This window comes from Ctenopharyngodon idella, chromosome 7, assembly GCF_019924925.1.
Source record: "Ctenopharyngodon idella isolate HZGC_01 chromosome 7, HZGC01, whole genome shotgun sequence".
NCBI lineage: Eukaryota > Metazoa > Chordata > Actinopteri > Cypriniformes > Xenocyprididae > Ctenopharyngodon > Ctenopharyngodon idella.
The window spans coordinates 32,645,720-32,900,168 of NC_067226.1; the positions used below are offsets into that span (position 1 = coordinate 32,645,720).

The 254,449-nt window shown below is 37.0% G+C and overlaps 7 protein-coding genes and 1 long non-coding RNA gene across 13 annotated transcripts in view; 3 read left to right on the forward strand and 5 right to left on the reverse strand.

Moving 5' to 3' along the window:
- Positions 1-10,664: 10,664 nt before the first annotated feature.
- Positions 10,665-13,503, forward strand: polr2l (RNA polymerase II, I and III subunit L). The gene is made up of 3 exons (XM_051900124.1): positions 10,665-10,830; positions 13,007-13,118; positions 13,193-13,503. The coding sequence occupies exons 2-3, from the start codon at positions 13,024-13,026 to the stop codon at positions 13,299-13,301; spliced, it is 204 nt and encodes a 67-aa protein (XP_051756084.1). The 5' UTR covers positions 10,665-10,830; positions 13,007-13,023; the 3' UTR covers positions 13,302-13,503.
- Positions 13,504-14,616: 1,113 nt separating this feature from the next.
- sdhaf2 (succinate dehydrogenase complex assembly factor 2) lies at positions 14,617-18,916 on the forward strand. The gene is made up of 4 exons (XM_051900120.1): positions 14,617-14,919; positions 15,942-16,153; positions 18,225-18,334; positions 18,531-18,916. Exons 1-4 carry the CDS (start codon positions 14,893-14,895, stop codon positions 18,656-18,658), a joined length of 477 nt encoding a protein of 158 aa, XP_051756080.1. The 5' UTR covers positions 14,617-14,892; the 3' UTR covers positions 18,659-18,916.
- A 23,102-nt stretch (positions 18,917-42,018) lies between these two features.
- On the reverse strand, positions 42,019-188,512 carry syt7b (synaptotagmin VIIb). Of its 4 annotated transcripts, none has more exons than XR_007930890.1 (14): positions 187,440-188,512; positions 130,571-130,674; positions 120,070-120,161; positions 114,051-114,185; positions 107,497-107,643; positions 99,166-99,516; positions 90,423-90,542; positions 54,046-54,163; positions 50,732-50,999; positions 47,497-47,666; positions 45,783-45,897; positions 45,226-45,425; positions 42,607-42,778; positions 42,019-42,476 (listed from the first exon to the last, which is right to left on the reverse strand). XR_007930890.1 is itself a non-coding variant. In XM_051900110.1 (14 exons), the coding sequence occupies exons 1-13, from the start codon at positions 187,471-187,473 to the stop codon at positions 42,674-42,676; spliced, it is 1,959 nt and encodes a 652-aa protein (XP_051756070.1). In that variant the 5' UTR covers positions 187,474-188,511; the 3' UTR covers positions 42,019-42,532; positions 42,656-42,673. The 4 variants fall into 4 exon arrangements, 3 of the variants coding, with proteins under 3 accessions (XP_051756070.1, XP_051756069.1, XP_051756071.1); XM_051900110.1 differs by having other exon boundaries at positions 42,019-42,532; positions 42,656-42,778; positions 187,440-188,511; XM_051900109.1 differs by having other exon boundaries at positions 42,019-42,778.
- Positions 188,513-199,977: 11,465 nt separating this feature from the next.
- On the reverse strand, positions 199,978-221,730 carry slc25a22b (solute carrier family 25 member 22b). 2 transcript variants are annotated; one of them, XM_051900117.1, is made up of 11 exons: positions 221,600-221,730; positions 217,534-217,793; positions 214,714-214,839; positions 214,568-214,623; positions 214,344-214,434; positions 211,409-211,466; positions 208,976-209,036; positions 206,499-206,658; positions 206,238-206,392; positions 200,773-200,848; positions 199,978-200,688 (listed from the first exon to the last, which is right to left on the reverse strand). In XM_051900117.1, the coding sequence occupies exons 2-11, from the start codon at positions 217,551-217,553 to the stop codon at positions 200,535-200,537; spliced, it is 957 nt and encodes a 318-aa protein (XP_051756077.1). In that variant the 5' UTR covers positions 217,554-217,793; positions 221,600-221,730; the 3' UTR covers positions 199,978-200,534. The 2 variants fall into 2 exon arrangements, with proteins under 2 accessions (XP_051756077.1, XP_051756076.1); XM_051900116.1 differs by lacking the exon at positions 221,600-221,730 and adding an exon at positions 221,427-221,575.
- A 4,796-nt stretch (positions 221,731-226,526) lies between these two features.
- Positions 226,527-231,840, forward strand: rplp2l (ribosomal protein, large P2, like). The gene is made up of 5 exons (XM_051900123.1): positions 226,527-226,678; positions 227,221-227,344; positions 227,461-227,509; positions 228,456-228,551; positions 231,723-231,840. Exons 2-5 carry the CDS (start codon positions 227,222-227,224, stop codon positions 231,797-231,799), a joined length of 345 nt encoding a protein of 114 aa, XP_051756083.1. The 5' UTR covers positions 226,527-226,678; position 227,221; the 3' UTR covers positions 231,800-231,840.
- A 3,120-nt stretch (positions 231,841-234,960) lies between these two features.
- On the reverse strand, positions 234,961-236,077 carry saa (serum amyloid A). 2 transcript variants are annotated; one of them, XM_051900121.1, is made up of 4 exons: positions 235,923-236,077; positions 235,698-235,795; positions 235,476-235,614; positions 234,961-235,355 (listed from the first exon to the last, which is right to left on the reverse strand). In XM_051900121.1, exons 2-4 carry the CDS (start codon positions 235,783-235,785, stop codon positions 235,199-235,201), a joined length of 384 nt encoding a protein of 127 aa, XP_051756081.1. In that variant the 5' UTR covers positions 235,786-235,795; positions 235,923-236,077; the 3' UTR covers positions 234,961-235,198. The 2 variants fall into 2 exon arrangements, with proteins under 2 accessions (XP_051756081.1, XP_051756082.1); XM_051900122.1 differs by having other exon boundaries at positions 234,961-235,337; positions 235,923-236,075.
- Positions 236,078-239,163: 3,086 nt separating this feature from the next.
- Positions 239,164-254,449, reverse strand: part of LOC127515943 (uncharacterized) — a 75,357-nt gene continuing 60,071 nt past the window's right edge. Inside the window, exon 2 of the long non-coding RNA XR_007930891.1 lies at positions 239,164-240,510. This is a non-coding gene — a long non-coding RNA (uncharacterized LOC127515943). The remainder of the gene's footprint in view (positions 240,511-254,449) is intronic.
- fth1a (ferritin, heavy polypeptide 1a) lies at positions 243,602-248,883 on the reverse strand. The gene is made up of 5 exons (XM_051900119.1): positions 248,610-248,883; positions 246,815-246,920; positions 246,492-246,638; positions 244,130-244,255; positions 243,602-244,040 (listed from the first exon to the last, which is right to left on the reverse strand). Exons 2-5 carry the CDS (start codon positions 246,914-246,916, stop codon positions 243,882-243,884), a joined length of 534 nt encoding a protein of 177 aa, XP_051756079.1. The 5' UTR covers positions 246,917-246,920; positions 248,610-248,883; the 3' UTR covers positions 243,602-243,881.

The window sequence follows — 254,449 nt, forward strand, 5'->3', positions numbered from 1 at the left end:
ATATACACTATATTATGTTAGATATATGTATGTAAAATATATACTGTTAAGCGTAGATATATACAATATATAATGTTTATATATACTGTCATAGATAGATCTATAGGCTATATACACTATATTATGTTAGATATATGTATGTAAAATATATACTGTTAAGCGTAGATATATACAATATATAATGTTTATATATACTGTCATACATAGGTAGATAGATAGATAGATAGATAGATAGATAGATCTATAGGCTATATACACTATATTATGTTAGATATATGTATGTGAAATATATACTGTTAAGTGTAGATATATACAATATATAATGTTTATATATACTGTCATAGATAGATAGATAGATAGATAGATAGAATATGTATATAGGCCTACTTTAAAGATAGATAGATAGATAATCTATACACAATGTAATGTTAGATATTATAGGCTATACACAATATATACTTTATATATAGGCTACTGTTAAGGATAGATATATACAATCTATACTGTTTGTATATACTGTGATGATGATGATGATAGATATATGTACAATATATACTATTAAGCATAGATATATACAATATATAATGTTTATATATACTGTCATAGATAGATAGATCTATAGGCTATATACACTATATTATGTTAGATATATGTATGTAAAATATATACTGTTAAGCGTAGATATATACAATATATAATGTTTATATATACTGTCATAGATAGATCTATAGGCTATATACACTATATTATGTTAGATATATGTATGTAAAATATATACTGTTAAGCGTAGATATATACAATATATAATGTTTATATATACTGTCATACATAGGTAGATAGATAGATAGATAGATAGATAGATAGATCTATAGGCTATATACACTATATTATGTTAGATATATGTATGTGAAATATATACTGTTAAGTGTAGATATATACAATATATAATGTTTATATATACTGTCATAGATAGATAGATAGATAGATAGATAGAATATGTATATAGGCCTACTTTAAAGATAGATAGATAGATAATCTATACACAATGTAATGTTAGATATTATAGGCTATACACAATATATACTTTATATATAGGCTACTGTTAAGGATAGATATATACAATCTATACTGTTTGTATATACTGTGATGATGATGATGATGATGATAGATATATGTACAATATATACTATTAAGCAGAGATATATACAATATATAATGTTTATATATACTGTCATAGATAGATAGATCTATAGGCTATATACACTATATTATGTTAGATATATGTATGTGAAATATATACTGTTAAGCGTAGATATATACAATATATAATGTTTATATATACTGTCATAGATAGATAGATAGAGAGATCTATAGTCTATATACACTATATAATGTTAGATATTATATATATGTACAATTTATACTGTTAAGCATAGATAAATACTATATACAGTATCTCACAGAAGTGAGTACACCCCTCACATTTTTGTAAATATTTTATTATATCTTTTCATGTGACAACACTGAAGAAATTACACTTTGCTACAATGTAAAGTAGTGAGTGTACAGCTTGTATAACAGTGTAAATGTGCTGTCCCCTCAAAATAACTCAACACACAGCCATTAATGTCTAAACCGCTGGCCACAAAAGTGAGTACACCCCTAAGTGAAAATGTCCAAATTGGGCCCAATTAGCCATTTTCTCTCCCCGGTGTCATGTGACTCATTAGTGTTACAATTTCTCAGGTGTGAATGGGGAGCAGGTGTGTTAAATTTGGTGTTATCGCTCTCACTCTCTCATACTGGTCACTGGAAGTTCAACATGGCACCTCACGGCAAAGAACTCTCTGAGGATCTGAAAAAAAGAATTGTTGCTCTACATAAAGATGGCGCAGACTATAAGAAGATTGCCAAGACCCTGAAACTGAGCTGCAGCACGGTGGCCAAGACCATACAGCGGTTTAACAGGACAGGTTCCACTCAGAACAGGCCTCACCATGGTCGACCAAAGAAGTTGAGTGCACGTGCTCAGCGTCATATCCAGAGGTTGTGTTTGGGAAATAGACGTATGAGTGCTGCCAGCGTTGCTGCAGAGGTTGAAGGGTTGGGGGGTCAGCCTGTCAGTGCTCAGACCATACGCCGCACACTGCATCAAATTGGTCTGCATGGCTGTCGTTCCAGAAGGAAGCCTCTTCTAAAGATGATGCACAACAAAAAAGCCCGCAAACAGTTTGCTGAAGACAAGCAGACTAAGGACATGGATTACTGGAACCATGTCCTGTGGTCTGATGAGACCAAGATAAACTTATTTGGTTCAGATGGTGTCAAGCGTGTGTGGCGGCAACCAGGTGAGGAGTACAAAGACAAGTGTGTCTTGCCTACAGTCAAGCATGGTGGTGGGAGTGTCATGGTCTGGGGCTGCATGAGTGCTGCCGGCACTGGGGAGCTACAGTTCATTGAGAGAGCATTGCCGCAGGGCAGTATTCCAACATGATGACAACCCCAAACACACCTCCAAGAAGGTGCTAAAGAAGCTGAGGGTAAAGGTGATGGACTGGCCAAGCATGTCTCCAGACCTAAACCCTATTTAAACCCTAAACCCTCAAACGGAAGGTGGAGTGCTGGAAAATAATGGTGGCCACACAAAATATTGACACATTTTCACTTAGGGGTGTACTCACTTTTGTGGCCAGCGGTTTAGACATTAATGGCTGTGTGTTGAGTTATTTTGAGGGGACAGCACATTTACACTGTTATACAAGCACTTTACATTGTAGCAAAGTGTCATTTCTTCAGTGTTGTCACATGAAAAGATATAATAAAATATTTACAAAAATGTGAGGAGTTTACTCACTTCTGTGAGATACTGTGTATATATATATATATATATATATATATACACATACTGTCATAGATAGATAGATAGGCTATGTACACTACTGCTAAGCATAGATATAACCAATATACAATGTTTATATATATACAGTCATAGATAGACAGATAGACACCAACCAGTTTTTGAGGTGTGTGGAAATCTGACGTAATGCATCTTGATTGACACTGCAATGCAAGTGAGCTTGTAAAACATTTCTGATCAGGTTAAACCTGCTCTAGCACTCCCCAAAAAATCTCTATTGATAAAGAATGATTGCTTCAGGATAATAACAGTGTTTGCTTCAGACTGTAGCACCTATATGACGTTAGTAAACTTCAATGCAAGATCCATTATACCAGCTGAAGCCGAGCGAAAGGCGCACACACACCCCAGCTGCACTGCGCCCCCCTGTTTTCACAGATGGAGTGGTACGTCCCAGTGCCTCTCCTCCTCCTTCTGCTGCTGTGTCCTCCATCACTCCATTTCCTTTGATTCTATTTCTCCTTGAGGACGGATTCAGGCCTTCCTGCAGAGCGTATCTCTTGGTTTCTCATCCTCTGTCTCTCCACCCTTCTCCTTTGAAAAGAGGTAAAGGTGAGCAAGGATTACGAGGCAACATAAAGCAGGTACGTTCCATCCATCATGATCTTTCTGAGTAGATGTATATCCATCAAAACTGGGAGAGAATGTGATGCGCTGCTGTGGCCTGTGCAGCCGTCATAACTGCATCACTACATAAATTACATGCATCACATGCTCAATAAACCCATTTTTCAGTCCATCTTTCAAGGTTATACATTCTCTGCATGGCTTAGTCAGTTTCAGACCTCTTTCATTTATTTTTAATGTGCATTGCTCCCCTCCCTTGTATGACTCATGCAGATTCACAGGGATATTTCTGCATGCTGCAGATTAACCACATCTCATTCTGATGTTTAATGCCTCGGAAACATTGTTCATTATGTCTGGTGGGTGCAATGATAACGCTTGACTGATGTTAAGAGTTACTTGTCACTTTTGCCTCACATGCTCTATATAAAAGAGCTTTTACACACAAAAGACAAACATGCTTTTTAAGGAAGCAACGACTAATGGATGCTGCCCTTTGGCTGTCTAATACAAGCAAATATGGCATGTGACAGACTCAGTCAGTAGGCCACGGCATATAATGTCATTGCATATCAAGGTCAGAGATTCAAATGTTGCATGTGATGTAATTCTGTTTGGGCGACAAAAATAAAACTAATAGTCAATCCAAATAAAATGACAATTCTGTCTCTATTATTTCATATTATTTACATTCCAAACCCATATGAGGTCAAAAAATGAGAATTTTTAAAGACACTTCAGCAGTTTTTTTCATATAATGACAGTTCAGTCCAATAAATAAATACATAAATAAAATAAAAATGCAAACTAATTATAAAAGCAGTCCATACGACTATATTTATCACAGTTATTTTTTTTTCTCACCACCAAAGCTCTTAAATTTCATTTACAAATGCTGCATAAGCATATGAAACGTTTGAACTAAATGTCAAATTACTGTTGGTTCTCGCATGTATCATAACGTAACTAAACATGACAGGCCAGTCTAAATATAATACACAAGACCTTTATGGTATTTTTATGGTGCTTTTTGGAGCTTAAAAGTTATAGTCACCATATACTATTGTGAAATTAATCTTTAGAATGTGTGTTTTTTTTTTTTTTTTTTGCTTTTCTTTTAACTTCTCTGCATATTATGTTTTACATACACTAGGGGTCAGTAATATTATTTTTTAAAGAAATTAATACTTTTATTCAGGAAGGATGCATAGATAAGATGCAAAGACTGTTATAGTGTTACAAAAGATTACCATTTGAAATAAATGCTGTTTTTTTTAACTTTCTATTCTCAAAGAATCCTGAAAAAAGAAGGATCATGTGACACTGAAGACTGGAGTAATAATGCTGAAAATTCTGCTTTGATCACAGGAATAAATTACATTTTAAAATATATTCAAATAGAAAACAGCAGTGCTGGGAAGTAACTGATTATATGTAATCTGAATTACCTGATCAGAATCCAAAAATGAAATACTTGTAATTAGATTATATTATGTTTTAAAATACTCCTAATCAGACTACAGTCACATTTTATTGATTACATTGTTACTTAAAGCTAACTTTTGGCGCTCTAGCGGTTAATAAACAGAACTGCACGCGTCTTGCGGAAGAACATTGTAGCCGGAACTACTTCTCTCCGTTTATGTCTATGACGAGTCACGCAGGTACTGCGCTACTCCGCAGCGGTGCCGACACGACCCAGTCTAAAATAGTCCAAAAATAAACACTTATTGTAGGTGTACCATAGTGATTCAGGAGAAGACAAAAACACGGTTTGGAAAATGGATTCATGATGGAAATACTCATTATATGATTTTTGTAAATTCTGAACCAAAAAAGTTATGGACAGCAGCTTTAAAGGTGCAATGTGTACATTTTAGGAGGACCTATTGACAGAAATGCAATATTAATATACATAACTATGTTTTCAGTGGTGTATAAAGACCTTACATAATGAACCGTTATGTTTTTATTACCTTAGAATAAGCCATTTCTATCTACATACACCGCGGGTCCCCTTACATGTTAAGTCGCCATTTTGTGACGGAATGTTACTACAGTAGCCCTAAACGGACAAACTGCTCTACAGAGCGTGTTTGCTTGACTAGCTACTCTTTGCGGTCTCAGACGACGACATATTTGTCCTGTGTTGGCAACTTCTCTATATTGCAATTCGCAATCTCACCGCTAGATGCCGCTAAAATTTACACACTACACCTTTAATATTAAAAAAATGGCAGTCAATTATTTATAATTCATCGATTTTCACTAATTCTTCTTTATTATCTTTTAAAGTTTCCTTTCTAAAACAGCATATTGCTTATATATGTTCATAAAGTCTTCCAGTTTTGTGGAATTGCACAAATCATAGACCACACAACATTTTTGTTTTATTTTAATTGTTTTTTTATGTTAAATTTTTATGGTTTAATGAATTTTCATCACTTATGAACCCCCTACAGTTCCTTCACAAACCCCAGTTTGGAAAACCCTGATGTAATGTAAATGCTTAATGCATTTCATGTTGTTGATAACAATTTTTTTTCTCTTTGTATTTTTATATTATTATGGTATAAGATTCAAGATTCCTATTCAAATCAATGTAAAATAAATATAGAAGCCACGTGATAAAAAATAAACAAGTAATTGAGACTTTTTATCTCACAATTCTGTCTTTATTTCTCAAATTTCGAGTTTAGATATAATCTCAGAATTGTGAAATTAAAAGTCACATTACCTATTTTATTTTTTTATTCTGTGGCAGAAGCAAGTTCAATAGATAAATGAGTTAGGTCAAAAGTAATCTAAAGGTAATCAGATTACATTACCTAAAATGTGTAATGTGATAGATTACATCACTAAACTACAATTTTCATCATGTAATTTGTATACAGTAACAGACTACAATTTGACTACCCAGCACTGGAAAACAGTTCTTTTAAAGTGAAATAATATTTAACAATATGACTGTCTTTTTAATCAAATAAAAGCTTAATGAGCATAAGAGACTTCTCATTACAAAAAATCTTACCGACCCCAAACTTTTGAACGGTAATGTACATGAAGAAATTTCGAACCTAAATCTCTCCCTCTTCTTTAATTGTGTTCCTAAAAGAAAGCCCAAGAAAACCTGCCGGATTCCTTGACCCCCTTGATCCCACTCCCACATGGAAGCAAAAGCCAAAGGAGCACCGAAGTCTGCCTCCAAAGCAGAGAAGAAGGAGGCAGCCCCACCGCCAAAACCAGACCCCGTCTCCGCTGAACCCGCGGAACCCGAGAAGCCAGAGGAAGATGGAGCCACCAACCAACAGGGGGCGACGGAGTCCGGAGGAAGTAGCTGTGAAACCTTAGAAAGTTTGAAGCCTTTCCTGATTGGAGGAGCTGTCATCGCTCTTGGAGCTGTATTGGTGGGCGTAATCTTATTAGCCAAGAAAAACTGACCCGAGGCCTGTGATTGGTTGTTAATCGGCGGGGTTCATTAGTTCACAGACTATTAAAGTTTATATAATGGTGGGGAGTCACTAGGCGTCTTAATTTATGCTGTACTTTAATTTTAGTGCTTGTGGTGACATTAAAGCAAGCTAGAGATGCATTTAGGCCCAACACTTTTTCACATAACATTCAACACAGTTGTTGTAGAACATGCATATCCACTAGGGGTGTAACGGTACACAAACATGACGGTTCGGTGCGTACTGAAGTCACGGTGGGGAGAAAACTAAACATAAAATTGCTTCTTTTTTTTATTAAACATTGATTTATTGAACAAATTGTGTCTCTCTCTTTTAAATAAATTCAATTATAATTAACATTTTCTTAAGGATAAAAAAATCTATCTATATATAGGGAGCATTTCTTACACATTACTATAATATTAATAGGTTGCAATCAACAACAGAGCCCAAACTATTAAATTCAGCTGCTATTTCTTTTTAGATATAATAATCAACACTCAAATAATAATAAAAATAACGTAAATTGCACATAAGGCAGGTTTTGAATTAACTTCTAAATCTAACTACTTCGATTCATTTTTGAAATATGATCATTTACACAGTTACTGTCATAACTTGTTTTCATGACAAATTTATTTAAACATATATTAAATAATCAAGACATTACTAACAGGTAAAGTAAATATAATGAATATAATAGCTAATAGAGTGCACATATTTAGTGAAATGCTTCATTTCTCTAGTGAACTAACATGCTGTGGACACTAAATGACTTACCCGAGGTAAATGTAATGCTACGTGAGATATTATTCTCAAGCTGTTTAATTGATGTCTTTCTGCAGTTGAAACCAGGGTTGCCAGGTTTTCACAACAAAATCGCGTTCTGGAGGGTAAAATCCGCATTTTTGGCGGGGTTCCCCTGGTAAATTTCACTTTCCAGGGGCTAAATATCATGTTATTTGGGGTCGCTTCAACCCACGGACATGAAAAACAACCCGCGGCAACAGTGTTTAAGTAGCCAAATTACGCGGGAAATCCGCGGACTAGGCAACACTTGTTAAAACACTGGTTGAGAGATTACATGTAAACATATCTATTTATAGATCGTCTGTTCTTCTTCTTCTTCTGCTCTTTTTCCTGTTGTGGCGATTAGCAAACAGCGTTGCATTATCGCGTGCGCCCCCTTTTGGATTGGAGCGTGGATCGCCTGTGACGGACTGAATTCATCGTCTGACTGTATGCACCGAACCATGACGTCCGTACCATTCGGTTCGGGACGAGAAAACTGTACCGTTACACCCCTAAATCTAAGTCCATTTCAAAGAAAGTCTGTTCACTCGGCGGCCATATTTGCAACGCCTCCCATTTCGGGCATCCAAGTCCTATCTATTTGAATGGAGGAATCCTGAAATCTCAAAAACTGCTTGTCGAACTTACAATTAAATAACGTATTTCAAATCAGCAACAAAATCTGACATGAACTGTCCCATAAATGTTGTTTATTATGCTCAAATAGCGTTTAAAAAGCGTATTTTTCAGGCTAGACGAGCCAATGCGCATGTGCAGCCATAAACGCGAGTCTCAGGTTTTTATGGGAACCGGAGCTTCTAACGGCAGCTGCAATGATGTAATGACTTTATCAATCAGCGATTGGCTCGTTTACTTAGAAGGCGGGACTTATTCCGCCATATTGCGTGATGCCGCTTCTCCCATTCACAACTAATAGGAGTGAACCGTCTTAAATCTACCTTAACTTTCATCCTAGTCACTATGCCTGCTGGCCAATGCTCATATTATTACATCATCATCCATGCCATAATGTTGACGTGAATACAATTATCCAAACATTTTTCTTTTTCTTTTTTAAGTTTTTCCAAACGTCTTAAACCTATAACTGCCAATTGTAAGATAAGACAATATTAAAATGCATGATTCAGCAGTTTTAGTCATTTAAGGAAATTAAATGCTATTTATATTTCATAATGCAAACCCATATGTACAAGTACATGGCTCTGACATCTATTGCAGTTAGGCCTGTATTGTTGAGAGAAGGTGTAGAAATCTCAGTTGTAATATTATTATTTTAAAACGATCTGTGTTCGTTTGTATTTGTCATCACCTGTCATCATCCCCAAACCAGAAATAATTAGTCATTCAATAATTCAGTAACATTGCCTATGAACTGCATACTGTGCCATTTCATTTTTTTTTTTTTTTTTTTTGAACGATGTCGACGATTTTCTGAAGTGGGCCAATGGAAATAGATGTGTGATGCAATATAGATGCAACGTAGATTATGACCAACAGCTTCAATTTCACAGTTAGGCTACACTATGATGAGCGCTCGATACAACAGAAACAATCCCTAAATGCATGCAGACACGAACAATATACACTCACAAGTCACATGACATACTGTTACAGAAAATGACATTTTCTTTAAAGTGCGTATATAATGCAATAATTCAAATAGAACTCTGTATTTAAAAGAAGAAGACCATTTATTAGTTGTGATACTGATGATAGTGATGTTGACGATGATGAGGCAACATGGCGGTTGTCTTGGTGGTGAAGAGGAATGATTATGATTTTATTTGTTGGTTGAAGTTTACCTATCCCTCTAATGTGTCCCTTTCCTCTTGCCATATGTGTTTATTTTACACGCACCCTCGCCTGCTGCCTTTCTGCTGTTCCTCATGTGAAATAAAATAAGATGGCTCCCTTGTGACTTGATGACCTTATTAAAGGACAATGAACTATATTTTCCCAGGCTCAGTGTGTTTTTTTCCTCCCGTTAGTTATTTTTGTTCGTTTCTGAAGGCAGATTTCAATAGTTAAAGCCTATTTTTTCATTCTTGCGACTGATTTCTTTGCTATTTTTCCTTTCTTGTCTTTACTAAATGTAGCAGTGACTTTTAACAATAAATCTGGCGATTTAGACGTGTATCTATCACTGGAAAGAAGAAAACAAAACAACATCAAAAACATACAAAGGTCAGGGGTGATGCAAAAAAAACTTGTTTCGATTTTCAAATAAAGTTACTGAAAATTTTACATTATTACTGATTCATCTACTTTCTAAAGTTATGAAATTATTTGTGATTATTTTATTCTATTGACAGCCATAGTTTTTTAACAGTAAACTACATTATTACTACTTCTACTAAAACTAGTAACACGTTTTTTTTTAATCATATTGATCATATTTGAGGGTCTTATATTATATGTAAGAGAGTTTTGATTTGTTTTACATGAAAACTACATAATTCTCATATTTTCATTTGTGTTATTTCAGAGATTTGGTGACTTTAATTTACACTAATTGAGGTTGATTGAATTGTCTCATGTTGCTCACTGGACGCGTTTTAACGGTCATCAGCATCGTAAATCTTGCAAAGTTTTTCATATTTTCATTTTTTTTTTAAAAATGTATGTACATTTATAACACTATACTTAGTATTGTATTACCTCTTCATAAAATTAAAAAATAATAATAATTAAAACTAGTTAATACAGCGGCTATGGAAGTGACGGTAAAGTTGACATCTTTCTCTCTTCTGACTGCCGTTATCAATCTCTCTTTATTTTTTCCCCTCTTTTTGAAAGTTGTGAACACACTGTTGTTGAGTTTTTCTTTTGAAATTTGAGAAAATGGGGACACAAAAATATATTTAATGTATTCTTTCATTCACTGCCATAGAATTTTACTTATGACGACTTCCGCTTCGAGAAACCCGGACCTGTGAAAAGGGTCTCTTGTGCGGAACGCTTCTCAAAATCTATGTTTCCGCCCGTGCGTATTTGACAAACGCAACGCGGAAATTACGCAGTTGAAAAGCGTTTGTTTTAAGCGGCGCAAGAGGAACGTGTGTAGCGTGCGAGATTGTTTTGGTAATATTTCTTACATTTTCATCTAACATCTTGAATAATAATAACAGGAAATAATTGTAAAATTTCAGTTGTGGGTTTTAAGCTAAGGAAATTATCTCGAGCTGAACCTCGCTATTATATTTTTAATTATTAAATGCTATTAGCAGCAGTACATCACGTTTAGCCTATATCTCAGGATACAGTATCGTGATACATGCTGTTCATCTCGCCAATTTTGTATCGTTTACTGCTAATAGTAAAGTCGTTACAGTTGATACAGTAACAAATTAATTTCAAGCATTTATGCATTAGCGTCATTCAATCGAGAGAGTCTGTTTACACATAATTATGTATGTACAGTGGTCAGCTTAAATGAGTACACCCTCTTTAAAAAGTAACATTTTAAACAATATCTCAATGAACAAAAACAATTTCCAAAATGTTGACAAGACTAAGTTTGATATTACATCTTATAACATGAAACTTAGGTTAATAATATAACTTAGATTACACATTTTTCAGTTTTACTCAAATTAGGGGGATGCAAAAATGAGTACACCCCACAACAAAAACTACTACTATCTAGTACTTTGTATGACCTCCATGATTATTAATGACAGCACCAAGTCTTCTAGGCATTGAATGAACAAGTTGGCAACATCTATCTTTTTCCATTCTTCAAGAATGAGCTCTTTTAGAGGCTGGATGGAGAGTGATGCTCAACTTGTCTCTTCAGAATTCCCCATAGGTGTTCGATTGGGTTCAGATCAGGAGCCACTGGATCACTTTCACCCTGTTCTTCTTCAGAAATCCAAAAGCGTGTTTAGGATCATTGTCATGTTGGAAAAGTGCACGACGACCAAGGGCACGGAGTGATGGTAGCATCTTCTCTTTCAGTATAGAGCAGTACATCTGTGAATTCATGATGGCATTAGTGAAATACAGCTCCCGACACCAGCAGCACTCATGCAGCCCCACATAAGGACACTGACACCACCATGTTTCACTGTAGGCACCATGCTTTTTTCTTTGTATTCACCTTTGTGACGCCATACAGTTTTGAAGCCATCAGTTCCAAAAACATTTATCTTGGTCTCATCACTCCAGAGTATAGAGTCCCAGTAGTCTTCATCTTTGTCAGCATGGGCCCTGGCAAACTCAAGATGGGCTTTTTTGTGCCTGGGCTTTAGGAGAGGCTTCTTTCGTGGACGGCACCCATGCATGCCATTCCTCTGCAGTGTACGCCGTATTGTGTCACGGGAAATGGTCACCCCAGTTTGGCTTTCTACTTCTTTAGATAACTGCAGTGAACTTGAAGTCGATTTTCTTCAACCCTTCTCATCAGAAGACGCTCCTGTCGAGGTGTTAACTGACCTGGACGTCTCTGTGAGATGGTTGCAGTTCTATCTTTTCTAAATTTTTGTACCACTTTTGCTACAGTATTCTGACTGATAAGTAAAGCTTTGCTGATCTTCTTGTAGCCTTCACCTTTCTGGTGTAAAGAAATTATTTTTTTTCTCAGGTCTTGTGACATTTCTCTTCCATGTGGTGCCATTGCTGACAGCCTGAAATGGGAAGGGGTTTTAACACCCTTTTATAGTCATCTGTCTGCTGGACACCTGTGTAATGAATAATTAGACTCACCTGTTGTTGAATTCTTGTTAAATTAGACATTTGTAGTCTAAAATTTAGAGACTTTCAGTGGGGCATACTCATTTTTGCATCACCCTAATTTGAGTAAAACTGAAAATTTTGTTCTCTAAGTTATTATTAACCTGTTATAAGTTAAACAAATGTTATATAAAACTTAGTCTTGTCAACATTTTGGAAATTTTTTTGTTCATTGAGATATTGTTTAAAATGTTACTTTTCAAAGGGGGTGTACTCATTTACGCTGAGCACTGTATATAGTGCTCTATATATGTGGCTTTTTAAGTAAGGTTTCAATTTAGTATGTCAGAATTTCGACTTTTATGTATTATAGTTATGATTTGCCATAATTTTGACTTTTCGTCTCATGAATGTCATAATTTTGATTTGTGTCATTATGATTTTAAAAAGTCATTATTTTTTTCCCTTTTATGTAGCAGAAACAGGATTCCATATGACTGAAATGATCTAGTGAGAAAATCAAGATCTAAGAACAGTGGAAACTCTTGTGTGTGTTTTCTAATAAACACTTTCTTTGTCTTCTCAGGCCTCTCGTCCTTCACCATGATCATCCCTGTTCGCTGCTTCACTTGTGGGAAAATTGTTGGGAACAAATGGGAGGCGTATTTAGGTCTTCTTCAAGCAGAGTATACAGAGGGGTGAGTTCATGACATTTCTGTGCGTGTCTTACGGTGGCGTTGAACCGAATCTCACTCTTTGCTCATTTTCACAGTGATGCTCTCGATGCTCTGGGTTTGAAGAGATACTGCTGTCGCCGGATGCTTCTGGCCCACGTGGATCTTATCGAGAAGTTGTTGAATTACGCACCGCTGGAGAAATGAGGAGCTTTCTGTGCAACTGAAGATGAAAATCACGCTCGGCCTCTCATATTTTCAAAGACTTGATCCTAATGAAAGACATGCAGGTGTGGGCTTCAACACAAACACGGCTGTGTCTTTAGACCACATCTGAAGAAGCTTATGATGACGACTGTTTATTTGCATTTTGTTTATTTGCATTTTGTTAAATAAAGATTGAAATGTATCTGTTGTACAGTTCATTACATTTCAAACTGAACCTGTGTTCAACTAGTGTTATCGAAATATTGATGGAATCCAAAAAGGGATGATTTCCCACCGTAGAGCAGTGATGGGAGAAACGAAGCTTTTTAAAGCTTCAAATAAATTGATTCGCAAAATGATTCATTGTTTCGAAGTGTTCGAAACGCCGCGCGCTGGTGACCTCTGCTGGTCAAAACCGTGTAAATGCAACAAAAGCTGCATAAAAACACCTTTTACAAACCTATTGCAAATGTTTTATTGAAAGTAAAATCTATCAAATGCAATTAACTAATCATCTAATAAGATCAAATACAAAGTATCTGTAATATGTGTTCCTTTATAAATTTTCAGGTCTTGTTTTGGATGGCTCAGCTGAACAGGCCAATAAGAAACTATTAACTACTATTTTTCCTTTTAATTATACTAATGTCTCATTAAAACATCTAGAAATGTATAAAATTGATCAGAGATCAGGTAAATCTTGTTCAGTGGTTCGCCGCTGGGGGGCGAGCTCAGTTATGACACAACGAAATCACGTGACTTCGGCAATTTTATACACGCTCCGAACAACACTGATTCGAAACAAAAGATTCGTAAAGGTTTCGAAGCTTCTTGAAGCAGTTAATTAAAATAAAGCAAAAATAAAAATATATTATCAGATGAAAAACCTAAACTAAAAAGAAGAAATATTGTCTTTGGCAACTAACTGAAATAAGTTGAAAAACTAAAATTACTAACTGGAAATAAATAAAAACTGACAAGTACATAAAGAAATTACCAAGAATTAAAATGAAAACAATATAAAAAAATAAATATAACAAAGTATAAACACAAATGTTGCTGAAAAAAAAAATGGATAGAAAAATCCATGTTTACTTGAACTTAAGTATTAACAAGTAAAAGTTTTTAGATTCAGGGTTTGTGCTTATTTTGGGTTCAATGAAAGTAAAGTAAAGGGAACGGATATATAATTATGTTCATAATTAATAACACTGTCCCTTTAAAAAATTATGTAAAGCTGAAAACTTCCATCCGCTTTCACAAGTGTTCACTGAAATACAGTCCCTAGGAAACAAATACTAGCTTTCATTAGGTTGTATCTTTTAAACTTGTCTGCCCAGTGGTCAAGGACAAACTCAAGATTAAAATACACACTTGTCATGTGTACACGGCATAGAAAACAAAGAACTATTCAAAGCAACATTCAAATAATATTCAAATAAGAAAATTATATTGACCTTACCAACATGGCGCTCCGCTGCGTTTCCTGCTCTGGTTGTGAAACAGTTGCATAAACTCTACTTCAGAATAAAATATTGTTAGCCAGGCACCGGATCAGAGTCACACATCACTGAAGATACCTCTCAATAACATGTTATCAGCAGCTATTGCAAGAAAGGTAAGTTTATTTGCTTTGCATTCATATGTGGCGACAGGTTTTAAAGATGTCATTTGACCTCACGTGTCTGAAGTGATATAACAAGAACATGTTTCTGCAGTCCATCACAGACTAATATCCTACAGCTAATATATAACACTCAGAATTAAAGCAGGGGTTTGGAAATTGTTGGATATTTATCATGTCGTCTTGTTTTGAGTGTCTGAGCAAGGGCAGATGAGGATACTGACATCTTCATCGTTATCAAACTATCATGCGAATTCATACATAAGACAATGTATATATACTACATTTCTGTCTTTTATTATAATACATTTTTCTGAGCAACAGATTCGTCACTTCTTGAGATCCAGTACTTCATACTGGACGTTTTTCTTGTTGATTATACCAGGGTTATTAAAACCTTAAAAATATCTTCGCTACTTAACTAGAAATAAAATAAACGTTACTAAAATAAAATAAAATATATATAACAAATATTTTATTTAAGCTAGTTGCCATTGCAACATTTCTCATTTTTTTATTTAGTTTAACTTGATGTATTAAAAAAACTAAAACTGAAATAAAATAAATTAAAACCATGTAGACACACACACAAAAAATAAAATAATAAAAATTACAAAAACTTAAATGACTAAACCTTTTACTAAAAATAAATTGAAAATAAAACTACAAAATATAATGCTATAATCTTAATAATACTAAAGTAACACTGGATCTAACAAGCTACTATATAAAATCCTGTCATGCCAAATATAATGTCAAAATATTTTATTTTGGTACATTTATTTATTAATTAATTTTTTAACAAAAATAAATATTGGATATGAAGTAATGTGTCTTGTGACAAAATACTATAATGATGCCAAAACCTTTTTTTCAGGATGTTAATTATTTTGACGTTATTAATTGGCACTCATAATTGCGTATTTAATATGTCAGATAAATCAGCCATCTAAAAAAGTTTATGTTGCCAAGGCAGAAGAGATTTTCAACATTGTCTGATTTTGATCTGTTCCCAGGTTGTTGGTTCGGTTTGCCGAGCATCACTGCGTCCAGCTGTTGGCACGGTGATTTCTCGGGGTTACCGAGGTGATGCCCCGGAACCAACCATCATTGAGATCCCGCTGCCGCCGTGGCAGGAGAAGACAGGCGAGTCCCTGGAGATCAAGAGGAAGAGACTCCTGTATGAGAGCCGCAAGAGAGGCATGCTGGAGAACTGCATCCTTCTCAGGTCCGTATGCCAAATCACACACCCAACAGAGCAAAACTTATTCTAGCAGGCAAAGTCTTCAGGAAAAACAACATATAACATAGCTGCGAGCAGCAATTAAAGCCTTTAAGCGCGTGCATAAAAAGGTATTATGCTTCATTTAGCAAGCCTGTAACCATCTCAATCATAGATAAAAAAGACAATTTACAGCCAATACAGGCAGTTTACCATAGGAAATATATGGTTTTTAAAGCTTTTTAACAGGTATAGTGCCACCTATGGTCCGATCTCCATTAAAGTTGGTATGCTTCTTTAGAGTCATATGCTGCATGTGCTCACCTATTTTTGTGAAGTTTTGAGTTTTCATTTATGATTTATAGCCATTTGAGTATATTTTGCCACACCCATGTACTAAATGACCTTGTTATAGTTATCCAAAGGGTAAAGTTCAAAATTTTTTGATAATTATTGATCTAGAGTGTCCAAAGAATTGTACTGCATTTGACTGGTTCCGATTGGGTGAAAAACCTAGGACTAGTTCGCAAAAGTAGGTTTTTTACATAATCGTGAATATTTAATGAATGATTTGATTGACAGCAGTGGTTCTTGAGGCAAAGTTGTTCAGAATGAGGAGATCTATCAATTGATATGCACATTGTGTGTATGTGTGAAACAACATGATTACAGAGGTGTAAAACTCGTTAGCGCCACCTAGTGGCTAATTTCTTTCAAAATTCTAACAGACCTCTAGGATCATGAGTCGAACATGCCCACTGAGTTTCGTTCCGATCGGCCTCCGTTAACCTTGTCTAATAGGTGCTCAAACTTCATTGGCTGATGGCGGCCATGTTTTTCGCGATACGCCAATGTCCTCATAGACCATCATGGCTGCTTGGACCAATACACTGCATGCCAAATTTCAAGTCAATCAGACTAACGGTTGCGTAATTTCCATGTTTTTTTTTTTTCATGTTATAGGGCCACCAAGTGTCCTATGGTGTCTAACAGCGCATTCAAGTCCTCTTGGGAAGTTCGTATTTATGAGTTTATGAGTTGGGAAGTTGTGTTTACGACATCAGGTTCAAGTCACTTTTGTTGGAGCAAAACTACACAAACATACAGCAAGGGTTTTTTGATATCTAATTCTAGAAAATGCACATCAGGTGTGTTTTGCTTTTTTTTTATTAATTTAGGAATCCACTGTAAACTTTATCATTACGTATTATATTGTTATATATAGACATTTGGGTGTTTGCAAACAGCGATTGTGTTTTGTGGGCGGAGCCTACCTGGTGGGAATAATAAAGAGTAAAATACTAGTATTAAAAATTAATTTCGAGTGGTTGGGCCACTCAAGTTTTAAAAAAGATGCCAAAATTCAACATCTTCAATGGCGCAGCGGTAGAGAGTAAGTAACGCAAACAAATCGGATTCGAATCCGCCTTTTGCCGAGCTTGCGTTTATTTTCAATAAAAATGAAAATAATGTACTAAAAGTGGAAATAAACTGCGAATGAGTGTTTAATAATATTAAATGTGTTCATTGGGTAGGGTTAGGGGACGGTGTAGGGAGGGTTTTTATTCTCCTAATAAGGCAGCATCCATTTAATAATTTTAATAAATATAATCATTTACACTCATGATATTATTGCATCCTGTTAATGTACAAAAATACTGAGGTGCAAATAGTATCTGCCAATATAAAGCATAGATAGCATCTAATTACTATTATTTACTCTTATTGCAAAGAACTGATACTTTTATATGATGTAAATAGAATCTATCGCTGTTTTCACCTAGTGTAAATAACATATCGCTAAGAAAATGCTGCTATTGTCACTTAGTGTAAGTAGAATATATTGCTAACAAAATATGCTATTTTCACTTAAAATAGCAAATAGCCGCTGCCTTAAAGTAATCCATGTGACTCCAGTGGTTTAACCTGTTTTATGAAGCGAAGTGAGTGCTTTGTTTATGCAAAAATTTACCACTTTATTTACAAAATAATATTTTGTAAGCACAATACTTATTAAATAAAATCAAGTGACAGCTACTCTATCTGTACCTTTTATTTTTTGTTTGTTTGTTACCAGTCTTTTTGCAAAGCAGTACCTGAATACAATGAGTGAATCACAGCTCAAGCAGTACGACAGAATCATCAATGAACCCAGCAACGACTGGGACATCTACTACTGGGCAACAGGTATGAACAGACAAACAAAATAGATCTTCATTGGTGTAGAGCTCTGCTCAGGCATTAAATTGACTTGATGTTATCCATTAAAATTTTTTTTTTTTTCCTGTGGTGTATTGTGACCATGAACATGTATAAAGGAAGAAAATGGGTCCAAAAATGAGCCTGCACACAATTCTAAACACTGTCTTCCTCCTTTTGTCAGAGGCTCTGCCCACACCTGATGAGTACCAGGGCGAGGTGATGGACATGCTCAAAGAGTTCACCAAGAACAAGGACATGGAGCAGCGTCTAGATGCCCCCAATCTTGAATATCTGGACAAGAGCAGTTAAAACTCAGCCTTCTGCCAGAGACTGTCATAGCAAACCAGAACTGAGCTCATACAAGCACCTGAGACACAACAGCCATCATAGGCCAATATATATATATATATATATATATATATATTCAAATACATTAAATATATATGGTAAATTAACGCACCCATGCATATATAAATAAATTATATATATAAACCGCAATTTTGAATAAATGCTGTACAGTGACTGTGATGTGAAACTACCAGTTGTATTAAAGTTTGTTCTAATCGATGACTGTAGTGTTTGTTTCAACAGGTTTATAACAACCACAGAAAGAATATTTCTAAAGTTTATTTCCAATTAAATATATTATTTTTGAGATTGTCTTTCTGATGTTACATGGCATGGAACAAATTTGTGTTGTGAGTTCATGAGGTTTTACAGCTCTTTGCTATGGGCATTGAAAAACTCACAGAGTGAATAATGTTATTTTCTTAAGCTGCTTGGTTTACAACGAATTAGTTTGTACTGCAGTCTGTAACTTTTGTTGGTTAAAAATGATCCAAAATCAATTTTTGAGCATGTACCAGCCAGTGTTCAAAACTATCTCCTTACCTTAGCTCGATTCACAACGGTAAGCTTGTAATGTTTTATAATTCGGGTTGTACTGGTGGGTTGCCACGGGAAATTCGAGCATGCAGCCGTTCGTCTTTGCGTCATTACGTCACGTCTGTTTACATAAAGAAGAGTCCCAGCTAGTAGCTAAATCATGTGAGGATGCTGCAGGCGACGGATCATTTATAGCCTTTTCTCACAGCAGCTGGAATAATTAAACGTAACATTTTGATGGCGGATTGTACGGTATGACAAATCAACGTTAGAGATTAGACTGTACAGAAATTGAAATCTACAGGTAACGCTAATACACGCTAAATACACATAGTCACGCAATGCTGATGTTAACATTAACAATTTGAGAACAATGTAACAATAATAATAATTTGCACAGTTTGACGTGATATGAGCTAAGCGTTCGTTAGATTTAATCACCATTGGTAGAGTGCTTTATTGTTATGCTTTTTTTCTCAGAACAAAAGTGGCAGATTTGTTACTTACTTCAGATGACATTTTCCGGTGAAAACTCTTATTTTGGTCATTCTTCCAAGACTACAGTCTGATTCCGAATACAGTATCCACACCGGTGTGGCGACTGACAGCAAACATTCTCCTCAAAACATTAGATTCATCCGCACTGAGGAACCGTGCCCATGCACAACCTACATAAATATGATAATGCCGCAAATAACTGCAATTGCAGGTTTCGAACAGAGATGGCGACAAAGAGGCAAAAATTACGGACTGCAGCTTTAAAGGATTCGTCCACTTTCAAATAAAAATTTCCTGATAATTTACTCACACCCATGTCATCCAAGATGTCCATGTCCTTCTTTCTTCAGTTGAAAAGAAATTATGGTTTTTGATGAAAACATTCCAGGATTATTCTCCTTATAGTGGACTTCAATGGACTCCAAACGGTTGAAGGTCAAAATTACAGTTTCAGTGCAGCTTCAGAGGGATACCAGACGAGGAATAAGGGTCTTATCTAGAGAAACGATTGGTCATTTTCTAAAAAAAAATACAACTGTATATGCTTTATAAACACAAATGATCGCCTCGCAAGTGGTTCCGCCATTCCGCATTCTTCAAAAAGCTTACGCTGTATGTCCTACACCTTCCCTATTCAACTTACGGAACGAACGCGGTGCCAGTTCCGATTTTTCCGTGAGTAGAATAGGGAAGGCGTAGGACATATTTATCAATGAGGCCCTGAATCTTGAATTCAAGATTTCATACGTGCAAAAGAGATCTGAAAGGTGCAAAAGACACTTCCGGAAGGAATGGTGTTTAGCTCATTTAATCGGCTGGTCAGTAATTTTAACCCCAAGATGTATTTGGACATTTAATTTACTCACCCTCAATCCATCCTAGGTGTATATGACTATCTTCTTTAAGACGAACACAATTGGAGTTATATTAAAAAATATTCTGGCTCTTCCAAGGGTTTATAATGGTAGTGAATGGGGCTCGAGATTTTGAAGCCCAAAAAAGTGCATCCATCCATCCATCATAAAAGTAATCCATGCGACTCCAGGGGGTTAATAAAGGCCTTCTGAAGCGAATGATGGGTTTTTGTAAGAAAAATATCCATAATTGTAACTTTATAAACCATAAGCTTCCATTAACGACCATCCACGCATTCATGAGAGAGTTGAGTTCCGGCAGAGAAGTGACCTCTGACCCGATGTACGACGTAGGATGCAGGCGTAGCGTAAGCTTAGGTGAGAGTAGACGCCTCTCACAGTTCAAACAAATAGGGCTGGGCAACAAACTCAAGCTCCTCCGACATTTCTCTTTAAAAAATCTCATTTTAGACTTCTAATTCGTGACCGGTGTTTTGTTATGCTCTATCCTCTGTGCTTCCGTGTTCATTAATACGTCATGCGTCGGGTGAGAGGTCACTCTTCCGCCAGAATTCAACTTGTGTACGGCTGTTGCTGGAAGCCAGTTATTATAGTTTATAAAGTTTTAAATATGGATATTTTTCTTACAAAAACACATAGCTTCACTTTCAGAAGGTCTTTATTAACTGGAGTCGTATGGATTACTTTTATGATGGATGGATGTGCTTTTTTGGGCTTTAAAATCTCAAGCCCCATTCACTCCCATTATAAACCCTTGGAAGAGCCAGGATATATTTTAATGTAACTCCAGTTGTGTTAATCTAAAATAAGAAAGTCATATACACCCAGGATGGCTTGAGGGTGAGTAAATCATGGGATAGTTTTCATTTTTGGGTGAACCCTTTAAGTTACATTTAAAAGGGTATACACTAAATATCATTTCAATGCAATGCAATTCATATATTTTTATGTTTTTGGGACTAAAGCATAACATGCATTTTGAAAGCCAGAAGATGGCAGACTTTTCCTTGCTAATACGATGAATGTAAAGAGAGCGACTCATGCTGTTATCACCCTGTTGAAACGCATCCAAGTATTTTGACTAATCGAGTCCTTTAACATCATACTCAACTAGCGGTTGTTCGCCACAGGAGCGAGTGCACTTCGCACCAAAACAGATCCGACACTGCCCCGAATGCTGAGGTACACAGACGTCAAAGGGCATGTGATTTGATGGCAGTGAGCTTTTAGTCATGACAGTTTTCTCCTTTAAGCGAGCAATGTCCCAGATACGTGTCTGTACCTGTGTAGCCTGCATTTCTGAAAATGACTAAACACAGGCGCTCTCGCTGCTAAAGAGCACAGATGCCACTGGACCGCACTTTCATTCACACGCTGCAGGGATCCATTGTGACTACTGATATTGTCTGACTGCTGAACAAGAGAGCTGATTGACCTAAGTCAGGTTAGACGCCATGTTGAATTTAACGCAGATGAAAACAAGGCTGTGAGGGAAACTTATTTTTGGAGTTTTTGTCTACTGAAACTTTTTTCAGAAAGTGGTTTCATCAGCTGCTATCCATTGAACGCACTGGGCTTCTCTCCCTCAGAGCCTCTTTCATAAAGCCTATGGCAACCACTCTGAACACCTCAGCAACCGCATTGCAACGCCCTGGTAAACATCCACAATAACACTGAAAATATGAAAGCAAACAGGCAAAGTCACTTGTTTTCTGTTTTTACTAAGATAATGTATGCTGTACACATCATGGACAAGAACATGAAGGGAAGGTAAAATTGTCGTATTAGAAAGGAACTGATAGAACTGTTGCCAAGCCATTGAACCGAAAAGGAAGAGGAAATAAGCAGAATATAGGAAAAGGAAACAATATAAAGAAAAGAGTTTCTGAATTTCAAAGGCAGACATAAGCTACCTTTCAAACGTTATAGTTTTTTAATGTTTTTGAGATAAGTGTCTTATATGCTCACCAATTAAGACTGCATTTATTTGACCACACACACACACACACACACACACACACACACACACACACATTATATATATGTATACATCTTTTATGAAAAAAAATCACTTACTCAGGACAGTACTAAATAAAAAATAACATGCATTTTGTATTATCGCCCTTATTTTGTTAAAATTATTAACATTTTCACAGATTCTGCAAGTGGTTCACATACTTTTTCTTGCTGTACACACATTTGATATAATTCAAACTGTTTTCTATTTGAATATATTGTAAAATGTAATTTATTCCTGTGATCAAAGCTGAATTTTCAGCATCATTACTCCAGTCTTCAGTGTCACATGATCCTTCAGAAATCATAATAATATGCTGATTTGCTGCTCAAGAAACATTTATGATTACTATCAATGTTGAAAACAGTTGTGCTGCTTAATATTTTTTTGGAAACCATACATTTGGTTCACGATTGTTTGATGAATAGAAAGTAAAAAACAAACAAACAAACAGTATCTTCTGTAACATTTTAAATGTCACTTTTGGTCAAATGAATGCACTCTTTCAGAATTAAACTATTAATTTCCTTAACAAACAAAATGAAAAAATAATCTTGAATGGATATGTACTGTCCTATACCAGTGGTTTTTAGTTACTGGGCATCAAGTGGACACAGTACATTGTTTATCATATAAATGTGAACAAAAGAAGTCCTTAGATCACACATTTAAACTTATTAATATTACCATAATCTGCATAAGTCCAACAACATGCAACATTATTAAGATGACAAAGGCTGAATATGAAAACTGACCATTGTAAACACAGAAAGAACAGCAGAAGTGTGATTTACCAGCCAAACATAAACTTCGGTGAGATTCAGTGCATTATAATGGCATTATTAACTATTTAACTGATAAGTGACTGATAAATTGTTAGCAAAATACTGTAACATTTGATTGGACAATGCTATGCCCAACAAATGCTATAATAACCAACAAATCTTTGAGCCTTTGGTCCTGACGTGCCAGTTGAGCATCACTGCATGGTGTAATATCCTATTTGTCTAATATGTTTTCACTGTGAAGAACATGATCTGAGACTTCTTTGTCTTTTAAAGGACACACTCAGATTCGCTCTTGTGAGAGATTGATAGACCAGGTATGCTGTCACACACACACACACACACACACACACACACACACACACACACACACACACACACACCTCTCAGACAGAGAGTCTGTGCGATACCTGGCTCACAGGTGAGCTCTGCCTTTATATAGCATTGAAAGAGCCTGCTGCGTGATCTCACTGACCTCTGCCATCTGTCTCTATGGAGATGAGGAGAAATGGAGCCGGCCAGAGCTGCTACATAACACGTCCAACACTGCAAGCATTGCCATTATAACCACTGAAGATATATACACTGCTGCCTACCTAACTATACAAAAACTTTGAAAGAAAGAGAGAGAGAGGAAAAAAAGGGTTATCTAAAGGTTGGGTACTGTATAGATTTTTACAGAAATATTCACCATGTTCTGAGGGCACTGAGTATAATTACTCTTATAATTTTACGAACAAATTATATCATACTTTTTACATAGTAAATGCATCCAAATAATGTACATCATACTGGATTATTATGATTAACTATAACTAAAACCATAAAAAAAACATTTTTGTTACTTAAAATAAACAACTGAAACAAAATAAATGAAAAAACAAACTTATGATCTGCTAAGTGCTAAGGTAACATTTCTCATTTTCATTTAGTTTAACTTTAAGTACTGAAGTAACTAAACCTGAAATCAAAATAAAAAACAGATAAAAATGATGAACACAATTACTAAAAGTTTGAATAAAAGTGAAAACAGAAAACATAAAAATAAAATATTAACAAAAAAAACAAAAAAAAAACATAATAGCATATCCATGACAACACAGCCATTAACAACTTTATGGATCTTAATCACGAGTAGGTGGTAATAATGAATCGCATGACAAAGGAGAATACAGGCTTTAAAGGGGACCTTTAATGCCTCTTTCACAAGATGTAATATAAGTCTCTGGTGTCCCCAGAATGTGTGTGTGAAGTTTCAGCTCAAAATACCCCACAGATCATTTATTATAGCTTGTCAAATTTGCCCCTATTTGGGTGTGAGTAAAAACACGCCATTTTTGTGTGTGTCCCTTTAAATGTAAATAAGCTGCTGCTCCCCGCCCCCTTTCCAGAAGAGGGCGGAGCTTTAACAGCTCGCGCTTCGGATACTCAACAACAACAAAGCTGGAGAATCTCACGCAGCCAAAATGAGGATTGTCAGTAACGGTGTTCAGCCTTACATTGTTCAAACCGGAGTCGACACTGATGGAGAGACTCAGGAAGAAGTTACAACTTTTAGAATGAAACTGGACGTTTCTGAATGGTTAGTGGATAAATTTATGTAGTTGCTGTGGAGTTGATTCAACTCATCGACTAGCATGTGCCGTCATGTTAATCTTTTGTGCAAATCCAGCGTTGAATTGACCCTCGTTTGTGAAGCAGTCCGGCGTAAAATGACGGCATGGTAACAATACTCTACTACAACAACTCTTAAGTTTCAACTCTTCTCTAAAGCAGCCCAACATGGTCTCACCCCCTTTGTTGCGTGTTCTCGGGGGCGGGGTTTATGTAAATTTTAGGGTTAGTGATGTCACCAACCCGGGAAGAAGCTCGTTGTAGTCCCTACCAGCCATTTGTTGTAGTCCTTAAACGATTTCTGTAAAAGAAAATATCTCCCTTTGCATTGAACTGAGCATAAACAACGTCTGCAAAAACAGCAACATTACACACTAACAAAAGTTAAAAAAGTTAAATCATAATCAACTACCCCTTTAATGATAAATACTAGGAGAACACGGAGAAACAACCAAACTTATTCATAAACAAAGACGGACAGAGACTAAGGGAGAACTCAAGGTTTAAATGCACATATCAAATAAAGGGAACTAATGAAACAAACTAGAAACTGGGTCACATGACAAGACAGACAAACAAACAAAGCACATGTTACAGGCAGATGCCATATTTAATTTGACTTGAATAAAAATGAAAGAATATTAAGAAGGCATAATAAATAATGAAATCTTAGTGAAGTAAAAATGGAGCACCAGCATTATTGATCTCACTGACGGCACAATGGCGTTGAATGATTAGTTGCACGTAATAAAGAATGGGTTGATTTCACCCTACATCAAGATGACTTACTACATCAGAGTAAAACTAGAAGGATCTGTTTGAGCTCTCTTAGTTTGAACTGATGTGAATGTGCTTTCAATCATGATGTGTTCAGCTGCTTCATTACCTGTGAGACCCGCCGCTGAAGTGCCAGCCATCGCAAGACCTGACTGACGGTTTCTTCAAGCTTTGAGTGATGATTGTTCTTGTTAGTGAACCTCATCAGAAGTGTTTTGTGTGAAGTTGTACTTGTGATACTCTGTAATGTTCTTACTTTGGGTGATGGAGGCCTTGTATTGACAAACTAACTTTTCTATAAAAGTTGTAACAACTCACATAATGACAAGTGTGAGATTCAAATAGTATCCATCTTATTTTTCGGGTAAGAGCGCGGGCGGCCATTTGTAAATGTAATGTGTGTGGCTTCCTGTGTCATTCGCTTCCAGTTATTTTTATCTGTACAAAACAGCTCGTTATGCTGCTTGATATTGCAAACTGGTATTTCTTACCATATTATTTTAATGTATTGTCTTAATCATAAACACGCTGGTTTGTAGTGCAAACAGATTTACAGTTTACTGCACTTTGATATTCTTCTCGTTATTTCCCTATAGGAAGTCTCGCACATTCACAGAAAACAACTTACTTAAATGTGGAAAGGTGAGTAGTTTGTGGCATAGGACACTCTGCCAACATTTTGACCTACTTCAACTTAAAAACTTAAGTTTACATCTCTTAAGTTTACATTATAAAGTCAGAATTGCTAGATATATACTCGCAATTCTGACTTTATAACTCACAATTGAGACTGTGAGTTTATATCTCACAATTCTGAGAAAATTGTAAGATAAAATTTGCAATTACCTTTTTTATTTTTTATTCAGTGGCTGAAACAAGCTTCTGGAAGCCCATTTCGCCACATAAGAAAAAATAAAAAGTCAAATTTATGACTTTAAAAATCATAATTATGAGATAAAAGTTGAAATTATGACACACCAAGTTGAAATTTTGACATACTATGTCGAAATTGATATTAAAGAGTTGAAATTATGACTTTAAAAGTCAAAATTATGTGTTCACAAATCATTCTGTCATGTCGGGTCACGTCAGAGCAATGAACAGCAAGTCATAATTTCGATTTAGATATGTCATAATTTTGACTTTTAAAGTCATACTTTTGATTTTTTAATCTCTTAATTTCGATTTAGTATGTCATAATTTCGACTTTTAATTTCATAATTATGACTTTTAAAGTCATTTCGATTTAGTAAGTCATCATTTCGATGTTTTATGTCATAATTATGACTTGCGTATGTCATCATTTCGACTTTTTATGCTCAATTTTTTTTCTTATGTGGCGGAAATGGGCTTCCATAAGCTTCATACATAACTTAAAAATGAAATTTAAATAAATTGGCTAAATTATTTTGATAAGTCAAGTTAATGGAAAAAACATGTTGCCATGACTTATCATATATATATATACACACACACACATATATATATATGAATATACAATGTATATATATATATATATATATATATATATACAATGAATGCTATTTTCTACAGTCTACAGAGCATTTTATTAGGCAAAATTGTATACATAAAGCATTTTATTGTCATTTTATAGTCAAAGTAGTTTCATTGTCTGCAAACAAAAATGACAAAAGATAAAAAATAAATTCTAAATATAGATTTTATAAAATAAAATATATTAGATGAAAAGTTTCCTTTGCAACTAACTAAATTAAAATAAGATGAAGTACTAAAATGACTAAAACTGAAAAATAAATTAAAGCTATATAGAAAATTGTAAAAAATAAAAATGCCAAAAAGCACATAAAATGATTACAACTCAGAATTAAAATGTTTTTAAAATTAAAACCAATTCCAAATATTAATAAATAATATAATAGAATATAAATAATACAAAAATAACACTGATCAGATTACTTTGAAAAGCCAGACGACTGGAGGTACATAATCCTTAAAGGGATATTTCACCCAAAAATTCTGTCATCATTTACTCATCCTCATGTCGTTCCAAACCTGTAGGCTATGATTTTCTTTCTTTGCAAAAGAAAAAGATATTTTGAAAAACACTTTGCTTCAAACAACATTGGACCCCACTGACGTTCTTTTCTCAAGATATCTTTTAAGTTCTACTGAGAAAAGAAAGTCATAGGTTTGGAACAACATAAGGACGAGTAAATGATGACAGAATGTTTATTTTTGGGTGAACTATCCAGTTAGAGGCATTTTCACATCACTAAACCCACATATGAGCAATAATAACAGCGAGCACGGCTAACAACATCCGATCTGAACAGCGTCTCCAAGGTTTCAGGCAGCCGTCTTCATGGAGCTGTAGACATCAGCTGGTGGGCGTCAACTCAAGACAAGTTAAAAACAGCTTCTGCACTAACAAACTTAACACAATCTTGTGCGCAAACTCTTTACATAAATGTTCAGTATCCATGGAGAAAGCCAGCTTTTTTGGTGTGTGGATCTGCCGTTCGCCCACACATCTCTCTGACATGTTCCTGTCATCCTCCACCGCGGCGAGCATGTGCGTGGTCTGTGTTTGAGTCGTGACCGCCGCGTATTTCATGGCTTGCCCTCGTCTCTCCTAAAATCTATTCCTCTCTATCCACAAATATGCTTGTTTTACTGGTGTAAACTGTGTTAATGCTACCCTAGTGCTCACAGAACAGGCAAAAGTATCAGACTTGTTTGGTGACATGGACAAACGCAGGCTTTTGTCAGTTTCCTCTCTATGTGCAATTAGTTTCGTCCCTAATCAACATGGACAAAATGTTCTTGGGCTTAATTCATCAGTCCACGTTATTCCAAAGAAAGAAAAAAATGTCTTTGGAATAACATGCACTTGAACGGCTTTCCTTTTTCATTGACATCATAAATTGTTCTTTCTTTTTCAACTCTTTTCCTCCAACCATTTGCCTCCATTCTGTTTTGGACACCCAATTTTCATGATCCAATCAATTCTTGATGGATAAAATCAAGTTCATCCTACTTTTTTTTTTTTAGATAACACCAAATAATCAGTAATAATATCAATTTGACTACACTAACACTATGGGCCCTATCATACACCCGGCGCAATGTGACGCCGGGTGCGATGCAAATGTTTTTTGCTAGTTTCAGTCCGACACAGTTATCATTTTCACGTCCAGCGTCATGTTGTTTAAATAGCAAATGCTTTTGCACCCATTTGTGTGCCCATGGGCGTGCTGTTCTGAAAACGAGGTGTGTTCAGGTGCATTGTTGGCGTGTTGCTATTTTGAGGCAACTGAAAACGACTGCGCCATTGACCAACAAAAACCTGGTCTAAAGTCAATGGCGCGGTATTTTTTTGTTATTTATAGGGCGTGTTAGTAATATGCGCCTATAGGCGGTGCACAACACACATACACTCTGCTTATTACACACACAGGGACGCGCAGCAGCACACAAACATGCCAAATATTAAAACTAAAAGGATTCCTCTCTGGAGAAGCGTTCAGTCTTTCCACTTGCAAATTCCGCCACCTAAATAGCGAATCCGCCATGGTGCGAGCGCAACTGGCTTTTAAAGGGAATGGGAGATGAGACTCTGACTGGTTTGACACCCATGACTCATTAAGAGACTAGGTCGGGGGTGTCCAAACTTGGTCGCTGTCCTGCAGAGTTTAGCTCCAAAACATCTGCCTGGAAGTTTCTATATGCCTAGTTAGATCTTGATTAGCTGGTTCAGGTGTGTTTAATTGGGGTTGGAGCTGAACTCTGCAGGACGGCGGCCCTCCAGGAACAAGTCTGGACACCCCTGGACTAGATACAACTCTTTTTGGACCATGAGCCTGGCACGTCTACCATTTTTTCCATCATTAAACTAGCAAAAGTGGATTCGGACACCCTAAGTACACCTGTGCCATGTGCTTTTTTAGATCGTCTTGGAGACACGGCCACAGTTCTTCTGGATATTAGTCTGTCTCAGTTTCATCTGTTTCTTCATGTAATCACAGACAGATTTAATGATGGTAAGATCAGATCATACCGGCTGTTGTCAGACTCCTTGTGCATACAAAAATCTGACTGGATTATTACAATTAATGGCAAAATGTTTGGAAATGTAAACTGATATTTCCTATTGACACACTACAGCAAAAGATATAAATAACCAGCTTAAACCCATTTTTTGGGGGTGAAAATACTGATGTGCCTAAGACTTTTGCACAGTACTGTATATATTTAATTTTTTAACTTTAATGACCTTTAATAACGCTATACTTTGTGTTTTCTTACCTTGGTACCGCTGCTGTGTCTGTACCAATATGTAATCAATCTCTCAATATCCTTTTCCTCTTTTGGAAAGTCATACAAATGCTATAGTGGATTTGAAGCAAAAGGGAATGCAAAAATTGCATTTGTTGTAGTTTCCGTTTGCCACTACAGGAGTTTACCCAACTATGATGACTTCCGCTTCTGAGAACCCCAGAAATGTGAACAGGATCCATTGACACATAATTCCATTAATAAATAATAATTATTATTATTATTGGTGAACTGATTTGGATCTGATGCGTGTGATTTAATTTTGCAGTTTTGTACATTTGTAACAGATTGCCACACTTTTGATTTAATTTGTCTAATTATGTTGAGTTAATTGGTTGTATCATTTGGAGTTGATTATTTTGGGTTGATTTGTTTAATTCTTTTTGATTATTTTGTATTTTTTTATGTTCCCTTCCTGCATGAGGGTGGATATTTGAAACAGGGTTTTAAGAATATGTGTTATAGAATATTTATTAAGAGATTGAAGTACCTCATAGTGAAAGTTCACACCCGAACAACAGAATTTTGGCGACTATTTTAGGGGTCCTCTTTCTTTTTTGTTGTTGTTTTTTTTTTAGACAAATTGAATCAAAACCGTGGTGAAGACGGAGCCAATCTGTGGATAAAGGCTAAGGACTGTGTTTTATCAATGGCACAGAAGGGTCATAATGGAGGAGCTTCAGGATCAACTGGCAGCCCTAAAGAGGAGACTGGCACAAAAGAAAGAAGAGAAGGACAGACTGGCTATTGAAAATGAGAGACCGGGACTGTGTGGCAAGATCGAAACACAACAAAGGTAGAGGTGGTTTATGTACCAAAAGAGAAGAGATGTAAAGTGTATACAGGTCAATCTTCAAATGTACCTTTGAATGATTGGATTGAAGACCTGAAAAGCGTGTTTAGATCCTGTAATTTCACTCCACACCAGGCAGTTGATTACATGTGGGAACACTTAGAGAGTGAGGCCAAGCAAGAAATTAAGTATATACCAAAAGAAATACGTTTCAGTCCAGAGAGAATTTTTTGAAGCACTACTTGAAGTATTTGGAAATGCTCAATCCTTTATTGCATTGCAGAGAAAGTTTTTTTTAAAGGCAACAAGGGAAAGCTGAAATACTAATTGAGTTCTCACATGCATTATTGGCTTTGTTAGAAGAACTAAAATTCTGTAATCCAAGGGTGTGTCTGAAGAGGATGTAATGCTCAGGGATCAGCTGGCAGAGAATGTGAGAAGTAAGGAACTTTGTAGAGAAATGAAAAGAATGATCAGACAGAAACCAAGTTTAACATTCCTGGATGTCCGTAAAGAAGCTGTGGAGATGGGTTGAGTTTTCCTGAAACATCGTTTGGGTCTGGGATTTTGAGTACCATAGATAGTGAAGCAGTGACTGCAAAACAAAGTTCAGATCCAATGTTGGTAGAGCTTTAACAGGCAGCCATGGGGAGAGTCACGAAGATTGAATTCTTTTGATCCCTAGGACAGCCTATTTGTTTCAAGTGTCAGAAAGTGGGACATATTGGTCATTATTGTAATGAGATTAGGAACCCCAGCCAGGTACGGAGGCAGCAGTGACACTCTATGGAAAATGTAACCGATTCCCAAGTTCAAGAGTCTGGGTTGTTAAACTAATACCCCTTGCTGTCGAGAGCCACACAGTAAGCGAGGGACTACCTGGCTCTATTGTTAAAGGGACCAGTCCAGAAATTTTTAAACAATTAGTGGGTCAATGTACAGCAACTGTTGTGAAGATGGGGGGTGTTGAAATACATTTTGATTGACACAGGCTCTTGGTTTCCATGGTAGTGGAAGAGTTTTTTCAAACAGTATATTGGGGAAAAGAGTGTGGATGCATTGAAAGATTGTGGTTGCCGTCATTTTACGCCGGACTGCTTCACAAACGAGGGTCAATTCAACACACAAAAGATTAACATGACGGCACATGCTAGTCGATGAGTTGAATCAACTCCACAGCAACTACATAAATTTATCCACTAACCATTCAGAAACATCTAAAAGTTGTAACTTCTTCCTGAGTCTCTCCATCAGTGTCGACTCCGGTTTGAACAATGTAAGGCTGAACACCGTTACTGACAATCCTCATTTTGGCTGCGTGAGATTCTCCAGCTTTGTTGTTGTTGAGCAACCGAAGCGCGAGCTGTTAAAGCTCCGCCCCCTTCTGGAAAGGGGGCCGGGAGCAGCAGCTCATTTGCATTTAAAGGGACACACACAAAAACTGTGTTTTTGCTCACACCCAAATAATAAGAATTCTTGACCCAACTCTTCCAAAGCAGGGGGTGTTGGTTGTGAAAGACTCACCTGATGCAGAAACAAGGGAGAGAAATAAACTGGTTTCAGGTTTGAATGCAATTCAAAATTGTCATGACCACTTGAAGCAGCAATTTGGGTCTCAGTATTGGAAAAGCCCTATGATGCAGCAATGTGATGTTTCTTTGAAGCAGGCATTGGAAATGGAAATTGTATTTTGGCCCAAAGCCCAGTAAAGGTGGCAGCAGGTACTCTTCAATTGGTTTGGGCAATGAGTGGTTACACTAGGCTCATGCCAAATGGAATCTTTGGAGGTAGGTTCAGTAGTGTTGCCAGAAAAAGGACAATTGATTGTCCCAATAATGAATGTGGGAACTAGTGATGTTATTTTAGACCCACAGTAGTAGTTTGTGAAGGGGATCCCGATACTAAGGAGAACTAAATTGTACTTTTTTTAATGAACAAAGTAATGCTGCACAGTCAGGGGTAATGGTAGCCCAGTAAGTTATAACCCTTAAGTTTCCTCAGTTGAATGTGGTACAGGAAGGGAAGGTCAGGAATTTTTTGGACCAATATGCCTCTGTTTTTGTTGAAGGATGGGGATTTGGGGTATACTGATTTGATTGAACATCAGACCCCAATGATTTGACAAGTGGCGGGTGGATGTGGTATTGAGCTCTGGTTAAGCAGGATGGGGGGAGGAACTATGCGGATATTTAAGAGAGACATACATTTGCTACTCCTGATGTACATCAGCGAGGATAGGTGTAGTGCCCTGGATGACCATCATGAGATGAAAGCCATTCCTCACAAACTTGGAGAAGATGTGTGTTTTCCACCAATTTCCATTTATTAGTATCAATTTTATTCTCTTTCAACAAAAGACAGACAAAAAACCTCTGATTCATTTCGGATGCTGGTAGCACTGTTGAGGGGTTACAATTTGGGTCATTGTAAATTAATCAGAAGAACTCAAGAGTCAATTTACGGAAAAAGAGTGGTGCAACATCGCAACAATTGTCTTTGTTGAGTCAGAACACACACACACAGAAATTCTTAAACTGAACAATGTTTTTTTTGCTATAAAGAACATTAGATCTGTGCAAAGACTAAATCAAATCACACAATATAACAAAAACAAGTTAATTAAATAAAAAGCAAAAACAATTCTATCATAGAATTACTATCGTAACTGCCTTTTTAAGCAAAGTGAACTCATTCTCTCAACTTAGAAATCAAGAGACTCCAAGAAACGTGTCAGTTTCCTTCTTTTATATACAGGTTTACATCTATTTACACTGTACATTTATGCCAAAATAAATCATCAGTATGTCAAATCATATTGTGCACACCACAGAGATGCTGAGAAACATCAGGGGTCTTCGTCAAAACTCCCCAGGTAACATTAATTTTTACAAGCACACACACAAGTTCACACAAAGTCTTTAGATGGGTTGTCGTCACGCACATCAAAGTTCAGTTCTGACTCCTCGTTCTGATGTCCGTAACTGTCTCTGTGATGACAGACGTGACCATTCAAATGCTGGTTGTTTCAAACCTGGTTTGGCATTTTGTTTCGTAAGGTCAAAACATCTGCAATCCAACAGCTGATAAACTAATTCAAACAGAAATTTGTGGATACGACAGTATAACAGACAAGCTCACATTAGCCGCCTCGCCTGCGGCGAGTCACAGAACTGGACGAGACAAAACAAAGCATGCCGCTTCACCGGTGCATTAATTTCATTTTCACGTCAGGTGCTCGTCGCTTTCAACTCGCAAAGCAAAACTCTCTAAGACTTGGATCCTAAAAGCAGGACCGTCGAAACCTGGAAAGTTTCCAACGACATTTTGTTAAAAAAGAAAATGGGTTGCACTTTATTTTACAGTACGTGTAGTTACTCAAGAAGTAGGGTAATATAAGGTAACTACAGGGGTTAAGGTTAGGTTTAGTACCTAGTTATTACCCATAATAAGTACATAGTATGTACATGGGGAACAGGACTATAAAATAAAGCGCTACCAGAAAATGTTAAGCGATGAGAGACAATCACAGCCAATCAGAAAATATTTGATGGGTTCAGTTTAAGTTAAACTCAAAAATTGCAAAATGTGAATTGTTGTTATTTAGTCATCTTTACATTTTTATTATTATTATTATTATAAAGAACAGTAAATGAATAAATACATTAAATAATAATATTAATAATAAATCAAAAAATATTTGGTGTTTAAAGACATGTTATGAGTTCATATAAGTTAAGACTGTTAACATTTGGGATATAATGTGGCAAAATCATCTTTAAATTTTAATTGTTATTATAAAAATAATAAAATAAATGAATATTTTATTTTGTAATAATAACAACAGATACAGTAAGATACTTCAAAACAAATCAGTAATTTAAAGGGTTAATTCACCCAAAAATGAAATTTCTCTCATTTATTACTCACCCTCATGTCGTTCCACACCCGTAAGACCTTCGTTCATCTTCGGAAACACAAATTAAGATCTTTTTGATGAATTATTTTTTAATCCTCCATAGAAAGCAATGTAAATACCATCATTCAAGGTCCAGAAAGGTACTAAAGACATCATTAAAACAGTCGACGTGACTGCAGTGGTTCAACCTTAATGATATGACGTGGCGAGAATACTTTTTGTGCGCAAAAACAAAACAACTTTATTCAACAATTTCTTCTCTACCCTGTTAGTCTCCTACACAGTTGACGCAGTGCAGCGCTTTCATGTTTACGTCAGAACGGCGACTCATTATTAGCCGCCTCCCACCTCAGTATCACACGCATGCGTCGTGGTGCTCACATGAACAGCATCGGCCAATACTGAGCCAGCATTCGGACGTAAACATGGAAGCGCTGCACTTCGTTCACTGCGTCAACAGCGTAGGAGACTGACACGGAAGAGAAGAAATTGTTGAATAAAGTCGTTATTTTTGTTTTTGCAAACAAAAAGTATTCTCGTCACTTCATAAAATTAAGGTTGAACCACTGCAGTCACGTTGACTATTTTAACGATTTCTTTTGTACCTTTCTGGACCTTGAATGACGGTAATTACATTGCTTTCTATGGGGGATAAAAAAAAACCCTCTTGGATTTCATCAAAAAATATCTTAATTTGTGTTCTGAAGATGAACGAAGGTCGTAAGTGTTTGGGACGACATGAGGGTGAGTACTTAAAGGCACACTATGTAAATTTTCAACAAAAAAACAAAGTTAGCTTGTAGCTTGATGACGCCTTGATTTTACGGAAACATGGGAGGCGTTGTCTTCACGTCTACAGCTGCTGGAAAAGAATCGGGACGGAATTCGGGCAGAAATCATGTTCATGCATGAGATTAGGGCCAAGTGCTGTGCGAGCAGAAACGAGGCCGCTGAAGCGATTGCTAATTGGCGTCTCGAGAGCAGCGTAACTTTTATTATGCAGTTGCAGCTTCTGCTTCTTCCGATCAAGCGTATGTGGGGTAACACAGCTCTGTTTAGCATATTAAATACATTTGAGTGTGTTGAAAGTTGTTATAATGCTACTCTGTGCGTTCGCTCTACGGCTGCTATGAGACACTTGTTGCACACTGCGGTAAGCAAGATCGATGTTAGGCATGGTAAAACATGGTACTCGCGGTAAATCAAGAAAACGAGATTTAAACTATAAGACTGTGTTGAGCTATATAACAATGATTAGTTTTCTGTCGATGAATGTATCCAAACAGATGCTCACCTGTCTAATAAAACACATTATATTTTAAAGCGTCTTTGGTGTTTCCATGGTTTCTACAAAATAAAACTGGAAATCGAGGGTAACGCGGGTATGATGTCATTGATAGGTGACAGACACGGTCCGAGTTGTGGTTAAAATTGCTTATTTCTCTGGATTTAAACATTCTTGGAAACATTTGGGATAATGTAAGTACACAAGTCAGCAAAATATATAACACTGTTCTAGTGGTTTTTGGATATTTTAATCCAAATATCTTACATATTGTGCCTTTAATGACAGAAATGTCATTTTTGGGTGAACTAACCCTTTAGGGTGAAGAACTGTGCTTGTATTTTTGTTAAAAGCACTGGACTTTTTAATTACTCTTTTAAATACTCATTATTAAAATCTGCGAAGTTGTTTTTTTTGAGTGGGACTACTTTTCTAGGTCAGGCTATTAAAATAATGTATATTTTTACATCTATTGTCTAGCCCTTTATACTTCCATAGCAAGTGTAATTGTAACTGACATTATGCTGTCAATAGACATTAATTGTATTGTATTAATACTGTATCCAGAAATAAAAAGTTAAATGAAGCCAGATTGGGAGCAGTAATATTGCACTGTGGGCTGGACTTCACAGTATGATGAAACTGAAAACAAATGACAAAAATTCAGAATAACATGTAACAGCATTTGATGCTTTATCAGGTCAAATTCAAGCGACGGCCCTATTTACAAGTCCAAATAAATGAATCCACACTCATCCATTTAGTTATTTCTCTTTAAACCACCTTCAACGACTGAGAAACACAGTACACATTAAGTTTTGCTGAAGTGCTTGAATATTTTTTTTTTAGATCTTGCTTATACTTTGGTCTGTTTTTTGGCCTTTAATCTTTTCCCTCCCACTCTTTGTGTCTTTGAGGACTCGTCTGTCACAGCTTGTTAGTCGGGGGGGAGGACAGGCTGCGAGAATCGTCTGGCAGTGATATTCACGTCTAACGTCTGGTTTGACACTAAGAGCACAGGCATATGGAGGGGAGAAAGATGATGGATGTTTCACTTACCGAAGGACTGCGTGTGTGTTTGTATGTGTGCTTCAAGTCGAATGAATATGAACGGATGTCCTAACCCTGAAGTTAACCCTTACATTGACCTAGAAATGTTGTCACTGTTGTACATAAATATTGCTTAACTACAGCACATTGCCTTATTATTTCAAGTAAGGAGTTCGCTTCTTCAATGAAGTTTTGTAGTCTGTCATAATAAGTATAGATATTTCTCCTAATTTAACTGTTGACATGGTAACAATTTGAAACCTTCCCTTTCTATATTTGCCCTTTCTCTGTTACATACGTAACACATTAAGAGGCGACAGAAATCCCAAGCAAACGCAGCATACAAATTGTTATTCAAAAAACAAAATGTGATAGTATTGCTATTATATCCTGCGGACCTGCCATTTATAACTCACATTATAGCATCCTCGACGCCAGGCTAATGCTGCCTTCAAGTCGTGTTGGAATGATCGTGTTTACGAGATGAGACCGTATGAACAGCAACGCAATGTTGCAATTAGAGTAATTATTTTCATGGAGCACAGACTTGAGGGCATGTTGATTCAAGAACTATACCAGAAGCTAATTGCTATCATAATAAGCTGTAATTGTGAATGTTGATGGCACAATTCAGTTTGTACACATATTGTGTACTGTTCATGTGGAATAACCAAAAAGCTTGATAAAATACTACTTCTTTAACCGGTTTATGAGCTGATAAGCTTGTGGAAGTAAATTATACTGCTCATTTTTCTCTAAAGCAGAGATTCCCACACTTTTTTGTCAGCTGAATCCCTTATTTACCTAAAATAAGTACCCCCTGAGATTTTAAGTTAATATTTCAATAATTTTTCACATGACATATAACCAAATATATATATATATATATATATATATTTATTTAGTGTCTATTTTAATTATTAATTATGAATTTTGATTTATTTATTAGGTCTTCAACAACACACATACTCCCTGAAGTTACCCCAGTTTGAGAAATCCTGCTCTAAACAATCAGTTACACACATTTTACACACAAGTTTTAAGATAATTTATGGCAAAAAAGTGAACATTGTAAAAATAATTTTGAACAAACCAATGAAAAAAGGCACAAAAATAATAGAACTATGGCTGTTTTCTTAAAAGTAATAAATGAAATAAATAAAAAAAAAATACTAGATTAATTTTCTGATGCATATCTAAGAAATTATTTAGGAAATGTTAGTAAATAGTTTCATAATTTAATAATTCATAATTTAAGCATGTCTTCTTACTGAATAAAAGAGTATCCAATTTCCTGCTGTTTTTGTTCAAGAATTTAATGCAATATTCCAAATTTTGCATAGAAATATGTGGACGGAAACTTGGCAACATTATAAAAAAAAAGAAAAAGAAAAAGATATTTCGAAGTTAACAAAGATTATTGGAATACATTTTTGAAGGAAATATTATTTCAGTCTTTCTACTTCAAAATTGTGATTTAATTAGTCAAATTTACTAACAATTTCTGAGTGAAAATTGTGTTTTTTTCAGTGTATTTGCACTTTATGTTGTAGTTACGAAAAATTACTGTCTATTTTGTTCCAGCCTAAATCCTGCTGTAATTATGATTTCTCAAAACTTCACATTGAGACTTGAAGGCAGCATTATTACTGTAAGGAATCAATCGTATGACTGTTGTGATCCAACCGTCAACACGTACACAAATACAGACAGCGACAAACGCATACAAACACACACTAAGTCAAAGACGCACAAACAATCACGTGACTTACATTACATTTTCTGCTTCCGCTCTTTTTCTTTAGTTCTAAATTGCGCGTCTTATTTTAGAGGGACACTAAGAACTTCTTCAGCCCTTTTGGAAATGAAAAGAAATGAAGAGCGTTTTGGCAGCGTTGAACTCACATTGGCAGTGTCATTGCATACTGGTTGAGTAGCTGATGCAATCATCTGCAAGATGTGTACGTTACATGAGGAATGCTAGTTTAGATAAAAGGATTTCTGTGGTTCTGCTTCGTATATGCAGACACACATGCTTCAAACACTCACTCCTATCTTGTCTATCTTATTTTGCTTTGGAAGAAACTTAGCAACATACTCTAGTCTACGCAAGTACACAAATGCTTTGGCCAATGCACTGATGTACCTTATTAGGATGTGTTCACATTTGGCATGTTCGGTTCAATTAAAATGAACTCTGGGGCGATTGCTCCGTTAGTGCAGTTCATTTGAATAAGCGTGAACGCTGCCATCCGAACTCTGGTGTGCTCCAAACGAATTTTGGTGGAAATATGAATGCAACACAGACCAAAGACATCTAAACAAACCCAAAACAGGATGTGATGTAACAAGATGCGACTCTAAAAAGGACAGAGAGCTCAAAATTACTTGGTTCTTCTCGTCATAGAAGCTACGTTGCCCATTACAGTTCAGTACAGGCGTCAGAAATGCTGTCATCTTTGGAGCAGATGTTCGTTTGTGTGTGTAATGGAGGAATTCCTGCCACTGTTTTGACTCCTTTACACATTTTATGACCTATTCGCGAGTTCTCAGCTGCTAGAAATACCATAATATGTACGCATTTAGACCAGCACATGGCATTGTTTTGGATCTAACTTAAGTTTTGTTGTAAAATATTTGTCATAAAATTTTTGTATCTTTAGGTTCAGTGTGAACACACCCTTATACTTGGTTCTGTAGTGGCAACAAACTTCAAGGGGGCAATAAGAGTTCCCTTCATATGTCTGCGCCGATAAAACGCACATGAAAGAAAAATCTTACCATAGCATCTTGTGGTAACACTGAGAACTCAACACGTTGTGTCCCTATTTACACCTGGGGCCAGCTTTACTAAACAGGGAAAATTAGCGTGAGAGCACAATTCCAAAAAAAGCACAATTCTACTGACGACGCACACATTAAAGAACAGACGCAGCCGGATCATTTCCATAATGACCAATGCAATCTGGCAAGAGCAGCGCAAATTAGCATCTAGGTTAAGACATGCTTTTTTGGGGGCGGTAAATAATGCCGCAAATACCAGTAAATTGACTAGCGCAAACCTTAGTAAATCATCTTGCACGAATCATTTAAATACTCTTCTCCCATAAATTTTGCGTCTGAAAGGGAAACTCCTACAAATGGATATGCAATAAGGTCAGTCGCAAAAATAACCCTGCCCATGCGGTAAATCCTTACAGTAGTTTTTTAACGCCAAAAGAGGGTTTGCGCTGGTGCAAGCTGTTAGTAAATCAGGCCCCTGATGTTAAAGGGATAGCTCACCCAAAATGAAAATTATCCCTTGATTTATTCACCCTCAAGCCATCCTAGGTGTATATGACTTTCTTCTTTCAGACAAACACAATTGGAGTTATATTAAAAAATATTCTGGCTCTTCCAAGCTTTATAATGGGAGTGAATGGGGCTCAAGATTTTGAAGTCCAAAAAAGTGCATCCTTCCATCATAAAAGTAATCCATATGGCTCCAGGGGGTTAATAAAGGCCTTCTGAAGCGAAGCGATGTGTTTTTGTAAGAAAAATATCCATATTTAAAACTTTATAAACTATAATAACTAGTTTCTGACAGAAGGCCATACGCATCGATTTACAGCGAAAGAGTAATTTCTGACCCGACGCATGACTTATAGACGAATGCAGAAGCACAGAGGAGAGAGCAAAACAAAACACCGATCACGAATTAGAAGTCTAAAATAAATTTTTTTAAAGAGAAATGTCAGAGGATTTCGATATAAGAGAAGACAAACTTGAGTTTGTTGCCCAGCACTGTGTGTCAACCACCAGAGGCGTCTAAATGCTACTCCTACATCCTACGTCATACATCGGGTCAGAGGTCACTCATTTGGCGTAAATCGATGCATACGACTGTTTTATAGTTATTATAGTTTATAAAGTTTTAAATATGGATATTTTTCTTACAAAAACCCATCGCTTCGCTTCAGAAGTCCTTTATTAACTGGAGTCGTATGGATTACTTTTATGATGGATGAATGCACTTTTTGGGATTTTAAAATCTCACGCCCCATTCACTACTATTATAAAGCTTGGAAGAGCCAATATATAATTTAATATATCTCAGATTGTGTTTGTCTGAAAGAAGATAGTCATATACACCTAGGATGGCTTGTGGGTGAGTAAATCATGGGATAATTTTCATTTTTGGGTGAACTAACCCTTTAATATGCATTTTTGTCGCTCTGATCACAATTAGAAAACGCTAAATACAGGAGTAAACTGGGTCTAAAACGTTTTGAGCTTGTCCACTTTTGACCTGTTCAACCAGGTTGCTTTTGTAGTGTGTGGTCAAATATCCATGAAGTTATTTGACATATTTTGAAAAAGCCCACCAAAAAACTTCACTATGTAAGGATTACAATCAAAATCTACCATTCTCTTCCTTTCCAGCTCGCTCGCAAACAGCATAATGCCTTCATTTATTCAATCAATCGAATTTGTGCAATGTACACGGCGCTTCTGCGAAAGTGATGTAGAGTGTGACAAAATAAGATGGGGGATGTTTTTGACAAAATCCAAACACAAGTGGTCACAGGAGACACATTTTAAGACCAGGTGTAAATGGTAATATGCCTCGGCTGACCATTTGTGATCGGATCACTGAAAACGCATCTTAATTGAAATAGGGCATAAGTGTACTCTGACGCAACAGCGCATGAAATCAAGCTTACATGGCTAGAAAAAAACAAGCATTCAAGTACTTGCGTAGACCCACTAACAATTCTCATTTTTTGACCCTATTTTGTTTTATACACTTATTGGAATGTTCTAAAATTGTTTAAACATATTTCCCCTATGCATATGAATTGATCCAGTCAATTAAAGTGAGCTTAAATTTTTCATGTTTATCTGTTTTTTTAAACAAGACCTCTTTTTTCTGTCACATAACAGCACCCACAGTACATACAGACGACAAAGAGTTCCAGCGAATTTCTACACTGTTCCGAGAAAAACATCAAAAGGTGACGAAGTCCAACACACAACAAGTTCATCCCTCCTTCAGCTAGGTATTGCACTGTGGTTGCGATCCTTCCGGATCTTTCCGTACGCTCAGAGGGACGGCACGAGGGAGGTGAGACACAAACATGGCAATAGAAGGGTCTGTTCGGGAGATTGTTTTCAGCCGTTTCAAGTTCAGCGATTGAAGTTCGATGCTAGAAGTCACCCTGTTCCACGGTCCAGCTGTTCAGAGAACAGTCGAGTTGTCAAACTTTTTCTCAAGGAAGACGAGTCTGTTTACCTCTCTCAGTTTCTCTCCCAGTCTTCTTGGCAGTGCTTAGCCTCTTTTTGGTGGGAAAAAATAAAAGCAGTGAATAAAGGAAGGGTCTCCATTAACAAACTGCAGGAAAAAAATTGAGAAGGGAGAAAGATAGAGACAGAGAGAGAGAAAGATAGTTGGATGGCTTTTGGTACCCGTGTTTAAACTTGTGCATATCAACAGGGTTTTGAAGGTGTTGTTTACTTTTGGTGGGCGGGTCCTTCAAGCTTTGAGAGCATGCCATTGGGCAACAGCAGTGCGTGGATGACTCATCATGTCTTTCCAATGTTTTACCTCTGCTGGGCCACTCTTCCATGAGAGATAGATCTAGAAATATGGCATGAAAAGAAGAGAAGGAGAAGAAGGAGGAAGAAACAAGAATAGGAAAAAATAAGGATTGTGTTTTCCATTAAATATACCAATAAGGTTATAAAATTTACAATACTAAATTTTTATATATATATATTAGAGCTGTCAATTTAACACATTAATTTCATACAGTTGATGATGACGAACACGATGCAGGGCAACAAATCACTGCATGATGGAGCCTATAGAATACAGTTAGAATGACCCTAAAATTCAACATATTGGAGCAAAGAAGCCCCTGTATGACTTTTTGTCTCATATTTATATCATATGATATAGTTAAGCAATATCACACGAGTGCTGTTTTATTCCCGAATAGCACAAGTGCAAATGTGATACCGATTTTATACAACAGTTCAATAAATAAATACATTATTGTGTTATATACCGATCAGGCATAGCATTATGATGTTTTGCTGCCAAAACAGCCCTGACCCGTCGAGGCATGGACTCCACTAGACCCCTGAAGGTGTGCTGTGGTATCTGCACCAAGATGTTAGCAGCAGATCCTTTAAGTCCTGTAAGTTGTGAGGTGGAGCCTCCATGGATCGGACTTGTTTGTTCAGCACATCCCACAGATGCTCCATTGGATTGAGATTTGGGGAATTTGGAGGCCAAGTCAACACCTCAGACTCGTTGTTGTGCTCCTCAAACCATTCCTGAACCATTTTTGCTTTGTGGCAGGGCGCATTATCCTGCTGAAAGAGGCCACAGCCACCAGGGAATACACATGAAAGGGTGTACATGGTCTGCAACAATGCTTAGGTAGGTGGTACGTGTCAAAGTAACATCCACATGGATGGCAGGACCCAAGGTTTCCCAGCAGAACATTGCCCAAAGCATCACACTGCCTCCGCCGGCTTGCCTTCTTCCCATAGTGCATCCTGGTGCCATGTGTTCCCCAGGTAAGCGACGCTCACGTACCGGCCATCCAAGTGATGTAAAAGAAAACGTGATTCATCAGACCAGGCCACCTTCTTCCATTGCTCCGTGGTCCAGTTCTGATGCTCACGTGCCCACTGTTGCCGCTTTCGGCGGTGGACAGGGGTCAGCATGGGCACCCTGACTGGTCTGCGGCTATGTAGCTCCATACGCAACAAACTGTGATGCACTGTGTATTCTGACACCTTTCTATCAGAACCACCATTAACTTCTTGAGCAATATGAGCTACAGTAGCTCGTCTGTTGGATCGGACCACACGGGCCAGCCTTCGCTCCCCACGTGCATCAATGAGCCTTGGCCGCCCATGACCCTGTCACTGGTTCACCACTGTTCCTTCCTTGGACCACTTTTGATAGATACTGACCACTGCAGACCGGGAACACCCCACAAGAGCTGCAGTTTTGGAGATGCTCTGACTCAGTCGTCTAGCCATGACAATTTGGCCCTTGTCAAACTCGCTCAAATCCTTACGCTTGCCCATTTTTCCTGCTTCTAACACATCAACTTTGAGGACAAAATGTTCACTTGCTGCCTAATATATCGTACCCACTAACAGGTGCCGTGATGAAGAGAGAATCAGTGTTATTCACTTCACCTTTCAGTGGTCATAATGTTATGCCTGATCGGTGTATTTTAGACACAATATTGCCTGTTTTGTTACGGTCACCTATAAAGCCATGGCAGAATGATTGTGCATCTCAGAGAACACAGCTGTGTTTCTGAATAAATTTGTGTTTTGAGCGAATCAGGTGAATCAATGATTCAATGGCCCATTCTTAAAGAGAGTTCATTCCTGAATGAATCAGCTGTTTGAATGAATCAAATGAATGACTCACTCAATGACTTAAGGCCCGTTCACACAAAGAACGATAACTATAAAGATAACTATATTAGCGTCCACACCATCAGACGATATCGTTCTGTTTATTTTAAGCGCGTGCTTGTCTGTCACTTTAAATGCTTCAGCTCGTTACAGCAGGATGGATTCTGATTGGCTGTCAATGTCTTTATCATTAATCAGCTGGAAAAAATCATTCTGAAAGTGATTCCAAAGATATCGTTTCTCTGTGCCATTATCATTATAGATGTGTATTTTGAGAATATTGAGAACGGTTTTTAGAACTATATCTTTATCGCTCTCTTTATAGTTATTGTCTTTGGTGTGAATGGGTCTTTACTCATTTTAGACTTTTACCGCCACCTACTGGCAGTTTCAGTTTTTTATTTAGAGTATTATTTCATTAAATAAATTCTATATTGAATCAAATATATTTCTTTCTAAAGCTACTTCTTGTAATGTCTATTTGATGCTTTTCTCATTTAACACAATAATGACTTTAAATGATCTTTTAGGGGTAATTTCTCAGTCAAATTTGATTAATCTGTGATATATATGAGATATAGTTTTACCACCCAGCCCCAGTGTGTGTGTATGTGTGTGAATGTCCCCGTGACATCGCACCTTGCCTATGACATCGTTGCGGCTCAGTCTGTCCTTATCCATGACTGTGATGACGATGGTGGTCTCTCTGAGGACGTGAGCGGGGACATCGAAGGGGAAGGACTCATTAAACACGGGGTTCAAACACCTCTTCATCACCACCGTCTTCTTCTTCTCCACTCGCTTATCTTTGTTCATCAGCCACACTTTGACGTAGGGGTCTGAAACGCACACAAATATGCAACAGTCCACAGTGAGTTGCCTCCAGGGAATCAGAATTCCTCTAAATTACATTTGAGATGACTACTGCGCAGATGGCACATTGACAAGGACACTTCATTACCACAGAAATCCCATAAGCACAGAATATAACTGTATTACATTTGCATTTATTCATTTAGCAGATGCTTTGCAAAAAAACTTACAGTGCATTCAAGGTAAACACACATACAGTGTGTACAGTGGGAATTGAACCCATGATGGTGTGCTAGTGCCATATTCTACCAGCTGAGCTAAAGGAATATGACCATAACATATTTAAGATTCTTCTATGAGGTTTTATGGGTGTATGTTCATACCGGATGTTCCCCCGATGTCCATGGCTTTGAGATTGCGTGCCTTGATGATGCTCACAGTGATGATGTTGGCAGTGGGATTGTAACACAGAGACACAAGGAGGTCTCCTCGACTCCCCTGAAGAAATGAACACAGTAAGGTCAGAACCGGATCGGTTCATTTGCTCAAACTTCACTGTCACGCAAGCGTATGGTTCATATGAGGTCACAATTTTTCTTGTTAAATAACCAGGCAAACTCAAACCTCTTAAAGTACTTTTTCAATAGTGGTCAACTTGGATTTTCAATCTTGCTGAATCATATATTTCTATTTTATTCAATAATCTATTATATAATTTTAATGAAAAAATAATATTTTATTTAACTTTACATTGTTGTATATCTCACACTATATGGTATACCATATTAAATACCATATAAATATTTTTTAATTGTACATAATAATGTATATTTCATAGGATATTTAATTAATGTTCTGGTTGTTATTCCACAATATCTATTTCATATATCACATATCTAATTCACACAATGTATTGCGTGTTTCATAATTATATTTAATAACTCTGTTACCATCTCTTTTTGTGTCTACCTGTTAAAATATATATGTAATATAAAATATACAAATAATACATGAAAATTAACTCTAAAATACACTATTAAGCCAAGTGTCCTGCACATTAATCTAACTGTAAATGTAAAATATGTAATTTAAAACATTAATAAAAACTACCTAGCAAACAAGGAAGTTTGAAAAATAAAAAAGTTAAACCACTATTAAACCACTAAAAAGTTAAACCACTATTTTTTAAATTATGTTTGGTCCATCATCTATTCCATGTTTAATAATTGCATTATTAAAAAAAAAAAAAAAAATGATAAACTTGAGGTTTGAGTCACCTTTAAAAGGAAAAAAGGGCTTTGTGTTGTTTAGAAAAATACAACTTGCATGCATATATAGTGATTTTTTTTTTTATGACAAAAAATATAAATTTTTTTACACAAAAATTTAAAAACGAAAATGTGCACTGTGATATTTGGCCAAGCACTGACCGAAAAAACATAAAATTATTATATATCAGCTGATTAATCACATATTGTCTATTACTAAAAATTGTTTTAAATAAAATTCTTCTAACTTCTATACTGATCACACATGCAGTTCTATTCACCTCTTACTAATTGAGTGAAATACTTGTATTTTTAACAACTGATTTGTCACACGGCAGGACCATTTTAATGGACTTTGAAGTTTTAGTCCAAACCCTGCAGCTTCAAACACTAACTACAGCACAGGCGAAGGACTTTAATGCTGGAATCAATGAATCTGTGGGAGATTTTTTGGACGCCCCATGTCACAAAACCCTACCAGGAGATCTTCAAAGACTCGCTGTGCTAACGACACATTTGTGCACCTCTTGTTCTTGCGTAAAAGGGCTAAAACATTTGACAGCACCCAGCGTGCCATTACTTGAGGCATGACAAGCTCTGCACGTCATAATCAACCCACTGCACAATTAACGTTGTATTGTCCCTGTCCCTAGCCGACCCAATTCAGTCACTTCATCTCTGCTTTTCTTTGACTTTTATTGGCATCTGTTGTTTCTGCTTTGGTGTTTTTGGCCTCTTCCTTTTGCCCGTGCAGAACTCTGCAAAAGCTCTTCAGATTTCATAATGCTAGAAATGGTAACTAAGTACAGAAACACACTGATCTACTCACACTGCCATCGCTGCAGGGTTTCAGCTCTTTCCAGAAGGTCTGCATGTGGCCCAGATCGACCTTGTTCAGGGGGATGGACACCTCTCCTATAGGGTCATTCCTGCTAAAGCGGTCATAATCTAGCACTTGCAGGTACAATGTGCGTTGCACCACCTTCTCAAAGGGGAACCCTGTGAGAGAAACGAGAGGGGGATAATTTTAGCTCACCAAAATTATTTACAGCTCAATACAGGGTACAAAAATACTGTGGACCGGCCCCAGGGTGTTCATTGACCATCTGATGCATACTGCATACAACACTGGAAAGCCTTTTGTTTCCGCTGGGAAACAAAATTACATTTAAAATGTGCTGGGTTGACATGAGCGCTTGCGAGGAAGAACTAAATATATTCTATAATTTATTGAATTTGGTTTAACACATTTGTTTGAAGTAATAGTTGCAAACCTGATGAAGAAGTGAAAATATAATAATAACAAATGTTTCTTGAGCACCAAATCAGCATATTAGAATGATTTCTGAAGGATCACGTGACACTTAAGACTGGAGTGATGATTTATTTCTTCACAGAAATAAATTACATTTTAAAATATATTAAAATAGAAAACAGTTATTTTAAATTGTAATAATAATTTCAGAATATTACAGCATTTTTGATCAAATAAATGCTGTCTTGGTGAGCATGAGCCCGTTAACACCAAGAATAACTATAAAGACAACTATAAAGATAACTATAACGATAATCGATAACTATATATGCGTCTACACCAACGAACGAGAACGGTTTGTTTATTCTAAACTCAAGCGCTGCGGTTTCAAAGTCTGTACAACATGTCATTGCTGTTCTTGTTGCAATTACACGGCTTTAACCAGCAGATGTCCTCAGCATGCTATGTTTCGAGTATAGCTAGTGTGATCCAGAGCCGTTGAAAAAGTTGTAATCGAGCTAAATTTAGCTGACATAGTCAGTGGAATAAAAAAAAAAACACACCTGCAAATTCAAAAGAAGTAAGACAATGTTGTCGAAACTACAGCGCTGGATATCTGAGGTAATTTTATGTTACACTGTTTGCTAGCCTGGTATAATTATCTAATTTCCGTTAATACTTCTCACCATTTATTCCGAGGGTATGACCGATTTTTTTTTCCATATATCCATTTTCTTTAAAGTATCCTTGAAAATGGGAGTTGACTTATTGAGTCAACAGTGGTGGATTTTTCTGGACCTCAGCGATGAACTTCTCAGTAATGTCATCCGCCATTTTAAATGCGCGAGTCCTTAAATTAGAATGGATTCTGATTGGCTGTCAGTGGAAAAAATCGTTCTGAAAGTGATCCCAATGATATCGATTCTCTATATCGCTATAGTTGTGGTGTGGAATCAGCTATTCTTTTATATTTAGACCAATTTTTAGAACTATATCTTAATAACTTTATATAGTTATCATTCTTGGTGTGAACGGGCCTTAAGATACTTCTTTCAAAACAATACAAAAATCTTACTGACCCCAAACTTTAGAACGGTAGTGTATGTTGCCTGCAATACATTTTATTTTTAAAATATTTAAAATTTATATAATAAAAATATTTGCTAATTCTGAATGGCTGTCATGGTGTTATTGTTACAGCAGGGTCTAAAAGGCAATGCTTACCAGCCAATTGTATTAATATTTCACAATATTACTGTTGTTATTGTATTTTTGATTAAATAAAGACAGCCTTGGTGAGCAGAAGAGACTGTTCAAAAATGTTTCAAAAATTCTTTCAAACAATAGTGGGATTAATCTTAATTGAAATCTACAGATTTTTAGGCTGTTCACAATATACACTAAATTGCCAAAAGTTTTGGGACGCCTGCCTTTACGTGCACATGAACTTTAATGACATCCCATTCTTAATCCGTAGGGTTTAATATGGAGTTGGCCCACCCTTTGCAGCTATAACAGCCTCAACTCTTCTGGGAAGGCTTTCCACAAGGTTTAGGACTGTGTTTATGGGAATTTTTGACCATTCTTCTAGAAGCACATTTGTGAGGTCAGGCAGTGATGTTGGCGAGAAGGCCTGGCTCATAGTCTCCGCTCTAATTCATCCCAAAGGTGTTCTGTCGGGTTGAGGTCAGGACTCTGTGCAGGCCAGTCAAGTTCTTCCACATCAAACTCGCTCATCCATGTCTTTATGGACCTTGCTTTGTGCACTGGTGCGCAGTCATGTTGGAGCAGGAAGGGGCCATCCCCAAACTGTTCCCACAAAGTTGGGAGCATGAAATTGTCCAAAATGTTTTGGACTGTGAAGCATTAAGAGTTCCTTTTACTGGAACTAAGGGTCAAGCCCAACCCCTGAAAAACAACCCCACACCATAATCCCCCCTCCACCAAATTTTACACTTGGCACAATGCAGTCAGGCAAGTACCGTCCTCCTGGCAACCGCCAAACCCAGACTCGTCCATCGGATTGCCAGACAGAGAAGTGTGATTCGTCACTCCAGAGAACACGTCTCCACTGCTCTAGAGTCCAGTGGCGGCGTGCTTTACACCACTGCATCCGACGCTTTGCATTGCACTTGGTGATGTAAGGCTTGGATGCAGCTGCTCGACCATGGAAACCCATTCCATGAAGTTCTCTACGCACTGTTCTTGAGCTAATCTGAAGGCCACATGAAGTTTGGAGGTCTGTAGCTATTGACTCTGCAGGAAGTTGGCGACTTCTGTGCACTGTGAGCCTCAGCATGCTCTGACCTCGCTATGTGATTTTACGTGGCCTACCACTTCGTGGCTGAGTTGCTGTTTTCCCAATTGCTTCCACTTTGTTATGATACCACTAACAGTTGACTGTGGAATATTTAGTAGTGAGGAAATTTCACAAATGGACTTGTTGCACAGGTGGCAACCTATCACGGTACCACGCTTGAATTCACTGAACTCCTGAGAGCGACCCATTCTTTCACAAATGTTTGTAGAAGCAGTCTGTATGCCTAGGTGCTTGATTTTATACACCTGTGGCCATGGAAGTGATTGGAACACCTGAATTCAATGATTTGGAGGGGTGTCCCAATACTTTTGGCAATATAGATATATATTAACAGACTTGTACAAAATTTAGCTGCAGAGTTTATTTAAAATTTAGTTTTTATGCCGAGTCAAAAGTCTGGCTACACGAGGGAAACCACCTTCAAACTACATAAAGACTAGGAACTCAAAATACAATAAAAAATATGCTGAGATGTAAAAACATACTGACCTTCAAATAGGAAGGTCTCGTTCCAATGAGGGTTGAGGTTCTTTCTTTTGACCTTGGTCTCAAGTTTGTGCTTCTTGTCTGGCAGAAGGTAGAGTTTGACAAATGGATCTGAAGTTCCAGAAAAGTCTTTCGCAGGTAGATCCTGACCCTTCAGGATTTTCACCGTTAGTGTGGAGTCCTGAAAACTGTATCCCACACTGAACTGGATGCGTCCCAACTTCTCGCACACGGGTCCTTCGTGTTCCTCTTCCTCAGAGCCTGGGGACAACTTAGACACCAAAGTGGACAAGATTGTCATTAAAATCACGAAAACCACATTGCAGTGTGTCCTGCACCATAACTGAATCAAGCACAGCTACAGAAATTAAAATGAAAACAAAAATATAAAGCTAATTCAAAATATTAATAAATACTATAAATAAATAATACTAAAATAACAATTACACAACACCGTTTTCAACTTAAAACATAAGGGTCATTCTACAGAAGCGTCCACTTTCCTGTCCCTAGCCTTTACAGAAATATTACACTTCAAAAACACTTTAGGATTACAATTTTTTTATATTTTAAAATGAAACAATATGTTATTTGAACAATTAAACCTTCTTGAGCCATCAATGAGGCAATATTTGTTTTTTAATTAATTATAAAAATTCCAAGCGCCACAGAAGTGCTCGTCCCCACAGTCATGTACTTTATTCAAGTGCTTTATTTTGAGGTTAGAAACAGTTTTTTTCTAGCATTTAAAATACAATAATTTATACATAACTATCAAATATATGATGTAAATGACATAAAAAAAAAACAAATGCGGAATAAATATTATAAAATATATAATGAAAGTAGTGGTCCCGATATTGTCACTGGTGTTACCATTTAACAAAATCTTTTATTTTGAAATAAAAAAAAAAAAAAAAATCACACTGATTACAATCATTTGACTTCCTTCTTCCTATTTTCTGAAGATCAATGAAGAAAGGCCAATGGAAAGTCCACTATCTCTTTTCAGTTATCAGAAATTTTAATTAGAAAATCAAAATTTCATATGAAGCTTTTAGTTGAAGTCACTGGTATGACCTACTTTATTGTTAGGGAATTTTAAAAAACTAAAATACAAATGGATTAAACTATTCAATTTAGTGAGTATATACCATTATTGACAACATGTGGTTTGATACCTTGCAGCAGCCATTTTGTAAAATGCATTTTTCATGAAAATTGTCACTGGTGTTACGGTCACTGGTGTCTTCCATTTATAGATAAACTTTATTCAAAGCTATTCATTTAGTTCTTTTGCATAAAATAGCACTAAGATTACATGATTATAACTTTTCTTTCTCATTGTTAATCCTCCTTTGGGCAGGTATGGCTAAATTGAGTGCAGCTGAGAAGCAGCCACTTTACAGACAGCGTATTTTACAGACATTTTTAAAATGTTGTTTATGATCTTTTACTGACTGCTTTCACTAAGTGTCAATGATAAGTCTTTGATTGTATACCAAATGTAAAAATTTAGTCCCATCTACTTAATTATAGTTGAAGAATAAGGATCTTTGGTCTTATGTATACGTCACTGGTGATTCATTGTGTCACTGGTGTTACTGTTTTTTGTCTGTCACATTAAATAAAATGTGTCATATGTGACATGATAATTTTACATCCATTGAATTCTGCTACACTCAAGAATTAAGATTTAAAGGATTGCATCATTACTTGTTTATAACTGTTTTTTAAATATTTTCATTGTTATAGCAAATACATGGTTGTGCAAATGAAATAACATCATTAAATCACACTTTTAACTAACCTGATTAAAAAAAAAAAAAAAAACCACATAATCTCCTTATTTTTTGCATTATCATTATTTTTCTGTAACTCTGACTTTCATTTGTTGAAAAAATTGAGAAATAATATTTCATAAAAACGTTTAAAATTGCCAGAGAAGTAAGGTAACAACAGTGTCTTTAAATAAATGCACACACACACAAAAAATCATTAAGCTGTCATTTATGTGTATTCATAAAGTCAAAGGGGTAATCTAATAATGTGGTCAAAGTTTAAATGTTAGAAAAAGAAATACAAGACATCTTGCCATACCAAAAGTGGACGTTTCTGTAGAATGACCCATAAAGCTTTTTATGCATTTTGGCCGTTAATTTACACGACAGCAATGTTTTGGTGGCCTGAAAATGCAAACTTTTGAAAAATGGTTTCAACGTGCAAGTTTTTGAATATGATACAATTATCGTCTCTGTGTAAACTACAAAATTGCGCATTTGTGAAATGGCGACGTCATGTGCATGCGTATTATGTGTTCAGTCTATAGGCACGTAGTGTATGAATAATACAACGTTTTTGGATCCGTGTGAACGGGGATCATTTTGACAACGTTGTCGTTTGTACACGAAGAATGCAAAGGACAAACTTTTCCGCTTTTAGTACATCATTGTCGTACCCTGAATCTGATTCATTACACTTATGAACCAGTTCCTTTTAATGAATCATTCAAAAGAACTCACAAACTCACTAGTTATCAAGTTTAAATATAATTAGTATCATATAATTAGATTAACAGCATGCTAACATGCTCAAAATCAACTGTGAGTCGAGTTTCCTGTGTGCTTCACAATACTGATATTTTAGTAGCTATTGGTTTGAATCAGGTCAACTAATGTTACGGACTACTCACTGCTCTACCCTGCTACAATTGAGTCAAAAATGATGCCAGGATACTTTCTAATGAGTTGTGACATTCTAACATTAATATGTGGTGAAGGGCGAAAAGTTGGGGACCGGCCGGTGGTCTTTACAAACACCTTAGTAATCCATCACTTAAAGTGGTCTGACAAGCAGCGGCATATCGAATTAATGAACTCCCATCCGTGTCAGGACCTTGGCTGAAAGTTGGGCTTAATTTGACATGCCATGCCCCAATGCCTGGATCCCCCCTAGTGGGACTCAAAGCTGCGAGAGGTTGCTGCTACAAGAGCTTCTGACACCCTCTTAAAGAGGAAGTACCATCATTAGCCCTCATCACATCTCTTTAAAAACGCCTTACCACCCACGTAATGACACACAGACCCTTGTGAGGGCCGTTATCCGCGGTCCCTGCAACACATTGTACCAGTTCTAATTACCGGCCTTCTTAGAGGTAAGTTGCTTTTGACACATCTGTCTGTGTGACTGACTGCAGTAACGGAGAGCACCAATTACACACAATACATCCCTGTGTTTAAAGGATTCCCATGAAACTAGTGCTACTTTAGAGAGCCAAAACAAAAAGAAAACAGTGCAGAGCCACAGGTTCACATTACCATCAGCATATCACTCGTGACGGAGTTGGCCAGGTCTGAGACGGAAGAGTTAGCGTCTGTCCGGCGGTTGCTCTCGTCTTTGGTCTGACCATTGGGGCTGCTGCCGGGTTTGTTAGATCTGGGGAAGAACCACAAGAGAAAAGTGTCACTTTTATAGCATGTAGCATTAAAATACTTTCTACTTTATATGCACAGAGGCCTGTGCGCCGCCCATTGCTCAACTTGGATAAAGTGTATCTCTGTGGTGCTATTATTTGTATGAGACAGGGTTCGGCTGGTAAGCCTTGCCCTGTTAGACTGTGCTGCAACAACACCACCATGACAGCCATTTAAAATTAGCAAATATTTTTATTATTTAAATTAAGTAGAGTGAGATTTTCACTCTTAGGCCTTGTCCTTTCCTCATTGGGAAGCGCTCATACACATATAAACATCTATGTTTGAGCAGATACCTCTGTATCTCATTGGTTTCATACGAATTACTGGTTCATTTAAATTTCACATTTCAAGTTTTCTATAGACATATTTCTTATCGTGACTGAGGCAAGTATACACTAAGTTTCAGTTCATTTTTATGACGCGCTCCAGAGACCGAGACGGCAGAAAGCGCATCCTGTTTGTTTTCTTTATTTTTAGAAAAGCACAACATTTTGTTGTTTTTATGAGTGTACACAAATAAAAGAAGACCTTTTACAGTTTCGAATGATGCCTTACTCTTGATGTCTTATGACCAAAAATGACAGAGTAGCCTATTTAAGTTCTTTCCGCTGTCATAAGGAAAAAAAAAAGAAAAGAATCCAAGTGAACGCGCCTGCACATTTGTTGCACGCTAATGTAACATGCCAGAATAAAACCTGATTTTAGAATAATGCGTTTAATGGTGGATGAAATGACAGACATATTGAACATAATCAAATAAATACAAAAAGCATTTCTAAAAAAATTTTCAAATGAAAAAAAGAGACTTTTTTAATCTGATAATTTTTTTGCTTATTAGAGAATTGTGCCGTTAGCTTTGCAAAAAGCTAACAGCAATCTCTGCATATATAGCATCCCAAATCACTCACTGATGAGGTTTCATTTCAGTCAGGATGCTGCCTATGTAGGTAGTAGACAGCAAGGCAGCGCACTAGGTTTTGGAACAGAGACTTGTGATGTCACATTGAGGCACTGTCTGACATTTGTCCTCACTGGGAAGCTAAAAAATGTTTCCATACAAGAACATTACAGTTCTGTGGAGATTTGTAATAAATAATAAAGGAAAGACAAAGAACATAAAAGAGTGAATGAGGTAAGGACACAACAAAGTAGGAGCTGAGACAAGTACTGTAAAGCATTACATTCAGTATTTACTCGGTTTAGAACAGCGAGGAGATAAAAGGATGGAAAACCAGGATGCAGGATGGAGATAAAACAGCATTTTTACTAAGAATTTTCAGATCAAAAGAAAGCCAAAGCACAAACAAGATTATAATCATAGCAAAAGTGTCTAACATATGTATTTTGAAGAGAAAACAGCAATAGATGTATGGAGTCTGAAAAACAAAGATTTCAGAGGGTAAAATATACAACCCCAAATCAGAAAAAGTTGGGACAGTATGGAAAACACAAATAAAAAAAAAAAAAAGAAAGTAGTGATTTCTAAATTTACTTTGACTTGTATTTCATTGTAGACAATACAACAGCACATTTTTTAATGTGTTCCTCATGATTTTTATTGTTTTTTTTTTTTTTTTCAAAAAAACAAAATTCCTATTTTGGTTCTTGCAACACATTTCAAAAAAAGTTGGAACAGTAAAGCATTTACCACTTTGTAATGTTGCCATTCCTTTTCACAACACTTAAAAGACGTTTAGGGACTGAAGACACCAAGTGATGAAGTGTTTCAGGTGTAATTTTGTCCCATTCTTGCTGCAAACAAGTCTTAAGGTGGGCAACAGTACGGGGTCTTCGTTGTCGCATTTTGCGCTTCAAAATGTGCCACACATTCTCTATTGGAGACAGGTCGGGACTGCAGGCAGGCCAGTCAAGTACCTGTATCCTCTTCCTCCGCAGCCAGGACTTTGTAATATGTGCAGATTCAGAATGTGGTTTTGCATTATCTTGTTGAAATATGCATGGACGTCCCTGGAAAAGATGTCTTCTTGAAGGCAGCATTTTGTGCTCCAAAATCTCTATGTACTTTTCAGCATTAATGGTGCCATCACAGAAGTGCAAGTTACCTTTGCCAAGGGCACTGACACAACCCCATACCATGACAGACCCTGACTTTTGGACTCGTTGCTGGTAATAGTCTGGATGATCCTTTTCTTCTTTGGTCCGGAGCACACGGCGTCCATTTCTCCCCAAAAATACCTGAAATACTGATTCATCTGACCACAGTACACGTTTCCACTGTGTGATGGTCCATCCCAGATGCCTCCGAGCCCAGAGAAGCCGACGGCGCTTCTGGAGACTGTTAACATAGGGCTTCCTTTTGGCACAGTACAGTTTTAACTGGCATTTGTGGATGTAACTACGTATTGTGGTACTTGACAAAGGTTTGCCAAAGTAGTCCTGAGCCCATGTGGTGATATCGCTTATAGATGAATGACGATTCTTGATGCAGTGCCGCCTGAGGGATCGGAGATCACGGTTGTTCAGCTTAGGCTTGCGCCCCTGTCCTTTACGCACTGAAATTCCTCCACATTCCTTGAATCTTTTAATTATGTTATGCACTGTTGAAGGTGAAATAAGCAAATGTCTTCCTATCTTTCTTTGAGGAACATTGTTTTTAAACATTTCAATAATTTTCTCACGTATTTGTTGGCAAACTGGCGATCCTCGGCCCATCTTTGCTCCTAAAGGACTAGACCTTTCTTGGATGCTGCTTTTGTACCAAATCATAATTACAATCACCTGTTGACATCACCTGTTTCAAATCACATCATTATTTAACCAATTTACCCTAAATTGCTCCTGTCCCAACCTTTTTTGGAATGTGTTGCAGGTCTGAATGACAGGAAAGGATGTATATTTACAAATTAAATTAAGCTGACCAGACAAAACATGAAATATTTTGTGTTCACATTGTCTGCAATGAAATACAAGTCAAAGTAAATTTAGAAATCACTACTTTCTCTTTTTATTTGTGTTTTCCATACTGTCCCAACTTTTTCTGATTTGGGGTTGTAAACAGTAGATGAAAAACCTAAATGAAAATGAGAAACGTTGCCTTGTCAACTAGTTAAAATTACTAACTGAAGCACTTAAAATTATTTAAACTTAAACTAACAACAAAATTTAAAAATAAAAGCAAATTCAAAATATTAATAAATACTAAAATAGTACATATAAATAATGCTAAAATAACACTCACTTCTATTTATCTATCTGTCTGTCTATCTGTCTGTCTGTCTGTCTATCTATCTATCTATCTAACAACACCGAATGTCATGTAAAATCACTATTGAATAAGAATAAGTTTTCAGCAGCCAACAATGAATTAAAATGTAGCAATTATGTTTTCAATTTTGGTTTCTTAAGAATTCCAACAACAATTATTTTATTTTTATCTATTTATACAAATAAAACTATGTTCTGAATGTATAAATTTAACTAGATACTAGATAATGAACCAGTCAGAAATTACACGGAATTACAGTAAGTGTCATAAGCCTTAAATGGGTCCTTGATTATGAATTCACTTTTTTTTTTTAAACTTTAGTTAGTGTGTAATGTTGCTGTTTAAGCATAAACAACATCTGCAAAGTTACGACGCTCAAAGTTCAATGCAAAGGGAGATATTTTCTTTAATAGAAGTCACTTTATAAGTGGCTGGTAGGGACTACAACAAGCTTCTTCCCAGGTTGGTGACATCACAAACCCCAAAATTTACATAAACCCGCCCCCGAGAACACACAACAAATGGGGTGAGGCCATGTTGGGCTGCTTTAGAGAAGAGGAAGAGTTGTTGTACTAGAGTGTTGATACCATGTCGTCATTTTACGCCGGACTGCTTCACAAACGAGGGTCAATTCAACGCTGGATTTGCACAAAAGATTAACATGACGGCACATGCTAGTCAATGAGTTGAATCAACTCCACAGCAACTACATAAATGTATACACTAACCATTCAGAAACGTCCAGTTTCATTTTAAAAGTTGTAACTTCTTCCTGAGTCTCTCCATCAGTGTCGACTCCGGTTTGAACAATGTAAGGCTGAACACCGTTACTGACAATCCTCATTTTGGCTGCGTGAGATTCTCCAGCTTTGTTGTTGCTGAGCAACAGAAGCATGAGCTGTTAAAGCTCCGCCCTCTTCTGGAAAGCAGCAGCTCATTTGCATTTAAAGGGACACACACAAAAACAGCGTGTTTTTGCTCACACCCAAATAGGGGCCAATTTTAAAAGCTATAATAAATGATCTGTGGGGTATTTTGAGCTGAAACTTCACAGACACATTCTGGAGACACCAGAGACTTATATTACATATTGTGGAAAGGGGCATAATAGGTCCTCTTTAAGAAACACAATGGTTCTAGTTTCTAGCTGGATATGATCATAAAATAATGACCTTCAATTCAGTACAATCATGCTTCATTAATTATAAAAGATGAGACTCGAGCGAACAATTCATTTCCAAATGAATGCTAGAAACATTTTTTCATGTTCCTTTAAAGGGATAACTGCACACATTTATTAAGAACCAGTATTTTTAAAAAAGAAAAAGAAAAGAAAGAGCTGAAACCAGCTCTTAAAAAGAACCAGTTCTTGATTTTCAACCCTAAAACTGACACACTATATAGAAAAATTGGTGCACAAATGTGTGCAAACAGTAATGGCGGCCCTCCAGTTATTACAAGTCACAGTGGAACTAAAAGAGTCCAGCACTAATAGACCTATGATGAGTTTCTAGTAATATGGCTGCCAGAGGGGGGAGACGAATAGCCGCCTTTGACTTTTCGTCCCCGGGGAAAGAAAGCAAGAAGAAACAAGTGCTGTTGGCACGGCAACGGCTGCAGAGATGGCAAATGCACCTGGTGTGTGGAATGCTGGGAGATATGGCTCGTCGCTAGCTGGAGATTGACAGGCAGGCTCATGGAGGAGAAGACAGACATGCCGTCTGAAGAGTGATGATACACCCACCATAAACACATACACAGAAGTCAGCGACAGTCATCATTTCTTTAACACCCTGTCTGAATTTTTCTCCATCAGAAAAATCCTGCAAGAGTAATTTCCTCTTCCTGTAATGATGACTGGATTGACATGGTCAGTGTCCGACGGGTTATAGTGACCACAAAAGCTGCTTGTGAAACCATCTCCTTATGTTCAGAGTGACATGACAGAAAATCATTCAGAAGTCTCAGACCAATGAGTCCTACATGCAGTTAACTTGATCTAGATCCAATATTAAAGAGAGAGAGAGAGAGACAGAAAAAAAAAAAATATATATTTTTTGTCCAAACAATGAAAGTTAATGAAGTCTAATGTTGTTTTGGTCCCCACTGACGGAGAAAAACACTTTAAATGATGATTTAAATGCTGACAGACTTTTTATATTTGACTGAACTGTTCTGACTGAACTGAGTTTGTATCCTGAATGAATCAGGATAATCAAAAATATAACTGAATTAATCATCACAAATTAATTCAATTATGAAAAATTTTTTATTTTCAGAAAAGACCAGAAAGCAAGCTTGCTTTAGAATTTGGAGTACTACTTTCCTCCTAAAACATCACCAGCACTCATTTTCAAGGAGGCTTTTTTATGCCAAGGAGAACTAGATATGATGAACCCCTTTCAAAAATAAAAAGACAGTTATACATTTTATACAGGCCTATTTACACTGTGTATGAAAAACACTACGCATTAAAGGGGGGGTGCAATGCTATTTCATGCATTCTGACTTATTTACACTGTTGAAGAGTTGGATTCTCATGCTAAACATGGCCAAAGTTTCAAAACACGAGTTGGACGTATGATGAAGTATTTCTGTGCCAAACGACTACTTCTGGTTTCGGTACAGGTTTCGGAGAGTTTTTTTCTAGTATGGCCCTTTATCACGTAATAAAGGGCGGAATTCCTTGTATGGGCACCCAGAACAAGAGCAAGAGCACGCCCATCAACGCGTTTCGTTCAAGAGATTTTTCAACAGTGGCTGTGTCCTAATTCAGGGGCTGCACCCTTTGAAGGCTGCATACATCATCGAGGCAGTCTCATTTAAGAAAAATAACCATTAGATTGCAACCTAAGAAAGAAATTACAGCATTTTACACCTCTCAATGAATATCAGTCAATTTTATTAAGGTTACTTTTCTTAAATATGGCATCCTTGATGAAGTATTCAGCCTTCAAATGCAACCTCCGGAGGATGCAGCCTCGGAAATGAGACGCAGCTCCTGTAAACAAAGGAGTGTGTTTTTGGTTGTGAGGGAAAGATTACCTTTTTCAGCTTCCCAAAGAACCCAGAGTTAAGGGAACAGAGGATGAAGTTTTTCCGGGGGCAGCAACGGAGTTGTGCACGTATGTTTGTTTGTTCCCGGGATTTCGGTGATGAATACTTTGTAAACAAGTCCCAGTTCGGCACTGGATTTGCAGATCGTGGGTGGTGAGTAAAGCTGCATCAGATGTCTGTGTTTTGTTTGGCAATCGGCACGCAAGTGCATAAAATGTAAACAACACAAACGCTTTTGTTCCCTTTGTATTTATAATGATGTCGCAGCTAGCAGACATCTCTATGATTCAAAACAAATGATTCGTAAAGCTTTGAAGCTTCATGAGACAGTGTTTTGAAATCGCCCATCACTAGATACTGTGGAATAAAGTCGCTATTTTGTTATTTTTGCCGCACAAAAAGTATTCTCGTCGCTATATAATATTAAAGGATTAGTCCACTTTCAAATAAAAATGTCCTAATAATTTACTCACCCCCATGTCATCCAAGATGTCCATGTCCTTCTTTCTTCAGTCGAAAAGAAATTAAGGTTTTTGATGAACGAACGTGGCGCGATTTCTGTTTTTTCCGTAAGTTGAATAGGGAAGGCATAGGACATACAGCGTAAGCTTTTTGAAGAATACGGAAGGCGGAATGGCGAAGCACTTGCAAGGCGATCATTTGTGTCTATAAAGCATATACATTTGGATTTTTTTTTTAAGAAAATGGCCGATCGTTTTGCTAGATAAGACCCTTATTCCTCGTCTGGTATCGTTTAAAGCCCTCTGAAGCTGCACTAAAACTAATTTTGACCTTCAACCGTTTGGAGTCCATTGAAGTCCACTATAAGGAGAATAATCCTGGAATGTTTTCATCAAAAACCTTAATTTCTTTTTGACTGAAGAAAGAAGGACATGGACATCTTGGATGACATGGGGGTGAGTAAATTATCAGGAAATTTTTATTTGAAAGTGAACTAATCCTTTAAGGTTAAACCACTGTAGTCACATGAACTGTTCTAAATATGTTTTTAGTAGCTTTCTGGGCATTGAAAAAGGGAGTGTTATTGCTGGCGATGGAGCCATCTGATTTCATCAAAAATATCTTAATTTGTGTTCCCAAGATGAACGAAGGTCTTACAGGTGTGGAACGACATGAGGGTGAGTAATTAATGACAGAATTTTCATTTTTGGGTAAACTAACCCTTTAAAATGCATTCTAAAAATCTGAATAATTGGTAATAAATAATTATTCACTGTATTTTGAAGTGCCCACAATAACAATATTGTGCATGTTCATTATCGTGATATATCGTATTACCGCATACTGGCACATGTCTAGCCAAGAATGTGCATTAAATGGGCTAGAATTCAGAAACCCTTGTTAATAGCGACACCAATGGCCATTAAGTGAACTGCAGCCAGGAACTTATTGCTCGTGCTCGTACTCGTGCACACGTAATGTACAAGAGACTTAACGTGATTCAGTGCCCCTGATATACTCAGGCCGAAATTATTTTCCGTTCTTCACTTAGATATAAAAAAAATGTTGGAAATACCTTTGAAGCGAACATCCTGACGCCGTCCACGCTGCTGAGAGCATTTCATCATAGTGATGTGGATATTTGCACACTGTTGTCATAGTTTGATTATAAAGTATATATGAGAATATATAGACTATATAAATCTGGCTATGTGAAAATATAGTTTGAATTAATCCCTTGACACATTGACATTACAGCACAGAATGGCTCTTTCGGCATTATCCTGAACATTGTATAAGCATTCATTTCATGTGTCATTGAACGGAAGAAAGGTTCTCAGGAGCTCACGTAAATGTCACATCCATTGGATTTTCCTGCCGAAACCGGCCCGAGTCCTTCACACAAAAATCAGTCTACAGGCTTTCACAGGAAGTCGGGGAAGGTCTCGTTTTTTAAGTTTCATTACAAGCTGTTCACACATTGGCAATACAAAAAGTGATTAATACATGAAAATTCTTACATATAGCCCCTTTAAGTAAAATTAAGATCTCATACAACTTTTTTCTTACTAGACACCACTGCCAATATTCCTTTCAGACTTTCCAAGACAATGTACTTCGCTGCACATCAGTGTGCACGTCCCAAGCCCCTATATGTTTCCTCCCACCATATCAATTATGCAATATCCAAGGTTTCCTGTGGATTTTTACATAAGCATGAACGAGTATCTGTAGGGCAACTTGGAAGAGATGCGGCCTATGTTACTTAAGGATTTTACATCTAAACTCCTTCCATTGGTGGAAGATCAGGAGGTCATCACAGCCTTCACTGCATTAATGTCTCCCGCAGGGTTGGATGGAGATTGTGTAAGCATCAGATTTTATCCAGCGCACTCTGCTAAGGTTGTTATAACCTTTGAGAGTGTGTTTCAGAGGTTCTATTGTGATACCAAGGTCAACATTAGACTAAAAGCAAAACAAAATGATTGCATTTGCATTCATATTCATTTTCTTGGCAGGCGGTTTCTTACCAAAGTGACCTACAGGAAAGTGAATGTAAAGTACCATGACAATTACATCAGGTACCAAAATACAGTCTGGATCTAGATTGACGTATGCCTCTCTGGGTGACAGGATATGGCCAGCTGGGTTATTATTTATAACCTGTGCACAAATCAAGAGCAAAAACAAACACTCACAACAGCCTGGAATAATCTGACATTATTTAACACTGAAAGAATGATAGAGATCTTCAATGAATAGAACGCAAAATAGAGTTTCTTAATAATAGAAAACTTTCAAAATTAGAAATAGAAAAAATAAGTTATTTTTTTGGTCAGTGAAGGAGGCACTAAACCTTCAAGGCAATATTGATCATCAACCTCAGTTACTAAATTAACAAATGAAAATGAAAAAACTGTTTTCCACTTAAAAAAAAAATTATATAATACAGATTTGAAACAAAATAAAGCAGAGTAGATGGTTTTTCTGAACTAGCCCTTTAATCTAAATTCCAGGATTTAATTGAGGACCGAATCACAAAAATAAAACACATGCACACACCTAGGCTCATTGCCATCAAAATCTGAGCACTAAATCTCACTGCACAACAACAACAACAACATCAGCGCATGGCTGCTTTTAACTCGGTTTGAGCTTTTAGTGTCTGATAGATAAAGGAGCTTTGAGATAGCATTGATCTGATATTAGATCAAGCTCTTCTGAGCTTCTGTCAGCGTTTGCAAAAACTTCTCTTTAAGGCAGGTGTATATATATATATATATATATATATATATATATATATATATATACACACACACACACACACCGATCAGGCATGACATTATGACCACCTTCCTAATATTGTGTTGGTCCCCCTTTTGCTGCCAAAACAGTCCTGACCCGTCGAGGCATGGACTCCACTAGACCCCTGAAGGTGTGCTGTGGTATCTGGCACCAAGATGTTTGCAGCAGATCCTTTAAGTCCTGTAAGACTTGTTTGTTCAGCACATCCCACAGATGCTCGATTGGATTGAGATCCGGGGAATTTGGAGGCCAAGTCAACACCTCAAACTCGTTGTTGTGCTCTTCAAACCATTCCTGAACCATTTTTGCTTTGTAGCAGGACGCATTTTCCTGCTGAAAGAGGCCACAGCCACCAGGGAATACCGTTTCCATGAAAGGGTGTACATGGTCTGCAACAATGCTTAGGTAGGTGGTACGTGTCCAAAAAACATCCACATGGTTTCCCACCAGAACATTGCCCAAAGCATCACACTGCCTCCGCCGGCTTGCCTTCTTCCCATAGTGCATCCTGGTGCCATGTGTTCCCCAGGTAAGCGACGCACACGCACCCGGCCATCCACGTGATGTAAAAGAAAATGTGATTCATCAGACCAGGCCACCTTCTTCCATCGCTCCGTGGTCCAGTTCTGATGCTCATGTGCTGTTGGCACTTTCGGTGGTGGACAGGGGTCAGCATGGGCACCCTGACTGTTCTGCGGCTATGTTGCCGGTTCACCACTGTTCCTCCACTTTTGATAGATACTCACCACTGCAGACCGGGAACACCCCACAAGAGCTGCAGTTTTGGAAAATGCTCTGACCCAGTCGTCTAGCCATCACAATTTGGCCCTTGTCAAAGTCGCTCAAATCCTTACTATATTACGTCTTCACACGGCATGGATTATCCCTCAACAAAACAAACAATGGAAAAAAAAAGGAACAAAATCATGCCATTTTTGTGAAAGGTACAGTTTCACAGATCATCTCAAAATGACTTGCAGTGTTTGTCACAAATATACAACAGCAGAATCCCACTATATGTAAAAGATCTTTTAGCAAAAGAAAAAAGAAAAAGAAAAAAAAAGCTAATTTCTGCCATTTGCTGGTATGATTTCAGAGCCTGTAGGCACCTGTTGAGGACTGTTCCAAAAACATACCAACACCGGGCCATGAAAGTTGTCGTTCCATCCTAGGGACATTTGGCAACTGATCAAATGTTGTTTTCCTGACATTTACTTTGAAGTAATGCTTCCAAGCACCCACCAATCATTAATTCAAGGGAGTAAATCTCAGCCATTCTACATGAGTCTGCAATTATCATCATCATTACTGGCCATTCGGCCACACAGCAGAAAGGCGATATAATTTCTCCGAAACAAATGTCAGAGAGAGTGGGTGAGATAAACAGAGGAACAAACCCAGTAGAGCATCATTAGAGTAGCCAGCGCTCTTCAGAGCAGCAAATCGTGCTGATAATTGTGAGGATGGTGAAGAAGTGTCGAGGATGTGTGTGGGAGGAAGCGTGTTTTTTTTTTGTTTTTTTTTGGATATTTTAGCTTTTAAGCGCATGGGCGTTTGGAATAGTGGATTCACTGGAACCAGAATATCAAAGCGACATTTTTAGCAGCAGGCTAGAAACATCCCCATTGGCTTTTGTGGTTAAAAATCGCTGAGGTGTTTCATTGGACACTAGACTTTGTCTTTTTGGTCGCTCCCCAGAGAAACATTTTTATTGCTCAGACTTTGCTCTTTTGGCATGGCTTTCTTTACTAGAGATAAATCTAGAAGGATTCTGTTGTTTTTGCTTTATTCTATAATAACACTTCCTTCTCTCAGTTCACAGTGGGATCGCCTGGACACGCTCAGTGGCCCAGTGTGGCCCTGCTGTCTTATTGAATCCATGTAACAGGGTCTCTGTTCACCTTACCTAACTGTGAGGGTGAAAAGGTCTGCTGCCAACCTCCAGGACTACATCCAAAATCATAGTCCTGAAGGTTGGCAGCCCACCTTTTCATCAGCCTACGTCAGAACGCCGACTCATTATTGGCCGACGCTAATCACGTGAGCAGCATGACGCATGCGTGTGATGCTGATGCAGGAGCCGGCCAATAATGAGCCAGCGTTCTGACGTAGAACCGGGAAGCGCTGCACTGTGTTCACAACGTGATTTTTGTTTTGTTTTTGCGCACAAAAAATATTGTCGCTTCATAACATTAAGGTTGAATTACTGCAGTCACATGGACTATTTTAATGATGTCTTTACTACCTTTCTGGGCCTTGAAATGACGTTGCTGCCTATGTGTGGTTCAGAAACCTCTCAAATTTCATCAAAAATATCTTAATTTGTGTTCTGAAGATGAACGAAGGTCTTAAGGGGTTTTGAACAACATGAGGGTGAATACTTAATGAAAGAAATTTCATTTTTGGGTGAACTAACCCTTTAATGCATACTTGCTGAAAAACGTCTTTCTGATCCCCGACGCGGTTATCAGCCGATGTGATAATCTACTGTAAAACGGCCAGAATCTATTACTAAAGAATCTATCAGTCCCATGAATGTAGTTTATGATTAGTATTGCATATTCCACAGAGTATATAAACCTGTGGCCATGTGTTTTTGTGGACTTCAGGCTGGTTATTTGTAACTGTCATAGTAGCAGAACCACATAGACTAATGAGGTGTTTACTGTATCAGTGTACATATGTGTGTTTGTTTCCTCAGAGCTGTTTGAGTGTCCTGCTCTGAACTGAAGATATAGATGAAACGCTCCTCAGCTTGTGGGCCTGACACTCATGTGGCCTGACAGCTCACCGCCGCTGTGACATCAGCCGCCACTCAGTGTGCCAACAGCCACCTAGAAAGATCTCCACTTCAGTACAGCACAGGCAAAACCCTTATATCACGGTACACACCTAATTTTATATAAAACATTTCATGTCAACTCAACAAGAGGTCCCAGCTAAAATGTTTGATTTTGATTTTTTTTCAGGTAAAACAAATACATAAATGAAAAATAAAGCCAAAATATTAACTGTCATGGATGTATATTTAATGAGTAATCCACTTTTTTGTAGAGGGGGTCAAAATGACACAATTTTGGTTTGTTGAGAGTTATGTTGAGGTATATTTTGGTATATTGAAGTATATTTTGGTATGTTGAGATGTATGTTGAGGTATATTTTGGTATGTCAAGGTATGTTGATGTTTATTTTGGTATGTTGAGATATATTTTGGTGCTTTGAGGGGTATGTTGAGGTATATTTTGGTATGTTAAGGTATATTTTGGTATGTTGAGATGTATGTTGAGGTATATTTTGGTGCATTAAGAGGTATGTTGATGTATATTTAGGTATGCTGGGGTATATTTTAGTATGTTGAGGTATATTTTGGTGCGTTGAGAGGTATGGTGAGGTATATTTTGGTATGTTGGGGTATATTTTGGTATGTTGAGATGCATGTTGACGTATATTTTGGTATGTTGAGATGTATGTTGAATTATATTTTGGTATGTTGAGAGATATGTTGAATATTTGGGTATGTTGAGGCATATTTTGGTATGTTGAGGTATATTTTGGTACATTGAGGTATATTTTGGTACGTTGAGGTATATTTTGGTATGTTGAGAGATATGTTGAAGAATATCTGGGTATGTTGAGGTATATTTTGGTATGGTGATGTATATTTTGATATGTTGAGATGCATGTTGACGTATATTTTGATATGTTGAGATGTATGTTGAACATTTGGGTATGTTGAGGCATATTTTGGTATGTTGAGATGCATGTTGACGTATATTTTGGTATGTTGAGATGCATGTTGAAGAATATTTGGGTATGTTGAGGTATATTTTGGTATGTTGATGTATATTTTGGTATGTTGAGATGCATGTTGACGTATATTTTGGTATGTTGAGATGTATGTTGAAGAACATTTGGGTATGTTGAGGCATATTTTGGTATATTGAAGTATATTTTGGTACATTGAGGTATGTTGAGGTATATTTTGGTATGTTGATGTATATTTTGGTATGTTAAGATGCATGTTGACGTATATTTTGGTTGGTTGAGATGTATGTTGAAGAACATTTGGGTATGTTGAGGCATAAATTGGTATGTTGAGGTATATTTTGGTACATTGAGGTATATTTTGGTACATTGAGGTATGTTGAGGTATATTTTGGTATGTTGAGGCATATTTTGGTATGTTGAGAGATATGTTGAGGAATATTTGGGTATGTTGAGGCGTATTTTGTTATGTTGAGAGATATGTTGAGGAATATTTGGGTATGTTGAGGCATATTTTGGTATGTTGAGGTATATTTTGGTACATTGAGGTATGTTGAGGTATATTTTGGTATGTTGAGAGGTATGTCGAGGTATATTTTGGTATGTTGAGGTATATTTTGGTATGCTGAGAGGTATGTTGAGAGGTATGTCGAGGTATATTTTAGTATGTTGAGAGGTATGTCGAGGCATATTTTAGTATGTTGAGGTATATTTTGGCATGTTGAGGTATATTTTGGTATGTTGAGGCATATTTTGGTATGTTGAGAGATATGTTGAGGAATATTTGGGTATGTTGAGGCGTATTTTGTTATGTTGAGAGATATGTTGAGGAATATTTGGGTATGTTGAGGCATATTTTGGTATGTTGAGGTATATTTTGGTACATTGAGGTATGCTGAGGTATATTTTGGTATGTTGAGAGGTATGTTGAGAGGTATGTTGAGGTATATTTTGGTATGTTGAGAGGTATGTCGAGGTATATTTTGGTATGTTGAGGTATATTTTGGTATGCTGAGAGGTATGTTGAGAGGTATGTCGAGGTATATTTTGGTATGTTGAGAGGTATGTCAAGGCATATTTTAGTATGTTGAGGTATATTTTGGCATGTTGAGGCATATTTTGGTATGTTGAGAGATATGTTGAGGAATATTTGGGTATGTTGAGGCGTATTTTGTTATGTTGAGAGATATGTTGAGGAATATTTGGGTATGTTGAGGCATATTTTGGTATGTTGAGGTATATTTTGGTACATTGAGGTATGTTGAGGTATATTTTGGTATGTTGAGAGGTATGTCGAGGTATATTTTGGTATGTCGAGGTATATTTTGGTATGTTGAGAGGTATGTCGAGGCATATTTTGGTATGTTGAGGTATATTTTGGCATGTTGAGGCATATTTTGGTATGTTGAGAGGTATGCTGAGGTATATTTTGTTATGTTGAAAGGTATGTTGTATGCAATTATTTTGATAGAGGGAAACAAGATACATTCCTAGTTTCAATATTATTTATAATATAATAATATAATATATATATATATATATATATATATATTATAAAAATATTATTTGTTATTCAGACATTCTTCTTTAAACACAATAAGTATCAGCTGTTTGAAAAGTTACCCACATTTGGTTTTCGACCTTTGAAAATGGGTAACATTCAACAATTTGAACATGGAGCCACATGAGATACCTATATGTATGGGATTGAACCATATAGGGCCTTAAAAATAAAGATCACAAAAAAATAATTATTTAGAATGAGAATCTAGAAGGATATTAAGATATTAAGATACTTAATACTTCTTGAGTTACAGGCATGCAAACTTTGGGCAAAAAACAAAAGAAGTGCTTTTTTCCATTTTTGAACTGTCACCGTTGGCGTATAATGAAACAAAGATTGTGAAAGTCAACAGATTTTACTAATAGACCTACCAACCTCTGTGTAAAAATAAAATAATGATGCTGCCATCTTTCTAAAGTCATTTTTACCCACCTGTAATTTGGCTCCAAATCTCAGGTGAAAATTGTCATTTTGACCCCCCTCTACAAAATAGTGGATTACTCAGTCAGTATACATCTTAGACATTTAAAATTTGGCTTTCTTCTTCATTTATGTTTCTTCAGAAAAAAATATTAACAAAATCAAAAATTTGAGCCAGGGAAGTTTTTTGTTGATTTAACATGGAATGACCCAGATAACTTTCTGGTTGAAAATAGCTGATACACGCAACACACATCAACAGAACTCTATATTAATGTGCCAAGTAGCAGTGTGCTGTGAGATGGTAGAAAATGATATAAATTTAGAGGAAGAAAGAAGGATGGATGACTGAAGGGAAGGATGAAGCAGTGGGGTGGGAGGAAATGAAAGCAGTGAACATATGAGGCAGGGATGGAGCGAGAGATGAGCATGACAATGTGGAGGCGTGTTGATACACACGTGCATGATGCATGGAGCTAAACTGTCAACATGTGGACAGACTGGGGGAGAGACGCCAGAGACGGTCGCTGCATGATGGATGATGTTCCCATGAGAATCCAGCCGCCTGTGGAGAACAGAATTCTAGACATGTGAGTGAGCTGTTGGATCCACTTGTGCTTAAACCACATTACTGCTTGATGATGGGATGATATGTGGAGAGTTGGACTCACGTTTCTTTCAGCCTGGAGTCTTACGCAAAAAGTGTAACGCTCTCATCAAAAAAGAAACCATGTTCTGTATTTGGTGTAAACCAAGAATACTCGTTAAAATCTTGATGCACCGGACACAGTGTAAGGCTGTGTTCAGAATAGCATTCCACCACACTGCCTGCTCTATTTCTGCAGTATGCATACTAGGGCTGCAATTATTAATCTATAAAAGTGATCAAATATTTGTCAGTGTCAACAAATTTAAATTTTAATGAATCGTGCCTGTGTAAGCAACCACCCAGAACACCCTAGCAACCACATAGCAACCCCTCAGAAAACTCTAGCAATCACATAGCAACCACCTATAACACCCTAGCAACCACATAGCAACCCCTCAGAAAACTCTAGCAATCACATAGCAACCACCTATAACACCCTAGCAACTACCCAGAACACTCTAGCAACCACCTAGAACACCCTAGCATACACCCTAGCAACCACACCCTAGCAACCACCCAGAACACTCTAGCAACAACAGAGCAACTACCCAGAAAACTCTAACAACCACACAGAACACCTTAGCAGCCACATAGCAACCACACCCTAGAAACCACAAAGCAACCACCCAGAACACTCTAGCAAAAACATAGCAACGACCCAGAACACTCTAGCAACCACATAGCAACCACCTATAACACCCTAGCAACCACATAGCAACCACACCCTCGAAACTAGAAAGCAACCACTCAGAACACTCTAGCAAAAACATAGCAACGACCCAGAACACTCTAGTAACCACACCCTAGAAACCACATAGCAACCACCCATAACACTCTAGCAACCACATAGCAACCACCTATAACACCCTAGCAACCACATAGCAACCACACCCTAGAAACCAGAAAGCAACCACCCAGAACACTCTAGCAACCACATAGCAACCATCCAGAACACTCTAGCAACCACATAGCAACCATCCAGAACACTCTAGCAAAAACATAGCACCGACCCAGAACACTCTAGCAACCACACCCTAGAAACCACATAGCAACCACCCATAACACTCTAGCAACCACCTATAACACCCTAGCAACCACCTAGCAACCACACCCTAGAAACCACAAAGCAACCACCCAGAACACTCTAGCAACCACATAACAACCCCTCAGAAAACTTTAGAAATCACATAGCAACCACTTATAACACCTTAGCAACTACCCAGAACACTCTAGCAACCACGTAGCAACCACACCCTCGAAACCAGAAAGCAACCACTCAGAACACTCTAGCAAAAACATAGCAACGACCCAGAACACTCTAGCAACCACATAGCAACCACCTATAACACCCTAGCAACCACATAGCAACCACACCCTCGAAACCAGAAAGCAACCACTCAGAACACTCTAGCAAAAACATAGCAACGACCCAGAACACTCTAGCAACCACACCCTAGAAACCACATAGCAACCACCCAGAACACTCTAGCAACCACATAGCAACCACCTATAACACCCTAGCAACCACATAGCAACCACACCCTAGAAACCAGAAAGCAACCACCCAGAACACTCTAGCAACCACATAGCAACCATCCAGAACACTTTAGCAACCACATAGCAACCATCCAGAACACTCTAGCAAAAACATAGCACCGACCCAGAACACTCTAGCAACCACACCCTAGAAACCACATAGCAACCACCCATAACACTCTAGCAACCACCTATAACACCCTAGCAACCACCTAGCAACCACACCCTAGAAACCACAAAGCAACCACCCAGAACACTCTAGCAACCACATAACAACCCCTCAGAAAACTTTAGAAATCACATAGCAACCACTTATAACACCTTAGCAACTACCCAGAACACTCTAGGAACCACGTAGCAACCACACCCTCGAAACCAGAAAGCAACCACTCAGAACACTCTAGCAACCACATAGCAACCACCTATAACACCCTAGCAACCACATAGCAACCACACCCTAGAAACCAGAAAGCAACCACTCAGAACATTCTAGCAAAAACATAGCAACGACCCAGAACACTCTAGCAACCACACCCTAGAAACCACATAGCAACCACCCAGAACACTCTAGCAACCACATAACAACCCCTCAGAAAACTTTAGAAATCACATAGCAACCACTTATAACACCTTAGCAACTACCCAGAACACTCTAGCAACCACGTAGCAACCACACCCTCGAAACCAGAAAGCAACCACTCAGAACACTCTAGCAAAAACATAGCAACGACCCAGAACACTCTAGCAACCACATAGCAACCACCTATAACACCCTAGCAACCACATAGCAACCACACCCTAGAAACCAGAAAGCAACCACTCAGAACACTCTAGCAAAAACATAGCAACGACCCAGAACACTCTAGCAACCACATAGCAACCACACCCTAGAAACCAGAAAGCAACCACCCAGAACACTGTAGCAACCACATAGCAACCACACCCTAGAAACCAGAAAGCAGCCACATAGCAACCATCCAGAACACCCTAGCAACCACATAGCAATGCCCTAGCAACACTCTAGAAACTTGGTGGTGAGTTTTCCACATAATTCTGTGAATTTTCACACACAAATACATCAATTACATATCAGTAATTTACATGGCCTTTCACATATGCAGCTTCTATCATCGTTAAAAAATAAGAACAAGTTAGAAGCAGAGCCGATCAAAAGTGACACATCCATGTGCTGCTGTTGTTGTGCCGTCATATTTTTTGTATAATTTTGCGGCCACATTCTCATTTATTAAATGGTGTTTGAATGGACGTGTCCAGAGAGCAGGTGCAGGTGTAAGGCTGGTCAAGACACCGCTGACATCTCCCCGTCTGCTGGATTCATTTGATCACGCGTCACCGTTACTGTAGCTGGACAGCTGCTGCCGCACATCTCATTTTAAATTCAATTCGTCTATGTTCCTCCACAATTAACCGCCCTCTGACACACACACACACACACACACACACACACACACACACACACACACTCTCTGAGTGGATCCTTAAAATCAGGATTATGTAACTACTATTACATTTGGTTTTTCTTTTGGCATATAAGGTAAAAAAAAGGCTGACATAAATTTAGTATGATAAAAAATACTATTATATTGTTTACAGTATTCACCAACTCTTTGTGTAAATGAAAAAACACTGTTGCAGCGGATTGTATTTTGAGTCTGTGGGTTGAAGCGGAACACAATTTTTACACCCCAGAATGCGTTTTTTTTTTTTTTTTTTTTCAAGAGGTGAACATTTATTAATAAGCAATTTAATAAATTTTTAGTGTTAAATTATTATTCATTAAACTTATTAATGAATGTTCATTTATTAAACATACATTATCCCAACATAATTTGGGTTCATTTTACCAAATGAGAACCAAAGAGTTTCAATATTTTTCCTATTTAAAACTTGACTCTTCTGTAGTTACATTGTGTACTAAGACCGACGGAAAATGAAAAGTTGTGATTTTCTAGGCCGATATGACTAGGAACTATACTCTCATTCTGGCGTAATAATCAAGGAACTTTGCTGTCGTTTTAAATAGGAAAAATATCGAAACTCTTTGGTCATTTTTGAGCGAGATGCTAACGGTCTAATCAGATTCAATGAACTATGCTAAGCTATGCTAAAAGTGCTACCGCCAGACCCGGAGATCGGCTGAATGGATTCGAAAACGGTAAAACTCAACTGTTTAACTCTAGGGGAGTTGGAAAATGAGCCTATTTTCAAAAAAAGTGGAGTGTTCCTTTAACTTGCACCATTTAACAAAAATATTTTCCAAATTGTACAGTTATTTATTACAATTATTTTACTAACTGTACTATTTATTCTATTGAAAATTCTAAACTTCGACTGTAAAAATTAGTTTTGTGAAAATAAAAGCTTAATGCTTAATGTTATACATAATACGAGAGCAGTTTGCATTTGTGTTTCTGTTGTTTTCTCTTTTAGCTGCTCACTGGGGTTTTTACAGCAATATTCTCTGCTGAATTACTTTGGAACAATATTTATTGTGAGAAGTACTATACACATAAATTTGATTTAAGCTGAAAATGTTTTTCCATCAGGTTTATACTGCTAATATTACTCTAACATTAGGTACGAAAAAAATGCTGTCAATAATACAAAATACGTATCTTGCAGATAATTTTGTAATCATTTGTTTTGGCTTTAGTACGAGGACAGTTTAAAAATGATTTAATTTAGGAATTTGTAATATCACACTTGCAATTTTTCTCACATATACATAAAAAGGCATCAATAAGTTTGAAAACGCCTGTTGTAAAGCACTAAAGCTGTGAATGATGTAACAGAGCCAATTGTATATCCCAGACTGACACAGTCCAGTGCCCTAGACCATCATCTCTTATTAAAGCTGCCGATGGCCTGTCGGACACATATGCAGCACGCACCGGCGGAGCTCCGAACCATGTAGCCTAGCGCACATTTGCCCGTCTTCCTCCGTGAACCCTGATGCCAAACAGGCAGGAGAGTGTTACTGTTAAAGCTGTATTTATGTCCTGTGTGCGTGTGTCTGCGGGCACAAGCTCGCTAAGCCCAATGCTGTCACACTTGGCTGGTCTTTATTTCCATATCACTAGGAGGGTGATATTGAGCCGGCCCGGCCCTGCCTCTCTGGCTGAGTGCTTCCATCGCTATCTGTGCACGTGTGCGTATGTGTGAATGCGAGAAGGAAATAGTGAAACGTGTGTGTGTGTGTCTGACAGTGACTTAAGCTGTCCGTCTCAGCACGATGCTTCTGCTCTGAAATAACACACAGCAGTGAATCTGGCAACAATGAGGAGGACAGCGGTGAGGAAGATTCCTGGAGAGGGGCCGGCTGGATATGTGTGGGCAGTTTTCTCCAAATTCATGTCTGATCTCCTGTAAGCTAGATGTTTTACCTTCATTAACCTTTGGAACGACTGATCGGATTGCCGAAGCTGACAAAAGTGTTGACATTTAATATCACTTGAGGTAAAACTGTGAAGTTATCACAGTGTTAAAGGAATGAAAAAATTCTGTCATCTTCATTTACTCAACCTCATGTCATTCCAAACCTGTATGACTTTCTTTCTTCTGTGAAACACAAAAGGTAAACGCAAGGAATATTCCGGCCACTTGTATCACACGTACAATAAAAGTACAAAAGCCGAAAATGATCTCTTATAGTTGTTTATAGAATCTGTTATATCACTTAAAATACAACTAAGATATATAGTACAATCACATGAGCCAATGGCATTTATATGCATGCATGGGTTAGTTAGATTAACGAACTCATGGTGCATACACATATACAGTTGCAAGAAAAAGTATGTGAACCACTTGCAGAATCTGTGAAAATGTGCAAAATTTTAACAAAATAAGAGTGATCATACAAAATGCATGTTATTTTTTATTTAGTACTGTCCTGAGTAAGATATTTTACATAAAAGATGTTTACATATAATCCACAAGACAAAAAAATAGCTGAATTTATTAAAATGACCCCATTCAAAAGTTTGTGAATCATTGATTCTTCATAATGTGTGTGGTTACCTGGATGATCTACGACTGTTTTTTTGTTTTGTGATGGTTGTTCATGAGTCTCTTGTTTGTTCTGAGCAGTTAAACTGAGCTCTGTTCTTCAGAAAAAATCTCCATGTCCTGCAGATTCTTCAGTTTTCCAGCATTTTTTGCATATTTGAGCCCTTTACAGCAGTGACTGAATGATTTTGAGATCCATCTTTTCACACTGAGGACAACTGAGGGACTCAAACACAACTATTAAACAAGGTTCAAAAATTCACTGATGCTCCAGAAGGAAACACGACGCATTAAGAGTCGGGGGGGTGAAAACTTTTGAACAGGATGAAGAGGTCCAAATTTTTCTTATTTCGCTTGAATATCATTTTTTTTTTTCATTTAGTACTGCCTTTTGGAAGGCAACAGAAGATACTTGTATGTTTCCAGAAAGACAAATTAAATACAATTTACCTTGATCTTCAAATGTTTTCACCCCCCGTCTATTAATGCATCATGTTTTTTTTCTGGAGCATCAGTGAATGTTTGAACCTTTTTTAATAGTTGTGTTTGAATCCCTCAATTGTCCTCAGTGTGAAAAGATGGATCTCAAAATCATTCAGTCACTGCTGTAAAGGGCTCAAATATGCAAAAAATGCTGGAAAACTGAAGAATCTGCAGGACCTGGACTCATGAACAACCATCACAAAACAAACAAAGTCGTGGATCATCCGGGTAACCACACACAGTATTAGGAATCAATGGTTCACATACATATGAATGTAGTTATTTTAATAAATTCAGCTATTTTTTTTGTCTTGTGGATTTTATGTAAACATCTTTTATGTAAAATATCTTACTCAGGACAGTACTAAATAAAAAATAACATGCATTTTGACTGTGAAAAGATTGCAGTTAATTTACATTTTTAACTGTAGCACAAACAGTTTAATATAGGCAAGTTTTTTTTTTTTTTTTTACCCGTAGTAAAATACGTTTTTTGCTGCTTAGACGAGACAGATAATGATTTATGCAACAGATGCTCTTTACTCGTCTCACTTGAACTAAATAAATGCAGTAATTAATAGAAACGTACAAACACTGAAAATTATGCATTTAAATGACATTGGCTACTAAATTATACAGTTAGCAATAATAATGTTACCAAATAAAGGTACTTAAGCATACACTGAGTCCATATCATATTCCCATGTTTATTTATCTCTGATGAGGATTGACTTCAGTTGACAATAGCAAACATTAGATCTTCATGAAGGTCGAGTGTTGTTCCACGCAGAAAGAGAAGGCAGTTTTTGAGCCATTTAGTCCCCCAGCTGTCAGAGCAAAATCAGGAGATATATATTACACACTTGAGTGTTTTGTATGGATAAAGATATCCCTGTGGATCACCGCTGAGCCTGAACCGCATAATCAACAGGAGAAAGACTGAAAGTCAAAGATTGCGTATCTCGTTGAATTACCACACAGCGGTAATGTTACACAATAATATAACAAGGATGTTTTCTTTTGTCTCTGATAGACCACCATCTTCTCTTTAATTAAAAAAAATCGATTATATCTAGCCAAGTTTCATATTTAAGTTTCTTCTTGCACCAAATGCAAGCGTCACTAAGACCAGAAGGGCATGAGCGGAAGTAACCATGCGCACAGTCGCATCGCCGCAGCTCACTGACGCCATCTTGTGCACCTAGTCCATTCTGCATTCAAAGCAGTGTGCTATCGCCTTTCCTACGTAACATCCAAATCAGTCAAATGCTCAACACTAAAAAGGAGATAAAAGTGTATTGAGCTGCAAAAGCGGCTTTCTGTGTGTGTGATCCGAGATGGAGCGCCACCTACTGGTCCGGAGATACGAAAAATGGCTATTTTTGCGGTTTGTCCAAAAATCATAAAACTCATCTCGTTAGATTCAGAGCATCATGCTGAGTCAAATGATATCCAACTTTCCCATATTCGGCCATTTTGGGCATCGGCCATTTTGAATTTTGTCATTAAGTGCTGTATTTTATGAATGCATTAGCGTATCGTTACGAAACTCAGTATGTGTCTTCGGCACTATGCCCTGACAGTACTCAAAAGGTTTTGGGGCAGTGCCACCTTGTGGTCAAAAGTTATAATGAAATATACAAAAATGGTAATAACTTTTGACTATATTAACCTATTGTAATGAAATTCCTTGGGTCATGCCGGGAACATAGATACCAATTTCGCTATAGTCGGCCGAACTTCCTGTCCGCCATTTTGTTTTTCTTTAAAAACCTACTTTTCGAACTCCTCCTAGACCGTTGCTCTGATTTTCCCCAAAATCGAATCGTATCATCTTTAGACCATGCTGACAAAAAGTTATGGAATTCAAGTCAATTCGTCAAACTGTTTTCATATACCGCAGCAACGAATTTGAGGCATGATGCAAAAACGACTCTTGAAGCTGTATCTCTGCAATGCTTTGGCTTATTGACACCAAACTTTGCATGTGTCATTGTCACCTTACTTAGACCACATCACATCAATTTGGTCACAGCACCACCTATTGGTCGAAAGTGATAAACCTCTCAATCATATTTCTAATGACTGTTTTTATGCTTTTTCAGCCAATTTGCCTAAAACCATCTTAAAATGTCGTTACTTGCTCGTTGTTGCAGTTGGTCTGATGCTCCCAGCCATGTTGGCATGACTTATCATGCTCTTTGTGCTTGGCCCTGATAACTGCTGCTTGCAGCTATATTTTTCTATTGTATTTGTCCTATTGTTTGTAATTTGTTTTTTATTGTATTGCTGTTTCAGCTCACTGTTGTCCGTTGACAGTGAAACTACTCTGAAAGAACAGATTAAGGGGTTGGGGGTCATTTTGCGGTTTTTATGAACACATTGACAGGGGCCCCCTTAAAAGTTTTGTTTAGGGCCCCCAGTAGTCTAGGACCAGCACTGATAGTGCAAAAGTCACATGGACTACATTATGATGCTTTTATGGTGCTTTTGTGTGATATATCCCTTTAAATCGCTCAGACAGTATCAATGAAACCAGAATATAGTAAAAAGATGTGTGTTATCAACTCTTTGTTCTTATCCTCCTAAATCCCACCTGCAGTTTGCTCAACAATGGCAGGATATCTAGGGATCATCACTTGTACCCAGCCTCCCATGTACAAATCAGTGTGTCTCCGCTGCAATGACTTCAGCGCCACAGACAAACAAAAATACATGACAGGAACAGCAAACTGGGAAACGACACACACACCTTAAAACACTTCAAATCCATTATGTCTCGATGCAGTCAAGGGGTTCACTTCAGGGATATCTCGAAGAGGAAACGTCTCTTGTTTCTCTCTCACTCGTTCTCTCCACACACACAGACCGAGGCTAAACCGGGCAGCTCTTTTCTCACAAGCCACACTTCTGACTAATGGCATAAAATAGCTTTTTCTGTGAAAATTTTTGCTGCCCTTTATGATTGTTGCTGTACAAATGACTTTAAACGGCTGTCATGGACACTTTGCATGTGGTCCACGGGTGGTTGTCTGGGCCTGAGACTATAGTGCCGCCCAGGTTGCTGACTAAAATATCTGGTGCTCTAAGTTATAGAGTACCTCAGGGATGACGTGTTTTTGTAGGCAAAACCCGGAAGCGAGTTAGCATTTTAGGACTTCCGATTCCATCGCCGTGAAGTCAATGGGTTTTTTGAATGGGTTTTTGCTAAATCGCCTGAAATAAGGTCTGTGGTTAACAAAGCCTCTAATTATTTTTTTTCACGTTTTGATCTATGACATAAAACACACCAGTTATAACCCGCTTGTGATTTTTTTAACCTTTATTGTGTCTTAAAAACGGCGGTTGCTAACAAATTGCTAAAAGGGACTACTTCCTTTGGCGGGGACTTTAGACGTCATCATGACAAACAGGACATTTGGACAGCATTTCTCATGAAAAAGTGGATAAGTATTCATACACAGCGCAGATCATAATCAGCGAGCATGTTTTTAAATAAAGTGTGAGGAAGCTTGGTGATCGTGACGTTGATCCACGACCATGGTGTGCTGTAGTCCGTTTATAGCCTACTGTTAGCTTTTTATATCTGACGACTTTATTTAGGCTTCAAAATGTATACATGTTGTGTTAACTTGTAAAGATTATCTTGATAGACAAAACGTGTAAGTGTCATAGCCCTTTGTTAAACAATTTTCCAAAAGTCTATGGGAAAAATGCATAGGCGCCGCTAACTTCCGGGTTGGCCTACAAAAACACGTCATCCCTGAGGTACTCTATAGGCGATTCAGATAGCATATTATGTGTCACATGATTAGGACACATTGTAAGCAACCAGTGCTTACCATTACCCAACTGCCTGCATGAGTCCATCCCTGCAGCTCAAATCCTCACGAATCACATCACTGTATAAGCATACAGGAACCGCTCAATTGTGTGAACTGCACAATTATCTATTTCTCTAATAAACTCCAAATGCACGAACACTCAGCAGGGGCCACAGGCTGCACAGGCTACATCTGACGCCACACCGCTTGATTCACAAACACAAATGGCCTTTGCTACTCAACGCCGATCCATAAACGTAATATGGCTCTCCTCTCATGAGCACACATCATCCGAATGTGCTTTCTGCTATTATAATCATACTCATAAGTGGCTCACGCAGGACAATATAATGGAAATATATAATTGAGCTGTGGCAGGTGGATATTGATACAGATGCATTTCTCATATTGCGCGAGCGATACGACCACGGCGTTACGCTGATGAATAGCTTGTTTTTCAAACACATTGATTCGGCGGGGCTCCTGGGGAGTGGCGGCGGTCGATGGAGAGGCTTTGGGGCGCTGTTACACCGTGATTCATTTCAAACTGGGCCACGGGAGGGCGGAGGAAAGACAGCGGAGGATGAGAGCGTAAAGAAGCATGATTATTTTAACACCGAGAGTACAAGTGCTTTGATGAAGAGCTCGGGTGTCAAGGGAGCAGGTTAAGACACCGTCTGAGCGGATGTTACTCACTCTTCCTCTCTGGTTTTATCCTCAGAGGACTCGCACTTCTCTTTTTGTGTGACGTAGGCTTTTATGAGCTGTTTGTGTGAGAGAGAGCGAGACAGCAGGAAATACAGGGTTGGGGAGTAACTAACTAAATAAACTGAAAGATTCTGACCTGCATTGCATCCCAATACTTTCCCATCCTGCTTTGCTGTGTCGATTAACAAAGACACATAATAAAAAATAAAAAACCGTCATTTGTGGTTGATGTGTTATATGATCTCTCCTGTCCACTGGAGCTCATTGAAAGGCCAGGGGCTGGGTGGGTGTGACCCTGCTGTTGCCCATAGTGACAGTGCTCGGGCTACTGAGTGGAATGATTGAAGGCAGTTATTAGTAGAGCAAGGACACTCTCCATGGCGACCATTCCAGACGGGCCCCGGAGGGCCAGGGTGAGCTTTGATCACAGTCTAATGCTTTGACAGGCTCCCTACCCAAACAGAGCGTGAGACAGCGACAGAGACTATTTTATTGCATATCAGTGTTAGTGAATTGCAAATCTACATTGAAAATATTTAACAGAGCTTGCTTATTTATTTATTTATATTCATTTTATTTATTTATTTTTACTTTTTATATTTTCAAATAAAATCTTATAATTTATAATCAGTCTGATATACACTACAATCAGCGCCAACGCAGTCACTCCTACTAGCCACTTTGGTGGGTTGAATTTTATATATAATATATATATTTTTCAGTTGTAGTCTTTTGGAAAAGCATCTGAAATATTAAACAAAGTGCAATGTAGTGTTGTCAAAAATGTTGATTTTTCGATACACATCAATACTGAAAAAAATCTGAAATGCTTCCAAAACTCATTTTTTGCCACGAGTCGACACACAAACCCTCCTCCCCTCGCTCACTCGTTTCATTTGCTCCGGATGAATATTGTTGGTGTTACAGGGCTTGAATTTCAGTGTGGGACTGTGTGTATTGCGCATAGTTTTACTGCAGATTTTGTGCTCACGCACACATAAAGCCGCCTTTCAGTACTAAATAGAGTTCGTTTTCGCTGCTTATTGCACTTAAACAGTCAAATACACACAAAATAATGTCAAAATGCTGGTCTTGGTGAGTATTCACGTAAACACAGTCAGTTATGTTTTAAGTGAACATAAACAGTTGAGAAAGAAAATGCATGTTTAACAGTATAATGGATCCGTGCGTCAGGTCTTAAAGTGACAGCAGCCTAATATACCTGCTGCCAAATTATTAGATAATATTAAAAATATCTATATGGCAGTTTTTCCCCATGGTATCGATGTCAAAATTGTGGCCAATGAAAATGCTGAGTGGCTAGTAACTTTTGAAAACCACTAGACACAGTGGCTGTGAGCAAAAAAGTTCATGTCAAGCCCTGACTACAACTGAAAAGTTTGAGGCTGGTAAGATTTTTAATCTTTTTGAAGAAGTCTCTTAAAGGCTGCATTGATTTGATCAAAAATACAGTAAAAATGGTAATACTGTGAAATATTATTACAATTTAAAATATCTGTTTTCTTTTTGAATATATTATAAAATGTTATTTATTCCTGTGATCAAAGCTGAATTTTCAGCAGTCTTCAGTGTCACATGATCCTTCAGAAATCATTCTAATATGCTGATTTGCTGCTCAAGAGACATTTTTATTATTATCAATGTTGAAAACAGTTGTGCTGCTTAATATTTGCATTGAAACTGATACATTTTTTTCAGGATTCTTTGATGAATAGAAAGTTCAAAAGAACAGAATTTATTTGAAATGGAATTTTTTTTTTGTAACAAATGCCTTTACTGTCAAGTTTGATCAATTTAATGTGTGCTTGCTGAATAAACTTTGGAGCTTTTGTAGTGTATATAACATAAGTACTGATTGACCGTATAAGTGTGAACGTTGCTTCCCATGTAGGGGAGAGTGGGGTAAGATGAGCCAGTGGGTAAGTTGACCCACCCCCTGTATCTTGGCAACCATACACTTTTATTGTCATGTGACCATATATTTTGGAACCACCCGTCATTTCTGCCAGACTGTGAAAAGGAGAAGCACATGGAGGAAGTGGAAGGCACCAATTCTCTTTAAAAACTGTTTTTGGCTTGTCAAAGTAAAATTTTAACATAACAGTAATGGCTGTTACATCAAAGCAAATTTGTCCAGGTCTAAAAATATTTTTGATGCATATTGGTGATTTAGCAATGTATAAAACCATGCAAATCATTTAGCTAAATATAAGCTAGATAGTTTTTTCCAAAATGGCAGCTATGGGGCAAAGTGAGCCAAATGCTGTGGGGTAAATTGAGCCAGCGTTTTTTACTTACCCCACCATAAGGTTAAGTTAAATCTCTGAAGTATAAACTGGTATAATTTGTAATATTATGCAAGTGGTTTAGTTTGCCTTTTTTTCCTGAGTCTATTTGATAGGAACAGTGTACAACTACACCAAATCCTTCTCTGATACGAACCTAATGGCCTAACGTGGTCGACATTGCAGAAAAGCTACTGTGTCAGGAACCTTTTGACTAAAATGTTTATTAGTTTCAGTGATATTTATTCATTCATTCTAATTTAGTTTTTATTTAATTTTACTCAACAAACTCTCTGTTTTTGATAAGGTTACAACTTTGGTGTTCAACATATTGTTTCAGAAATGTGAAATAATACCCCACAGTTAATTTATTATAGCTTGTCAAATTTCCCCCTATTTGGGTGTGAGCAAAAACACGCCATTTTTGTGTGTGTCCCTTGAAATGCAAATGAGCTGCTGCTCCCGGCCCCCTTTCCAGAAGAGGGCGGAGCTTTAACAGCTCATGCTTCAGTTGCTCAACAACAACAAATCTGGAGAATCTCACGCAGCCAAAATGAGGATTGTCAGTAACGGTCAGTTTACACCCAGAAGGTGCAACTTACCCACTGACTCGGATCAACTTACCCCTAACCTGGGGTAAACTGAGCCACAGGAACACTTTTTTACAAGAAGCCATATTTTTAGAACCCTTTGTCATAGATGTATTCTAAACATTTAAAATGACAGGAAACATTCTGAAATGACTTTAGATACTTTCATTGTACTTCTCCCTCATTTTCCCTTATCTTGAGGACCTACTTACATGGCTCGTCTTACCCCACTCTCTGCTAGTGTCCCAAATCAGTCAGTTATTAGGTTCTATTTCAGTTAGAACGTAGACAGTGAGAAACAAGGCAGCTTCTGAACAGTTTTGTTTGTCTGAGTGCGGCTTTAGAATCTCAGAACAGACATTAGAATCTTTAGAATCTTAGAGCAGATGTCAGCGCACGCAGTCATTCTTCAGCGCGATTGGACACAGAAACTAAGAGTGGGCGTGTCCCAGTGATGCTCTCGTGGATCTCATCTGGCTCATCTCACTCTGTGTCGCCACAGGCCGCTGGGTGTTACAGTGGTGCTAGCATGTTTCCTTTCAGGAGTCTAATACGTCAACATAAGGCAGACAGACAGGCCATCGAGAGGCAAACCTCCTTCGAGGATAAATGACTGTGCTTGTTAATAGGTTCGTGGAAAACAATAGCTGAGGGCAGTAGGTTCCTAACACACACTCGGTCGTGACAAAGGACTGATGTAGGATGGAGCAAATCAAGACTTCCAAACACTCGCCGATTCTTGCGGGACCACAGTAGATTTGTTGCAGCGGGACTAAATTTATGTTTCATATGCGGGAGGTATTCCATTGTCGGCGAGAGAGAGCAATTGTTATTTAGTTTGTTTTTCAATAAAACATATGTGAAACACAGTTCTTAGTTCCCTGTAGTGTTGGGACACTCTGAATGAATTCTTTCAAACTGTGTGTTTCAGTTTCACCCAAAAATGAACATAACAACCTTCATGTCATTTCAAACCTGTAAGACTTTCTGTAAGAATGCAAAAAAGGATATTGTGAAAATGTCTCAGGCTTTTTTCCCCCCCTTACAAAAAGTAAATAGGGTCCAGTGTTATTTTAGACCCAATTAATGTCTAAAATATCTTACTTTCTATTGCATTCCACTGATAAAACAGGTTTGGAACAGCAAGAGGTGTGTTTATGGAGCAGAGACGGTCTGAAATCTTCAGTGAACATGGTGTTTACAGAGGGTTGTTTACATTATTTATTATTATTTTTTTTAAATAATTTAAATTGTTATGTTTACCTTTTGGAAAATATGATGTAAGCTCTGCTCCAAAACCTAGTGAGCTGCCTTAATGTGTCTACGTAGGGAGCATCCTGACTGAGATGGAACCTTAAAAGTGAGTGATTTGGAACACTCTACATATAAGCTGTAGCTCTACACATCACAGAAAGATAACTGCACACATACAGTGCACGACAATAACAGTTGATTTGAATATAGGCAAAGTGAGAGGAACAAAATATACATTGCCTCTAAAATTTCTGATACGCCCTATAGGCAAAATGGGGTTCTGGACAATATCAGCATAATGACAAATATTAAAACAAATTTTATTCAATAAAAAAATGAATCAATAGAAATTGGAAAATATTTTTATATTTATGCATTTATGCTGATTATGTCCAAAACTTCACTTTGCCTAGGGTGTTTTCAAATAAAACATTACATGACTTTTCAATCATTTTAAGATTTTATTATTCAATTATTTAAAATAAATAAATAAATAATAGTTTTGATTTTATTTAAAAAATCCTTATTTATAACCTTTCATGGAAATTACCAAATTAATAACTACACTCTAAAATATGCTGGGTTAAAAACAACCCAAGCTGGGTTGAAAATGGACAACCCCAGCGGTTGGGTTAAATGTTTGATCAACGTGCTGGGTAGTTTTATTTAACTCAACTATTGTTTAAAAATTACCATATGTCTGGCTTAAAATAAACCCAAAATAGGTTGGAAATTAAAAATCAGACACAAAATTACTAGAGGCAACAATAATAATCAAGAGGTGAACATTTATTAATAAGCAATTTAATAAATGTTTATTGTTCAATTATTATTCATTAAACTTATTAATGAATGTTCATTTATTAAACATACATTATCCCAACATAATTTGGGTTCATTTTAAGCAAGCAATACAGTATTTTTTAAACAATAGTTGAGTTAAAACTACCCAGCACGTTGATCAAACATTTAAAGGAACACTCCACTGAAAATAGGCTCATTTTCCAACTCCCCTAGAGTTAAACCATTTTCGAATCCATTCAGCCGATCTCCGGGTCTGGCGGTACCACTTTTAGCATAGCTTAGCATAGTTCATTGAATCTGATTAGACCGTTAGCATCTCGTTAAAAAATGACCAAAGAGTTTCAATATTTTTCCTATTTAAAACTTGACTCTTCTGTAGACTCTCATTCCGGCGTAATAATCAAGGAACTTTGCTGCCGTACCATGGCTGCAGCAGGTGCAGTGATATTACGCAGCATCTCTCACAAATGTCTCCATGGTTGCAAGGCACGCTCCCTGTGCAAGCAGGGGGTCACAGGCGCTGCGTAATATCATTGCGCCTGCTGCACCCATGGTACGGCAGCAAAGTTCCTTGATTATTACGCCAGAATGAGAGTATAGTTCCTAGCCATATCGGCCTAGAAAATCACAACTTTTCATTTTCCGTCTGTCTTAGTACACGATGTAACTACAGAAGAGTCAATATCGAAACTCTTTGGTCATTTTTGAGTGAGATGCTAATGGTCTAATCAGATTCCATGAACTATGCTAAGCTATGCTAAAAGTGGTACCGCCAGACCCAGAGATCGGCTGAATGGATTCGAAAACGGTTTAACACTAGGGGAGTTGGAAAATGAGCCTATTTTCAAAAAAAGTGGAGTGTTCCTTTAACCCAACCGCTGGGTTTGTCCATTTTCAACCCAACTTGGGTTGTTTTTAACCCAGTATTTTTTAGAGTGTACCTTATACTTCCAGGTTTTCTCTAATCAAGCAGCAGTAAAAAAAACAAAAACAAACATATTATTTACTTAATATTATAAACAATTATTTGCTTAATATTATAACTTATGAATATTTTTAAAAGTATTAAATTATTATTTAAGATTTTTCCAGGAAATTACCATTTAAAAACAGCCTCATATTTCCAGGTTTTTCCCTTATCACGGCAGATTGTAGGAATGGACCTCGTCTGAGCAGACGGGATGAAAATGATTATAAATTGGGAGCAGATGGACAAGAAATAAAATTCCCGGGTGGCTTCGGAATGAAACTTGCTGGAGTTGGATGGAAAAACGCGTCCTGTTGTAGACCTCTACACTCCAGTTTAACTAGTCTGAAGCCGAGAGACTGTGAACTCCTGAGTGTGTCTGATTATAAAGTGCTGTGTGTGTATTTGTGTGGGTTGATGTGTGTTTAAAGAGTCAAGACTTATTCTCCCGGCAGAAGCCAGTGTGTGTGTGCGTGTGCATGATACGTGTCTCAGCCAGACGGAGGAGGGTGTATTTTTAGTTGGGACTACACTCGCTTATAATGAGCACACCCCCACTGCGATCCCGACACCTCGCTGAAACACAGATCACAGTAAGAGAGAGAGAGAGAGAGAGGGCTACCAAAGGGAATACTTGATGATAGCGAAAAAGTTCAAAATGACAGACGAAGATACAAGAACAAACAAACCAAAAAAACTCAATAGGATTACTCACATGAATAATAAAAACCAGCATTAGCATTAACCCATATGAATATTTTTAGCACCTCTGTAATGTTAACCAACAAATTCCAGGAAAGCCACATTTGTTGCTTATTTCTGCATAAGGCAAGAGTCATTCTCAACGCTGCGAGCAGAGGGAGTAAACTCACTGGTACGACTCAATGACATCGTGATTGATAACCGGCTAAGTTACACAAGGGCGATCATTGATTTTGTGATGAGCTTGTGTGGGTTGAGCACTTGATTGACAAAGAACGGACCTCGTAATTCAGAACTCGCCAATGACTAACTGTTGATTTGGTCACCTTCACTTCCTGTGGATTGACGGAGCAGCACACAGACACCAATATAAGTCCATTTCACACTTTTAAAGGGGTCATGACACGAGAAATCTTTTGGCATATAAGAGATCTTTTTATCATTATTACATCATAATTTAATACGTCCTCGTCATTAATAAAAAAGCATTTATATAATCAAGCTGTAAAAAAGCTATGTTTGGAACAGAGGTGGCATGTGACGTCACTCATTTGCATACGACTGCCTGAAGGATCCCGATGTCAGAGAAAAACGAATTCAGTTTATTTTTAATGAACGTCCAAGTCACGTCAGCGCTGACTTGCGTGTTTGTACTGTACATTTGAGTACTGTACAGTGACTGTTTTGAGAACAAGTCGCAATATAATACTAGCTTTGCCCAAAACTATTGCTCAAAGATCAGGAATCAACTTTTCTGGATTGAGAAAACTATAAGTAATGTATTTCATTTTTAAACCGGTAATGACAGTTAAATTCATAATGAATAATCCTAGTATTTTTACTTCAAAGAACGCTCTCTTTATAACGGCTGAAGCTGTCTTATCTGGACACTTGCCAAAAACTCCCGTTACAGTGACGCTCTTACACTACACTATGAGTCTCTTACTGTATTTACATTGCGTTTGCATTGTTAGTTATGGTGAAAGCTTTTCGTGAGAGTGCAGAAATTGCATTGCAATGACGGGATCACTGCATTCACGCGATCAACAGACTGTCATCTTCTGGTGATGGAATAGATCTAAATATAATGCAATAATCAACACTTTTCATGATTTGTTAATCTTGACAGCTGTAACAGTAAAAATGTGGTAAAAGTATTCGAAAAGGATTCCACATGTAATACGTATTTTAATTGCAAAGATGTCAGCCAATCACAACAGTGGGCGTTTACACTGAAGTCTCACAGCAGACACGCCCCTTAAAACAGAGTGTTCAAATCTGAGGGCTAAAAGCAGGGTTGAAAAAGAGCCATTTATTTGATGTAAAAATCCTACTAACATTGTAAGTGCACCTCAGGAAACATTATAAAATAATAAAAAAATCTATTTCATGACCCCTTTAAAAGCCCTATAAAAAAAGCCTAGTCAACTGCAAAACATCTACTGTAATACAATGAAATATTTGGCATTGCAAAACAATTATTTCATCAGAATGCACCGATTTTAACTCTGTAAAGCCTGAAATATGAAACAATAGTCTGAAAAGTATTTTTTAATGCAACAGCACACTGAAACTATACACTGAAAAAAACAATAAGCAAAATTTACTTAAGTTTTCTTTTGCAAATTTTGCACACATATTTTTCATTCAAATATGGAATTAAGTAACTCTACTTAACTAAGTTAAGTAAAATTAACAAAGAAAAGAAGTAATTTTAACTTGGCCAGTAAATGGTTGAGTGATTTCTACTTAGTTGAAGTTTCTTTTGCAATACATTTTACTCAAACAATATAACACTAAATTAAACCACGCTTTTAAAGTGTATGCTTTACTTAGAAACATCTTTGTATCATATTGTGTAGATACCATATCTACATATTAGAAGTAACACGGCACCTGAACACAGAGACCTCAATACTTGGTAGACAACACACAATGACGGTAACATTCGATGGATCGTTTATGAGTGTGAATGTGCAATTCTGAGTAGAAAATGAACTCCAAATGTCACAAAATGGCAAGTTACTAAACATAACCACAAAAGCAATGATAAAACAGTGAAAAAACAGCTGGAAAACAATGAAAAATCGAACAAATTAATTATTCAAGGCCCAGTGTATGATGCGAACAACAGTATCAGAAAAGTTGAGTAGTTTTACTTAAAATTTTATAAAGCTTAAATTGAGTACTAATATAGAATTTACTTAGTTTTTTTAATTCTTGCCTGAACTAACTTTTTCATGTAAAAATTACATTTGTTTTTTCTGTAGTATTTACTTCACCATAAAATCATTTTTTACAGTGTAGACAAAATCTAAAAAAAAGTGCATATGTGTTTGTGTCTTTGTTGTGTAATCGATACATCAGGCTTTTATGGCTCATATACAGTAGTATGAAATGGAGAAGAGCTCATACTCAGGGAGAAAAAAATCATCAGAGGCCCAAACTGAGTAAAAACATGCAATTTACTGCAGTTGCTAATATTTATATGGGCAAAAAGTAAGATGATATTCTGATAGCTTGTGATGTAAATCAATAAGTTATTTAACAGTATAGCAGAAAACTTGCATAAAATACATTTAACTCTCTTGTCACTCTATATCTTCCACTATTATGTCTATGCAAATGATGTTTGGATAATCAAGTAAACCTTAGTTGCTTTTTAATAATAATATAAAATGTATTCTTAAGTTTACTTTATAAAAATCACAGCAAACATCACGTTTACTTGACACTTGTACCATGACTTGAAGGGGGGCGTTTTTACAATTATACTAAAACGCCTTTCACTCGATAAGAAAGAATAATCAATAAGATGACAAAAGGCATATAGTGAATTGTGTACAACAGGTTTTTTCAGCAATGTATTGATCATGTTGACAATTTAGAGGCCTTAGAAATGTGTGTTTCAAATTATTCATAGGGTTATGTGTCCAGCAATGGAGAAACATTTTTTCCTCAAATGGTGCAGTTACAGCATCTACCAGCAGGGGTGAACTGTCAAACACTAGCAAATCCCTTATTTTGACACCCATTTAGAAAGCAAATGTTTTAAACAAGCCATTACCTTTTGTCGGTGGGAGGTGTTTCCTTGTTCGCTGGCACCTCCTGTAGATCTGGAAGGTTGGCGAAGTCATCTTGCTCAGCCAATCCGATCGCGAGGGATAGCACAACCATCTTCCCCTCTCTGTCACAAAACAAAGAGGCCAAACCAAACAAGTGACGAGCAGAACCCATTATAAACTAAAGGAAAGCTGGTCAAAAAAACTTGAATTTTGACTTTAAGTCTTGTCTGAAAGGTAAAAAAAAAGCTCAATACATTAACACTGTTGTAGAAGTGTAAAGGTACACAAACATGATGGTTTGGTACAGCAGGGGGGAGGAAAATAAACATAAAATTGCTTCTTTTTTCTTTTTTATTAAACAGTGGTTTATTGAACAAATTGTGTCTATCTCATTAAATCAGTTCAATCATAATTAACATTTTCTTAAGGATATAAAAATAGCTAATGCTGTAAACCATATACAGGGAGCCTTTCTTTCACATTACTATACTATTAAAGGTTACAATTAACAACAGAGCCCAAAATATTAAATTCAGCTGCTATTTATTTTTAGATATAATAATCAACACTCAAAATCAAAAATTGCACATAAGTTAGGTTTTGCATTAACTTCTAAATCTAATATTAAATTTATTTTTAAATTATTTTTTAAATATGGTCATTTACACAGTTACTGTCATAACTTGTTTTCATGACAAATTTATGTAAACATATATTAAATAGTTAAGACATTACTAACAGGTAAATATAATGAATATATAAGCTAATATAGTGCATATATTTAGTGAAATGTTTCATTTCTCTAGTGAACTAACATGGTGTGGACACTAAATGACTTGCCTGAGGTAAATGTAATGCTACGTGAGATATTATTCTCAAGCTGTTTTATTGATGTCTTTCCGCAGTTGAAACACTGGTTGAGAGATTATACCTAAACATATCTATGCATAGATTGTCTGCGCTTTTCCTTGTTGTGACGGTTAGCAAATAGTATTGCATTACCGTGTGCGACCCCTTCTGGATTGGAGTGTGAATCGCCTGTGACTGACTGTATTCATCGTCTCATTGTATGCACCGAACCATGACGTCTGTACCGTATGTTTTGAGATGAATACATGTACCGTTACACCGCTACTATGTTGGCACAATCAATCAATCAATCAATCTATCTATCTATCTATCTATCTTGAGCATCAAATCATCATATTAGAATGATTTCTGAAGGATCATGTGACACTGAAGACTGGAGTAATGATGCTGAAAATTCAGCTTTGCATCATTTTTTGATTTCTTCTTCAAGACAGAAAGAGTCTGGAATCAAATCTCAGAGATTTTAACATGAACTTAAACTTTACAGTTATCTGAGATCCTCGGTCCACATTTACTTTAACACTCTATCGCTATAAAATGCAAGTAGCGTTTAACACCATTATGTCTCATATTATGCCAGAGCTATCTTGTAGGAAAGAAAAATCACAAATGAGTCTGCAATTAGATTAACTGGAGACTGGAGAGCAGATGGAGAACTTCAGTCGAGAGCTCTACAATGTCTCAAACTGTGCTCTGATTTGTCAAAGATGCAAATGCAAATGCAAAAAAAAGAGAGAGATCTATGTAAGATTCTGTGGAGAGACCTCTGAAACAAAGTTGACACCAATATGAAACATAACTGAGAACTCCATTAAATCTCCTGAACTATGAAAGAGCAGCCTCTGAGAAATTCATTATCCTGTAGGATTTCTCCATGTTTCTCTCTAACTACAAATTTCCCCCCTTCTCTCACACTCCATTAATCAACAGGTTTTATAACGATTTACGCTCATAAAGGAATCGGCAGACCGGCATGTAAAACGTGCTTTGCTGGGGGCTACGACAGAATCAGTGTTACGCAGGAGCGCATTAAGCCCACACACACTCGTTTATCGATTACGTGAGTCTAAAACATCAGCCTTACAAGGGCTGTAAATGGCCTTCACAAGAGGCTTCAGCTCAAATTCACAGCAGGGTCCTAAAGAGAGACTCGTGCCTCCTCTCTGACTTCATCTGCAGATCGGCAGGAGCGGTCAGGGTCGTGTGCATCATATCAAAGGATGGATTGAGCACTGCACACAGAATGCTCTTGGTAAACATAAATAAAAATGAAGATGCGTGTATTTTAATATACATTTTTATAAACTTTTCACATGTACGCAATTTCCCACGAAAACCATCCCAACGGGTCTAAAATATAAACACTTATAATAGGCTTACCATAGTGAATCAGGGTAAGACAAAAACACACTTTGCAAGAAGGATTGATGATGCATTGACTTATTATTTAAATTTCGGAAATTTTGAACAAAAAAAAAAAAGTTATATAGTGTACCGTAAAAATATGAATGGGAAGATTCCCCTTTGTCTCTATTCACAGAATCTGTTTACCATTCATTTGATATTGTGTTTGTTCAAATCAATAAAGCGCAGGACTGCTATAGTCCACTAGAGTAAAACTCATAAGCCCAGAGCTTCACGGTTCCAGCGCTACAGCACAAATCACACACGTCTCCGGAACAGGCAGGAGCTTAATTGCCTGTCAGACAATCATGGTATCAGGGAATTAGAGCTGGAGCCGGTTACAGTTACACAATCCTGTAAAGTGAAAGATTATTGCCGGTGTGCTAAAGGATATTAACTGTGCTGGAGATTAAAATTGAAACTTGTGGCACACAAATATTATATCAACACGCCTCACGCATTTACACTACCAGACAAGAGTTTGGACACACCCATCCATATTCATTTTACTACCATTTTCAACATTTTTAGGACAAGAGTCATCAAGTCATCAAAACTATTAGAATATACAAATGGAAGTTCAGAAAAGAGAGCAAAAAATGTTTTACAAATTAAAACTTTTATATTTGGGCTTCTTGTTTGTATTACAGCTCTGCTCCCAAATAAAATAATAAAATAAAATAGTGAATTCATGCACAATTTCTACTAAATAGGCAAAAAACCTTTACATCAAAATGCTTTTAAGAAACATAAATTTACTCAAGTGTGCCCAAACTTTCAACTTTGGTGATTAATATTGAAACTTGTGGCACACATATTTATTGAACGCAAAGTTAGATCTACATGCCTCACGCCTTTACCGGTCAAGAGTTTGGACACACCCATAACATTAATATTTATTACTATTTTCAATATTTTAGGATAATAATAAAGTCAAAACTATTAAAAGCACAATATGTAAGATTTTTGGATTAAAATATTCAAAAACCACTAGAACAGTGTTATATATTTTGTTGACTTGTGTACTTACATTATTCCAAATGTTTCCAAGAATGTTTAAATCCAAATAAGCAATTTTAACCAGGACACGGACCAAGTCTGTGTGTCGCCTATCAATGACATCATACCCGCGTTATCCTTGATTTCTGGTTTTATTTTGTAGAAACCATGGAAACACCAAAGACACTTTTATATATTATGTGTTTTATTAGACAGGTGAGCAACTGTTTGGACACATTGATTGACAGAAAACTAATCATTGTTATATAACTCAACACAGTAAGTCTTATTGTTTACATCTCGTTTTTTTTTATTTACCGCGAGTACCATGTTTTACCATGTCTAATATTGATCTAGCTTACTGCAGTGTGCAACAAGTGCCTCATAGTAGCCGCCAAGCAAACGCACAGAGTAGCATTATAACAACTTTCAACACACTCAAATGTATTTAATATGATAAACAGCGCTGCTTTACTCCACATACGCTTCAACGGAAGAAGCAGAAGCGGCGACTGCAGCATAATAAAAGTCCCTCTGCTCTCAAAACGTGTGTTGCACTCGTCTCTCATTAGCAATCGCTCCAGCGGCCTTGTTTCTGATTCTTTTCCACCGGCTGTAGACGTGAAGACAACACCTCCCATGATTCCGCGAAATCAAGGCATCATCAAGCTATGCCTTTTTTTGAATAAGCGACCTCTAGTGGTGAAAATGTACATAGTGTGCCTTTAAAGGGTTAGTTCACCCAAAAATGAAAATTCTGTCATTAACTACTCACCCTCGTGCCGTTTTACACCTGTAAGACCTTCGTTGATCTTCGGAACACAAATTAAGATATTTTTGTTTAAATCCGATGGCTCCGTGAGGCCTACATAGGGAGCAATGACATTTCCTCTCTCAAGATCCATAAAGGTACTAAAAACATATTTAAATCAGATCATGTGAGTACAGTGGTTCAATATTAATATTATAAAGTGACGAGAATATTTTTGGTGCGCCAAAAAAACCCGAAATAACGACTTATTTAGTGATGGCGCACCAAAAATATTCTCGTCGCTTTATAATATTAATATTGAACCACTGTACTCACATGAACTGATTTAAATATGTTTTTAGTACCTTTATGGATCTTGAGAGAGGAAATGTCATTGCTCCCTATGTAGGCCTCACGGAGCCATCGGATTTAAACAAAAATATCTCAATTTGCGTTCTGAAGATTAATGAAGGTCTTACGGGTGTGTAACGGCACGAGGGTGAGTAATAAATGACAGAATTTTCATTTTTGGGTGAACTAACCCTTTAAGACTATACAAACTCAAGTATAGGAATAATGAAGAGACCAAAACAAATTAAAACTCTCTTATATTTGGGCTTCTTCTTTGTCTAGATTACAGCTCTGCTCACAAAATAAAATAAAATAAAATAAAATAAAATAAAATAAAACATTTTCTATGACCAAATGGAAATCATACTTGCTTTTTTAGACTTGGTGTCAACCGTCTCTCTCTCTCTTCACTTCTCTATGACAGTTAATCATGGTAGTAATGATGGTGAGGACAGGCGATCAATGTTGTGTAGAGCTGATCTGCCAGCAGAGAACACATACTGACTTCTAAACCATTGACCACACACACACAGACACACACAAGCACCTATAGGGATTGTAAACTGCTAAATGACCTTGGTACAGATACAAACAGGCTTGTGTGTAAGATTGCACACACACACACACACACACACACACACACACACACACACACACACACACACACACACACACACACACACAGAGAGAGTTAATAGAAAAGCAGTTACTTCTTTCCCCCTGTCTTTCATTCATTCTCCTCTGTATTCACATCACTCAATGGGTTTTTATGAAAGATATTGGATATTTGATTTAGTCTTAGTTGTTCAGACGTCAATTTCTTGGCTTTGCATGGGTTCAGCCCTTCTAACAATACAGTGTTGACTGCACCACTATTCCACAGCAGCAAAGAAATTATAAGTTGATTTATTTATTTTTGACTTACACAGCCTGAATTGAATGTGATGAGACAGAAAGACTGGGCGCTTCAAAGTATTACAAAGAAACGATTTGTCTGTCTATTCTCTGGTCAAATTCTTGAACAAATCACTCTTATGAACCACTTCTTTTAATGAACCGCTCAAAAAGTCTCACAAGTTTCAATCAGTCTAACAAATTACTTGTCTGTTACTGAATAAACATCCAACTCATTGACTGAATGTTTATATGATAATAATAAGGCGAAGTGTGTAATGTCTGAATCAATAGCTGAAAATACGACTGGTCTGCCATTGGTCGGCCAAACCAGTGTTATTATTGCTAAATAAAACTATTAAAAATACATGTTTTAATTGAAATAAAGCTGAAATAAAATGTAAATATTAGATTAAAAACTAAAAAAGTAAAAAAAGAAAAATGTAACACTGAAAGTTGAAGTACTAAAATTACTAAAACTAAAATAAAAAAAATGAAAGCTAAAAAAGAACTCTTTAAAAAGCTAATAAGAATGACAAAAGCTCATAACAAAATTAATAAAACTTAAAATATAAAAATAAAAGCTCATTAAAAATATAAATAATTACTGTAATACTTTAAAAATAATACTAAAATAAAATATTAATACTGTAAATAAATACTGATTTAATTAGCATATCGTATATAATTAATTCAATAAACAATTAATTGATAGGCAACTTTTATATCTACAACATTATACACTTTTAAAGATACACTTTCACAACAGTGATTAAAAAAACATCCAAACGGCATTGTTATTTATAGATTAGGTTCCTGAATAACCACTTCATTAGATTCAGTCACTGTGTTTGAACAGCTAGTCAACTCACACGTGGATAAACACTCATCGATTATGTAAAGAGGTTCCCTTCTCTATGACGCAGTGTCCTCTTAAAGATAAAGATAGACACAGTTGAATAATCCACGTCCTCTGGCTCTTCTTCTACCCTGCGGTGTCCAGGTGACAGGTGTAGAGCCATGAAGAAGAAGCCTCAAACCAAACAGATGGGCAAACAGAGAGAGAGACAGAAGGGCGCAGAGAGAGACAGGACGCAATCAGGCATAAGTAAAGCGACAGAGCACGACGAGAAACAAAGTGCTGGGCAGGCATGAGCAAGCAATAGTGCGTAAGAGAAGTCATGAATCAAGCATGACCAAGTGACAGAGCGTGATCAGATGGGACACAGTCCTGCTCAAAAGACACACGTGTGGTGCGTTTTGGATGCTGGTGTCTCCATCCGGCTTCGTAACTAGCATAACCACCACAAGGGAGAATTTTAATCAGAAGTTTGGCTATTCTGGCACACCAGACAGAACTAAACCATCATCTAAATGTATGCTGGTTTAAACTGGATTTTCAGCAGATTAAACACGGCTGGATCTAGTGATATGAGGGTACCCTAGACATGAATATTACAAGGATTCGCTTGGGGGCAAAAACATCAATCATATTCAGCATTCATTAGAAATGGAGAAGTTACTATGGAAGCATTAATAAAGTGAGTGGCGTAGCAACCCACAGTTCATCAGACAGATGTGAAGAGTACAGAATAAAATGAGAGAGAAGATGGTGAATATTCACACAAACAGCACCACATGCATGGGCTCCAGAAACAAGACTATTTGGAGCCCCCTAAACCATTTGGATGTGAGTAAAGCATTTCTATCTAAAAAACATTAATATAATGAATACTAATACAACAAACACTGATAAAACAACCAACACAATACTATATTTTTATATTCTTGCTATATCTGTGACCATTTTGCACAATATCCAGAGCCTTATACAATTCAGAGAATCAAAAAATGCTTTTAAAAACAAAATATTGACACATAAGGTAATAAATAGCAAATAATAACCAGCATTAACTTCTTGAGCAATTTGAGCTACAGTAGCTCGTCTGTTGGATCGAACCACACGGGCCAGCCTTCACTCCCCACGTTCATCAATGAGCCTTGGCCGCCCATGACCCTGTCGCCGGTTCACCACTGTTCTTCACCCTTCTTTCTTTCATTCTTTTTTTGAATGCCCAACTTCAGATTTGATCACAGGGTTCTCTACAGTATATAATATAGTGGATTATTAAAATAACCCCGTCCACCCTTACCCTCTGTTTGACACCCCTGCATCCAGTAAAATACACTCTGGAATATCACATGCATGAAGTAAAATTCAGTAGCAACTAATCAACTTGGAGGACGAGCTGCTAAAACCGAAGACATCACAACAGTGGTAGGAAGCAGAAGAGCATCTTGGATAAGTCTACTTAGGAACTAAATGGTTGCATTACACATTAAACGTGAAGTGTGTAATTTATACTTTCTCCATTCCCAGTTTAGTGTGTAGCTCAGGGGCCATTTACACAACACCATTTTCAACTAAAATACTGAAAACTTGTTATGCTTTTTTCGGTTCATTTACACATCAAAGGCGTTTTAGGGGTCTGAAAACTTTTGAAAACAAGTTTCAAAAGTGCAAGTTTTTGAAAACAATACTGTTATTGTCTTCATGTAAACTACAAAAACGTGGATCTCTGAAAACAGTGAGGGCATGCACATGCGTATTATGTGTTCAGTCTCTAGGCATGCACGTTTGTCGCAAGTGCTCTGTAAAAGATTGCGTATGTGCGCAGGCACGTATTCTTTCTTTATAAAGTGACATTGCCAACTACTGGCCTGGCAGCATAATACAGCATTTTTCACGGTCGTTCAACATTTTCATCTGTACAAAGAAAAAACTTTCCCATTTTTAGTACACTGTTGTCATGTAAACATACCCTCAGTTTGTTTCAGACTCAGTTTGCTTGAAAGCTCTCATTATAACTGCGATTCCATTTGATGCCACTAGTGGCGCTACAAGTGGCTTCAACTTTAACCTGTTAACTGTCACCCCCCTTTTTGAGCATAGGTAGATCTGATCTAAAATGATTGTAGTTCATAAATGCTTTGGAATACAGACCTAGGGTTGGTTTCTCTTTAAAGAAGACACTCAACAGATTATTGCAAATGTGAAAGCTTCAAAAAATGAAAGTATAAAAAGGTTACGTTTACTGTAAAGCAAATGTACAGAACTAAACATTTTTTATTTTATAAGAAATGTATATTTTACAAAATAATTTGGACACCAAAATTGCTAGAAAATCAAAGCCACATGTCTAATCAAGTTGTGTTCCAAATTTGAAGTTGATATCACAAAAATTGGGCCCGCTAAAAGCTTTTAAAGTACTATTTGCATGGTAATGCAATGTCCAATTTCACAACGGTTTTCATAGGATGAATTTTGAGCAATTAAGTTTTCGAATGATTGCTAAAATATGTGATGCAGAAAAAAATGCAATAAATAAAGCGCTACCGAGACAATGACGGCTAACTTTAAGTTCAATCGGTAAGAAAAGAATTAAAAAATGATTAGATTGGTATTTGATACTCACAGGAATGACTTGACATCCATGCCTCTGGTCCGGATCTGTCCCATCACGTGGTCCCAGCTTCCAGGATTGGACCGCGATCGTGCCCCTCCACCCGACCTGTAGCGGGACGCCCCTGCCCCAGCCGGGCTGCCACGCACCCCCCGCGGGCCCCCCCGGTGGCCCCCACCCCCGGGCCCGGTGTGCAGTTGGCCCAGACTCTGGGAGGTGGCTGGGGGGTCGTTGGGGCCTGGCGGGGGCTGGTGGGTTAGGGGCTGCTGGAGGCTTTGCTGCCTGACCAGGGGCCTGGGGCGGGCTGCTGAGGACGGGATATGCTCCAAAGTGGAGGTGGTAGAAAGAGAGGGGTCCCCAAAACTGGCACCAAATAATAAGAAAGGGGCCAAGTTGTGGGGCGAGACGAAGACGAGAAACAGGGACAGAAAGGAAGTCACAAGATAAAGGGAAGAGAAGGTAGACACGATTAATGAAGACCAAAGAGACCGAAGAGGACAAGGGAGAGGTAGCCAGACATGAAAAGACGACAGAATGAGGAAGAGTGTTGGGACACAGAAGAAAAACAAACGAGACCATTGAGTTGAGGGAGGGAGGGAGGGAAGGGTAAGAGAACGTGAAGGAACAGACATTTTAAGACGTCCATTGGGGGGGACAAAGGCACAATGAGGGAATGAGGGAAGAAAAAGAAAGCAAAGTTAGGCAGCAACATTAGCAAAATGTGCAACATTCACTTACACACACATTCGCCCATTTTCCACCGACAGGATGACGGTGCTGGTACCGGAGCCTGTGGCCAATCAGGAACTATTTTTACCACAGAAAACTGTTCAATTTATTTGTTGCATAACTAAATTACATACTGTACTTCATACAGTATGTCATAAAGGCAGTGGGTCTCATTCACTAATAACTGCATACACTATTCGTATTTATATGCACGTTTGAATTTCCCACAAAAATTTTCCGCCTAATTCACAACACTTACACACGCACATGAATTTGTTCTTAACCTCCTTCTAATGTTGATGAATTCGGAGTATTCTAAATGAGCGACCGCGTGCCTGAAGTAGGTAATTTCCATAAAACACACCCACACCATGTCCATATAAGGGCATTCTGCACACCATGTCCATATAAGGGGATTCTGAACACCATGTCCATTTAAGGGCATTCCGCACACCATGTCCATATAAGGGCATTCTGCACACCATGTCCATATAAGGGCATTCCGAACACACGTTCTCGCCTGAGAGCAATCTGCTAGCAATGCCAAGAGTGCCATCCTCAAAACAAGTTCAAACGCAATAAACACCTTTTATACAGACATTACTGACCTCTGATTAGCCAGCTGTACATACGCATATCTGCATCTTTATGCAGAGCTAACTTGAAACTTCAGCTATAACGCTATATTACTTTTTTTTTTACTGATAGCCTATATTTAAGATCTATATCAGTTTAAAAATGCATGGTAACATGTTTATAAGGCCACCAAGAGTATGTGATTTTTGTGTACGAGGGGTTTCAGTTGTTCTTACATTTTTTTGTAAATTCAGAATAAATTTTAGAATGAAAGTTATTAACGAATCATGATTTGTTCGTGAAAACGTTCATACACAGATCATGCACAAATTTGTGCATACGCATGCTTAGTAAATGAGACCCATTGAATTTGGATTTAAAAATTTGTTCGTAAAACTTGCAAGACCTGTGAACAAAAACCACAATAAAGTCCAAGAGGGATAGGATCTTGTGCCACATCGGCTCTGTTGTGAAGATTCACAGTTCCTCCGGGACGAGCACCTGCACTATTTCAATGGAAAAGGGGTAACTGTTTCTCTTGTGGCATGACCTGACGAAGGAGTATGTCTTGTAGACCCAACTTCCTCCTGCTAAAGATCTCTCTACATCTACTTAGTTTCTATGTCTTCAATATTTCAATTCAATTATCATTTCTATCCATTCAACCCTTCCCAGCAGCTTCCTTTGCTCTGCATCATGTCTGATTAGTGTAAAGTCTCATCGAGCTGTTCTGTTGGATGTTAATGCTCTGCTGGAGGATTTACTGCACCAGGGTGAAGTGCCACACACCCCTATCAAGGTCCCAGTGCTGTAATTCTCACACGGTACTCAAGGGATGCGTCCCCACTGAGAGTATTTGTGAAGGGATTGAATGTCAGCAATAACTCAAACTCTGCCACTACGCTTTTTATACAAGTGTCAAGGTTGCAAAAGGAACAGCGGCACGTTAATGGACATGAATTCATGAGTTAAATGAAGGAGTTACTACCGTGATTGACTTTTGAATGTTACAATGGAAAGCTAGTATGATTATTAGAGTTGGTGAGTAGGCATTTCTGACTATAGGGCATGACATGATTTTGCCAAGTAGGACGTATTCCTGGATCAACATCCTTTGTCATTCTCTGTCAAACTATAAAAATAGTTTTCATACAATCTGCTTATACCCCAGTGATGATTATATGTAGGGGTGGGGTTAGCTTCATGCTTACTTTTTTCTGAAAATCATATGATTTCATGCGAAATTCATACAAACTTGCCACCTGGTGGTAGACATGTTTTCCTGTGAGATCGGTTTGAACCATAACCATAACCCTAAGTAAAGGCCCCAAGCCAGGCCCTTTCACATGACTCATGTCAAACTTCCCCAATGCATTATGGACCAAAGCCACATTGTGTGGAAGTGACAATCAAATTTCAAACTATTTCTGCAATGACTTTTGAAGTGCAGCCAATGATTACCAGGCAGTTTGCATGATAAGTCATTGGCGGTGCCAATACAAATATTAAAAAAACAGAAACGTTGAGTTGCACAACACAACAGAGGACTCAAAAATAAGGATTATTTATGCTGTAGTTATGATTTTTACTTTCCCTGCCATAAAACAATAGTCAATATTGATTTTTAGCAATGCATTTTTATATTAACTATAAAATGTTGGATTTCCATTACATTTTTTTCTTTGACATAGAGAAACAAACTGGAAAATATAGCTGTAAGCAGCAATTAATGGGGTTCAAGTGCTTTAAGTCCTTTAAGCATGTGTAAAAAGGTAATGTTTTATTTAGCAAGCCTGTAACCACCTAGATCATAGATGGAAAAGACCATTTACAGCCAAAACAAGCAATTTACTAAGAAAATATATATTTTAAAGCTTTTTAACAGTTATCGAGGTTGAACCAAAAACCTAGGACTAGTTCGTGAAAGTAGGTTTTTGAAATAATCTCTAATGTTTAATGAACAAATCGATGTACAGCGGCGGTCCTAGAGGCAAAGTTCTACTATATGGTATGTAGGTCGTGGGCATGTGCGAAAAAAAATTGCGTGATATACAATCCTTTACACATGCAAAGACGCCCCCCGGTGGCCAATTTTTTTCGAATTTCGCACAGGCCTCTAGGACCGTGAGTCAAACAGGCCCAGCGAGTTTCGTTCCAATCGGCCTCCGTTAACCTTGGCTGACAGCTGCTCGAAATTCGACAGTGTCCGTGTTTTTCAAGATACGCAAATGTCCTCATAGACAATCGCGGCACCTTGGACAAAGACACCGCATGCCAGTTTTCAAGTCAATCGGACTGACTGTTGCGTAGCTATAGCCATTTTCGTGTTTTGTTTTATTTTATAGTGCCACCAAGTGCCCCTTTTCACACAACCACAGATTGAGCTCTTACATAGTTGTACCAAGTTTGGTAAAATTATCTCATTCCGTTCAAGAGGGATAGCCGTTTTAGTAAAAGTGGCCATGCCCACTTTGAACGTTCTGGCGTCCCATCATTGACTTGGATCGAAATTTCAACTTTTTCCGATAATTATTGACAATCAGACTCCAGAGAATCTTTCGGCACTGGTTCGGTTCTGATCGGGTGAAAAAACTAAGTTTGCAAAAGTAGTTTTTTCAAAAAATCCAAAATACCCAAAAATTCGACGATTTGACGATCAAATCTGAGACATGCATTTTGTTTGTCTTGAGCCAAGGATTCCAACGTTATAAGACATTTGAGCCTGTGACAAATGGCCTAGGATTTATGAGCCATTACGTACTTTTGATCACTGTAGCGCCACCATCAGGCCAATTGGGATGAGCCTTGGAGATGTTTTAGATGGGGTGGGTACTAGCATCCCTCAAAGTTTCAAGTCTCTATGACTTACGGTTTGATCTGCCTGATCACTTTTCCTGATCCTTGGAAATTCTAACAATTACAATATGGTTTCAGGGCTACGCGCTTGAACCCCTAATTACAGTTCCGTAAATTCATAAACTCGCCTTTGCTGGAAAACAAGGGCATAAAATGCAAAACATTACTGGCTGATTTGTAGTGTTCAGCACCTTCATACCAATGCTTCCAAGACCAAATTTTATCTATGTAGCCAACAAGATACAATTATCTTATTGACAACAATTATATGATATATTCAGAGACTGACAGTAAAATAGCACAATACCTGGACGTCACGACGCTCGTTTACAGAGTTGAACTGAAGCCCTGAATTGAGTCATGTGAAAGTGTCTTTAGATTAACCCTCACACTAAAATCTGATTGATTAAAAGAAATTTTGCTCAAGCTCTGACAAGGAAGTTGGTCCATGAACAGGTCCTATTTTAAATCACATTATAATGCCACAAGCGTGTTGCGACGGCACTCGTTTCACACATGATTTTTAGATATACGTACATATATACACAGTATACTGTATATGCATGTATGTAATGCAGTATATCACCCTGCACTTACACCCATTATGCAGCTTGAGCTGTCATTAAGGAACTTACATTCCCCATCTACTCGTTTTCTCATCTCTGCTTCAGTTCTGTGTGTTATAAATAGGTTTAGAAAGCAAGGAAGAAAAAAGTGTGTGGGGGTTGCGGACTCAGTCGAAACAATGATCAAAGCGAGAAAACACAGAAGCAAAAGAAAGCGTCAAAGAATGAAAAAATACAGCTCCCAAAAAGAAAGTATTGCTGTTTTAGAGGGGGAAAAAAGAAAGGTTTTTCTTGTTGGATTCATCTAGCCTCTAGTCCTTGCCAGACATGAATACTGTGTGAAATTCGACATTAAAGTACAACCGCTTTGTTAAAGACCGGGCTCGAAAAACCAATTTTAGGCAATTTTAGGACAGTACTTCCCTCAGATGAACTTTAAATATTCAGTGGCTAACTGAGAAATTGCACATCACATTACTAAAGCTTCTGTCACATCCTCTGTAACGCAGGAGCAATTTCATATTGGAAAGTTATAAAGATCTTATCCTCTCATGGCTACAACTAAGTTTAATAAATCAATGTACTTGCTAGTCTCACCTTAAAGGAGTAGGTCAAGAAAAAAAAAGAAAGAAAAAAAAAAAGAAAAGAAAATACTGTCATTATTTAATCCAGTTTTATTATAAGGAAAATAAAATAAAATAAAATAAAATAAAATTTGGGTTCCAAGAAAGAAAGCAAGCCAAACAGTATGAAACAACATGAAGGTGATTAAACAATTTTAATTTTTGTGTGAACTATTCCTTTAACTGTCCTCTTTCACTGTACTAAATATTTGATTAGTGAGAAAATATCTAACCTCTGTTGTCAAGAAAAATCATTCTCAGGACGACTCTTAAAGCAATCCTGTCAAACACTGACATTCACATCTGCACTCATCCAAACACGGATTGAAGGAGTAGTGTTGGTGATTCAGACTCCTCCAGCAAATCCGTAAGCTTTAGCAGAAACCTGTGGTTTCTTGTTATTACAGAGCTTCAAGACACCAGGTGATAGAAACGCTGATGGAGAACGTGTGTATAAGATGGCAAGAGGAGCAGTAGAAATATATGAGAGGAAGGGTCACAACTCTAGAAACCAATTATAGGTCGAAGATGGGAGTGGACGAAAACATGAAATGAGAGAAAGCACTTTGTAGGGCTGAAATAGACGCGACTAATTAGAAAAGAACAAGATTTTAAGAGTCATTAATCAGTGAAACAAAATGTTCTACATTTCAGGTGTCTCCATTTTTAAAATCCTGGTTGATGTGAGGCTGTTTGATCACACAATGAAGCCCACGTGACGTCACATTAGGCCTGGGCGAGATGATATTAATGGTGATTATGCGGCTGATCAAATTAAGCAACATTGCGAACATAATATTGTTTTAATGTGCTTTTAATTACTATATTTGCAAAAGGAATATTTGGAAATCTAAAACTGATACTTCCTACTTGCCTACTAAAGCAAAATATATGAATAACCATCTTAAAACAATTTTTTTTGTTTGTTTTTTTGTGAAGCATCTGACATCATAACATAATTTCCTTTATGAACGTGCTATCATTTATCCAACAAAACCCCCAGTCGGCTTGCAATAAAAACAATCAAATATGGTTCATTATATAGTATAGTCACCAATCAAATAGTGCTACACATTTTAAAATACTTGAAAGCTACAATTGACAATTTAATGTAATAAATGTCATCATTCAGGGGCCGTTCACACAGCTCAGAAACAGCTAGAGTAACAGGAGCATAATGCAAATGAACAGAAATCATGTCTACAGGCGCATCTTTCATACACTGTCACTAATACGAATCATTATACATATAGAAATGTAATCATCACAACCCCAAATTCATCTGACTGGTCCATTATTTTAAAACTGACATGTGAGTCAAACATGAAACAATTTTAATGGTGTGTGACACTGAAAAAAGACCTTTTGTAATGATGTTTACATAAACCAACAGCGATTATTATTTTTATTACTTTATATTATTGTGCTATTGATGCTTTACGAAAGTCAATGCAACCAATTAACAGTACCTTGGGTTTATTCGAAATATTTGCTAGATCATTCCTTCAGATGAATTTACCTACTATTCTAGACTTAATTTAACAAAATTTCTGTCGTTCTGTCTCACTACCATTCAAAAGTTTGTGGTCAGTAAGATTTTTTTTTTAAAGAAATTAATACTTGTATTCAGCAAGGACACATTAAATTGACCAACAGTGACAGTAAAGACATTTATAATGTTACAAAAGATTTCTATTTCAAATGCATGTTAATATTTTGAACTTTCTATTTATAAAAGAATCCTGAAAACAATTAGCAGCACAACTGTTTACAACATTGATAATAATAATAATAAATGTTTCTTGAGCATCGAATCATCATATTAGAATGATTTCTGCAGGATCATGTGACACTGAAGACTGGAGTAATGATGCTGAAAATTCAGCTTTGATCACAGGAATAAATTACATTTTACAATATATTCACATAGAAAACAGGTATTTTAAATTGTAAAAATATTTCACAATATTACTGTTTTACTGTATTTTGATCAAATAAATGGAGTCTTGGTGAGCAGAAGAGACATCTTTCAAAAACATCTTACTGACCTCAAACTTTTGAACGGTCGTGTACAACACATGAGACCCAATGACATTTCATTAAACCTGGTGAAATATGTCAACTAATCTTAAAGGCCCACTGAAGTGCCTTGAAACGTGCAGCATTATTTAATGTGTTGATGTAATTTCCGCTGAAACAGGAAGACAGGGCGGGACCCTTTTTTTAAAACAGCCAGTAGCGTTTTGTTTATGTCACAACTCGTCCAGAGCTGTTGAGCTCCGTAAAGCCTCAGTTCCTTCTAAACTCTAACAGTTTCTCATCCTAAACTCCTCCATATCGCTTTAAAATACAGCATTCTGTGCAGAATTCAAATGGGTTTGATACGTTTTGCAGTCATATAATCTGCTCTGTGCTCTCTTGTCTCTGGACCGGAGCAGACTGTGTGCACACGGCGGCGGTTTGCGTGACGCTAATATGAAACCAGACTTCATTCGCCTCAATGGAAAGCATATTTACACCGTCTGAATCGTTCCCTATCCCCTATATAGTGCACTATGTGCCATTTACCATGTAGAAAATAGCAGCTTCAGCTTCAGCGTCTATTTATAATGTAGGGGGCGGGACGCTTCAGATTCTAGAGAGCATTTGATTGGACAGAAAATCTGATGAAAAGCTGAAGAGCAGAGTGATGTTATCAAAACCATTGATCCATATTGGCGGAAGTGAGAGACTGTAAGTTTTGAACGCTTATATCTTCTAAATGTGAATTTTGTCATTATTTTGGAGCACACTAGCTTATAGATAACCTTAAGGGTAATATATTCATACTAAAAGCCAAAAAAACTTTAAGACTTTAAGAGCATATGGGCTACTTTTATGGTACTTTTTTGTCACAGTCTTTGTATAGAAAAGAGCATGGTAAGTAAAGAAACAGTTCAACCTTCTTGCCCTAAACTTCTTAAAAGGAAAAGAAGTCATCCTCTGACACTCACTTGCTGGGTCTCAAGCTGCCGGAGTGCAGGTGGCTCTGGACAGTTTGCCACCTCCCGGACTTGCTGGTCCCTGCGCCTATGCAGCTGTCACTGCGACTGGGACCCCCCACTGCCCCCCCACCCACCCCTCCCTTCTCCAGCGATCCACTGAAAGAGGGAGAAGAGAGATAAGGAGATATGCAAGAACAGAAATGACAGGAGAGTTTGAAGAAGAATGAAAGATTCAGACAGAAGGAAAAGAGGCACAGATTGTTCAGAACCCTTCAGGCAGAGCAATAAGGAGCAGCGGTAGAAAACAATCCCGCTCGAGCCCCAGCTGTAAACCAAGCAGGTGTAACAGGAACGTAGACGGTGCGGGGCACAAGGGGGCAGACGCTCGGGTGCTGGGAGAGCAAGCAGATGGGTCTGATTTACAGGGAACGTGGGCGGACAGTAAAAGGAAGGCAGGTGCTGTTGGAATTGTTGTATCCTATTTGCTTGCTATGTCACACACTTAAGAAAAGTAATATTGATGTATAGACTGTCCCTGCAAGAAGCCAAACACACACAGCAAGACCTTGATTAAATAATCTATTTTTCTTGGTCTGACAGAAAATCAAAAAATAATGTATGCCTCTGTGTTCCATATAGGGCTGCACCATTTGGCCCTGAGTCATTATTAAACAGCTTAAGGCTACAATTTAATTAATGAAGAATATAGTTAAGTATTTTAGCTGTTTACAAACATGTAAAAAAGGACAACTTTAAGACCAAGCCTCTGCCAAATAACTGCAAGTGGCAATCCTACTATAGTAAACGCCTTTTTACCAGCATCCAGACTTTAGTGAATCGGACTACTGGGCCTATTGAATATTAATTTATGACTCTGTATGTAATTAATATTCATGAGCAAGGATAAAAAGTTTTATAATTGTGTCCTACCTCAATATTACTGTATGAAATTTTTATTATTTATTATTTTATTCAATTAAATATTAATAAGTGCACTGCCCTATATAAATGCTTAAACCAGCCTAAGCTAGTTTGCTGGTCATCTCTTATCTCTCCGACAGTGAGTCGACACACAAACCCGCCTCCCCTCACTCACTAGTTTCATTTGCTCTGGATGAATATTGTTGATGTTACAGGGCTTGAATTTTGGCGTGGGATTGCACATATTGCTCATAATTTTACTCATTCTCGCAGATTTTGTGCTCACACACACATAAAGCTGCTTCTCAGTGCTAAATTGAGTTATTTTTCACTGCTTATTGCACTTAAACAGTCAAATACACACAAAATAATGTCAAAATGTCAGTCTTGGTGAGTATTGACGTAAACACAGTCGGTTATGTTTTGAGTGAACGTAAACAGTTGAGAAAGAAAACGCATATGTAACAGTATAATGGATCTGTGCGTCAGGTCTTAAAGTGACAGCAGCCTAATATACCTGCTGCCAAATTATGATATAATATTAAATATTTCTATATGGCAGTTTTTCCCCATGGTATCGATGTCAAAATTGTGGCCAGTTAAAATGCTGAGTGGCTTGTAACTTTGGAAAACCACTAGACACAGTGGTTGTGAGCAAAAAAGTTCATGTCAAGCCCTGCACACCAGTAACGTTGAACTAAGACCTAATCCTGGCTTTATCTAAGCCCTGTCTGTGAAACCGCCTAAAAGTACTAAAACTGAAATAAAAATAAAGTGAAAAAATAAAAATGACAAAAACACATAACAAAATGACTAAAACTTAAACTAATATTAAAATGAAAACGGAAAATATAAAAATAAAAGCTAATTCAAAATATGAGTAAATAGAATAGAAATAACTCTAAAATAATGCAGAGCTGCTAGCCTGACCATATGAAAAGCAAAACCCTTTTAAAACCTTGCAACAGACCAGACTAACCAGGCAGGGAGACCAGCTTAGACTGGTGTAAGATGTTTTTCCAGCATAAAACTGTGTGAATGCTAAGAAAGCTGAGTTGGATTTCAATCAGTGCACTTTTGGGTCAACTAAATGAGAGAAGAGAACTTCAGCATGAAGAGTAATTCATTCTATCATCAGCAGAGCGTGTTTAATACACAATTTAATTTACAGACAAAAGCCTTTGTGCGCTGGTTTGCAGTTTTTGCACATGCTTTTTAACAGGAGAGCTGCTGTTTCAATGACATTTTATGCCTTTTTCTTTTGGCTTTCAAATCACAGTATAACTGCAATATGATTATGTTTTTACCTAACTGTGCAGCCCTACTTCTACATGATATTCAAATCACATGAACACTGTCGGTCAAAAGTTTGGGGTCAGTAATATTTATATTTTTATTTATTTATTTTATTTGGAAAGAATATATACTTTTATTCAACAAGGATGCATTTTATGATCAAAAGTGACAGTAAAAAAATTCATAATAGATTTCTATTTAAAAAAAAAATGCTGTTCTTTTGGACTTTCTATTCATCAAAAAATCCTGAAAAAAATGTCTCAGTGTTTCTACAAAAATATTAACTGTTTCCAACATTGGTAATAATCAGAAATGTTTCTTGAGCAGCAAATCAGCATATTAGAATGATTTCTGAAGGAACATGTGACACTGAAGACTGGAGTAATGATGCTGAAAATTCAGCTTTGATCACAGGAATAAATTACATTTTAATATATATTAAAATAGAAAACAGCTATTTTAAATTGTAATAATAGTTCACAATTTTTTCAGTTTTTACTTGTTTAAATAACTGCAGCTTTGCTGAGCAGAAGAGACTTCTTTCAAAAATTTTAAAAAATCTTACCAACCCCAAACTTTTGAAAGGTAGTGTATGTACAGTATAATTGGGAAAATACTAAATTTGATCATATACATATTTAATTTAAGAGATACCGGCCACCTGATCATATTATGTTTCCCATCATGTATTAATCATTCTTGCTTTCCCTTCAAGTGAGACAGGGACTAAATCTGGACAGTACAGTGACAGAAGAACTGATTACACAAAGCGACGGCAGAGACAGACTAAAGGTTAACACTTCAAACACAGGTGTCGTGACTAGCATAGACGGCAACAGATCGACGACAGCCACTTAAGACACAGATGACCCATAACGCAACATTTGTGCATCAACCTCAGGGGGTGAACAGACACAGAGGGGGCTTGACATTTGTTAAAGCAGATGGCAAGGTTGCTGAGTGCTATAAGTAGTGTCTTAATCTCTTCACTTTTTGTTCTAAATATCTCCTTATTAAAGATGTTCACACTGACAGAGATTTGCAGCGACTGGTCAGCATTAATGAGATCTTTTCTTTTTTTACAGAAACGGTGGAAAATTTCCACTGGTGCTCACCAAGTTCCCATTAACGCCATCATTTTGTTTATTCAGACAGATTCACAAACATGGAAACAAGAGGCGGGATTTATCTGGTGAACCAATCATATTCTATTCAATCATAACAAATCACATCCAATTACAGCGAGATGGAGGCACTGCCTCTTCTCACGTGACTTTCCCCCATTCATTCTCAATTACCCCCTACTAAACCCAGCGCACGCTTTAGGGGGTCTGTTAAAAGTCAATGGGCTCAGGGGAGGCAAGAGAGACACAGACTCCCACTTTAAATTTACCTGCTGGTGTCACTGTTGGACAGTGTTACTTAAGAAAAACTAGTGATTTATACACTTTTTAATGTCACATTTTGTAATATTTGCGTTGTTTCATTTTTGCAATATGGATTATTTTCTCATCCATTTTCTTTGAGGAGGTACTGCCTCCCTTGCCTTCTCAGAGGAAATGCCCCTCATATATATATATATATGACGATTTACGAGAGGAATGATGTTAGCGATGCGAATTTAACAAAATGCAGAGCGAAGTGATATGGTGAGAGATCAACAGCATGACTCGTTGGAGTGCGTTGGATTACTAACTAACTAGCTAGTTAACAGTTCAGCAACTGGGCGACCTTTATCAATTTATTCGCTATCAGTGTGAATGCATCTTTATGTACAAAATAGCATAATAATAGACACAGAAAAGCCTCTACTAATACATTTGATATGGTTAAAATTAAGTAAATATAAGATGATTATAATAAGTAAGATGTCCTGTAAAATAAATTCTATCTCGTAATTAAACAGCAGCTATGAAAAGAATAATGAAAAACTGGCATAAAAAAAAAAAAAAACGAAAGAAGCCATCAGAAGGAGATTTTTTTGGTAAACTCCTGAAGGTGTGTTCCACAGGTACATACTGAGAGTCAAACTACAAAGGGGAAGTTACAGGTGACTGGAGAGACGAAATACAACAACTACCATAAAGGCACAAAAAACACAGCAAAACAGCAGAAGAGCTAACGGTCAACCCTCAACATTCAATCAGGACTAGATAAGATGGCCAGAAACCAATACGCTTCCAATCAAGATGTTCTTGAATGCATCTAAACCTTTTAAGTCAAAGGTCAGAGGTTTTGAGGGTTGTCCGTCTCCATGGAGACCATCCATGGGCTGGGGGTGAAATGTTAGCAGTTAGAAACATTAGTGCTGCTGGCAGGGCTGTAGGGAACAGGGGGCTTGAAAAATGTTTTAGCGATCCATCAGATTTTTTAATGAAATAATTTACCTAAAAAAATACAATTTTGTTATAATTTACTCTTATTTTGTTTAAAATCTGTATTAGTTGTACAGTAGTGCATACAGTATGACTCGCGTGTGCGATGTTCCAAGTCTTCTAAAGTCACATGATAGCATTGTGCGAGGAACAGACCAAAATTTAAGTCATTAATCTTCCCATTACAGCTCTCAAACTTCATTTGAAGATGTGTTTTTCAAACTTGCCACATCAAGATCCGTCACGGGATCGGAAATGAAATTTGCGAATGAAATTTGAGAGAGGTGGAAGCGTGGAAATCCCACGTGAAATATGTGCTTGCAGAAAAATTCACAGAATGGGAAAGTTACATCTATCACAAAGTTCGCCAAAATCAGTGCAGAAAATGTAAAATAAATAAATAAATAAAAAATTTTAATTAGAATATAGCACAAGTCATTTATAGCACATATAAAAAATATGTGCTATAGGGGCCAGGAAAAATAAAATAAAATAAAATAAAATAAAATAAAATAAAATAAAAGAATAACATAACATAACATAACATAAAATATAATATAACAAATTTTTAAAAAATTAAATAAAATGTAATTCTTCAGTAGATGACTGAACAGACATCTTACTGATCCTATTTTGAACACACACTGATGTTTTGAGTGTGTGTTTGTGGGAGGGAATGTAGACCGTAATTATCAGCATGTGGATGAGAAGTGGGCAGGGACCTGCAGTCTGTATCTGTCTCCTATCAATTAGATTCAGATTTATCCTGGGAATTAATCCAGAAAGACTACATTCCCTCGAAGATAATGACTTCAATTAAGCAATTAAATTACAAGGAAACGGCAGACTGGAGCGAACCCCACTACCCTCTGTGGAACTCAACCCACGTTTCGCAGAGAGTGATGGGTTGACCTAAAGATTGGACATTTCATCTCATTTCAGTCTGTATTGCGGTGTACGCTGAATTATAAAAAGCCAATAAGAATGTTAGAAAATGACATGGACTGCCCTAGATATCGCTCTTACAGATGGGGTCAATGGAAAATATATGGCTGCTTTGTGGGTCATGCAAATTGACCTTAAAGAAGTAAGTCATCGAAACTAAAACAAGTCATCGACTTTTTCTGCCTCATTTTAAGTATGAGATCATGGATGAATCTGACAAAACCTGGAAAGAACAAGTCATATTTACCCCCGTAATCAAACTAAAAAATATGAAATAATATTTTGCATGAAAAAATGAATCACAATTAATGATATTTTCCACACAAATGTTCATTACAGTTATTCAAAACTGTTATGTTATTATTTCTATAGTAAATTAGTATATGATATATATATATATATTTTAAACATTTTAATATTACATATATTAATAATAATATTACATATTAATATTAGTATTTTTGTATTACAGTAACAAAAATTTTAAAAGTGGCATGAAAATAATGCAAAATGTCTGAATAGTCATTTACATTTATTCATTTTGCAGACGCTTTTATCCAAAGCGACTTACAAGTGAGAAATACAACAAGCAATTCATCATGAAGAGGCAAATAGACACAAGAATTGCTCACAATACAAGTTTCAGACATTGCTTAGAGTAGTTTATGCGAGAATAGGCAGGGATAAAAGGAAGTGAAAGCAGTTTTTTTTCTATGAGGAGGTTAAGTGCTCACGAAAGAAATGAGTTTTCAGCTGTCTTTTGAAAACTAGTCATAAAAACATTTGTCATTTTCTTCATGCAAACATAATTTTCCTATATTTTCCTTTTGATTTCAAGGTGAAATATGACCCTGGACATTGCTTTGAGACATTTGATAGGTTTCATGAGACACAGACAAGTCCCTGTAAGCTAAAGAGGATCGCTGGAATGGAAGGCCTGAATAGAGAGGATTGAATGGACTTCCCCTTTCAGTACAGCCCTGCACAGAGAGAAGGGGTCCCTTACCAGCCGTAACCAAGACTCACTTGGGCGTGAGGCGAGGGTCTCCATAGGGGGCGTAGGGGGACATGTTGAGGAGGAACTCCTTGGGTGGATAGGAGCTCCAGCGCTGCTGCACAGTGCTGCTGTCGTTGTTATTCCAAAAGTCCCTGTCTAGATCACTGCAGGCAAAGAGAAAGACATGAGAATGAGTCCAACTGAGAGAAAAAAAACTGAGTTCAGATAGACAGACAGCCCAGAGAGAGAGAAAAAAAACTGGTGTAAAACTACAGTAACTGGCAGTGTGGAACGATCCAGTCACAGAGAGACTTTTTAGGAAAGGTTTCTCTTGTCTAACATCATTCCACAGCTCCTGTGTTTTTAAGTGGCAGAGAGTCTTGGAAAAGTAAAAGAATTCTGAACAGAAGAGATGATGTAAAAATAGCTCTAAGGGTGAGATTAAAGGGGATTTGAGATGGATATGTTGCACAAACAACTTAAAGTCATATTTATTCTGTGCTGCATTCACTCTTTTATAACCTACTGTAGGTACAAACTTCTAATCTTAACAAAAACAACAGAAGCAAGACAGAAAAAGTCATATCAGAGGTAAGACACCACCTAATTAGTGGTGGGTGGCATGATCAAAATCATATATAATACAGTGACGGTATATATCAGTATATAGTTTTTTTTATGTAAATTAAGCAAAAATGAATCCAGTAAATACCTTACAAATGATAATAATTTGACTTAATTTCATCTTGAATTTGAATGGATGGCTGCAAACAACGAGATAGGAACAAAATTAAAATATAGCTGCAAGCAGCAATTATCAGGGCCAAGCACGATAAGTCATGCCAACACGGCTGGGAGCATCAGAAAATCAGACTAACGGTCTAGGAGGAGTTCAAAAAGAAGTTTTTTAAAGAAAATCAAAATGGCAGACAGCAAGCTTGGACAACTATGGCAACATCTATGTTCTCGGCATGACCCAAGGAATCTATTAAGACCTAATTTCCTACGGTGGTTTCACCTCGATTAGACTAACGGTTTCGAAGATATTGGCGAAAGATGTTTTAATGCTAAACACATTGCACGTAGCATGTTTGGTATTGTTGGACTTGGCGAGGATTCAGGAGTCTAAGGAGAGGACTCCCTTGAAAATAAGTCGACCACACCCAAAAATATAAGCATTTGAATATTTGATTCTACCACTAGGTGGCGCTGGCTTGAAACTTCTCAGGCTCTTTCAGGGCATTGTGCTGATGACCCATACTGAGTTTTGTAATGATACGTTAATGCGTTCATAAAATACAGAATTTTATGACAAAATTCAAAATGGCCGATATGGGAAAATTGGATATCATTCAACTCAGCATGATGCCCCAAATCTAATGAGACCAATTGTGATTTTTGGGCAAATCATTCAGAAGTTATGAGTACAAAAAAAACCATTTTTAATATCTCCGGACCAGTAAGTGGCGCTGTGCTGAAACACAACATGTAACCTCAGGTCATAGTTGTGATGACATGTACCAAGTTTGGTCAGAAATACGATATGAAAGCGTTTAGGAGAAGCAGCCTTACATCTATTTTCGCAAACACTATGTAAAATCCGTTCACGTGTTTTTCAAAAAAAGTTTGACAAAACGATTTGAATTCCATAACTTGGTCTGAAGATGATCTGGTTAAATTTTTGTGAAAATCGGAGCAACGGCCTAGCAGGAGTTTGAAAAAGTAGATTTTTGGAAAAATCAAAATGGCGGAAAACTTTTCATAATGGACAATGACGTCATAGGGTGCAATCGAATCATATTGAGCCAAGGAATCAGAGGAATTTTGTTTCTAGCCCTTATGGTTCAAAAGTTATTAGCATAAACAGGAGTGCAAATTTGGACAGCTGGTGGCGCTAGAGGGATTGAGTTAGAGACTCCAAATTTGCTATGGTGACACTTCAGACTGTCCTCTATCTGCGTGCCAAATTTCACAACTTTCCCACAAGCGGTTCTATGGGCTGCCATAGACTTTCCAGAGCGGAAGAAGAAGAACAAACGGAAAAAGAATAATAAGGACGCCAACGATTACATTAGATGCCTTCGCACCTTTGGTGCTTGGCCCCTAATGAACAAGTGAATGAAGTCTCACATTATGTATCATGCATAAAAAAAATAAATAATAAAAAAAATCAGTTAAAGCATACTTTTCCAAACTCCAAGATACTATCCACATTAGAAAAAAGTTAAGAAATGAAGTACATTTTCAAACGGACTGGCCTATGACTGTCGGTGAGCTGTGATGTTTAATGGTTTCATCTGTTCTGACAATGTTGGATCGGTCATTATTAAAACTCCAAGCCATATAAATGAATCTACCATTTAATATTTAATTTGGGTTGATACAGGCATTTAATATGATAATAAAACTCTGAAGATATTGGAGGTGGTCCAGGTGCTAATTCATTTACAACACACACACACACACACACACACACACACACACACACACGTTTTATGGTAACATTATGTAAATGTTCCACTCTTCCTTTAAGAAAAGAAATCTAAACGTCTCATTGGCAGTCTGAAGAACACAACGAAATGTGCAGCGGATCGGCTCTTCCTGCCCTTGTGCGGTCACAGGTGATTAGCTGTCTGGCCTCTTGTACTGATATAAAAACAGTATCCATCTGCTGCGAGCTGCATTGGTGTCTAATTAGAGCATTGCCTGATTAATATTCAGGCGGCAGTGGTTACCAGAGCACATGCTCCAAGTGGACCAGCTTCACACTGCTGACCTGATAAACATCATCAAGTGTGTGAAAGCCATCATTTCACACACACTTACTATTTTTAAAGTGCTTCGAGGTTATTCCTGTGGTTTGCTCAGTAACACTGGCTGTGTTCAGAATGAAATAAGGTTTGGGCTTGGACTGATACCATTATTTTGGCTTTGGTAGCAGTTATGGTATTGATACCTCAATATTAACAGATGGTAGGTAGGTAGACCACTGAATATGCATGATGGATTTGCTTATCATGTAATGGGAATATACTAAACCAATGACTAAACTAATAATTGACATTATCTAATTATCGCCACAAGCCGAAATGTGTAAACCATTTTCAATGTGCTGTACTTGTTTTGCACTAGTTTACTGCACTAATATACAAGTATATTAAGTAGTATACAATACGTACACTGTATTCAAACTGCTGTTTTATAAAATATGTAACTATTTAAAAATAAGCAATAATAAATGTTTCAAATGGTAGTATGCTATTTTGTTGTAAACTAATCTCTCTACATTACATGATTAATTAATTAGTTTTCAAAAACAAAATTTGGAAATAAAAACAGCTGTTTTGTGCATTTTAATCCAGTTGTTTTTTGTGTAAAAACATCAAATGAGTCTAGAAATTTTTTTTAAAGTGAACATAAAAATTCTGCTTCATCCGTCGCTTTAAAAACGTAAGCTCAAGTCAAATGCATTGCCACTTTGTGGCCGTATTGTGATTGTGCATACATAAATTTCACATACTGTGCACAGCATAGACATGACAATTATTATAGCAGAATGGCATTAAATAGAACATGAGAACATAGCCGGATTCTGATGTTTGCAAACAGCAAGCCAGTGTTGTCCATAGTACTGACCACAACAAATACCACAGCTGGTGCGAGAATCAAATGTAACACTTCTGAAACTAGAAATACAAATTAACACTCCTGAATAAATTACAAATGAGCATGGGTTATGAAGTATGCCTAAAAAAATGTACATCAATTACACAGTTAGCAATGACACATTGACAAAAACCATAGCAACATTCTGGTGTCCCGCATGTTTGGCATCTGCTAATTTTGACCAAAGTAATATTACAGCAACCAAAGACTCATTATGTTCTGTAATGTAGTGTTGTCATGTCCACTTATTATAAGCATTTTTAGGCTTGGTTGGCTCATAAAGTGATCAAGTTTATGGAGGGCAGGTGCAGGTCGCAATATTTTGCTTATTTTCAATATAAAGCATTTGCATTTATCTAGGTTTATTATGGGCTTGATCTTGTTTGCTGTTTTTTTTCTAGCAAGTTCTGGCAACACGAATGAGTCATGGCTCATACTTGTGATTTTCTGCTACTGCACACCTACAGATGAGAGACATCCCTGATGCATATTTAAATTTCTGTTATGACAACTCTCAGAGTGTTTGGAACAAAAATGGATATGACAATGTTGATATGTTTGGTCTTGGCGGAATAGATCTGCTACTCTGCTGCTGCTGTTGGTTATTGCTGCTGCTGTTATTGCTGCTGCTGCTACTGCTGTTGATTATTGCTGCTTCTGCTGCTGCTGCTGTTGATTATTGCTGCTGCTGTTGTTATTGCTGCTGCTGATGATTATTGCTGCTGCTGCTGCTGTTATTGCTGCTGCTGCTGATTATTGCTGCTGCTTCTGCTGCTGCTGCTGTTATTGCTGCTGCTGCTGCTGATTATTGCTGCTGCTTCTGCTGCTGCTGCTGATTATTGCTGCTTCTGCTGCTGCTGCTGTTATTGCTGCTGCTGCTGTTGCTGATGATTATTGTTGCTGCTGCTGCTGTTATTGCTGCTGCTGCTGATTATTGCTGCTGCTTCTGCTGCTGCTGCTGTTGTTATTGCTGCTGCTGCTGATTATTGCTGCTGCTGCTGCTATTGCTTCTGTTGATTATTGCTGCTGCTGCTGCTATTGCTGCTGCTGCTGATTATTGCTGCTGCTGCTGATTATTGCTGCTGCTTCTGCTGCTGCTGCTGTTATTGCTGCTGCTGTTGATTATTGCTGCTGCTGCTGCTGTTATTGCTGCTGCTGCTGTTGGTTATTGCTGCTTCTGTTATTGCTTCTACTGTTGATTATTGCTGCTGCTGCTATTGCTGCTGTTGGTTATTGCTGCTGTTATTGCTTCTGCTGTTGATAATTGCTGCTGCTGCTGCTGTTGGTTATTGCCCAGAGTGTTTGGAATGAAAATGGATATGACAATGTTGATATGTTTGGTCTTGGCGGAATAGATCTGCTACGCTGCTGCTGCTGCTGCTGCTGTTGGTTATTGCTGCTGCTGTTGATTATTGATGCTGCTGCTGTTATTGCTGCTGTTGGTTATTGCTGCTGCTGCTGTTATTGCTGCGGTTGTTGGTTATTGCTGCTGCTGCTGCTGTTTTTGCTTATGCTGTTGATTATTGCTGCTGCTGCTGTTATTGCTGCTGTTCATTATTGATGCTGCTGCTGTTATTGTTGCTGTTGGTTATTGCTGCTGCTGCTATTTCTGCTGCTGCTGCTGTTATTGCTCATGCTGTTGATAATTGCTGCTGCTGCTATTTCTGCTGCTGTTGGTTATTGCTGCTCCTGCTGCTGCTGCTGCTGTTATTGCTGCTGTTGGTTATTGCTGCTGCTGCTGCTGCTGTTGGTTATTGCTGCTGTTATTGCTGCTGCTTCAGAGCAAGTACGGGACTTGCTACTGCCAATACATACACAACACACTGCTGTGAGCAACTAAGACATGCTGCTGCAGTACAATATAGCGTACATGATTTACCCATAGCAGATCTATACAGGTGGAGCTGGGGAAGGTGGAGGGTGCTGCAACTGCTACAGCAAATACTGACCAAGCATTTGAAAGTTGAGCAGCGAGCTCATTGGCTACTGATACAGCAGGAACCAGTCAGCTGTGCTCTATATAGAATGATGTGATTACGAGCAAATTGAGTTAAGGAACTATCAGCCTGCGCCATCTAGAGTTTCATGACAGGTATATGTCATTAACAACTAGTTGTTCAGTTCGGTTCTGTACAAACTGGATATAATTTTTGTGCAGTATTGCAGTGGTCATGACCTGAATTTTTCTTTTTTTCAATACCCTGGCATTCAATTACAGATTTTATTTTTTTTTTGCATTATGCAGTGTTCCATTCTGAACACAGACCCTTTAGTTCTACTTTGAGTACAGCTCATAAACCTCAGAGTAGAATAAGAAGTAATGTTTTCTACTCATTTCCAAGACATTATCTGCAATAGTTAATCTCAGCAGGAGGCACCTACTTGATGGCTTTATTTTCTCCTCGGCCTCTCCCCGACACAGACACCGAGTCTGGGGTCCCTGCTGTCTCCACCCCCGGCTTATTCCTCATCCCCTTTAGAGAGAAAGAAAGGGACAGAAATGTGAGAGAAAAACACAAAATGGATGGGAAATAGAAGATTGCCTGATATAATTTGGTCAGGTGGCATATTTCAGCAAATTCTGTGCAATTGCTGCAAGTTACATGGTTTAATTAATCAGTAAAGCCAGATGCACTGATAGAGCAAATGCACACCAACAACAGCCAAAGAGAGTTTTTTTTTCACAGATATTAATGACAAGTCTGAGACCCTCGGGGTGTTTACACACTAGAGAAGCTGTTTGATAGATTGGAAGGCATAAGATATGCTTTCAAGATATCGAGAGAGCCGGTCAGTTTGCAATCAATCGGGAATACACTGAATTGGATCGGCAAAAGCACAAGTGTATGTCTACATTGGAGTTTGTTGCAAAAGTTTACATTTTCTTGAATGTGACTGTAATTCCTAGACCCAAATGCAAACATGCAGAAGTTGCCAAAGAGTGTGCAAACACCAGGGTGGAAAATTAACAAAAATGCCACTAAAATGAATCAAAATGCCCCCCAAATTCAAGATAAGGGGGCAAAAATGATATAAAATGCCTGTACAAAGGTAAAATAAAAATGCCCCTGGAAATCAATTCCAGGAAGCAAATATTGCTCCTCACCAGAAAAGTTAATTTCTGACCCTGGTAAACACACATTCAGACAAAGACGCACATGCGTACTTAGCCCTTCATTTCAATGGACATTCAAGCCAAAGGACTCCAGTTTGGCTTGAGAAAACACTCATATGCATTAATAATACACCATATGCAAACAGTTGTGCTATTGGCAGACAACTGAGACAACTCTACTGATCGATGCAAGCAATTACATAAAGGCTAATTACATCATTTCCTGTCTGTCAAAGATGCACTCCTCCCCACCATCTCTTGATTGGCCAATCCATCTCAAAGTGATTCTGCAGGTGGAGTATTCATTACAAAGTCCTCTGAAAGCCATCAGCCGCCAGCAGTTGTGTAAGAGATGATAAATGATCTGAACGCGAGGAAGAAAGAGCCACATCTTGGCCCGGGCACAGCAATAGCCTGCCAGTTTCTAGCATTTAAATTATGGCGCCTGCCAACATGCAATCGCTCCTCTGCCATGATCTGTCTACCGATGTAATGAATAGTAACAAAAGAAAGGAAGCGAAACAAGTGTGTTCATACACAGGTACAAACATCTTGTGACTCGCGACACAAGCACACTCATTTACATCAGGATACGTCAGTTGGAATTGGAAGTTGTGCCACGCCCCACACCGTGTGGAATTACTGTAGAATTTCAATCGGAAAACAGGAATTTTGTAAAGGAAATTCAGCAGTCAAAGAAGAGAGGTTTTGCAACAAAACCAACTGCACCATTCATTTTGACCAATTATGCCTATTTTTTTCAGAGATGTAAAATACAGTGTTTTATATAAATTTTTATTTCAGTTTTAGTTATTTTACAACAAGTCAAACAAAATGAAAAAGAGAAAGTAGAATAAGTTTAGTACAGTAAAAAAAGATTTTTTATATATATTTTATTTATTTCAGTTAACGATTATTTTATTTCAAATGCTTAATGTTTAAAATGTTTTAATGATTTTAGTTTTAATTAACTATAATAACATTGATTTAAAGATAAACATTATTATTAATAAATTAATTAGATATTTATTAGAAATAATTATAAAAATTAAATATGAACAAATTTAAATATATAGACTATATCATATATTGAATAAATTAGAGCATGTTATTCCACCATAACCCATAAAACCCATAACCCCATAAAATTGATCAAAGTAATGAAATATACAGTATATAAATTAAATATAAATATTTGAAATGCACGTTATGTTTCTTGACACACATCAGTTGGTGTATAATAACATGTTTATGGTTGATTCACAGAGAAAAATGAAACTTATTACTAAGAACTATACTTACAGAAGCTCTCTGACCTCTTTTTGAGCTTATTAAATTTTTAAATGCAAAATTATGTTACACATCCATAAGAGATGTAGCTCTTTGAAAGACCTTTTGAAATGTTCAAAGTTCATGCAGTACTGGAAACTGATTTGTATGTAGTTCAGCCAATGTAAGGTCAATTTACATGGAGAACATACAATTAAAATTAATGTAGAATAACTGGTCTCATGCATATTACTCTGCTCATTAACACCAGGTCAACTTCACATGCAGCTAGACTGTTTTAACTGTTTTAAGTTTAAACAAAGATTGTGCTGAAAGAGACTGTAAAATGAATCAAAGCCAGCTGTACAGTTGACTGTAACCTCAATGAGATCTTAAAATTAGATTTTTGCACATTCTAAGGTTTATGTATTTTTTTGAGAAAAAAAAGTAAGCACAAACCGATAATAAGTCATACTTCTCGCATATCCTCTCACACAGACACATTCATTTAAGATGAGATTTCTGACAGGTATGTAGTATGCTATCAAGTGCGGGAAAGAAAAAATGAAGGGAAACAGCAAAGGCAGAGTAAGGAGTAGGTTTTCAAACAGAATTTACAATCACAAAAGAAAGGCGTATGAGCATGGAGAAATATGACATCATCGGCTGAGAGAAAGGCTGTAAGAGAAAGACAGAGGAGGGAAGAAGATTTTTCACAGGTGGTCTCTTGGTGGTAGTCTCATAACAGATCCAGCTCAGTCCTCACACTGTCTGTCACATGTTATAAGCACACGGAGCGCTTCATCCTCAGATATTCTTTGCTGAAACTCCTTCACCTCATCTGCATTTCTCTTTTTCATCTTATCCGTATGATTTACTACTGAAAAATGATTCAACTCAGACACATCAGAAAGAAAGTGTTAGACAAAGAAAGACGGACATGAAACTGTTAACCTAAATGTAATATGAAATGATACATAAAATGACAATAGACAGACAGAGAGACAGACAGACAGATAGATAGATAGATAGAGATAGACAGACAGACAGACAGACAGACAGATAGATAGATAGATAGATAGATAGATAGATAGACAGACAGACAGACAGACAGAACGACAGACAGATAGATAGATAGATAGATAGATAGATAGATAGACAGACAGACAGATCGATAGATAGATAGATAGATAGATAGATAGATAGTCAGATAGATAGACAGACAGACAGAACGACAGACAGATAGATAGATAGATAGATAGATAGATAGATAGATAGATAGATAGATAGATAGATAGAGATAGACAGACAGACAGACAGACAGAACGACAGACAGAACGATAGATAGATAGATAGATAGATAGATAGATAGACAGACAGACAGATCGATAGATAGATAGATAGATAGATAGTCAGATAGATAGACAGACAGACAGAACGACAGACAGATAGATAGATAGATAGATAGATAGATAGATAGATAGATAGATAGATAGATAGAGATAGACAGACAGACAGACAGACAGAACGACAGACAGAACGATAGATAGATAGATAGATAGATAGATAGATAGACAGTCAGACAGAACGACAGACAGATAGACAGATAGATAGATAGTCAGATAGATAGACAGACAGACAGAGAGACAGACAGAACGATAGATAGATAGATAGATAGATAGATAGATAGATAGACAGACAGACAGACAGACAGACAGACAGACAGACAGATAGATAGAACGACAGACAGACAGACAGACAGACAGATAGATAGATAGATAGATAGATAGAACGACAGATAGATAGATAGATAGATAGATAGATAGATAGATAGATAGATAGATAGATAGATAGATATCGAAATTAAGTCATCATGGATGGAAGTATGGAAGGATCAAGAGAGGATGGATGGATGAAAGGAGGGATGAAAGCTGGAAATAATGAAAACAGACAAAAATAAATTGATAAACAGACCTTTTCACAGTATGATTGCAGTATTTGATCTGGAGTAAAATCATTTCAGCAAGATATAAGAAATCAACTTCAGCGAGCTTTTCGTTCATATGTGACGTACATCTGCACATGCTGATCTCTCATCTCTCTCAGCAGAGTTCTTTCAAGCAAAGCATCAACGTCTCCAGATTCCTTCTGTTCAGAGAGTCAGAGCTGGATCAGACAGAGAGAAACTCTGTAGTCCTGACCTGAAACCGCCCAGCACTGTCAAAACTATTTGGGAGGAGAAGGAGAAAGCACGCAGTCTGTCGGCGCGGAGCGAAGCGTGGGGTGTTGTGGGCAAAAAACATATGAATCATTAGTGAGCCCTGCGGCGTGGCAGTATGAGGTATGAGAAACATAAAGGCCAGGGAGACTCTCGCTGTGCAGCCTTACATAATGTATCCCGGCTTATTCACTCATTAAGGATCTGTTGTTCCTCTGCTATTGATCAAAAGACTGACCACAGCTGCTTTAATAGAAAGAACAACATCAATCCTTATTCTGTGCAATGGTCAAAGTCTGTTTGAAAAGGGATTTGGATCATAAGAACTCATGGGTGATGTTAGAAAAGGTGAATCTCATGAAAGAAAAAAAATACTTAAAATTTTGCTTAAAATAAAACCTATTGTAGAACAATTGAGTTTTCTTGCATTTTGACATTATTTTCTTGACAATTAAGCACATTTTACCCCTAAATTCTCATTACTGTCGTGCAAGAAATGTAAAAAAAAAAAAAAAAAATTCAGAATCAGAATGAGCTTTATTAGCCAAGTTTGCGCAAACACACAAATAATCTGTTGTAGTTTCCAGGAGCTCTGGGTAGTACATCCATATATAACACAAGAGAATAGAGAGAACATTTAAAGACCCCCTGTGGTGAAAATCAAGTGTTTAATGTTGTTTATATGTCTATGTGGTGTTTTTAAAATGCTGTAAGACAAACCATGTGCAAATTCATCAGTCAACACCATTGATGGGTATTTTCTCTTTAAAACTGCAGTGAAAAAAAGACGGTTTGAAATCGCTGGTGTCTGTGATGTCACAAATTATGATGTTTTGATGAACTATATGCCTTTCTCCACTGACATTCAGAGTTGTTTAAAGCGCTTGTAAGGATACTGATTGTTAGAAGTCAGCTGTGTGACTCTGAGATGAAGAACGGGAACATTAGCAACACATTATTAGCTGTTTGATAACATAGTCAAACAAAAGACTAATCATATTAATTACCGTTATGTGTCCGACGTTGTAAAGAGCGATACAGTTGTGCAGCGTTTACCTCAGTAAGTTGACCGAGTGGATCTCTGAGCTGGAGAGAGCGAGTGGAGGCGGGGCTAATTTGCATATTCATTGATCCGCGTATATTAAATGAGGCAAGGGTGTAGAGTTACATTCAAGCTATTTTAAAGCATGAAGAATTTTTTTTCACAGGAAAATACATTTAAATATGTCATTTTGGTGATCAAAGATGAGTTTTAAGGGATAAAATTATTGACTACAGGGGGACTTTAAATAAGTAAGATTAAGAAAAAAGGAGAATAATAAATATGAAAATAAAGTAATATACATCTAGATCAGAAGATTATGTACAGATATGTGAGTTATGTACTGTATATAAATATATTTAAATAGTAAGGATCTATTTATTGCCTAATTCTCAGGTAGTATAAACACCATAAGAGTACTGAATTATGAATTATAAGTAGTAATTGGTGTAGTAATTGGTAAAGGTAGTAATTGTGTACTAGCTATTTAAAGGATTAATTCACTTCAGAATTAAAATATCCTGATAATTTACTCAACCCATGTCATACAAGATCTTTTTTAGGCATAGGCGGAAGTACCGATCCAGTGTTTACAAAGTGAACGTGCAAAGACTAAGTCAAACGGCCTTTACAAAAAAAGGTAAAACAACAGTGTTGGATGATTTAGAAGTTGGAGGAGAAAATGAAATGGAGTTTTTCGCCCTATTGCGGCACTTCCGCCTACGTCACGCGTGACCTTTCCAACATGATTACGTAATGCGTGGCGCATCGCAGAGCAGTGCATCGTTTTGCTAGATTAGACCTTTATTCCTCGTCTGGGATCGTGTAGAGCCCTTTGAAGCTGCACTGAAACTGACATTTGGACCTTCAACCTGTTGAACCCCAGTGAAGTCCACTATATGGAGAAAAATCCTGGAATGTTTTCCTCAAAAACCTTCATTTCTTTTCAACTGATGAAAGAAAGACATAAACATCTTGGATGACGTGGAGGTGAGTAAATTATCAGGAAATTTGAATTCTGAAGTGAACTAATCCTTTAAGGTGGACATAGCCTGTTTTTGTGCCTAGATGTTCTAGTGCACAGAGATCTGTAACATCTGCCTGAGGGTAGAAGTGCAAACAGGTTGTGTCCAGGGTGAGAGGGGTCTGTGATGATGTTACCTGCCCACTTCTTCATTCTGGAGATGTACAAGTCCTGAAGGTTGGGCAGGTACACACCAATTATCCTCTCTGCAGTCCTAACAGTCCATTGCAGTATTCTTATGTCTGATTTGCTGGCTGACCCAAACCAGACTGTTATAGAAGTGAACAGAACCGACTCAATAACAGCTGAGTAAAACTGTATCATCTGTGCCTGTGGCAACTTCTTCAGCTGGCAAAGGAAGTACAACCTCTGCTGGACTTTTCTCATAATGGAATCAATGTGAGTGTCCCACTTCATGTCCTGAGGGATGGTAGAGCCCAGGAAGCTGAACGACTCCACTGCTGCCACAGTGCTGTCCATGAAGCTGCTGGGGGGGTTCTCCTGAAGTCCACTATCATCTCCACTGTTTTGAGTGTGTTCAGCTCCAGGTTGTTATGACTGCACCAGACAACCAGTTGTCCAACCTCCTGTCTGTATGCAGACTCGTCTCTGTTGTGGATGAGGCCGATGACTGTAGTGTCGTCTGCAAACTTCAAAAGATTGTCAGAGGGGTCTTTTGCAGTGCAGTCATTCATGTAGAGGGCGAAGAGCGTTGGGGACAGCACAGATCCCTGGGGGGGTGCCAGTGCTGATTGTGTAGGTGCTGGATGTGAATTTCCCCATTTTGACTAGCTGCTGCTTATCTGTGAGAAAGCAGGAGATCCACTAAAGGCTGGGACCATAGACTGTAAAAAAAAATATGGACATAGTGTCTGTGAAGTCACCCGTAGATTTCTGAAGAGCATTTTTGAAGCAAAAATGAGGCCGCTGCCATCTTAGCAGCGCGTCACCGCACATCACTCCTGGATAACTGAAAATGGGCAAAGAGGCGGGATGTGGTTGGAAATGAGGTGCCTGTTTGCTGAAACCATGTCTGCCTAGCACAGTATAGACCTAAACCACAATTTGATCCAGGCTGTAAACATGTTTTTTTTCTGCTGTAAAGTTGGGCATTTTAACATGGGACTCAATGAGATTCTGCTCTCTTTTGGAGCCTGTCTCTAGCGGCCAGTCGATGAATCGCAGTTTAAGTCACTTCCATACTGGCTTCAAGACAAACTAGGGGAGGCTGCCGCCTGGCTAGGACACACCAAGCCGACGGTCAGCCATCGGGCAATGCTATTTTTGAGCATCGGTTGGCTTAGTTTTTTGGACTCAAATCCTCAGCAATGGTGTTGACTTATGAATTTGCACATGGTCTGTCTTAAAGCATTTTAAAAACACCACATAGACATATAAACAACATTAATAACTTGATTTTCACCACAGGGGGTCTTTAAGGACCCATAGTTGAAGAAACACACAATTTTTATGTTTTCATGAGATTCACACATCTGGAAGTCAAATATATTTTGCTATGATAAACAGCTTTTAGTGGCTGTTTTCACTCGTGGTTTTGCAGAACCACTGTTATAGTTTCCAGGACAACGTTCCCAGCTGTTGACCTCGATGAAGGACTTGGTCCTCAACAAAAGCTCTAGTGTGAAAACACTAGATGACACTAGAAGCATTTTGCAAATATTTCGTGGTCACCTTACCGCAGTTATGAACAGCTTAAAATACAATATGAAAACAGAGGAGGGGGACAATAAAATGCTGGTTCAGACTGAAACATTAAGTACTAAGTAAGTACTAAGTATTAAAATGGCAAAAGAGGATGAGCAAAAACTGCACAGGAAAATGTGACGAATAGAATGAGAAGCGACTTTGTAATCCCTCATTGTAATAACAGTAAGACGGTAGATGCCCGCAGGCCGGGCACGTGGTGGGGAAGCCATTACTGACTGTAATTAAAGCCTGAAATCTCTTTTTAGCAACCCTGCAGTCTTCCCGTCTGCCTCTCACTCCTCCTCTCATTTCCTCCCTTTCACTTCCTCCGTCTGGCCTGTGCTGACCATCTCAAAACTGATCCTCCTGGCTGATGAACGAAAAGTGTGGATTTGTATTAGGAATGCTTGTGAAATGATGCCTTCACATTCAGCTTCTCTTCTAGGCAAAAAAGCAAGTGACACATTAAATGTGTTAAAGGTAATTCATTTTGAATAATAGGTGATCCGTTTATTTAAGGAAGAAGGTTATTCAATTAAACGGAGCACAGGAGATTAATTTGCTTGTGGATTCTATTTATCAACTGGCTATTAATCAAAAAGTGGTCTGTAATCACATTTTCATGTTTATATATAAATCATTTAGCCTAATTATTTCTTTTTTCCTTAGTACATGTTCTTTCTTCCCTCACGATTCAGTCTCATTTGGCCGCCTTGCGCTGAATTGCTTTGCATGAGTTGAATGGCAAATCTTGTTTTGCAGATGTCGAGGCTGAACGGAAAACCACAGGCTCAACACCTAATTATCCAGACAGAAAATAAGATTTACAACTGTTGAAAGGCAGTCTGGATCTACGTCTGATGTAAACACAAACGAGGTCACGTCCTGCACCCCCACCCCCCAAATACTAACAAAACTCCATTTAAATCTTTCTATTAGGTTTTTAGTTTTTCATCAGTTTTTTTGTTTGCAGAACCAGTGGCGGCTTCGTCAGAGGAGGCAAGGGAGGCACAGCCTACCCACAATTTTGAGGTAAAAATGGGAGAAGGACGATTATAATTTCACTTTTTTAACTTTAGTTAGTGTGTAATGTTGCTGTTTGATCATAAACAACATCTGCAAAGTTACGACGCTCAAAGTTCAATGCAAAGGGAGATATTTTCTTTAGCAGAAATCGCTTTTTAAGGACTACAACAAGCTTCTTCCCGGGTTGGTGACATCACAAACACCAAAATTTACATAAACATTTACATAAATATAAATTTACACAAATTACCCCAAGCTTTACTCACCCCTTTATTAACCCTCCAGAGCCGCATGGAATATGTTTATGATGGATGGATGTGGATGGATGGAGACACTTTCTTCAGCTCATACTCATTTGGTAACGCATTACTGCCATTATAAAGCTCGGATGCGTCAGGATATTTATTAATATTTCTCCGATTGTCTTCATCAGAAACAAGAAAGTCATATACACCTAGGATGGCTTGAGCGTGAGTAAAGCTTGGGGTAATTTTCATCTGAAAGTGAACTAATCCTTTAAGTGAGTCTTTGTGAGGTAATAGGAGCTGCTAACACAAGCTCTTGAAACTCCGCCCTCTTCTTAGGAGCAGCAGCTCATTTGCATTTAAAGGGACATACACAAAAAGGGCGTGTTTTTGCTCACCATCAAAAAGTGCTATAAAAAATTATCTGTGGGGTATTTTGAGCTGAAACTTCACATACACATTTTGGGGACATCAGAGACGTATTTTACATTTTGTAAAAAGGGGCATTATAGGACCCCTTTAATGTTACATCATTGGTTACATTAAACCACAGTAACACCATAAAATATTACTGAAGTCGAAACCACCGCTTGCTCTTCCCTGAACGTGCCGGATCTGTCAATGTAATTACAATTGTTTGGAAAACTGTGCTTAGGCGAGTCTGAGGGGATAGAGAAGGGGAGGAAAAATCCATAGCTGCAGACTTTTGCCTCCATTGGTAAAAGAAATTAGCCAATCACCATGGAGTATTTCACTTTCAGCGGTTAGAGTATTGAGAAAAAATACATTGCAGAGAAGGCTTGCCAATCATCGTGACGTAAATCACATAATAATAGGTTGAACTGATACTGCTGATAATGTACCAACTACCTTAATTATGGAGAGTAGAGATATTGAATATTTGATCACCAACAAATTCACTAATTGAACACCGGCTACAAAACATCAGGATCATGCTTTAATGCCTTAAAATGTTGAATTCATGGTCCTCTTACTAGATTTTTGAGAGCATATGCATTTATGCATCTATCTTTGAGATGTTCTTTGTTTTTTTGTCAGTGTAATTGACTAACAACCATGAAACAGAAGACACTAAAAAAGGAACTACAAAAGCCTATTATCTCCAGCATAGCTGATTGTTCATGCAGTCTTATACACCAACAGATGTCAATGTCTATTATCACATCTGTTTAAGACACTGTACACTTCTTGTTGTGCAGGAAGTGAAATCACTTACCAGTTTGCGTTGGCACCATCCACAGACCCCGCATAGCGCCACCAGCCACACAACACACACTGTTAAACCCACCGATACCAGGAACACACTCAGAGACAAAGAACCTGCGGAGAGACAGTTTCTTAAAATTAGAGCTGTCAAACTTTTCATTAGCACATTTATTCAATTTGAGTTGTGTCAATAGCTTGCCAACAAGTTTACATCAAACTCTATTGGAATAAATAAAGAGTCGAGTCTCCAAATCAGTCATTAGTGAGGTCCATCTCGGTTAGGATGCTGTGTTACACAGCAAGGGAGCTAACTAGGAACTAAGCTTATAAGAGCAAGGAAAATGTGCTAAATTTTTTAAGAAATGTCACAAGTCTGTTGATGCTTAAGGGGTCATTTAGCATTTCAAAGGGGGCACATATTTAACAGTTTATGCACACATTTTAACTCAATGTAACGCTGCTAAAATGAGTGGTCATGTCACAATGTGACTCACGGATTAGTTTGGCATACATATCCTACAAAAATTCCAAACTCAAAATAAAATAAATAAAATAAAATAAAATAAAACAAACTAAAATAAAAGTGATGAAGGTATCAAGCATAAATACTGAAGAAACAAAATAAAATAAAATAAAATAAAACAAAACAAAATTAAATAAATAAATAAAATAAAATAGTGTATAAGTGATGAAGTTCTCAAGCATAAATACTGAATAAATTAAAATAAAATAAAACAAAATAAAAGTGATGAAGGTCTCAAGCATAAATACTGAATAAATAAAATAAAATAAAATAAAATAAAATAAAATAAAATAAAATAAAATAAAATAAAATAAAAGTGATGAAGGTCTCAAGCATAAATAAAACAAAACAAAACAAAATTAAATAAATAAATAAATAAATAAATAAATAAATAAATAAATAAATAAAGTGTGTAAGTGATGAAGGTCTCAAGCACAAATACTGAAGAAATAAAATAAAACAAAACAACAAACTAAAAAAAAAGTGATGAAGGTATCAAGCATAAATACTGAAGAAACAAAATAAAATAAAATAAAATAAAATAAAATAAAATAAAATAAAATAAAATAAAATAAAATAAAAAATAAAATAAAATAAAAGTGATGAAGGTCTCAAGCATAAATAAAACAAAACAAAATTAAATAAATAAATAAATAAATAAATAAATAAATAAATAAAATAGTGTATAAGTGATGAAGGTCTCAAGCACAAATACTGAAGAAATAAAATAAAATAAAATAAAATAAAATAAAAGTGATGAAGGTCTCAAGCATAAATACTGAAGAGACAAAATAAAATAAAATAAAATAAAATAAAATAAAATAAAGCATGTAAGTGATGAAGGCCTCAAGCACAAATACTGAAGAAACAAAACAAAACAAAACAAAACAAAACAAAACAAAATAAAACAAAATAAAATAAAATAAAATAAAATAAAATAAAATAAAATAAAATAAAATAAAATAAAGCATGTAAGTGATGAAGGTCTCAAGCACAAATACTGAAGAAATAAAATAAAATAAAATAAAATAAAATAAAATAAAATAAAATAGTGTATAAGTGATGAAGGTCTCAAGCATAAACACTGAAGAAATAAAATAATAAAATAAAATAAAATAAAATAAAATTGTATATGAGTTATAAAGGTCTCAAGTAAAAATTCTCAAGAAACATTATTTATAATAAAACGTGCTTTAAAAAAAATAATATAAAATATAAAAAATATAAAAAATAAACAGTATATAAGTGATAAATATCTCAAGTAATAATCCTAAAGAAACATGCATAAAATAATAAAACAAATAAAATAAAAATAACAATGTATGAGTGACGAAGATTTCAAGTACAAAATTCTGAAGAAATTTACTTAAAAATAAAATAAATTGCATACAGTAATAAAGGTCAAGTACACAAAACTAAACTACGCTAAAGGATGTATACTAGGCATGGGGCACATTATTTGATTGAACTGACTTTACTATACTGCCTCGATGGCATTTTAATTAGGTAAAGAAACTTTTTTTGAAGGACAGAGATTGATTTAGTTTGTATGGTGCAGCAGTGAAGTGAGAGGGGGTGGTGAAGTAAAACACAGGCAGCTGCTCAGAAAAAGTGATTCATTTTCACTGAGAGGGGCAGAACGGAGAACAGGCGTGTAATCCAGTTAAACCGAATAAAACATGTGAAATATAACAGTCTGGTCAAATACAACTGCACTGACCCTGTCATGACATTAGAGTCCATGAGGGTTTAGTTGAGCCTCAGCGTGTCCGTGAGACATTCAGAGGTGAGGAGATTTAGGTGGGAGGTGAGGAGATCTGGTGTTGAAGACCAGCAAAATGGAAAAGTTCGGAAAGAAAAGAGATCGACGCGTTCTTATTTTTCTTTTGAAACGGGTGTTTAGAAGCACAGTTGAAAGGTTTGAGGTTTGGAAGGGTAATACTTCAGATAAAAAAAAAAAGTGTGAGAGAAAATTTGACAGTAATCCGGTAACTGAGAAGGCGAAGAAAAGAGGGAATAATAAATATTGAGGAAGAAAAGAGAAAAAGAACCGTAGAGGTTCTGTCAGGAAGGGGGTGGAAGGGAGCAGGATAAATTATTTTATAATGCCCCTAAGAAATATATAAAATGAGGAAAATTACAGTGAGAGGAGGAAAAGGAGATAAATGTGTGTGTGAGAGAGAGAGAGAGCTGAGGTTATGGGAATTTGTCTATCCTTTTATTTATCCTAGATGTTTAACTGCAAAAAGTCTGATTTACAGCTGCCCACTTAGACATAAAATGTCTGACCGCATTGCAAAAAAATCACTTTCTCAATGAGCATTTATGTCTTACTTTTCCAGTAAAAACATCAAAACATTCTTCAAACAAGATACATTTACTGGAGAAGTACAATTGTGCAGAATAATAAGACTTTTTGGTAACACTTTACAATAAGGTTAACTACATTAGTACACATAACCTAACAATGAAAAAAACTAACATAAACAGAGATGAATAAATACTGTAACAAATACATTGCTCATGGTTAGTTTATGCATTATGTAATGTTAACTAACGGGACCTTATTGTAAAGTGTCACCAACTTTTGAATGATTTATTTTCTTTTTTAAAGACACCCTGTGGTGAAAATCAAGTTTTTAATGTTGTTTATATGTCTATGTGGTGTTTTTAATATGCTTTAAGACAAACCATGTGCAAATTCATCAGTCAACACCATTGCTTTTCTCCCCTTAAAACTGCAGTGATCTAAAGATCACCGTGGTTTGAAATCGCTGGTGTTTCTGACGTCCCAAACTACCTTGTAAGGAGTCTTGAGAGAAGCCAGGTTATCCTGGTATATTTTTCTGTTGATATGAAAAATCACGTAGATTTAGCAATATGGTGGGTGTATGATGTAAATTACGATGTTATAATGAACTATATGCCTTATTCTCCACTGATGTTCTGAGTTGTTCAAAGCGTTTATAAGGATACTGATTGTTAGAAATCAGCTGTGTGACTCTGAGATGGCGAACAGGAACATGGTTTGTGTAACATTAGCAGCACATTATTAGCTGTTTGATAACATAGTCAAGCAAAAGGCTAATCATATTAATTACCGTTATGTGTCCGACGTTGTAAAGAGCGATACCATTGTGAAGTGTTTACCTCAGTAAGTTGACCGAGTGGATCTCTGAGCTGGTGTGAGTGAGTGGAGGCGGGACTAATTTGCATATTCATTGATCCGCGTATATTAAATGAGGCAAGGGTGTCGAGTTACATTCAAGCTATTTTAAGGCATGAAGAAATTTTTTTCACAGGGAAAAAAAATGTTTAAATATGTCATTTTGGTGATCAAAGATGAGTTTTAAGGGATAAATTTATTGACTATTTAAGCATAAATGTTACAGAATTTTGTGAGTTTCATGAAAAACAAGAAAAAATAAGGTAAGAAAAAGTTAATTAAGTCATAAGATTGTTTAAGCTATTTTAAGCAAATACATGTATCCGATACAAAAATACAGATTCTGATTCAGGAATGGGTTTTATTAAAGATGCATGGTAAAAATTAATTGTTAATTGTTTTTAAATAATAGTGGTTACCCAGAAAGCATTGGGGAAAAAACAACAGATATGTACAAGACATAGTGATCAGAATATCATTTTTTTTCTTTGTAGGCGTGTGCATTTACCTGTGGAATTCTTCAATTTTATTGGTCTGTTGGCAACACTCATTGTACCGTGAAAGACGAGAAGCCCTTTCTGGTCTAAAGTGTCTAAAGTGATATCTGAAAATCACTCCCTGTTGACTGCCCCATTAGCAACTATGTCTATCATTTCTGGCCTTTTAGAGACAGAATCAGGGATGCAAACAGGTAAGGGGGAAAAAAAGGTGAGAACATTGCGTGGGGTGGGGGCATGCTCCACACTGATTTTTTTTTTTTTTTTTTTTTTAAAGATATTTGCTTTAAATACTCATTTATATATATACACATGTCCAAAAAAAATTGTTGCAACATTTTACCAAAATCAACATTTGGTCAAAATCTCAAGTTATAATAGATGAAGTGCTGTGGAGGCTATTTAAGACAATACTGGCTGATTAGATGGCAATACTGAGCAAAACTGCAAACTGTTTGCCCTCTCTCTCTTCACCGTTCCCACATCTCAGACCTAAAATATTACCCTTTATAGACAGTTTTTAAAGTAAAGAGCAGGGGCGGCGCTAGGGGGTGAGCTAAGGGGGCTGGAGCCCCGAATGTTTTCTCAAAAGCCTTGAATCTTTCAGGTTTGAGGTTTCTTAACAGTTCTGTCAAAATATAATTTTTCTAAACATATCTCTCTATCAAAATATGTTAAACAGTTCAATATCACTTTTCTGCAGTATCCATACAGCGTTACCGGCGGCGCTTTCTCTCTCTTCCCTCCGACGGCAAGTTCACGCACACCGCAGTTGTACACAGCCGCGCCTCCTGTCACTCACTCAGAGCAGCGGGAGGCCTCGAGACTCTAGTCCGGTCCGGTTGAAGGGTTTTTGTTAAGCTATAACAACTGATATGACAACTTTAGCACATTTGTCAGCTAAACATTCATTCAGTGTTTCCCATTAATGACCCTGTGCCGCCGCCACTGTTTCATAATGAACCGAAAATTTAAAACATAGCCTAAATGGTCTCTAACGTTGTATTTTGCCAACGAACTAAAATCAAAACTGTGAAATGGCTTTGTGCCTTTATAAAACAGCAAAATACAGTGATTAAGTATATATACAGTGTGTTTGTGCAGCCTAGACGTGTGCACTTTGCTCACGCGATCAGCTGGTGATCAAAATAAAATCTCAAGGATTTATCTTTTGCAAGTGTAGAAATTAGTACAAAAGTACTGTAATTTCCCTATACTATTGTGTATTTATTTACAGTGCATTTGTTACAATATATTGATATTACTGTCATATGACTAATTATATAGGCCTAAATCATTATTATATTATTGTAATATAATATGCCCCCGGACCCCCCTAGAGGAGGTACACCCAACATAGTTTCACAAATTCCAGTGGGAAATAATGTACTTTTTATGAACTTTACTCAAGCATACTACAACAAAGCTCCTTTCATGACAGTAAAGCTGTTAACAGAGAATTAAAATGTCATTGGGCAAAATCGATTTGAATGTTTACAATGTCTGGCTCCGCCCCTGGTAAAGAGTAAAGGAAACACTGTACAGTACTTACTGAAACAACCATTCATTATTTACTCTTGTAAGTAACCTTAAAAACACTTTCTCATTGAATCAATGCAAATCCCAAAGGTGACCTATTTTGATCTGAAAAAGGTGAGAAGTCACTGAAAGGTGAGGAGTTTGCATCTATGTAGAAACAATGAGAGAGAAGATGAGGGAATACAATGACTTTCTTTTCAAGATTCTTTGGTTAATAAAAAGTTCAAAAGAACAGCTTTTATTTGAATCTTTTGTAACATAATTAATGTCCTCATTCTCATTTTGATCAATTTAATGCGTCCTTGCTGAATAAAAGTATCTTACTGACCCCAAAATTTTGAATGGTACTGTGTATGAATTTATTCTACTTGCTTACATGCAAATTCAAATGACAATACTACCTCAACTCAAAAGGCGTTCTCAATTAATTTCTGAATGGCACACAACCCTTGTCTCTGACCCGTGATTTGGGAACAGGGTCGAGCAGTGTATATACCACAAAAAAATTAGTGCCTCAGTGGAAATCTCTGCTCACCTGTAAATAATGTTGAGAAAATCCTCTTGATAAAGTCTGAGACACTGGCCCAAATAATAACATCCCAGCGGCCCGGTACATTTTGGGTCATGGCACCGTATGACAAATGGGGCCGTGCTGTATCCCATCGGACATTTCTCAATGTCGGGAAATACTCTGACAGGGTTGTGCCAAATAACTGACAAGATTATTTGTGGGTCAGATACAAAGCAAAGCCGTGAGAGTAGATCCTTCACTCATGTGTGATGTGACTTCTGAACAGGCCTAATGGTACTGAGTGATAGACTGGGACGGATTTCAGTCAAACTCTCACAAACACAGATGGGTAGTTGATGATGTACAGTAGACGCATGGTTGTTTATCTGAAGTGTTCCTACTATTCTTTTTTGGATATTACCTTTCGTGTAGTTTGTAATAAAGCTGTTTGTGAATGTAAAAGGTCTACAATCACAACAGACTGGGCCATCTGACCAATCAGAGCAGAGCAGGCTCTTATAAAGGAGGGGTGTTGTTAACTCTATCAGGATCTATCTAGTGTATCTCACTCCCTCAGCCACACAAACTGTTAGAATAACAAGGACGAATGATTAAAATTTATTAGGCCTGAGTCCCAAACATGTGCAGCATCTGCTGGTAAACATTTGCATTTTTGGAATAAGCCAAATCACACAATACTTGCTCATTCTGGGTGGCACAAACAGGCTTTTCAACTCCCCTGTCATTGAAAACCAACCGTCTAGCCGCTTGTCTGAGAACACCCAAGAGATCTCTCATTGAATATCTCAGATTACTACAGCGGGTAATCAAACAGGAAGGTTCTTGGTATCATTATAGAAACAGTGTGCTTGAGAAACAAAAAGGAGAAATTCTTTTCAAGAGGAATGTGGGCGACCTCAAATGGCTTTTAATCTATTATATTGCGCATACAGCTAGTGTTGCAATATATATATATAGAGTATGTGAGTTTACTGTAAAAGCATCTTTCTCATAGTTCAGGTCTATCACATCATATTGTTTCGCTCTGCTTTACTTCATACTGTATCATATCAAATATTACAGGGCACAGGATGAAAATTAACTTGGCTTATTTTAATTAAAGCTAAATGCCCTCCACCATCAATAAACTTGCAGTTTACAAGGATTTTAGGACTAATGATCCAAAAAGATGATGAGTATTCATAATAATAATAATAAAAACAATAGAATAACAACAGTTTGTAGTAATAATATACATAAGATATGCAAAATTGTCTTGTAACTTCACTATTGTTGAAAAGTTTGGGGACAGTAAGATTTTTTTAAAGAAATTAATACACATATTTCTCAAATTTTACATTTTAAAATTTATTTTAAATTGTAATAATATTTCACAATATTACTGTTTTTACTGTATTTTTGATCAAATAAATGCAGCCTTGGACGAAAAGGTCTAATTGATAGATATCTTTCTTTACTTTATAATATCAGGGTCAATGACGTGACGGGTCTTTTTTTTTTTTTTTTTTGTCCAAAGGCTTTAATAAATAATAATAAACAAAGATATGACATCCAAAGTGTATAAATAGATCTCTTTTATTGAATCCAAAAGGTTTTAATTATATTTTGCTACATATAAAGGTATTTTAAAGATTTTGAAGTGTCAAAAGGTCATTCGGTTTAACCGTCCAAAGGCCAGTACAGCCATTTCATTTGTGATTAAAATATCTTAAAATGTAATAAATGTATATATTTGTTTATTCTGGCATGATTTTATAACATCATATATCAACATAGTGCAAAATGGTATTAAAATTATATGTAGAAGCCGTTGCTTTGTTATTAAAATGAATTTCATTGATGTCATTCGGAGTAACCAATATAAAGGGACCATTTTGGATCAAGTCATGTGGTCAATATCATGTGACAGGATGTGACCAAAGTAACCAACTCTCTCTTAACTATTCATGTTTTCACTTGCTCATACGCATGTCCCGAAACATCAGGTCATTCAGTACAACCGCTATAAAACATGGAAAATGTTGTAATATTTTAAAAACTTGTACTAAATATAAAATGTTTGATTGTCCTTTTGCTAGCTAGCTAGCTAGATATCAGCCTGTTAGCATTGTTTGAAAATATCATAATTCGGTATAACCAAAAGTGTCATTCTGTGAAATTTTGGTTAAACCGAATGACTTTTTTGGTGAAAAATTTTGTCCATCTTGTAAAAAATGACAAAAGCAGTGTTAATTGATTATAAAAACCACATAATCTCATTGTTAACGCTTAATAAAACTTCAAAATGAATTATATCGCCATTAATTATATCTTATATCTCTATTTTTCACACTTTTAAAAACCTTATTCGTCAATGACCCATCGATACTTTAGGTCACGAACACACAACGCCATTTCAGATAGTACTGTATCACTGTATCACATCATATTCACTTATTATTAATACAGTGTATTATGGTCTAATCAGCCTTTAAGTGTAGTGGTTGAAATACATTACATAGTGCATTCAAGAGAACAATTCTTTCAAGCAACAACTGTTGTATACCAGTTTCAGGTCCACAGGGAAGCTATTAGTAAACCATGTATCAACAAATGATGTGAGTGCCCTTAAACCAGATAAATTACAGTGAGAACAGGGGCCTCTTTCATCTCATCAAAGAAAAAGTGCAGACTGCAGACAAAATGAGATAAAAGCCAGAGGGAAAAGCTCTTTAACTGGCTGCTAAAGATCAGGAAGAATCACAGGGCAAAAGATCAGGTCCAAAATGCGAACCCTGACAGTGGGTAAGAAGCGGGTACCGCCCAGACGACAGCGTGAGAGGCGCTCTGGGTCTCCAGCAACCTACTTTACAGACGGGCCAGCAGAGGCTGGAGCCGTTTCACAGCCCTTCATGTCTGCACAGCGCATCAAGAGGCTTATTTAGGCTAACTCGGGCCCCGGCGCGCTCCCTGAAGATCCAGCTGTCTGGTGCTGGCTGCTGGTGTCATCAACTCGGCGTCTATATGAGGAACAGCATTTCTCCGTCATAAGGAGAAAAAACTGGAGCAACCAAATGTTTTTCCGTTCATATTTGACAAAGATAAAGTGTACAGCAGCCTGCTATTTTTTACAATTTTATTTATTCACCCTTTATTTGTCCTGACAGGTTATTGGGAACACGTTGCCTTTATAATAACAACCTGGCTAGCAATCTGAAACTCTCTCGGCGGTGATGAAATAGATGTAATTTGCCACATGCTTCGCCAGGGCCTGCTTGGTGAGAAACGTCTGACCCAATAAAGACAATAAGGATGAGCCAATCAAAGATTATGTAATACCGAGCTGTACAGAACTGTACAGCGGCCCGGACGATCGTATTATCGCAAAGAACTTCATCTATTTTTAAAGCAAAATGTCCTGCTGGGATTTTAACAGTCACAGGTTCATAGCTTGATCCTGGATGGTTTTGATACATTTGGGATTATTATTACGATTCCCAAACACTTCCCCCATCTGCCACACGTCAAATGAACAAACAGTCCCGTCCCAAACACATCTAGTGTTAATCAATGACAAAAATGTTCATTGACAAAGGCAGGACGAAAAAGATACACAATGGCTATACTTGAACAATTTGGATTAAAACAAACTGTTGATGCAACAGTGTTGAAACTATATACAAAATATAAGATTAATCAGCTATTTCCAGAACAAAAATGTAATATTAAAAATCACATTTGCACAGAAAATGAAACAGATGAATTTGTTATGGCAGTCTATGAAAAAAAAAACAAGGATTCCCAAACTTTTTCGTCAACTGAACCCATTTGACCTAAAATATTTACTTGAAGTATGTGCTGAAATTTTCAGTTAATATCTCAATAATTTAAATAATTTAAAGCTGCAGTACATAACTTTTTTTGGTTGAAAATGATCCAAAATCAATTTTTGAGCAAGTACATAACCAGCCAGTGTTCAAAACTATCTCCTTACCATAGCCCGATTCACAACAGTAAGCTTGTAATAATGTTTTACAATAAAATCGCTGGTACTGGTGGGTTTCCGCAGGAATTCGAGCATGCCGTCGTTCGTCTTTGCGTCATTACGTCACGTCTGTTTACATAAAGGAGTCCCAGCTAGTAGCTAAATCATGTGAGGATGCTGGATCATTCATAGCCTTTTCTCACAGCAGCTGAAAAAATTAAACGTATTATTTTGATGGCGGATTGTAATCCAGAAAGGTCCAAATGACAATCATCAGTGAACTAGAGATTCACCCGTAGACAAAAGCAAAATGCTTCAGACTGCAGAGTGGCTACAGAAATTGAAATCTACAGGTAACGCTAATACACACTAAATACACAGAGTCACGCAATGCTGATGTTGTACATTAACAATTTGAGAAAAAAAGTATAACAATAATATTAATTTGCACGGTTTGACGTGATATGATAAGCGATCGTTAGATTGGTAGTGCAATTTATTGTAATGCTTTTTTTCTCAGTTGGTCAGAACAAAAGTGGCAAATTTGTTACTTGTTCAGATGACATTCTCCGGTGAAAACTCTTATTTTGGTCATACTTCCAAGACTACAATCTGTGATTCTGAAGTACAGTATCCACACCGGTGCGGTGACTGACAGCAAACATTAGATTCATCAGCGCTGAGGAGCCGCGCCGATGCAGAACCCACATAAAGATGGTAATTCCGCAAATGATTGCAATTGCAGGTTTCAAACAGAGATGGCGACAAAGAGGCAAAACTTATGGACTGCAGCTTTAAAGGAACACTCCACTTTTTTTGAAAATAGGCTCATTTTCCAACTCCCCTAGAGTTAAACAGTTGAGTTTTACCATTTTCGAATCCATTCAGCCGATCTCCGGGTCTGGCGGTATCACTTTTAGCATAGCTTAGCATAGTTCAATCTGATTAGACCGTTAGCATCTCGTTAAAAAATGACCAAAGAGTTTCAATATTTTTCCTATTTAAAACTTGATTCTTCTGTATAGTTCCTAGCCATATCGGCCTAGAATACCACAACTTTTCATTTTCCGTCTGTCTTAGTACACGATGTAACTACAGAAGAGTCAAGTTTTAAATAGGAAAAATATTGAAACTCTTTGGTCATTTTTTAACGAGATGCTAACGGTCTAATCAGATTCAATGAACTATGCTAAGCTATGCTAAAAGTGATACCGCCAGACCCGGAGATCGGCTGAATGGATTCGAAAATGGTAAAACTCAACTGTTTAACTCTAGTGGAGTTGGAAAATTAGCCTATTTTCAAAAAAAGTGGAGTGTTCCTTTAACAACACATTTGCATGTTCACTGACATGGTCAAATGGCATGCAGGTAAACAAATAAAATGTTTAATCCATTTTATTTTTATTTTGATAGCTTTTGTCATGAACTGGTTGTACAGCATACACAACGAAGATGATGAAAGTCAAAAGTCTTTAATTAATAATCCACGCAAAGTAATGAAGATGAAGGCAGGCATCATCAACAATCGTTAAACGTTGATGAAACCGGACAACTAAGAACTGAAACACAGGAACTTATGGTGCTTTTCCACTGCGTTGTACTACTTGGCTCAGATCGGTACGGCATGGCTCGGCTCGTTTTACTGTCGGTTTGGTTTTCCATTGCAGTTTAGTACCACTACAAAGTGGGTGGGATTATAGACTGATCGTTATAGTTGCGCTGCCTCTACTGCCGTGGATCCGCTCCTCGTCAACCAACGGGTCTGCACCTCATCTACTGACCATGATACAGCCATTTCTTTTTTCAAGTTGTGTGCGACGGTCGTTTAAAGCAAGTCGTTTCGTGAACAAATGATACTGCGGTGGCTGTTACTGACTATTTAAATTTAGCAGGTTTGGTGTCTCGTGTTTCAAATCCAATGACGCTGGTAGTGACGTTTCTCTCTGACCAATCAGTGATCTGCAGTGTTTACACGTCACATTTAGTATCGGTACGGTACGCTTGGAACCTCCACCAAGGTAGTACTATTTAAGTGAACCGTACCGTTCCACACCGAGCTGTCCCATGCAGTGGAAAAGCACCAAAAAGTGAGCCAAAGTGAGCTGAACTGTACCATGCAGTGGAAAAGTGCCATTAGGGAACATTACCTGACAACGATGTAAAAAAAACTGAAATGTTTTTTTTTTATTTGTACAGATGACAATGTTATCAAAATGATCCTCGTTCACACTGATCCGTGAAAATGACTAAAAACGCTGTATTATGCTGCCAGGCCAGTAGATGGCGATGTCACAAAGAAAGACTGCGTGCCTGCGCACATACGCATTCTTTTACAGAGCACTCGCACGAAATCCACATCCCTATAGACTGAACATGTAATACACATGTGCATGACGTCACTGTTTTCACAGATTTGTGTTTTCGTAGTTTAAATGGAGACAATAACTGTATCGTTTTCAAAAACTTGCACTTTGAAACTTGTTTTCAAAATTCTGCATTTTCAGACCCCCAAAACGCTGTTGTCATGTAAATGAACGGCCAAAACACATGAAAAGTTTTCTGTTTTTAGTTGAAAACGGTGTCACGTAAACAGCCCCTTAAATACAAGACAAACAAAGGTAATTAATCACACACAGTTGAACAGAATGATGAATCAAATCAGTAACCATAGTAACTAATAACAAAAACTAATAAAACTCAGGCTGGCAGGAAAAATCAAAGACAGAAAACAAACTCAAACTGAGCATAACTGTGACAGTTTTATGTTAAAATTGTTTAATTTAATTATAGATTTTTATGATTTAATTAATTATTAACTTTTCATCAACTCACAAACCCCACAAAATGCTCTAAAGCATGAAGAATTAACAGAAAACTAGCTTCTAAAAGTATAAAATTATATGCCATTTTATCAAGTTTTCATGAATAAAATTTTTTAAAAGACAATAAACATGACTAAACAAAAAAAAAAAAAAAAAAAAAAAAAAATGCTCATGCCATTAATTTAGCCAGTGCTAATGTGTCGAGCTGCTCAAAAAATAACTAACTAAATAAATAAATAAATAAAAATTAACCAGAGAAACATCTGACCTGAAATCGCTTACTCTCTTTTTTCCTCTAGATGCGAGACCCAGAAACACAGATTCTTATAACTTGGTCTCAAAGATGAAGCAAGTATTTATCAACTTGCTCTCAAAATTTGGTTAGGAAATTTCATAAACAAACTGTGTATTAACATTATAACTGTATTTTTTCAGCCAGTGTGTCTGGTATAACACAGCTATGCTAAGGTCATGGGTTCAGCTCCCTGGAAACACACATACTGACAAATGTACATCATGAATCGAATAAACGTGTCTTCCAAACAGAGTAGAAATGGGATATAGTGGACTGACAGCTATGTGAATGCAGCTATAGAGCAAAACCACAGCTAGATTATGAGCTAGAGGCAACCTGCCAGCCATCTCTGCGTACAGGAGCCCTGGAGAGGCCAGATGGGAGCCCTGCTGCGGCCTCCTGTAGTCATGACACGCACCGCCACAATATTCCTGCGCAGAAACATGTCCAAACTTCCACCTTTTGCTTATTTTGTGCCATCTTGTGCTTTTCACAGTGTTGAAAACTGTGACCCCTTAAGACCTCTTCACACCAAGGACGATCACTATAACAATAAAGATACAGTCCTAGAAATCGCTCTAAAAATTCTATAAAAGAATAGCACACCACAACTATAACAATAACAGCACAGAGAAACAATGTTGTTGTAATCACTTTCAGAACAGTTTTTTCTAGTTAAAGGGGACCTATTATGCAAAATTCACTTTTACATGGTGTTTGAACATAAATGTGTATCAGCAGAGTGTACACAACCACCCTATAATGGTAAAAATACACCCGCTCCTCTTTTTTTAATCCCCACAAATCATAAGCAGTGTCTCAGAACAAGCCGTTTGCAGACTGTAGCTATTGTGACATCACAAATGCTTAGGCTCCGCCCACGACTGCTGACTGACTCTGCCCTATTAGCATAGACTCCCGCCCTCAGTGAGCTGTACACAGTCGACCATGTTTATCTCCTCGCCAGAGCGCTTAACAGCAGCATTCAAGTAAGAAATGTATTCTTATTAAAGCTACTAAAGTTATTCAGTCAAGAGCAGTGAGTGATTTTCTGTTTCTCTTTTGTTGTTTGATTCATATTAACAGCATATACAGCAGTAGATACTGTATATTACGCTGCTATATTACGCTACTGTATATTACGCTGCTGGCTTTTAACATTGAAATCGCGCTTAAACGCGATTCTTAGTGTGATTATGTGACTTAGTGTGAGCAACACGCGTCAAACACCTTTCCAGACATGAGAAGCATTTATTAACATCTTGTCCAACAAAAGACAACATTTAATAAATGTTTTTACTCCAAACTCACTTCATAACGACAGTTGAGCGTACCTCTGTGAGATGATGTGGCTTCTTACACAGAATAAGGCAGTCGTGTGTTTAATCAATCAAAGCCTTTCAAGCTTCAATTTATTCAGCTACAGCAATATTATGATGACTATAGGGATTTCCTGGAATGATGTGTGTTATCTTCTTCTGCAGCAGGGCATATTTGGAGTTTCTGCGCAAGAGCGCCCTCTGGCTTTCAGATAGAGAAGCATTTACTACTGATCACAGAGCCGGACAGCTCTGACAAGCTGTGCATAAAATAATCGCAGCCTTTGCCAAATCACGTGCGGTTTAATTGCAATAAATCGTGCAGCCCTACCTTGACTGTATTTGACAGTTTAAGCTCAATAAGATGTGAAAGAGAACTCATGGGACGAGTCGTCTGACACAGCTTTCTGTGTGCATGCTTCATATGTGTGCGCTCAGAAAACTATATATCAAAAGTTTAAACCGATATGGGTCGCATACAGATAATAAACTTTCATGATGATGAAGAACTGCAATGTCACGTGAGCGTGACCACAATAGAGATGATAATCGAAACCAAACAGATGTTTTGTTAGTTTTTGGCAGAGTATCCGAGGCATGAGCTGTACAGGCTCCGCCCTCTTCTGGAAAGGGGGTGGAGAGCAACAGCTCATTTGCATTTAAAGATATATGCACGAAAACATACTTCATTTCAATTGATTATTTTATCTTTTTAGTTGATGGACAGACCAAAATATTAAGTTAAATTTCACAAGACTCAAAACATTAAAACTACTACTCTGCAAAAAACAACTTAAACCACTCTAAAATGGTTTGCAGCTGGTTTAATACATTCTTGTCCATTTGATTTTCAGATGGTTGGCAAACGTGGACCAGTTTAGTCTGGTTTAAAATGTTTAAATATTAATATAATATAATTATATAATTAATATTCATATAAATGTTTAATATCGCCTTTTGTATTCTGAAAAAGAAATTCATAGAGGTTTGGAACAACATGAGGGTGAGTAAATCATGTCAGAATTTAAATTTTTGTAAGAAAACTCACCCTTTAAGATTTTCCAACGGGATTTACCACAGTATAAACAGAAGTACAGATCGATCAATTTCAACCATCCCGCGATATATATTCTGACATTACGCCACAGTCCTAATGTCCTTATTGCAATGATGTGCTCTACTCGCTAATGTTAATGTTTCTAGCTTTAGACACAATAAAAAATGAAGTGTCTTGAATTTCTGTCCATTAGTATCTGCTGGCCTCCCAGAGGGACTTTTCATTTACCCGTTCATAGCTCAGGCGACATGATGGAGTTCTTAATTATGTTCGACTTTCGACTATCAACTTTGTCTCAGAGTACAAAGAAATGAAATTAATGAACTATTTGATCTTGGAAGAATTTAATGAGAAATGTTTGAGTTGAAATATATTTAATAACACATTTTAATATCTTGAAAAAATGAGCTGTTTGAAAATTCTTCTGAAACTCATGCGCTCTATTCTTCACTACAACCCGCCAAAATAAAAGTTTAATTTTACTTGAAGAAATTATGACAGAAATATATTACTTAGTGTACAGTATATGTGCTTCTCCAAGTAATAACAATAATGATAATAATAATAATACAATTTATTAAAACATTATTTTAAAGGAATATCACACTATTGTGCCGCACTTCGGCAAAAATTGATGAGCTTTTCCTGTCTTTATACACAAGCAAAACCTGATACATTTGATACCGAATGATCTCAGTTTCTCCACATGGAATTTTACACATCCCGCTTCTGTAGCAGGCGACTCGCTTGGCTGCCTTATTCACGCGCTTGTGACAGTCTGTGCTTCAGAGCTGCCCATTCAGACAAACTGAGCTAATCAAACACAGCCCAGCGTCCCAGTGTGACTTACAGCCGGCTTTATCAGAGCGGTTTCATCAGAGCAAGTGGCCGGGAGGCTCCATCGTTTACATGTGTGTTCAATGAGGCCTGTAACTGGTACCCTTGAGGTTCCCACACCTTTTGACAAATCAATTTCCATGACTTTGCCATTACTGGCTTTAAAAAAAAACATTCATTATGTCTTTTAACTATTGATTTTGTCTCAGGCGTTTCTCTAAAACCAGCCACAAATGAGACAGTAGTTAAAGGGTTAGTTCACCTAAAAATGAAAATTATTCCATGATTTATTCACCCTCAAGCCATCCTAGGTGTATATGACTTTCTTCTTTCAGTCAGTCACAATCAGAGATATATTAAAAAATATCCTGGCTCTTTCCAGCTTTATAATGGGAGTGAATGGTACCTGAGATTTTAAAGCCCCAAAAAAGTGCATCCATCCATCATAAAAGTAATCCATACAGCTCCAGGGGGTTAATAAAGGCCTTCTGAAGGAAAGCGATGTGTTTTTGTAAGAAAAATATCCATGTTTATAACTTTATAGACTATAATCACTAGCTTCCGGTAACGTCTGTCTGCGCGTTCACTAGTAGCATAAGCTTAGGTGAGAGTAGACGCCTTTTGCAGTTCAAACTAATAGGGCTGGGCAACAAAATCAAGCTCCTTCTCTTTAAAAATTCTCATTTTAGACTTAATTCATGACCGGTGTTATGCTCTATCCTCTGCCTCCGTGTTCATCAATACGTCATGCGTCGGGTCAAAGTTCACTCTTCCGCCGGAACTAGACTCACTTATGGAAGCCAGTGATTATAGTTTATAAAGTTATAAATGTGGATATTTTTCTTACAAAAACCCATCGCTTCCCCCTGGAGTTGTATGGATTACTGATAATGGATGGATGCACTTTTTTCCGAGCATGCAATTTGAGCGGTGAGTGGAATCTAACTAATAAACGCCTCTGATTGGCCATTGTGTTCAAGAGATCAACAGATATGTCTGTGATTGGCTACATTGCTCAACGCTGCAAAAACAAAACTTTTGAAAATACAGTGATTATTTATTTCTCAAAAGTGCTCATTCTGTCAGCATGGTACATTGCAAACACCAATGATAAACAAACTCGACGAACTCCATACTGATCCATCAGCTAGATCAGCACCAAACCAGCCTGGACCTGGTTTGTTTGAAAGGAGTTATAGAAAACATCACATCCTTAGAAGCAGAAGGAAGGGAAAGTGAATATTAGGAGGAAAGGTGAGGGGCTAGAGAGAGGTGAGTTAAAACAGATAGATGCAGGATGGAAGAGGAGATGAAAAGGCCTGAAGTTAAGACAGTAAGTGCTGTTGAGGATGGAGGAGGGTGGGAAGGTCAGCTGGGAGTGCAGGATGAAGAGGACGAGGGGATGAAAGAGAAAGAGAGTGAATTAAGAGCAGGAGGCATGTGGGTAGAGGACACACAGGAGCGAGTGAGAGATGGCAGCTCATGAAGGAGTATGACAGATGAGACACTGAGTGCCACTTGAGTGACAGAATACAGAATGAGAATGAAGGAGGAATGAAGGATGGGGGAAATAAATTAGAAGGAAAGGAAAGCCTCATGCCTTTAGTCTGCTGTATGCTGGAAACACTTGCTTCTGAAGAATATAATGTGTGTTTGTGTGTTTATATGGCCTCTCTCTCACTCTCTCTATATATACTGTATACAGCGATCAGGCATAACATTATGACCACCTTCCTAATATTAAGTTGGTCCCCCTTTTGCTCCCAAAACAGCCCTGACCTGTCGAGGCATGGACTCCTGAAGGTGTGCTGTGGTATCTGGCACCAAGATGTTAGCAGCAGATCCTTTAAGTCCTGTAAGTTGCGAGGTGGAGCCTCCATGGATCGGACTTGTTTGTTCAGCACATCCCACAGATGCTTAATTGGATTGAGATCTGGGGAATTTGGAGGCCAAGTCAACACCTCAAACTCGTTGTTGTGCTCCACAAACCATTTTTCCTGCTTCTAACACATCAACTTTGAGGACAAAATGTTCACTTGCTGCCTAATATATCCCACCCACTAACAGGTGCCGTGATGAAGAGATAATCAGTGTTATTCACTTCACCTGTCAGTGGTCATGATGTTATGCCTGATCGGTGTATAATATATATATATACACTGCTTTTTTCCTCAGTTAAAATTAGAAAAGCCTATTCTAACTATGCACAATTATATAGTTAGTTGCATTTTATTGTTTGCATTTAGCATTGTTTTTTCCGTGCTGTCTCAACCCAATCAGAACAGAACAGTTACGAACCACTGATTTAAAATATGCCAAGAAATTATTGTATACATATATTATTGGTAGCATCAACCTGCAGTACTGTTACAGAAAAGCAATCAGTTCTGACATTTCACCATCTTCATATAATGACTAGTGGCTCAGTAATAACAGATGAAGCGGGACGTTCTTGTAAATTGAGGAAATAACACCAGCAATGCTGTATACGGAGAACCCGAGCCTGTCACGAGCAGTTTAAGAGATGTCGTGATGATGCATTGCATGTTGAATTTGAGGACACATCCTTTCAACTGATTCGAATTGAATGAGACCGACTGGAATGTTTACAAATGCCATTTCACAGCCGGCTCGACTGGTTGTTGAGAGGAAGATACCGCTCGTTTATCACCGCTGCGGCTGAAGGAATGACTCAAAACAAAGCACATCCATGAGCCGGGCAACTCAGAAGGTGACGTAAAAATGGTTGTTAGCTGTATATCCCGACCTATCCAACCGATCATGGTGACTGCTGAAAAATCAGCGTTTTCAGAAGGGCTGTAAGTCACATCTGCTCCCTCACCAGCACCGTGAACAATTCTAAAGCGTCCGTTGACAGACCGTTTAGTGAACACATGAGCCCACATCTGTCTCATGAGCTTCAGCAAAACCAAAAACAATCTCCCCGAGAGTGTGAGAGTGTTACCACTAGACGTTAAATTGTCTGTGGAAAATGTGAATGGTGTTTGCTTGTGAAAAGCTCACCGCCAAGATGATAGAGCATCCAAGGTGATCTGAGTGGTTGTTGTTGTGAGGAATTAGATGTTTCAGTTGTACACAAAACACGGTAACACTTTATTTTGATGGTCCCTTTTGAACATTCTGTTGACTAGAAGTAACTTTGCAACTACATGTCAACTAACTCTCATTAGAGTGTTAGTAGACTGTCTGCTTAATATCTGCGAACTCTTTATTGTGATGGTCCACAACAGACATTCTTCTGAGTATGACTATAAGTGACTTTGCAAGTACTTATTCTAACCCTAACCCTAGCAGTATACTTATACTCTACTAACACTCTAATGAGAGTTAATAGATGCAACGTTACTTATAGTCAACAGAATGTGTTAAAGGGACTATAAAAATGAAGTGAAACCGATGTCCACGTGTATGTCCACGTGACGGGAGTAATGTGAGTAAAGCAGCAGGAGAATTGGGCTTTAATCTCATGGGTAAAATGTAATGCTAAAAAAAATAGCCTAAATGAAAATGGATACTTCAAAAAGAAATAGTACTTCACAATATTAATGTTTTTGACCTTTTTTAAATTAAATGCTACATATATATCAGCATCTGTATCACTCCACTTGAAGCGACTGTCATGGCAGCCGATCAAATCCACTGTATTTTTTTACAAATACTACATTTGTTGTACCACAAACTGTAGTTTTAAGAGTTTTTTTAGGCAAGAATGTAGTTGTTTAGACCTGAAATATGTGACTCATATTTAATCATAGCGCCTGTTTTACAATTTGTTTAGACATTTTCGGAGATGCGAGCTCCAGGCCGTCAGCGGCCGTTTAGGGCTCGAGTACCCGTCGAGAACAGCTTCATCTCGGCCAGTGCTTCAGGGATTTGCTGCTGTCTCTTAAAGTGGTTAAATATGAGATATAATTCATTTTGGGTACATTAAACTGGGAATCTTTGGTCTTATTAATCTATTATTTGTTCCTGAGCAAATCAAATTGGGCTATGTTAAATGTAATTATTTAATATTAAGGCTATATTTAACTTACATCCTGTAGAGCACTGCTTTTGTACATTTGACTGAATTGTACAATTGTGTTTATTTCCTATTGTGATTTATAATGGCTATTTGATGTTAATTTAAATATTGTTGTTCAAAAAATATTATTTTATATAAATAATATGTTGTATTTGCTATTTAGAAAGGGTCCATTAGTGCGTAATATGGATTGAGTGAAAGTTAATACGCCATTAGATGGCGGCAAACTTTACGAGTGAATAAGTCGGTCGCAAGAGACTTTTAAATTGAAAGGGACTTTTGTAAACAAATGACGTTGTTTTAGTGCTGTTATGGAAAATTCCCTCAACTGTAAAAAGTATCAATATCAGAGTTTTTTAGGCGAGACATTCAAATGGATTTTTACTCATTTCATTTGCTCTGGATGAATATTGTTGGTGTTACAGGGCTTGAATTTCAGCGCGTATTGCTCATAATTTTATTAATTCCCGCGGCTTTTGTGCTCACGCATACATAAAGCCGCCTCTCAGTACTAAATTGAGTTCTTTTTCACTGCTTATTGCGCTTAAACAGTCAAATACACACAAAATAATGTCAAAATGCCACTCTTGGCGAGTATTCACGTAAACATAGTCAGTTATGTTTTAAGTGAAGGTAAACAGTTGATAAAGAAAAAGCATACAGTATGTAACAGTATAATGGATCCGTGTGTCAGGTCTTAAAGTGACAGCAGCCTAATAAACCTGCTGGCAAATTATGAGATAATATTAAAATTGTCTATATGGCAGTTTTTCCCCATGGTATCAATGTCAAAATTGTGGCCAGTGAAAATGATGAGTGGCTAGTAACTTTGGAAAACCACTATACACAGTGGCTGGTGAGCAAAAACGTTCATGTCAAGCCCTATACACACACACACACACACACACACACACACACATTTCTGTTCATCCGAAAGTAGTAAATGCTGATTATTTAACAGGCAAACAAAGCAGAATAAACAGTTCTGCTCAAAAAACAATCTAGTTTACTTGCTACTAAGTGCCTCAAACAAAGCTTTGGATGTTTCAAAGATTTAATGCCATTTACCTGGAAAACATTCAACATCACTTGTTAACATGACGGTTTCCACGAAGACAAACAAAGTTGCATAAAGCGTTTGCCAGACTGAGAAAATTACTTATATCACAGTTAAGTTGTCTACACTGGGAGCTGTATAATTTTCTGCTTTGTGTCAGATTTTTAAAATCACACCATGTATATAAATATTGTGGTAAAAAAATAGTACACTAACATTTCAACTGCATAACTCATTTTTGCTGTCACTGTTTTATGGTTTCATTACTGTCATGGTGGCCACTGGGAATGCCTGTATTTGTGTGCATGTGTCCAGCAGCATGTTGATTGAGCGACTGTGACGGATGAGTCCATTGCAAAGATACTGTAACACAAATACATCCGAGGTGACCATCCTGTCTGCTTTAATGTGTCCTCTAGCTGTCTGTCTGTGCTCCTCACATGGGGCCCTACAGAGCCTGAAATCTAGAGGTAAACCTACAGATATAGGGCCAGCTGCTTACCAACGTCCATTCAACATCCCTATAGAATGAGGAAAAAATGAAATAAATCTGAAACTTATAAGGAATCAATGCACCAAGCATTTAACAATACATTAGTAAGAGGCAAGGCTCTCAAACAGGTCCGTTTTAAAACATTAAGTGCAATAAATATTAATGCATTTTATGTGCATTTATAGCACAGAAGGATTTCCTTTAAAGAGACTTCATTACACATTCTATAGACTTTATCTTCAAACAGAGGTGAAACAAACTTTAGCTTAAAGGGATAGTTCAAGCAAAAAAAAATTAATTTTATTATCATTTACTCACCCTGCTTAAACCACAAATTATTTACTAATTTTCTATGAAAAACAAAACATGATGGTGTCTGTGCTGCTCTTATCCAATCAATGAAAAAAGCAAATTTAAGTTGAGAAAGTGATTTAAGCTCAAACAGAAACAAAAAGCAGCATAAAAATAGCCCATTTGACTCTATTTTCCAATTCTTCTGAACTCATACAAAATCTTTTTTGTGTGTGAAACAGATCAATACGATGTTATTCACTGAAAATTTCCCTCTCCGCTGTTTTAGGTTACATAATGTGAAGCGGGTTTTTTTGCACTGATGTCTGGTGTATTATTAATTACTGCTTTCTTTTACCAAAACAGAACTGCGTGGAATAGCCTTCATCTCTCAAAATAATAATAGACTAATGAGATTCTAGAGAAATGTGCCTTTCTTTTAACCAAAATTTGAGTTGAAAGTGTACAGTGAGTTAAATGCAAGTGTACTCAATACTTCAGTGACTGAAAAACGAGCCTGTACTGCCGTGTCAACACTACATTAAGCAGAAAAACCTTTTCAGCTGTGCTACGGATTAAAATAAAATTCTAAAGGACCAATAAGGACATTAAAATGATTTCTTAAGGACCATCAACATTTTTATATATAATAAGAAGAGGAATTGTGCCTTTAGAAGAATCTTCACTACAAGAAAAGTACAGAATGCCACTCCAAATACAAATTATTTGACGGTACCAGTTTCTTGGAGCAGAAATCAAAGAAAGAAAGGAGCAAATAAATTTCCAAGGAAGTCACAAAATTATGGAAGAATAAATTGAGAAAATTCATTTGGAGTGCAATTCTGCACATTTCTAATAAAGATTCTTTTAAACTTCCTTTTCTTCTTCTTCCTCTTCTATTGATATTATTGGTCCAGATAGCCTTGTTCTTCTGTAAGGTATTATCACTCATCTTGTGTGACATTATATATTGCTACATACTGGGTTAAAAATAACCCAAGTTGAGTTAAAAATGGACAAACCCAGCCATTTGGGTTGCTTTAGGTTAAATGTTTGACCCAACCTGCTGGGTAGTTTTATTTAACTCAACTATTGTGTAAAAATTACTATATTGCTCGCTTAAAATGAACCCAAAAATGACATGTATTAATAAATGTAATAAATAATAATTAAAAAAAATAAACATTTATTAAATTGCTTACTAATAAATGTTCACCTTTTGATTATTACTGTTGCCTTTAGTAATTATGTGTCTGATTTTTAATTTCCAATTTTGGGTTCATTTCAAGCCAGCCATATACTAATTTTTAACCATTAGTTGAGTTAAATAAAACTGCCCAGCATGTTGGTCAAACATTTAACCCAACTGCTGGGTCAAAACAACCCAAACACTGTGTTTGTCCATTTTCAACCCAGCATTTTTTTTTTAGAGTGTATATAAAGGGTGAATTCAGATTGATTGGGACACTTTTTCCAATTCATCTCAATGGCATATATATATGTATATATAATGTGTATTGCATAAATATAATACTGCAATTCACTGTTAAACTCCCTAATGACTGACTAATATGGCATACCACACACAAAAAAGAAAAAAAACAAACATATATTTTATGGTAAGCAGATCTTTATTATGCTATACCACGGCTGCAGATCACGCCTCTCCTATTGTATCTGCAGCACAAGCTTCTATTACACTGAAACCAGTGAGTGTTCAGCCCACTGCAAATTATATATTATTATCATGATAAAACGACCCATATCATACCTCTGAATCTTGAAGAGGACATTTCTCTAGTCTCAGAAATGAATTATTGTAATAAACTCTCAAATCAACGTCATTCTTCACCCGCCACACGGTGAACCAATTATCATAACCATTCGGCAAAACACACAGCGTGAAATGATAATAATAAACCATGTGGGCACGGATAATCACGTCTTTCTGTGATGTAAGAAACTCTCTGAACACTAAATTGCTTCTGAATTGGCCCAGATACCGCACGTAAAACAACAGACAGGTGAGTTAGCTTAGCATGACTAACAGCGTGAATAAACGCACTGGTATCAAAGGACACAGAGACCAAATTCAGCTGCAAATCACAGCTGAACGCAGCATCGAACAGAGAAAGCTGTAGTAGCATATTAGCTCTATTCAAAATTTTAATGCTACGCTAACCCTGTCTACAATTATAGGCAATGCTAATGATTTAACACAAGTTAAAGTCATTATATCTGCTGCTCATTGACTACAGCCATTTATACTTGATATACAAAATTAACAATAAGGGTCTGTTCCAAAACCTAGAGAGCTGCCTTGCTCCTTCTCAGCAAACAGGAAACACTTTTAGAAATTTGGTTCTTGCAAGGTTATGAGCAAACGTTCTTCCAGTAACATTAAAAGAACGTTTTATTTTATTTATGCATCGTTCATGAGCGTTCATTTTCTGAAATATTTTAGTTGGACGTTCGTCTAATGCTTTTTAAATGTTACTACTTGTTTTAGAACGTTCAGAGAACATTCAAAAGTAACTTTCCCATAATGTCTGAAAAATGATTGTTACATATTAACATTTGTATAACCAAAAAAAAAAAAAAAAAGTTTTAAAAACATTTTAAAAAAACTGAATGTTCATAAAGCGTTCAAAAATAATGTTTTCATAACTTAATGGGAACATTAGCAAAACATATTTTTGTTTGCTGGGTTAATGCCTTATTGAAATGGAAATACATAAATAACAAAACCAATTCCTAATTTTCATTGCCTGAATTTATTCTTTTCTGAGATGGAATGGGATGAAATGAATCAGGACTGATATATGGGTTGTTCTGCAGTACCTATTGAACACTAACTTTAAAAAAAAGTTAAAAAATTAATATGCAAAGACTACATTATTCATCTTGATTCATTATTCATACAGTGACAAGAAGATGAACAGGATTCCTAACAGGATTGAAATAAGTTATCCATGCAGACTAAATAAAGGACTCAAAGTTATCTCAACATTAAGGGCCCTATCATACACCCGGCACAATACGATGCCAGGCGTGACACAAGTGTTTTTTGCTAGTTTCAGCCCGACGCAGTTATCATTTTCAAGTCCAGCGCCACATTGTTTAAATAGCAAATGTATTTGCACGTCTGAAAACGCGGTGTGTTCAGGTGCATTGTTGGCGTGTTGCTATTTTGAGGCATCTGAAAACGACTGCGCCATTGACCTTTAACCTCACCCACGAGCAGATCCGTTTCCTCGCTAGAGAAGCATTCAGTTTTCCAACTCGCAAATTCCGCCATGTAAATAGTGAGTCTTCCATGGCATGAGTGCAACTGGCTTTTAAAGGGAATAGGAGATGAGACTCTGACTGGTTTATTGCACGTTACGCGATAAAACACACCCATGACTCATTAAGAGAAGAGGGACAACCCTTTTAGACCAATTTTCCTGTCGTTAAACTAGCAAAAGTGGATTCGGACACACCCTTAGATTGTTAAAATAGGGCCCGAAGAATTTACATATGATATAAGTACAAAGTACAAGTGTGACAAGACTGACATGATGGAAAGTCATATTCATTACCAATTAAATATTTATAAGAAAATGTTATGTTAGAAGCATTTAAATAAGAAAAATTCAGAAATGCCTGGAATATTTCAAAATAAATGATCAGTTGTTCAGTTATCCTGGGAAGTGGGAACAGATAAAGGAAAAGAAAAAATGGCAAAAAATAAATAAATAAATAGTTTCAAATTTTATCCAATGCATTAAAATGCGATGGGGACATGAAAACGTACTGAACAGTAGGAATGACCCATATAGCACTAGATTTCCATTCATATATATGACCATAAAATCACATCTACAATTTTAGATGGAACTACATCAAGAGATTTTGAACAAAACTTCATCCAGACAGCTTTAAAATGAAGGGTGAATCTGTCATCCTTTGCATTGGATGTGTCATTTGTTCATGGCTTATGTAAATTTCTGCACAGAAACTGTCTGGTCCACTTTTAACAATGTAAATGTAAAATCATTTTATGATCATTTATTTAATGTTCTGCAGCTCTCAGCATGCTGGCATACATCCAAACAGAGAATTTAATAAAGAGATGCAGAGAACACCTGCAACCCACACAAGTCACTTTGGTCTTCAAAATGATTTTAAATTGGAGGCAGTTCAGGACAGTTGCATTTTGCAGAGGCTTCATGTCTCTGAAGATGCTTCAATGTTTCATGCAAATGTTATAAAATCATAATGCTTGAGGATATGTATATTGTCCAGAGTGGTAAAATTAGTCCAATTATGACCACATTAAAGCCTCACCTGGAGCTAAGCATCATTTCTTGGCATTTATCTAACTTCATTACCCCATCTCTGCTAGAACACAGTCTCAGGCAATGAAGCCCCTGTGCTGAGTGCACACTCACAACAGCAGAAAAACCAGCTCAAAAATGTGGAAAGAAGAGATTTAGCTAGAGATCCTTAAATGAATGGGCAGCATTTCAACTGGAGTCCATCCACATATCTATTAATTTTTCAGTATGAAACTGAAGCCGCGTGAGAAATCATGTGCTGAAATATATAACACTGAATGAAATATATTTCACTATAACCTGTGAAACAAGGACTGAACATCTTACAATAGTACAGAGATTTTCTGTGTGTGTATATACTGTATGTATGATGTATGTATATATTTATGTTTGTGTTCCTTGTCATGTGACCCAGTTTCTAGTTTGTTCCTTTGATTGTTGTATTCATTAGTAATTCAGTTCACTGGTGTTAATTAATGATCTCATATGTGCATTTATAACCTCAGTTCTCCCGTAGTCTCTGTCCGTCTTTGTTTATGAATGAGTTTGTTTGTTTCTCCGTGTTCTCCTAGTATTTATCATTAAAGCCTGTTGCAGTGTATTCTGCTTCGTCATGTGATTCATTATTCAAACCAACACATGACATAGATATTCTGTATATATACACACACACATACAGTATTATGTACAACTGTATACAATTTTTTTCTTTGTTTTTTTTTTTTTTGTTGCCAGAATTCCTTTTAATTTCCAATTCAATTAATCTTCAAATTACATTTAAGGAAGTACACCTAATGAAAAGATATAGAATTAAATTATATTAATGTCCCTGAAAGTCAAACATTCTTTTTAAAGGGGTCATGACTTGAGAAATCAACTTTTCCTTGAGCTTTTGATATATAAGTGGTCATCGTACTATAAGAATATCCTGTAAGTTTCAGAACAGAAAACTTCCTTGTTAAATCATTCGCATTTCGGCGCAGGCTTTGCAAACAGACTTTTATGATATGAACTAGACAGTAATGCAACAACATGTCAGTAACTGTGTTAATTCTAATGCCTGATCTGATATGTAATGATTCATGTACAGTCAGATGATCTTTGTCTATGTGTCAGTAAATCAAACCAGTGACCTAAATGGTCAACTTCACGTTGTTTCTCTTAGTAGGATGAAAATAATCTGTTACATAAACTGTGATTAAATTATATATAGAAAGCGATTAAAGAACGCTCCCTTTACAATCGCTGGAGCTGTCAATCAAACAGCTTTATCAGTGACTGAGTTCTGGACTCGCACCAAAACTCCCGTTTTATTCAAAGAATCTCTTAGTTACATCGAGTTTGCACTGATAGTTAGTGTGCAGAAATTGAGTTGCAATGACGAGATCACTGCTTTCATGCGCTCAACAACATGTCTGTGATCGACTACAATGTTCATCACTGCAACCTTTCATGCCATGATCTAAACATAATGCCATAGATCTAAATGTAATACTATAATCAACACTTTTCACGATTAGTTAACCTAGTAATGCTTCGCTATTTCAAATGGAAAGATGTCAGCCAATCACAGCAGTGGGCGTTTACACTGAAGTCTCACAGCAGACATGCCCCTTAAAACAGAGCGTTCAAATCAGAGGGCTAAAATCAGGGTAGAAAAAATGTCTTTTATTTCTAAATTATGACCATTTTTGATGTAAAAAGCATACTAACATTATAAGTGCACCCCAGGAAACATTATAAAACAATAAAACAATGCAGTTCATGACTCCTTTAAATACAAATAAATTTGATCAAAATTAATAAGATCAACTAAGCTGTTGTCATGCAAATACACAACCTGAAAACTACTAAACATTTAGGGAGGGGCAACAGCAATAAGAGCATCATTGCAAACAAAATGAGGCATTTTATCATGATTATCTTGTTTTCATAATAATTATAAGCCAGAATCTTAAAAAAAAAAATTTTTTGATGAATCCCCCTGACCACAGTGTATAGCGTGCAGATAGACAAAATATTGTGTCCTCTCAGTAAGTGCATTGCTTCTGACTCCAGGGCCGAGACAACCTGTGCCGGAGGCCACCATGGAGCAGTGCTGGCATTTGAATTCTCCCTGTGAATCACTGCTGAGTAATCACAAACCAGAGAAAAGGTCCACGAACAACAGCCATGGAATCAGTGTCCATCCGCTCAGAGATGCACTGGAGCTGTCATTCGCTCCGGGACAGATGTGCTGACGACAAACGCTTCTGTTTGGTTCATATAAAACACTATTGCACATGAACTTGAGTACCATTTGGGTCCGAATTTTAAGGGTGTATGACTATGCCTTGGCAAAGGCTGATACTCTGTAGAAACCAGACTATGATGACAACAACATTTGATTTGACTTGTTGATGACTGACAATCTTATTCAGACTTCTGTGTTTCAACCTGCCTTATTTCGCAAGTACTGATTTCTCACAAACTTTAAACTACACATCATTCAAAAGTTTGGGGTCAGTGAGATTTGTTTTTGAAAGAAGTCTCTTATACTCACCAAGGCTGCATTCATGGATAAAACATTCAATAAAAACAGTGATGTTATGGAATATTACTGCAAATTCAAATAACTGTTTTCTAGTTGAATATATTTTGAAAGTGTAATTTTCCTGTGATGGCAAAGCTGAATTTTCAGCAGTCTTCAGTGTCACATGATCCTTCAGAAATCATTCTAATATGCTGATTTGATGCTCAAGAAACATTTCTGATTATTATCAATGTTGAAAACATTTTTGCTGCTTAATATTTGTGTGAAAACCGTGATACACATTTTCAGGATCCTTTGATGAACAGAAAGTTCAAAAGAACAGCATTTATTTGGGGGAAAAAAAAAGTATTTTTAATCATTTTTTTATCCATTTAATGCATCCTTTCTGACAGAAAGTATTAATTTCTTTAAAAAAATTTAAAAAAAAAATCTCACTGACCTCAAACTTTTTAACTGTAATTTAACTCAATTGGAGTGATTAGTGAAGAATTACATTAAAAATACAATTTGACTGAATAAAAGATACTTTTATACAGTTATTTTCTGATTGGATGCCATACACAATATCAACAATACATCTGCTGGTGTGTCCATCTAGCTGGCTATTAAACCTCTTATTAAAAAAAAAAAACACAACTTAATCCTAGAGAATTAGTCAATTACAGGCCGATCTCGAATCTACCTTTTCTGTCAAAAATACTAGAAAAGGCAGTATCATCACAACTATGTTCCTTTTTTAGAAAGAAATGTTATCTGTGAGGATTTCCAGTCAGGATTTAGACCATACCATAGTACTGAGACGGATCTCATTAGAGTTACAAATGATTTGCTCCTATCATCAGATCGTGGTTGTGTTACTGGATCTTAGTGCTGCATTTGACAGCCACAACATTCTTCTGAATAGACTCGAAAATTATGTTGGCATTAGTGGAATTGCATTGGCATGGTTCAAATTATACTTATCTGACCATTATCAGTTTGTAGTAGTAAACGAAGAGATGTCATATCGATCACAAGTTCAATATGGAGTACCGCAAGGCTCAGTACTAGGACCGTTGCTTTTCACTCTGTACATGCTACCCCTGGGAGATATCATTAGGAAGCATGGCATTAGTTTTCACTGTTACACTGATGATTAAAATTAAATTAACAAAATTAACAGAATGCATAGGTGATATAAAAAATTGGATGACTAGTAATTTCCTATTACTAAATTCAGAAACAACAGAGATTCTAATTACTGGACCAAAAACCTCCACACGTAATAACCTAGAATCCTGTCTAACACTTGATGGCTGCTCTGTTAAGTCTTCGTCGTCAGTTAGGAACCTGGGTGTGCTCTTTGATACCAATCTTTCATTTGAAGGCCATGTTTCTAGCATCTGTAAAACCGCATTCTTCCATCTTAAAAATATATCTAAACTACGACATATGCTCTCAATGAAAAATGCGGAACAGTTAGTTCATGCGTTCATGACCTCAAGGCTAGATTATTGTAATGCTCCGTATGAACTGATTGCCACTGATCATGTGACCTCTTAATTATTTAACCAGTCACAAGCGGGTGTGTTCTGGTCAGCCAATCAGAGTGCTCTGTTCTTCACCAGCACCTCATTTGGCGTCTATGGCTTACGAGTCATATGTTATCTGTCACTGCATGCCTGTAGGGAAATTATTCAGTTATGAGGGCCATTTTTAGCCCAAAATATCCTCACATTTCTCTCTCACTTTCACACCCACAAAAAAAAAATTAATTAATTAAAAAAAACACACATGCTTAATCTGACTATTTTTTCCATTTGCACCTTTGCCCCGGGCGAAAACACATCATCAAACGCACATGCAGCACGAAAACACACATGAACACATATGCAAACACACACAAACACCCTGGCAGGCATAAGGGAACACACTGTGTGCAGCAGATATAGGCTTATTATTCACAACGGACTGCTCTCGGCCCGATTAGAAGGTCATTTCCACTTCTGTCAAACTTTCATACCTTTTCTAATAGTTTAGCCCTGAATCAATCAGTAATGCAATATCATTTTCATTAGTATCCTTTCTATAATTCCCAGGCAAATGGTGTAATGTTTTTTTTTTCCTCTAATCACTGCAAATTGCAAGATCCATATATGTATCACAATGGCTCTGTTCCAAAGCTGCTCACATAGGCAGCATTTTAAGTCATCATATTGATTTCGTTGCTTTTTAAGATAGCTTCTTAAGGCCAAATTCTGAGGCTCCATCGCATTTCTCCTTAATGCATAAGGCATTCCCATAGTGCACTGCGATGTAGAAAATCCATCTAAGATGTATAATTCATTCAATGGCAAAAACTATTCAAAATCAAATTAAAATTTGATTATTTTACCCAATATGTGTGCAAAATTGTATGCATATTAGAGTTCAGATCAGTCTCTTATGAAGTTCTGTTTCAGTAAGGATGCTGTCTTAGAAGGCAGCATGCAAGGCATCTCACTAGGTTTTGGAGACAGAGCCAGTATTCTGTGGTAAAACATAACAGCAGTCAGAGATGATATGCCTTTTATGGTTTAATCTGTAGAGTCCTTAAAAAGCCTCTTGCTAGATTCTCTGAATAATTCACTGATCTTCAATGGGCAGCAGCATCCACAGGCCTTTCACAGATCTCCACCGCATCCTCTCCGCTGTGCATGTGTGGCTCAACATGCACCAGCAAACGATAATTGGGCACTATTCGGAATAGCATACTAACATACTACTCTACAGTATATGGCTGGATGTTGACGTATTTAACAAATCGATTCGATTCCAATTCAAAAGTTTTTGCTTCAGTTTGATTCGATAATGATCCATTTGGATATATATCAGGTACAATATATTTAAACTTTTCTTAAAGGTACACTATGTAACTTCTTTTTTTTTTTTTGAGTCAATACATCACCAATTCTTCTTCCAAAGCATGTTTTTGTCTTACCCTGATTTACTATGGTAAGTGTTACTATTAGAAGTGTTTATATTTTAGACCTGTCGGTATGGTTTTTGTTGGAAATTGTGTATGTGTCTCACTTGCCCGTGTGTGTCTCGTCCAGTGTTGGGGAAATTTACTTTTCAAAGTAATGCATTACAATATTGCGTTACTCCCTAAAAAAGTAAGTAATTACTTTTGCGTTACTTTTTCTCACCTGGGCTGGGCTTGCTTGTTTGTTTTTTTAATAACAACAAAAAAGTTTACAACAAAATATTTTCACACCAAGGGCCCTATCATACACCGGCGCAATGGCGTGACGCAAGTATTTTTTGCTAGTTTCAGCCCGACGCAGTTATCATTTTAACGTCCTGTGGCACGTTGTTTAAATAGCACATGCATTTGCGCCCATTTGTGCGCCCATGGGCATGCTGGTCTGAAAACGAGGTGTGTTCAGGTGCATTGTTGGCGTGTTGCTATTTTGAGGCAACTGAAAACGACTGTGCCATTGACCTACAAAAACCTGGTCTAAAGTCAATAGTGTAATATTTGTTTTGTTAATTAAAGAGCGCGTTAGTAATATGCGCCTATCGGCAGGTGCACAACACACACGTACACACTGCTTGTACACACAACGTACACACTGCTTGTTACACACACAGGGACGTGCAGCAGCACACAAACATGCCAAATATTAAAAATAAAAGGATTACAATGTAAAAGATTATTAATGTGTGCACAAAGATAAAAATGCTTTGGTGGAATCCGGCTTGTCCCGTAGATGGTCTGCTTGCGTGCTTTAACCTCGCGCATGAGCAGATCCGTTTCCTTATTAGAGAAGCGTTCAGTTTTTCCGCTTGCAAATTCCGCTTGCAAATATTGCAAATAAAGAAGAATAGGAAGAAGGAAGTTCAACACTCTTATTTCTAAATCTAATCTAAAGTAATTTTTACTCATTAGTATGGTTGAATTGGATCACTGAAGGTCAGCAGCAAAGACATTGGTTAATAAAATGAGATTAAATACATAAAGTATATTTGTGTAATTTAATATAGGTAATTATTACAGGTTTGCATAAAATGCTGAGTTTGCATTTCACTGATTTTAGTCATTGTGAGGAATACTGAATGTTTTTGTGCAAGTGAGATAAATAAATGCACGTTCACATTTAGTCTAGAACTACAATAACCATCATGTTCACACAGCGCACACAATGCCTCTGCACTTCTCTTACCAGGACAGGAGAGCTGTTGGTCAATAAATGTGAAAAAGTAACTTACGTACTTAGATATTTTGTTGTAAATTGAAAAAGTAATGCACTACTTTACTAGTTACTTGATAAAAGTAATCTGATTACATAACTCAAGTTACTTGTAATGCATTACCCCCAACACTGGTCTCCATATCTGTAAATAGAGTTGCTCCAGCTACTTTGACATGTGTCTGGTGTGGGAGTGGCAGAGGTTAGTTGTCACAACGAGTGAGAAAGATTGACATGTAGCAGCTGAATCTCCAACCTCCGGAGAATCACTCATTTTAAACAAACACCGAACCGAGGAGAGTCTGCTGGCAAAAAGAGAACAAGACAGGACTCGTAATAAAACAAGAATCAACATTGGCTTGGCTTTTCGGAGATAACAAGAACTGAGGGATTTGAAATGTCTTAAGGTAAGGTGTTTTATTTAACAGATAAACTTCCATATGTAGCTCTCTAACAGAGTTCATTGTGAAGCATTATCTATTGTGAAGGCTTCCCTTCTCCCTCCTGAAATAAGCCCTCACAATAGATAATGCTTCACAATGAACTCTGTTAAAGAGCTACATATGGAAGTTTATCAGTTAATTTTATTAATAAAATAGCTTCGCTACTGAATCTATACAATATACTTCTCAGCAACGATGGGGTAACATCGCTGTTTTCGAAACTCGAAGCTTCACTATTAGAGGAAAGATGCTGCACAGACGCAGGTAATTCACACACACACACACACACACACACACACACACACACACACACACCTCTATCTCTCTCTCTGATAATTAAATAAATGCTATAATTCATTCATTCAAATAAATGTGATCTTACTGCACTTTATCTCCGTATCTGATTCAAAGCGGGCAGAATGCTAGCTCTAACGAGCGGTAAATTATGAAAATACCCGTTATTTTTATCCTTCTGGTCAAATATTCTGCTGAAAACACCAATAACAGCTTTAACTTGTCAGTGCTGGCAAATAAACATGGTATAAGTGTGATTCTCCTCGGCTAGCTGTGCATTAAATGATTTAAATGCACTCCTCAAATTTGCGTCGAGTGGTTCTTTGCCTTCATGTAGTGAGCTAAAAATCGGCGCAAATTACATTCGAAAAATGAAAGTGAATGAGATTTGTTTACTTAAAAGATTCATTCACATCTAAAATATCACTACGACATACCTACAGAATGAGTACGTACTGCAGATGTCCTAAACAACATCCTTTCTCTTTACTACTTCTCAAAATGAAGTAGCTTTTTAATTGTGTATTGTGTATGCTAGACAGAGAGAGAATAATTTCACTAGGCAGGAGGAAAGAGAATTGAGAAGTCAGAGGCGGAGGGAGAAGGGAAGGTTGTTTTGGTCTCTCTGTAGACCACCCTGTTTTACAGTAGTGGCAAAGCAAACAGCAGACGATAAGCAGTGTGTTCCAGCAGTGAGCAGACTACTGATGAACCTCAGGGAACCGAAGGGGTCCACAACAGCAAAGGGAACGTACGTGTGTGTGTGTGTGTGTGTGTGTGTGTGTGTGCGCATGTTTGATGTATCTGTAGGGAGTATCGTATTGTTGTCTTTGGGTCTGTATGAAGCAATTTCATGCAAGATTTAATATTATGCTACCTTGAAAAAACCAATCTTGTTGTACAAATCTATATGCAAAATAATAATTAGTATGCATGTCTTGTTTTACACAAAAAATCTAAACATCTATAAATGAAATAAATAAAATTGTGTAAAATAATATGATTTTTAAATTGTTCAAGTTTATTTTTTTCCCCCATCGACAAATAGTTTTCTCTTGCTTTTTTAAGTATAAATCAAATGGAAAGTTTTTGTCAAACCATGTGCAAATTCATCAGTCAACACCATTGATAAGTATTTTCTCTTTAAAACTGCAGTGAACCAAAGAAAGTCTCAAAAATGTGGTTTGAAATCGCTGGTTTCTGTGACGTCACAAACATGTTTTAACCAATCACGTCAACGTGTGGGCGGGCTTTAGCATATCATTAACTACGCTCTGAAGCAGGGGAGTCTCGAGAGAAGCCGGATTATCCAGGAATATTTTTCTGTTGATGTGAAAAATCAGGTATATTTAGCAATATAGTGGGTTAATTATGTATATGATGTATATTATGATGTTATTATGAACTATATGTCTTTCTCCACTGACGTTCTGAGTTGTTAAAGTGTTTGTAAGGATACTGATTGTTAGAAGGAAGCGGTCTGACTCTGAGATGAAGAACGGGAACATGGTTTGTATAACATTAGCAACACATTATTAGCTGTTTGATAACAGAGTAAAGCAAAAGGCGAATCATTTTAATTACTGTTATGTGTCTGATGTTGAGAGCGATACACAAAACACATTACCATTCTTGTAGATGAGCCTGTATAATTCACTCTTCCTCTTCTTCTCAATCAGTTTCTGGTTCATACATACAGTATATGGCTGAATTAAACCAATATATCCACTTTTTGTACAGCTTTTACTACAGTAAAGTTGACCGAGTGGATCTCTGAGCTGGTGTGAGTGAGTGGAGGTGGGGCTAATTTGCATATTATGATTCTGCGTATATTAAATGAAGCAAGGGTGCAGAGTTACATTCAAGCTATTTTAAGGCACGAAGAAATTTTTATCACAGGAAAAAGTGTTTAAATATGCAATTTTGGTGATCAAAGATGAGTTTTAAGGGATAAAATTATTGACTTGAATGATTATTGATCTATCAACCTGAATAATCCCTCAAATCGTGCGGCTTATTGACAAGCAGCATCTCCAACTCAGCCATTTAAATCAGTCGGATGATATGTTTGTAGAGGTCTGAACCTCATCATCATATGTGCTGTCATTTCTCATTCTCGTCCCTGCAAATGTCATGTGAGTCAAACATTTGTTTACATCCAAAGATGACAGAACATAACCGTTTACTGAGCAGACAACTGCATCATGCGGTCCAGTCATATTAGACAGAGCGACTCCATTAAACGGGCAACATTAATACACAATGTTTGGTTACAGGTGTGTGTTTGACAAAGGCTTCCAGCTTGTCCAGTCAGAATTTAGAGTCGGAACAATATGTCTTTTTATGCATATTGCATAAGTAAATTTAACCACCTCCATAATGCATTATGATATGCATAAGACATCAAAATGAACTATGTGTTTTAATGTGCCATAAAAGCATTATAATGTACTGTAACCATTACAATGATTTACAGTATCATTTAAAGTTTGGGGTTGGTATGATTCTTTAATGTCTTTAATGGCTGCATTTATTTGATTTAAAATACAGTAAAAACACTGATATTGTGAAATATTATTACAATTTAAAATAAAGATGTAATTTATTCCTGTGATCAAAGCTGAATTTTCAGCATCATTACTCCAGTCTTCAGTGTCACGTGATCCTTCAGAAATCATTCTGATATGATGATTTGCTGCTCAAGAAACATTTATTATTAATATCAATGTTGAAAACAGATGTGCTGCATTTTTTTTTTTTATGGAAAAATATTAATTTTCAGGATTCTTTGATGAATAGAAAGTTCAAAAGAACAGCATATATTTTCATTTTTTTTATAACATTATAAATGTCTTTTATAAATGCATCCTTGCTGAATAAACTATTTGTACTAATGGTTTCCTCATACTAATGGTTGAACACCATTAAAACCAACCCACTGAATCTCAAGTCACACCCACAGGAAAGTAAAACCACAAATGGCATCTCGGTAAAATCTTGTTTCTCCTGGAGAGCAATTACATGAAATGGAGTGGTAAATTTTCAAGAAGAGATCTCAACAATGTCTTACACAAGATCCCAATGTCAATATTCAAAACTGAGCTCCAACATTTCTCATCAAGTTCTAAACTGCGTTTTCAGAGCTTTCAACATTAATTGTATAGCTCTGTACACTTACTGAAGTTTAAGCAACCTCTAAACAATAACATTTTCATCTCAGCATTTATTGCAAGATAACCTTTTGGAGTTAAGACAGTCCTGAAGGCCATGAATGCTGTTTTTATGTTGTTTTTACATGGAGTTAATGATATTTTCTTTCCCCTAACCCTACACTTCACACTCTCAAGGCTATCTGTGTTTTTACATTTTCATTAAGACACTAATTAGTATGTGTGTTATGTAGCTTCTTATGGAGACTGTTAGTTGGTCCACACAATGTAGGCAATTTTATAATCTTACTGTGGGGACCAATGTAGGTAAACCTGACTCACACACACACACTATAATCATAAAGATGAACAATTACTCAGTTATGTTACCGACTTCATTACTGCCTGATTGTGTGTGTGTGTGTGTGTGTGTGTGTGTGTGTGTGTAAGCATCTCTGTCTTGTTCTTTCACAGTTTGTGTTCATATACCTTGCCAGTCTGTCTGAGAATAGATGTGTCTCACCATCTGTTCCTTGACAAGGGTGAGTGTGTGCATCTGTCTCTCACTATATATGTGTGTGTGTGAATTGAACATCGCTCCTGTACGCTGTACCAGCTTGTCATAGGAGCGGGTGGCATGACCAAAATATCACGGTATGAATCTAATATCCTGACCACGGCACATATCAAAGTAATATTTTTTTCTGGAAATTCAATAAAAGTGTTTATATGTTTTCCTAACCATATGGTAATGCCTATTTTTGGATAATCCAGTAGAATTACAATTATGTTCAAAAGATCGGGGTCAGTAAAAAAACAATGTTTGTAGGAAATTAATATTTTTATTCAGCAAGGATACATTAAATTTATCAAAAGTGACAGTAAAGTTTTTTACATTGTTCCAAAAGACTATCATCTATATCAAACAAATGCTGTGCTTTTGAAGTTCTCCACTCATTAAATAATCAAGCTGCACATCTGTTTTCAACATTTGTAAGAAAAGTTTCTTAAATCAGCATATTAGAATGATTTCTGAAGGATCATGTGACACTGAAGACTGGAGTAATGATGCTGAAAATTCAGCTTTGAATCAAAGGAATAAATTACATTTTAAAATATATTCAAATAGAAAACAGTTATTTTAAATTGTAATAATATTTCTGTTTTTACTGTATTTTTGAGCAAATAAATGCAGTGTTGGTGAGCAGAAGAGTCTTTTTTTAAAGACATTTTATAAAATCTTACCAGCATTACTCAAGGAAGGTACTCATTTGAATATTTTATGGTTAAGCCGTACAACAAATGGTGTTATAAATGTAACACTTTGCCTATTGTTTAACTTTAAATGAGTATGTTTTTGTTAAATGAGTATGTTTTGATGTGTTTTCACACATATCCTCCTTGTGTCAATGCCATGTGTCACTTACTGCTATCTGTGTGAAACGTACAAAGTGCCCATAATTGAAGCCACCCAGACTGTGCTACTGACCTCTACTCGGGCGCTTTCTCCTTTTCTGTCTTGCTCTCACTCCTCCTGCCTGGTTTTCAGATAAGCGTTCGCTTGACCGGGTTAATTTCCATTCAAAGGATTTTAAGCCCATAGCTGGAATCCTCACAGATGTTACCGACATCAGAATGGATTACGTTTAAAGGAATAATTTCCCCAAAAATGAAATTTCTGTCTTCATTTAATCACCCTCATGTCGCTCCAAACTCATATGACTTACTTCTGGGGGACACAAAAGAAAAACTTCTGTAGAATATTTTATATATATAGATATGTATAATGCTTGAACACTGAAAGCATGTAGTGACCAGGAACTGTTAAGCTCAAAAAAGCACCAGAAAAGTAGTCCAAAAGTAAACCTTATTCACATAGTTAAACTATCGCTCAAAAGTTGTTGTTGTTTATTTAAGAAATTACTACTTAGCAAGGACGCATATCAAAAGTGATCAAAACTGATCAAAAGTGTCAGTAAAGACATTTATAATGTCACAAAAGATTTCTATTTCAATTATATGCTCTTCTTTTCTATTCATAAAAGAATCCAGAAGAAACTATATCACAATATTAAGCAGCACAACTGTTTTCAACATTGATAATAATCATAAATGTTTCTTGAGTATCAAATCATCATATTAGAATGATTTCTGAAGGATCATGTGACACTGAAGACTGGAGTAATGATGCTGAAAATTCAGCTTTGATCACAGGAATAAATTACATTTAATGATATGAAAATAGAAAAAGGTTATTTTAAATTGTAATAATATTCCACAATATTTCTGTTTTTACTTTATATAGAGAGAGAGTTATAAAAGAGTTTTCATGGCTAAGAGAGAGCAGAATATTTTGAATAACGGCTTAAGTTTAATTCAGTTCCTCACAAAAAGTGGTCTTGAAACAAATAGCACACAAATCATACACTTTTATGGTGCTTTTTTATCCTTTTGGAGCTTGACAGCCCCTAGTCTCTGCTTTAACTGTATGGGAAAAGAGCAGCAAAAGAAAGTCAGTCATATGAGTTTTGAACAACAAAAGCATTTTAATTTTTTATATGAACAGTTCCTTTAAAAGTGATGTGTATAATGTTAAAACACTTTCTTAAAATAATTAAGCCATTTTTAGGTTGATTCGTGATCTAAACATTGCATCCCAACCAGAATAGCACAGCGACACTTGGCTCAGCCAACGGCAACGGCTTGGAGGCGGAGCTATCTGTTATTCAGACCAATCAGGATTGAGGGGTTGTGTTGATTCTTTCATTCTGACAGATGTTCATTCATGCTAGAATCTCATCAAATATTTACTGCGTTACTGATATGACAAATCACCTCGAAAACAGACAGATATTACATTCTGACACTGAATTCACTGAGTGACAATATATCCTTATTTCTCTCCAGAACAAATGCTTGATTCAACCGCAAATTCAGAGGTTCTTCCTCCATCTCAATTGGAGTCTCCAAACATCATCAATCCCACTTCTTGCATTTGCTCTATTTCCTTCATAAAAGTTCTTTCCTTCTTGACATGAAGACGTAACGCCACTCATATGGCTTGAAGCTTTGAACAATAATTTTCTCTTTTTCAATTCCATTCATCACTATTTTTGGTTTTCTCCAATATCCCCATCTGATTTCTCACTTTTTTGACCTCGTTTCAACCATCATGATTTCCAAAGACTGCAGCATTAGACTAGTATAGCAATCAGCCTTTTTCCTCAAGATTTAGCAATTATGAGAGCTTAAGGAAGATGATAAAAGAGCAAAAAAACAGCATTAGAGCTGTTTGATTAATTTCTGTGAATGAACTGATTCAGAAACTCTGATTCACTGATTCATTTATGTCACTTCTCAAACATGTTCACAGTTCAAGTCTCAGTGTGGCATTTTTCATTTATATAAACGTTGCCGTCAAAGCAAATACATACACTTGAGATCCATTTTAAGCTTAATTAATAATGTCAATAATTAATGTCAAGTCCTGATTATTACCACTGCTACTTTGGGAATCTGTACAAAGCCTTAAAAGTATTAGTATACTCATCCAGAACCGTTTCTGCTACGGAAATTAATATGTAAAATCAACCTGTGAAAAATAAAACATGAAAACCCCTGCAACCACCCAGAACACCTTGCTCCTGTCCACCAATATGAATATCCTCATGTCTGTTTTTCCACCACGCCTTTCTGTATCATTATTCATCCATGTTTTCTCTGACATAGTGATGGTGATTTTTATTTTTACCATAAAAACTAGAAATGAACTATGTAGACAAAAGGAGGGTGACAGGCGTGCTTGCTTAGAAGATAAAGAGCTCAACAAAGAAGAGGGAAACTGGGCTGTGCAGACGTACGGAAACGTATCCCAGGCTCCCAGTGTGACTGAACTGAGTAGAGAGACGGTTACGTAATAGGACACACACACACACACACACACACACACAGATGTACGCAGTACTCTCTCTTTCTCATCCTCTTCATCCTTGGATCCAGAGGCCCAGCTCTTGGATAATAAATGAGATGAATGTAGTGAACTGAATCGGACCTCTGTGTCATTTGGAGAACATCATATTAAATGGATTTCTATGGGAAGAAGGTAAGCAATGTCAAAGTTTATGCTAAAAATGTTTATGCCCTCCCTGAAAAGGTCCATTCACCAAAAAAATAACTGGGCAGGAATCAGACTTTCCTGCTTTGGTTCCAATTCTGATCCCACTTTTTGTATTTTGAGGAAGCAGCTATACACAATACCAGGGATTTCCAAATGTATTCTCAGCCAAACCTCTTTGAACTGAAATATTTACTTGAAGTTAATATTTCAATAATTTAACAACATATTCACATGTTCACGATTAATGGTCACATCATGACTTGCAGGCAATGTTGTTATTGTTACCTGAAACTATTAAAAAACATTTTCAATAGAAATAAACCCGAAATAAAATATAAATATAAGATGAAAAACTTTAAACTGAATTAAAATAAGTTGGAGATTAAATAAAATGCTGGGTTGTTTCAGCCCATGTTTGGGTCAAATATGGACAAACCCAACAGTTGGTTTAAATTTTTAAATTCAATTTTTAAACCAAACGGTTGGGTTTGTCCATATTTGAAACAACCCAGCATTTTTTTTTTAGAGTTAAGCTGAAATAAAAATAAATTAAAGCTAAATATAAATATTTAAAAAATAAAATTAACTAAAAAAATAACAGAAGCACATAACAAAAAAAAAGAAAGACTAAAATTAAACTAAAATAATAAAAAAAAACCCTCTACATTAGTACATTAATAATAGTACACTAACACTGCATGCAGGTAAACAAATAAAATATTTCATTTTATGCTATTTATAGCATTGCTGCAGGGGGGGTTGTGAGATAATTAATTAAAGGGGTCCTTGATTATGTTTTCACTTTTTTAACTTTAGTTAGTGTGTAATGTTGCTCTTTGAGCATAAACAACATCTGCAAAGTTACGGCGCTCAAAGTTCAATGCAAAGGGAGATATTTTCTATTTAAGGACTACAACAAACGGCTGGTAGGGACTACAACGAGCTTCTTCCTAAGTTGGTGACATCACCGACCCCAAAATTTACATTTTACAATTTTACAATTTAAATTTAAATTTAAAACCATGTTGGGCTGCTTTAGAGAAGAGGAAGAGTTGTTGTAGTAGAGTGTTGTTGACATGCCGTTATTTTACGCCGGACTGCTTCACAAACGAGGGTCAATTCAACGCTGGATTTGCACAAAAGATTAACATGACGGCACATGCTAGTCGATGAGTTGAATCAACTCCACAGCAAATACATAAATTTATCCACTAACCATTCAGAAACATCCAGTTTCATTCTAAAAGTTGTAACTTCTTCCTGAGTCTCTCCATCAGTGTCGACTCCGGTTTGAACAATGTAAGGCTGAACACCGTTACTGACAATCCTCATTTTGGCTGCGTGAGATTCTCCAGCTTTGTTGTTGTTGAGCAACCGAAGCGCAAGCTGTTCAAGCTCCGCCCTCTTCTGGAAAGGGGGCCAGGAGCAGCAGCTCATTTGCATTTAAAGAGACACACACAAAAACGGCATGTTTTTTCTCACACCCAAATAGGGGCAAATTTGACAAGCTATAATAAATGATCTGTGGGGTATTTTGAGCTGAAACTTCACATTCTGGGGACACCAGAGACTTATATTACATCTTGTGAAAAGGGGTCCCCTTTAAATCATTAAAAATGTATTGTTAAATAATTGAAATATTAATTCAAAATCTCATGGGGTAAATATTTTGAGTCATAGAAGTTCGGCTGACAAAAAGATTCGGGAATCCCTGGTCTACAAGATCTAATTATGATGCTTTTGGGAAACACAGCCCTGGATTATATAAATCAGTGTATAGCTAAATCTATCTGCTCAAAAGTTAGGATAATCAAAGAAAAAATTATTAAATATGAGAACCAACTGTGTACAATATGTTTTACTAAATTTGCAATGCAAGGACAATTTGTTGACATTTTAGTTGTTAGTCAGAAAAGTAATTAGGCTGAACCATACTTTTCTCACACAATCACGACAAGTTGCATTAAAGGATAAAAATATATTCCTCACAGAACCTGACTAATCACTGCTGTGTCTCCATCTCCACCTCCCTCCCTCCCTCCCTCCCTCCCTCCGTCTGTCTGGTTGTACCGCACCACTCGTGCTTTCTTTCACGTCACTCTCATGTGTCAGTATAGCTACAACTCGAGCTATTCACTTCTCGTTCACTCTGTCTCTGAATGAAATATTAATAGGACCTTTGACAACAGGACTGGAAACAGCCATTAACACGCAATTACCCAGAGACGTGATGTGTACAAACTACAAGGTCAACCTGCCTCTGTGTTTTTCTTCCAGTCACTCGCGCTCATCCGTCGTCTCTGTCTTTCAGCATCTGACCTAGACTGGCAGGTTTATCTCAACCACTGATGACTGCAGCAACTGCACCTTAAACCACAGCGATGTCTGTGGATTTATAGCGGCGGTGAGGGCTGGAGGAAGGTTTTGCGATAAGAGCTTTATGATATGTTACTTAGGAGGTCTGTCAGTCATCTTGTAAAGGGGCTTTCATACCGGGCAGTTATAGGAAGTCAGTTATAAGAACTAGCCACCAGGGCGGTCCCCCGAGAACTAAATGTTCCCCTAGGGCCATTTTCCTGGTTGCTTTCGCACCGCCAGTAGGAACTCTGAAGTGATGTAAGCCGGCTGACAGCGACGTCATTTAAGCACGTCAATCAATAACGTCTACAACTGGAGGATGGAGGACGCCATCATCGGAGCTGTGCTTTTGTTTTGTGTCGTGGGTTTCGTGATAACGGAGATGGAACATAGACCTATAAATTATATGCGACTGAAAGAGCTAAAGTAGAGCTAAGAGATGAAATCTATGACAACTTGCAGTGCTACATATCATCGACGCTGAGAAATATCCATATTTAAAACTTCCGGCAACGGCCGTACGAGCGTTCATGAGAGAGCCGAGTTGCGGTGGAAGGGTGTCCTCTGACCCGACAAATATAGTTTTGAATATGGATATTTTTCTTACAAAAACGCATTGCTTTGCTTCAGAAGGCCTTTATTAAGGAGTCGTATGGATTACTTTTATGATGGATGGATGGATGAACTTTTTGGAGCACCAAAAACTTGGACACTATTCAATGCCATTACAAAGCTTGGAAGAGCCAGGATAGGATTTAATAGGGCTGGGTATCAAATCAGATGTCCCATTCGATTCCGATTCAATTTCAATTCTCGATTCTATTCTCGATTTTTGATTCGATTCAATCAATTCAATGATTACATTTTCACTGGCCCCACCACAAAAAAGTAATAAATTATTAAAATAGTTATTGTTTTTGTTGTTTTTGACACATGTATCCTTGTATTTAAATGAATAAGGTAATGACACCCAATATTTTAGATACCAGTGAAGTTTAACAATGCTCAATTCCATTTTCGTTACCACAGCTAAAACTACTCATTTAAATTTTAAAGATTATTAAAGACAGGGAAAGTCATTAATAAAAAAGAACGAATAATTAAACTACAAGCAATAGCACAAATAAATAAATACAATAGAACAAAGATACAAATTAAATTAAAGCTGCAAGCAGCGATGAAAGACCTGGGGTCACCGCCACCCAGTGGCCTTAGGGAAACAGGGAATAGTGGGTGACATGCATGTAAGTAAGTAAAAACAGGAGAAATTTGGCAAAGTCATTTCGACGTGCCACACTTCCTGCTGCCAACAGGTGGTGCTTTGACTATTACTGAATATTGCCATATAGATGTCTTCAGGCCAGGACTAAATAAAACGTGAAGTTTGGGGCAGATCGGACATTGTATGCCCGAGTTACAACAACTTCCTGTTTCATGGCGAAACATCGAACTTTGTCACGCCCTTCAACGAAAATTCAAGATCTTCGCAATTTAACGTCACAAAGATCCTTCCTTTAGATTAGACTGACCAAATATGACGTTGATCTGATTAAAGCCCTAGGAGGAGTTCGTTAAAGTGTGGAAATGGCAAAAACTGCAAAAATTTTGCAGAGAGAATTTAAAATATCTCACTTCCTGTTGGTTTTCAGATTTTGCACCCAGGGACTTTTTTGTAGGTATTGGGCTGTTACATGCGTCTACCGAATTTCATACCTGTACGTAAAATGTAACGCGATGGGCGCTTAATTGAAATTTTGTAGGTGGCGCTATCGAGCCATTTTGCCACACCTAATTCTGAAACCCACATCAGACGTAAATTTTCACTACTTCTGATGCGTGTGCAAAGTTTCATGAGTTTTTGAGCAAGTTTAGGCCCTCAAAAATGCCATTCATTTCAAAGAAGAATAATTGACTGAGCAATTACAATAGGGTCCTCACACCATCGGTGCTCGAGCACTAATAATCAGTGCTTTTACGGTTTTTCATGTAGGTCTAACAGTATTGTTCAGGTACAGAAATTGAATAAAGTAATCAAATGTAAAATAAGACTGCATATAATCTTCATTGTACAAATTACGTAAAGCTTAATCCTTATTAAAGTCACAAAAACGTTATTTATTGATGAGCAGGGAGTGATTTTCTCTGTTTTTGTAGTTTGATTAACATTAAAAACACAGACAGCTGCAGGAATATTCGGTTGCTGTCACTTTAAGACTAATGCGCAGATGCAATAATGATACACATGCGTTCTTTCTCTACTGCTTACCATAACCATAACGGACTATGTTTACCTGGATACTCGCAAAGGCGGGCATTTTGAGATAAATTTGGTGAATTTGTCCATTTAGGCACAAAGAGAGGTGAAAGAGAATTAATTTCATTATTTGCACGCTGTCTGAGACACGCAGATGTGAGCAACTTCTCAGCGCACGAGTTCCCTTCTTAAATTGGCAAGACTTGAAAACGCATGCAAATGATTAAATTTAGTGATCATGCAGCGCTGGCCCGATCGGGACACTGTGACAGTTCCTTCAACTTTCACACTTAAAGGCGAGCCTGCATGTTTAGCACTGAATGAATGACACTGTCCCCGTTGTAACATCACGCAAGGTAAATAAGAGGATGACATCTAGTGGATAAGACTAGTAATAAGATTAACGTCAATCAGATATTATGTTCAATGTTTGCAGAAATAAACACGGAAAAAAAATCGATTTGTGGCTTTTGAGAATCGATATCGAATCGACCACATTTTAAAAAACGATTAATCGAAAAAAAAAAATTTTGCCCAGCCCTATTGATACAGGGCTGTAACCACCCTTTCCTAGACATTGAGGGGGACAAGTCCCTCCAATAATTAGAAATGGCCAAATTGTCCTCCTCAATTTTTGAAATTCTTGCACTGTTGCACTTCATTGTTGTTGTTCATTGTTGTCTGTATGTTGTTAGAATGACAAAAAGGTTTAAAAGTTAAATTTTTAGTCTGGTCTGCCTCAGCGGTCTAACAGCACTTGTCAATGTCAAATGATTGAGATGGCCAATCAAATCAAAGTAGGCGGGGTTTAGCTTCCCCTTTGGCTGGTGCACACAGACTTCACACAAACATACGCGCATCAATCAATCGCTTAATGCGGTTGCGGATACTCTATTCTTTCTGGTGAAATCACAATACAAACTGCACACAAATGTGTCCCTGCTCTTGATATACAAACATTGATGAACATCTTTGATTTTAATGAGGGGGAAAAAAACTATACAAGGGTGGATTTGAACCCTGAACCTCTGACACGGTTAACAAAAGTTCTACCACTAGACCACTAGGGAATTCAAATGATACAGCGGATCTTTGTATTTATTGACTACAATGAGTCTCGGGACTAACAATATATTGTATTACAGATAAAGTATACAAGTAAAACGATATAGAAATAAAAGTACATGTGTGCATATTTTAATGCAACTTAATGCAAATATTATTTGCAAATAGTTCCAAAATGATTATTTCCAACTAGAATTAGACCTAGAATTTAATTCACTGTTCTGTTTGTTTATGCTTTATAAAAAATTAAAAAAGGTCCCCTCCCCTAATGTTCACGACATGGTTACAGCCTTGATTTAATATAACTCTGATTGTGTTTGACTTAAAGAAGAAAGTCATATACACCTAAGATGGCTTGAGGGTGAGTAAATTATGGGATAATTTTCATTTTTGGATGAACTATCCCTTTAAGACCTCATGTTTGCCATGTTTCCTTGTCGTGTATTGTTAAATGTAACCCACTGTCAGTGTCTGCGTTTCATGGTTCAAGTTCAAATCTGTTAGTCCATGTCAAGTTTAAGTCAGCTCAAGTTCATGTAATGGCTTAGCTCTGTTTATTTTGTATTTGTTTAGCTCTCAATAAACTGCACCTGGGTTCACTTCAACTCTTCAATGGATAATATGTTACATTTTGTGCTAAAAAACACCTGCTCCTGTGGGAGCGAGATAATGTGCTAATCACATGGTTTTCAAAACTGTCTGGCTAGACTGAAGTAAAACACAACTGGATGACATAAAACTAGATTGCTTCAATTATAATCAACAAACTGTCTAGTGTCTACAGTCGAAGCGGATGATGTGGCATGTCATGCGTTCAGGTGAGAGACACACTGTTCTTGTGTCTGTTGTGCTGCACAGCCACTTTAATTTCCCCTTTGCGTCTCAAATAAAAAGCTTTTATTTACCAATATAAATCGATCACTGTGTAATTAAATAACTTCTGACTGTTGCTTCAAATGACATACCGTATGCTTTACAATGGCATAAAGATGCTGAATTAAATCATGTTGGATGGATCTTTTCAAAACTAAGAGCAAGACTAATAAATAAAAGCCTTAATTTTGGCTCTTCCATCCTTTATAAAGTAAAAATAAAAATATGGGGCCAATCCGTAAACATTAAAATACTCACTGTTTTAATAGAATAGCCACAATATGTCAACAATATGAGTGTTAACATGAATTTAGTGTGTGTGTGTGTGTGTGTGTGTGTGTGTTAATATTACCTACTAACATTTTCTGTTTACTAACAATTTCACAACTTCATTGCCATAACACCTGAAACCCTAAAACAACTGTAAAAAATTCAGCTTTACGGTGTTACAGTTTAAATAATGTCAGCGGCTATTTACACTAAGTGCAAATAGCGATAGATGCTATTTACACCATGTAAAAGTATCAGTTCTTTGCAATAAGAGTAAATAATAGTAATTAGATGCTATGTATATGTTATATTGGCAGATACTATTTGCACCTCAGTATTTTTGTATATTAACAGGATGCAATAATATCATAGAGTGTAAATGATTATATTTATTAAAATTATTAAACGGATGCTTCCTTATTAGGAGAATAAAAACCCTCCCTACACCTTCCCCTAACCCTACCCAATAAACACTTTTAACATTATTAAACACTCGTTCGCAGTTTATTTCCACTTTTAAAACATAATAAATGCGAGTTTGGCAAAAGGCAGATTCGAACCCACGTCGATTGCATTAAAAGCCAGGTCCAGAACATTACTCGTTACTGCTGCGCCACTGAAGATGTTGACTTATGTGCGTCTTTTATAAAACTTGAGTGGCCCAATCAGACTTTGGTGGGCGGAGTTAGTGTAAATAGCATTTGCCAACAAGGGACGCTATTTGCACTTAGTGTAAATAGACACTCCGTTAAAGAAAACACAAAAAATAAGTGCTTTTAATAATGTTTTGCTTATTTCTGCTTTTAAATGATGATTAAAAGACAATTAATATCCAGAAAATATATTGAGCGAACTGCACCGATACTCTCGGATGAAGACAAGAACACTTGAACTGAACTGAGCAGAAAAATCTTCTGTAGAGATGCCCTTGAAATTGTTTCATAACTTTGACACTGTTATTTTCATGTTTATTACTGTGAAGCTGCTTTGAAACAGTGTTATTGATATACTATTATAGTTTTTGTTAATATTTTGAACATTTATTTTAGTTATAATTTTGGTACTTTTGTTATGTGTTTTTGTCAATTTTTTATTATATTTTTTTAATATAATCTATATAGTTTTTATTAAGTTTTAGTTGTTTAAGTTCTTCAACTTCAACTGAATGAAAATGTGAAATGCTGCCTTGGCAACTAGCTGAAATAAGTACGTTTTTTTTTTATATTTAATTGAAATAAATAAAAGGCACAATATGTAATTTTTCGCCACTAGAGGTCGCCTATTCAAAACAATGAGTCATGACGCCGAGATTGAGCGCGGAATCATGGGAGATGTTGTCTTCACCTCACAGCCAGTGAAAAGAACTCATGTTCATGGGTGAGACTATTAACGTTACTGGCGAGTGCTGTTGGAGCGGAACGAGGCCGCTGGAGTGACTGCTAATGAGAGACGAGCGCAACACGCCTCGAGAGCAGCAGAACTTTTATTATGCCGCAGTCACCACTTCCACTTCTTCCAGTCAAGCGTATGGGGTAATGCAGCGCTGTTTATCATATTAGATTAGACACTTGTTGCACACTGCAGTAAGCTAGATCGATATTAGAATATCATATTAATATAATCAAGAAAATGAGATTCAAACAATAAGACTGTGTTGAGTTATATAACAATGATTAGTTTTCTGTCTATAAATGTATCCAAACAGTTGCTCACCTGTCTAATAAAACACATAATATATTAAAGCATCTTTGTTGTTTCCTTGGATTCTACAAAATAAAACCGAAAAATCGGAAAATCGAGGGTAACGCAGGTATGATGTCAATGATAGGCGACGCATGGACACGTGTCCTGGTTAAAACTGCTTATTTCTCTGGATTTAAACATTCTTCGAAAACATTTGGGATAATGTAAGTACACAAGTCAAAAAAATATATAACACTGTTCTAGTGGTTTTTGGATATTTAAATCAAAAATCTTACATTTTGTGCCTTTAATGTTTATTTTAAGTAAATGTTTTTTATGGTTTTAGCTTTAGTTAACAATAATAACCCTTCTTTGAAACTATGTATTGAATAAAGTGCTATATAAATAAACATGACTTTAAATCCTCCAAAAATTGTCTCCATGTACTTCAATTTTAAGTGCCTCATTATAACCTTTATCTTTGCCTTTTTTTTTTTTAGGGACAATTCAACATTATTTTTTGTGGTAATGCTGTCGATTAAGCTTGTATTGAACCTGGAAAAAAAGTCAGTTAATCCATCTTTCAAAGTCACGAAAAAAGGAAAAAGAAAAAGGGTTTCTGATGATCAATCAGGCTGAGCAGAAGGGTTAACAGAGCTTTCACATTGGCAACTTTCATTAAACTCCCATATTCCTCAAGAAATTGAAAAATTCAGAAATCCATACAGGATGCATCATGCTCTAAATGCAAGAGCGTCATCTGATCCCACACTAGCCATCAGTGATCATTGACGCGAGCTAAAAGCATTACAAACTCACAATGTCACTCCAATCTGAGAGGAATTGATTGGCGAGCCTCCAAATGCACCTGTACGTCCGTTGCATTTCTCCACGTTCTCCCTGCTCCGTCCAGAGGTGTCCTTCGCCAACCCCTCCAGCATCCGCTTTGCGGCCGCCACTTGACCTTCTCGCTGTGTTTGTCTTATCATTCCGCTGCTACAACATCAGAACATGCCAGGAATGCCAATGACATTAAGATCCTATCCAGGAAACGACCCCACATACAGACTCCGCAATATGTCAAAGCTCTTCTGCTATCAGCGTCTGAAACAACTGTTGTTATCGCCTGCAAACTTCAAACGATGTGTACTTGGGTTGAGAGTACATGAAAGCGGTTCGAAAAAGTAGATACAGAGCAATATCACAGTTTCCGCGGTGAAACAGAGCTCGGCGAGGCAAAAGCACGGTCACGTGTGTGGACGTCTGAACGCAGAGACAGACGGGATGGCTTAAGGGGTGTGAAATTATCTGATGTGATTGAAATCTTGCCTCTGTCAAAGATTAACCCTTGTCAGTGTCTCATATACATTCTTATCATTCATCGTGCAGCGGCACTGCATAACCACCGCTGGGCAGGTCTCTGTGAAAACCCGTGAGAATCCTTGAGCTGTCAGTTTGATCTTCAGCTGTCCTTAAAACTGTCATCATGGTCATGAAACTACCATCCAGTTCGCCTAGTCAGTGCTTTCTGTGCCCAATATCAGCAGTTCTTCTTTTTAGATGTCTATTTTCTCTTTCAAGGCAAGACACTATAGGCAAATATATGGCTTTTCATAACGTGTTATGCCATTTTATAAAAAGTCTTGATTTTGTTTTTGGGCTCTACTAGAATAGGATTTCATGCTTAAATGTTCAAAAAACATTATTTTTCACATATTTGACATTGTTCAGCTCCTCTTTTCCCAGTCTGTCAGTAATGCTCTGTTTAGTTCCTGTCTCTATGAAGCCCCTCCTTCTGAAAAGCACAATGTGCTCTGATTGGTCGGCTGGACCAGTGTGTTGTGATTGGTCAACCACTTCGAGAGTGTTTCTCGCACTACTAACTCAACCAGGCCCCGCCCCTTTATTTAGCGTATGCTTTGGGAGGGAATTATTGAAATGAGGAATATTGTGACGTGTTCATTCCCAAAAGAAAACTCAAGACTACAATGGAGGTGTTTCAGAAACAGTGCGCACTCCTCCTCACTGGACATTATGGGTGGAGCAATAAGGTCCAACCACACCCTAACCCTACCCATAACCCTATCAATAAACCTAACTCCACTCAATAGGTCCAGAGAGGTGGAGCCAGACTAGGTCAAGGTCCACCCATTAGGTCCAGAGAGGTTCAGCCAGACTAGTTTAAGCTTCACCCATTAGGTTCAGAGAGGTGGAGCCAGAAGCTCCACCCATTAGATCCAGAGAGGTGGAGCCAGACTATGTAAAGCTCCACCCAGAGGGGTGGAGCTGAGTGTCATTTGGCTCTGCAGGAAGCATGACATCTTATTCCTAACAACATGGGGATTTTTTTTTTTCTGACTGTTGACAGTATTTTCTGATTTATATAATGATACGAAGAGATATCAATAATCCCTTCTGTAAAAACCTTTTACTCTAAGAAATAAACAAAATGAAACAAGATTTTTGAACCTGGCTTTATCCAATGTTCAGATTTCTGTTCTGTAAATGTATGCAGATTAGAGCATGTTTAATTAGATAGTGTCATTTGCAAATGTAAACATAATATTTCAGAAAACTTGTATTTTTAATGTAATCAATCAGCTGAGGAAGTATGGTGATATCTATTAGTTACATTTTTTTTACCTTAAAAATGTCTTGCCTCAAAAGCATTAGTGTCTATGTCTGTGTTTTATAGAAGGAAACACTTCTCTGTTCAGTTGCTTGGGCTAAGCGTTTCTTCAACTGGATATTCCCAAATCCGTGCTTACAAAATCTGCTTTTGTCTAGTACAGCATGAAATCTCTGGCAATACATTCAGCTTGAGATTCCCAGCTGAATTCACATTAGGACGAGCTAAAGCTGATTACCTAATAAATACATAATTTAATAAAACTTCTCAAACAAATTAGCATGCCTTACAAAAAATGACCACGGTAATGCAAATAGCTGTTACTACAGTTATTTTTACTTCAATAAAACTGTGGGAACGTGGTATTAACTGCTACAATCAAATTTCCATGAAAACAGATATTGTTTCTGAACAGCAGCTAGGGTCAGATAATTATAAATACGAATTTGTATGTTTTTTTCCTTCAAAAAAATAAGTTGCAAATACAAAGTCATTGCAGATTCAGGTTGTATGTCCCTGATTAATGTCCCTTGCTCAAGAGACATTGAATGTCAAGACAAAAACACTGCTGAAATACAGGCAAACAGGTTTGAATACAAAATATCTTCTGTTCTGCATGTCTGAAGATCACCTGACTCAATTATGGTAAGGACTGGAGAAATGACAAATCACATCTGTCCGCTTTACAGTAGTGTACAGTACACCTCTTGTACTTATGTTGAGACATAACTTGTCCCTCTTGCAGTGACAACTCTTCTCTGATGATGAGGGCGGGGCAACCTGTCACTCACATGAGATCCACCAATAGCAAACCACAACTATCCAATCAATTCCCCATGGACAAAATCAAGCCCCGCCTTACATTTGTTCTTGTTCAAAAAGCTGTTTCTCTCATATATACGTCACAATAGGGAAGAAAACATTAGCGCAACTTCCGTTTCATGCCAACTTTAAGATTTGGGTGGAACAAAATGGCAAAAAACCATAAAGTAGCCCTACAGTAGCTTTGATTCTAAACAGTCAACAGAAAATGTGAGACACACAACATGATTTCTGAAATACTTTCAAGGCAAACACTTTGTAGGCCTGTATACAGAAATTGCTCTCATCAGACAAGAATTAAATCAATATAATTTTATGAAATTTGCCAATTTGGTAATCTGTGCCTCCAGTTGGTTTGCCTGTGTCACCTAATGTGTTGCCCAGCAATGACCACAGGTACCATGCTGTGGGAAAAATACGATGTTGAGGAGGAAACAACAGTTACCATGGTAAGAAAAAAACAAAGCTACATTTCTCAGTGCAGAAAACATTTCTCACAGTAAGTTTAAAAGAGTCATGAACTGCATTGTTTTATTGTTTTATAATGTTTCCTGGGGTGCACTTATAATGTTAGTATGCTTTTTACATAAAAAATGGTCAAAATTTAGAAATAAAAGGCATTTTTCCTACCTTGATTTTAGCCCTCTGATTTGAACACTCAGGGGCGTGTCTGCTGTGAGACTTCAGTGTAAACGCCCACTGCTGTGATTGGCTGACATCTTTACATTTGATATAAGTATTACTCTCTCGAAAACTTTTAGCACGTTTTTACTATTACAGCTCTCAAGATTAACTAATCATGAAAAGTGTGGCATTACATTTAGATCTATGGCATTATATTTATATCGTGGCATGAAAGGTTGCAGTGATGAACATTGTAGTCGATCACAAACAAGTTGTTGAGCTCATGAAAGCAGTGATCTCGTCATTGCAACTCAATTTCTGCACACTAACTATCAGTGCAAACTCGATGTAACTAAGAGATTCGTTGAATAAAACGGGAGTTTTGTCGCGAGTCCAGAACTCAGTCACTGATAAACTCTGGCTGTTTGATTGACAGCTCCAGCGATTGTAAAGGGAGCGTTCTTTGATCGCTTTCTTTATATAATTTAATCACTGTTTAAATAACAGATTATTTTCATCCTACTAAGAGAAACAACGTGAAGTTGACCGTTTAGGTTTGATTTACTGACACATAAGAACATCTGACTGTACATGAATCATTACATATCAGATCAGGCATTAGAATTAACTCAGTTACTGACATGTTGTTGCATTACTGTCGAGTCCATATCGTAAAAGTCTGTTTGGAAAGGATTCCACAGTGAAATGTACTGTATACTAATAAATAAAGCTCAACTGAGACGTTCACATTTTTGAAAATAAATAACCATATTCCTAGCATTAGGATCCTTTGAAAGGTAATGTTATTTTTGTCCTGTATCTCTCTTCTCTCCTCGTCATCTCACTAACATGCCACTGGGCGGTGCTAACGTTGTAATGATGAAGTAGGTGTTGATTTCTTCTGCGGAGGTGGGGTTTCACCTATCATAGATAGGCACATTCCAGGATCAGTCGTTCGCTGGACCTGGTGTTAATAAAAGCTTTTATTGGACTAACAAGGAAGTTTTCAGTTCTGAAACTTACAGGATATTCTTATAGTACGATGACCTCTTATATATCAAAAGCTCAAGGAAAAGTTGATTTCTCAATTCATGACCCCTTTAAGTCAATTGATGTATTTAGCTCATATCATGAAGTCTACTAAAATAAAAGCCATGTTTACATGTTGTATGTAGTCACAAGGCTTTTCAGCAAAATTAAACAGTAAAAACAAGTAATGAAACAAGCTATTCATGAAACAGAAAACGGAAATACATATTTCCCTTCAAATATCCACACAAGCAGTTCCCGACATAACATAAAAATTCCTGCAAAAGTTTCCTCAGTATTGCAGATTTTCTTTGCATGTTTACAGTGAATAAGGGTTCAGTATCTGAACGAAATATTACAAAAAAAAAATCTGGCATCATCTAAAAGTACTGAACACTGACCCTCGATCACTCTAAAAAAAAAAATGCTGGGTTAAAAACAACCCAAGTTGGGTTGAAAATAGACAAACCCAGTGGTTGGGTTAAATGTTTGCCCAACCTGCTGGGTAGTTTTATTTAACTCAACTATTGTTTAAAAACTACTGTATTTCTTGCTTAAAATGAACCCAAAGTATGTTGGAAATTAACACTTATTAATATGTTTAATGAATAATAATTAAACAATAAACATCTATTAAATTACTTATTAATTAATGATGTTCACCTTTTGATTATTATTGTTGCCTCTAGTAATTAATTCCAACCTATTTCGGGTTCATTTTAAGCCAGCCATATAGTCATTTTTAAACAATAGTTGAGTTAAATAAAACTACCCAGCACGTTGGCCAAACATTTAACCCAATCGCTGGGTTAAAACTTTACCATTTTTAACCCAACTTGGGGTGTTTTTAACCCAGCCTTGATATATTGCAGCCTACATTAGTATCATTGGGAGATAAAACACTAACATATTTTATTCATATATCCCAAACTATTCTAAAAACCTACAATAAATTTCCAAGGGTACTCGAGACGATTTAGCCTTCCGGGTTGGTCTACAAATTGACGTCATGACAGAATTGGTGTATAAGCATAAATTAATTTTCTAAGGTATTTTATGTTCCTGACATTCAAGGGTTAAATCATAGGCTTTTATTTAATTTTTTATGTACTGGCATCTCGCATAACAAATTAGTGCTTTATTATTTGACGCTTGTTTTTCTGTCACCCACAAATAAATCTGTCTGTACACACACACAACAATTGACCATCGTAATTTTACCACCTGACAAATCTCGTGGCGCGCAACAGGAGGGGGCAGAGGCCAACGCATGTCCTTTTCCCTTCGTCCTCATAATGACCCATCCTCACTTTCTCACAATTGCATACGAAAAAAGTGAGGAAAACGCTTTTGATACATGTTTGGCAGATGCGATGGACAGGACGAGCACACGCACACTCGGTGGGAACAATAAACGCACGCGCAGATACCCTCTCATGACTATGTGATGAGAGATGATGACCTTGCGCGTGCCTGGATGACAACTCCCTCAAAGGCACCAGGATAAATGTATTTACCTTTACGGTACAACACAACAACAGGTGCTGTAAATGTGTGCAATATATATATATAGAGAAACCTGCTTACACCTGTTTGCACATTCGGGAACTGACAGTTTGCAGTTGAGGACAAATTGAAGCGAAATGCATTCGAAATGACACGGTACTGACCCGTACACGAGCGGCACCGGGTGCCGCCACATCGTCTACCATTCAAGGGCGGGCGTTCTGGCTGAAAACAAACGAGAGGAATCCACCAAAGTATCTCACCTTTTCCCTCCTCGTCCTCCCGATTCAGGTGCATGGCTGTTCGCCTTTGGCACGCCAACAAACGCTTGTTTCTTCTCTCAAGTCCCCTTCAAGAAAAAGTCGAATCCAAAATGTGCTCTCGAGCTTCCAATGGGCGAGTGACCATGGAGCACCGCGCGCGCTCTCTCTCTCTTTCTCTCTCTCTCCTTCCCAGCTTATTTCTTTCTTTCACTCACTTGGTTTTTCTTTCCCAGTCCCCTCATTCGGCTGATGTCAGGAGATGGCAGTGAGAAGGTTTGAAGGGAGGGATGAGTTGTGCGTCCGTGTCTCCGCCAGCTGATGGCACGAGCGCTAAAATCTCAGTTTATGTGGATGTAAAATTGGACGCGTTTTGATCAATCCCACTGAGCAGCCTTAAAATACCTATGAAGACTGCTCTCAGGTTTAATTTATGATTATATGTCGAAAATGGCACAAAAACTGTTTAAGCCCCAGCCATTTAAATGTCAAAAGTTCACTGTTTCGATATTAGTATCTATTAGATAAATCAAAACAGTACAGCAAAATCATAATTTTGAATAAATAAATCTTTATAAATCTTTGAATGTGTTACACTTATGCTATTTCTAATATAATATGGCATCACAATAAATGTTTTGCATGTGCACATATGAATACTGCAATCATGCAATATAAATACGATTAGATGTTTTCAGTTTTTATTAAGAAAATCATCATAAATATCTCTTAAAAGTCATAAAGTGTCCCATTTTGGCTGATGGTGGTAGATAAAATGGGACAGCAGCTGAATAACGTTTTCCCATCAGCCAATCAAATCAATTCATATTGCCAAATGTTTCCAATAGTTTGCAATGATCAGATATTGAATCTTAAAGAAATATATGACCCTTTAAACTTTACCTGAGATCACCTGATAGTTAACGTCTTAATGTTTTTTGCAATTCAATCACATGCAGACACTTACGAGTACATTTCTATCTGAATGATTTTCTTATATTGTGATGGTTATGATGATTTTTGCAAAAAAACGTGCCGTTTTTGTGTGTCCCTTTAAATGCAAATGAGCTGCTGCTCCCGGCCGCTTTCCAGAAGAGGGTGGAGCTTTAACAGCTTGCGCTTCGGTTGCTCAACAACAACAAAGCTGGAGAATCTCACGCAGCCAAAATGAAGATTGTCAGTAACGGTGTTCAGCCTTACATTGTTCAAACCGGAGTCGATACTGATGGAGAGACTCAGGAAGAAGTTACAACTTTTAGAATGAAACTGGACGTTTCTGAATGGTTAGTGGATAAATTTATGTAGTTGCTGTGGAGTTGATTCAACTCATCGACTAGCATGTGCCGTCATGTTAATCTTCTGTGCAAATCCAGTGTTGAATTGACCCTCGTTTGTGAAGCAGTCTGGTGTAAAATGACGGCATGGTAACAACACTCTACTACAACAACTCTTCCTCTTCTCTAAAGCAGCCCAACATGGCCTCACCCCCTTTGTTGTGTGCTCCCAGGGGCGGGGTTTATGTAAATTTTAAAGTTTGTGATGTCACCAACCCGGGAAGAAGCTCAATGTAGTCCCTACCAGCCGTTTGTTGTAGTCCTTAAAAAGCGATTTCTGCTAAAGAAAATATCTCCCTTTGCATTGAACTTTGAGCGTCGTAACTTTGCAGATGTTGTTTATGCTCAAAGAGCAACATTACACACTAACTAAAGTTAAAAAAGTAAAATCATAATCAACCACCCCTTTAATCTCTCAAATGAGTTCCTTATACTTTCAGCATATCTACAGAAGTTAATAATGAACTTCTTGGCATTTAATGAAGTGTGTTCTTTATATGTTGCATGAATACATTCCTGGACATATCTCTGTGTACATATACCTTTGACCTGTATATTCTTTGAACTTTGACATGACATTTATGCATTTGGCAGATGCTGTTATCCAAAGTGACTTCCATTGCGTTGAAGGTTTTCTTTCAGTTCCCTCAGAGTGAAGCCCATGACTTTGGTGCTGCCAGACTCACAGTGTGTTATATTTTCCAATCTAAATGCTTTTCAGCTGGGTCAGTTGCTGTTTTGTGTTCATTTATGATGTATCTCTATCCTTTTATATTTCAAGCTTGCTGCTGAACCATATTTTATGATGCTTTTAAGGATTTTGGTGTATGTGAAGTCGTAGCCTTGATCTAAAACATGTGGACTCTTTGTATATTTGGCAGTTTTATTACTCTCGAGACTTTAGCTGACTCAAAAACGAATCTTATATCACTTTATGTTGGGCAACATAAATGTAGGTGGGACAATAAAACAATTAAAGTCACCATTCTTATTTGTATATGAAACTTTGCAATATTGATTATGCATGATTTACACATCTTTTTTTTTTCTAAGAAAGAAAAATTAATGTGCCCTTGTAATCTTTAATTAAAATAACATCTTTTTGCAGTGATATCTCTTCTCTGATGATGAGGGCGGGGCAACCTGTCACTCACACGAGATCCACCAATAGCAAACCACAACCATCCAATCAATTCCCCACGGACAAAATCAAGTCCCGCCCTACATTTATTCTTGTTCGAGAAGCTGTTTTCATGGATATATATCACAATAGGAAAGATTGTGACTTCCATTTTATACCGATTTTAAATATTTTACCACTGTCTGACCTTCTTACACTACAGTAAAGCAATATGCCTCTCATTTTTAGCCACATGAACCATAGTAAAATCACAGACAAAATGATTCAAGTGGCTTTTTGCTTATATAAATTTGCAACATCATCTATATGATACTGTATATATGAGGATGCTCGATAAATATTTGCATTTATTAATATTAATAATCCGAATTAACCATTCTGAATTAGCCAAATAATATAGTTCGTAAGCAACTAGGAGTATTAATATAAATTATGCAATCACAGATTTGAGTTTATCTGCATTTTGCTTTGAGCACGTTGACAGAATACTCAGTTTTATGCCAAAATTAAGCGAGGTTTGAAACCTTACCTTGAAAACTAATCAGTTTGGTCTTCGCTGTGTGCAATTAGCCAGTGTTTTGCCATTCCTGCTGATTTTCGCAAGCTATTTGCCATCTGTGCTTGAAGCTGGATGATTGACAGCTGCTTATGCTAATCATACCTTCTGATGCGCTGATGACAACATTACCTGCACCCCCCACCGAGTGGCATCATACTCGGTGTGCCTCCTAAACACTCGGAGATGTCTCTTTTTATGAAATCAGACTCATCACTACACTGTGTGTCTCCTGAGACAATCTGTTTTCCCAGCTGGTATAACAGCACAACAAACTAATTGACTCTCAGCTCACGGCTGCAGGTTCAGATCCTCCAATGGAACCCAGTGATACTGACGCCCCCTAGAGGATCTGTGCTAGAGTTGCATTATAATTCTAAACAGTGAGGGAACGGAAGCCATGCTGCAATCAGTCTGACACTAAACAGACAGTACTTTTGTGTGAAGGTATTGCCTAAAGAAATGTGTTTCAGACAGGCTTCCAAAACAGCATAATGTAAATGATCTAGAACAAATTCAAGAGAGCTTTAGACACACCAAGAACATATTTAATGACTATAATGATTATTTTTGCAATCGAAATGGAATCATGCCTTAATTTAAAAAGGATATTTATGCAAGGTGTGAATCAGTGTTATTTTAGTATCACTGAGAAACTATTATAGTTTTAATTCATATTTTGAGTTTTGCCTTTTAAATTTAGTTTGGGATCTAGTAGCCCAATTTTGTCATGTGTTTTTATCATATTTATTAGTTATAAAAAAAAATATATATATATATGTCTATTAAAAGGATATTTAAGCAGGGTGTGAGTCAGTGTTAGTTTGGTATTATTATAATTTTTTGTTTATTTTTATTTATTTTTTATTTTTATATTATCCTTTTCCATTTTAATTTTAAAGTTTTAGTAATTTTGTTGTGCATTTTTTGTCATTTTTTATTTGTTTTTATTTTTTAATTATTTTTAATTATTTTTAAAAATTTTATTTTAGTTTTTGTATTAGTTTAGTTCATAAAGATGAATTAGATGAAAATGTTTCCTTAGAAACTATAGCTAAAATAAGTTTTTATATTTTATTTTATTTTATTTTAGTGAAATTTTATTTAAATTTTATTTCAAATTACAACAATGTTTTATGGTTTTAGTTTTAGTCAACCCTGGTGTGAATGACAGAATATTTTAGGAATTTCTCACTTAATTATAAATATGCATATCATAAGTATATCACAAAAACTAGTTTTAAATCTTTTTATTTAAAGAGTATTTCAGATAGTTGATATTTAAGACGATTTGAGTTGTGTAAACCCACCTGAAAGTCATTGTATAATTTGCACATTGCATTTACTGTATTAATTAATTGACTTCATCTTCAGATGCCATTTCTATTCTGCCAAACTGTATTTGTGGGATACCATGAGCAGCTCTCAGAAGCCGGCCGGTGAAGGCAGAATGCTTTAGTAGACAGAACGTTATACAAACACCGGACTCAGACATGCCTTAAAGCATTCCTACCTGCCAAGGCAGCATTTTTCTGGTTTCAGACACAGACTGTCTAGATCAGTGGAACCAACATCTTATAATTTATGTGGAGTCTGAGATACTTGTGCAAAAAGACTGACTCAATAAGGCCTTGAGTAACTCTGTGTCCTTGTGAACAATATATTTACCCCCTAACCAAGTAAAAGCTTTCATATGTATTTCATAAACTCCCAATGCAACCTAAGAAGCATCATTTCCACGATGAGTCTGTACTGTAAACACAGGCACTTATTACTCCATAGAGATCAGTTAAGAGTAAAGTGTGCATTGCATTCTGTGAATTTCTGTTTTGTCAAGGCAGGAATATTATTGTTAATGTAACACTTTAGAATACTGATCCTTCATTAATAAATAACTACACAGGAACAAATGAGTAATGCATTATTTTACTAGAGTGTTAGAGTGTTTTTTTTTTTTTTTTAAATTGCTATTTAGGTTAACTAAAACTAACCTTCACAAGTTCGCCTGTCCATTCAGTCCGAATGGTTAATGGTAAAACAAACTTGGCTTGCTGTCCTCGAAAGAAGGCTTGAACTCAAGGCTCAGCTCAAGCTCCGAGTTAAACCACCCATAACAGCGCTGCATAGAGGGAGAATAAGAGAAATAGAGGAGGAGATGGGGAGGAGGAGGGATGCTGGAAGAATTGTTGCTGGGATGACGCAGTGACTGCTGCTTATATACGCTCGTAATGTTAAAATTAACATGAAAACAAAAAATATAAAAATAAAAGCTACTTAAACATTAATACAACTTTAATAAAACTAAAAAAACACTGTTTCAAAAACAAAACAAGTTGTGATTTTCTGACTTTGGCTACAAGGTATTGTTTTGCATACAGAATGTTGAAAAGGAAAACAAACTAAGGGCATCAGGCATCAGTTGGCAACTCACTGTGTGTGTGTGTGTGTGTGTGTGTGTGTGTGTGTGTGTGTGTGTGTGTGTGTGTGTGTGTGTGTTGCTGGGGGCTTAACCTTGAGTTAGAGTAGCCGGACACCTAAGTGAGATAGGACCTGATATGCTGGCTTCTTGTCATTGCCACTGGCGCATTGATATCACACTATCACTCCTACATCAGTCCAGTGTCTGTATCTCTCTCACACACACAAATGCATAAACAAAAACACTTTTTTTAGACTCAAACTTGCTTTCTCAACCCACTTGACTCCAAATTTCTATCGTAAAATCCATTAAGTTAAACTCAAGTCAAATTTGTGTCAACATCCTTGACATTTACCCATAATCCTTACATCACCCGGTGGACGGTATCAAATTCTCTGAATGAATCACATTTTGTCCACCCTGCATGGCTTTGTTTCAAAACCGAGTGAGCTGCCTATATAGACAGCATGTTGAGGAATCACTATACGTGAAAAGGTGCTGTAGGTGGAACAATTATGCACCATGTAGCTTTTTTGTTCAAATTTAACAAAAAAGTTACATGGTGCATAATTGTATGAGCTTCAGCTACTTTGACGCATGTCTGGTGACACGTGTTCTAAAAATTGCCACACTCAAGTTAAAATATGTTAAACTTTTAATAAACACAAAGCATTTTTGTATGCCGTTTACAAAGAGCATATTTTTGCATTCCACTATGCTTTTCCATTGTTTATCTAAGTAAACATGCCCAAGACGGATCCATTGTGCTCATGTCTCACATTTTTTTCAGTGTCTCTCGAGCATGACACTGCATTTTAAAAACATGGCACTCAAGTTAAAATAAGGGATTGCGTTTGCATTCCACTGCGCAGCTTTCCCGTTGTTTTTCTATGTAAACAAGTGCTAGATGGACGTCTTTGACCATTGTGCTCGTGTTTCGTCTCTTGTGCAGCATCTCACGCACAACACGTGTTCTAAAAAATTGTGGTGCTCAAATTAAAATAAGTTCTAGAGACCTCAAGTCTGAAGACTTTGCATTTTCCATTCCACTGTCCTGCGCAGTGTTGAGGGGAAACGCATTACAAGTAACTTGAGTTACGTAATCAGATTACTTTTATCAAGTAACTAGTAAAGTAATGCATTACTTTTAAATTTCCAGCAAAATATCTGAGTTACTTTTTAAAGTAAGTAATGCAAGTTACTTTGTTTTCCCATTTATTGACTGACTCCTGTCCCCATGTTGAGAGAAATCGGGAGTAAGGTGTTTTCAGTATTCCTCAAAATGAATAAAAACAGTGAAATGCAAACTCAGAATATTACGCAAACCTTCACTAATAAAATATGATAAATAACGCATATACTTTGTATTTAATCTCACTTTATTAACTGCACAGGTGTGAATTTGCATTTCCTTCAGCCTGAGGCTTATTAATTTTACTTCTGGTGTGAAAGGGCCTTTACATTTGCCAAAAAATATACTTTTTTTGTTATTAAAAAACAAACAAACCAACCCAGTCCAGGTGAAAAAAGTAACGCAAAAGTAACGTAACATTACTTTCCATTAAAAGTAACTAAGTAATGCAATTAGTTGCTTTTTTAGGGAGTAACGCAATATTGTAACACACTACTTTTAAAAGTAAATTTCCGAAACACTTATCCTGCGTTTTTAAGGCCCTGTTTCCACCTGGTATTAAGATGTTTTGGTCGATCGAATCACAAGGACGACACATTCTCGTTTACACCTGGTCTCTTTTGTCCACTTTCAACCACTTTTGTCCTGATTTCCTTGAGGGGAGGGCGGGTAAATGTATGGGTTTTTTCAGATCTTTCGATCTAGTGGACAAAATAAGCTTGTGCAATTTACATATGAACACGATGAAAAAACACGAAGAGCATCAGCTTTCGTTTCTGCTCTGAGAACCAAAAGACTGGCCGAACGCTGCGAGTGTGTGTTAGAAATCAGGAATGGTGAGAGAACATTGTCCTTGGTATGTTTTCATCTTCAAACCAAACTTGGGTCTTAAGTAGACAAAGTTTAAATCCCGTCTGGCTAGAGCTCTTCCCATAATGTTTACACATTAGGTCAGTAGGCGGAGAGTAGATGGTCTTTTGTGGCTGTTTGAACACATTTGACCACATGAGCGTTTACACTATGAAAGCAATCCTTTCTCAACTACCTCTGGAAGTGGTCAAAAGTGGACAAGCTCAAAACGTTTTACACCTGTATTTAGTGTTGTCCACTTGTGATCCGATCCAGCTTTAAAAAATGTGTCTGGAGACTTTACGTTTTCCATCCTACTGCTCACGTCTCACGTTTTTCAGAGCAAAAACGTGTCCTGTGTGAACAGCCCCTTAGAAGGCAGCTGTCTATGTAGACAGTAAACAGCAAGGCAGCTCACTAGGTTTTAAAACAGAGCTCCTATCTCGCTCCCTTTGAGGTGAATATTCATTACGCTGCCTTGCTGGTTGCTTCTGAACTCAAGTCAACAAGCGTGCCTTTCATCTCACACTGTTTTCATGGGTAATCAAGCACAAGGGTCTGGTAATTTTACAGCCTTGATCTCCCGGTTCACCTTGCGTACACAGTGCATGCTGCACATCACATAGTTAAACAACTGCACAATGTTGCCGACATATTGCTTTGACGGATTCAGGTGAAATTCTGTATTAAAAAATGGACAATGTGTTATAGTGAGTGTGAGAAAGTGTAGACAAAAAAATGTTTAAAGCCCTAATAGTCCTCTGTACAGACCCCTATGGCCAGCTTCAACTCCTCTTTCTACCAAATGCCGTTGTGGTCTTGCAATATATGAAGCACAACTCAGACAGAAGTCACTTTCAAAACAGCGGCTTTCTATTGGTCAATGTGGCGAATTCACATTACCAATTGAACCTAATGCAAAATTTGTGTGAAATTAAGGTTTTTGAGGAAAATGTTCCAGGATTTTTCGGGTTGAAGGTCTAAATGTCAGTTTCAGTGCAGCTTCAAAGGGCTCTACATGATCCCAGACGAGGAATAAGAGTCTTATCTAGCAAAACAATCGGTCATTTCAATGCGCCACGCATTACATAATCACGTTGGAAAGGTCACACGTGATGTAGGCGGAAGTACCGCGAGAGCGATTCAAAAGCATAAGGAGTCGTATTGTATACTCTAGCGGTACTTTGATGTCATACAGTGATCAGTCTGCGCATTACATGAACTTAATATCTAATGTTAAAGTTTGTTTCTACATTCATATTCATTGGAAGCAGGATGCGGCGACATCTTAGAAGTGACGTCAAATGACGCGTCTCGCTGAGGTCGGGGTTGATCGATGCACCCTGAGTTCAAACGCCAAATGTCCGACTTTGAGTGGTGTTGCAGACGTTATTTCCTAGATGGAGGTGGGAAAAATCCTAAATCTGATCTGTCTGGAGCGCAGCATTAGTCTTTGTATGTTCGCTTTGTAAACACTGGATTGGTACTTCCACCTACGTCACGCATGACCTTTCCAACATGATTACGTAATGAGTGGCGCATCGCAGAGCAGTGCAAGACCAGCATTTGTGGTTAAAAAGTATATAATTTTTTATTTTTTTTTAGAAAATGACCAATCGTTTGACTAGATAAGACTCTTATTCCTCGTCTGGGATCGTGTAGAGCTCTTTCACTGAAACTGACATTTGGACCTTCAACCCGTTGAACCCCAGTGAAGTCCACTATATGGAGAAAAATCCTGGAATGTTTTCCTTTAAAAACCCTAATTTTTTTTCGACTGAAGAAAGAAAGACATAAAATTCTTGGATGACATGAGGGTGAGTAAATTATCAGGAAATTTTAATTCTGAAGTGAACAAATCCTTTAAAAACGCGTTTCGCACAAGTCTTGAAAAGTGAAGCCAAAGCATTTCCATCGCACCCCTGGTGGCTGGCTGCGGTATAGGTTATAAACCCCGACCTGTCCATGTAATCGAATGGGACGCGAGCCAAACTAAAAAATCCAATTACACTTAAAAAAAAATTGGTTTCTGTCATTTGAACTAGTTCTCTTCACTATTTGATGCTACAAAAACGGGGTGTAACGTCATGATTGACAGCTGTGCTTGCGAATGAGCGGCAGTGTGAGCGGGACCTTGTTACCTCGGCTCCACTACTGCGCAGGCTTGGCCTCGAAACAATGTTAATGGTATATTTTGGCCTCTTCTTTCGACAGTGGAAGGAAGCGGAGTCGCACTGTCCATCTTTTTATTAAACCGTCTATGGATTCTCATATGAGGCCCCTTTGTGTAGATTTAATCCCTACTGCTATTCCCTTCGCCTCTATTGCATCTCAATTACAAAGTGACTTCACTGGCTGCACATAAAAAGATCTGGCTTCATTATGAGCAGAAATCAGAGGAGAATGCAGACGGCAGACAGATATTCCCCGAGGCGCAGACAAACACACGAGCATAGTTATTAGAGCTGTCCATGCATCGCATGTATTCTCCGCCGCTCTGTGTTTTTCCTGCGAGTTCGCAATCAGCGCCTCAAGCACGGCCATTTCAGGACTATGATATCAAGATGAAAAGGATCTCCCGAAATGTGTTTGTGATGCTACCACTTCGGTCTTATGCTATGAGACGAAATATACTCCTAGCGCTCAAAACACACAAAAATCAATAACAGCGCCCACCAGGGAGATAGAAAATTTTTCCGAGACGAGGCCAGAGAGGTATGATTAGAGCAGAGAGGAGATGGCAGAGATTAGAATGAAATAGAGACGGCCACTACAGTGCACAGATGAAAATAGTAACCGGTGTATAGTTCAAAATGTCCCTTTGGACAGTTACGGTGTGAAAGCTATTAAAAGCCTGCCATGGAAGAAGGCTCTGTGCGCCGAATACTAAATGTGATCTAAAGCCCCTGCAGATACAATCACATACCCAGCAATCAATGCATTTTTCCTGCCACCTTGATTTGCTTGAGTGGTTGGCAGCATGTCTGCCCACAATCCCTTGCGTTCTCTCGTCGTACAGGGCTTGCAAGGCAAATCTGTATTAATATTCCTCAAATATTCTGCTCAGGGTTTGTTTTTAACCTCTAACCCTAAGCAGCGATTTCGTATAGAGTCCAATTAAAAACTCTTTTGAAGATAGTCTCAGTTTTAGGTGTACGACACTTTGCCATCCTTTATGCACAGAAACAATCTCAAAGAAAGCTATTTGTCTCTTTTGATTCTGATAAGACCAAGTTAAACACAATTCAATAAAACGCTGCACAAAGGAAACTGCTGTGCTTGATTTTAATCATAAAAACAAGCTTAAAAGTAACCACATTTTTCGTACTACAAAGAATCATTCTCTCTCATTTCGCAGAACATTTGAACATGAATTAAAATGTTTAATTTATCCATGAATGACTCATTATGAACATAGATGGCTTGTTCTGAACATATCTTTTAAAAAACTGCAATAATCAGAAATTAAGTGGAAAATATTCTGCGTGGCTGACGATGTATATTAACAGTAATATGACAGTCTGTAAGATTTTTAAAATGTTTTTGAAAGAAGTCTGACCAAGGCTGCATCTATTTGGTCAAAAAATATAACTTATATTATTACAATTCAAAAGAACTGTTTTCTATCTGAATATATTTTTAAATGTAATTTATATTTCTGTGATCAAAGCTGAATTTTTAGCATTATTACTCCAGTCTTCAGTGTCACAAGATCCTTCAGAAATCACTCTGATATGCTGATTTTCAGCTCAAGAAACATTTATTATTATTATCAATGTCAAAAACAGTTGTGCTGCTTAATATTTTTGTAAAAAATGTGATTCTTTAATGAACAGAAAGTTCATAAGAACAGCACTGATTTGAAATAGAAATCTTTTGTAATTTTATAAATGTATTTACTGTTACTTTTGATCAATTTAATACATCCCTGCTGAATAAAAGTAATAATTTCTTTTTAAAAATCCGTGGCAGGAGTTTTGGACTAAATTAACATGTTAACCGAACTTAAATGGTTATAATTCATGCTTTGGAATAACAGACCTACGGTTTGTCTCTTTTTAAAGACACTCAACATATTATTGCAGAAGTGAAAGCAGCTTAAATTCAAAGTGTAAAAATGATAGTGAAAAAAAGCTTACATTTAAGTTTACAGTAAAGCAAATGCACTGAACTAAACATTTTTATTGTATACAAAATGTATACTTTACAAAATAATTTGGACTAGAAAATCAAAGCCGCATGTCTAACCAAGTTCTGTTCCAAATTTGAAATTGATATCACAAAAATTGAGCCTTCTAAAATGTTCTTAAAAGGTTAGTTCACCCAAAAATGAAATTTCTGTTATTAATTACTCACCCTCATGTCGTTCCACACCCGTAAGACCTTCGTTCATCTTCAGAACGCAAATTAAGATATTTTTCATAAAATCCGATGGCTCAGTGAGGCCTGCATTGACAGCAAGATAATTAACACTTTCAGATGCCCAGAAAGTTACTAAAGACATATTTAAAACAGTTCATGTGACTACAGTGGTTCAACCTTAATGTTATGAAGCGACGAGAATACTTTTTGTGCACCAAAAAAACAAAATAACGACTTTATTCAACAATATCTAGTGATTCGAAGCTTTACGAATCTTTTGTTTTGAATCAGTGGTTCAGAGCGCGTATCAAACTGACAAAGTCACGTGATTTCAGTAAACGAGGCTTCATCACATCATAAGTGTTTCGAAACATTTCGAAATTTCAATAGTTCACGTGACTTTGGCAGTTTGATACGCGCTCCGAACCACTGATTCGAAACAAAAGATTCGTAAAGCTTCAAAGCTTCATGAAGCAGTGTTTTGAAATCGCCCATCACTAGATATTGTTGAATAAAGTCGTTATTTTGTTTTTTTGCCGCACAAAAAGTATTCTCGTCGCTTTATAACATTAAGCTTGAACCACTGCAGTCACATGAACTGTTTTAAATATGTCTTTAGTAGCTTTCTGGGCATTGAAAGTGTTAATTATCTTAATGGCAATGGAGGCCTCACTGAGCCATCGGATTTTATCAAAAATATCTTAATTTGTGTTCTGAAGATGAATGAAGGTCTTATGGGTGTGGAACGACATGAGGGTGAGCAATTAATAACAGAAATTAATTTTTGGGTGAACTAACCCTGTAAGTACCATTTCCATGGTAATGCAACGTCCAATTTCAAAATGGTTTTCACAGGATGAATTTTGAGTGTTTCGAATGATACCTAATTTATGATTACTAAAATATATCAGTGACCCGCTACCAGGACATTGACAGGTAACAGGCTAAATACTGTCTAGATAGGCAGCTTTTGGGACAGAGATATTGTCATCCTGTACTGATAGATGGTGCTGATGATGGAACCTGTTTTTTAATGCTGGTATGAAACCTACAATGGAGTACATTTTACAAGAAAATACTATTTCATTCTTTCTACTATTATTACAAAATATTGCACTTAAATCAATGTGTTACTTACAGATTCTTTGTAAATATTTGTGAAACTTACTAACAATTGCTGAGTAAAAATTGTTTCTACATACATTTTTTTTTTAAGTGTATAACAATTTATCATTTGATTATTATTGCTGCAGTTTGAATACAAGTAGCTGTTCCAAAATCAGCACCTCCATCCACATTAAAGATTCAGTGTTTTTGTCCATGCAGGAGACTGAGAACAAATTCACCGACTCCTAGGAAATACACCACCTGTGCGACGCCGAACAGCGGAGCGATGACCAGTGCGCGACAGTACGCCCCCTTCAGGAACGCAGAGGGACCCTCGCGATGGAGAATCTTACTGTGGGGAAGATGTTAAAGAATAAAAATAAGAAACAAAGTGTGTTATGGGGAAAAATAAACTAGTATGTTAGTGTCGGTTTACCGGATACAGTCTCTCACTCCACTGTAAGTGTCTTCGTGACGTCCACGGGCCAAAGACTGAAGCCTGGTTTTTAGCACTGCAGCACAAACACACACACATACATACAAACAATTAGTTTGCATTCTAAAAAAATTCTGTCATCTATAAGAGACTAGATGAGTTTATATGGACCCTTATAATCTGATTGTAATTGGACTAGTAGCATAGTCAGAATAAAAAAGTCACATGTAACTAGAGATCGCACAGACTAGTCGACTTCAATGCTCTGCCATGATGCTTTAAATGATTAGTTCACTTCAGAATTAAAATTTCCTGATAATTTACTCACCCCCATGTCATCCAAGATTTTCATGTCTTTCTTTCTTCAGACAAAAAGAAATTAAGGTTTTTGAGGAAAACATTCCAGGATTTTTCTCCATATAGTGGACTTCACTGGGGTTCAATGGGTTGAAGGTCCAAATGTCAGTTTCAGTGCAGCTTCAAAGAGCTTTACACGTTCTTAGACGAGGAATAAGAGTCTTATCTAGGGAAATGATCGGCCATTTTATAAAAAAAATAAAATTTATATACTTTTTAACCACAAATGCTGGTCTTGCACTGCTCTGCAATGCGCCACGCATTACGTAATCACGTAGGAAAGGTCACGCGTGACGTAGGCGGAAGTACCGATCCAGTGTTTACAAAGCAAATGTGTAAAGTCAAACACCCTTTACAAAAAAAGCTAAAACATCGATGTCGGACATTTTAAAGTTGGAGGAGAAAATGAGATGGAGTTTTTCGCCCTACCGCGGTACTTCTGCCTACATCACGCTTGAGCTTTCCAACGTGATCACGCAATGTGTGGCACATTGCAGAGCAGTACAAGATGAGCATTTGTGGCTAAAAAGTATATAAATTAAATTTTTTTTAGAAAATGACTGATTGTTTCGCTAGATAAGACCCTTATTCCTCGTCTGGGATCGTGTAGAGCTCTTTAAAGCTGCACTGAAACTGACATTTGGACCTTCAACCCGTTGATCCCCAGTGAAGTCCACTATATGGAGAAAAATCCTGGAATGTTTTCCTCAAAAACCTTAATTTCTTTTCGACTAAAGAAAGAAAGACATAAACATCTTGGATAGCATGGGGGTGAGGAAATTATCAGGAAATTTTAATTCTGAAGTGAACTTCAGTCTAGTCGCTGATCATAGCCTATAGATTGCGCAACAGGATAAGAAATCTTTGAAGTCCACTTTTATGCTCCGTATCCAACAGTTAAAATGCATATAATTGCATACTCCGAGAGCGCTCCACAAGATATTTTTGATCTGGATGCTCAATATTGATTGGGTGAATGCATGTTTTAAACAGCTTATTGTACACGGAAGTTAATCGCCGTTCTAAACTAATGTGCTGCTGTATTGTAACACACACACATACAGACAGTAGCTAGTACATCACGTGCAGAAACACTCAGTAGAACAGAAAGGTATTGTCAACACTGTTCTGTGATTTATCAGTAAAATAGCTTAGAAACTGAAAAGTTCTAGCACATATTTCTTAGTAACTAAAACCCACAATTCACTATTAGTAGAGAGATGCTGCCAGGTAGAATTAATTCACACACGCAATCGCTCTCTCACTAATGCATTCATATAAATGTAATCTTTACTGTGCTACTTTATCTGTATCTGATTTAGAACGAGCAGAAATCTGTGAGAAATATAACAACACAAAGACAAAAGAACTGATAAAAATAAGCTGTTTTGTAGGAGCAATAGCCTCATGGGCAGGGCTGTGTCATATGCCATAGCTGAGCACAAGGTGACCCGCGTTCAAGTTTCAGCTTGATGTTCAGGCTTATTTGTTCATTAATGAAGTCATCAGTGACTAGTAGACGTCGACTCGACTTTAATTACATGAATGTCGACTTAAAAAAAAAATCTGAAGTCGTTCAACCCCTACATGTAATGACGTCAGTCGGAATGAATTGGCCAAATATGATTGAAATTTCATTCAGATTGTAATGGGGTGGTTTAAACCTTTTTTATTCCGTTCGATAGGACACTCGATCAGTTTGAAAACCAGAACTGGAATGTTCTGCGCATGTGCAATGATGTAGAAATGGAGTAATGACGTATGATGCACAGAATAAATGAATAGATAATAAATGACTGTCATGTCAATCTAATATCCTCCTTCCACTCATCGTATGTGAAGTGGTGCAGGATAACATTGTCCCACCTGCTTCCGACTCTCATCCACAGCTTGATTAAAATAAGCAGCATGGCACAAAGCTTCATGTGCTTGTCGTCTCCTAATTAGGACCCGAAATAGATAATTATTAAGACTGCTTTTTAAACTAAAAAAAGACAAGAAGTGGTTAAAGGTCGGTTAGTATGTGCCAACAGCGGGAAACTCTGTATATTCGTGCAGTGTGCGCAGGTCAAAAGATCAATTCCAATTTGAAGCTTGTGACATATAGGGTGCTTCTCAACGGAAAGCTGCGTCGGTGTACGGATGCATATCTCAGCTGTCACCTCATCAAACACCGCTGAAGGCCGTCTCAATCTGAAGGATCCTTGAAAGGCAGCCTTCATTTCATGTCCTTCATTCAGCTCATTTTGAAGGATGCATCGAGTGTATCCTTAAATCACCCATAATCCTTTGCACACATTTCAATTCATGGAAAAGAACTGACAAAAAACGAGTCGGCACTGAGCTAATGTCTGAGTTCATTATGAAATGTAAGACAAAAATAATGTTTTCGAAGATAAAGGCATACATGTTATCTTTTTTGGATGTAAATTAATCACTAAACTGGTTTTAATAGTATTTTCGTGCCATGGGGGCGGGAACATGTGTGACGTAGCCATGTGCACTTACTAGACACTCTCATTCTAGCGTTCAGTGCTGAGAAGTCTAGCCTAAGAAGGACTGGACTAGGGAGGATACAGTCTCACTAGGATGCAGCTGTCCTTTTGAGAAGCACTCATCCCTTTATTTAGCGTTCATGTAAACACTATGTTCGAAAACACACAGAAAAGGTGTAAAACGTAGCTACTGCTGGCCCTCTAAAGATATTTATGACATGATGTAATGTTTGCTGAGGATTCTTTTAGGGGGAAAAGGTAAACTTTTAAATACCACATTTGCCATTTGAGATACTTAGGATGCCAGCTGCTATGTATGTTTTTAAAATATAGTCACTGCCTGACTGAATTAAAGGGTTAGTTCACCCAAAAATGAAATTTCTGTCATTAATTACTTACCATCCACACCCGTAAGACCTTCGTTCATCTTCAGAACACAAATTAAGATATTTTTGATGAAATCCGAGAGGTTTTTTATCCCCCATAGAAAGCAATGTAATTACCACATTCAAGGTCCAGAGAAGTAGTAAAAACATTGATAAATAGTCCATGTGACTACAGTGGTTCAAGCCTAATGTTATGAAGTGACGAGAATACTTTTTGTGCACAAAAACAAAACAAAAATAACAATTTTATTCAACAATTTCTTCTCTTCCCTGTCAGTCTCCTAGACTTTGCACGTAATAAACACAGTCCAGCGCTTCCGGGGTTCTACGTCAGAACGCTGGCTCATTATTGGCCGATGCTGATCACATGAGCAGCACGATGCATGTGTGTGATGCTGACGCAGGAGCCGGCCAATAATGACTCGGCATCCTGATGTAGAACGCGGAAGCGCTGCACTGCATCAACTGCGTAGGATAATGACAGGGAAGAGAAGAAATTGTTGAATAAAGTCATTATTTTTGTTTTGTTTTTGCGCAGAAAAAGTATTTTCTTATCGCTTTGTAACATTAAGATTGAACCACTGTAGTCACATGGACTATTTTAACGATGTCTTCACTACTTCTCTGGACCTTGAAAGTGTTAATTACATTGCTTTCTATGGGGGATAAAAAACCTCTCAGATTTCATCAAAAATATTCTGAAGATGTGTTCTGAAGATGAAGGAAGGTCTTACAGGTGTGGAACGACATGAGGGTGAGTAATTAATTGAATTAACCCTTTAAAGTCCCCGTGAACCGGAAGTTGCAAACGACTTTTCTCCAGTGTTATGACGTATTTCCAAGTGAAACGGAATATTGAATGGATGGCAGGGTTTTACTTTAGCGCTCCTCCTCTCCATCTCTCGCTCATAGCAGACTAACGGTTGGAGGGGAGTGGTTTAAGTGTTTTCAACCCAAGCTGTCAAACTGACGTCATCTGAGAAGGAACGCCATTCCAGACCGGAAGTAACTTTTCAGATTTTGATTAAAGATTACCACAACAAACAATTTTTTTCTGTGTATTAACTTGCACGGATTAATTGTTCACCACAAGACTAGTAATATGCACTAACAAAGTAAATGGGGTCAATTTTGATTTCATGCTGACTTTAAGTGCTAAAATGAAATATGAGATGCCATCACTTTGATGTTGGCCTACTGACATATGACTTATTTGCATTTTAAAAATAAACTTTTTTTTTTGTCATAATAAAGTGTCACACACTATTACAAACATACCAATCTTTTGTGATTTGTTTTTCATTCTAAGATTTCTTTTGAACTGTTTGGGTGTAAGACACTAAAATAGGGGTAAACTGTGCCCTAAATTTGATGTTAAATTTAAAAACAAAATGTATAGATAGATAGATAGATAGATATTTTAATCTAATAGGAGAGTTTTTTTAACCTGATATTTGTGTGTTGTGTATTTTTATGTTTGTCATGTGTTAGCTTTGCGACTGAAATCAACTTCAATCTCCTGTGTACTTTTTGTGAGGAGCACTATTTGTATAATGAATGGAGGTACGGTATATGTAGAGTGTCCCAAATCAGTCACTTACGAGACTCCATTTCAGTTCGGATGCTGTAGGCCATGGACAAAAAGACAGCTAACTATATTTAGGAAAACAAACTTGATCTTGTGAGGAGTAAACACTGAAGATTCAACTAAATGAACACATTCCTTATTTTTTATGATTTTTGTGGATTATGCCCAATTATAATGATTTTGGCTCCTTTCAACTTTATGGTGAAATTAGATTTCTAGTTGTTTCATATTCACTCATGTTCAAAAGTTTGGGCTCAGCATGATTTTTTAAAAAACAAAAAACAAATTAGTACTTTTATTCAGCAAGGATGCGTTAAATTGATCAAAAGTAACAGTAAAGACAATGTTACAAAGATTAAACTTCAAATAAATGCTGTTCTTTTGAACTTTCTATTTATCAAATAATCCTATATCAGCATTAATAATAATCAGAAGTGTTTCTTGAGCAGCAAATCATCATGTTAGAATGATTTCTAAAGGATCATGTGACACTGAAGACTGGAGTAATGATGCTGAAAATTCAGCTTAGGAATATTTTTAAAATATATCCAGTTATCTTAAATTTTAGTAATATTTCATAATATTGCTGTTTTTATTTTTTATCAAATAAATGCAGTCATACAATGTAGACCATCTCACCGTCCACAGGGTTGACCGCAACAGCTGCAGTGCAGCCTGCCAGACAGCCAGAGAGGAAGGAGATGTAAAATGGAGCTGAACCGTCAGTGTTCCTCCTGCCCAGGCTATTCAGGTTAGCAAACAGTGGGAAGTAGATGATGGAAAAGGGCACATCCCTGAGGGAGAGAAAGAGAGAGATCTCACTAGTGTGAGATAAAGGACAGAGAGAAAGCACATTATGACTAAAAGCGTCCCACAGTTTGAGTGACTTTGTCAGACTACCGTAATAGAGTGGCCCCCAGTCCCGTGTAGAGACCAGCGATGCCTTTGTCCTTCAGCAGATCTCTAGAGAGTTGGAGCGCTGTGGGAGACTTCAGCTGGACAACATTCACTTTGGCCCCGCCTCCTCCACCATGCTGGCCAATTAGCTTCCTCTGGGCCTCTGTCAGAAACATAATCATACTATTTCTGCAGTATATACACTAGTGTTCAAAAGTTTGGTCAGTAAGACTTTTTAATATTAATACTTCTATTTATTTAGCACTTTCTATTTTTCAAAAAATCCTGAAAAAATGGACCACGATTCCCACAAAATCATTAAGCAGTTTTCATCATTTATAATAATTTCAAAATGTAATTGTTGCTTTAAGCATGTTGTTTTACACACTATTATTTATAATAACTATTATTTACATATTATTTACATGTCCGGAATCAAATTGTAGTGAACTGCATACACCATCTGTGTGTGTGTGTGTATGTATATCCATACATTATATACAGGTGCTGGTCATATAATTAGAATATCAACAAAAAGTTGATTTATTTCACTAATTCCATTTAAAAAGTGAAACTTGTATATTATATTCATTCATTACACACAGACTGATACATTTCAAATGTTTATTTATTTTAATTTTGATGATTATAACTGACAACTAAGGAAAATCCCAAATTCAGTATCTCAGAAAATTAGAATATTGTGAAAAGGTTCAATATTGAAGACACCTGGTGCCACACTCTAATCAGCTAATTAACTCAAAACACCTGTAAAGGCCTTTAAATGGTCTCTCAGTCTAGTTCTGTAGGCTACACAATCATGGGTAAGACTGCTGACTTGACAGTTGTCCAAAAGATGACCATTGACACCTTGCACAAGGAGGGCAAGACACAAAAGGTCATTGCAAAAGAGGCTGGCTGTTCACAGAGCTCTGTGTCCAAGCACATTAATAGAGAGGCGAAGGGAAGGAAAAGATGTGGTAAAAAAAAGTGTACAAGCAATAGGGATAACCACACCCTGGAGAGGATTGTGAAACAAAACCCATTCAAAAATGTGGGGGAGATTCACAAAAAGTGGACTGCAGCTGGAGTCAGTGCTTCAAGAACCACTACGCACAGACGTATGCAAGACATGGGTTTCAGCTGTCGCATTCCTTGTGTCAAGCCACTCTTGAACAACAGACAGCGTTAGAAGCGTCTCGCCTGGGCTAAAGACAAAAAGGAATGGACTGCTGCTGAGTGGTCCAAAGTTATGTTCTCTGATGAAAGTAAATTTTGCATTTCCTTTGGAAATCAGGGTCCCAGAGTCTGGAGGAAGAGAAGAGAGGCACACAATGCATGTTGCTTGAGGTCCAGTGTAAAGTTTCCACAGTCAGTGATGGTTTGGGGTGCCATGTCATCTGCTGGTGTTGGTCCACTGTGTTTTCTGAGGTCCAAGGTCAACGCAGCCATATACCAGGAAGTTTTAGAGCACTTCATGCTTCCTGAGCTGACCAACTTTATGGAGATGCAGATTTCATTTTCCAACAGGACTTGGCACCTGCACACAGTGCCAAAGCTACCAGTACCTGGTTTAAGGACCATGGTATCCCTGTTCTTAATTGGCCAGCAAACTCGCCTGACCTTAACCCCATTGTGAAGAGGAAGATGCGATATGCCAGACCCAACAATGCAGAAGAGCGGAAGGCCACTATCAGAGCAACTTAGGCTCTTATAACACCTGAGCAGTGCCACAGACTGATCGACTCCATGCCACGCCGCATTGCTGCAGTAATTCAGGCAAAAGGAGCCCCAACTAAGTATTGAGTGCTGTACATGCTCATACATTTCATGTTCATACTTTTCAGTTGGCCAAGATTTCTAAAAATCCTTTCTTTGTATTGGTCTTAAGTAATATTCTAATTTTCTGAGATACTGAATTCGGGATTTTCCTTAGTTGTCAGTTATAATCATCAAAATTAAAAGAAATAAACATTTGAAATATATCAGTCTGTGTGTAATGAATGAATATAATATACAAGTTTCACTTTTTGAATGGAATTAGTGAAATAAATCAACTTTTTGATGATATTCTAATTATATGACCAGCACCTGTATATATATATATATATATATATATATATATATTATGTAGCAACGTTTCACGTTGTTCTGTGCTACAATGTTGTCACATGTCCACATTTTCCACATGTTTAATTCAGCAAGTGCTGTCCTGTAATGATCTACGGTTGATATTGTGGTCAAGGTCATTTTAAGTGCATTGCATTGTGGGATGCAACATTACATGCAGTGTACATTTTGCCAAATGTAGTATATCATCCAGTATCCTGCACATACAGACATTTTGTATGTTTCACACAATACGTATTGCACAGCACACTGCAGAAATAGTATGCATAGCATGGCAGTACACCATAATCTACACACTATCAGTGGACATGAGACGTGTCAGCGATGGCATTAAGTTTTATATCTTTCACCTATTCTGCCAGCATCCTGCAACTGGATCTTTAGCATCTCCATAGGAGTGGTTACAATCACCTGCCAAAACACAGAGCGCAGAGAGACAGAAGTTAGTTAAGGTAGTAAGATTAAAGGGATGTTTAGGGTTCAATATAAAATGTAACTTCGCCGATTTTCAACCCGTTTTGTATTGTTGGTGTCGGTAGTATATGTAAAGGAACAATGTTTACTCATTCTCTGTGTTACCTGGACCGAGAAATTCATGTTTATTTTGACAGCTCCAGAGCTCTCGTGAAAACTATATATTATTCTTCTGCATTTTTGTATCCCCGCCCACAAACAGTTATTGTAAGAGTAGGTTTATCACGGAAATTTGTATCATACTTTGTCTACTCTTTAAACAGCATTGTGGTAAATATGGAATACTACGGAAACCGCTATCTTACCTGCACACGGCGGCAGTTTCTTTCAGTTTTCTCATCCGTTTGGCCTAAAAAACTGTTCGTGGTCATCTAGTTTGAAATGTCGACTACAAACACGGATTTCAAATTTTCCGTCACGGTGATTCTTTGCAGCTTAACGCACTGGATCATTCACTGGAAACTAAAAGAAATTCACTCGTGCTAAAAGTTTACTCTTTAAATTATGATTAAAAGTTTGCTAAGAAGTATTTCCTACTATTTATAGTTTTCAGTCACGTGACTGTCGCGGAGCCCTGGAGGGCCATGTAACTGCAGCACAAACCTGTCAATTTTCCATCTTAAAAACAAAAATATGTGAACAAGATGCAAGTTTTGGGCACTTATGATCCATATACAACACCTGCAGTGATTTCAATCGCTAAAAACAGCGGGATGATTTTTTAAAAAGCTAACGTGAAAAACAATAGTGTGGGTTGCACCAAAGTTTAACACTAATCAAGGATTTGTTGATCTGGGTTTAATTTTAAATTGAGTTGTGTTGCACCACTTAGTTATAAAAACAGATTAACTAGCGCAGAAAGACCATAGAATTAAAGGGCTGATCAAGCAGCATAGGCGGAGGGTGAACCAGGCTAAAGAATCCTTACTGCAACCCACCCTTAAAGCGCCTTAATGTACTAAAACAGTGATGTTAAAATATCAAATTCAGTTTAACCCTTTTTGATGAAGCATACTATATACAGGAGAGCAGATGAGCCCAGAATATGAACGCAAAGCGTTTTCTTTATTATGGTTTTATTATTTAAAAATTAAATACTTTATTATTTAAAACGCTTAACGAGAAACCTTGTGTTGCATTAATATTCTGTGTTCATTTGTTTGCCTGTACAAAGTATGCATAATCAATAAGGTGTATATTGAATTTGGTCTTTTAATATCACTGTCTTACTACATTAGATCTTACTACAAACCTGGTAAAAATGACTGGCAGGCAATGGAGGAAAGCCTTGTTTTGCCCGTCAGGGGGGCGTTCCCTCGGGGCGTGATGTCACAGGAAAACTATCAATTAAGCAAGGTGGTAACGATATAGCCTATTTGACTCTAGTAAGCGTCTCCATAGCCGACTGGTGGGAGTGGCCTTGGATGGCAACATGCCCAGTGCATTATGGGTGTTAAAGTTTATCTACCTATTTGGCATTAAATATAACAAAAGGCATTTTAAATAAAGACATTTTACATTGTTACAAAAACATATATTTCAAATAAACAAAATTATTTGAACTTTCTATTCATAAAGAATCAGTTTCCACAAAAATATTAAGCAGCGCATCTGTTTTCAACACTAATAATAATCAGAAATGTGTCTTGAGCAGCAAATCATCATATCAGATTTCTGAAGGATCATGTGACACTGAAAACTGGAGTAATGATGCTGAAAATTCAGCTTTGCATTACAGGAATATTAAATTAATTTTTAAAATGTATTAAAAGTTTTTTTTCAAATAATAATAATAATTGTAATAATATTTCACAATATTCCTGTTTTTACTGTATTTTTGATCAAACAAATGCAGCCTTGGAGAGAAGAAGCATTTTTGTTTTAAAATGTATAACTTTTGCTACGGTTATGCCTGTCGTTTACACTACTCCGGCATTTTCAGACCTCTAAAACTGAGACTTTCGAAAATGCTGCAGAGCCCGGTTTAGTTTGAAAACGCTAGGGTTGTGTTTCAGTGTAAATGGACCAAAACAGAGACTTTTGAAAACGATGGCTTGGCTGCTCACAACCATTATAAACCTTGGAGGACTAAGGATATTTTTAAATATACCTCCGATTGTGTTCGTCTGAAAGAAGATAGTCATTTACACCTAGGATGGCTTGAGGGTGAGTAAATTATGGGATATTTTTCATTTTTGGGTGAACTATTCCTTTAAGTTGTATTCAAGCCAGAACATTATTTAAGAAAGTAAAGTTTTGTGTATGTGAGAAATGTGGGTCATTTAAGTGCAGCAGAAAGAGTGACTAACTTGGCAGGTACCCGCCCCGCAGCCAGCTAACATTTCTCCAACCAACGTCAACTTCTGTCTGAGAGAGAGCCAGAAAAAACGGAAAGATAAAGAGGGAGAGAGAGAAGGAAAGAGCATTATTTTTAGATGACGATAAGACCATTTCCTCTGTAAACAAGAAGATCTGGGGTCCTTTACCGTACGTGATGACATCACACACCCAAACACACACTCACACACATTTATTTGAATAATTTATCTGTTCATTGCCATCTACTGGACTGTATTAATCAATAATTTAGCAGTCTAGCTATTAGTCACCACAGAGATGCTCACAGAGCTCCAGGTATTCAAGGTGTACTGACTTAAACCGCAACATCTATCTATAATGCAGAAGCTTATGGATGGCTTCAGATCAGATCTGTTTTCAAAAGTCTGTGTGCAAATCCAGTAAGAAGTAGGATCTGAGATTTCGTCCAGCCTACATTATGCCCTCAGCAAAAAAGAATAAATTAAAAAAACGAGCATTCCTCTTTCTAAATCAGTGCAACTGTTAAATAAGTTATTACTTCCATTACGTTCCACTGCTGAGCACATTCCCTGTAAATGAGTCATGCAAATGAGCAAATGAATTCATTTAAATGAATACAAATCACTATATAATGAAGGTTTATTCTGAAAGGTTGAACTTTGGTTGTACAAAAGGGTAATTCCATAAATGTCAGATTGTTGCAAGTTGTCACATGTATTTAGGGGCCAAGCACCGAAAGTGCGTATGCACCTATTGTAATCGTTAGAGTTCATATTTTTATTCTTCTTCCGCTTTTGAGTCTATGGCAGCCCATTTAACTGCTTGCGGGAAAGTTTGGCACACATATAAAGGACAGTCTGAACATTAACCACAGCAATTTTGGCGTCTCTAACTCAATCTCTCTAGCGCCACCAACTGTCCAAATTTGCACTCTCGTTTATGCTAATAACTTTTAAACCATTTTGAATTTTTTTAATTACTCCTAGGCCGTTGCTCCGATTTTCATTAAAATTGAACCAGATCATCTTCAGAACATGGCGACAAAAAATTAAGGAATTCAAGTTGATTTGTCAAACTGTTATCAAATAACGTGCAAAAGAATTCAACTAAGAGTGCGCCAAAATGGATTTAAGGCTATATCTCTGCAATGCTTTATGGTATTCTTACCAAACTTGGTGTGTGTTATGACAACCACGACCTGAAAATACCTAAACAGTTTCAGCACAGTGCCACCTAGTGGTCAGGAGATATGAAAAATTGACATAACTTCTGAATGGCTTGGCCAAAAACAAACATAAAACTCTTTAGATTCGGTGCATCATGCCGAGTTGAACAATACCCAGTTTTCCCATATCGGCAATTTTGAATTTTGTCGTAAAATGCTATAATAACGCATTGTCATATCATTACGAGGCTCAATAAAGGGGCTTTCACACCAACGGAACCTTTTCATAGTTCCTAGAACTATTGGCTGAAGTACCCGGATTTTGCCTTGTTCGCACCGCAGGAACTAGGATTTTAGTTCTAGGAACTCCTTTTGGGGGAACTAAATTAGCTGCTACTTCAGAGTAGGGTCTAAACCAGCACTATAGGAACTACCAGTGATGTAAGTGCAAGTTGACTCGTCAAATGCAAGTCAAACACCTGCACCCACCATTTTTAAAAAGCTGTGTAAACATATTTACTTCACAAACATGGAAAACAACGATAACGGCATTTACCTGCTGTCTGCAGGGTTGTGTTCTTTTCTCCACTTTGATGAAATGTAATAGTGAAAGTTATCATAGGAGATTTCATCTCTTAGCCCCACTTTTTGCTCTTTCAGTCACTTAAATTATGCATTTACGTTCCATCTCCGTTATCACGAAACCCACGACACATAACAAACACAGCTCCGATCACGGCATCCTCCATCCATCGGTTTTTAGAGTTGTAAATGCCGCGCTTATAGATGCTGCTGTCGGCCGCTTCAGAGTTCCTATTCCCGGTGCGAATGCAACCAGGAACATGGCCCGGGGGAGAAATTAGTTCTCAGGGAACTATCCTAGTGGCTAGATCCTATAAGTGAGTTGCTAGAACTATTTGGTGAGAAAGCCCCTTAGGTGTCATCAGCATCATGCCCTGAAGGTACTCAAAAAGTTTTGAGACAGCGCCACCTTGTGGTCAAAAGTGACAAACCATTAAATCATATTTTTAGTGACTGTATTTATAATTTTTCAGCCCTTTTTATTAAAATGATCTTAAAATATCTTTAATTGCTCATTGTTGCAGTTGGTCTGATGCTCCTAGCCATGCTGGCATGACTTATCCTACCTTCTTTGTGTTTGGCCCCTTAAATGTTGCTTGCGGCTATATTTTGTAATAAAAATTTATATTCTATCGTTTCTAATTAAATTTTGCTTAAAAGACCTTTAAATAACAGTTATATTGAGGAAGATGGCTGTTTTATTTTAGGTAGTATTGCTTATTTCAAACAAAAGTATTCTACTCAAATTATGCCAATTGTGTAATGATTTACCCCATATAGTAAAGTGTCAAACAATGTATTTTTCTGGGGGGAAAAAACTGTGGAAATGTTCAATTGCTTTTTTGTAGTTAAGAATATTAAGTTCTATACTCTTTATTACATAAATTTACCTAAAAAAAACTACCCTTCGAAATGTACAAGGTTAAAAAGTAAGACAGCTAACCACATATAGTAATATAATTATATATATTCTGGATATAGTAATATAATATTATTATATAAACGGAGAATGTACTTAAATTTTATGTAATTGTAAATACCTGACTGTACCTCAATGTTTTTTTAAATTGCAGAATTCAAATTTAAACATCTAAATGATATAAATAGATGTGAGAAATTATATTCTGTTTGTTGTTTTTTCACCCATATATGTATGTAAAAAGTGTTTTTATTCTCACCCATCCTTGGAGAGCTGGTGTCTGAAGAAATCATTGGCTGCCAGTTTAATGGCCTTTTCTGGAGTTACCAGAGTCAAATTAACAGCAGCTCCTAGAGACAAAAGTGTGAAGGAAAGATATCAAGAAGAAAAGGGGTTAAATGATGGAGTTTTTCCAAGCTTAAACACTTCCAAATGATCTGAAACCAACATATACTTTGTGAAACAGTATCACATTGTGGTCACCTCTGTACATCCCACAGAATCCTTCTGATCGGATAGTTTTTATCAGACAATCGGACCTGTGAATGAAACACATTCACACACATATATGCATGTACACAAGCTCAGGAATTCATTTGCTCAGACAATGAAAGCAGCATAAAACATACATGCTAGTGTAGATGCGAGATCCGTTTTGCTGGTTTTGGAGGCGTGTTTTTGCCAGATCAATTGGAAACACGCAAGTGACACCAATCAATCCAGCAATGCCTCCATTAATGAGTTTAGCTGGCAGGCTGAAACAACATTACAGATTACTGGTGTACAAAAGGAACCACACTGTCTAAAAAAAGTTCAACCTATTTGTGAAAGCATTGTCTTTTAAGGCCACATATTAAGTTACAATTAATTACTAAAAAAAACATGTGGAAACATCTAAATGAACTGGATTAACAAAATCAATAAAATTGAATAAGTTGTCAGTAAAAGTAATTCATAAGGGTCAGATCAAGTAGCAATAGCTAATAGCCCGACTCTACACAAGTACATTAAAAACATCAACACAAATGCATCATATGATGTGTTCCAGAAATGAGAATCATATTGAAAAAGCTGGTTACAGTTAGGCAAACTTTTAGCTATCCGACTAAGCACACATCTAATTGAATGGCACGTTATGTCACAGTAATCATATTAAAGGTGAAGCAAATTTTTTTTTTTCCATGTTAAAATACTATCTTGTGTTTGTGTACTTGTATTGTTGTTTATATTTCTGTTTTTTTACTCTACAGCATAGGCTGGGCAAAGCTTAGCCTTTCCCTGGCCATGGACTTGTTCAGACTAGCCTGGAAATTTCTCACTCAAACCACTTCCTGCTGCTGCTGCTGCTTCTTGTTGCTTTTAGAGGGAAAAGCTGCCAATTACTGCAGGTCTAGAATCAGTTTTCGCTGTAATAATAGCTTATAGGTGAAACAGATTTGGCAAACGATCCAGTGCTAACTGTGTTTGCGCTGTGGAAACCGTCAAAGGTTTCTATTTACAACGTGTTTTGGCAGCGTTGGGCAATGTAGCCAATCACAAACATATCTGTTGGCAGCCCATTGAACCGCTTATGGGAAAGTTATGAAATTTGGCACACATATAGAGTACAGTCTGAACATTAACCACAGCCATTTTGGAGTCTTTTGGAATTTTGAAGCCCATTCACACCGAGAACGATAACTATAAAGAAAACTATAATGATAACTATATTTGCATCCACACACCAACGAACGTTAACAGTCTGTTTATTCTAAGCTCACGCGCTGCTGTTTCAAAGTGTGTACTGTACATTTTTGCTGTTCTTGTTGCATTTACATGACTTTAACCAGCAGATGTCCTCAGCATGCTATGTTTCAAGTGAATAGCTAGTGTAATCAATCTAATCTAACAGTGAATTTAGCTGACAAAGTCAATATAGTGGAATAAAAACAACACCTGGAAGCAAGACAATGTTGTCGAAACTAGCGCTGGATATCTGAGGTAATTTTATTTTACATTGTTTGCTAGACTGACATAATTTTATCATTAATACTTCTCACCATTTATTCCGAGGGTATTAACTTCTCCACAATGCTGTCTGCCCTTAAATTTGATTGGATTCTGATTGGCTGTCAGTGTTTTGTTGTTCAACAGCTGGAAAAAAATTGTATTGAAAGTGATCCCAACGATATCATTTCTCTATAACGTTATCTTATAGATATATCTTTTATATTTAGAATTTTTTTTAGAATTATATCTTTATCATTATCATTATCTTTATAGCTATCATTCTTGGTGTGAACGGCCCTTAACTCAATCCCTCTAGCGCCACCAACTGTCCTAAGTTGCATTCACGTTTATGCTAATAACTTTTGAACCATAAGGGCTAGAAACAAAATTCTTTTTCCTCTGATTCCTTGAAGACAATCAACACCATTTACATTTTTCATGAAAATTTAACCAGATCATCTTCAGACCAAGGTAGTTATGGAATTCAAGTTGATTTGTCAAACTGTTCTCAAATAATGTGCAAAAGAATCCGACGAAGAGCATGCCAAAATGGATTTCAGGCTATATCTCTGCAATGCTTTAGCATATTCTGTGGGTTATGACAACCATGACCTAAGGATACCTGAACAGTTTTGGCGCAGTGCCACCTAGTGGTCAGGAGATATGAAAAATTGACATTTTAGCTTATAACTTCTGAATGGTTTGGCCAAAAAATTGGTCTCTTCAGATTCGGTGCAGCATGCCGAGTTGAACAATACCAAATTTCTCATATTGATAAATCTCATAAATTTGTCATAAAATGCTATATTTTATGAACTCATTGGCATATCATGACAAGACTCAAGTGTCATCGGCATCATGCGCTGAAGGTACTCAAAAAGTTCAGACAGTGCCTCCTTGTGGTCAAAAGTTATAATGAAGTTAATTGCATGATGCCAAAACAACGCTGTATCTCTGCAATGCTGTGTTTGTGCTCTGGAAAGCGTCAAAGGTTTCTATTTACATGTTTTTGCAGTGTTTGGCAATGTAGCCAATCACAAACATATCTGTTGATTTTTTTTTAACACAATGGCCAATCAGAGGCAATTCTGCACGCTCACAAATCCTCTCATTATAACAAACAAAGTGTAGACATTATATAAGAAATTCATTGATTGTAAAGGACCTTCGTGATGAACTAAGATGAGTGACAGCTTTTTAGTGATTATAAAGGGTGCGCTCATTGCGTACTTACTGTCATGCCAAACACCGCATACAGTATGCTTGTTTTTCTGTTAAAATGAACAGTGGTTTGCAAATGTAAATGCTTTAATAAATAATTATCAGAAGCGTTTATGTTGGGATGTGTAGGTTGTGCGGCAATGTTTTTAAAAGGGAAACGCATCTCAGCAGTCGGTTAACTCTCCGCCTATGCTCTATACAGTGATTATTGGCTATTTCCCTTTAAAAATAAAACTCACCTGATTTGCTTTTCAGCCATTTAAAATGAAGACAAATCAATAATGTCACAGAGCAGATTTTATGGAATTATATCTGTACATATTTTGAGTGTCAAAAACTTGATGGAAACTGAATTTGGTGTGGCTGATATTGAAGTCCAGCACGTTTCTATTACTGTTCCAGGTTGTGCAGTACTCAGCAGAGATGTCCAACACGGCCAGAGAGAAGATGGAGATGAGCCGAACTTCAGGCTTCTTTACAGACTCTCTCTTAATAATGCCTAGAAACATCACAACAAACCTCACCATTATTATCAAACCAATCATGCACAGAAGTCTCATTTGTTACAGGTGTTTATGTTTTCTCTATATACCACTATTCTGTATTTTAGCAGATGATTTTATCCATTTTATCAATATATACAGTAGTGGCCCTTTATTCAATTATTATTAAATATTTGTTAAAGATTTTGTAAGCATATTACGTAGTTGGGTTTGGAGTCAATTGTTTTATATGTGATAATGCAATGAAACATGCCAAATTGTGCTGACATAATTTTTGTCCAGGCTGTCATACAAAGAAATTATGAACACATGCAAAACAAGAGAGAACCAACAAAATATTAATAACAGATTATGTTGTAGTCAATGCATGCATTTTCCTGTGAGCTTTTCGTTTTTCTCTGCATTTTTGTTTGCATAGTAAAATAAGACCTGTAGAGTGTGTGTACTGCAGCATGTTACCAAACCATACAAATATGCTTTGCAAGTAAATTTATTTGTATTTTGTAAATGTATTTATTGTGTTAGGAATGTTTTCAGAGATATTTTTACAGGACAACAAGACAAAGATACTGAGAAAATTCATTTATTTATTCATTTATTTATTTTATTGCAGTGCTGCATGAAAACTGTAAAATGCCCAAGGATATAGAGTGAGTTTCTGAGTTTCTGTGGCCATGGCAACTGCTACAAACATCACAATGTTTTCTGGACTTCAAAACCATGTGCAACGAAGTCAGGGAATCGTCAATTTAGAGCAGCAGGAAGCAGGATCAAAGACGGACTGTGACAGCACAGATGCCATCAAAGCCGCTCACGTTCACTCTAGCCTGTACTAGTATCCATTAGTGAAAATGCAGCACAGTAAGAATCAAAATAATACCAGAGACAATGGCAGGATCTGCTCGACTCTATTCTGTATTCAGAGGGACTCTCTAGAGGTGGTCTGGTGTGTGAAAGCTTGATAAAAGCAGATTTATTTATTTGTGTGTGTGTGTGTGTGTAATGGGAAAATGACATGTGACACTCTTGCTTTTGTTAATACTTCCTAATTCTGCTCATTGATACTTGCCTGACCCAGCCTTAAGCTTTGTGCTTTTTATGAATAATACAACCATCTCCCTCTGTTTCTGTGTGTGTGTGTGTGTGAGAGAGAGAGAGAGAGAGAGAGAGAGAGAGAGAGAGAGAGAGAGAGGAACATTATATAACTTGCTGAGTTATGAATCTAATATCCACATGAATTACTAAAATTTTCAAGAAACAGCATGAAAAATACGCCTAGTGGAAACTTTAGAAAAAAATAAGTCAAATTTGTTTTCTTATTCAACAAAGTCTGAAAAATATGAAAAGAGGTGTAGCTAACCTTCAGAAAATGTTGTTTTTTTCACCTTAGTGTCACGTAGCTGTATCCACAGAGAGAATGTGTGATGTAGGAAGATTTACAAAACTTATAATAAGCACTAGGAACAATGAAGGCACTACAAACTTAAAACATAACTGTAATACAGGACAAGGGACTGAGGAAAACCAGGGGCTTAAATACACAGGGTGAGCTCATTAAGTGAAACAGAACCAGGTGCGTAACTAATCAGAAAGAAACTAATAATGACCGGGAACACAGGTAAAACGGGAACAGGGGAAAATCGAAACCAAAACACAATGAAACTAAACTAGACTAGTAAGACCACCAGCTGTAGGGCTGAGGTGGAGCCGAGGGAAGGCGAAGCCGAAGGGGTGGAGAGACGAGGCGCAGCTTAAGGCCCTCCGTATGTGACGTAGGCAGAGCGACAACTGACCAAGGCAGTGCCGGAGGGACAAGAGAACTAGGTGGAGCCGTAAGGACAACGGTCCCAGGCGGAGCCGAGGAGGTACAGATACAGGGCAATACCATAGATCCTGGAGGCCAAGGATCCTGGAGTGCCAGAAGATTTACACAGAGAAGTGAGACTGAGGACCAAGGTGGAGCTAGAGGGAAGGTGGAGCCTGAAGGAGCTGAAGGGGTGGAAGGACGAGGTGCAGCTGAAGGTCCGGAAGTCTGTGATGAAGGCAGACTGACAAATGACCAAGGCAGTGCCGGAGAGACAAGGGAGCTTGGTGGAGCCGTAAGAACTACAGTCACAGGTGGAGTCGAGGCAGGGAGGAGCCCAAGTGAAGCCGACTGGTCGATGGGCAGAGGTGAAGTGACGGGCTTGGCAGCTTAAGGCAGAGACAGGAGATCCACATGCCAAGGCGGAGCTGGAGACTAGAAGACCCGAGGTGGATCCGCAGAGCAGAGTGGAACAAACAGAAGAGGAACTGAAGGGAACCAGTGGATGCAGGTGGAGGAGGCAGGAGAGGGAGACTGGGTGGGACCATTGGAGACGTAGGAGACTTGGAGCTAAACTAAACAGACTCGTAAAACTTAGGAGGTCAAAATAAGTTTAGCCTGAATGTCTGAATATACAGTTTAAAACCCTGGTTTGTGTTATTGCTTTATTTTCTAACATTAAATATTACATGCAATAACATAAAACCAAGTTCCAATTACATAAAATATTCAGTTATAATATTAACTAATATTATAGCTATAATTAATATAGAATATTATCTTATTATTATAATATTAAGCTAGCACTCATGGACCCAATACTGGCTTGTGTTCATTGATAAACACAGTGTTTCCTATAAATTACACATTACAAATCTGTTGGCAGATTTGAGAGACTTAAAATGGATTCAAGCTATAAATTTAATCTAAGCAATGTTTGGGAATCAAAGCCAAGATCTTTGCGTTGATAGAGCCATGTTGTACTAGTTGAGTTAGAGGAACATAACTAAAACTAACTGTTTTTAATTCTGTGTTAATCATTTATCTTACTCACCTAATAGTCTCTAAAGAACATGGGATTTGTGCTTTTATTGCTTTAAAAAATAAAGAAAAATTGCCAATTAAGATATGCAAAACCAGAATGAGTTCACTACTATCTAAACCGCATCATAACTTGGGTCATCAAATGGGGGTTCATTTTTAGACAATTGTGCATCAGTTTTCAATTTCCTCTCAATAGTCTAAGAATGTCTCCAGTTTACAAGCAAACAGAAACATAGCAAAGGTAACATTGGTGTTTTGTGCCTGACGCTTTAGCACAGCATTTCATTTTTTAAAATATGATTGACAACTGAGGATTTGTGGCATTTAAAATGACTCTTTAAAAGTACAAATGGAAAAACTTCCCAAAGAGCAGCTTTTTTTAGAGGCATTTGTATATCAAAACAGTTTTTTTAAACCAACTCAAAGAAAAGACAAAAAAAAATAATAACAAACAAAGATAATTTTAATATCACAACTGACAGCAAGGAAACTAAATGAAGATCACATGGAAACCAGCCTTTTCTTCTGAGAAAAAGATCCCATAAATCCCACAAGTCTCTCAAACTACTCAAATTTGCCAAGATAGTAAAGTCTGCAATCAAATGTCAATAATCTCAATATATAATTGAGATTATATATGCATAATTTCTCATCAGATTCCTCTAAAACCAACTGATCCGAGCTGCAATTTGCAATAATGGATCCATTTACAACTCTATACAAATATCTCATTTGTGTCTATTCTTATTAATAAATAATTATAGACCAAGTTAATACTTACAGGAAACCCAAGTGAGAACTCCATTAAGTATCCTGAGATATGAATGAGCAACTCTGTGCAATATATTTTTCTTCTGGGTAAAGGCTTTGCGGTTTTTATTCTGTGCACTACAGCTAAAACAAGCCTGTTGAATGACGTGACAAATAAAACTCTGGCAAAGCCAGCAAACTCACATTTATCCTGAATCCGCAGGCAGTCTCCACAATGCATCCCATTGAGAGATTATGTTCAGAAACCCAAAACCAGCCATTGATAAGACTTACAGGAACAGAGGCTGCTAGTGTACAAGGCTGGAGAGAGAAAGTAAATATAAGTCTGTTCAAACAACCTGGGAGGGAAGATGAGAAGATGAGAGCAGAGCCCTAAAAGAGTCCCACAGACATTAGTCTTCAATTTTCTCTCTGCTTTTCTTTTCTTTTCAAGTTTCCCCCAATAGAAGCAGATTTAAGCATTTCAATTTCTTATTTGTCTCAGCAGTCTGATTTAATACAGCAGGCCCCAAAATAGATATTTGGACAAAATATCTGCAAGCAAATGCTGCAGGAGCTTTTATCAGAACTAAATTTGCTTTTCTCTCATGTTTGTGGCTGTCAGTTTTCCTCAAGTCTTGTGGGTGTCTTTCATCACATAAACTATGCACTAAAACATTTGAAACATTCGGATAAACATCACAATATCGAGTGTCAGAGTGCGATATTGCTTTTATGCAACAGTTTAATAAATAAGGCGTCTGAACTGATTTACATTTTAAACACAACATTGTCTGTTTTTGCTGTTAAGATAGTTCCAAACAAATCCAAAGCAGCCGAACAAAACCATAGCAGTGTTTCATTTCTAAATGATTCAGTGACTTTGAACGAATCGGTTGAGTGAACTATTCAATGACTTCATCATACTTGTTTCGTTTCTGAACTGAATCAGCCTTTTTGAATGGGTGGGTTGAATGATTCACTTACAAAGACAGGTTTCGTTCATGAATGAATTAGGCTACGTTCACACTGTGAGACTTATGGGAATAGTTCACTTTCAAATAAAAATTTCCTAATAATTTACTCACCCCCATGTCATCCAAGATGTCCATGTCCTTCTTTCTTCAGTCGAAAAGAAATTAAGGTTTTTGATGAAAACATTCCGGGATTATTCTCCTTATAGTGGACTTCAATGGACTCCAAACGGAGTAAGATAATAATCATGTTTTCATCAAAAACCTTAATTTCTTTTCGACTGAAGTAAGAAGGACGTGGACATCTTGTATGACATGGGGTAAATTATCAGGAATTTTTTTATTTGAAAGTGGACTAATCCTTTAATGCTCAATTCAGATCTGATTTTTCTTGTATAGCTGTTCACATTGTTCTTTTAAATGTGGCCAATATCAGATTTCCAGTGTGAACAGATCATGGTTCTAAACTGACCTGCATGCGCAAAAGAACGATACGAATGGGGTTGTCAGGTTTTTACCACAAAATGCACTCAATTGCTTCTCAAAACTAGTCCAAAACTAGACCAATCACGTTTCGTGGGGTATCCCAGTAAAATCGCGTTCCGGGGTTAAATATCGCGTTAGTGCGGTCGCTTCAACCCACAGCAACAGTGAAAAAGTAAACCAATTCTACGGGAAAATCGCGGACTTGGCAACACAGCGCGCTGACATACGGAAGTAAACACGGAGGGCATTAAAGTAAGCGATTACGCGTTTATTTATAGTGTGATCTGCCGCGGAAGTTAGCGAAATTATGCGCAGATAGGCTAATATGAAAAATAAAGACAATGATGTGACAAAAAGAGCAGTTTTTAAATTTTTATGATACGCACCCTCATGTTTCGCTTGTCTCTGTAATACTTACGAGTTCTGACACATCACTGCCCTTCTACTGACTACCTTTCGCCACTGTCTCGATAGCGTTGGGTATGTAAAATCTTTGAATAGACTCCCATGAGCGCAGAATCGTGTCGAATGTTGATCTCGAGTGATGTAAAAATCGCATGACTGTTCACACTGCGGTCGCGTTACAAAACATCTGACCTGTATCGGGTTTAGTACCACATATGGAAGTGGCACAAATCTGAATTGAAAAGATTTGGGCCACATTTACCTGCAGTGTGAACATAGCCTCAGTGTTTTTGAATAAATCGGTTGAATTAAGCGAATGATCGAATCAAGACGGTCACTTGTCGCCACCTACTGGCATATCAGTGCAACATGCAGAAACAGCCAGTGCAAAAATTATTTTATTTACTTATTTATTTTTTGTTATATCTGCATTTATGTATATTTTGTATAGTGTTTATTGTATTCTGTCTTGTCTATAGTCTGTGGAGAACCATTCAAGTAAGATTTTCATTGTTCTTCGTTCTCATGGCGTATGACAAAACACTTTGACTTTTGAAAAGAGCAGTCAGGACATCCTGCCAAACAACTCCTTTTGCATTTCAAAGAAATAAAGTCTTCTAGGATTGAATAACATTAAGGCAAATAAAGATGACAGAATTTTCATTTTTGGGTGAACTTTACATTTATTACATCTGTCAACAAATCCACACTTCACACTGACATCAGTACTAATATCAGACAGTCTGATGTGCTCTTTACACCGCTCACATTAAATTTTTCTGTCTGTCAGAAACTGTTTCATGATGATTTTACCACTAACACACTTGCATGAGCAATTAAAACAATAGTTCACCTAAAAAATGAAATTCTGTCATTAATTATTCACCCTCATGTCTTTCCAAACCTGTATGACTTTATTCTGTAAAACAAAATAAGGAGATAATAGACAGAAAACGTGAACTGCTCTTTTGCATACAATGAAGGTGGATGGTAATTTTACTGTCAAACTCCAAAAAGGACAAAATAATAACTTGATATTCTAAAATAGCTGTGTGTGAAACAGATTGAAATACAGTTATTGCAGATGCAGATCAGTCATTTAAAGGGTAGCCTATTCTAGTACTGCGTTATGTTATCTTGGGCATTATTTACAGCTACACTTTGTGTTTTCATAAAATTAGAAAATATAGTTCTCATGAATGTAAAAAAATACCTCTGAAAATCATTTCCAGGGGACAAATTTTGACTTTTAGCTAATATATGTGACACAAAACTAGTCATAAGTCACACGGGTATATTTGTAGCAACAGCCAACAATACATTGTATGGGTAAAAATTTTTTGATTTTTCTTTTATACCAAAAATCATTAGGATATTAAGTAAAGATCATGTTCCATGAAGATTTCCTACCGTAAATATATAAAAAATGTATTTTTGTGAGTGGATATGCATTGCTAAGGACTTCATTTGGACAACTTTAAAGGCAATTTTTCTAAATATTTTGATTTTTTTGCACCCTCAGATTCCAGATTTTCAAATAGTTGTATCTCAGCCTAATATGTCATATCCTAACAAACCATACATCAATGGAAAGCTTATTTATTCAGCTTTCATGTGATGTGTAAATCTCAATTTCAAAAAATTGACCCTTATGACTGGTTTTGTTGTCCAGGTTCATATATGTTATTTTCTGACTCTGTTGTCCAGGTGGCTGTGATTTTGCGTAATACTGTGAAGAACACCCTCCAAATATTTAATTAGGCCTACTTTCAAGTTTGTTGTTTAAAAAAATGTGATTTCTAAGCACTGTTCATAAACTTCAGAAAAGCACAGTTTGAGTGCAAGTCTCACAGTATAACTAAATATGATATATTAGTTAAATGCCTACTTATAAATCCACTGATGAGATGATGAGATGAAAGTATTGGTGCATGCGCTACACCACAGAGAGTCACTTTATAAATTTGGTTTATATGCTCCTGATAAACAGTGACCTCTGCTGACATGTTTTATCAGCAGACCATAATGGTGCATTTTTGCTCTTGAGGATTTAAAGGGATAGTTCACCCAAAAAATGAAAATTCTGTCATCATTTACTCCCCCTCAAGTTGATCCAAACCTGTATGAGTTTCCTTGTTCTGCTGAACACAAAGGAAGATATTTGGATGAATGTTAACCAAGCAGATCTTGCCCCCCCATTGACTACCATAGTAGGAAATAAAAATACTATGGCAGTCAATGGGGGGCGAGATCTGCTTGGTTACAAACATTCTTCCAAATATCTTCCTTTGTGTTCAGCAGAACAAAGAAACATACAAGTTTAGAACAACTTTTTGAGTGAACTATCCCTATAAATGATATATGAACTAAATAATTTGGAATTTGTCAAATTAAATGCCAATTTTGTTCCTGTGTTGACGTTTTAGAAAGGAAAACAACATACTTTTCACACTCTCACTCCACTAACAATGACCAACATGGATGCGTCACAGAAGAACTGTCCTTTTTGCCATTTCTCTGAAAGTTATGAACGTTTTGGAATGATTTGTGTTTCCTAAATGTAATATAAATTATATATAAAACATTAATCAGCAAACTTATGGCTAATTACGTTTCCTTGTGTCATATCTACTTGGCACACTGATGTTTTATAGTTCAGTGATTGAGCACAAAAATACCAGACAGGTATATTGTTTCTCATTTTTATTATTAGCGTAATATATATGCGTAATGTAGTGTAATGGACCCTTTTCAGACCGTTTTAACGGTCATCAATATCGTAAATCCTGCAATTTTTTAATTATTATTATTTTTTTTTTTTAATGTATATACATTTATAGCACTATACTTAGTTTTATAATACTGCTGCATCAAATTACAAAAAAAAAACAAAAAAAAAACTAGTAACTGGTAACGCTGCTGTGAGGGTGTTTCTAATACAGCGGCTAAGGAAGTGACTGTAAAAATGACATATTTCTCTCTTCTGATTATCGTAATCGCTCTCTATTTTTTTTCCTCTTTTTTGAAAGTTATGTACACACTATTGTGGAGTTTTTATTTTGCAATTTGTGCAAATGGAAACACAAAAAATATATTTAACGAAGTCTTTCATTAACCGCTATAATATTTTATACTTCCGCTTCTGAGAAACCTGGAAATGTGAAAAGGGTCTATATATATATTGAAAATATATGCGGAATTTTTTATTCATAAATATTTCATTCGAGAAAAAAAAGGAGGGAAAGAGGAAGAGACTCCGCCCTCAACCTCGTGATTGACGTGCTGTTCGTCCTTTCGATTCGCTCCTCACATGTGACGTCATCGGTCGTGTCGTTTTTCCGGTTTTCTCCACCTTTCCGCTTCCTTTCTGCCTGCACGAGCCCGCCTGTGAGCACGCGAATCTCCCTCTCTCCGTAAAGTGAGTGAATAAAAACACCGATTTAAAAAACACACGTAAACCTCAAACGAGCGAATAATGAGTGTATTTGATACCATAAAGACCCTCAATCCTTCATTTGCGAGACTGATGTTATGGAGAAGCTCAGATTGATGTACTGATACACAGTCCGCTAGCAGCAGGACACTCAGCCATGTGGCTTAACACGTAATTACTATAGTGAGAGATGGCATATTTGAGCTATAGTTTTATTTCAAGTACATTAAACATTAAATGCCCTCACTAAATGCCCTCTTTATTAGGTGAAGAGCTCAATTATTGTTCAGTTAGGTTTTTGTGTGCACATCTTTGATGCATTTTTTTTATTTCAAAAACTTATGATAGTGAGTAAATAGTGTAACTAATATTAATAAAGTGTAAAATTAAATTCAGAAGACTTATTTGCTATAATTAAATTATATGTAAAAATCATTGAGGCATTCAGCTGCCATATTTTTGAATGATGATCATTTTTCAAGTCAAAACTGTTAATGTTTCCATTAATTTCTCTTTATTTGATGTAGGATGCGTTACGTAGCTGCTTACCTGCTCGCTGCCCTCGGAGGCAAAGAGAGTCCCAGCACAGGTGACATCAAGAAGATCCTGGACAGTGTCGGCATTGAATCTGACGACACCCGCATGGGCAAGGTGAATCTATAACCGCATGAACACTGAGACCGGATCAAGTGTTGTTTGTAAGGGACTACATCCATTTGCCTGTTGTTTATGTGCTTCTCTTTAATGTCGACTTTTCTGTATTGTAGGTTGTGTCTGAGCTCAATGGCAAAAATCTTCAGGAAGTGATTGCCCAAGGTAAGTTGGTCATTTTTTACACTGGTAACAAAGTGGTTACCGATGTAAGAGACTTGAGGATATGTTTAATTAAGTCCAGGCTAGGGTTCCCATTCATTCAAATAAATGTGATCTTACTGCACTTTATCTCCGTGTCTGATTTAAAAAGCCTTATCCAGTAATCACAAACAAAATTTGGTCAAAGAGTGCATGGGAACACTGTGGAGTGTCCTGGATAAGAATCGAGGGCTTTTTAAAGAGGGTACAGGACATGAGCTTGTGTCTCTCGGGCCCTGTTTATACCTGGTATTAAGTGTTTTTGGTCGATCGGATCACAAGTAGATGACACTAAATACTGGTGTAAAGCGTTTTGAGCTTGTCCACTTTCAACCACTTCCAGAGGTAGTTAAACACATTTCGACCGGATTGCTTTCGTAGTGTAAACGCTCATGTGGTCGAATGTGTTCAAACAGCCACAAAAGACTGTCTGCTCTCCGTCTACTGACCTAATGTGTAAACATGGGAAGCGCGCTAGCCGGACAGGATTTAAACTTTGTCGGCTGAAGACTCAAGTTTTAGTTTAAAGATGGAAAGCGTACCAAGCACAATCAGTGTTCTCTCAGCATTCCTGATTTCTAACACACACTCACAGCGTTCGGCCAGTCTTGTCTGTCAGAGTAGAAACGAAAGCTGCTGCTCTCCGAATGTTTTTCCGTCGTCTCCTTTTGCGTTCATATGTAAATTGTGTGAGCTTATTTCGTTCATTAGATCGAAAGATCTGAAAAACCCATACATTTACCCGCCCATAGACCCTCCCCTCGAAGAAATCAGGACAGAAGTGGTTGAAAGTGGACGAAAGAGACGGATTAAAACACCAGGGAATGTTTCTCCCTCGTCTATTTGTGATCCGATCGACCAAAACACATCTCAATACCAGGTGTAAACAGGGCCTGTGTCTGTCTGACAGGTTTCAGTAAGCTGGCCAGTGTGCCATCCGGTGGTGCTGTGGCTGTTTCCAGCTCTGCTGCCCCGTCCGCTGGAGGATCTGCTGCCGCCCCTGCTGGTCAGTGCCTTATTTTTCCTTATGCCTCTTCCTGTCTCTCTCTAATGGGTAGGATGGTATAGCTCAGAACTTTTCAGCCTATATATATTTTCTCTTAAGTCGAATTTCAGTCAACCATTTCAACCAAATGTCTATTATAAGGTGAGTAGATAAAAAAATTAAGTAACTAAACAGTAAAAGTAAAGTAATCAACTATGTTTTCACTAAATAAACAATATTGTATTATAGTTATAAACACTGCCTGGCCAAAAAAAGTCACTGTTTCGATTTAAATAGTCAAATACTTTGAGTCTATGACTGGATCATTGCAATGCTTATGTTTCTAGCATGTTATGTTTTCCATAGGGGTGGGCTAGATGACCAGTCTTGTATCACGATATAAGTAATTTTATATCACAATAACGACGTATGTCACAATATAGTTATTTTTCCTTTTAAATAAGGTTTTTATTATGTCAATTTCTCATACCATTGAAATTTCATAATTCTTATTACCATTTTTAATATACTAGCCCAGGGGTGTCCAAACTTTTTTAAAAGGGGGCCAGATTTGATGTTGTGGACACATTTGGTTTCCTTTTCTATTTTTTATATATATAATATATATATATATATAACCACATATGGTACATCACTACATGGTAAAAAGTAAAAATATTGTTTCTATATCTAGAATGGCTTTATGGTATTTAGTCTATAAACATTCAATATAAATACGAATGCACAAAACTGCAAGTTTATAACAAAAATAGTCTGTAATTTGGCCTTTATTACTCATTTAATACATATCTACATTAAAAATTAAATAAAACCTAGATATTAACCTACATTTCTGACAAAATACCACAGTTACAGGTAGTGTTACCACTGTAATTCCATGATAAATGTTGTTGAATTGTTGGTTTGAAAATATTCTAACTGGATCGGCTCAATGTTTCCCCTGATTTGCACGTTAGTGTTGATTCAGTCAGCGCTGTTTCAACTGACTTTAAACTGAATTAAATCACAGAGAGATTTGCAGCTTGTACCTGAGACCTCTATGCCGACCTCAAACACTTCTCACTGGCTGTTTAGTGGTCGTGTGATCGAGACACTCAGCAAGTAAACACATTTGTGAGCTTGTGAGTCGCACCCTGTGCGGTGCGCACAAGTAGCGCTGTTTCATTCCGCTTTTGGCGCGTTAATGTTTCCCTGGCCTAAATTCTAGTACTGCCACCTTGTGTTGACATTGTGAAACTGCACGATTTGTAAATTATGCATGGCGGGTTTCATATAATAGATTTTAATAGACAGGCTGCGGGCCAAAGACACAAATGAAATGGACCTACCTGAAAAACTTCAAGCACTAGAAATACTACATAAAATGTATAAAGTAATTAAATGGATAAAAAACAATGCATGGTCTTTACTGTGTCAATTAAATATATACGTTTCTTTTCTTTTCTTTTTTTGTTGTTGTTTGATTAGCATTAATAATGACAGTAGGTAAATTTGGATGCTGTCCCTTTAAGACTGACTGCACCGATCCATTATACTTAAGCCTTGTCTTTCTCAACTGTACCTTCACTTAATACATAAATGGCTCTGTTTACTTGCAAATACATGGTCACTTTGACACTTAGGTATGTTTATTTAGCCGAATCAAGCCCAATTAGGTGGCAAAAAGCGCTCAGTTCAGTCCTCGCGTGCTTTATGAGCCGCGACTTGATGTTGCACGTCTCTCAGACAGCGCTGAGAAAGTCTCTCAGAGCGCACTCATGTGCTGAAATGAGTTGTCTTTCACTGCTAATTGAGCTTCAGTGGTTTAAAACCACTTGTTTTTAAACCCCAATGCTTGAAAACGCATGCAAACGATAAGCTTTCGTGATCGCGCAGCACAGCAAGCACGTGAGCATAACCACGATTAAGACGATAGTCCAAAATCTCTACCACTTGACACATTTCTACCGGTTAATCTTGTCTGCTGGTATGTAGCCCACCCCTAGTTTGCCAACAGTTCTTCTAAACCTTATTGATGGACTGTGTAGCTTTTCATTTCTTAAACAACCATGTAGGAAGATGTATCATGACCATATTCCAGCATGACAATGTCAAAATTCATCGGGCTCAAACTGTGAAAATCATTTTCACACATGAATTGGCACCTCTGAGTCCAGAGCTTAAATTCATTGAAAGTCTTTAGGATGTGCTGGAGGAGATTTTACAGAGTGCTCACCTCTTGCATTGTTAATACAAGATCTTGACCAAAATTGATGCACCTCTTGATGGAAATAACATCATAACATTTATTTCCATTCTTCATTCTCCCTCTCAACCATTCTTTCACAGTTTGAGCCTGATGAATCTTGACATTAGCTATGTTCCCATTCAAAGTTGCAAAAAGCATTTGTGAATAAAGCAGCGTCTTTTTATCCACTGAGCCGAAGAGTACAAAATCGTCACTTCCTGATAAATTGGCCCAAAATATCACTAATTAGAACAATGAAAGTTGCTGCAGTAGGGGAAGCCATTGTATATAATTTCGTATATAATAAATTACTTGCGCCTCGGAGCACGCAGACGAAACGCAATAAAGTTATCTTGCTTTCGGAGGCGAGTGCCTGTTGTTTAAGAGCACAGTCGTGTAAGACGGTTCGACGAACGACAGGATTTGCTCAGACATTTCAGAACAACCAAATCAACATTTCAGATGCTGTGCAAAAAGATCGGTCTGCTGGTTAGTCCAGTTATGCCGTCCCATCACAAATTCTCGTCTTTTTTTGATGTGCATTGAGGAATTTATTCGGTAAACATGTTTCCATAGTAGTTTACGCGCATTTTTTCTTACTGGATAAATTTATCCGACTCAATTGAGCGCATACAGCGCATTTTGGCGTTTCCAGCATTTCCATCCCAAAATGCACATAAAAATCTTTTATTGGCATATTTCAGATGATATTTAGGGCAGTGTTTTATAAAATATATTAATAAACCCCAGTTAAATTTGCGTAAATTACTTGTTAAGGGAAAAAAGTCAAACGGCCTTCAGGTTTTTTTTTGTAAATGTAACATGCTGCTGTTGTTTGAAAGTTGTAATTTGACTTATGGTCATAAATGTGAACCGTTTAGGGTTGGCTTCCTTTAGGTCCTATAATGTTGTTAACGTCTTTATAACTTTTCTTTCTCCTACAGCGGAGGAGAAGAAAGAAGAGAAGAAAGAGGAGTCTGAAGAATCCGAAGACGACATGGGATTCGGACTCTTTGACTAATCCGTCTCCTCGGGACCAAAATAAAGTTTATTACAAAATGATTTTTGCTTCCTTGTTCATTTCAGAATTTTCAAATGCGGTTTATAATGTGGAATAGTATGAGTGATTGGAAACTTTACTGCATGATCTCACTCAAATAACGGCAGTCTTATTGATCAAAAGATCTGAACCTTGAATTAGGCTTTATAATAATGCCTTTATGTATACTGGTAATTTGAAAATGGCTGCACTTTAATATTGGCATACCTGAAGACACTTGTGAATGTTATGTTTATGAAAAAATAGGCATACTGTTCATATCGGCATGTTATTAGAGGTCAATTCTCAATCTAATTAGACATCTTGTTACATTTTCACTGAAATCCAATGCCACTCAAATGAAGGGAGTTTTTCCTCCAGTAATTTCTGCCTGCGTTCATGCAAAGACCCATTTGTTAAAGGCGTGAGTCAGTTGGATCTTTGCACATAAAGTGTAAACTAAACCCTCTCAAGCACGGCATCCTGGCATTGATGTTGCAGCAATTTCTAGTCTTGTCTTTTTGCTGAGTCAGGTCTGGATGAAGCTCGATTTATTGACCATTATGGGCTTTGGGTTGGACACGGAGTTTCCCAGTTGTGATGTGCTGTAAATGTTTTGGCTCTTGTGGCCGATTCCTGTGTTGCACAACTTATTCTGGGAAGTAAGGCATGATTATTTACTTTCTTTTTTTATCTGGGATTGAAAGGGTGCAATAAAGGCTACACGTAACTATCTTTACTGATCCAAACCATTATATAACCGAATAGCGTATATGCTTTTGTCATGCATTTGGCGGACACTTTTATCCAAAGTTCCAAATATAAATTTTTTTTCTTAAGAAATGATTCAGAACAGATCATTGGCTTTGTGTTTTTGGCCACAGCGTGTGAGAATAATTTCAGTTTTGCTTTTGCATGGAGCTTTGCTGTTGTTTGCACTCCTTGTTCTTACAGTGTGTGCTTAATCATCCAATACGTGGAACTTCCAGATGCCTGCAGTCAGACCAGACCTGTTGTGTGTGATTTAAACTGTTTCAGTTTCAATAATACAAACATTGGCAGTCATTTTGACTTTCAGTTTTATTGGAAGTTTTAGTGCAACAGTACATGAGACACAAGAGCATCACACAACACTGAATGGATGCTAGGTGGGATATATATATATATATATATATAACATTTTAAAATATGAGGCATTTTGTGTGTTCATGAAGTCTAACTTTTCTGAAGAATTTATGAATTTAAAGACTTAAGAATTAACACCAGAATTTTACTATTTGTTATTAATGTAAAATCATATTTATAGTCAAATATTCTTAGGAGTTTTTGTTGTTCAAGCAAGCTGATGTTTTTTAGTGCAAGAACAGATTTCTTTCTCTTTTTTGTCATTGTTTTAGCCTACTATTAGGAATCTGCAGTTTCTTTTTAAAGTTCAGGGCAGTATCATTCAAAATGGAGGAAGGGTCATCAGTATCCATTCATAAAGAACATGCTTTATGCAATTTTATGTTTATTCATTTATTGACAGCTGTTGATGGGTTAGTGTAAAGACAGTGTGCTTGAGTGACCAGCTGGAGGCGCTACAACATAAATAACGAGTGACATGGATGAAGAGAGACATTCAAAATGAGTTGTTGACGCAGATAGCTACTAAAAAATATCCGATGACCGTTTTGATATTTTATCGCACACGTTATAATGTTGTATTACCACATTTGGACTACTTGAACTATAGTAAAACAGCAGTAAAGGTGGGGTGAATCGTCACAGCAGTGAGGTAACATCGGTTTATGTGGCTTAGGCATAAGTCATGGTTAGGACTATATTTTTGGACATGTTTTGTTTTCATTTTGAACGCGGACTTTCCATAGATGTAATGATTTTTATATATTCTATACTCTAAACACAACTCTCATAGAAAACTTTCTGCATTTTTACATAAAAAAAAGTGTTGTTAATATTATTATTTATGTTTTCCTCATGGGGACCCACAAGGACCACACACACACACACTACTGTACTGTATATATTTTATCAATGCATATCGTCAAAGATTATTTTTCCAGTACTTTCTATGTATTCGTTTCACCTTTGAAAACAACAAACGTATGTTATGTTCTGTTAAATGCATATTAAAAGAATAAAAAAATAAATAAAAAACAAACAATGAGTGACATAAATGAAAACAAACATACAAATGAGGAATTGATACGATAAAGCCCTCGCCATCGTTACTGTTTGTCTCACTGTGTATCAAGTGCAGAGGAAGATCTGGAGCAGAAATTCAGATATTGTAATGGGCGTTTAGTTTCCGACACGCGCTGTAAGCGATCGACCAATCACAACAGACTGGGCCATCTGACCAGCAGAGTAGACCAGTCTCTATAACTTAACATGTTTGCATTAATAGAGGTGGTTTAGTCAGTCTCTTGCCTCTCTGGTCTGCTCAGTTCAGTCACATCAGGTTTTCACTGCATTTAGAGATATTTTATAAACCTTGGATTGGGCTGGACATGGATTTTCCAAATTGATGTGGCAGATTCCATTAGGAAAATCTGACTAGTTTGATCAGGTATTTATAGGAAAGACTGTTTATATTGTGTTAAAAGGCTGCAAAAGACCAATATTTACTTTAAACAAAACAATCTGAGATGGAACACTTTACTGAATATTAATTAAAATCTAATTCGTAATAAATATTGTCACTCTCCAAAGTTTGTCATTTTCATAGTGAGATGTACAATACAAAATGAAACCATAACTAATAATAATTAAACACACGGAAATGAAAATGCAGTATGGTAGAAATGCATTAGTTTTGTGGTGTAAAATGCTAACATGTTTAGCTCATAATAAGTATATTTAAAGTTTAAAGTGCACATTTATATAGAGCATAAATAAAAAGTATAAAGAATATTTTTTATCAAAATAAATAATTGAATCAATAAAATATTTAACATTGTAAATCAACTAAATATAAATATTATAAATACTACATTTTTAATATAAACTTTTCTGACTGATATTTCAAATGTGTGTGTGTGTGTGTGTACCTAACATTTTTTGGGGACAAACTTGTATTTATGTCATATGTATTATTGTTAAATGCACATTTAAAACAACAACAAAAATAGACACACAAATGAGTAAGTTGCTCTTTTAATCAGAAACTAAAATGTTACATAGACTAAATGGTGCTCAAATCAATGTGACATTAAAGACTACGTTTGTATTGTCATAAATGCATATTTAATTAATGATAATTGTCAAGATGTAAAAAGAGAGTGGAAGAGAGTGATGGTTTTACATTTGTTCTGCAAAATTTAATCAAGCAATTGTTGAGATCCTGGAGGCACTGCTGATTTCAGACATTTTCTGTGTTCAGTACTTTTCAGGAAGGCCTCTGGGTCTGTAGCGGTTGGGGTCTCCGCCGTTGCGCCCCCAGCGATTGGCCTCCTGGTCAGCTGCAGAATCAGAGTTGCCGTGGCGAGTGAGACCCTGCAGAGCCTCTCTTCCATCACTGCACGCATCAGAAGTTCTATTAGTGATTTCATGGAATTTTCATGCAGCCAAATGTAAACATTAACATTCCAAAATCATTTAAACAGTTTCAGCACTCAAATCAAATCTGCCGCAGTCAGCATGATTCTGTACGTACCTGATCACTTTGGCAGCCCACCTGCCTCCCGGTCCCCGTCTGGCAGCATCATAATTCCCACGGGCATGAAAATACTTGTCGGAGTATTGCCAGTTGGCATCCCTCATATCGTTGTAGGCGCGCAACATGTCCTTTCCACCTACAAGAAACAGTGAAAGTGCTTCAAATATGCCTACAGTTTGACTCAAGTTTAATAGATGTAAAAAAGGAAAAATAAGTGACCTTGGATGGCTTCTCCTGGGAAGCGGTACCACTGCGCCTGAGCCTCGACCACCAAACCCAGCACCAGCACAGCAAGAATAAGCTTCATGATCACAGAACTGAACACATAAACAAATTCGGACAATCCTTAGAAAATGCTTTTATCCAAAGAACTTAAAGAGATCTCCGATCGCTGTACACAGATAAGATTATCATGATATAGAGGTGGTTTAGTAAGTCTCTTACCTCTCTGGTTTGCTCAGGTCAGTCCCATCAGGTCTTCATCCAGTTTGAACCATTTTATAAGCCTCGGATTGGGCTGGACTTGGATTTTCCCAACTGTGATTTGACAGATTGCGTTAGGAAAATCTGAAAATATTTTGCCTCTATTTCTGGGAAAGTCTGAATTTACGAAACATGACTGCTTACATTATTAAGACAAAACATTCTGAGATGTTTTCCAGACTTTGCAATCTTCTTGTAATCTGAGATGTACAATACAAAGTGAAACCATAATAATTTAAAATAATAATAATAAATAATTAAACACATGCAGTAGAAGAGTAGTATGGCAGGAAAGAATTAGTTTTGTGGTATAAAATTGTAATTTGTAATAAATATTAACATTACGAATTTTGTAATCTAGTTAGATGTACAATAAAGCATAATATTTTTAATAATTAAACTTAATTATTTTCATTATTAATAATAATAATAATAATTAAACATCAGGGATGCAAACAGGTAAGGGGGGAAAAAAGTGAGAACATTGCGTGGGCATGCTCCGCATTGATTTTTTTAAAAAAGATATTTGCTTTACATGCTCATTTATATATACAGTATCTCACAGAAGTGAGTAAACTCCTCACATTTTTGTAAATATTTTATTATATCTTTTCATGTGACAACACTGAAGAAATGACACTTTGCTACAATGTAAAGTAGTGAGTGTACAGCTTGTATAACAGTGTAAATGTGCTGTCCCCTCAAAATAACTCAACACACAGCCATTAATGTCTAAACCACTGGCCACAAAAGTGAGTACACCCCTAAGTGAAAATGTGTCAATATTTTGTGTGGCCACCATTATTTTCCAGCACTGCCTTAACCCTCTTGGGCATGGAGTTCACCAGAGCTTCACAGGTTGCCACTGGAGTCCTCTTCCACTCCTCCATGACAACATCACGGAGCTGGCTGATGTTAGGGACCTTGCGCTCCTCCACCTTCTGTTTGAGGATGCCCCACAGATGCTCAGTAGGGTTTAGGTACCCTCAGCTTCTTTAGCAAGGCAGTGGTCGTCTTGGAGGTGTGTTTGGGGTTGTCATCATGTTGGAATACTGCCCTGCGGCCCAGTCTCCGAAGGGAGGGGATCATGCTCTGCTTCAGTATGTCACAGTACATGTTGGCATTCATGGTTCCCTCAATGAACTGTAGCTCCCCAGTGCCGGCAGCACTCATGCAGCCCCACACCATGACACTCCCACCACCATGCTTGACTGTAGGCAAGACACACTTGTCTTTGTACTCCTCACCTGGTTGCCGCCACACACGCTTGACACCATCTGAACCAAATAAGTTTATCTTGGTCTCGTCAGACCACAGGACATGGTTCCAGTAATCCATGTCCTTAGTCTGCTTGTCTTCAGCAAACTGTTTGCGGGCTTTTTTGTTGTGCATCATCTTTAGAAGAGGCTTCCTTCTGGAACGACAGCCATGCAGACCAATTTGATGCAGTGTGCGGCGTATGGTCTGAGCACTGACAGGCTGACCCCCACCCCTTCAACCTCTGCAGCAATGCTGGCAGCACTCATATGTCTATTTCCCAAACACAACCTCTGGATATGACGCTGAGCACATGCACTCTTCTTTGGTCGACCATGGCGAGGCCTGTTCTGAGTGGAACCTGTCCTGTTAAACCGCTGTATGGTCTTGGCCACCGTGCTGCAGCTCAGTTTCAGGTTCTTGGCAATCTTCTTATAGCCTACGCCATCTTTATGTAGAGCAACAATTCTTTTTTTCAGATCCTCAGAGAGTTCTTTGCCATGAGGTGCCATGTTGAACTTCCAGTGACCAGTATGAGAGAGTGAGAGCGATAACACCAAATTTAACACACCTGCTCCCCATTCACACCTGAGACCTTGTAACACTAACGAGTCACATGACACCAGGGAGAGAAAATGGCTAATTGGGCCCAATTTGGACATTTTCACTTAGGGGTGTACTCACTTTTGTGGCCAGTGGTTTAGACATTAATGGCTGTGTGTTGAGTTATTTTGAGGGGACAGCACATTTACACTGTTATACAAGCTGTACACTCACTACTTTACATTGTAGCAAAGTGTAATTTCTTCAGTGTTGTCACATGAAAAGATATAATAAAATATTTACAAAAATGTGAGGGGTTTACTCACTTCTGTGAGATACTGTATGTCCAAAAAAAATTTTACATATTGTTGCAACATTTTACCAAAATCAACATTTGGTCAAAATCTCAAGTTATAATAGATGGAGTGCTGTGGAGGCTATTTAAGACAATACTGGCTGATTAGATGGCAATACTGAGCAAAACTGCAAACTGTTTGCCCTCTCTCTCTTCACCGTTCCCACATCTCAGACCTAAAATATTACCCTTTATAGACAGTTTTTAAAGTAAAGAGGACAGGAAACACTGTACAGTACCTATTGAAACAACCAGTTCATTATTTACGTAATTATTTAGATCATTTAGCTCATTAAGGAACCTTTTGCATCTATGAAACATGCAAAGGATGTGTTGTATGGCAGAAATGAATTAGTTTCTGTGGTATGAAATAGCATTTTTAGCTTATTAAAAAGTGTATGTTTTAATATAAATAAATAAATAATTTAATCTTTAAAATGTATAACATTGTAATTCAACTAAATATAAATATTATAAATACTAATTTTTAGTATAAACCTTTCTGACTGATGTTTAAAATTCATGCACATAATTTCAGTTTCACTTCTCATGCTGCTGACATCTTTTCCAGCTCTCATGGCTGCTGAAACATTAATAAAGGTCATTCAGAGAGAAGGAAATTTCCAGATGTCTGCAGATGTACAGCAGAAGCACATTAACCAGCCTCCCTCTGTGTGCGTGTTTGTGCGTGTGCGTGCGTGCGTGTGTGTGTGTGTGTGTGTGTGTGTGCTATTGAAGTGGAAGCATTTGTAATGTACACGATTTTCAAATCTGGAAGCAAAACCACTGAAATCTTCATTATACCCAATGGTAATGTTAACCCACACATGGAGAAGTGGGATATGACCCGATGAGATAGTTTTATCAGACAATGAATTTGTTTTTTGGCTAATAATTGATTTAGACTCTTAAACTCTGAGCTCACTTGTTTAGTTTCCAGTTACCAAAACAGATAGAAAATGAAAATCCATTACAAAGTACAAGAGATAAATAAATAAATCCCAAACAAGAACTTTCATTCCAAACAAAAGATAAGCTTCCAAAACATTTGCTAAAATGTGTCAGATTTTATTAATTATTTTTACTGCTGTTAAAAAAATCTGGTTGGTAAAATGTTTTTAATGGAAGTCTCTTCTGCTCATCAAGGCTTCATTTATCTGATCAAAAATACAAACCCGATTCCAAAAAAGTTGGGACACTGTACAAATTGTGAATAAAAAAGGAATGCAATCATTTACAAATCTCATATTTTATTCACAATAGAATATAGATAACATATCAAATGTTGAAAGTGAGACATTTTGAAATATCATGCCAAATATTGGCTCATTTTGGATTTCATGAGAGCTACACATTCCAAAAAAGTTGGGACAGGTAGCAATAAGAGGCCGGCAAAGTTAAATGTACATATAATGAACAGCTGGAGGACCAATTTGCAACTTATTAGGTCAATTGGCAACATGACTGGGTATAAAAAGAGCCTCTCAGAGTGGCAGTGTCTCTCAGAAGTCAAGATGGGCAGAGGATCACCAATTCCCCCAATGCTGCGGCGAAAAATAGTGGAGCAATATTAGAAAGGAGTTTCTCAGAGAAAAATTGCAAAGAGTTTGAAGTTATCATCATCTACAGTGCATAATATCATCCAAAGATTCAGAGAATCTGGAACAATCTCTGTGCGTAAGGGTCAAGGCCAGAAAACCATACTGGATGCCCGTGATCTTTGGGCCCTTAGACGGCACTGCATCACATACAGGAATGCTACTGTAATGGAAATCACAACATGGGCTCAGGAATACTTCCAGAAGACATTGTCGGTGAACACAATCCACCGTGCCATTCGCCGTTGCCGGCTAAAACTCTATAGGTCAAAAAAGAAGCCATATCTAAACATGATCCAGAAGCGCAGGCGTTTTCTCTGAGCCAAGGCTCATTTAAAATGGACTGTGGCAAAGTGGAAAACTGTTCTGTGGTCAGACGAATCAAAATTTGAAGTTCTTTTTGGAAAACTGGGACGCCATGTCATCCGGACTAAAGAGGACAAGGACAACCCAAGTTGTTATCAGCGCTCAGTTCAGAAGCCTGCATCTCTGATGGTATGGGGTTGCATGAGTGCGTGTGGCATGGGCAGCTTACGCATCTGGAAAGGCACCATCAATGCTGAAAGGTATATCCAAGTTCTAGAACAACATATGCTCCCATCCAGATGTCGTCTCTTTCAGGGAAGACCTTGCATTTTCCAACATGACAATGCCAGACCACATACTGCATCAATTACAACATCATGGCTGCGTAGAAGAAGGATCCGGGTACTGAAATGGCCAGCCTGCAGTCCAGATCTTTTACCCATAGAAAACATTTGGCGCATCATAAAGAGGAAGATGCGACAAAGAAGACCTAAGACAGTTGAGCAACTAGAAGCCTTTATTAGACAAGAATGGGACAACATTCCTATTCCTAAACTTGAGCAACTCGTCCCCACAGTCCCCAGACGTTTGCAGACTGTTATAAAAAGAAGAGGGGATGCCACACAGTGGTAAACATGGCCTTGTCCCAACTTTTTTGAGATGTGTTGATGCCATGAAATAAGTTGATTAAAATCAACTTATTTTTCCCTTAAAATGATACATTTTCTCAGTTTAAACATTCGATATGTCATCTATGTTGTATTCTGAATAAAATATTGAAATTTGAAACTTCCACATCATTGCATTCCTTTTTTATTCACAATCTGTACAGTGTCCCAACTTTTTTGGAATCGGGTTTGTACAGTAAAAACAGTAATATTGAGAGATATTATTACAATTTAAAATTACTATGTTCTATTTTAATACATTTTTTATAACATGTGATCAAAGCTGAATTTTCAGCATCATTACTCCAGTCTTCAGTGTCACATGATCCTTCAGAAATCATTCTAATATGATGATTTGATGCTTAAGAAACAGTTGTACTGTTTATTATTTTTGTGAACACTGTGATAAATTTGTAACATTATAATACTGTTAATTTTTGACAATTTAATGCATGCTTGCTGAATAAAAGTATTAATTTCTTTCCAAAAAAAAAAAAAAAACTTTTGAATGGTAATGAATTGATAAAATTGGTAAATCACAATACAGACTTTTATAGTTTAATCAACCAATATAGTTTAATCTGCTATTCCCTACTGCATGACCTTAAAAGTATGAGACATTAACCTGTCTGTAAGAATGAAAGAAAAAATAGATTTCATTGTGTAACAAAGCAGAGCTCACGATGACAAGCTGTTTTTTTTTTCCAGCATACCAAAGTGTTCATCTTGACAAGCACTCAGACAGGTGGTTTGGACCAAAGTCTTTCCTGTTTCATCACATACTAACACTGACTTTCTCATATCTCCTTTGTTGACATCCTAAAAATATTATAAATGCATTATTCAGTCATGTTTATTCTTGTACTTCGTGTTGCTTAGTCACTAAATGGGATTCATCATGTGATGAGCTTCTAATTCTGAATGAATAAACTCCGACCAGGTCAAGCAGAAACTGACAATTAAGCTCTAATGGTAACATTTAAGGTAATAGTGGTTTAAAATGAATAATTTTCAGCAATAAATCTATTAGATTAACAATGGAAGCACACAATGAACTGAAACACAAGGTCTTTTTTCAGTTTTGGTCTGCAGAAACCACTCGTTTTTCTACATAAATGCATTGTTTATTTTCTGTATCAATGACAGTTCACAGAAGAGGAAGTGTAAATACTGAAATAGTTAGGTTATAAAACACCTGCTTCTTATGAAAAGAGAAGTAGGCTATTTTTATTTCCTTCTCAACCACTGTTCCACTCAAACACTTTTGTTCTTTTGATGTCATGACTACAGATATTAGACACCAGATCTGGCTGAAATATTAACACTAAACCACTTTCACCACCTCTTCTTAATAAATCTTTGCTATCCACCTTATTCCTACGCCCCATGACGCTTATGGGTGTTTTACAGCTTCTCCAGACCCTTTCACTAGAGGACGTCGGGGCCTCAGGCCACCCTTATGAAGTCTGTTTCTGATTGTTTGGTCAGGGACATTCACACCAGTGGCCTGCTGGAGGTCATTTTGTAGGGCTCTGGCAGTGCTCGTCCTCTTCCTCCTTGCACAAAGGAGCAGACACCGGTCCTGCTGATGGGTTAAGGACCTTCTACAGCCCTGTCTAGCTCTCCTAGAGTAACTGCATGTCTCCTGGAATCTCCTCCATGCTCTTGAAACTGTGCTGGGAGACACAGCAAACCTTCTGGCAATGGCAGGTATTGATGTGCCATCCTGGAGGAGTTGGACTGCCTGTGCAACCTCTGTAGGGTCCAGGTATCACCTCATGCTACCAGTAGTGACACTGACCCTAGCCAAATGCAAAACTAGTGAAAAACAGTCAGAAAAGATGAGTAGGGAAAAAATGTCAGTGGCCTTCACCTGTAAAACCATTCCTGTTTTGGGGGTCGTCTCATTGTTGCCCATCTAATGCACCTGTTGTTAATTTCATTAACACCAAAGCAGCTGAAACTGATTAACAACCCTCTCTGCTACTGAACTGACCAGATCAATATCCCAGGAGTTTAACTGACTTGATGCTATTCTCTGATTAAAAAGTGTTCCCTTAATTTTTTTGAGCAGTGTATATATATATATATATATAATATATATATCTGTATTATGTAACATACAGTACGTTGCCTTAATAAAAAAATGTTCATTGCCTGATACTATTTCAAAGTGATTTCGGTCATTTTGACAGATAATCAATTGTATTTACCTGCAAAAACAAACCTGGAAAGACGTGAGGATTTGAGGAGAAAAACGAGAGATTCTTCATCATTCCAGTGAATTATTTTGTCTGCATGTTAGTGATGATATCTTATTCATATTAAAGTCCACGAAGCTGAGGGGGGCCCGTAAAAATTTTTTTCCATATGGGCCCGGGGCTGACTTGCTATGCCACTGATCATATCAGAATGATTTCTGAAGGATCATGTGACACTGAAGACTGGAGTAATGATGCTGATTTGTAATGATTTGCATCAGGAAAAAAAAAAAATTACATTTTAACATATATTCAAATAGAAAAGTTCTTAATTAGCAATAATGTTTCACATATTGCAGCCTTGGTGAACAGACTTCTGTATAAAACAAACAAAATCTTACCAATCCCAAAGTTTTGAACAATAATGTATATGGAGCCCAAAATAACCTTGAAAAATTAATTTAAGCCATTTCTGGCTTTACCGATTGAGACATGGGACAAATAATTTTACCTGCCGTTAGTCTTGTAGGGAAAAGTAATCACCATTTTTTATACCTCCAAATATGCAAGGAAAACTTTAATTTCCTAAGATTAAATACATATAAAACATGCAAAATAAATCCCTAAAGTTAGCCTTTGCATATTTCCATAATTAACCCCATTGGAAGCTCAAATCAAAGCATGAAAACATTTAAATGAGTCACAACTCAAGTTCAGATCCCAGAGGTTTCTGTTTTATTGGTTTGGAGCATAATTTCAATGATGAATCACACAACACATGCAGAATAGGTCGCATTGTGAATGAGATATAGACTGCGATGGCTTATGAGAAGTGCAACAGCAAAGCATTATAGAGCAAAACAAGGTAAGAGGTTTTTCTGCTTAAATAACTGGACATACACAGGTTGACCAGTCAGTCAGTTAAACAACAAAATATAGAGTTTGATGGCATGTAGGGCATTAAACACTCATATAGAAAACGGACGGAGACTTTAGCTGCTCTCCTTGCCAAGCGTGAGCTTGTCGAACATGTACTCGGCCATGCCATTCTGGGGGGCGCCCATGCGGCGCAGGTTGGTCACCCAGTCGCCCAGCTCTTTGATGGACTTCACCTGCTCGTCCAAGTAGTGTGTCTCAATGAAATCGCACATCTGTAAGAAACAAGACAGGTGTGTTTGGAATAAGTTTGTTTGTGAATGAAGTCGTCTAGTTGCACTGGTATGTGAGGCTGCACACTCACGTGAGGGTCGTTGTGCTGAGAGGCCAGCTTATGCAGCTCCAGGAGGGAGTGATTGACGCTCTTCTCCAGCTGCAGGGCACATTCCAGCGCTTCCACACCACTTCCCCACTCATCCTTTTCAGGTTTCTGTCATGCATAAACACAAGGTTTAATTGATTTAGACATAAAGGTTAAAAGTGGCATGAACAAAATCTTGTATTACAGTACAAATAATGAGGTAACCCAGCGATAGCGTCACAATAAAATATGTTTTTTTTTTTTATGTTAACTCGTGTATTTAAAAGAAAGCAATGCATTGTTTATGCCAAAATGCCCATTTTGTCGAGTATCCTCATAAGAGCAGTCTTAAAGGAGTTAAATAACGTCTTAAATGAACTTAAAGAGTTGTGAGAAAATGAGATGCGCGTCAGATCATGTTCGGCAGCGGCAGCTCTTAAAGTGACAGCAGCCTAATAAACCAGTTACTGTGATGATGTCTGTCACTATTGTTCATCAAAGAACAAAGGGAACAGAGAAAACGGTGGCTTTAGTAAGAATTAATCTCTAATTTATAATTTATGCAGTGAAGACTGTAAAGTGTTTGATAACTTTATTTAATTTCTGTTAGACGGGTGAAGGCCACAGGTAAATATGACATTAATATAATGCATTTGTGAAGATTGTTTTAAGTTCACTCAAATTAAAAGTTTTTTTTTTTTCTTAAGCCTAATAAATGTTGAAATTGATAGCTTTCATTTATACTGTAATGTTGAATGTCTATAATTAATGTTTAAAAAAAATAAAATAAAAATAAAATAATTTTCAGAGACATCAGTAGCAGTATTAGCCAGTGATACTGGCCTTCATTCATAAAAAGATGCCATTAAACAAATTTAAAATATACTGTCTTTAAGTTGTTTCTACATTAATTTGGAGTGTAACTGTGAAATTACAATATGAAAATATTAAAAACTCCAGTGTTTTTAATTGCGATTAATTACAGAAAAAAAAAATTGCTATTAATAGATTTTTTTTTTAAACATAACCCGGAGAATTAAGTACTTTATCCCATTTCTTTTCTTTTTCTTCTTATTTATTGGAACTTGATCGATGCAAATATGTAATGCCTAAAATGTCCTTTAATACATTCTAATAAGTTTTAGGTAAGATTTGAGGGAAAGAGTTTATTGTAGGTCTTACGTGACACTATTTCTTATTGAGACAAATTTTAGCTTTGACGGGTACATTGAGAGACATTTTTCTCAGCGCATACCTTACATTTTACAGTTGTATCCTTAACTGTAAATAGATCAATGACATGACGTGCATATTTGTGTGTCCAAGTGCATTATTTGCTTTTAAAATAATTTGATAAAATCATGACATATATTCACTTTATTCTAAGAATCTATTTAGTTTGAATTCATTTTTAGTACATTTAAATAATGCATATGTTTTATGTTTTGTTATCTTAAACCACCAAAATGTCAGGTGGTCCAACTATTTAAAATGAAAAACTAAATCCTATGGCATAATTTTAGGTTTGAAACCTTTCATATAAACAAATTTTATAAATATCAGCCATTTTAAAGCTGTTGAGATAATTGAAAAACTTTTGTTCAGCACTTTGTATGTTCTCAAATGTCAGGGTGGCACGACTGCAAACGTGACTCTTATTATAAATTGACAAGGTAACAACAGTAAAACTGATCCTTGTGGCAGAGGTAAAAGGTTTGTAGATCTCTCTCAAATACTGGTAAAAACTGCTCATTTCAAGTATGGTTCACTTTCCATGTCAGGTGGTACAACTACAGTATATACATGCAACTATTTGGTTGTACCACCTGATATCAAACACAGGATCTGAAATAATTTTGTAAATAATGGATTTTAAAAAAATTAATTAAATTATTAATCTTTTCATCTGATTAAGCCTTTTCCATCTGACTAAATCAAACAGATAAAACAGGTTAACTGATTAATCAAAATAATTGTTCGTTGCAGCCCTACAAATAAAAATTAAACATGCAGTTAAAACTAGTCAGATGCCAAGCAAACTTCCTAAAAACACTTCACGTGAACCTACAATTTTTGCCTAACCAATGAAACTGGTAAATCACTCCTGCCCTCTTGCAACTCATGCAAATATCATAAAGGTTACTGCAAAATCTGTACTGAGAGCATTTGCGGTTGGCCGTTATGCTTTTTAATCTCTCACTAAGACAAAGCGAAGCTCAATAAACATGCTTACCGTCAGTTGAAGTTTAGTCAGTGTCAGTTAAAGATAAGAGCCCCACCCAAACCCTCTCCTCTCTATCTCTGCGTCCTTGCCTTGTCCTGCCAATCTGTAATGCTATCACATGAACACACCATATAGACGTACCTTCACGTCCTGCAGAAAGATCCTCCCTCCCCTCTGGTTCTGAAACTTCATCAGTTTCTCGGCATGTTCGCGCTCTTCGTGGGACTGATGGTGGAAAAACTTTGCAAAGTTGTGCAGAGCCTGATCATCTCGGTCAAAGTAGTACGACTGCACGAGAGACATAAAACAATTAGAACAGATAGCGAATGAATCATTAACTAAACTTTCAAGCAAGGTTCATTCACATACTAAACTCAATGCTCCTTCCCGTCATCCCTTTCACCTAGAACACTACACTTTACTCCAAATGGGAAAGGGATGTTATAATGGTCTTGTATTCTCACCATAGAAAGGTAGACGTAGGACGCATACAGCTCCATGTTGATCTGACGGTTGATGGCGGCTTCGCAGGCCTCCTCGAAGTTCTGTCTCACCTGAGAGCTCATGTTTCTGTAAGAGAGGACACAGATTAGATCTTTTTAGTGCATAAAATAAAAAAAAGCCTCCGACATCCCCATTATTAAGGAACACATTGTAACCTCTCCAACATCAACTTCTGCATTTCCACGCATCGTTGCTCACCGCAGACCCACTAATAATATTGTCTATTGTCTGTTCCAGACATGGCAGCAGGTGTTTACACCACACAACTTTCTGTAAGTTGCTGTATGGTGTTTAATACATCCTCAGGACAGGTGGTGTTAATGTTCATTTGTTTGTTACGAGGAAAAGCACATGATCACATGGCACTCATTTCCTGGATCACTTAGATAATTCTACTCAAGGTTTGGCCTGTTGGTCAAATCTCACCTACTCAAGAGATCTGGCCAATGTACATAGTCTAACCTATAATTAACTCAACTATAATTATGACACTGTTGAAAAGCGACATAAAAACAGCTCATGAATGAATGCTTCTGAAATTTGACCTGGGGTAACACCTCATACAACATATTCTACGTAACACTAGATGATCTTGAAACCTGTTTACTAAATAAAGGATTAGGAAAAAACCCTTGTGACCTGGGAACATTAAACCAAACCTATCGAACGACTTAAAATGATTTTTCGGTTAGCGTTTTGGAGGGTGACAACGCCAGTCCCCATCCACTTTTATTATATTAAAAGAGCAGTGCCTATATTCCTCAAAAATAATTGTTCATCATATGATATTAAATTCTAGGCGTGAAAACAAAAGATTGACTATCGAAAACAACTGTTAAGCACGCCAAAACGAACAGTAAAATTACAGCTAGTGTTAAAAGATATATGAACGTCGTCAGTATTTACGAAGATTTTTTTTTTTTTTTTTTACTTAACATACGGGGATAGACAAAAAAGTAGTATAAACAGATAAACAAATAAATAGTTACTTAACAGAAACATCTAAAACCATAAATAATTAAACATAAAAAATGTCACCTTCACGACATAAACAGAAGGTAACAGTATTTACGAAGATCGCAGTGTTTTAAAATTGTGTCGACATCTCCAGTCCCCATCCACTTTCATTGGGAAAGCAGCGTCACCAGTTTTCAGACAAACTGTTTAACATATGTTATTAAATATTTTTGTCTAAAACAATAAATAATTAAACATAAAAAAGTGTCACCTTGAGGAAATAAACAGAAGATAACACGATTTACGAAGATCGCAGCGTTTTTAAAATTTGGATCGACAGCTCCAGTCCCCATCCACTTTCATTGGGAAAGCAGCGTCACCAATTTTCAAACAAATTGCTTACCGTATGTTGTTAAATATTTTTGGCGATTATAACAAAAATCCAGTCTTAACAAACGCGATAACGAACGCAAAATGGTCGATAAAATAATACATTAGGAGACATATGGACGTGGAGGCCATTTGAGGACTCTGTGGCCTTTACAAACATTTCATTGATTCAAATTAACGACAATTTGGCAGACGAAGCGAATTCCGTTTTATTTGATTCGATTCTTATTTTCCTTGCAGGACTAAATCGATAAAAAACAAACAAACAAGATGGCGGCTCTGCGTATCGCACGCTAGTGATAGATACAGCAATCTCTATACAAAGCGAGTTATTCATACATCAAAATAAATATAAACAATCTGAATTGAATATGTGAATAAACGTGATGATTCTGATAAAAGACTTACCTTTTGATTTAATTGGTGTTATTCGCAAAGATGGTCAACGACGCTGGTTCGAGTAGATTTGTTTTTAAAGCAAGCGTCTTAATTTTCGATTTCAACAGAAAACAAAATGAGTGGAATCAAAGAAGTTGATTGATGGAAAAGCGAAAAGACAGAAGTTCGGTTGCCGTTCAAGCACTGTTGAAGCAGGTAACCTTCAGTCCGTCCTCGTGAATGAAACGATTATGAGTTCACGCGCATGGCGGAGGAGTATTTGTATCACATCACGATGCATGACGCAACACGCACGAAGCACAGGATCCACCCCGAGATTACCTAAAATGAAGTCAAGACGATTGTGAAAAACTTACTTACATACATAACAACAATTCAAACAAAATAATATGATCTAAAACATATAAAATACCCTCAAAATTAAATTCCATAGAGATTCAAGGTACTAATTTGCTTTTTAAGATAATTGGTTTACAGAGTAAACACAATTAATAGCCTATTTTTTTTTAACTGCCAGAATCCAATATCCAATATTATAAACATGCAGCAAGAGGAGTCCAAAAGGGACTTTCTTTACAATAATTAGAGTTTTCCTTTTAGCTAGCGCCTATATTTGAGAAGCATTAGGTAATGATATGCTTTGGAAGTGCTGGGGTTTAAAATGACCAAAAATTGCAGTCCTTATAAAAATACAGGGGAAGGAAAAATGTCTAGACGCTTCATCTTTGTCCTTGTACGTATCAGTGGTCTATTTAATAAGAGGTTTGAATTCAATAGCTTGTTAGGTGCTACACCCAGGATGTGAGGAGTATCTCGCTGACTCAACAGTCATCTTCATCGGATTATAGGGCTTTTTTTGTGCAACAGAAAAAAAAAAAAACATGCCTGAAGAACGACTAGTATATGTCTCACTGATTTCAATATTCACTCTTAGAAATAAAGGTTGGGTTTTCCCACTGATGTCATGAAGAACCCCTAAGAAACTTTTAGTGACACATTTGTGAAGACAACATACGATAATTTTCAGCATCATTACTCCAGTCTTCAGTGTCACATGATCCTTCAGAAATCTTTCTAATATGTTGATTTGCTATTTTGTTGAAAGCAGTTGTGCTGCTTCATATTTTTGTATATCTTTGCTTCATATTTTTATTTTTATATTTTGTGTATTTTTATTCTTTAATGAAATGAAAGTTCATAAGAAGAGCGTTTATTGTAAATGCACCCTTGTGAAATAAAATTATTAATTTCTTAAAAAAAAAAAATCTTACTGACTCCAAACTTTTGAAAGGCACATCATACAGTGACCTATGCCGCAAGACTTGTGCAAGACCAGAAGGGTTAAATGTAGCCGAAAAAACACCCAATGAATTAACATTAGTACTTACTGTAACACATTAAGATTAATAATCTAAAGAACCTTTTTCCACTATAAAGAACCTTTTGTGCATTGGGAAGATTCTATGGATGTTAAAGGTTCTTCATGGCCAAAAGAACCTTTATTTTTAAAAGTGTATTTTATATATATCAGTGACGTCAATGATGTGGCGGGTCATTTTTTTGTCCAAAGCCTTAATAATAATAAAAAAACAAAGATATGACATCCAAAGTATGTAAGGTAGTACAACTAGATCTCTTTTATTGAATCCAAAATGTTTTAATTATATATTTTTTTCTACATATAAAGGTATTTTAAAGATTTTGAAGTATCAAAAGGCCATTCGGTTTAACAGCCATTTCATTTGTGATTAAAATATCTTAAAATGTAATAAATGTATATTTATTCTGGCATGATTTTATAACATCATATATCAACATAGTGCAAAATGGTATTAAAATTATGTGTAGAAGTCGTTGCTTTGTTATGAGAAAGAATGTCCGGAAAAATGAATTTCATTGATGTCATTCAGAGTAACCAATATAAAGGGACCATTTTGGATCAAGTCATGCGGTCAGTATCATGTGACAGGATGTGACATCGTTCAGACAGCTGAAACAGACCACATGGTCATGAAGCAAAGTAACTAACTCCCTCTTAAACTATTTGAAAAATTCATGTTTTCACTTGCTCATACGCATGTCCCGAAACATCAGGTCATTCGGTACAACCGCTATAAAACATGGAAAATGTTGTAATATTTCAAAAACTAAATATAAAATGTTTGATTGTCCTTTTGCTAGCTAGCTAGATATCAGCCTGTTAGCATTGTTTGAAAATATCGTCATTTGGTATAACCAAAAGTGTCATTCGGTAAAACCGAAATTTTGGTTAAACCGAATGACTTTATGTCCATCTTGTAAAAAGTGACAAAAGCAGTTTTAATTGATTATAAAAACCACATAATCTCATTGTTAAAACTTAATTATATCGCCATTGTTTTTTTACACTTTTAAAAACCTTAATCATCAATGACCCATATATATAAATTTTTATTATTGGTGATATCCCAATATAACAGACTTGTCAATAGATCCTGCACATATTTTTAGAGAATTTCCATGAATATTGTGTAAGAAAATGCTTGTTTAATATCAATGTATATAAGTCTCTCTCTCTTTCTCTCTCTACACACTAACAAAGACGCTAAACTATAGTGTCAGTCGCTGGTGTGCCTCTTGAGGCCAGCAGAGTGAGGTTTACCTGCGCAGCTCTTACATAATGCTGACACTGACACATCTATTTGCACCATCTGTTGAAGTCTGCTATAAGGTGGTAAAAGTGGATCATATGATCATATCATGTGATCACTGGCCACTGGAAACGTGATATTATAAAGTGCTGAAACAGTTAACCAAACGGTCACTTATTCACTCCTTTATTGGTCAATCCAGTTTCACCGTCAATAACAAGTAGTATGTGACGTAACATGGACACCAAATGTTCCAGAGCTTGTTAATGTTGTGGAACAGTCTGTTGTGTAACAGTAAATGTCTGAGTCAGAGATGCAACAGTTTTGCCTGCTCATTGGCAGTGTTTTCCACAGTTAAAAGCCTAAGTTATTATTTTTTAAAATCCAAGTAACAAAAAAACAAAGTGTACTTTTTACCCTCCTGCATATTTACACTGTAGCATCTTCATAATATTCCATTGTTTAGTTAAGAAATTTGTTCTAGTTTGGCTTGAGCAAAGCTCATTTTACCAATCTTTCACAAACCAAGAATTGTTTCAGAAGCATGAAAAAAGAAAAAGAACAGAGTGAAGTCACAGTTCACAATATATACTCATTGTGAAGTCAGAAGCATAAAATGATAAAGAGTTGACAAAGCATTTTTGGTTGGCAACTAGTAAAACATTACAGGACAGGTTGTTCTAATTCACACCAAATTGTTTGTATGAGCTATAGTGGATAATCTGAAGGTGTGATCGCTGAACAAACATAATTGATGTAGGCTAATGGTAAATGTATCATCTCATTATATTATTCTTGCTATATTCATGGCACCACCTTCCATAAATGCTTAGGAGTATTTACGAAATAATTATATTTAATGAAACCACTTTGTGATAATTATGATCACTTTTGTATGAATCATCAGTACTAATTGGTTTAACTCATGGGCGTAGAATATGTGGGGGACGGGGGGGGGACGTGTCCCCCGCACTTTTAATAAATCGTAAATTCGTCCCCCGCACTTTTTGCATGACATGTCGTTTTATTCTTAACTAAAATGAGGCGATCTAAACATTATGGAGCGCTCGCTCTCATGTATATGTTTCATTCATACTGGAAGCCGGAGGGCGCTCTCTCGCAGAATGTCCAAAACGGTTTCATAGAAGTAATAGACACTACTAACAAACGAATTGACTGATGAAACGTGAAGACAAACACACGATTGCGACAAGATATGGTTTATGTGTGTTTTTCAAGCCATCTCAAGGTATTTATTGACAGTAAAGTATATGAATAATGCAGTGCTAATTAACAACCTTTTTAATGATTTTGAAAGATAAGAGATCAGTCTCTTGCTCGCATAGGCTGCATTTATTTAATCAAAAAAATACAGTAAAAACAGTAGTATTGCGAAATATTATTACAAATTACAATAGCTGTTTTCTATGTGAATATACTTTAAAATGTAATTTATTCCTGTGATCAAAGCTGAATTTTCAGCATCATTACTCCAGTCTTCAATGTCACATGATCCTTCAGAAATCATTCTGATATGATGATTTGCTTGTGGAAACCATGGATTCTTTGATGAATAGAAAGTTCAATGAACAGTATTTATTTGCATTTATTGTCACTGTCACTTTGATAATGCATCTTTGAAGAATAAAAGTATTAATCTCTCTCTCTTTTTTTTTAATCTTACCACAAATGCTTGAATGGTATCATGGTTTCCACAAAAATATGAAGCAGCACAACTGTTTTCAACATTGATAATAATCATAAATGTTTCTTGAGCAGCAATTCATCATAATAGAATGATTTCTGAAGGATCATGTGACACTGAAGACTGGAGTAATGATGCTGAAAATACAGCTTTGCCATCATGGGAATAAATGACATTTTACTATATAATCACATAGAAAACAGCTATTTTAAATTGTAATACTATTTCACAATATTACTGTTTTTACTGCATTTTTGATTAAATAAATCCAGCCTTGGTGAGCAGAAGAGACATGGGCCCAATTGTACAATTACATGTAATGTTTCCAAACATTTGAAAAGTACTATATTTTCTGTCTTATTCTGTGATCTTTTTTTTTTTTTTTACATTGTATAAAATCCATGAGGACTTAATGCACAAGTGTTTGTAGTACATAAACCAATCATAAAATTGTCATAAAAATATAGGGGAAAATATTAGATATTGGTTATTGTTCAGCAGTGTATTTGATTTCTTATTAAAAGCAAATTGATTTAAAATTAAAAGCAAGAGATGAGATATAAAAAAATAAAATCTATCAATTAGACAGAGGTCAGATAAAAACTGGTATTACACCCAACATTTCCTTCCCTCTCACTTCTGAAATGATGGCTACACCCCTGAATAATATAAAAGCTATAATTATTTATAGCCATAAATACTCTTTGTGCATTAAAATATTTTTGCACAGATTTAGAAATAAGCAGAGCAAATAGAGAGAGCAACAGTCATCGTACTCTTATTTTCAATGGCTTTGGTTTTTGAAACATTTTAACCCATTCATTTGTAAAAGAAAATCTCATAAAGAGATAAACATTTAAAGGGTTAGTTCACCCAAAAATGAAAATTCTGTCATTTATTACTCACCCTCATGTCGTTCCACACCCGTAAGACCTTCGTTAATCATCGGAACACAAATTAAGATTTTTTTTTAAATCCGATGGCTCAGTGAGGAGCGTTATGAATCTTTTGTGTTGAATCAGAGGTTCGGAGCGCCAAAGTCACGTGATTTCAGCAGTTTGGCGGTTTGACACGCGATCCGAATCATGATCCATAACGCTCCGAAGCTTCCTGAAGCAGTGTTTTGAAATCGGCCATCACTATATAAGTCGTTATTTTGTTTTTTTGGCGCACCAAAAATATTCTCGTCGCTTTATAATATTAATATTGAACCACTGTACTCACATGAACTGATTTAAATATGTTTTTAGTACATTAATGAATCTTGAGAGAGGAAATGTCATTGCTGGCTATACAGGCCTCACTGAGCCATCGGATTTCAACAAAAATATCTTAATTTGCGTTCCGAAGATGAACGAAGGTCTTACGCTGTGGAACGACATGAGGGTGAGTAATAAATGACATTATTTTCATTTTTGTGTGAACTAACCCTTTAATTATACAAGTTTTATATGGGAAAGTTTCTTTGGCTACGGATTATGTCATGGTTTGTTTCTATAGTTACCCATCAGCTT

What these genes read in the sequence shown, in the direction of transcription:
- polr2l (XM_051900124.1), top strand. Translation starts at nt 13,024, where the DNA reads ATGATCATCCCTGTTCGCTGCTTCACTTGTGGGAAAATTGTTGGGAAC. An exon ending in CAAGCAGAGTATACAGAGGG is followed by an intron (nt 13,119 to 13,192) that starts GTGAGTTCATGA and finishes TCATTTTCACAG; the next exon opens with TGATGCTCTCGATGCTCTGG.
- sdhaf2 (XM_051900120.1), top strand. Translation starts at nt 14,893, where the DNA reads ATGTTATCAGCAGCTATTGCAAGAAAG. An exon ending in CAGCAGCTATTGCAAGAAAG is followed by an intron (nt 14,920 to 15,941) that starts GTAAGTTTATTT and finishes ATCTGTTCCCAG; the next exon opens with GTTGTTGGTTCGGTTTGCCG. An exon ending in CATCTACTACTGGGCAACAG is followed by an intron (nt 18,335 to 18,530) that starts GTATGAACAGAC and finishes TCCTTTTGTCAG; the next exon opens with AGGCTCTGCCCACACCTGAT.
- syt7b (XM_051900109.1), bottom strand. Translation starts at nt 187,473, where the DNA reads ATGCACCTGAATCGGGAGGACGAGGAGGGAAAAG. An exon ending in GGCAGCTTGAGACCCAGCAA is followed by an intron (nt 99,517 to 107,496) that starts GTGAGTGTCAGA and finishes ATTTGGTGCCAG; the next exon opens with TTTTGGGGACCCCTCTCTTT. An exon ending in AACCCTGCAGCGATGGCAGT is followed by an intron (nt 45,898 to 47,496) that starts GTGAGTAGATCA and finishes TCATTTCTTCAG; the next exon opens with GGGAGTCGAGGAGACCTCCT.
- slc25a22b (XM_051900117.1), bottom strand. Translation starts at nt 217,553, where the DNA reads ATGGCTGAAAAGCAAATCAG. An exon ending in TGCGGTCAACCCTGTGGACG is followed by an intron (nt 200,849 to 206,237) that starts GTGAGATGGTCT and finishes TTTGTGCTGCAG; the next exon opens with TGCTAAAAACCAGGCTTCAG. An exon ending in GGAGTGAGAGACTGTATCCG is followed by an intron (nt 200,689 to 200,772) that starts GTAAACCGACAC and finishes TCTTCCCCACAG; the next exon opens with TAAGATTCTCCATCGCGAGG.
- rplp2l (XM_051900123.1), top strand. Translation starts at nt 227,222, where the DNA reads ATGCGTTACGTAGCTGCTTACCTGCTCGCTGCCCTCGGAGGCAAAGAG. An exon ending in ACGACACCCGCATGGGCAAG is followed by an intron (nt 227,345 to 227,460) that starts GTGAATCTATAA and finishes TCTGTATTGTAG; the next exon opens with GTTGTGTCTGAGCTCAATGG. An exon ending in ATCTGCTGCCGCCCCTGCTG is followed by an intron (nt 228,552 to 231,722) that starts GTCAGTGCCTTA and finishes TTTCTCCTACAG; the next exon opens with CGGAGGAGAAGAAAGAAGAG.
- saa (XM_051900121.1), bottom strand. Translation starts at nt 235,785, where the DNA reads ATGAAGCTTATTCTTGCTGTGCTGGTGCTGGGTTTGGTGGTCGAGGCT. An exon ending in CCCAGGAGAAGCCATCCAAG is followed by an intron (nt 235,615 to 235,697) that starts GTCACTTATTTT and finishes TGTTTCTTGTAG; the next exon opens with GTGGAAAGGACATGTTGCGC. An exon ending in TGGGCTGCCAAAGTGATCAG is followed by an intron (nt 235,356 to 235,475) that starts GTACGTACAGAA and finishes AATCACTAATAG; the next exon opens with AACTTCTGATGCGTGCAGTG.
- fth1a (XM_051900119.1), bottom strand. Translation starts at nt 246,916, where the DNA reads ATGAGCTCTCAGGTGAGACAGAACTTCGAGGAGGCCTGCGAAGCCGCC. An exon ending in CCTACGTCTACCTTTCTATG is followed by an intron (nt 246,639 to 246,814) that starts GTGAGAATACAA and finishes TCTCTCGTGCAG; the next exon opens with TCGTACTACTTTGACCGAGA. An exon ending in TCTTTCTGCAGGACGTGAAG is followed by an intron (nt 244,256 to 246,491) that starts GTACGTCTATAT and finishes TATGCATGACAG; the next exon opens with AAACCTGAAAAGGATGAGTG.